This window comes from Chrysemys picta, chromosome 4 (genome assembly GCF_011386835.1).
Source record: "Chrysemys picta bellii isolate R12L10 chromosome 4, ASM1138683v2, whole genome shotgun sequence".
In the NCBI taxonomy this organism is placed as follows: domain Eukaryota; kingdom Metazoa; phylum Chordata; order Testudines; family Emydidae; genus Chrysemys; species Chrysemys picta.
Genome location: NC_088794.1, coordinates 19,729,487 through 19,950,812, shown reverse-complemented (window position 1 = coordinate 19,950,812; position 221,326 = coordinate 19,729,487). Strand labels below are relative to the sequence as shown.

At 45.9% G+C, this 221,326-nt stretch overlaps 5 protein-coding genes and 3 long non-coding RNA genes across 17 annotated transcripts; 2 read left to right on the top strand and 6 right to left on the bottom strand.

The window, feature by feature from the left end:
* Nucleotides 1-3,370: 3,370 nt before the first annotated feature.
* On the top strand, nt 3,371-12,852 carry LOC112060195 (uncharacterized). Its single transcript, XM_024109297.3, has 5 exons — nt 3,371-3,699; nt 8,338-8,558; nt 9,252-9,360; nt 9,840-9,926; nt 10,592-12,852. The coding sequence occupies exons 1-5, from the start codon at nt 3,466-3,468 to the stop codon at nt 11,828-11,830; spliced, it is 1,890 nt and encodes a 629-aa protein (XP_023965065.2). The 5' UTR covers nt 3,371-3,465; the 3' UTR covers nt 11,831-12,852.
* A 1,443-nt stretch (nt 12,853-14,295) lies between these two features.
* On the bottom strand, nt 14,296-15,383 carry TMEM81 (transmembrane protein 81). The gene has a single exon (XM_042849012.2). The coding sequence runs from the start codon at nt 15,233-15,235 to the stop codon at nt 14,438-14,440; it is 798 nt and encodes a 265-aa protein (XP_042704946.1). The 5' UTR covers nt 15,236-15,383; the 3' UTR covers nt 14,296-14,437.
* A 1,877-nt stretch (nt 15,384-17,260) lies between these two features.
* On the bottom strand, nt 17,261-38,382 carry RBBP5 (RB binding protein 5, histone lysine methyltransferase complex subunit). Of its 4 annotated transcripts, none has more exons than XM_005306416.5 (14): nt 38,050-38,382; nt 36,310-36,335; nt 35,251-35,423; nt 34,314-34,454; nt 33,523-33,685; nt 32,560-32,669; nt 31,357-31,476; nt 30,474-30,627; nt 30,291-30,362; nt 29,548-29,665; nt 27,868-27,937; nt 26,925-27,154; nt 24,547-24,741; nt 17,261-20,188 (listed from the first exon to the last, which is right to left on the bottom strand). In XM_005306416.5, the coding sequence occupies exons 1-14, from the start codon at nt 38,066-38,068 to the stop codon at nt 20,163-20,165; spliced, it is 1,617 nt and encodes a 538-aa protein (XP_005306473.1). In that variant the 5' UTR covers nt 38,069-38,382; the 3' UTR covers nt 17,261-20,162. The 4 variants fall into 4 exon arrangements, with proteins under 4 accessions (XP_005306473.1, XP_005306472.1, XP_005306474.1 ...); XM_005306415.5 differs by having other exon boundaries at nt 17,261-20,191; nt 38,050-38,368; XM_005306417.5 differs by having other exon boundaries at nt 17,261-20,191; nt 24,664-24,741; nt 38,050-38,328.
* Nucleotides 38,383-40,221: 1,839 nt separating this feature from the next.
* Nucleotides 40,222-99,803, bottom strand: DSTYK (dual serine/threonine and tyrosine protein kinase). 4 transcript variants are annotated; one of them, XR_010600389.1, is made up of 14 exons: nt 99,272-99,803; nt 79,323-79,711; nt 63,509-64,172; nt 57,871-58,103; nt 57,226-57,309; nt 53,696-53,872; nt 53,161-53,290; nt 51,914-52,070; nt 51,025-51,157; nt 49,193-49,306; nt 48,510-48,624; nt 48,220-48,291; nt 47,368-47,502; nt 42,576-44,775 (listed from the first exon to the last, which is right to left on the bottom strand). XR_010600389.1 is itself a non-coding variant. In XM_005306418.5 (13 exons), exons 1-13 carry the CDS (start codon nt 99,786-99,788, stop codon nt 44,588-44,590), a joined length of 3,036 nt encoding a protein of 1,011 aa, XP_005306475.2. In that variant the 5' UTR covers nt 99,789-99,803; the 3' UTR covers nt 40,222-44,587. The 4 variants fall into 4 exon arrangements, 2 of the variants coding, with proteins under 2 accessions (XP_005306475.2, XP_005306477.1); XM_005306418.5 differs by lacking the exon at nt 48,220-48,291 and having other exon boundaries at nt 40,222-44,775; XM_005306420.5 differs by lacking the exons at nt 48,220-48,291; nt 99,272-99,803 and adding an exon at nt 98,773-98,911 and having other exon boundaries at nt 40,222-44,775.
* A 4,206-nt stretch (nt 99,804-104,009) lies between these two features.
* On the bottom strand, nt 104,010-120,525 carry LOC135982906 (uncharacterized). The gene is made up of 3 exons (XR_010600391.1): nt 120,391-120,525; nt 104,539-104,638; nt 104,010-104,135 (listed from the first exon to the last, which is right to left on the bottom strand). It is a non-coding gene; the product is annotated as an uncharacterized LOC135982906 (long non-coding RNA).
* TMCC2 (transmembrane and coiled-coil domain family 2) lies at nt 107,495-181,989 on the top strand. 4 transcript variants are annotated; one of them, XM_005306421.4, is made up of 6 exons: nt 107,495-107,730; nt 108,073-108,306; nt 128,141-128,647; nt 174,789-175,726; nt 178,119-178,254; nt 180,672-181,989. In XM_005306421.4, exons 2-6 carry the CDS (start codon nt 108,115-108,117, stop codon nt 180,981-180,983), a joined length of 2,085 nt encoding a protein of 694 aa, XP_005306478.2. In that variant the 5' UTR covers nt 107,495-107,730; nt 108,073-108,114; the 3' UTR covers nt 180,984-181,989. The 4 variants fall into 4 exon arrangements, with proteins under 4 accessions (XP_005306478.2, XP_065447597.1, XP_042704941.1 ...); XM_065591525.1 differs by lacking the exon at nt 107,495-107,730 and having other exon boundaries at nt 107,977-108,306; XM_042849007.2 differs by lacking the exons at nt 107,495-107,730; nt 108,073-108,306; nt 128,141-128,647 and adding exons at nt 148,694-148,830; nt 153,375-153,517.
* On the bottom strand, nt 136,988-158,183 carry LOC135982907 (uncharacterized). The gene is made up of 2 exons (XR_010600392.1): nt 158,057-158,183; nt 136,988-139,322 (listed from the first exon to the last, which is right to left on the bottom strand). It is a non-coding gene; the product is annotated as an uncharacterized LOC135982907 (long non-coding RNA).
* Nucleotides 162,271-177,705, bottom strand: LOC135982908 (uncharacterized). Its single transcript, XR_010600393.1, has 2 exons — nt 177,587-177,705; nt 162,271-163,707 (listed from the first exon to the last, which is right to left on the bottom strand). It is a non-coding gene; the product is annotated as an uncharacterized LOC135982908 (long non-coding RNA).
* Nucleotides 181,990-221,326: the final 39,337 nt, after the last annotated feature.

The window sequence follows — 221,326 nt, the reverse complement described above, 5'->3', positions numbered from 1 at the left end:
GTGAGGAGTTCAGACACTGCACTACCGGGGCCATGTAAGTAACTAATAGACAATTAAACAAAACCAAGGAAATCAAAAACTCAAAATGGGCAAGAGAGGAAGCACACCAAGCAATGCTGGAGCGACACAAGGAAAGCAAGAGAGCGGAGGAGGGACATAGGTAACTGGGCGGGGGAGCAGGAAGGACATCACAGAGCCAATATTCCTGAGCCCCGCGAGACCAAGTCAACTGGCATAGTCCAGCCATGGGTGTCTAATTGCAGTGTAGACACACCCTGCGTTTATTCACACTGCATGAGGCCTGGACTCTGTAAATCACGAAGCAGCCTGGTCTAAGTGACCTCAGAACAGCCAGCCCTTCACTGGATGGAGAGTGGTTTGTGCTGAGGGCCTGGCCTGTTTCTTAGAGCTGCAAAGAAAAGAGGCCCCACTCATCAGGTGAGTTAGGCTGTGCCCATCGTATGACAGGTCAGTTTACTTTGACAAGAGTTAATAAGAGTCTTGGCTTGGGCGGGGGGGTGGGGGGGAGGGGAGAGATGCAGCCATGAGTGTGGTTCAGAGTTCATCTCTGCCCCAGCAAAACCAAGGGGCAAGCCGCACAGAGAACCTTCTTCTCCTAATGGATGCGCTATAAGAGCTAACTGCTATTATTATTATATTTATTAGATCTCACACGCACCCAGCATCCTTCCACTGGAGAAGGGATGCCAGAAGAAAGATTCAGAGGGCAGGGAGGGGGTAATGGAGAGGGCAGGAAAGGTTCTCTTTCCTCATCCTCACCTTGAGGAGTGATCTGGGTGTTTTCCTGTGGCCTGCAGAGCACCATGCACACTTACCATGCTATGTAAGTAACATGGATTACAAACCCGCTCAGACAAGGCTTCCCATCCCTCCTATGCTTTATGTTCCAAAGCATCAACATCATTATCATGACATTCAGATCCTAGAAGAAAAACACCTTACACAGTATAGCCTCAATTATCCAAACCCCCTCTATTTAAAACTCCCCGCCACCCAAAGAGGGTCTTGTTCCCTGTTGTCTATGAACTACATTGTAAATAATTCTCATTATTCTAACTTAATCAATGACTCCAGGACATTTGGATCAGGAAGGGTATACGGCACACACACCACACCTTTCATGTAGGGATCTCAAACCACTTTACAGAGGCGGATAAGTATTTTTATCCTCATATGACAGATGAGGAAACTAAGGCACAGAGAGGCTAAGGCGACATATAAAGTCAGCAACAAAGGCGGGAACAGAACCCCTTGCTGTAACTACTAGACCATGCTACCTTACACTAATGCTACTGGCCAGATTAAGCCTAGATTCATGTACACAGTTCGAGCCAGAGGCACCACCTCTCCAATGAACGTCAGTTCACTGTCCTCACTCCAGTTAGTACTTCCACAGGGGTGGTAAAAAAGGGTGTCTGTAAGTGGGTAGGGCAGCGATCCAGCTCAGCATCAAAGCCTGTGCGATCGGACACAAAGACAGCAGCTGTTCCTTCTTCCCGTCACAGCCGCTACTGTTAAAAACAGGCTAACCTGAAAAAGTATAGTTGGTCGCTGTACAAACTGCTTCCAAAATCCAGACCACCAGGTGCTGTCCAGGCAGCCCCAGATGCCACTGTCAAAGGAGACTCTGCAAGTCTAAAACGACCTCCCAAGAAGGCACACAAATGCAAGCTCAGGCTCATTTTGAAGGCACTACCTCCTTTCCTATTGTTTCTTGTGTTGTGTTTGCTGAGATCCATGGGCTGGGGCATTAATTGGTGGGGCCCATTACCCAGTTTGATGTAAAATCAGAGATTTACATTCCAAAGAGATTTCGTAAAGGTAAAGGAGGTATTATTAAGAAAATCAGCAGGCATCAGCCAGAACTCATAAATCCCCCATTCCCAGGCTGAGATGGCAGTTCTGCTTTCTTAGTAACTGTAACCGTTAATGCCTGGGGTCATGATGTTTTTGATTGAAAGCAGAATTCAGCACGAGCAAACAGATTTATCCTCTCAGAGCAACAGGTAAATCCTGTAGTCTTTGGCGGAACTTCTGAATGCATAGCATATTCTAAACATAGCCCTGGAGAATACGACGGGAACAACCTGCATTCGGCAAGGGAGAAAACCATTTTTAGCTCTAATTGCTAGGGGATTCTTCCTTCTTTAATACCATGGTCTTCTCTATCCATTAGTCATGCACAAAGCTCAAGAAGATCCCAAAGTTTGGTTCAAGGAACACTGTCTAGTATTTAAAATACATGACTGTGAGCCACGACTCTGCCTGCTTCTGCCATAGATACACTGTATGACCACTGACCTTGGGAAGCTACTTCCCTTATCCATAAAATGGCAATACAATACCCCAGTGTTGTTAGACATCACTAATGCATATTCATTTCAGATCAGCAGACCAAAGCACTAAAGACTTGCAAAATATTATAAACTCCAGAAGTTCAGATATTTCTAGGAACCACCACAAACACTCATCTGGGACAGCCTGGATATCTGGGTCAGGCCAGGAATACCATGAGTACAGCCTTTGTTGTGACATTTCAGCATGTCTAGTCCCAGCACAATTCAGATCCAGTAACTACAGTGACTAAGGAGAAAAAAGCCACAAAGAGTCCTGTGGCACCTTATAGACTAACAGATGTGTTGAGCATAAGCTTTCGTGGGTGAATACCCACGAAAGTTTATGCTCCAATACATCTGTTAATCTATAAGGCGCCACAGGACTCTGTTGCTTTTTACAGATCCAAACTAACACGGCTACCCCTCTGATACTAAGAAGAAAAAAGTTAGCCAAACTTTTGTCATCCTTACAAAAGTTTCAGTTCAAGGTTCGGGTTAGTAGTTGCTTGATCTGAACAGATTCATCATCCCAGCATGAAGGTAATTAGTGAAATGTAGCTGTGACAAGCTGTCACTCCAATGCTCAATAAAAGGATGATTTAAGCAAATGCCTTTGGTAACTAGCCATCAAAACAGTGCACTCCAAGAGTCGAGAGGAGGCTGTTTTGCAGTCATGAAATCAAGAGCCATGATTTGTATCCCATCTGGAAAAAAAAAATTCACCACTTCAAGTCTTCAAGGACATTTTAGAGGATTTCTTGTTTCCAACTTTTGCATTGTTTGATTGTTTTGATTCTATAATGTTTGCTGTGGACACAACACCGGACACTGCCCACTAGATCCCTAGAGATTGCTAATATCCAGGCTCAGCTTCTCAAAAGAGATTTGGTTAATCACTTCCTACACAACTGTTGCTTCACTTTGTGAATTCCAAATGGGCAAGAAAAGGGATCACACAACCCATCCCCCTGCCTCAGCAGGATGCAGAGAGAGAACAAAATAAATAAATAAACCCCATACTGAAAAAGCATTAAGGAGAAACAGTCCGTCTCCACAATAAGCCAACAGGCTTAGACAAACTAGCCCTGGGATTGGTCAAAGGGCAGTAATGAAAGGCCCCTCGCCCCATGGAAACATAAACAAGTGCAACCCTTTTAAATGTAAGACACAGAGAAAGAATGGGACCATTGCTCATTTGAGAGAACTCAAAAGTTTGGGGCAGAGACAGAGGGAGAGAACTGAACAAGGACTTGCAGAATCTTCAAAGCCAACAACAACAGCCCCAAGAAAAAGTGACGGCTCGAACATGATCTTTCTCTTCTCCTCTTGGGACCAAATTAAGGTACAGAGAAATTATCTTTTGCTTCCATGTAAGTAAATCCTTATGCCAAGAGGTGCAACAGATGGTCGAATCTGCTCTCTACACTGGTGATGCTTCACACCAACAACATAGAGGGACCCTTCCTCTTATTTCAGCCAAGTGCATTTCTATCACCGAGGCTGAAATAAGTGATCAGACATTGCAGTTTCCAAAAAACTCCTATTAAAACATTAGCACTTGATCTCATTATCTCTGTGGACACCCACATCACATGGGAGTGCTTATATTATTAACAGTGGTGAATGGCATTTTAAAAACATCACATGGGTCTTTAGATTTTTCCTCCAGGGCTTTTTTGTTTCTTGTTTTTTAACTTCTAATTTTTTCCTCCTTATTCGTATTTTTTCAAGAGAGCTCAGGGCCAGATTTTCAAGGGCCCAGCACCCACAACAGGGGCCAAATTTTCAAAAGAGCTCAGCACCCAATGTTTGAGAATCTGGCCATTTATTTTGGTGTCTACGTAGGAGCTGAGTGGCAGCTCTCTGTGGATGCAGTTGAGCTCTGCAGTAATGTCTGCCTGTGCTCATTGAAGCCACACGCAAAACTCCCACTGAAATCGATGGGAGTAAAATCAGACCCAGAGCAATCAAAGTAAAAGGTGGAAGTTGGGTTGTTTTTAGTGTCAGATGATTTGATTCCACAGACTGTGATCAAGTCAGAGGAGCAAAATTAAAAATTGACTGAAGTGGAAGACATGTATAGTCACTTTGTAATAATCGATTTATGTTATTTACATCTTTGGTATTTAATTTGCTGCATACTCACAGCATATCAACTGTACAATTGCCGCTATAATAACTAAGAGATGAATAATCGGTTGAATTCAGTATATTTAAACACAGTTCATATAAATATTACTGTTTAGAATAAATGCTGTAATACTAGATCCACTATGGATAATAGTATCTAAGACAAATGTGATAAGAGGAGCAGAATGATATTTCTTAGCACCTATCGTTCTTTACATACAAGCCTTCCGGACACATAAACGGTTATTACTAGAAGAGTATCAATAAATTCAGAAGTTAATTAATCCGCAGAAGTTGCCATACAAGTCAGGAAGTTATTTCAGATGGTTATTTCCTTTTCTAAGTATAAGGGGAAATTGCTGGCAAATGCTACAATTGTAATAGCTACCCCAGTGTACTCTTGCTATTTAAGAGGTTCTGATTTGCCTAACTCCAATTATCTGAGCATCCTCACCAGCCAACATTCTCTCCCCCTCTCTAAAACAAGTTCTAACGTACCAGACCAGGCCCTGCAAACCTCCCGACTGATTTCTCCACCTTTGCCATTTGGCACTGAGGGCAGCAGAGACTAAAATGATCCCCCCGCTCTTCCAAGAGTCCAGGCCCCTACTACTTGAGTGAAAAGAGAATCTTCAGTATCAGGAGAAGGCCTGACACACATAACTGGGCAGTTATGGTCCTTTCTCCTAATGGGCAGGGGTACACATATATGCACTTTAGCCAATTGATATTCTATGTATTCATGAGTACTTCAGGCACTCGAGAGCATATGTCACACTTTCCCCCATGGCTCCCTGGGAGCTAAGGGTTTGCACAATCAATCCTCAAGGCTGTCCATGATCTGTGGATTGAGTACCTAGTAGCATCCGCACAGTTGCTGCTCTCATAGTAGTCATGATTCTTTTGTAACGTGCTTTGAGATGTCTAAAGAGATGCAACACACAAGTGCAGTACTCTTCAGGCTGGATTGTTTCATTTATTCCAGCAGTGGAGGGGAGTGCGCAAGGTATTCAGTTGCTACAGAGAGGCAAAGTGCCATTATTCTCCCTTTCCCACCCTGACACCTCCTCAACCTGGGAACGAGATAATGGTCCACACAAGGCAGGAACAAGTGAAAGAACAAGAGCTCTTGTGGTAGGTACCAAGCACATAAAAACACCCAATCAATTGCTCTGTTAAGCAGATGAATTACTCTATTTTTGTGGTTCAGGAGAACCAAAATCAAGAGATAGTGTAAAACACCCTCTTTACCACCTAGAATACAAAAATCGGTATCTATAGAATATTGCATCATATACTGCTGCCCTCTACTGGATGAAATCATAACTGCTCATCTGTGTCATAAATCCTGTAAATGGTGAACAGAGATTCTCCTGAGGCTCAAGTGGTAGAAGCTTATGGTTTTTTGGAGAAGGAAGAGCCAATTCTATCCCCACTGCCTCCTGGAAGTTCTGAGCAGCTATGACGTGAGGGACAGAGGGATCCATAAAACCCTAGATGGCCACAGATTTGTCACGGTATTTTCTTCCCTTTGATGACCTTAGTTCAAATGAGTGAAGTACTGGAGTGACAAACAGAGAAGGATCAGCAGTGACCTCAGAAAACTCAGCACTCAGGGAACAGGGACCTTAACCAGCCACATCTCTGCTCTATAAGGAGCATATGGGGTTTATTTTCCTCTTTACCACCATCAAAATTCCAGAAGCTAAAGCAATCTGGTTATTCAATGTAGATAAACTTCAATAGCAAACAGTGATTTAAACAGCTGCCTCTGCCCCATTATTCTGTTATGCACATGGTAATGCCATTAGCAAATCTGACTTCCTTCCTGCATGCAATCGGGCTGATTTTAGAATGGGCAAAGATAATTGTTTCCTAATAATCAGGACCATTGGCAGGGACCGGACATTTGTGCTACAAAGGGCCTCCTGCCAAGAATCCACATAAGAGTTGAGTTTAGACAGCAGCAGCTCACCCAGCTCTGCCTGTGCATGTGTGTGAGAGACAGATGGCATCAGCAGGGGAAAGGGATTTAGATAACAATGGGAAAGAGGATTTTTTTTTAGTGCACTATAAGTTAGGTGCAGAAAACTTTTTTTCTCCTGCAGTGCAACCATGTAGAGCTGGGATGGCCTGCTTGTATGAATGGGCATGATAGGAAGAGAGGATTAACAAACGCAGGGATGAATAAAGATTAGACAGTGCCAGCATCCTCCAGAACTTCCTCCACTTTGGATCTGTTCAGGGAGGTCAGACTGCACCTCTACCTCAGTACAGACTTTGGGATCTTTCTCCCAGCAAGTCTGCTAGACTATGTTAGCCTACATATTTTAACTAGCATGTTTTAGATCTCTAGTGAGACAGGGCAAGTTGCAATTAACATACTGGCTGCTCAAGGTGAACAGTAGACTCATCCCATCTGAAAAATCAGAACCAGCATGCCCAAATCTGGGTACCCACAATTAGTGGACACTTTTGGAAAATATTGGCTTTCACATACCAAGGCCTCAGTTATTCCATCTCTAAAATGGGGAGAACACCTTTGTAAAGCAATTGAGGCATTCAGTTGCTACAGAGAGGCAAAGTGCCATTATTCTCCCTTTCCCACGCTGACACCTCCTCAACCTGGGAACGAGATAATGGTTTGGTCTGTCCCCTCAATGTAATCTCTATCAGCATTTCTAAAATCACCATCACCATAGCAGGTAAGCTCTGTATTTAGGTTACAAAGGGCAGGGAGACCTGTCCAGATGAGATAGCTTCCAACTTGAGCATGAGTTTGCCCCTGCTCTTTGGAGAATTCTTTGGCACAGACGGACAGCATGCCCCAAATACAACCAGCACTGGACTCACCCTGTTCCTTCTGTTGATGCACAGTGCATTGTGAAAAGCCAAGCTTATGCAATGGGATTGCTGGCAGCAACCATCTCCCCTCATGGCAGGAGCCTTTATAGAGGGAATCTGAGTTACAAAGCCCCTCTTGTTCCTTTCCATTAAAGATCTGCCTTCTTGTGTATTGCATATGAGAAAAAGGGTGGGTGAGAGACCTTTGTACGTCCTGGAATGTGCGTTACAGGAATCAGTGGCAAAGGCAACCATCACAGCAGTGCTTTGGATTGCACTTGTGAGTACAAGTGCAAGCAGACAAACAAGCAGCTCCTACGGAGTTTTTTAACGCTAAGGACACTGTTGAAAATGCTGCGCGTCAAAAACAGTGGCAAGAGCAGAACGGTGTGTTGGATGATAAGAATTCTGGGGGAAATGAGAAACAGGAATCTAAGGACTTGTGCATATGCAGAGTTGTGCTGGTTTAATTGGAGATGTCACGTTAAATCATTGCAAAAGGCTGTTGCTCTGTGGACATGTTTAACTCAGTTTGAAACAGGCCTACTGCAGTTTTGTTTAAGTCAATTAGGAACAGACTGAAGCGAAACCAAAAGCCTGTTTTGAAAAGAACCGTGTCCAAAGAGGGTTTTCACCAGTTTAACTAAATCAGTGCAAGACTGTGTGCAGACAGACCCTTATTCTTATTATGATATTTTCACAGTGATCCCAAAAGCATTTTACAGATACATAGGGATCACTTCATTTGCTACTTCTGCGGTAGAATAGAGCAGCTGTTAAAAGCCTTACATTCGATGATCTTCTTAAAATGGGATCGATTTCTGTGCCCCCTAGAAACCGATGCATTCTGAATAGTGACGCCATAGCAGAAATAGTAGCCTGAGACGGGGAACGGCCAGCGGCAGGGAGGACGGGTTGTTACTGACAAATTTGAAACCTGTTTCACTTACAGAATATTACTTGCCAAGGTAGAAGTTTAATATTTCATTTCATAAACCTCCACCAGGTCAACGGGAAGGACATCTCCAATGCCACCATGCAGGAGGCTCTAGAAATACTCCAGAGCACGGACGACCAAATCACGCTGGAGGTGCAGAGAGAGAAGTCCTCCCGCAAAGCGCCCCAAACAACCGATGCTGCAACCCAGACTGACTCCAGCTGGTGGGATAAGCAGTGCCCACACAGGGAGGATTTCACCCCATCGGGTTTTAATCTCTTCCTTGACAGGTAAGTGCATGGTTTTGCTTGGGGGTCTTCCATGAAGCAAAGATCGGATAATTATCCGTCTGTCACCTCTGGACCGGCACTGAACAGCTTTGCAATAGACACATGAATCTTACTGCTAGACTCCCTGTGCCTCAACAAGTTTATGAATTCTTTGGAAAGGCTGCTCATGCTTTGCTTGGCCATCCCACTGTACTAGCCTTGCCACAAGGTTTGCTGGGTTCACAACTGCACTATTCTGTGACTAAAGATCCAGCAGTGAGCACTAGAAAAGGGACAGCCCAGTACTGGTTATTTTACCGATAGCTGAAAGACCACGATTTCCCCATCTGAATCCTTTTAAGCTTAGTAAATGCTGTGTTGATTTACACAAAGCCCATTTTTACTAAAGTGCTACTGCCGGAGAGATGTGCGCGTCACCTGGGTATCAACAATGCAAGCTTCCCACGCAGACTGCTGACTCATTTTTGATTCCTGTCAACCTGAGCGGGTTTCTAATGGGCGACGTCCTGTCACTTGAGTACAGCTCAATCCCGCTTTTGCCCTGCCCGTTCAGTTTTGGCCAATCACACCATAAGAGCAAGCCACTACTGCTGCCTCAGCGTAGGACATTGAAAAGGGAAGCTTTCCGATTCCTGGGCCACACCCATCCTCCCAGGGGATCACTGTCCGTCTTTTATTCACCACTCCCCGCAGGTCCTGCTACAATTACTTGCTGCCCCAAGATCGGAATGGTGACAATGAACCCGGTTACCTGCCGACTGCCCCTCATGACGTGGAAAACGAAGAATGGTTGGACTATCAGGTAGCATTTCTCCCTCTTCATATTTGCCTTCGTACATAGAGAGACTTGAGGGCACAACAGGGTCCTGGAGCGCGACTAGACTAGGGCTCCTGGGCTCCTAGCTAATATAAATACTAAATAACTAAATCAAATCAAGTATCAGGGGGTAGCCGTGTTAGTCTGTATCTACAAAAACAACAAGGAGTCTGGTGGCACCTTAAAGACTAACAGATTTATTTGGGCATAAGCTTTCGTGAGTAAAAACCTCACTCACGAAAGCTTATGCCCAAATAAATCTGTTAGTCTTTAAGGTGCCACCAGACTCCTTGTTGTTTTTTTAAATCAAATCAGACTCCTCTCCTAGGCTGAGGAGGAAGGGAGCTGGAGAAGTCAGGCTCTGACAATCTTATTCAGCCACCTCAGCCTTATTCTGAGTCAGGGCTGCTAAACTAGACTTAACGTTCTCTGTACATGTAACATTTTGTCTCTCTCTCTTTCAGGAACTGGCCCTCGTTCATCAAAAGGAGCTGAGCTTCAGCAGCTGTTCTACTATCCCTAAAGATAACTACAGCATCTGCTTGAGCTTGGTAAGCACGCGCCCAAACCTATTTATAGAGCAAATTTGGGGACGGAAGAGGGTGACGGGTGACTCTCGAACTTCTGGAGGACTGTACTAAGCCCTGGATTCAGGCAGGGATGAAATTTGATCACATATTTGTCCAGTGTGCTGTAGTTTATGGTTTGGTCAACCTCTGCTCCATAGAGATCTGTGCCTGAAATAGAAAGGTGTTGTGGGTTAGGACTGAGAGGCACAGGCAGAGCTGTGTAGAGGGCTAGGATTTGAATGTGTGTGTGCACACTGCAATGTATTTCCTCAAGGGAAAAGAAATGTATCCAAAGCAAGTCTCAGTAAAAATGCCTCAGAGCAGCTCTCTCGAGTTTAACAATATTCTGCTCAGTGAGACGCAAGGAAGATAACATGGAAGCGAGTGAGGAGACAAATTCAAATATAATTGGCTACAAGACTCCATTAATCCTGTATTTCCCTAGTCACACAGTTATTATAATCTGCCTTTGATGCAATGCATTAGATGGGAAACGTTCCATCTCCCATGAAGTCGGCAATTCATCTGCAGTAGCTTACTGAGGGCTGTGTTTCCATTTCTTGATAGCTGGCTTAGGGACTTATGCATAGCTGTGTAGGAAAACTGCATTAGGAAAAACTAAAAACGATGTGTGTGTTCATTTTTAGACCGAAGAGGAAGAGGAGGAGGATGAAAAGGGAGGAGAGCAGACATTTCCGCTCCCCCGCGACTGGGACAGTGGAGTTGGCTGTACTGATGGAAGCGCCCAGCTGGATGAGAATTCAGGACCCGATCTGGATGCTGAACACCCCTATGTCCAGAAGAGGGAGGAGGCAGATCACCGTGCTGGCAGGACACTTGCAAGTAGTGAGCTAGCTACTGAGGAGTTCTTAACCTACGATGAGTTAAGTGATTCCAGTTTCTATGGGGTAAGCCCAGGAGAGTACAGGAGATTTCAAGAAATCTTGGAAAGAAAATGCCACCAATATCAGCTGGTTAAGAGTCTTACTACAGACCAAGGAACGTCACATGCTTCAGGAGCCCAGGAGGAAGGGTCTGAGCAATCCACACTGCAAGACCAATGGCTTGCTAAGTATCCTTTGGGCCAGTCTCGCGCAGAGTGCCCTCCGCTGGTTGGAGACAGCGCCACGAGCAAAGAAAAAGGGACAAACCACAAAGCTGGACTTCATCCTCAGAATGCAGTGAATGGAGTCCGAGAACAAGCAAATGTGGATAAATCAACAGAAGGGCAGAAGGAACCAGAACCAGTTTCTCTTACACCTGCGAACATTGCTACTGGGCCAAAAGCACTTGTGATTCCGTATCATGCACGCCGTTACGTGAGCTATATGAACCTAGTGCAGGAAGACGCCTCTGCAGAGTGCTTAAGCAACCAGCCTAGTCCATCAATGCTCTCACATCAATGCAGCAAAGGCATCCAGGGCAAACTAGATGAGGGGAACAGGTGGAGCCTAACCTGCAAAAGGAGCAGACAACTGTTGAATAAACAGCACAAGAGTCAACTGTTAAAGGACAGGGCATTAAGGATTATGGAGGAACGCAGTGGAATGACAACAGATGATGATGCCTTGAGCGAGCTGAAGGCTGGGAAGTACTGGAACAAGGCTGAGAGGAGGCAACACTTGCTCTTGTCTAAGCAGCAGAAACAAAGGAAGGAGTTCATGGTGCAAAGCCGGATGGAGCAGCTGAAGGAAGATGACAGAACAGGGACTGAGGGCAGAAGAGATCTTAGTATTATTGAGCTGAGTCAGAAGAAGCTGATGAAGAAGAGAAGCAGGAGAGTCTTGGACAACTGGATCACCATCCAGGAACTTCTATCTCATGGGACCAAATCTCTAGATGGCAGGACAACGTATAGCCCTTTGTTGTCAGTCACGACAGTGTAGAGCTCCAATGTCTTTTTCCAGAGTGGATATCCGACAGTGCTCAGCAAAATGTGGATCACAGGTTTGTGACCAGCTCCACATGCCTCTGACGCCCTGCAGTAAGCCAACAAAGTACACTGTATTCTCAGTAACACTGGCATGCATGCACAGCCCTGGACTATTAGAAAACAGATACAGAAGAGGCGTCTAGTCTCCCTCTCCCTTCTGCCAGTGCAGGACTTTTCTCCCTACAATGTGTTATCTACTGATTTTTCAGTTAAGTGACGGGGATTTGGAGACTTCCCCCAGGAGATTAAACCACAATATGGACATCACAGACAAGAAAGTTTTCCTGGTACTCAGCCTAAGTCTTCCTTGCCTTCATTTGCATCTCATATCTACCCCCAGTGGTGACCCTGAATTCCTCCTCCTCTCTATTTACATTCATTTATATAGCCAAATGGTAGCAACTCACAGGTCTTACTTTCATCACTACCCTGGAGGACTATGGATAAATCCTTGACCTACCATAGTCCCACAAGGCCAGTTTTCAGGGCTAGCACAAGAGAGGAAATGCTGCAAGTACATTAAAGAAACCTCACACCTATTATTCCCCAAGCATGGTAATACAGTTTTTAATTTTCCAGAGCTTGGGTTCTAGCCCTATTTTTCTGAGAAGGCCTTTAAACTGAAGCAGCATTGTTGCAAATACATCTGTGGAGTAAGTAGGAATTTGCTCCAGCAATTGAAACAAAGTAGTAACGGCCAGTCATTTATTATAACCGTATAATCAAAGAATTGACTTTTCAAAAGAGGTTGCAGCATGCACACTCTCAATGACTACCAATTAAGATACACAAGTCAATGGAGCTGTGCCAATTCCAACTAGCTGAAGACCTGGCCCTGTGTAATTAAACAATATATTTCATACTGGCTTTTGTAGAAGATGCTCTGCAGAGAACTTGTTTACTTTTGTATTCATCCCCCTCTGCCATAAAATATCACATTTTTATAAAGAAGTAACTGTGGGGATTTGCATAATACATTTCAAAATGTTAAAGCTTGTCATAATTTTTCCCTGAATTAGATGTACTGTAGGTTTTTCTGCTTTCCTAATTTGTTTCGCAGAGAGAGTGAAAGACCCAGTAAACCCTATTGTTATAGTAAACCAGAGACAGAGACTAGAGTGAGAAAAGACCTCTGTGGATCTTACTACCAGTGGAGCACTGTTCCCTAGTGTTGATTGCTACGTGATTTATTCTCTCAACACAAGGGAAAGTGACTTCAGCAGACTCATAAGAGCACTGAATCCTTTCAAAAAAAAATCCTTAAGAATAAACTAGTTTCTGAATGGCGGAAGAAGGGCTCATCCATACTCTAAAGTGGTTGGATCCCAGTACCTGTGCCAACTTAGATGAAAATTGTGGTTGTGCCAGCTAACGCTTTCAGCCTTCCCATTCTAGCCTGCAAAGGAAGCTTGAGTGGCTCCAAACTGTTGCCTGACTGGGGTTTAGAGCTGCCCAAGGTCCAGTGGGGAAGAGAGTGCATACACACCCATAGAGAAGGCAGTGGAGACCCAGCACTGAAGTTCATCATTGAAGCAGTGCGATAAGGTAGACAATGCATAAAAATGATTGAACTGAAGGTCTAGAAGACATGACCTAAGAGGGAAGATTGAAAAAATAGGATTTGTTTAGTCTGGAGAGAGAAAACTGATGGGGGACATAACAGTTTTCAACTACATGAAAGGTTGTTACAAAGAGGAGGGAGAAAAATTGTTCTCATTAACCTCTGAGGCTAGGACAAGAAGCAGTGGACCTAACCTGCAGCAAGGGCGGTTTAGGTTGGACATTAGGAAAATCAGAATAGTTAAGCACTGGAATAAATTGCCTAGGGAGGTTGTGGAATCTCCATCATTGGAGATTTTTAAGAGCAGGTTAGACAAACAGCTGTCAGGGGTGGTCTAGATAATACTTAGTCCTGCCTTGAGTGTAGGGGACTGTACTATGTACTATAAGACCTCTCGAGGTCCCTTCCAGTCCTACAATTGTATGATTGTCTCACTACGTGTTTGCACAGCATCTAGCACAACGGAGCTCCAATCTCAGGGAGGACGTATATGCACTACTGCAGTACAATTAAGATAGGGAGAGGGAACCCAGCAAACTAGTTGCAAAAGCCAGTAGTGGAATGAATACTAGTTAGGGAAACACTGTTCTGAACTAGTCAGAAGGCAGCCGGACGGCAACTGGTGAGCAACGAGCAGTCTACTCTATCTGCAATCATCTGTACCCTCCTCAAGTTCAAGTCTTAGGGGGCTCGGTTGGACACCCAAAATTAATGGACCCTTTTGAAAATGTAGATTCTACGTAACTTGCCCAAGTTTGCACAAAGGCTTACATTAAGATTCAGGAGTTCCTGGCTCCTAAGTCCTGTGGTGACTTACCACAGACTTATGAAACTAAAAGCAAGCACATCATGAGAGATTATTTTATTGCTTTAATAGTTAAATCTCAGTTTATCAGAATCACACACCTACATCAGTTTGAAATACTGCCACTAAGACAGCATAAGTATTGCAGTAAGCGGATTATCCCTCTGTCGGAAGAGACCACATTAAAAAGCAGTTCACTCCTCTGTGGCTCTATTTTTCCTGCGAGCCTCCAGCAAAAAGTAGAGAACTGTGCCCACCAACACACCTCCTGCTACCCCACTTCCAATTCCTATCAGGAACACCAACAAGGCCCTTCTTTGCCAAGATTGCTGATGCCATTGTACTACAACGCTGGTACCATTCTGTTGGTTTCCTTCCTTTTCATTTGCTGCTAGTTTCTGTTCCAGAGTCAAGGATTTTTGAAAGTTCAGATCCACTAAGTCATTAGGGATCACTCGAAGCCCAAAGTAGATTCTCTTGACAAGCTTGAATGTCTTCATCAGCTGCACATCACACCTGTAAGTCCCTGCATCAGATTCTTTGGCAGGGGAAAGTTTGATGACATAGCTTGGGGTCTTGAAAGGTTTGAAAAGCAGATCATCTGTGGTGATTATGCCTCTGGCAAGCCTCCAGGTGTAGATAAAGGCCTGGCTGCCAACACCAATCATCTCAGAGGTCAGGCAGCTGAGCTTAAATGGTTTGCCAATGGGGACAGTGAAATGGAGTAACCCACAGATCCAGTTGGTCAGGCAGTCTGACCTGCGGAAGTTACAATGACTCCTTTTCCCATGCGGATCAATCTGACATATCTCCTCCACCTTGAAGCCCAGGCCACAGGTGACACTGCAGGATGTGGTGCTGACCAAGACCTTAGCAACTGCTGACTTCAGCTGCTCTGGGATGGTAACTGTCTCAAGGGAAGCTGCCAACAAAGGCAGATAGAAACCAAAAGCTAATGTCCCACAGATAAAGCAGTTTTCCAAGGTCTTCATCTCTGCATAGTCAATTTTATAAGCCACTTCTAAGCCACTGGCAGTTAGTAGTCCAACAAGTGCAAGTCATTCTTCATAAGTGTTCATCCTACGTATTACTGAAATTCCAGCAGCAGCACCTTCATGAACTAATTCCCCACATACATGAAATCCTCCAAGAACAAGGACTTGAAGTGAAACGCTGCTAAAGAAAATGCAACTTATTAATAGGTTAGTCCTTGTTCATCACGTGGGTTCCTATTTCTATAACAGACGTTTCACATCTCATTTTAAACTACTCAACTCCAACAACAGGAAACCCCCTTTGATACAAAATATTTTAATTTAAACTCTCAGGGAACAGGAAGGAGAACTCAAAAAATGATTTTAAAACAACTTCTGGAGCAAAGAGAAGTTATTCCAGTTGAATTTCTCCAACCCCAAACTACAAAACACAATCCATAATAAAATCTTGAAACCCCAATACAATGCCAACAAAACAATAGGAAAATAGTACTTACCATGTACGTGAGGAGTACTGTCTTACATATTTGTACCCTGAAATTTAAAGCATTCCCCAAATCTCCAAGATCACGAAGATAAGCTTTTGATTTCATTGCCATCAGCACATCACGAGTTAAAAGGCAAACTGGTAAATATTTTAATATAACCACTTATATGCTTGGCTATTTTCCTTTCAAATAGGACAGCAGACATTTTGTATATGCAGGGAGGTGACCTGGTTCTTCACTTCCCTCCATGGCTCAATTAAGTCTCTAAAGTTTCCATAACACATGCTACTCTGAAACAATTATGATGTCATAAGCTAGCCTTCCATGAGGCAGGATGATGGCACAAAGAACGTCGCACACATCCAGGCAAGCATCGTAAATGGATTATTTGATGAAGAAAGCTCCAAAAAGGCCACAGCACCTTAAAATACTGAAGTTAGTAAAGCCAGGCTGCCCCATGTGAGCTGACAGTATCAGTGTTAGTGCATAAGGCTGGGAGTCAGGAGCCCAAGGTTAAATTTACCACTAACAGAGGTGGCTGCAACTGCACTGATTTCAGATACCACTTATATTAGCTGTGAATTTGACACCCAGGATCTATTCTGGACTCAGTTACTGACTCACTGAGTGACCATTGGAGAGTCACAACCTTCACATTCCAATTGATACATTAGCAAAATGGGCACTGCCACTTACGATACACGGGTGTTGGTGCAGGCAGAGAAGAGAATGGTTCCAAAGCAATGGTTCACAGAGTTGTGAAAGTCTTCGAAGACAGGTGCAATAAAGTGCCAAGTATCGTGTGTCATGAGAAGTAAACACGGTATTTATTTTTGATGGAGCAATACAGTATTCTGACAATAGTCCAGTAAACAAAAGTAATCCGTGAGCAGCAAACTGAGTATTGGATATTACTAAAGATCAGATTGCAGGAACACGGACTTTTTCCTTAAAAATGAACAGCACTAAAATAACTGCACCTCTCTTCCCACCATCACCTTAGATTATTAAAGCTGAAAAATTTTTTAAAATCTAGTTTACTGTTCTCTATTTATGCTGTTCACTTTCTCCATCTCTACATTCTCCCAATATTTATACTAAGCTCAGCACAGCATCAGAGTACTGGAACATAAATTCAATTAAGTCAATTTCTCTTTTCCTTACGGTCAGTTTCACTTTCAGGTTCTCTGTCCAGGAACTTTTGTGTTGCACACAAATGCAAACTTGTAATTAAGACCATCTGCTTGCACTGTTTTTTGTTTGTTTGTTTATTAAAATATGGAAATATTTTTATTAGACTAGGAATTTGTTTTTGTTAAAGTTTATTCAAGCAAATTCTTGCTACAAAATAAATAAACAATCCCAAGACTGTAAACTCTTTGAAGCAGAGACGGTTGTTTTCTAAGTTTCTACGGCACCTAGCACAATGAGGTCATGATCCATGGCTAGGATCTCCAGGGACTATCACAATTACCACAATACACAAATAATAATAATAGAATGAAAGGAACACAGAGAGAGACTTACCCACAAGTTTAAGAAATAAAACATACCTCTTTATTTACAAACACAGAAGCTAACATCACTGCTCTGTTGTATAACTGGCCATTATCTGACACATTTTGTACAAAAACTACAGAGATATCAAAATAATGAATTAAAAAGAGAGGAAAATAAACCAAGGACATACACTGTACAATTGGAGAAGCATTCAACACTGAAGGCTGGAGTCCATGACAATTCATATGCCTTAAGACAATCTTCAGAGCCATCACCTGGGCAGCGTTAGGGCTTGTGATGGATTCAGACACACCCTAAGAGTTTAAGGTATGAAATGAGCTGTTCAGAGAGTTCAAAGGGCAAAGAAAGCTTATGAGAGTATATGTGAGGGCGGAATCAAAAATAGTTTCATTAAATGAAGCAAGCCACTGAACTGCAAGTTAAGAAAGCTGGTGGTTTTGTTCCTATGAAACTATTTAGAGTGTTCCTTCACCTTCCATGGTTTATTTCCAATGTTGCTGCTGGCTGCTTTGCTTAAATTAGACCTAACATAGGTACCTGCCTGACTCATCTCTTGGGCTTCTGGTACAAGTGGATATTTTTGCATGAAGGATGTTTGGAAGTTAAAAGAAGCAGTGAAAACAGGTTGAATTGACTAAGCCAAGGAAATAAATGAAAGTAGCTGAAGAGCAAGTGTAACACACCCCGGGCAATGAGGGGCACTAAGACTGAAAGCTCTATTTTAATTTGTTGCATAAAAAGTCCAACAACACGCTAGTGTCACCTGGAAAGTAGGCAGGGATGGAGAAAGAGAATCTCTACATGTCCCATCTGCTAAGTCTCAAGTAGAACAGACTTTCTTCAGCTCAGGGACTGAATAAGGATCACCTTAAATTCAGATGTGTGTAGCCCACATAATCCTGAGAATATAAGGAGGTTATTGGGGGAGATGGTACTGTTAAACGTCAGTTTTTCCAGGACTTCTGTGTGTATCTGTCACCTGTGGTTTGTCATCTACAACTGAAATGGAAAGAATGAGCAGCCACACAACTTATAGGTTGCGATTCAGAAGGTAGCATCATTCGAATACACCTGCCAATTTTTGTCATTCTAGGTGATATCACCATGAAAGAGGACATCCCATAATGCTGTCTCAGGTTTAAAAAGTATTAAACAAGTAAGCACTTGTGAAAAATATTACACAAACCCTGTACAAATTAAAGTAACAACTGATCTCCCAGACTGCACACAGAAACTAGCCCCAAAGCCCTTTTTTGCAAGACTGTGTGTGGAAGCAAATCCAACGGTCCATTTTTGCTACTCAAGCTAAGATAGTGATGTTATTTATGTAGGGTCCTTTCTTACACAGTCTGGAGCACTTCCTGAAAAGTATTAGGAGCCTTCAACTCCACTGAGTTCAATGAGAGTTGAGGGTACTCAGGATACTGAAGAACCAGGAGTATAATTTGGAAGACATCCGCTGCCTAATTTCCTATCTCTACTAGTTTGCAAGAAGTTCTCTCCTGACCATCACTGTGGCACACTCCAAATGGTGGCTTGAGCCTGACATCAACAATGCCCAGTGTACATGTTCTATAACTGAGCTATTCTGTGTACATATTAATCAATGTCACTTAATCATCAGCAGGGACAGTTGTTAAGGAACAATGCTGACTGACTTTAGAGACGTTCCCATCTAGTTCTCCTTGCACAGAAGAACAGGGGCAGCATTATACAGGTCACTGGGGGACAAGGGAATTAAAGCATACATGGGAAGAAGAAAAAAGGTTGAGATTTTGAAAGCACACACAAACCTCCATCTTTCCCCTCTCCTTTTTTCACCAGGGGAAAAAAAATTTTGACCACTTTAAAACAATATATAAGGATCCTTGGCTCTTAAACCTGTGTTACTGTTTCATGATTGGCTTTTCTTGGCTCTTATTCAAGGTCTTTGATATTTAACTGAAAAAAAGCTTGAGTATTTATACTACAGATTCTTTTGAGATAAAGATTGGGTTCTCTTTCTTCTCCACTTGCAAGAACAGGTCAGCAAAAGAGGGAGCCAGCTGCCTACACTATGGCACCCGATATGACAATATAAAAAGAACCAACACTGCAGGCAAAGAGATAAAGTAGCAAAATGCAACCTTTTATACCTCAGCCTAAAGGCAACAAAGTCAAATTCGTGGGTCTTTTATCTAGACTTATTCTATCTTCTCCCTCCCCAATTCCACCAACAAACAGTGTCATGAAGCTGGCATCTTTCACCTCCACAAACCACTGCATAAAGTGCCCATTCTTTGCAGACTTCAGAGACTATCTCAGCTTCTAATCCGAAATCCTTGCCTGATGGCGTGGCATCAGACCTTGCACACAACCAGCAGTGGTGATACAAAAGGGGTGTGTGTATGAAGATATTAACAGATTTTCTTTTAACTCACTGTAAAGTACTGTAGAGATGGCAGAGAAGAAAGAAACAACAATTCACTGAAATGAGAGTTAATGAAATGGAAGTTCTTAGGAATATACAGTCAGAGGATACATGGTCCTGGGAATAAAAATCTTGGCATGCTTCAGTTTCAGAACTAAAATCTTTGAAAGAAACAAACGGAAAATGATTTCTTAGCTTGAAGAAAGCAGGGTGCTTCACTTTAGCAAATGCTATAAGGAGACAGTCCACTCAGTTTCTTTGCAAATCTCCTGTCCTGAGAGTCAATATCTTACACTGTTCGTGGGAGAGAGGGTTGAGGAGAAGGAATGAAGGCCATTTTCTCTTCCATAATTCACTTCTTATAAAAGTCACTCCCTGCATCCATGAGCAATCAGGTTGCTGTATTAAGTTAAAGTCAGTCCATTATCTGACTGAGCACCTTGTCCATATTCCACATTATGGTGCCAACATAGGAAAGAACAGAGGAAGAGAAAGCAGAATGTCTTCATAACAGTTCTGAGATTGCACCACCTGCTAAAGAGATCAAAGACAGGTGAAAAATATTTCATCATCAGGGAATCCAAACAACTGGAGGTCATCAAATATGCTAACATTGCCAGAAGAGCAGGCTAAAACAGATATTTTCAATATAGCGCGACACTTTTCAGAAGCATAATCACGGGTTTGGTGATTATACCACCACTTAAGTTGTCTGTGCACAGAATCCTAAACACATGCAGAAATACCAGATACGGACTATAGGAACTCTGATCTCATTTTGCAGGAACTTAAGCAAACTTACCTGGTTTAAGTTTCGGACTTTAATCCCCAAACTCTGATCAAAACACAACCGAACTCAAACGCAAGCTCCACTTGGTTTTGGATTTGAACAGTTTTCTTTGCACAGTTTCAATCTTAAATTATAAAATGGCCCAGGCAATTGAGCTTGTTTATACTGGGACTCATTTTCAATTGAAGAAAATGCATTTACCGTCAGACTGGGCAGCACAATGGCAGCGCTTCATCTGTACTGGGCTCAGCAACCCAGGCCCCTGACTTGCAGAGACTGCTGCACTGCCATGATGCATTCAAACAGCATCCGGAGGAATTATGCATATTGCACTGCTGTTTTAGCAATTGACTGACTAATTCACAAAGCAGCCCTGCAAGAAATTAGTGACTTTAAGCAGGAGGTATGATAAAAAAAATCAGTCTTCGCTAGCGAAGTGTCTGCTTCTGCATGGTGGGTCAGACCATAAGCAGGCAAGACTCCTAAAGCAGAGAGGAAACCGGCTGAGTTTGAAGGTGACTATCCACAAGTGGCATACACTAATGCCCTCAAGAAAAGATTGGTTGCCTAACGGAGCATGCATGAATACAGGGTGGACAAGGGAAAGGAGAGAAGGTAGGCCTGAACATTTCTCTTTGAGATAACAGGGCTCTAGGAGTTGAAAGAGTGTATGCTCCTCCGGGCAGGGCATCTCTGGCTACTCCATCAACTTGATTCACCAGTAGGTTCTCCTCATATTGACCTCAATCCTACACTGAGATACACTAATATGGATCTAGGAGGAGTCCCATTAAGTCCATATGACTCCACGGGCGTGTGCACTAATGCAGTTTTCAGAGTAGCAGCCGTGTTAGTCTGTATCCGCAAAAAGACAGGAGTACTTGTGGCACCTTAGAGACTAACAAATTTATTAGAGCATAAGCTTTCGTGGACTACAGCCCACTTCTTCGTATGCATCCGAAGAAGTGGGCTGTAGTCCACGAAAGCTTATGCTCTAATAAATTTGTTAGTCTCTAAGGTGCCACAAGTACTCCTGTTCTTTTCACTAATGCAGTGTCTCTCAACCTTTTTGATAGCAGGGACCACCAGCTTGCTGCCTTCCTAAACTGTGTCAGGGAGATCTCAGGGACCGGCGCCCGTCAACAGAACAATTGTTGAGAAACACTGCACTAATGGATCTTAATAGAAAATAAGTACTGTGTAAAAATAATACTAATTAACTGCTTAATGCCCAAGCAAGCTCAAGAACATCTGAATTAGCACTAAATGAAAAAAATAAAATCCTTACTCATAGCACAAAGTAAAAAAACAAACAAACAAAACATATATATATATAATAAATAAGGCTCCACTGCCCATTAACATCCACTAAGATTGCTAAAGCTAGTGGGGGAATGGCTAAAAAATTTTTTTTAAAATCCACTACTCTTTAGGAAAGAGAAGCCCCCATTTTTCAGGCTCTCTAAAAAGCGTGTGGCCTCCACTGGTCCTGTAGCCACCGTTCCACACAAGCCATACAGGTGCGCACATCTCAACATCAACAATAATAATGGGTAAAATTCTATAGCCGGGGTGCTACAGTCTGTCAGACTATACCATAACGGTTCCATCTAGCTTTGATAGCCAGGAGTTTATAATGATGTGTAAGAACAAGGAAGAAGGAGCCTATTTTAACTTTTACTGCATTCAAAACACATACGGGGAAATTTCTTTTAAAGGGAATTATAGAGGAGATGGAAGTAATACTGATGGCAAGCTGCAAAGGAAATGTAGGTGTGATCTGCCTACAAAAAAGCACTGAACAACTTCTGTGGTTTTTTCCCTTTTTTTTTTTCTTTTGTTTGCAAATAGTGGTGAACGGTGAACCGTGTATGATGCTTTTCCATTTCCATAACACAGTTATGTTAATTAGCAGTGTGGTAAAAGAAAATAATGTACAGTATTCTGCACACACTCATTCTTATATTTGTTTGGTTTTAAAACTGGTTCCGTTCCTCCAGCATGACATGATGGTGCAGTCAGGATGTGCAATGGACGCCTGCCTGGATAATTTAGAATCTTCAGAAACCAGATACTCTTTAACACTATATTTTTGCTTTAAAAGAAAGTATATGGTGCTTAATTACTTGGACAATCAAGGATAATTTTAGAGACGTTGAAGTGCCAAAATTAGGACGCCATTTGAAGCCATCCAACACCATCATCATCAGGAGTAATTTTTGCATAGTGTCACGTTTGTTTTTGGCTAACAACTTCAGTTTAATTTCAAGCATTTTGGAGGGTGCAGAACAACAAGAGATTAAATACCAGTCAAGCTGCACACCCAATGGACAGATTTTGCCCTGGAAGGTAGACAAATTTCTGATATCATATCCCCTCATATGCCAAGAACAAGCACTTATTGATACCAATACAAGCAACATAACAGGAGCAGAGCAGGAAGGACAATGAGCAAGGTGGGTAACATAGGACCAGCAGTGTGGGGAGGAAGGGGGGCGGAAAAAAAAAATCAAATCTGGACAGCCTAAAATCCATAGCAGCAGCTGTTGAGCTCAAGGATATGCAAAATTTTGTGTATGAATCAATCATGCCTTTGGGTCTCCGTGCACCACTCTTAACTCACTTCAGCACACCTAGAAAATGGGGCACAACACAGCAAACCACAATTCCTATTTTGGTTTTCTGTACCTAGCTGAGCCTTTCCAAATATGCAGGTAGAAGAGCAGCTTCCCAATCTGCTACCGCAGCATGTGTGAAACGCGGACCTTTGTTTTCAGTCAATTTCAGCTGAAAAAGGGCATTGTCAAGTAGCTAAACCCCCATCTTTAGGTAAGCCAAATACAACCTAATGTTAGTGCACAAGAACCAGAAAGTGACCAAAAAATGTAGAGTCAGCAAATCCTGCTCTCACTTACAGCAATACAACTCCCACTGAATTCAATGACATTCCAACACGGGCATGAGAGCAAAATTAATTTTCTCTTGACAGTGTCCTTTTTAAAATATCCTTTAAAAAATAAAGGATGAAGTAGAGCTCTTCTTCCCCTGCCAGAGCAGAGTGCTGTACATCTGCTAAAAGGAGGATCATAACATTTCTTTATAGGAAATTAAGCTTTTACCTAATGGAAAGTGGCAGGAATATATTTTGGCAGAAACCATTTAAACACAGACACAGTACTCTGATACAGTAAGGAAAACAAGAGTTTTGGTTGCTACTCATTCAGAAGAGGCCCAGAGGTGGAGCAAATAAAAGATTTCATAAGCAAAATTACTTTTTTGTGGAAATCCACTGAATATTTATAAATTCCTTCATGGTAAATGGTTAGTTCCTTGCAGAATCTGTGTGTGTTCACTGAATGGGGAGGCTTGTATGGTGAACAGTATTACATGAAAGCTAACTACTTAATTAAGAACCAGAGATAATCCCTAAAATGTACAATATACCAAAACAAGGAACAGGAAAATCAAGTCAGCCAGAAGCTTCTAAAATGCAGCAATAGTCTTTGCACTGTTAAGTGTCTGCAACCAAGGGAAAACAGCCACTGTTTGGAGCAATGCTATTATGGAACAGGTTTTCCCCTCTCTCTCAATTTTGCTTATGCAAATTTTAGGTTCTTTGGCACATCAATCACTGCTGATGATGGCATGGAGCAATCAGTACCTTACACCTCAAAATCCTCCACCACTTACATTCTTTCCTAACACATATTTCAAGAAACAACTTCCCTGACTGGCAAACTGAAGCTTATTATGAATGTAAGAACTGTCACGCACTACGTTAAAGAATCAAACCACCACCACCTTTTTTGCTGTTGACATAACATTGAATTAATATTATATTGGAAAATCCTGTATGTTCTTTAGTTGCAGAATATGCAACAGGGTGTGTGTTTTCATTTTGTACATTGTTTTGGTTTTATGATCAATATAAAGTTATTTACACTTTAAAAAAGGAAAATTTTGTCTATCCTTGACAGCAGCTAAACACTTAGTGAGCAAATGCCATTTGGGAAGATAAAGTGATAAGACTATATCAAGTCAGGGTCTGTACAAAGCAAGGCCACCAAGCAAGCCAACGACGCTCACGCTGGGTCCTTACCTGTCAAAGGCTGTCCCAGCTCCGCCTGCACTTTACCCTTCGCTGCTCCTTCCAGAGGTAAAGCACCTCTGTCCCCTTTGTAGAGTTTCGGTTTAAATGGAGAATCTTTCTCTTTACCTTTTGATCCTTTAGGCCTGCCTGCTTGCTTCTTCTTGGATTTACCATCTCCCTTCACACCCAGCAGTGGATGGACTTCTGCAAAGAGACAGATACATCTGAAATACTCGCACATGCATTATAACCATTGGAGTGGCAAATTGAAGTCACCTGACCCACCACTCCCCTTACATCTCTGATGTCAGAGGATGGGATTTATAAGAAGGAAAACACTTTCTTTAAAATCTGTAAAAGATGGATCAGTGTAGTCATTTCAAGAAATAAGACCAACACCCAATCACTTTGGCTGCATGAAATCAGAGGAGTGAGGGCAAACAGGGACTAGGATTATGGTAATGATTACTGCAGCCACCATTGGCCTAAGTGTCACCATCTCCAACAGCTAAATCAATGCTGCTGAAGAGAACGCTTTCCCACAGGATGAAGGCCAGCTTTCTGTGAAGGAGACAAATTCAGTTTTAGCAGAAGTTGGCTCTCTGAGGCAAAATACAGTGGCAGAAACACAGAAGAAATGTATTTTGCTATTCCTGGTCCTACTTATGAACTCTAATATAATTGGGCTTCGCCACCTTTACCTACCACCATATAATGCTGCATTTCTGTTGGCGTTGGCCTAGACTCTAATTCTATTTCAATGTGGGAGCTAGCGGAGATAGAAGTGACTTATTTAATGGCAAAGCTCTTCCACTTTACCTTACTATGGCTAAATGAGCAGATGAATGAATGAAGTGGAGTGCCTCAAGGTTCGGTTTTGGGACCCATTTTATTTAATCTATTTATAACTGACCTCGGAACCGATTGCAGGAGCGGGCTGATAAAGTTTGCGGATGATACAAAGGTGGGAGGCGTTGTAAATTCGGAAGAGGATAGGGATATCCTGCAGGGAGACTTGAATGAGCTTGTGAATTGGAGTATCAGAAATAGGATGAAATTTAACAGTGAAAAGTGTAAGGTGATGCATTTGGGGATGACTAATAACAATTTTAGTTACAAGATGGGGACGCATTGGTTACAAGTAACGGAAGAGGAGAAGGACCTAGGGGTCCTTGTAGACCGCAGGATGACTATGAGTCGACAATGTGACGTGGCGGTGAAAAAAGCCAATGCTGTCTTGGGATGCATTAGGCGAGGGATATCTAGTAGGGATAAGGAGGTCCTGCTTCCGTTGTACAAGGCGCTGGTGAGACCTCATTTGGAGTACTGTGTGCAGTTCTGGTCTCCCATGTTTAAAAAAGATGAACTCAAACTGGAACGGGTGCAGAGAAGGGCCACTAGGATGATCAGAGGAATGGAAAACCTGTCGTATGAAAGGAGACTAGAGGAGCTTGGGTTGTTTAGTCTGACAAAGCGAAGGCTGAGAGGGGATATGATTGCTATCTTTAAATATATTAGAGGGATTAATACAAGGGAGGGAGAAGAATTATTCCAGCTTAGAACTAACGTGGATACGAGAACGAATGGATATAAACTGGCCGTGGGGAAGTTCAGGCTTGAAATTAGACGAAGGTTTCTGACCGTCAGAGGGGTGAAATATTGGAACGGCCTTCCGAGGGAAACGGTGGGGGCGACGGACCTGTCTGGTTTTAAGATTAAGTTAGATAAGTTTATGGAGGGAATGGTTTAATGGTAAAACATAGTAGTCAAGGAAAACCAAGCAATGGTAGGTAAATAGCATAATGGCTAAAAGGGGTCAGGATGGAGACTCTTGCCTATATGCTCGGGGTCTTACTGATCGCCATATTTGGGGTCGGGAAGGAATTTTCCTCCAGGGCAGATTGGCTGAGCCTCTGGAGGTTTTTCGCCTTCCTCCGCAGCATGGGGCAGGGATCTCTAGCAGGAGGGTCTCTGCCGATTGAAGTCACTAATAACAGGATTGGGGACTTCAGCAGCAGAGTCCAGGGAAGGGGTAGGGACGGTTTTATGGCCTGCAGCATGCAGGGGGTCAGACCAGATGATCATAATGGTCCCTTCTGACCTTAAAGTCTATGAGTCTATGAAGTACAAAGAGCACTAAAAATCATTGTTTTAGAATGACTTCACTCATTCCTAAAAGAATACGAGTTATAGCAGAACTTGGTTCAGGGTGATGGCCAAAGACAACTACTATCAAAAGCAACATAAAGGTTTTTGACTATTAGCACGATTAGAGATTGATTTTGTAACACCTGGTCTTGAAACTGGTGGGAGCTGGGAATGCTGCAAAGATGAAACACCCATCTTCAAAGCAGAATGGGCACTAAATGATGGCAACTTTCACTCACCATCATTAGGCACTCCTTGCAGTTCAATGTTGGTCATTTTGGGTTTCTTCTTTGGTGGCTGAGGTCCATCAGATGACGACTGCCTCTTCTTCTCGGAACCTATTCCCTCATCAGTTAGGGAGGTCTGGACAGCATCAGGTGGGGGTCCATAAGGGTTTTCTTCTGGGTCTTCCACTTCAGGAGCAATAGGTAAATACAGCAACGCCTTGGAATCCTCCAGTTCTTCATCGCTGTAAAAGAGAAAATATTTTAGTTTTAAACCATGCACATTTAATATACTTTTCTCTAGGTCCCTAAAGTAAGATGGTCTCTGCAGGAAGCAGCCACACACGGACACTACACAGTTACCAGACTATTCCAGAGAACAAAAATCTGTATTGCCAACAACAAAGAAGATTGAGAAGGGAAGGCGAAGCATTGTGGAGGCAAGGCATTTAACCCCTAGGAGGCACAGTGCTCCTCACGATACACAAAGCCGTGCTAATGGATTTCCATAGGTCTTCCTGGACCGGAATTACATTGGTTATGATATGAGATTTGAAGATTAGGCAAATTAAAAAGGTAGAAATAGAAGCATCTTTAGAAGTTTGTCAGGGATATAGGGGGAAACAACAGGGGACAGCAAAGGGATAGGACTATAATCTTATTGTTTCTTAAGGCCAACTAAAGATTGAGCTTTAGCATGAAGTGCTAGGGTTTTATACCTTGCTAGTGCAGTATGTAAGACTGCAGAATACAATCATTTTGTACACTCAATATAGTCTGGTCTCAGTAAATTATTCTCTAGACATGTAACTCCTCTCGCACTACTGGGAACACATGCAAAATCCCAACACATGGAAATAAGAACACAGACGTGTTATATATAGAATGAGTGCAATTTATATATTACACAGAGAATCATGGGCACATATCTGGGATTTCCAGTTTTTAAAAAAATTACCTGCTACAGAAAGCAGCAATAGGATCTACACTGGTTACATCCACTTCCTCGTCCTCTGCAGCATCAGCACCTGAAAAAACAAAGAAATGGAGCAATATAGCCTGAAAGGGAAAAAAGAGATCTCCCCTTAGGAAGCTTTAGCTGATGCCCGAATCTCTAGCATGCAAGATCTGGAATCACAAAGTTAGGCAGAAAGGCTTAGAGCATTTCTCTTGAATACATCTGAATCAGACTTTTCACCTCTTCCCTAAGTGTCTGGGTAATCCAGCAGCAACAATGTTTTAAAATCCAACCTCTACCTTGTTAATCTGATTGAAGTTGGAATCTGTAAAAACCATGTAAGCAGACACGTTCAGGTGTCTAGCATGCCTTCTGTAATGGTTGCAAAGGGTTAGGCCTTATCTACACCACCAGCCAAACCATTTTTTTCTGAGGGAGAAAATGGGGGAAGCTCATTGCAAGTGGGAGAGCATTTCCTACGCTAGGTGGATCTTAAATTACAGGGTAGTATGTCAAAAATACATTTGTTTCTATTTAGTCATAAACCACATCTTACGAGTGCTAAAAATGCAGCTTTATATGAGTAAATAATTCAAGTTTTTACTATTTCCTATATCATGTTTTAAAATGGACTTAAAATTATTTTACAGATTGCAGGTGATTAACTCAGTGGTTTTTTTTTAATACATATCTATAAGAATAACTTAACTACCATTAAATGCCTTTTGCTGCCATTTATATAACTTTTTAAAATCATAACAAATTTGATTCTATTCTCAATTCCAACAAACCCCCATTATCCAGTTCTGGGCGCCACATTTTAGGAAAGATGTGGACAAATTGGAGAATATCCAGAGAAGAGCAACAAACATGATTAAAGGGCTAGAATACATGATCTATGAGAGAAGATTAAAAACTGGGTTTCTTTAGTTTGGAGACCAGAAGACTGAGGGGGGACAGAACAGTTTTCAAGTACATAAAAGGTTGCAAGAAGGAGAGAGAAAAATTGTTGTTCTTAACCTCTGAGGATAGGACAAGAAGCAATGGGCTTAAATTGCAGCAAGGGCGGTTTAGGTTGGACATTAGGAAAAAATTCCTGTCAGGGTAGTTAAGCACTGGAATAAATTGCTTATGGAGGTTGTGGAATCTCCAGCATGGAAGCTTTTTAAGGGTAGGTTTGATAAACATCCTACCTCCTTTTGTTGGTTTCAATCTTTCACTCAGGTGTTTTTTTTTTTGGGGGGGGGGGGGGGGGGGGTTTGGCACCACCAAGTGGCGAAGTTACATTGCTACTGCTTGAAATTCAACATTTCCTCTCCCACTAATAATAGTGATCCCCTGCAAGAGGCTTACTGCATGTTTGCTTACTACTTATATCTTATCTGTGCATAGGTATTTCACTTTGTATGGCTTATGAATCATAGGCGCTGAAGTCATTTTTTACATGAAGCGTTGGATGTCAAATATAAACCTTGGAAACAAAAGCATAAGTGAAGCGTGTTGCTTTGCCTATGACCAATAATCCTAGATTGTTTTATCATCTATCATCTCGCTACCACTGCTTTTAATCACATATCTTTAATTTCTATTTTACTATTTATCCAGACATAAGAATTATTTAATAAACATTGGCACTTACGGCCATGTCTCTGTTACAAGCATACTCGCATTACATGTTACCTGTCTGCTCTGGCTCACTCTTATCTTCATCCTCAATGTCAAACTCTGACTCCCTCTCTTCATACTCTACGTTTTCATCCAACTCTTTAAAGTCAGGCGCAAAGGCACTCCAGTTTTCCTAAACCGCAATTCAAAGAGAACTTTACCTTGTGCAAACAAGCAGCAACTGCAATGACAGCAGCTGTGTAATTGTACTCTAGCTCCGCCCCCAAATCCTCCAAACCATGTGCACTGCCACAAGACCAATCCCTCTTTGAGCTTCATAGTCACATGGCAGACTAAACACTGTAAAAGTGAGTTTCTGTGGTCATTTTTATTTCCTTCATCCCTTGAAATCTCATAGTATCTTTGCACATTGATAAGGACTCCCATAACCAGAAGGATGCATGCTATATTTCATCATTTTTGTTTGTGATTATGTTCTCAGAGCTGTTATCTGCAAATAATAAATTGAGAAGGACACTGCTCCCGTTATGTGAGAATTCAGGCTCTGCAATAAGGCCCAGATTCAGCAAGGTGCTTAAGCACAGGCTTAAGAAAATGAGTAATCCCTTAATGTTCACTGCTGTGCTTAAAGTTAAGCAAATGCTTAAGGATTTTGCTCACTCAAGACCTAATTCAGTAACATATTGGAAAGAAAAATTCTGCGGAGCATCACCTGCCGGAATACTCAAAATACAACCTGCCCAGAGAGAATTAACTGGCTACTATTCCCTATGGAAATTAATCTGTAAAACACCTACCACTTGATTCTGAGCCCATATTGACACAACACCACTGGAAATGGAAGCGATGATTGGTCGGACAGGATGCCACTGGAATTATTCAAATGGTAAAAGGGGAGAAAGAAAAAGTTTATTTTTAAATGGATTAAGAAAGTTTGTTAGAATTATAACTGACAGAAAAATTATGGGAGACACACTCACTGCTACATCTAGCAACAGCTCCCCTCTGGTTCCATGGAGGATTTTCACTAGGTTTCCAATGCTCTTCTCCCAGATGTACAGGGCATGCTGCCGTGCTGATCCTGCCACTATGTACTCCCCATCCCCAGAGAAACAGCACTTCTTCCACGGTGTCCTGCATGCAAGGGAATTAAAAACATAAGACCGGCCATACTGGGTCAGATGAAAGGTCCATCCAGTCAAGTATCCCATCTTCTGACAGTGGCCAATGCCAGCTGCTTCAGAGGGAATGAACAGAACAGGTAATCATCAAGTGATCCATTCATAAAACAACGCAACTTGTTACATTACTGTACAATGTGGAGAAGACAGGATTCTAGCAAAGGTTTCACGGGAAAGAGTTATTAGGTTTTCTTGGGTGAGAGGTTCATTGAATTCTTTTATTCATTTGAAACCCGTGCCTTATAGTGTGTTTAAAAGCCTTGTTACACCAAAGGCCACCCTGAATGAGATCCATTCATTGTCTAAACACACCGAGCAGTGAATGCTACACTAAGGCCTAGTCTTCACTTACCGGCTGGTCTGGCGGCACGCCATCGATGTTCTGTGATCGATTTATCGCGTCTGGTTAAGACGCGATAAATCGATCCCGGATCGATCCCGGAAGTGCTCACAGTCGGCGCCGGTACTCCAGCTCGCCGAGAGGAGTACGCGGCGTCGACGGGGGGAGACTTCCGGCCGCGTCTGGACCGCGGTAAGTCCGGACTAAGGTACTTCGAATTCAGCTACGTTATTAACGTAGCTGAATTTGCGTACCTTAGTCCGAAGTCCGGACTAAGTGGGGACCAGCCCTAAAGCACATAGCTTTATCTCTCAAGCCACCAATCTCTCTGCTGCTTCCTACCTGTTTACTAAATCCTGAAGCTTCTGCATTGGCTCAGGCTCTCCATCTCGCCCACAGGTTAGTATTTCCCGACCATCATATACCCTGATTATTCGGTCAGCTGTATTTATTAAAAAGCAGCTGTGGGAAGGAGAACACAGTTAGAAGAGAGTTCATTACATCAAAACAAAGACTTTTTTAAAGTTTTTTTTTTAAATCCTAAACTAAACATGTAAAATACCATAATTTTTATTATACATTCAACATTAAAGGTCTGTATCTAGAAGAAGCGGAGCACTCACAACTCCCCCTTGAAGTCAATGAGAGTTGAAGGCACACATCACTTTTCAGGTTTGGACCCCAGATAAACAAAACATTTCCTATAACATGTACTTACACTAACCAGAAAAAAAAAATGTATGCCAGAGATATATTAATCTCATCTCCTTCTATTTCTCCCACTTTTAATTCAAAAGTAAATTTATCCTTTAAAAGCTAACCAGAACTGTGAAACCAACACACTGTTCTGTCACATTTCCAGCTCTTCATATTGTCTATTTATATAACAGACAGTGTATAGCTGCTAAGATTGGCCCTGAATTTTGTAGTTGACACATCCCCCACAGCAACTAATTTTGGAGCCATAGCAACAAGTATTCATGCTCTTTTACTCAGAATATTTTATCCAAAAGATCACAAATCCTAAAGCAGCCTATCAGGGGGTAGCCATGTTAGTCTGTGTCCACAAAAACAACAAGGAGTCTGGTGGCACCTTAAAGACTAACAGATTTATGTGGGCATAAGCTTTTGTGGGTAAAAAAGCCTCACTTCTTCAGATGCATGGAGTGAAAACAACAGATGCAGACATTCCATAATGACAATTATAGAATGCCTGCATCTGTAATTTTCACTCCATGCATCTGAAGAAGTGAGGCTTTTTTACCCACAAAAGCTTATGCCCACATAAATCTGTTAGTCTTTAAGGTGCCACCAGACTCCTTGCTGTTTTCCTAAAGCAGAATGGAACCCTTCTAGTGTTATTCACTGCTGCACTTCAAGGGTTGATTGTTGCAGCAGAGGTAAACAAATCTCTAGAGGTGACAAGTAAGGAAACATTTACTTTCAATGTCTGTCTCTGGATTAACATATGTTCTGTTCGTGTTTTTATAATCCATTCATCCATCTTAAAACTTTTCTAGTCACCTCCAATTTTCTCCTACTCACCTTCCTTTCCGGGCAAATTCTATTGATTTAATAGCTGTGGTGTTGCTGGTTCCAGTTGTTACTCTGAAGGAAGCAACCAGATCCTGAGTATCTGTTTTTAAGACCAAGATCTGAAGATTAAAGAAACAGAAAATAATCAGTATCTTCATTAACACTCACAATGTGAGGCTGTGTGATCTAGGTATAGTGCCGGGGACTAAGGGTACATCTACACTACAGGGGGGGAGTCGATTTAAGATACGCAAATTCAGCTACGTGAATAGCGTAGCTGAATTCGACGTATCGCAGCCGACTTACCCCGCTGTGAGGACGGCGGCAAAATCGACTTCTGCGGCTTTCTGTCGGCGGCGCTTACTCCCACCTCCGCTGGTGGAGTAAGAGCGCCGATTCGGGGATCGATTGTCGCGTCCCTCCCGAGAGATCGATTTCTACCCGCCGATTCAGGCGGGTAGTGTAGACCTAGCCTTAGTCAGGATTCTTGGGTTCTAGTTCCTGTTTCTGCAACTAATTCTTGTGTCCTTGAGCAACAAGGAACTTGTCCATTCTATGACTCATGCTGCCTCTCAGGAATATAGGGAGAATATCTACCTCATGGTGAGAGGCTTAAATCAGCAGGTATACGTTACTGAGTACCTCTGATAAGAATTATACATCTATAGCACTTTTTATCATGCAGTTTATGTGCACTAGAGGAAGAGACACCCCCTAAAAATCTTTTCAAAAACAGTAGCAATACAAGTAATACTTAGTACTTAAATACCATTTTTTAATCTATAGATCTCAAAGATAGAGTCAAAGTGCTTTACCAAGGAAGGTCAGCATCATTATAGTAGCAATGATTCAAGAAGCTCTCAGGGAACATGTCTCACAGACCAAACAAAGGACTTCATCCCTAGAAGAGTCAGACACCTGGACCAGTAATTGCATTCTTTCACTCACTGAGCATCAGCAGTGTGGTCTCACCTTCCCCTTGGCATTGCCTGTATAGATATATTCCCCTCGCCTGTCGAAAGAGGCCACCACGTTCAGATCGGAGTCATCATCCACAGGTAGAACAACATGTTTTGAATCAGACAGCGTTAGCATCACTGGTGCAGATTTCATGGGACACACCAAAACCCTGTTTCTGCAGAGGAAAAAAGGAAGAGGTAGCAGTTTGTCTTTTTTTCTTAGAGTCTCCAATTTTCACATTTACAAGTATGAAAAGAGTTGAAGGAATTTGAGAAAAGCAGGGATGTATTGTAGCTGAATATGATACACGTTATTTTGTTTCCTTGGCTTCTCTCTTGCATCCATGAGCAATAGATATTAAATGAAAGCCCTAATATCTTTGTTTTCTTGTCCTGACTTATTCTTGCAAACAATCGTAAAACAATATGATCTGGTGTTTATTTTTTCCTTTTTGTTTACATCTCTTTATGGATGTTTTCCCAAGTTTATACATCAAGTGTGTCAACTCAACAAGAAATTTGTAAATAAATTGTTAACACACATCCTTTTGTTTACCCTCTTCCACTTCCCAAAACTATTTTTCAGCAGGCTAGAGTCACTGCAAAAACATTTTTATTTTGTTCGCATTGCTAACACATTAAAGGGAGAACATCTGGTGGACTAGACACAACAGTCAGGTTTTTAGAAAAATCCTTTTGTAAGATCTAATAAACATGTTTTCATGATTATACAACTATAGGGAAGAGAGCATTCATTCAGCTCATAAAAGCCTCCTAAAAAGGGATCTTTTCCATACAACTTACTGGTCTCGGGGGTGATACTGAACTTTCAAGATGGGTGAAGGGAACCGAAATCTCTGGTCACAGTCTCCGGACAGAACATCCCACTGTGATACAATGTTATCAGTTGAAGCACTCACTAATTTGTGACCATCTCGACTCCAGCTGCAAGAGAAGAGACACATATTAACCTTTCAGGGAAAAAAAAATATATATACACAAAACCTATGCTCACAAAAAAAAAATAGTAGTTTAAATAGTCTATTAGAACTATGAGCCACTATTATAAAACTGTCTGCTGGACAGCTCCATGTAGCTTTTATCTTTGTGTTTCCACAGACTGATTATGCATATCATTAAAACTCACTTAGAGAATCAGATCCTATGAAGCACTGGCTTAGATCATCATTTATTTGCTTTTGTAAGTTGACTTCAATGGGTCTTGAGAATGGCCAGCACTTCACAGTATCTGGCCCACAGCAAGCACAGATTTGACCAAATTCCATTCACAGCAAAGTAGAAATATTATGCTAATACATAGATTATAAACCTGAATAGAGTGAAACCTTGGAATGAAGTTGCTTTAAAGTATCCTCTAAAATTCTTTGGTTTTAAGTGCCAATTACATCTCTTGACAGAAAGAGAGCTCTTTTAGATTAGAGGAGTGCGTTCTTGATGCAGTAGTCTTGACACATCAAATTTGAAAGGCATGCCATTCACAGCTATTGAGAAAAGAGGCAAAATAAGGCAAAGGAACCCGGAGAGGAAAGAGTGGCATCCAACATCAAAGGGGTGGAGAATCTTGAAAGAGAATCTTAGGAAATTCAGAAGGGAGGTAAGGAATGAGGCTTTAATTAACTGAGTACTATAATCCCTTAGGAGCCTGCCATAAACTCTGGTTTAGTACAGAAATTTCATAATACTTCAACTCACATTCAACCTCTATAAGATAACTTCTTACCATAAAGAACAGACAGGGTGGATATGGGCACTTATGATTTTGGCAATGCCTCTTGTCAAGAAGTCCCAGATGACAATGCGGCCATCGTTACAGCCCACTGCAAGCAGAGTGCCCCACCTGTTAAAGGTACACGTCAAAGCCATACTGATACAATCCAGCGTCCCATCGGCCTCCTGGAAATAAACAATGGCAGAAGAGACTGTGAGAAGCCAAACTTCTGTTTTCAAGCTTTGTGCCCACTTTACTTTACCTACTTTTAAACCTTAAGTGCAAAATGTATGAGCTACCACCCGAGATTTCAGTTGAACACCAAGAGCCAGATGCTTGGATGATCAGTAGCCATATCTTGAAGGAACATTCAACCAGGTTTAAGCCCAGTCATTAGGAGTGAAATTGCTTTTAAAAGGGCATTTTCTAAAGCTCACTAAGTACAGAAATATGTTCACAATTTATTTTGAAGGGGAAAAGGTAGCATATTTAAAATTCCACTTCTCCAAGCCAAATGGCAAACAAAAGAAAACAAACAGCCAGCAGAGGTGTAAGACAGTCAGAGACTACTTTTTATTTTTAATCCAAGTTCTATGCTAAGAGTGTACTTTTCGTGAGTTCTGGGAGCCACAAATTTTAACCTGATAGATTTCTAAGTTAAATAGCCTGATGCCAGATTTGAAGAGAATATAGAAGTAACAGGTTCAATTCATGAACAAACAGTTTTTTGATTCTCAAAGAAGACTGAAATACTCAATGTAGAGATTTATACCCACACAGCCATCTCTTCCCTACTCCACTTGACTGTTTACAAACAAGACCTGCATGTACAATGGTTCCATTAGCACAACTAACTTTGGGATGGATATATTTGCAAGGCATGATGACTTTCCTATTTTAAAGTCTCAATTAAGCATAGCCCCGTAACAGCCGACTTATTTGTTTGGCTTTTGGTTTTTTAAAAACAACAATTAAATGATGCGAGACAGATTAAAAGCGAATATAAATAAAATCAAGTCAGTAATCCAACAAAAACTAAAGAAAGAGTGACCTCCCAAAAAAGAGACTTACCTCAGGATAGTTCTGTCCAAAGGACTCTGCAACAAAACAGAAACATCATGCTTGAATGAAATTCTATGAAAATCACATATTTCATATTGAACAACCCCACATTGTTTCCATTTAGACACAAGGCTGCTGTCATTATTCTAATAGATTAGGTTTATAATTACACTGATGGTCTGATCCTACAAGCACGCTCAACTCTCAGTACAATCAATAAGAAATAAGGGCACTCTGCATACAGCAGGATCATGCCTTAAGCTAACAGATAAATCATGCATATGTCATATGGGTCTTCAAGTTTTACCCCAGATGTAATGAGACTTACCCGACTACCGAGGCCTGTCCCAAATTTGCTGTCACTTTTCATACAAGATTCTTCCCCCTCCTCCTTCCCTCTGCCCCCAAGATTTCATAAACCTGCACAGACTCTGGCTACATGAATGAACTGCTGTGTTGGTGTAACTGGCCAAGAGCATGTTTGCACGAGAACCACCATCAGGCTGACACCTCATCCACCCCCATAAGTAGTCTGAGCCATTCTACACTGCAAAATTAGGATTCTCTGTTTTTTTAAAAAGCAACAGAGGGTCCTGTGGCACCTTTAAGACTAACAGAAGTATTGGGAGCATAAGCTTTCGTGGGTAAGAACCTCACTTCTTCAGATGCAAGATGTTTTTTTAATGTCAACCCAGCCTCTTGACCAGGTTTAGAGGAGAATCAAAAGCACTCTTGCCCCCAAACACTTGTCAAAACCCTCCAACATGCAGCTTCCTGCCGCCCCATCTCTTTGTAACAGGTGCCCCATGATTTTGCTTCAAAAAATCTCGTTTTTCTATTTGTAGACTCCAAATATGGGAATATTTCTCAGAATAATAAAACTGAAGTACTGAATTTGGGTTGGGGGGGGTAAGAAATTATTTCTGTCCAAAGAATGACAGCCCCACACTCTGGGGAGCAGTACAGCTACAAAGTTCAACCTGCTTAACACCCCTGCCAGTGGGGAGGATGGGAACAGCCTGCAGGTTTGTGTACACAGGAGTGCTACCTACTCCTCCGGGTGAGACCCAAACCAGATGCTGTTTCTGCATGTTCCCTGGGCAAGGATGTAAAAGCGAGTGACAAACTGCAGCAGCACAACACAGGCCACGCATGATGCTAACAAACCAGCCAGTGTCACCAAAGGGGACCAGACCTGAGCCCCCACTGTAAAGACCAGGCCCTCTGCTGAGACTGCTCCGCCCCAGGAATCTTGTGGGCCCTGGACTCCCCAGTACAAGGGGCTTTGCCCCTCTCCCCCAGCAGGCCCCTTCCCCAGCAGGGGCCCGTTCCTCCCTGCCAAGCCCACGCCAGCCCTTCCCTTCTCTATCCCCAGCCCAGCTCTCCAGTCTCTTCCCATCCCAGCGCACCCCCTCGCTGGCCCTTCCCTGCAGGACCCGCCCCGCTCTGTCCCCAGCCCAGCACACCCCCTCGCTAGCCCTTCCCTGCAGGACCCCCCCCCGCTCTGTCCCCAGCCCAGTGCACCCCCTCGCTGGCCCTTCCCTGCAGGAACCCCCGCTCTGTCCCCAGCTCTCCCAGGCCCTCGGGACTCCGCACACCCACTGGAGGACCCTCCCCCCTTCCAGAAGCGGGACCCGGCCCCGGGGACCCCACCGAGGATGCCCCGCACTGCCGTCTCCGAAGCCGCCCCCTAGGGGGGAGGGGAGCAGATGGGACTCCAGAGGGGGCAAAGCGCGAGCGCCCACTCACCGAGCAGCTCCAGGTTCATCTTGGCCGCTGTCTCGCTCCGTCCCCGCCGCTCACCGTCAAAGACCCCGGGGGCCTCCTCTCTGAATGGGGCTGCCCTACGCGCTGCCTGATAAACTGCCCCCGGCGCGCGAATCTCTTCGCGGCTTCCCACCCAGACCTCTGCTTCTCCCCACGGCCGGCTCTGGAGCGCGGGGTGGAAGGGAAGCACAGCCCCGCAAGCCGGGCCGCGGACTAGGAAGTCAGGCACCCCCGCGGCCACCCCGCAATGGTGCCCGGGGAAAAGGTTCCTATCTGGAGCAGACAGCCGAGAGTGAGGTTCCGGGTACACGAGGGAGAGATGGCAGGGGCGGGGCTCTGGCACAGCTCCGAGGAGGCGGGAGAAGCTCTATGCTAATTGGCTTCCTCTCTTCCCTGCTGGGAGCGAGAGGTGGCGGGGGCAAGCTCTTCTCCAGCCTCATAAGATACTGTACAGCACCACCTCTGCAGCTCTCTCTAACGCTCAGATTTTTGATTTGGGCATTGCTCGGGTTTGTACAATAGCCCCAGGGGGTGGCTGTAGGAGCGTAAGCAGCATTCAAGAGCAGAATTTGTCCTTGATTCTGTTCTCCTCCTGCACATAGATTTAAAAAAATTTATTAAGATAATGTTAAAAAAAGTGAACGGCGCAGAGTTTAAGCATAGAAGGTTCTGGTTATCAGGGAATAACATACAGACTATTGAGGGTGCAAAGTTTAGTTTAAGATCGAGTGGCGTAAGGAACACATAATCTGCAATATCCCTGATTGGGGATAAAAGGTTGATGGGTCAAAGTACAGACATTTGGTGAGATTTAATGTTCAGAGAGTTAATGATTCCAGTTCATATGATCCAACGGAGAAAACCCCTTGGTCCCTTTCTTGTAGTCGATTAACAATATCACTCTACACTACACCTTTTAAAAAATTTTATTAAAGTGATAAAAAAAACAAACCCTAAATAGCTAACCCCACTCATTGGTAAAAGCAACTTAGCACTGCACTACCCTGCCCTCTGGCCCTGGTTAACAAGGTGTGTAATGGAGCTTGTTAAAGAATCAGAGGGGAGGTCCTGTTAGTCTGTATCCACAGACTGTTAGTCTTTAAGGTGCCACTGGACTCATTTTTCTTGTTAGATAAAGTGACACTAACTTAAGTCCAGTTTTGAAAGAGAAGCTGGACCTGTATGAAGCACACATCTAGAGACATTGATAAGCAGCTTCCATTCATACAGAAAAGTGGCTCTCACATCACTCCTCCGATAGGTTGCTATAGGATTCTGCACTAGAGGATTCTGCTCTCCAGCAGACCAGTTGCTTAAAAAGAGGGAGAGGGCCATTTCTGAAGGACAAGTTAAGAAACTTGACAAACTAGTAAAAGTAAGGGGCAAGATCTCCCACTCACTAGGTGACACGATACCTTACCCCACCCCCAAACACACATACAAAAAGAGAAACTAAGAGGAGACAATGGTGCTAGTATCAGACACAGGCAGGAGGTACGTTTTACTAACTTACCGGCAATAAATGTCTTTGATCTTACAGGTTACCAAGTCAGTCATTTCATTCTGCTTGGGCTCTCACTTTATGTAAAGCTGATGATTAGATAGGGAGATAGAGAGCTTAGAAGGTTGAGTTGCGGAGAAGCACTATGGGGTTATTACAGGAGTTTTAGCTAGATAACAGAGTTCAACCCTCATAGCTACCAGATGGGAACAAACTTCTTCTGGCTACTCTGCTCAGTAAAAGCTACAGCCATAATAGCAATACTTAATTTGGAACGCTTATTGAGAGTGAAGATAAGACAGCATTTGACCGAAAGGGAGCATGACCAAAATAAGGGTCTTGTGCAGAAAGCGTCAGCTCAGAGCACTACTTATCCATTACAAAGTATTCTCCCTAGCAGAGTTCAAGAGGAAAGTTATTTCATATCAGGTTTATGCAGGTCCAACTCTAATGACATCAGTGTAGTCATTCATTTACACTGGTACAAGAGGCAGACCAGTGTCAAACCCAAGGGCTAGCTTTAGCTTTGCGGCATTTCACTGGAGTTCAGCAAATGCTCCTGGGCACTTTTGGGATATGGACTTTATCTGAAGAGACATATGGTGGGAGGGTATCGTCAAGGGGGAAAGCAAGCCAGACAATGCAAAAACATAAAACGTTAATGTGACCTTTATTATACAGCACAGTGTGCTCTGTGCATTCTAACAATTATATAGAATATCTATAAAACAGACAGTTGATAATGGCACTAAATGAAGCCTTCTTAACCCACAGTTGCGTCTCTTAAAAATACACATATGGACCTGGTAAGGAAAGGGAATTAGTAATGCAGAAAGTTATAATACAAGGGAAAAAAATTTTAGTTTGTTCTTGATGTCAATTTCTTGGTTATTGCACTTTTTCCTACACACTTGGTAAGTTCATTACCTTTTCCTTTAACAATGTAATATACATCAGTCCTTTAAAGTTTAAAATAAAAAAAGCAATACAAAATCTAAAGACATTACAATGGAGCTGTACAGTTCTTAATTTCTCCCCCAACCCCGAAAATGTAACAGTTTTCACCACTGAACTTCAGGTCAGCCAAAGCTCAACAGGCTCCCAAAATAAAGGGCATAAAGTAAAAATAAAAACCTTTAACATTAGTGCTACTTAAGCCCCTGAGGGAGTTTTTAAATGCAGATGTGCTCCTGTTTTCTCCTAGAGAGGAAAACCTTGTAATATTAAAGTATTTAAAAAAAAAAAAAAAAAAAAAAGTCAAGTCACTTTTAGATCTTCAAGTAGGACCAGCAAGTCCAGAGAATGCAATATGAACACAAAGGAAAGGAGAACAGTAGGGAACAGCTATTCCTTCAGCAAGGGATGCAAAGGGATTACTCAATCCCATTCTGAAATTCTACAGAACTTGTCACCATGTGTAAACCAATATAAATGTAAATATCCTCTCCCCCTCCAAAGAGAAGCTGTGGAGGGGAAAAGAGGCTAGTATCACCATTCAAAACAATGTGCAAAGCGTAAACTGGAGCAGCTTGCTTTTTAGTTAAAAAGGAACAAGCAAGCTGTAGAGTTTGCTTAATGTAATTAGCAACCCTCTCAAATAGGTTTAGACACATGTTTGAGTTCTCCCACCCACCGACCAGCAGTTGCCCAGCCAAAGAAATGTCCTACGGATCCAGATATACAGTACATGCGACAACTATAGAGTGAGTAACAGCAGTGGCAAAGCATTAGAACACTGAGGCTGGAGTCCTCCAGCATTGCTATGATCCAGTCTTCCACTGCATTTAGGAAGCATTTTCTTCCATCTCATCCCACAATATGTAGTGTATGAAACAATCGAGCCACTTCCATCCTGGACAGAGCAATAGCTGAAAAGTTGCTACCTTGGTAAATCAGTCAGGAATGAGTGGCTCTTATCTTTGCACAGTAAGCTACTAGCAGCTTTCAAGTTTAAGTCTTAACCTTCCAACTACGTTTGCTCGGCAAACTAGTTTTATCCTATTTTTACATGCTTCCAACTCACTGACTGAAGAATAAGCATTATACTAGAGCACCTGGTACGGCCACCAAATTAGTGGCAGAACGTAAACCTCACAATGCAGCTTAGTAAACAAAGCTTCTATTCAAATCTTTTTAGGTCTAAACCCCACCTGTGCATCTTTAGAGAGGCTTGAAGTGAAAGCTGGGTAGGGATAGTGGATTTTGGGGGCAAAGAGTGCCATTAGTTTGTATATTTTTGCAATGCACATTAAGTCAGCCTGAGCCTTTTGAAGTATTTCTGTCTTTTGTAGAGTCTTGTTTAAAATAAGACGATGACACTATTTTACTGGCACTCACCACTGATTTGGGTCCACATACAATAGAAGCCACCAGAATTCCTGTTAAATAACATGGAGCTCTTTCTATATGCCTAACAGTGAGGGTACGTTTTACAGTCTAGTGTTTAAGTATTTTATAGTACATCTATCTATTCATCCACAGGCCATGAAGGCTGCTTCATATGATAGGCTCTGTGTATTTCTATACAAGGCTAGCTGTCAATTACACAACATTAACGAATATCCAAGTTTGTTACTGCCTTTCAATCTGCTAGAATTAAACTCACATACAACTGTCTTTGGTTACATCATTACCTAGTAGAGCCTTTTAATGGGATCGTTTACGCATCTTGTTTTTCTTTCGCTTTAATGAAGAGTTCTTACTTTTGAAGCAAAAAAGATGTGAAATCTGCTTTGCAACAGGTCAAGTGCCCAACAGAGGAAAAAGGAAAAAAAAAAAAAAAAAACCCACTGTGTAGGAAAGTGTCTGTGTATTAAATGTGGGAAAACTTGTGCAGGCCTATGTGTGCTGGATACATAAAACAATCCCAGGGGAATTATTTAAAAGACTTCCAAGTACTTACAATCAGCATTAAAAAGGCACAGGATAAAAGTCAGGAAGGTGCCACAAAGGAGAAAGCTATACAAGACATTTCTGGAATTGCATATATAGATTTAAATTTTATTCATTTATTTTTTTGTTTTGTTACACAAACTATGTCTATAGCTGCAAAAATACTGACCTAGACTCTTCTAGTTCTCAACGTAGTTACTAGCCACCATAGGACAAAGTAAACGGATATAAAACGGATTAATACTGTTAAAGTCATTGGTGGCATAGATATACACCAAGGCAGTGAAGTTCCTAGTAATAATCCTGCTTTGAAAAGAGACTGGTTTTTCTGTGCATGTGATTTATAGCTACTGCCCATTTCCATTCAAGTTACTGGAGAGGCTGCAGTCTATGGAACTATGACAACAGTTTTTATGCCATTGTCTGTAGTTAAGTAAAAAGCAATCTTTTTTAAAAAGCATTATTTTAGTTTTATTGCATGCAGAAGATGGGTTAAACTAGACTGTTGAGTAACACTGCAGGGTTATTTATCCCTCTCCTTTGTTCAAGCTGTTTAACAGGCAAAAGGCGACTGGTCGTAATCTTGCTTTGTACCACCCAGTAAATTCCAGCAGCAAGGTGTAATAATTTCACATGCCTGCATGGTTTTGCACATGGCATGCTAGATTTCCTGTTAAAATGAAGCCACTGCCTGCCCCATCTCCTGCAGTGGTGGGGAGGAGTGTGCTGTTATACCTAGGGACAAACTGCCAAGTAATCAGTTTCCTCACACATACAAAATGTGTTCTCCATTCAGATTCCCTCCTTCTACCCCCCATCTATCCCGAAGCACTTCAAAGTATCAACCTCGCCCAACCAAATGCAGAGGAAACACTGTGGAAAGGGTGTGTTTTCAGAAGGAGCCCTTCATGTAAGGCGTATCAAGACTGTCCTACCCCACACACACCCTGCAATTGATCTCCAATTTTTAATACAACCAAACTGCAAAGCCCAAGGAAGTGAAGAAATCAGATGTGGACACAGCAAACCCTGCACCTCTCCACTCCCCACTGAAGAATGGCAGACCTGTTTTCCCTTGGGTACTTTTTCACCCAGCAAATGACTTTAAAAAGTTGAAGAAATCTTATTTAAAATGTCGATAGCAGAATTTAAAACGGTCATTGCCTTTACACTTAGTTCAAAACAAGGAAAGCATTTTAGTTAAAAACACAAACTGGTAATTTTCCAGTGGGTTTGGACATCAGTCGATAGTTGCTAATGACGTTTTGTGTTTCTATAATATTATGTGCAATTTCTCTGAACCATTTGTTTGAAGTCCCCATCTTACCAAAAGACTAAAAGAAAGGCCAGGTTAGACACCCCAACAACCACTATTAAGCAGAGTTATTTGAAGCAATAACTTGTTTATAAAAAGTGGTCTTTCAGGTTACGAGTAAGTAAGAGGGAAAAAAAAAAAAAAAAGTCAGATAGCTTATGATTTTGGGGTATTCCAGTTGCAGTGGAATGCGGAAATTCCCCCTTAGGTAAAGTGTGGATGCTTTGATCCTGTCAATGTAAACATACCGAGTGTTGTAAGCAGCTAATGCATAACGACACTCATGTCCCCCCACCCCTTGTAGCCTAAGGGCCCCACCCCAGGTAGTTACTGTTATTTGTCCCCCAAACCATCCAAGCTCAATTTTGAAGATAAGGAAAGCTGGTGGATATACTAAAGGTCAACCACAGATAGCAGCAGATGGAAGATGTTTTGTTTCAACTGTTACCACTGTGTGAGAACTGCAGTAATAAATCCCTAGTAACTCAGTTGCTACCAGATGCTTTTCTTTTGGTCAGTCTGGAGGGGATTAGCAGAGATCCCTTGCAGTCCAAATGGCCTGGATTTTCCATCTTTTATTTATTCACTCATCTTTGTAATAAAAATGAGTGCCGGGGTAACTTGTGTACTGGAGTGGAATTTTTCTGGCTGCTACCCAAGTTGCAATGTCCATAATGCTCTCAGAGGCGAGACATCTTTTGTTTGCTCCAGTGCAACTCCTGTTACCCAGCAAGAGCTACTTCTTCAAAGAAGACATCTGCAAGAAGGGGGTCAGAGTTCTCCCGTAATAAAACGGTTCTTTCATGTTTCCTTCAAGTAGAATCATCTAACCCTTTGTTTGACTGTTCAGAGCTTGACTTGCAGAGTCTGTCCATGATCCGCTGCAGCATGGGCTGGACAATGCCCAGGAGGGGACGCTGGGAAGGGTCTCCATCCCAGCAAGCTTCCATCAGCTGCCAGCATTCCTCATCAAATGCAGGGAGGCGCTCTGGGCGTACTCCTGGAAAATGGAAAGAAAGAACAGGCTGGTAACGGCTAGAAAATCCTGACTAAATAGGCATAGGAGATCCTTTGCTGTTAGTCACTTTGGCTCAGATTATAGTGGCCAGGGAAGAGTAAATGTTAGGCGTTTTCAAGACACTCCTAGTAAAGAAGGTGCTGTTGTGATAATTGGGCCTAGAAGTTTATCCTAATATTAGGGGCTTCCCTGGGAAAAGTGAGCCTAAGATCGTAAGTATCCAACATTAAACAGTGTTAAACAAGGTCTGGGGTTTGGTATACAGGGACGTCCGGTCACTTAGTGATATGGTGCAAACACCATTAAAATCCTTTTAACCTTTAATAGAGGATACAGAAAAGAAGGACAAACCGTTAAAACATTTGAAATGTAAAGTATTAAATAGGGCTTTCAATTAATATCCCTTATTCCCTTTCACTGAAGTGTTTTAGAAGGGCCATCCCTCTGTTTGACAGTTTTACATGGTAAATAACTGTCCTTTTGGGAGAAAGGAGAAGTTAATTGAGATGGGCGGGTGGTGGTTAAAGTCAATCCTGTTTCATCCCAGGTGGTATTTGGGATTTAGCTGGAGCCCGTAGAGTTGGTGATTTCATCTGGGTCCCCCCCTCAGTCCTGGTCTGGTCAGGACATCTTTCAGGATCAGGATGATGAAAGCCAGGAACCCAAGAGATCATGGAGGGTGGCAGCCAGGGTGGTGAAGCTCGCTCTCATAGCCAGTTTTTTTCTTCCCCAAAGCCTCTTTTCATTATGGACCCCAGACGGGAGTGGTGTGAGTTATAGCTCATCACCTCATGATTTGGTCCACCAATTAGACCTAGTTTCTGACACACCAGTTTTGATTTACTGATATTTAGTTCTACACTTTTGTCTACCAGGCACAATCTTAACACAGTCCTTGGGTTATAGCTATAGGGATTTTTGTTTGGACTAATTCAGTCTGCTGACCTCCCTTTCTTACCTTTTCCCCATCAACATTTGTTGTGATAGATTACTGTGATATCTTATGATTATAATAATGCCTGCATCTGTAATTTTCACTCCATGCATCTGAAGAAGTGGGGTTTTCACCCAAAAAAGCTTATGCCCAAATCAATCTGTTAGTCTTTAAGGTGCCACCGGACTCCTCGTTGTTTTTGTGGATACAGACAGGGCCGGCTCCAGCATTTCTGCCACCCCAAGCAAAAAAAAAAAAAAAAAAAAAGCCGCGATCACGATCGTGACCAGCGGCAGCAATTGGAAAAAAAAAAAAAAAAAGCCGCGATCGGCGGCAACAGTTCAGCGGCAGGTCCTTCGCTCCTAGAGGTAGTGAGGGACCTGCCACCCCCGAATTGCCGCAGGTGCCGCCCCTCTCCCTTGGCCGCCCCAAGCACCTGCTTGTTAAGCTGGTGCCTGGAGCCGGCCCTGGATACAGACTAACACGGCTACCCCTCTGATACGGAGTTACATTAATACTTTTGGCCCATTTAGTCCATCTAAATTAATACAGTGCCCAACACAGTTTCCCCAGTCACTTCAGATGGGGTTTTAGGAGCCGTAGAAGTGTGTACTGTTAAATCTCACAGCTAGTAATGGCAGGAGGCACCAAGCCAAGTATGGATGTGCATGATTCAGTTCCACTGAAGCAGTTGGCCACAGGAAAAAGCTTAACAGTACAGGGGAAAGAGCTTTTTCAGTAGCTAGCCCACAATTGCTGAACTCAGTCCTGGAACACGAGACCGAATGCACATCTTGCATCCTTCCGAGCAAATGCATGGCTCACCCATTTGATTTAGTCTCTCTCGTACATGGAAAAGTTGTGGACAGGAATTAAAAAGGGTAATGCACTGACTCTTTCTTATACTAGATTCATCACAGAAAGTATGTGCTACCACAGGATAGCAACTGCCCTGTTAAACTATTTTCTAACTTGGGAAGCAGAAGTTCATTGCTCAGAATGGGAAACTATAATAGACAGTCTTCCATTGTAAAAAAACGTTTTCAACCTTCCACTCATTAACCATCCCCAGCATTATAGTTTTAGCACCTAGTCAAACACTTGAGGGTGAAGGATTCTGATGGCGTCTGGAAATTGCAAGGAATTAAGCATTCCTTAAAAGGATTATGCCATGTCTGGCTGTTTCTGGGATGTGGTTTACTCTACCTTCTAACCTTAATACATCATCCTTTTGAGGCAAGAATGGCATTTAAAACGTTGTGCTAGCACAGTGACAGTAATCAGCAGGGACAGGTTGTGTTTTATCGGAAGCTATTTTAGAACCCTGCCAGTAGCTAGAGAGATTTCAGTTAGACTTTTGGTGACATGCCTTCAGCAGATCCACTGAAGTCTGCCCAGATTCCAGCTAATCTTTAGAGAGGAAAAAAGTGTCAGGTGCCATTTACCCATCTATACTCTTAGAGGGTGACAGTCTGCAGTGCACTTTTTACTCAAAGGCCACTAAATCCATAGGGAGGCTGGGACTGGAAATGCAGTTCCTAGTTAAGGAAAAATGAAGGGGGTAAAAGGGATTTACTTTTCCAGGAGGTTTCACACAGTACTAGATCACCTAACAGTAACACAGCATAAGTCATACATACCTCTTCTAACATTGTTCCAAAGGTGGTCTTTGCTTGCACACCTCTCAAAGGCCTCTGGTAACTTCACATGTCCCGAACAGATGTACCAAAACAGGATACCAAATGCATAAACATCCACCGAGTTATCATATTTCCCTGTGGCAAATGAACAACAAACAGGTTTGATTAACAGGACAAATGAACGTCTCCAGAGTTTGAAACCAACATAAAATGAAAGGTACAAAACTAATCTGAGTGTTTGCATCACAGCTTGGTGTGTGTTATTGTACAGCATGAAAACAACTTAAGGCCTCCACTCCTTCAAAGACTTACACACAGAGCAGTGCTATTAAAGCCCATGGGACTACTTACAGTATACAGAAGGTAAGCAGATGCTTAAGTCTTTTCAGGATCAGAACCTAGCATGTTAACTATGAACACTGTTATTAAATCAGGAGCATCTGCATGTTACCCTTTGAAGTACACACACAAACAGGTTTGCTGTGATCAGTCTAATCTTAAAAGATGCTGTTCCTGGTGACATGTTTGTGCTGCACCTAACACAATGGGGTTCTGATCCTGATTGAGCCCTCTAGGAACTACTGTAAAAAAAAGGCTTACATTAAAAAAAAGGGGGGGGGATTTAAAAAGGAAAAATAGTTTATGTTAGAACCATAATGCTGAGAGTCAAATTTTGAATCAAGACTTATTTCATCTTGAGGATGGGAAATAAGCCTAGATGTCATCCCCAACTCTGAATTTCCCCAACTTTTTGTATTAAACTTGCTCTACAATTTGTATGAAACCCTTTATCAGACCCTAAAAATACAGCGGACTTTTTTTAAAATGGTTTATACCAGAGAGACTAAATACCTCCAATAGCCCTTCCAATGTATTAATTTGTTATTGACTTCTGTAGGCCATATGATTCCCACAGTAACCGCTCTTCTCATAAAGGAAAAAAAGAATGGAGATGATCATCACTTAGACTGAAAATACAGGAAGGTGAAGTTAAATACACACCACATGCAACTGAAGTCTACCACAGTTTTGACTAGGTTTTCCCCCTCAAGAGTTAAAAGGTACAGATAAAAGTACAGCATTTTGGGCCTTCGGGACTGGAACTGCAGACAGTCAATAGGAGATTCCATTCAGCACCTTACCTGTAAAGAGCTCAGGAGCCATATGGATGGGTGTCCCAACAATACTGCCAGACATCATGGCCTCAGGCTTGCAGAATCCCAGGTCCGTGATTTTGGCACGATTCTTTTTGTCAAGCTGTAGAGCCATCCATACATCAGGTGATGGTTAATCATGCTTTCAATCCTATTATTGGCTTTTTAATATTAAAAGCAACTTTACAAAATGTATTCATGTTTGAATTGTTGGGAGTTTGCTCTATGTACGTTATTCTGAATTACTGACTGCTATAGACTCTGTCCTAACTAACATGACAAGTTTTTACATCTTTATTAACCAGGAGGTATGGTCTAGCAGTGCGAGACCAGGACTGGGAACCAGAAAGTCCTAAATCTAATCCCAGCTGTGACAAACTATCCTCACACAAGTCACTATCCCACTTGCAAAATATTAATAATGCTTCTACAGCTCACAGGGACCTTGTAACACTGATATTTGTAGTGTTTTGCGAGTTCATGAAGAGTGCTATCAAAGTGAAAGGCATTTGTTCGTAAGTCTTCTTACAGAAACATCTAAATGAATAAGGCCATTATTTCATTTACTGTCAATGACATGAACGATTTACTAGTTCCCCTTTGGCAGTGGAGAGAAAAAGGCTTTTAGGGACTAACCAAAAGAAAGTGAAGTGTAAAAAGATTTCCCTTACCAATACATTTTTAAGTTTGATGTCCCGATGAACAAGCCCCTGACTATGCAGAAACCGGATCCCTTCAACTACATCCAGAGCAATCTGCAATCGTGTCTCCAGTATCAGCCCAGCCTGAGGAAGAGGCACACAGGATGATTTAATAATCCTACAAATGTAAGTTACTTTATATTTGTGGATTTCCTTGTCCTTCCCAGTAAATGCCATCTAGCTACTAACTGACCCTTTAACAGATGCAAGGAGCTCCTGCCAGAGCCATGGGTGAATGCCAGGCAATGGAATGGACTTGGCATGAGCGGCTTTTGTTGCCAAGATCCTGGTACATTAGTTTCACTAGGTTCTGAACATGGTATCTGTTTATCCTAGTCTGTTAAGTTCTTTTGCTCAGTCATGATCCACTATTTACTTCCAAAGTGGCTACTAAACTGCTTGATGGAATCAGCCAGGACTGCAGGCAGCAAGGTGAAAGGGATGGATGGGCCAACAGCAAAAAGGCCACATGACTTCTGAAAGTAAGGTATCCAAGACATTCCAAGTTGTCAGCTGCTAAAGATCAAGCGATGCAGCATCTTTTATGCCACCTTTACCAATACAGGCCAGATCAAAACAGTACAGTAGTCTAAGCCACACTGAAGCATTATGTAACTGTTACAGTAATGCAACTAGAAGATCTTCAGGAAGATGTTGGTTTTAGATCACTACCGCAAGAAGTCATGTTTCCTTTCACTTCTACAGCACACAATCTAGTTTTTTTTTTATTCCTATATTTTATGCCTTTATGTGTTTAACTCAAACTAAGTTTGGTCTGCTCTACTGCTATACTGACACAGGGCACCGCATCCCGGCTTTGTGCTGTTTACAACAGTTTGAAGCACCAATTGTTCAATTGGGTTTGTCAAGCAAAAAAAGAGAGTGTTCTTCACTTTCTGGTCTAAATAGTCTAGGATCACTGTTCTGTTAGACAGCTGCTGTGTTTCACCCCACAGTAGGCTGTGCTTCAGTTTGGCAGCATGGGTGAAGTGATTCCCCAAAAATGTTCTCTGGCCTGAGAGGGATTTTGGAAGTGTAAGGTGCTACAGAACATAGCCGCAAACAGCAATCTGAAAAGTCACCTGAACAGGACCTCTCACATAAAAGCCGAGAGTTATACCCTGGGAAATTCAAGTACTGATTCCATCTAGCATTTGAGCCTTCAGCTAGTGACTTCCCTTTTAGGGGACTTTCACAGTCAGACTGATACTGGCAGTATGGTAGCCTGTGTAAAATAGGCCAACACAGCTTCTTCTACTTAAAATGGCCATTTGCGGGCCTGAATTCTCAGCTACACTAACGTCGCTTTACACCTCTCCAGCTGTATAAGAGGGTCTTTATATAAAGGAGAATTGGATCTATAATGTTTAGGAGCTTCCATAATTAAAACTGGGTCTAGTTATGTCAAAAAGTTCTCCAAGGATGTGCTCAGATGTATTTTTATGGTTGTTCTGTAGCCCAAATTTTACAAATCAAGGATACTGTCCACTTTAGCATTTAGGTTCCTGACTGTTTGAATCACAGACCAGAACTAGCTAAAGCTACATTTTACATGCAAACACAAAATTTGCAACAGTCACAGTTAAGTAATTTGCCATTCTAAGCACTCTGAGTGCCGCTGAGATTGTACATGGATGCAGGACATGCCTTCCATGTATTGCTAAACACATACTTGCTCTGACTAAAGTCAGTTATAAACATATTGAGGAAAATGACACCTGCAAGTGGTAAATAGACCAATAACTTTCTTCTACACCAGTTTATGAGTTCAGCTGGTGCTTCCAGCCATTTTTCCTTCTCACCCGTAGTCCTGTATAGAGATCTCTGTGCAACCGTTCCATTATCAGTAGGACAGCAATGCTGGAACCTCCCCCATAGCCGTAATCTATCACGGAGCCATGGAGATCTACTAGTCGCTCATGCTTTGGTAAAGACCTGGAGAAACAAAATCAGCACAACAGATAGACAATGTGACTATATTCCCCTAGATTACAATTCTGCCTACTTCCCCTCCTGCCCTCTTAAATCAAGCCTAGTCTCTTTACAAGGCACCCAACATCTGGGCTCTTAACAAGCGTAGCAGGAGAAGACTGACAATACTACCACCACTCTGGCTACAGCAAAGGACAGATCACTGAGTCAGTGTGTTGTAACAGGAGGTCTGCACTGCAGCAGAGGCAGCTCTATACAGTCAAGGCTGGTTACGTTTCCTACATTGTCATCCCACTGTCATTTTAGTCAGTGAATGCAGACTAGCACACTTAGGGCCTAAAGAGTGCTCAGTACTAGATGAAGGGAGAGACAGTACATCAGATACCAAGGCCAGGACAGTGAGAACTGTGCAACACCATGCAATACTAACTGACTTTTATTGCAGGAAGCAGCAGGGAATGGGAGTATTGCAGACACAAGAGAATCAGCCCTGGGGAGAGATGAGGCGGGGCAGCAGGTGAGCTTTGCACTGTCTTATCTATTCTACAAGTAGCATCGACAGTTATTTAGTCCTCACTCAAAGTTGTGCAGCATTTAGTGGCAATCCTCAGCACTGACCAAGTCACTGGGAGTGGTAAGGAACTACGTTGGACCAAAGTCTCTCTGCCTCAAGCCATGTAAGCCAGCCTACGTAGCTACTGGAATCTAACCAGGTTCAGTTGGCATTTGCAGATTAGAGGAGAGTTTACCAATACACACCTCATATAGTGAAACTCAAGTGCAAGGTCATTCCAGTGCTTCTCGTCTGGAGGGACGACTGATTTGAGTGCACATGGGAAATGGCCCCCCCAACTATCACACAAGTACACCACTCCATATTGCCCTCGGCCCAGCTCACGGCCTAGCTTCGGTTTACCTGCAAACACACAGCAATGTGTCAGTTTGATCAGAGGTAAAGTTTCCATGTTCTCCCCCTCTAGCATAAGTATCTGGCTATGATGATGCCATGAACTGGACTAGTATTTCACATTCAGGGGGAGGTAGGTGGGTCCTTCTTGAAATCAGGTAGTTTAAATTGTTAGGTCAGTGCTAGACTGGAACTGGTATAGGCCACAATATTTATATGCAGAACAAGTAACAGCCCAGTACAAGCTCTCTCTGGACTCTTCTGCAAGTGAGACTCACCCCCATATGCTGAGGTACCAAAGAGGAAAAAGGGGAGTTCTATCTTCATTGCTCATTCAATCCTTTGTCTAATCTGAGACTGCCAACACAGGAGACATCTAGCAACAGTCTGTAAGTGAACAGGACTCTCATTCCAGCTAGCAGCATACAAGCCACATAACCCTCAGACGAGCTTTTTGGTCAGTACCCACAGAGTCTGGGTTTGATCCCATAACCACGAGGCTGAAGGTTCTATAGCCCATTATCAATCCTATGAATCGTCCCAGGGAGTCTTTCAGAGGATTTAAGACAGTCTTCAAAACAAATCTCTGCGTCTTTATCAAGCCTTCCTAAAAGTTCTTGTTATGCCCACAAATTTGTTGTAAAGTTTTTCTTTTTAAAAATGAGCACAGCATTGAAGTATATTTGATTTAAACAATTAGCCTTGCAAAGAGTTCTCTAATTAACACCCCTCCCCTCCACAGAACTCTCCCTGTTTTGAATCTACAAACTAATTGTTTTTAGCTATCCATCCTACTGCCCCCGATCAGCCTTCCCACAAAGTCCTATACTAGAAGATGAGTGAGGTTTTTCCCTTTCACAAGCCTGCAGGATTAGAAGCAACCATACCCAATACTTCGACTTAGTTGGCAGGTGTCAAGTAGAAGCCAAGCCAGAAGAAAACTAGTGTTCAAGCCAACACTATTCTAATATAATAATCTACAGCTAGATGAGAAGTCCCCCTTGCCCTTGCTCCCCCAATCCCTGCAGAAGCAGGACAGATCTAATCCAAGACACCCTCCCAAGAGACTCTGGAAAGAAGATCGGGTATAGGTGCTCACCATGTAACAACACATCCTGCAGAGACCTGCTCTCCAGTGAGAGGCGGGCTAGCCGAGGGGCATGGTCTTTCCGCACCTTCAGCCAAAGGTCTTCCGTTTTCTCCAACCTGCCTGAATGGCCAGCCTCTAGCTACCAAGACAGAAGGCCAGAGATGGTACGTGTAGAGTCATTCTATATGGTCACATGCCTCACATAGAAGCAAAAGGTGAAAGCAAGGTAAGACACTGGATCATATGGAGTCCCATTTTCAAGATGGGTCATTTAATTAGGGCACCCACTTCACTGCAGGGAGGGCTCCAAGTTAGCTTGCCATGCTGATGAAGCCAAAGCATCACAAGCCAGAGTGTCTCCCACTAGGTAGGCAATACTTCCACATTGAAGAGAACAGCAATGGGTTGACTATTCTGCCCACCCTTTGGTCATCTCACTTGTGACAGTTCTGGTTTCCCGGAGTGGCACTACACAGAAACCCCAATTTGTTTCTTCTCATGGTGCTCTGCCTTTGCATTGCCCACTTCACAGCCCCACACCTACCTGTCGCAGAGAGGCTGCAAAAGCCTCATGAGAGCTGTTTAGCCTGGTCCGGAATTGGCTGCAGATGCTCTTCGCCAGCTTGGAGGCACTGAGGCTCTCAATAGCATCCTGAGCTACTTTCCGCTTCCACTCCATGGTGATAGCAGGTGGGCTGACCCAGGTAATCCGCTGAATTATCTAACAGAACAGGATTAAACCAATTAAACTGAAGGGCCAAATCTTGCCCTCAAGCCTCATATACTACTTACTTCTTTTGAAATCTTAAGAGTTGGTCTGAGGGCAGAATCGGCTTCAGAAAGAAGAGCAAGTATGGTTCTTTGAGATGTGTTACCCACACAGCTTTTACTCTTGACATGCAGGTGCCCAATGTGCACAAGTCCAGTTTCTTTTTCAATAGCAATGTTTCTTTGGGGCCAAATCTGCAGTCCAAGCACCCCCTTGATCCCTGTAGCTAAGCGGGCAGGGCCAGCTGCATCCGTACTCCATTCCTTCCAATAGGGATTCCCTAGGAGCAGGACTCCAATCATCAGGGAAGGAGAGTGGGTCATGGCATCTTTGTGGACAACACATCTTAAAGAATCACAGTTACTAGACGTAACCATTCAAGTTATTGTTCACAAAGATTCCACACTTTGGTGACTAAAAAGCAGTTTAGTTTCTTTTGAAGCAAGTCAGTCACTTGCTGGGGGAGCTCCTCTGTGCCAACCAGCCCATCATCCATTACAGATGCACCTTGATACCTTGCCTTCAGGTGGGCAGCTGCCACAGCTAGGCCTTAGGTGAACACCTATTGGCATGCTGAGAGACCAAAGGGTAGAACTCTGCTGATAGTATGGATGTTCCTGCCAGGAATCCATGAGCTGGAAGGATTAAGATGGGAAAAATACATATCTTGAAGGTCAAGAGCAGTGAGCCGGTCCATGGGATCCGGAGAGGAGATTATAAAGTCCAGGGTAACCATGCAGAATTTGAAGCAATGGCTAAAAAAAGTGTTGAGTCTCCCAACTTTGCAATTAGGATGCAGTGGGAATGAAGTCCCCTGCCCCTGAACTCTGTGGGGGTGCGGATTTCCTCTACCTCTCCCATTTATGTGAGGCAAGAGGTGGACGCCCTCAGCCTCTGACGAGACAGGCCTCTGAAGAGGAACTTGGGGGGAAAAAAAAAAACAGCTTGAACCTGGATGGGATACCCCTTGCTGACTATCGTCAAGACTCACCAGTCCTTGATCCCATCCCAGGCTTCCTGGAAGCAGGACAGGCTGTTGTCAAAGAGAGGCCTGGAGGAAGGAGGAGCTGAGGGAGGTTTGCCCAAACACAAAAAAACAAAACAAAACACCATTTTTGCTTGAAGCCCGATATTGTGGAGCAGACTCAGTAAAATCACTACCCCTTCCACAGCTGCTCTAAAGTCAGTAGCTGTGGCTAGTATTGAGACTAGTTTCAGTCTGTATCATGGTAGCTTCCTCTCTGGGGCTGGGACATACAGATCCAAGAATCTCAAGGTGGCTTTGGAGTCTTTTAGGGAATTAAGTTCCTCATCCATATCACTATTAAAGAGCTTGTTGCCCTCAAATGGGAGGGCTGATGGTGACTTGGACTTCCAGAGGATTTCCTGATGCCTGCAGCCATGAACCTGTCTGCTGCAGCCGATGCATCAAATGCTGCTTGAAGTGCCAGTCAGGCAGTGTGCTGGCCTTTATAAGGGATTTCAATTCCTTGTGCTGGCCCTTCAGGAGTCGGTCCATAAAAATGGAAAGTGTCCCATAACAGAAAGTCCTTCTCTGGCGGCAGCACCTGATCATTTGCCACTCATATCTGAAGGCTTGCTGAGGGGCATACCTTCTTCCTGAAATAGATCTCAGTTATTGGGGTCTTTATCCACAGGGGTAGACTTGGACTGGCTTTGGTGCCTCAACTTTCCATGAGCTACCTGCCCTATAAAGAGAGTCCCAGGGGTAGGGTGTTGGTAAAATATTCAAACCCTTTCGCAGGCACCTGGTATCCAACAGCCCCTTTTGATGTTGCTGTGACTGAGGCCAATGTATGCCAAGTCAAGTGGTCAGTCACCAGTGGACATGGCCAGTCACACCGCAGAGGAAGGCTGCAGGACATTCAGAAGACATGCTCCTGGATGACTTCCAGTGGAATATCCAGGGTCTCCACCACTTTTAGCAAGGTCTTGGAAGGGCTTTAAGCTCATCCACAGAAGTAGTGAATGGGGGCTTAACTACTTCAATCTGCAGATGGAGATGGCCAGAGGCCGATAAATCTCTGGAGAGTAGTAATCTCCACCGTATTCCCTCTCACCTTCCAGAAACTGACACAGACAGGAGAGAAGCCCGAGACTGCTTCTTTGGTGAGGGGGATCTGGCTCTGGAGAAAGTGGACAAAGCTGACTTCCTAGAACAGAGGTTTACTTGTAGGGAGACCAGTACTGCCATGGCTGGTACGGACAGGGAGGATGACAAATGAGCAGGTATCAGGAGGACCGCTCTGCATCCCTGATGATCTTCCAGTGCCTCCCAGAGATTTTTTCCTGAACTCTGCCAGATCTCCACTGCTCCGAAGCACAACAGGCACTGGGAGTGCCAGTCATTCACAGGAATAACAGGTGCAGGATGGGCAGACCTTCAACCCCAATGACTTGGGGTCTGCCCTTGTACAGTCGATCTATACAAGGAAGAGATTCCTTGCGTAGAAGAAACAATCTTAAACAGAGTAGTGAGAAGAAGTAACTAAAGCCAATTGGAAGAGAAAAACCTATCAATCAACACTAGACAAAGACCAACACTTTTCCCCCTACAGTAAAGGAAAAAAAGAATGTACTAGCTGCACAAAGAGCTAGGAACACCCATACAGGAACCACAATGGGCAGTAAGAAGGAACTGATTGCAGGTGGCTGCTGCCCCCCACTCCTTATGCCTTCCATTATGAGGAACAAGAATGTACTCCGGGCACAGGCACAGTCCCAAAAAATCCAATCTCATGCACAAAGAGCAAAATCTGTATGGACACTCACTCAATGAATAATAGTGGTTTGCCTTAACATTTGTAACTAGCAACTGTCAAGTCAATTCTTTGCTTTGTGAAGCATCCAACACCCTTTTAGGGGCACATTATTAATTTGCACATTTATGGTTTGTAAAAAAGCTCAGTGGTTTGATCATTGGCCTGCTAAACCCAGGGTTGTGAGTTCAATCCTTGAGGGGGCCACTTAGGGATCTGGGGCAAAATCAGTACTTGGTCCTGCTAGTGAAGGCAGGGGGCTGGACTAGATGACCTTTCAAGGTCCCTTCCAGTTCTAGGAGATGGGATATCTCCATTTAAAAAAAAAAAAAAGTAGTAAGATTATGCAGAACATTCTGCAGACAAGCAGAAGTTATTAATATTTAGTATCAAAGTTTCATAAGCAATCCCTGCAGCATTTATAATCCAAACATTCCATCGTTGTTCTAGTACGCGAAAGTCAGGATGTGATAGTAACTAGTTTATTTTACAGTCCAAGTAGAAAGGAATGTAGAAAATTCATACCTGTTTGATCTGTTCCCACAGCATTCTGGTTACTGATGAGCCTGAGTGAAAAGTGACTTCAACGTGATAGGCTGCATTTAGTATCTGGAGTGAGGAAGGGGGGTGGGGGGGAAATTAGCAAAGTAGGAACCACGACTTGCTTAATTCTGATTCTGTATGGAAAACTGACCTAGAACAAATAAGAGCACTGGTCCTGTAAATCTTGTATCTTGCCTCCAGTATACCGGATGCTGCAGATGGCCCCCAGCCTACCTGACCAGACTATTCCGTGTATTTAATCCTTACCACACCCTTACATAGACAGGTAATTATCGCCATTTTACAGACTGGGAAACCGAGTGGGAGGTTAAGTGACTTGGCAGAGATCATACAGCAAGCCTGAGAAGAGCTGAGAATAGAACCTAGGATTCCCCAATTCTACCCCTCTTCTCCAGCCACTACAGCCGTTCCTCAAAGGTTTCTGCTTCTTTCTATTGCTTTTAATAGGGCTTGTACATTATAGCCTTGCCCAACTCTTCCTTGTTTTTTAGTGCTGCTCTCTTATTCCATCAGGATAAAGTCAAGTCTTGCTGTGACAGTCCAACAAAATTCTTTGTAAAAAAGTAATGCTACGAAAATTCTCAGCAACTGGTTGAGCTACCATACCTGTTTGAGATAATTGCTTGTGATATGTACTGAAACATCCTGAGACTTCTCCAGACTCCTCAGGCATCTCTCCAGTGTCCCCACAAAGCTTTCACGCAGGTAGTCTACGGAGCTTATCAATTTGTTGGCAACCGCTTGGTTTAACCGAGAAATGATCAGTTCCTGGATTTGCTTAATACAACATTTAATGTCCTTGGTACTCACAGGTTCCCCATTCTCAGGAATTATGATGTCTGCAGGAAGGAAGGAAAGTTTTATACAGATAGGACACAAAGGCATTACAATTGTACTATTAGCTGTCAAACATGACACGCTGCTGCACACTGTGTTTTGCAAAGCAACTACAGCACAAGCTTATTCCAGCACTTGTCTGGACAGTTTCTGCTCACCCTCCACCCCTTCTAACACTATTTAATTATCTTGAGTTTTGACCTCTAGGTCCTGTTCATGCTATTGGACAAACTGCTGCTAACAGTGGTTTGTGAAAGAAAGTTAGTTGAAACAATGTGAACAGGGGCCCTTCCACTGCTCCCAAGGGAGCGTGATAGTAAGATTAAAAGACCGTGACGGACTGTGGGTAGGGCTTTGGTTTTGTTTTATTGGGGGGGAGGGAGGAAAGAAGAGATGTTCTGAAGTATTCTGATTAGCACCGTTCTTTCAAAATCACTGGTCATGAAAGGGCCCTGTTAGCAGCCACCATGTTAAACAGTTACCATGGATTCAGCCATAACTTGGTTGGGATAGTCATGATTTCTGCAGCCTTTATAAAAAGAAAATTAATACCTCTAAAGACCAGATTGTTTAATGGTCTGTAGGGAGCAGGAGTTTCACCCTATGTGCAAGCTTGTTCTACATTCCACTGCACCCCTAGGGCCATAGACTCAATCTAGGACCCAAGACAGAGGTGAAAGGCTAACTCATTCACCATTTGACTCCTCTGTGTTTTCACTTTTAAACAAAGTGGTGTACTTGTCTTTGTTCACCTCTCAGGAAGAGGAATATTAGGAAGGTTTTATACATTCCTGCTCTTGATGTGACTAAATATTTTGCTCACCATTCAACTAGCAAATGTTTCCAGGCTACAATAAAAAAATAAAAAAAGTGAGCAAAGCATTTCTACACATAGAACAACTTTCTTTGCAGAGAGAAGGTAGTTTCTGAAGCATATTCAAATGGTGGTTTGGGAGGGTGGGGGAATTCAGGCTGCCTGTTTTTAACTAACTCAGTGATTCCCAAACATTCCAAAGCCACAATCTCACCCCCTCCAGTTCATTTTCGGACACAGAATTTCTTAGTGCTGAGAACTAAGTTCAATGAAAAGTTATTTGCTCCACTAAATGCAAAAAAGTGCAAGACAAGTCTCTAAACATACTTTTTGATCCCTTGTGTCTCCTACTGCAATTTCAAGCCAACTTAATAGCCTGTGAGAACAACATACACACCACTGCAATGCTCGTGCCTGCTTGTTTACATTTATAGGATTATTATTAGCAGTAGTATTGTGGTAGCCCCGTCATAAAACAGAGCCCCACTGTGCTAGAAACTGTACAGACACAGAATAAAAGGGGCCCTCCTGCCCCAAGGAGCTTATAATTAGCTCCCAACTGGACACTAAAGCTTGTTTTCAGAGGGCTGCCATACGAGTCACACTCTTGTGATGCACTTGACAACCTTCCATCTAACCCTCAAGATGGAAGGTGAGAAGATTACCCTGCCCTCTGATTTCAAATGCACATTACAGCGATCTCCCAGTCAGAAATGAAATCTGGTCTCAGCTTTGCGGTTAAAAGCAAGGTCTTGTGCAAGCCACTTATTGCTGTACCTCAGTTCCTCCATATTATTCCTCACATCACAGAAAGATTATCTGATGCTTATTCAATGCTTGATATACAAAATGCCAAGTATTATTCAATAGGTATCTAGCTGGTCAAGTTGCTACTGTGCATGCACCATAGCCGGTTTCCCCAGTTCTACAGCAACGCTCAGAGGTCAGGCTGGAGACCTGTATTTGAACACAAAATCCAGAAGGAGATTCTAGCTTCTTTAAACATAAATCAAGTTACTGACTTATGACGTCAGAGGCTGCAACAGGAGAATCTACCTTCCTTCCCGCAGCAAAAACTTTCTCAAATGCTGATAGCCCTCAAGTCACTATAGTCTGGTTTTACATCCTCCTGAATGCCAAGCTCTAACAAACAGCATGCACACTGAAGGCTACGTCTACACTGCAATTGAAGGAGTGATTAGAGCACAAGTAGGCATACTCGCACTAGCTTTAAACTAGCTAACGCAGCTAAAAAAAACAAACACAACAACAAAAGCAGTGAAGACGCATCAGCACAGGCTTTGGCATGGGCTGGACAAGCTTACCAGGTACTTGGGGTACATACTTGTGTTTCTAGCCTGTGCAATCATGTCTTCACTGCTATTTTTAGCTGCACGAGCTAGATTAAAGCTAGCTGTCGGTACACCTCCCCAAGCTGCAGTCACATCTGATTGGTTGGGTTGCAGCACAGATCAAGCCTGAGGACTTGTCTAGCTCCAAGTGCAACATGTTGCCCATAACCCAACTCCCATTCACACAAAGTCTCTAGCTCCAGTTAAATGATGCTTTAAATTCTAGCTAGCTGGCCCATCAGGGGATGTGGGCTGAAGCTTGAGTGCTGTTGATGCTCAAACTAATAATGCCGTGGGGATTCAATTACTCCAGGCCACTAATACAAACACCGTTACTCAAGTGTTATTTCAGTGTGGCCACTCTCACTCAAGCAGAGTTAACGCAAACCAACACTGCAGTGTAGACCAACTCTTAGTGATTATGGCTGTACTTACGTGAATGATACAAAGCAAACAAACATTTTAAGTCACAGAACAATCCTTCTCCCTCCCTCCTAATGGTGACTGCACTCCAGAGACAAATCTGGATACATGGTATTCCATTTGCTCATTCGCTACTTTGTAGCGGGTGCTCTATTCTACACCCTCCATCTCTCCTAGAGGGCTGCACGCATTTGTTTTCCAGTTTTAAAATTGAAGTGCAAGTCTAGAGATTTAGAAGCCTCCTTAGAGTACTCTGCGCCTTTTGAATGTAAAGAAAAGCAAACTACTTCCTCCAACCTTACAGCCGAAAGCTATTTTCAATTTCGTTTCAAGCAGAAAGCCTTCATGTCACTTCAAAGTGCATTTCCATCTCAACGTTCCTTCCTGAAGGACCAAAAGTTATCGCAAACCATTGCGTGACAAGCAAGAGAAAGTTTTATAAAACCGGCCACATCAAAGCACCCATTTGTTGCTAATCATGGGACTGTCTAGTGCCCCAGACCAAAAGACTCAGAGAGACTAAGTTATTTAAAGTTTAACCATTCACAACAGTTAATAAACCCCTCTCTCCTGGAGCTCAAAAGCTACCAACAGACGTTACACCTCATTGGGAAGTGCATTGGGAAGCCACGCATCTTCAAAAACAAGAGACAACCCATGGCATTCAGCTGGCAAGAACAGAGCAGGTTTTGCTGGCTCTTCCCAAAAGAGGGCCCCAAGCCTAGCCAGGATTGAGCTTGGTCGTTTCCACAATGGGAGAGGGCAAAAAGGACAGTGAGATTTCCTGCCCACATACAACTTCCTGGGGTGGAGGTTGTGCAGGATTTGGAGACCTGTGCTCAGGGCCACTTCCTGTTTACGAATTCCCAACAATCAGCCCACCCCAACCCTTCCTTATTAGGGCACTGTGGGCTATGCTATTGCCACTTTGGGGATGGGAAAGAATTTCTCCCCATTCCACCCGATTGACCAAGATTGTTTGGGATTTTCACCTTCCTCACAGAGAGACCTAGAGGTTGGCGTTTTGGGCAACAGGAGGGCTGGGATTCTCCTGCTCCTGGAGGTCACCGTTAGAACCTATGTGAGAATTGTTTAGCTGTTGCAACTTTTGGAAGGTGCGCCGTGCAGGAATTCTCTGATTTAGGCTCCAGACCCAAAGCAGTAACATATTAGTGGGCATCCGAAAGGTATCGCCTTGTGAGATGGGGCAACGTGTCTATTTCCTCATCCCCACCCCGGGTCAAATGCAAACCAAGGGCTGGGATATTACCAAGGGGCAACTGCCCCACCACTGCACTTCATGGCAGTGCTGTTTGGCTGTCGAGGTCACCTGTCACCTCAACTGCCAAAAAAGGATGATAGTGGGCAGCTGGAGGTGCCCTGAGAACCTTCTAGTGTGATGACTGGCTCCCTTACAGTAGGAGCGCCCCACAAATTGACAAAGGATCAATGTGGTGCAGGTGACTGCACTGGACTGTCCCTGATGGGAACTTTGGATGTAATTTGACTAATAAAACTGTAGCCTGGTTAAAACCCACACCACGTGTCCTTGCCTTCTTCCATGTGTTGAGCATGCCAAATAGACTTTTGGGCAATAACCCATGCTTTCTGATGCACTACCGGGTGAATGCCCAGAGGTCAGCAGGAAAAAAGATAGCAGAAGGGTAACCAGGCATCTATATAGAAGTGTTTTATTTTAGAAGGTTCAATACTGTAAAGCTGTTTAAGTCATCAACTGTGAAAGAAAAAGAAAGGGACTTTAAATTCTAGGAGTGCGGGGTAGAGTCTTGAACTCCACAGTTTTCTTTTAGAGATTTACAGTCCTCACAACTACAGCTAGGCAAATTAGCAATATTTCAGTCCACTGACAATTAAAAAGATTGGTTGAGCTGAACCAAAATGAAGGGTTTTGTTTTTTTAAATTTTTTGGCAAAAATATTTTGGGGGGGGGAGGGGGAGGCAAACAAAATATTTCTATTTTAGAATATTTTTTAGTTCCTTTAATAGTATAAAAATAAGTTTCTAGAAAAGCAGATTCAAAGGTGTCAAAGCGAGAAGTGCTCTAAAAAAATTCTGAAAAAAATGAGGCTCTATGACCAACAATTTGACAAAATCAACATGAATTTCCAAAATGTTTTGATATCACAAGCCTGCATTTTTTTTGCTGAAAAAAGTTGATTATCCAGTTCTGACTACTCACAATCAATCATTTTCCCACCACTAATGTAGGCAATTACTGTTTCCCACAAGGGCTTGTGCACACTTGAAACATGACAGCGATACAACTCCAGCGCTGCTGTAATGCTTCAGTGTAGCCACTGCCTACACAGATGGGAGGGGCTCTCTTGTCAGCATAGATAATCCACCTCCCTGAGAAGCAGAAGATTGGAAAAATTCTTCCATCAACCTAGCACTGTCTAGATCTGCTTAGCTACGTTGCTCACAGGCATGGATTTTTCACACCCCCTCAACGATGTAGCTGGGTCAACCTAACTTTTTAGTGTAGGCTAGGCCTAAGTAGCCTGTTCTGGTCTACGCAGCATGAATCACTGTCAGACTTAATTAGAAGTCAGGCATTCCTGGTCTAGTCGTGTGCTCAGACCTACTTCAGTGATCTGCTTAGAGAAAATAGTCCAGTGTAGCAGACTCTACCAGTTGATTGTTTTACAGATTAGATGACGCAGAAGAGGTCATGCAGGAAGGTAGACCTAGTCTGATCCTGATTTACATTGGCCCAGGAAGCAAAGTTTATGGAGGGGCTTATAAATTCAGTCATCCTCAGATATCTGCCCATCTCTCTCCTCTTACCAGAGATTACCTTTGAATTCCATGTTAGCAGCATCTTCCAGCAGCTCCTCTTTCATGTTGTTGAGAGTCTCTATGATCATGTCCTTCATCTCCTCCTGCTTGCGATTGGCAATACCCATCAGAGACTCATAGAGCTCATTCTCCTTCTTGCGCGTGTACTCCAGCCGTTTTGGGGTGATCTGCAAATCTCGTTGCATGTCAAAAGCCTGGTTGATGAAGATGTCCAGGCAGCGGCAGTGCACCATGTTCAGGATGGTAGCTACATCCACCAGGTGCTTCTGCAGCACCTGCCTGGAGAAAGTGCTCAGGAGACGGAATTTCTCAAATTGCTCCACCAGCATGCTCTGGGCTTTGGCATCAGAACTAGGGGCCCCACAGCTGCAGTGGTTGGTACTCAGGTAGTCTAGGTCCATCAGCTGACAGTAGAGGGATGACTTCTCATTCTCAGTCTTTTTGGGAGAGATCAGTTCAGCCTCTGACTCCGGCACTTTGCAAAAGAAAACAGGCAAAGAGAATTTCTCTTGGATTTCCCGCAGTTCGTTTTCATCAGATGCTGACAGTTTAGCCTCACTGATGGCAAAGGTGACAACAGGCAAGACATGGTTCACGTACTCTCCCAAGGTGACCTCAGCAGACTGGAATCCCCGACATGGGGCTACCACAATGTCCACCTCCTGAAAGAGTAAAAAAGGGAGATCACCACATTGAAGTTTTAGCAATTAACCCTGCTAGTAACTCTCCCAACTTCCCTCTCCCCACTAAAAGTTCATCCCTGTGGTGGGACCCATTTCATGGTCTAAACATGCAATTCCCATGAGTCCACGGGGCTGATTGGAGCTTCTCCCAGATCCTTGTATTAACCTATAAAAGTCTCAGACTCATAGACTTTAAGGTCAGAAGGGACCATTATGATCATCTGGTCTGACCCCCTGCATGCTGCAGGCCATAAAACCATCCCTACCCCTTCCCTGGACTCTGCTGTTGAAGTCCCCAATCCTGTTTTTAGTGACTTCAATTGGCAGAGACCCTCCTGCTAGAGATCCCTGCCCCATGCTGCGGAGGGAGGCGAAAAACCTCCAGAGGCTCAGCCAATCTGCCCTGGAGGAAAATTCCTTCCCGACCCCAAATATGGCGATCAGTAAGACCCCGAGCATATAGGCAAGAGTCTCCAGCCCGACCCCTGTTAGCCATTATACTATTTACCTACCATTGCTTGGCTTTCCTTGACTACTATATTTTACCATTAAACCATTCCCTCCATAAACTTATCTAACTTAATCTTAAATAAACTTTTATTCAAGGCTCATTTCTCATCCTTTTGGGTGTCTACAGCAATACTAGACAATGAAGCCTTGGAATCAGCAAACAAGGTTCAAATCCCGCCCAAGTTTCACATGGCAGTATAGGATCCATGGTCTTATTTTAGACCTCAAGCCTCTCTCTGTCTTGCAAGAGCTGACTTTTATTTCACTTTCATTGTGAAAAATGGAGAACTGAGAATATATCCTAGCTCACTTCAATACTTCAGACTTTTCACTTGAGTCACTTCATTTAGAATTTTTCCTCATTGTGTCTCGCTGAGATATGGCTAGAATGCTTCAGATCAGCTAAAGCTACTGAAGTCACAAGAGCCATGTTTTTGAGATTCAGCATTGAAGGTTTTCTAAAATACTATGATGATTTTTAGGACAGGAATTAGTGAGAGCACACTGCCAGCCTAGAGAATGAAATCAGTTGATCCGCAACACAAGAATAGCTATGGGAAGCTTGTGCTATATTTTCTCTGCTATCCACTGGCATGACTCAACCCTGTCTTGAAAAACCCCCATTTAGGGCCAGAAGAGAGTTCAGCCTCCCTGGCCTAGTCAGTTTTCGGTCCATTTCTAGATTGCCAACAAAGGGCAGTTAGTGTGCAGATATTTCTGGACACTAGAAATTCAATTGCATCAACCAACTTGTTATACATACACTAATGCAAAGTTATCATACTGAGGTGGCTTTCATTCACTACTACACAGAACTGGATCTGAACTAGTTACTAGAGTGGGGGGGGGGGGTTCTCAAACTTCATTGCACCGTGACCCCCTTCTGACAACAAAAATTACTACATGACCCCCAGGAGCGGGGAACAAAGCTTGAGCCTGCTAGAGTCCCACCACCCCAGGCGGGACTAGGTGAGGTGGGATCAAAGCTGAAGCTCAAGGGCTTTAGATCCAGGTGGGGTGGGCTTGTAACCTGAGACTTGCCACCCAGGGCTGAAGCCCTCAGGCTTCGGCTTTGGCCCCAGGTGGTGGGGCTCGGGCTTTGGCCCCAGCAAGTCTAACGCCAGCCCTGGCGATCCCATTAAAACAGGGTCATGACCCACTCTGGGTTCCCAACCCACAGACCTAGAGAAAAGGCTATTCTATAAGCATTTCCACCATCACCACCATTCAGGCCTCCATGCTACCTCTCAAGAAGCTTGTCCAAGATGCCAACATCCTCAGGCTAATTTTAAAAATAAGACACTAAAAGTTTGCTTTTCATTTAAGGCTATGTTGCAGCCACATTTGTTTACCTTATTTGGCCAACAGGTGGCTATAAAACAGTTTAAGCGCTCAAAGAGCCTGATCAATGACTGAGTTAGTGTTAAGAGCAGATGCCTTCTGTATTTATACCTTTGGCAAAAGGAATGGAAAATCTTTAACTAGCTTCACTCATTTCTTTGTTTGTTGACCTTGAACCAAATCTTTAAGGACCGTAACAGAAAAATCAGGGATGGTCCATTAGTTTTACCACCGGGGTGGTGAGGGGGAAGGGAGGAGGGGACAACAAAAGTTGCTAGCCCCTCTCCCAGGTGCAAAAAGAAATACAACCGCACATCACAACACATGCAAGCAGCCAGTCAGGTAAATTTTAGGTTGTGTGGGGACATGCAGGAGAGCTTTTACATTTTCTGGCTAGAAGCTTCAAGAAGTTCTTTGATCCATTTTGCAGTTATTTGTACTGGTCCTCTTTAGACCAGCTGTGTCTGAGCCATACAGGATCAACAAGTCATGAAAAATCCTGCATCAAGCCTCTTTTCAACTTTCAGCGTGTATTCCAAGCACACCGTTACTGCCCTGAATAGACTCCTATCCACTGCTATTACAACCTGTAGTTATTGCATAAATGAAAATGGCTAAGTGACCATTATTACAGTGGGGTTAAATATGATAATATAAACTGCCCAAGTTTGTTGATATGCAAGCCAAGAAGAAGTACAAGTTAACTTCCTGGCACTTCCAGTAGTGAACTTGTCCCTCATCCTTCCCACAATATACTCATTTGTAGGCTCTTCACCTGCCTATGGTGAAAGAGGCACTGGCCACTGCTAGAAGAAATACCCAAGTTCAGACTGGCCCACCTAAGTTGCCAGTCATATCCTATGTTTCTAATGAGTGATTCAAGCATTGAACATTTCAGCTGGAAAGGTAAGAGTTCAGTTTTTGGCGTGGCTCTGGGACTCTACCACCTGAATAGGAGTTAAATACGGTTAGGAGGCTGCATTATTAGCTACAGATAAAATTCATATATGGTATAACTTTACACAGCTAGACCACATATTTTTAAAGCTACAAATGGTGTTCTCACACTGCTCATAGACGGAAAGGCTCCAGGAGAATGCCTGCCCTGTGGAGTAATTGCCCAAATGACTGCACCAATAGCTGTCTAGAGGTTGGTCAGAACTGTAATACTTTGATTACTGACATAATGCCCAGTGAATGTTGCATATGGACATCAATAAGCATTGCAACACAGTAAGAATTAAACAAGTCACACTTGGGCCAGTCACTTATCCTCTCCTCTGTCACTGAGATACTTGCCTTCTTTTCTCAAGTGCTATAGAGCTAAGTTTTCATATGGGTGAAATGGCTTGATGAATTGGAAGGGGAGGTATATGTACTTAACATTTACAAGATTAGTTTTTTCCTGATTCAAAGTACTCTACAAATGAGAATCAACAATTTGAGGCAGTCAAGTATTCACACCATTTCAATGATTGGGAAACTGAGGTACTGAATTAAGTGAACTGCCCAAGGTCAGAGTGAGTCAGTGTCCAAGACATGACTGGAACTCACTTCCTAGGCCTGGTCTACACTGACTTTAATTTGGATTTAGCAGCGTTAAATCGAATTAACCCTGCACCCGTCCACACAACAAAGCCATTTATTTCGAAATAAAGGGCTCTTAAAATCGATTTCTGGTTGTTAGTGAATTACCTACCATTTGGTCATTTGGAAGGGGCTGATGACAACTGATGAGCTGTTAAGTATGTACTGATGGTGATGACAGCAACAGTGTCATTCGGGTGGGATGAGTCTGCAATCTTCATACCATTTAGACATTGGGTACAAGTACAGTATCAACATTCTAAATACAGTTTTTGGCATTTTGGTTTACAGTGCAACCAGTAAGATTTCACAGCCAAGAAAGAACATTAGGAAGGCATCTTAAACAAATCAGTGCTGTTCCTCAAGATTCTGCTATTGGCTACCATTCTTGCAGTATCAAAGTCCCTTAGGTGTCTGGACCAGATGTAGAGCTATCACAGGGATCCTCTCATGCAAGTACATTTTTTTTTCCCTGGAGATTCAACTAAGAAGAAATGTTAACAGATCCTTAGGTTTCCATTCCAACATCAGAGTTTGGCACAGTATGCAGACTGCTGGAGAAGCCAGTGGGAGAACTGCATGTAAAAATCCAGATGCACTCATGAAATTCTTTGGAGAAAGCTTCACAGTAAAAACTTCAGTTTCTTTGATTGCAACTCCAAGGTTCTCCAATCTCAGAAATACAGATCCCCAGTTTTCATGTTTACAGACATAGTTCATTACATGAACTGCCCTACAGCCCTGGGCTTGTGCTACAAATAATTGACTAATGTACAGTATCACCCTTTTAGAAAGGAAAAAAAGATTTAATTTTAAATTAACTGGAAATGCATTTACATAGCCAGGCAAAACTATTTCAATTTGATTTAATGGTGTTGTCTTTAAAAGCTATGAGCAAAGTATCCTAGTTAGTTTCTCTGCTGTGGAACCAAGTGGAGGACATGTCACTCATTTCCACAGAATCTGAGACTCTAGGAGTCTCCTTTAAAATGTTCCTAGAGATTTTTGCTAGGGGTGAAGTGCTCCCTGAGATGAGAAATAAAAACACTCCAGCAGTAGAGGCCCAAGAAAAAGCATCTCTCTTTTTAACTACAAAACAACAAGAAACAAAATTTAACATCCATATAAATGTGAAAAGTTTTTGAATTTCAGTATTGCCCTGCAGTGTTGGAAACCCAATCAGCATTGCATTAGACCATGAAAAATCACAATGAAACACAAGAACTAGGCAAAGGTGAGAAACATTCCTTTTTTTAAAATTGAAGTAGCTTCTTAGGCTCCATCTTCAGGGTTGAGCTGTGGGAGGAGGGCTGGTGGCCCTAGAGCTGAGCAGTTTTAAGGATGCAGTTTAAGATTCACTTTCACTTGTTCAGTCTAGACCTTTATTTGGACAATTAGATTATTTACACAGGAGGTGAAGTGCTGGAGGAGGAGATGAGATTGTCGGTACAGCTCATTTTCTACCTCTGTATTGAAGCCAAATCTCACTCTAATGGATGCAATTTACTCACATATAGAGGGTTAATCAGACAGTTCTGATATCTGTGAGATGCTTTCAGATCCTTTGATAAAGAGGTGCAAGGCAGCAAAAATACTGTCACCCTTTGGGGTATTCAAGAAGCCCTAGGTAGGATACCTTGCCTTTGTCCACAGGGGGTTGATTCAGCCTTAGATTTAATTTAAGCATAATTTTACCATATGCATAGCCCTTTGAGCTTTCGAGTAAACATTCACCTAGTCAGCATTATTTCAGTATTATTTGTTTCCAATAGTAGTAGTTTCCTATTTAAAGAGGGGGGGGAAAAAGAGGAGGCACAAAACAATTCTGCTAACAAAAGCGAAAGAGAACAAGTTACAGCTCGATTTTAACTAGCTAATCATGACGCATGCATTTTTACAGTTTCCATTTAGCGAGTGCCTAGTTGCCCAGTGCTTTAAATGGATTGCTCCTAGGTGTCCTGCATCCTGATGTGCCACTGGTTGGCACTGCAACTTGGAAGTCCCAATACTAAAAACTTACAATGAAGGGCCAGCTCTGAAACAAAACTTCCTTTACATTTGATGAAGAGTTAAATATGCCCCTTTGGGTGTGGCTGAAAGGATTACAATTCTGGATGCTACTTTATTAAGAGTTCAAAATTTCTCCCAAATAATCCAGAAATGAAGGCATAAGTGAGATCTTTACTGTGCACCAGAAGGAGCCACTCTGAGCTCAGAGTGGGTGGGGGAGAAATACATGACTAAATTTTTAGTCAAGTGAAAGACTTGAGTAGAGTAGTCTCCCTTTTTTCCCCCCCACCCTTTAAAAAAAAAAAAAAAGTCTTGCCAGCAGTTTGCCTGCTAAACTAAGCCTGTCATGGGACTCCCAAGCCCATAGCTAAACAAGAGTACAAACTAAAGAAAAATTGGATGGGCAATTCTGCAATATTCACATTGAAAGATGACTCACATGGATGACTATAAACAAAGGAGGAAGCTAGTACTGTCTCTAGGAGACGGGGGGGGGGGGGTAGAGGCGGGGCGGGTGTGTGGAGAAGAAATGCAGTGCGAGCAACTGGTCCTTGTTTTAGCAGAGACCTTGTAGGATTTTCCAGCAACATTAGTAGAAGCAAACAAATGAGGTTATGAGGTAATTTACCCCAATTTATGGCACTTCTCTGAATATTTCCATATGCTATTCGGTTGTATGTTCTTAAACTTGGATTACAAACTCTTCAAGGCAGCAATCTAGTCTTCTTGTGTGTGCCCTGCAGCATGTACACCTATGGAAATATCTTGGAACCTTAAGCAGTTCTCACTAAATTAGAGCTCTCAGTAAGTATGCGCTGCTGTATCTGGCAAAAGCTTCAAATACATTACTGTCAAATAATTACATCCATGTTTTCCCAAAGTTAAAACCCTGTCTAAAATCAAGACTTATTGAACACTTGGAGACCTAAACACCAACTCCACAACTATTTGGGTTACAATTCTGCTTCTTGAGCGAATATTGCCCAACATATGTGGACAGCACCTATTCAATAAGAACTGTAATACAAAACAGACAATTAGGAAAAAGGCATTCCATTCTCCTCTCACTCTGACAGCCTATGCATATTTCTATGGACTAAATTCTGTACGTCTCTATTCAAGGGCAGAAGTTAGCCCCAGTACTAAATAAATAAATACAGGTAAAAGGAAAAACACTATAGACAATACATAATGAAGAAGAGAAACAATTAAATAGCTTATTGCACTGGGATAAAGATCTTCAGGGACACCGCCAGTTACCTTGTACTTTAGGATAAAAATTGGCAGAGGATTGCCATATTCTCATATACCTGCCTCCTATTCATCTAAGAATGAGACTCATTTGCTGCTTCCAAAATGACCCTACCCCAGATTATTAGACCTGGGACAGTTTCATTTTCCATTTATTGGGGGAAAGACTTTTGTAGTTAGAGGTGCTCAGAGGCTATCCTTTGTTAACCAAGCTTGCTGTTGAGTCTCACTAAGCATAATCCACTCGAAGTCTCAATTCAGTATTTCAAGTCCAGTACTCTTCTGATTCCAAGAATAGATCCACCACGGAGCACAAACAATCAATGCAATCACTAGGTGAATAAATCAGATGCTGCTAGGGACAAATTACACAACTGTGCTATAAATCTGAGGTATTTATACGCCCAGAGCACCTCACCATCTTTGATACATTTACCCTCAACACCCCTATGAGGTAGGAAAGTACTATTATCCTCATTGAACACAGACTTCAGACATCAAGAAATTAAATGATTTGCTCAAGGTAACACTAAGCATATGGCAGATTAGGGAATTGAACCCAGAACTTTGAGTCCCAGGCCAGCACCCTAAACTAAAACTGACAGTAACACTCTGTGTCAGCACCCTTTGCAAATACAAGCTGTCCGTGCTACTTTGTTTCTTTGGATAAAGACCGTCTGTGTCATTAATAGGAATCCTGCTCCACTATGGAAAGTTTGTGTTCTTCCATCAGTAAAAGGGCCAATTAAACAAAGTCTACAGATAACACTCAAGAGATACGAAACAGTTTGAACGGTGTTTAACACTAGACTCTTCTTACCCTACTGCAAAAGCCACAGAACCTGCCCCATCGAGAGAGAGAGAGAGCACTCTAAGCCAGCAAAAAAACTGAAAGTAGTGACATTCAAAGCATAGCACAAGACCCAGATTCTAGTTCTAATTGGATACGGGTGGAAGGAAATATGAATTTCACAGTGATTGTACTTCTGAGAATACCCTACCTCTAGCACTGAACCCAGGTCAGACCTAAACAGAACAGCTCTCAGACATTTAATTCTGGTGCTCAGCAAAAGCACCTCAGTCAAGCTTAATTGCAGCAGTGCTAGATTGTGGTTGGGAGGAAAGGCTCAGCCAGAATCCAGCCATATAGAGTACATCTACACTGCAAAAGGTAACGTGGCAGCAAGCCTCAGAGCCCAAGTCAACTGATTTGGGCTTGGGTACAAGGCTAGAAATAGCAGCGTAGATATTCGGGCTGGACCCTGGACTCCAAGACCCCTTCCCACTGCTGGGTTTGAGACCCCAAGCTCCAGCCCAACCCAAAATGTCTACACTGCTATTTTTAGCCCTGTAGCATGAGCCTGAGTCAGTTGACACAGGCTCTGAGACTTGCCACCAAGGGTCTTTCTTTGCCGTGTAGACATACCCTTAGGGTTTTACACAGAAAGTCAAAACCAAACATCTTAACTGGTCTCAGAATCAAGACAGGAAACCAACGTACACTTCAGAGCCTTTGCGTAAAATGTTCTTTACAACCAACACCAAATGGATATGCAGTCATTCTTTGCCACCTGTAACGGACAAATGGTGAGGAGAATTCAAACGTAACAGCATTGCATTGGTGCACAAGCAGCAGTAGCAAAGCCAATTCAATGAAGTTACTGACCCACCTACTTTTGTTACCCGAGATAAAGTGATAAAGAGATAAAACTGAAAAGTATTGACCGCATGTGGCAAGTACGGTTTCCTTACATTTTTACTGGGAATTTCCTGTAAGCACCTACAAGCCTCAGACTCCACTTGCATTCAAAAGGTAAGAAAATCACCCCACTAAGAGTAAAGCACAAAGCAAGACTGATCTGTGATCCAGGGTATAAAGGAAGTTTCAGTCTGTGCTTTTTAGTTGTCTAATGGTTTTCCTTGGGATGCACAATATTTCAGAGATCTCAGTTGGACCCTCTGAGCACTATTGATTCAGCAAAATTAACAAGTGTTTACTTTCACCATAAATCTGTCTGGTTACATTGATTATTCCTCCGTGATTCAGATGCATTCCTTTGTACAAGTGATCCCCAAGGAGTAGAATAGCTTTGCCAAATGTGGGTTTTTTGGGGGGCCAGTTACATTATAAATATGCCTAAGAGCAAATATACCTGCCAGCACAGAATTGTGCTCCCAAACCACCATACCCACGTAGAGTCAGAATCCTGGCTCTTCTTTCTGTGAAGCAAGATGTTTATTTCAGCTCGGATATCCTTTAGTAACCCAGAAAAAGGTAGCAAATCCTATCCTAAACACCAAAGATTGTCAAGCTATAGGTTAACACATTAAGACTGCTTAACATGTGCTGACTGCATAATGCTCCAGATCTGCTGTGTTCCTACAGAGCCTTACAGAACCTTCTATGATGTACTGTCGCTTAAGATTCACTTTGTTCTTTATAGAAAAGTGAAACAGACATGGTCTATGTGCCCAATCCAAACCTGCCTATGTAATTAAGCATCTTGCCCAGATTTTTTTAAACCCACACAACATCCATTACAAGCAATAGATGTGTCAGCATTTCCAGGATCAAGACTGAATTCTATTGGTAAACGTTTTAAGAGACAGAATTAGAGGTTAGGACCATTATGAGAAATATCCAAGTCAGATACAGAACAAGTTCTACTGAATTCAAATATAGGTCTAGTAAGCAAGCATTCAGAGTCCATAAGGCAACACCACGGTCAAGCCCATTCTAATTTTTTACAGAGTAGTAGCACAATGTTTCTTCAGTGACTCTAGTAAGGGGGAGATGATGTCACTAACAAAATATTTGGCACAAAGATCTGTAAGCACCAATCTAGATAAACACACTGTTAGTGGAGGAAGGAGTTTAATTATAAAAAAAATAAAATAAAATAAAAATGAGACTATCAGGAATAGCATCGGCAGCAGCTACAGCGAGGGTATATTTGCAACTTGATTTTTCGTGTTGGGCTCCTTCAGCTCAGTGGGTGTCAACAGGAACTGGGACGCTCAGTGCCTCTGGTAAAAAGTAACCATAGTGTGGACACTTACGCTTTAAAGACATGATCTCCCCCAGCGTGCAACTGTTACTAGCAGCTCAATAGATTTGTTTCTCTAGTCCAAGTAAGCAGGAATTTCTTGGCAAGAGCCATGCTACAGAGGTGCAGATTAGGGCTTATGTCTATTTTAAGTGTTCTTGTAAATCCTCTTATTGCTCTAATAATGTGCCAGCACTACTGTCTATCACCAGCAGGCATTTTACCACTGTTACACTTACCTCTGCTCAGTGTGGCTCTAGTCTGCTCAACATGCCCACCAAAGCTAGAGCAATGGTTGAAGAATTTCAGAAAGCCCTCTATGCACTCCAGGCAAGACCAGTGACGTGGGCTACCACCTAGGGCACTGTGGTCAGGGGGCACTAGGCACAGTGCAGAGATGCACACTGCCGGTGGGCAGGGGAGCACCCAGAGGAGTGAGTGACAGTGGGGAGCGCCACACATAGGTGGAGTTTGGAAGGGTAGGGGGGCATTACCCCCCAAACTCAGAGGAGACATGTGGGGGACACCCAGATTTCTCTCTGCTTCCTCCCTAAGGAGGAATGTTTTGGGGAGGAGGGGTGAGCAGTGATGCACAGAGCACCTGGTGTTCCTGTTCACCCCCCCTCCCCCAAAAATGTTCCTCTGCAACCCCCGCCCCCAGGGGGCTGCGGGGGGGGGGGGTGAGCAGCAACGTCAGGTGCTGTGTGTCCAGGTCCATATCCTCATGTGGTTGAGGTTCTCTTTAAAAGAACTAACAATTATCCAAAGCACAGGACTTGGTGGTGACGGGGGACTTCAACTACTCAGACATCTATTGGGAAAACACAGCAGGACACAGATTATCCAATACATTCCAAGAACTTGATGGAGACCATTTATTTCAGAAAGTGGAGAAAGCTACTAGGGGAGAAGCTGTTCTAGATTGGATTTTGACAAATAGACAGGAACTGGTTGAGAATTTTGAAAGTGGAAGGCAGCTTGGGTGAAAGTGATCATGAAATGATCAAGTTAATGATTCTAAGGAATGCTAGGAGGGAGAACAGCAAAATAAAGATAATGGATTTCAAGAAGGCAGACTTTAGCAAACTCAGGGAGTTGGTAGGTAAGATCCCATGGGAAGCAAGTCTAAGGGGAAAAAACTGAAGACAATTGGCAGTTTTTCAAAAAGAGACAGACATTAAGGGCATGAGAGCAAACTATCCCACTATGTAGGAAAGATAGGAAGTATGGCAAGAAACCACCCTGGCTTACCCAGATCTTCAATGATCTAAAAATTAAAGAAGAGTCCTGCGAAAAGTGGAAACTAGGTCAAATTACAAAGGATGAATATAAACAAATAACACAAGTATGTAGGGACAAAATTAGAAAGGCCAAGGCACAAACCAAGATCAAACTAGCTAGTCCATTACTCAATGAGTGTGTGTGTGTGTGTGTGTGTGTGTGTGTGTGTGTGGGGGGGGGGGGGGGGGGGGGGGGGGGGGGGGAATAACAGAAAATGTGGAGTTTCAGAGTAGCAGCCGTGTTAGTCTGTATCCCGCAAAAAGAAGAACAGGAGTACTTGTGGCACCTTAGAGACTAACAAATTTATTAGAGCATAAGCTTTCGTGGACTACAGCCCACTTCTTCGGATGCATATAGAATGGAACATATATTGAGGAGATATATATACACACATACAGAGAGCATAAACAGGTGGGAGTTGTCTTACCAACTCTGAGAGGCCAATTAATTAAGAGAAAAAATCACTTCAAAAGTTTTTTTTCCTCTTAATTAATTGGCCTCTCAGAGTTGGTAAGACAACTCCCACCTGTTTATGCTCTCTGTATGTGTGTATATATATCTCCTCAATATATGTTCCATTCTATATGCATCCGAAGAAGTGGGCTGTAGTCCACGAAAGCTTATGCTCTAATAAATTTGTTAGTCTCTAAGGTGCCACAAGTACTCCTGTTCTTCTTTTTGCAGAAAATGTGGAAATGGCAAAGGTGCTTAATGACTACTTTGTTTCGGTTTTCACCAAGAAGGTTGGTGGTGATTGGATGTCTAACTTAGTAAATGCCAGTGAAAATGAGGTAGGATCAGAGGCTAAAATAGGGAAAGAACAAGTTAAAAATTACTTAGACAAATCAGATGTCAAGTCACTAGGGCCTGATGAAATGCATCCTAGAATACTCCAGGAGCTGACTGAGGAGAGGATTCTGATTCTATGTGGGCACAGAAGAGGTTAGGGGAGAAGGGGGTGCAGTAGAGGAGTGCAGGGCTTATGGGAGAAAGGGTTATTCGTTATTATTGTTAATCTATTTTACAAATTTCAGATATACCTCTCAGATTAGATGCCTGAAAAATCACACTCAAATTTTTACCAGAGACTACCATTTCTCAGCTTCTCTGCACTAGCACAAGATGGCTCCCTCTCCCCATCTGTCTGCCTGGGTTCTCTCCTTCCCTCACTTTTTTCTTGGGAGCATGCAAAAACGGATCAGTGGGAGCAAAAGATTTGATCCTGAAACCTTTAATCTTCAAGGACCCCTTACTCATACACTTAATCCCACTGAACTCATGAAGCTTGCAAGATCTGTCCCCAGCTCCCGCTGTAGCTCAGTAGTTCAGAGTTTTGGAGCAGCACTATATTTGTGTTGCTTTGCCTGCAAACATGTTTAAGTTTTGCTGCTGTCAAGAGGAATAAAGAACGATTGTATGTTCTACCATACAGTCTTTGTATCCTGACGTATAATCACATATGGCAGACTCCTGTATACACCATGTGTTGTGAGAGAAAGCATGTTTTTCTTGCTGATTCTCAGACACACTGCAGATGTAAAATGTTATTAAAGCTAGAACACATGGGTTTGCACAGGAAAAATTTCCCTAAAAATTAATTCCTAATAAAGGTAATTTCTTCTGAATAAGCACTGGGATCCACTTTTGCAATATTTATTAGCCTAATCAAATTATTATTTTTGTAAAGACTGTTTAATAGCAGACAATGTAAAGTCAAAGTCCAAAATGTATACCCTTTATGCCATGGTTTTTGCACTTTATACATTTTAGCTAACATAGAAAGCTGCTAAGTGGTAGCTAAATTATACAATTGTAAGAACAGAACCCTGGTGAAGCAAGCACTGCATGTTCTGTATTCTGTTTGACTGGTTATTGTGAATATGTTTTTTAAGCCTTAATATCTTGAGACTCCAATTCCAGAGCTACGGATAGTGGAAATTCCTATAGTTGATGATGCAGTGTCCGTCCTATTTTACTGGAATGTGCAGAACAGTGTACTTCTCTTTTAGATCACTTAAAATTACAAATACAAAAAATAAAACAGTTAAAATAAGTCGATTTGTTTTAAATTATTAAATCTGTAACAGACCAGCAAGAGGGAAAGCTGATCTAGAAATGATCCTCTCTCATGGCATTGTATTCAACTAGCCAGACAGAGCAGACATAAGAGACAAACTCTACAAAGTGGCATCTTTTACAATGTACAGAAAGATCTGTATAGTGTTTTGAACTATTTTTTTTCCCAAATCACAGAATGTGACAGTACGACAAGTTTCTGGTCACTTGGCAGTTCTCTGGTATGCCATCTTGAGAGCTGGGAGGCTGGAGAGTTCCCAGCCAGTGCTTAATTTGTGCTGTGGCTCAGCCCCAGTATCTCTTTCAATGCAAATTAAGCACTGGCTGGAGGCAGCGGGGCCCAGGGTGCCATTTTCCCTAAGGCCGGCCCAGACCAGGCCCCGATAATTTGACATGGACAGAAAGCTATCCCTAGTCAACTGATCCTTATCTACATTAACAAAGTCTCCCACTGCTGCAGTGTATTAAATAAATACTCTTAGACGTTTGATCTTCCCTGCTTTTAGTCTCATGAAATTTCATCTTTTAAAAAAAAGCCTTCAACCCAAGTTGAGGCTAGCAGTAACCCCCACCCCGCAACTCCCTCTTCCGCTAGAAGAGGTCTCCTTACTTCGCCATCCCTTTTCAAGTTAATCTGAGTGGCTGTTTTCATCTAACTTGTCCTAAATATAATCAAAGCTAAACAAAGAGATCTTTGTGACTTGCATGAGAAATTGGCAAGAGGGTTGTGAGCGGCACCGTGCTCAGATGACCTATATAAAAATTTAACCAAATAAGTAAGTAAAATATTTTAATTTAAAACTAGACAATACTTTCAAGCTTAACTCCACTGGATATCACATGATCACATGCCCAAGACAACATTTTCCAACATGAACACTCATGGCTATTGGAAAAAATCATAAAAGAAAACCAAACAATGTTCATGGGCTGATTTTGTCTTTAGCTGTAGGCTGGTTTATACAATATATGTTGTGACTTGGAAGTGAGGAAAGGCAGTTTCCCACCAGACTTGTTTGTAAGTTATCAATAGCTCATTGACAGAAATTACTGTCTTAGCCGACTTATTTTATTGTTCTGTAGATGTACATTGATAAACTTAATATCTGATCTGTTTCTCAGATCAGATATTGAGTAGATATAAACTACTGTATCTCCTAATGCAGTTATTTACCAGTCACCACGTTGTGTTCTAGGAATAAGAATATACTGCGATATGGTAAATGCTTTTGAACGTAAGCCACAGTGAGTCTTTTGTCTTTAAAAGCATTTATTAAATATTTGTGGAGTCTCAACACTCCCGAGGTAAGACTGCATTATCTTTATCTTATGGATGAGGATATTTCGAGAGGTTACGTGACTCACCCAAGGTCACAGTACGGCTATGACAAATCTAGGAATAGACTCTCACAGTTCCCTGCTCTAACCGAACAGGAAAACACACACCTATGGTTGTTACCACCTAAAAAAAGCCTCAACTGGTTTGGCACTCTGTTATAAAACCTGAGCCTAGGAAACGCCAATAGTTCTCAACTCACACTGCTGTCTGGGAGCGGAAGGTACTCAGCCCTTACAGAACACCAAGTCATTCTGTCCCATCACAGAACTGGGATGTGGAATGCTTAGGCTGTGCCCACAGGGTTGACACATGAGTGGTGTGCAGCAAGTCATTCTTTGAAGACAGTCATTCTGGACAGGAGGCAGATACTGAAGGTATTTGGGACTGCAGTCCTTCAGGTTTAAGAGATGCTTAAGGTGCATCTGTTTAAATTTGTCTTTTGAGATAGGTAGTAGTAATAAAAAAAGTGATCTATTTGTGACTAGGGCAATAAACATATGTATGCACACACACCCTGTTACATCACCACCACACTTCCAGGCTTCTCTGGGGGAAGATATTGCCTCTTCCAGCTTCCTTCACATTGTTTTATATCTTAACATTTTCATGTGCAATAAACTATCTGCTGATAAGCCTAAATATAACAACTATAAGAGACAACACCACACGTGCGTCTCTAATCAGTACCTTTAGTAGCAAGTAAGGCAGCGTCACCTCCAGCTCTGCCATCTGGTGTGCTGGATCCTCATTGTCCCCATGGATTTCCAAGTCCTCCTCTGGTATTGTGTCCCATTGCCCTTGATGGGCTGCCAACATATGCACCAGTTCATACTGCCCGGGCAGCGCCAGACTAATCCGTGTTTGTGTCCCATGTGTGAAGCGGATCCGCCGCCTCTTACAGTTCTCCTCGCTGCTTATTTTGGTGGTGGGTAGCAGCTTCTCACCCAAAAGCATGTTTAGTAATTGGCATTTGGCATTGCAGTTCTGACCAAGGATTAGAAGGCATGGGTGCCAGTTCACTGTCAGCTGGAGGTACTCCTCTTCATAGTGGGGGAAGGATAAGGAAATCAATTGTCCTAGAATTCAAACAAAGATTGCATTAGGAATGCTGATTAACATATGCAATAGGCAACCCTATGAATGCGTGCCCTACAGTTCTGTATCTATTGTCAGCACAGCATTATTTTCGGAAAGGTGCATGTCCTGTAAGGAACAAAGCAGAAACCCAGCCAGACACTCATGTTTAATAACACTAAGTATTTACATGTGTTTTGCACCTTCAAACTAATTTCACCCATTCAGGGCTTGTACTGAATTAAAACAACAGCAGAAGTTCATTGCACTTCATTTTCGTGAAATTTAGGGTCTCGTTAGGAAGGATCTCATCACTTTCTGTATTTACTAATCAATTGAATAGAAAGTTAAATTGGAATTAAGAGAACACTTTGACAAGATCCAGGCAAGCCTGGGGAGTGGGTGGGGAGGTGGTTGAATGAACAGTTACAACTATTAGAAACATCAAATGATCTTTGTAATTGTAATTTTGTACTTCTACAGAGTCTCAGGAGAGAAACTAACAAATCTCAACATCCCTGGGCTAGCCACCCCAATTTTGTAGGCTGGATAATGATCCTAAGAGGGAAGTCACTCAGCCAGAACAACATCCCAGGAGCACTGGCACCTGGTCCCCTATTTTAACTGCTAGACCACCACCTCCAGACTTAAAATTCTTTCTACCTTCACCTGCATACGATATATTCCCTCACCTTGGCCCAGCTTGTGAGATTCACGGATCAGCTTATTCTAGAGTATCCCTCAAGATTTGTTATAAACCCGCAAAGAAGAGTTCAGAGCAAAGCAACTGACAGTGTATTACAGCAAGTACTTGAAGACAGACAACACCCAGACATCCTTCATATGAAAATAAGTTTTTAATGGTCTTTCCTCAACAAGTTAAAAGCCACCCCCTGGTTTTCCTATTAAGAAGAGAGAGGAGGAAACTAGGAAGGTTGAAATGACTAAGAGGCACCTACATTTACTGGTGGTAGTGTACGATACTGAAGTGTGCTAGAATAGTGCTTCATCTTGGGGCTTCAAAACAAGATGGAGTGACAGAGTTAAGAATGCCATTAAGCATTTTGCAAACGCTTCCCAAGCTGTGATGCCCTGTTTGAACAGAATGCTCTGAGTCATGCACTAGGAAAAAAAAAAAAATCCAACAAGCAATGAATTGGTTGAAGTTCCCCCCAGCCCCACAAACTAGAATAACCTGACAGTGTGTAACACACATCCAAGAGGGTTACAAGAAAGACAGGCTTGTTCACCTTCAAAGCTTAGGCTCATTGACGTGGGAAGTGACAATTTCTAAAGATTCTGGCTGTAACATCAAAGAATTTACAGCAATGCCACTGTAAAGCCTCCCTCACTGCTAGATATTGGTACATTACAAAAATGTAAGAAGGAAATTAAATGCTTTCACATCTCTGAATAAGACAGGATGCAGTGTAAGCAAGACCCTGTTCATGGCGGTCAGTGGTAAATATTGCATTGTCGTTGGAGAGTGAGCTACAGTGAGATTGTCTGAAATAATTAGGGTCTACTTTTACTTTAATTTCACTGACTGACTTTTTCCTAATATATAAAGGGTGGGGTAGATGGGAAGGTCAGAGGTCAGGCTGAACAAATAAAAGTCACAAAATAGTTGAGTTGGGGAGTGGGAAGAAGGTCCTCACGGTAGTTGAGAGTAGCCAGATATTGTTCCTTTTTCTTCACTCCTCTGACATATGCCTTTTGTTTCAATACTGGAGGTTGACTGAAGTGAAGAGAATAGTGCCACATCATGCAAAATTAGTTTACTTACCAAATAATACTGACTTAAACACTACATATGATTTAACTTGAACTTTAGTCTAAACTGCTTTATAATCAAAATTACTACAGATTGTCTATTAAATATCTGCATCTCCCACACAGTAGCTGTGGCATTTCTTGCGGCCACACCCTCTCGCCTTCTCATTTGAGAAGTCTGAATTATTACTTGAGTACCTGAACCATTAACGGGTTTCAGAGTGGTAGCCGTGTTAGTCCGGATCAGCAAAAAGAACGAGGAGTACTTGTGGCACCTTAGAGACTAACACATTTATTTATTATGCTCAAATAAATTTGTTAGTCTCTAAGGTGCCACAAGTACTCCTCGTTCTTTTTGCAGATCCATTAACCTATAACTTTGCTCCCCCACTTATACAATAAGGCCAACACAAGATGCTCAGCATAACTGAAGAGTTACTCCTCAGCACTGGTTTTGGCCCTTTTGAATTCCTGGTTAGTACGAGATTGTATAGGACAAAACTGTCTGCCCTATAAACCGCATCTTAAGGACCTTTGAGTTACGCTAAATCCAACTAACTACAGAGAAATTCTAGATGGTATAAGAAATTGAGAAAACTGATATGGGGCCAGATTCTCATCTGGCTAAGGCAGCATAGTTCCATTGTGTTCAAAAGAGCTATAGTGATTTAAACTAGCCCAGAATCTGGCCCACGTTTTGGATGAGATTTGAAAAGATTGATATATAGAAAGTTTATTCTAGGTAGTGGGATCTGCATAGGTTAAGATTCTTGCACCAACAGTACACACAGAAACAGGGAAGAGATGAGTGCTAGACTGGTGGTCAGTAGCGAAGAGCCAAGATCCATGAGATGGGGGAGGAGGGGGGAAAATCAATGCACAAAGTTTTCAAAACAGAGGCAAATTTAAATTAGATTCTGCAATTAAGGGGCAAGACACTTCACAGGGATGTGCTTTTTCATACTGCAAAAGAAAGCACGAGTTAGGGATAGCAGAAGTAAAAGGCATGAGACGCTGGTCAATAAAATTCTCACTGCCCCTTTACTACGGTCATTTCTGCACAGCATATTGTCTGGACAGTAACTACAGAGTTTACACGTCAGACGCCAGCATGGAACCAAGACAATTATGACAGCAGAACAGAGCTTCTTCTACTCCACCCCCATTCCCATGAATGTATCAAAACAGGACAAACTACTGATGTCGGGGGGGGGGGGGGGGAGAGAGATAGAGATCCAATTCAATCTAGAGTTAATCTTAAACTGGAAATTAATGAATGCACAAGACTTGTTAGGGGTGGAGGAGGAGGAGGAACTTTACCCTGATAAGTAGTGTCGTATGACAAAATGCACCAAGCTCAGGCATCAAACATGCTAAATCTATTTAGAACATAAGTGAATTTGGGAAAGGAATGGCAAAGAAGAAACCTTTCAAAGCTGAAGCAACTTCTTACAATTAAAGCATCTCCATGTTAGTCTGGGTTTGTTCATGTATCAATATATTCACTTTATGGGTGCACAAAGGTACTAGAGATCCTTCTTTTTATGAAGAATGGAAGGATAGTCATCATATTACAAGGTAACTTGATCACCTGTTTCTAGAAACCTGAGCAGATTCAGACAGTGAATACTCATGCTGTTTGAGTGCAGTTATCTTGCCAGCCATCCTGACTTGAGCTTCAGTCAATTCCCAAATGGCCTTATAATTTTTATCTTTCCACTGAAAATGGAAGTTTCTTGGCTCACACTAGCAGCTTACTAATGAAGCGCAATGGGAGCATAAAAAGTCAAATGTACATTATAAAAACTGTTTCAAGTATTAAGGTCTAACAAAGTGCCCCGCAGTTGTATTAGTGGCCCATGTAGGCTCACGCTGCATATTCTCCAAAGTTATTAAACAGATTTAATCATCTAGGGAGAAACTCAGCTCAGACTGGCTTTCACTGACGTAATACCAGAATCTAATGCATCGATAAGAGCTTTGCTTTCATGGCTTTAATCGCAATTTAAGATAGTCTAGTCACCTGAAAAGACACTGCCTTCTGGGACAGCCAAAGCCACAAGATGTAATGCAGGAGTTTCTAGACAGGTTATACAGTATGTTTTACTGCCCAATAACAAAAAACCATATGAGCTACAATAGTTTTACAATGTCATGTAGTCATTTCAAAAGCGTGACACTGAACTAGCTTACAGTGAAGGCTAGAGAGCGGTTGATTTCTCAATAGCAAAGCAAGCAACATCCAAAATCAGAGAGAAATTTCATCCATTCATCTTAGTATTTATTTATCCCTTGAATGTTTTTCAGTCTTTGAACACCAGTAAAGCTAGTGCCGTCACCCTCTACTTGTAATGTGGCTTTGCCCTTGGTGCACAGCCACATTACAACCACTCTTCCTTATTTTGATCCACGTGGTCTTTGGGAAGCTAGAAGTGGTTCAACATGCAGAAAGCCTACCAAGAGCAGTCAGACAGGGCATTCCCAGTGAAGAATCTTGAGCAGTAGAATACCATGGCATGGAGTCAGGCAGAGTCCAATTCCTGTAACTTCAGGTCACATTGCAAGATTCCTTTAAGAAGTGAGCGGGAGGAACAGCCATAGATCACTGTAGCGACATCTTTAATCGGAGAATTGACGAGAGCTTGATTCCTGTCCTAAAGTTTCTTTAGTGTAGTCTAAATATTATAACGATAGGCACCTTAAGCAATTATATAGATTTTCTCCATCTTTCCAATACTATGCAATCCATCCTTGTCTGATGGATGGGATAACCATCCCCATTAGGAAACTGAGGTATAGAAAGTTTAAGTGACTTCCCTAAAGTCACAGAGCATGTCAATTGCTAAGCCGGGATTCAGATTCCTGCCTTGTGGCCCCGTGGTCAACATCACGGCACCAGTCAAACAAAACACAGACTTGGTGTTCATACTTCGTTTGACCTTTTCCCCCATTCAATCTCCTCTAAGTTAGAGGAAAGTCCTTAAACTAGATAAATCCAGTGTTACAGATGGATCTGTTTCAAACTGTCCACCCAGCAAGAGCTAACAAGGCCAGACCCCGAGAGGGGGAAAAACTCAATAGAAAAAAAAAACAAAACCTTTATCCATCATACTGTTAAGCTCAAAAACAGTTACTTGAAGTATATTCCTGCTAGAATCTTGCCGAACTAGTGCTTGGGAATATATGCTCTAAGCTACTGCACTTCTGTTTCCAAGTGCAGGGCCTGTTTTTATTTATTTTTTTAATTTTAATTTCATTTCAGCCTTTTTGTCCAAGAGGAGCGCCCAATTGAATCTGTTTCCATTCGAAGATCTTGTATATTATATACACAACATGTTGTTCAAAATGTTGAACTATACTGGATTTCAGATTTGGCTTGCGGGTTACTACAAATATCCAGGTCAAGTAAACATGTTTATTGTAGAAATGTTATGGACCAAGTCTCTCATATGCTACTTTGTAAAAGGTTTTTCAGTCCTTTTGTTAATAAACGGAACCTCTTAAGGCATACGGCAGTTATTCAACATTTCACAAGAATGCTGAAACTTCGGGAAGAAAAAACTCTGCTGATGCTTCCAGAAGGAGTCCTGATTATTTGCTTGACTATACATTTAAAGTAGTAAGTATGTTTTTGTCTTAATTCAACCCTTGCCAGCTATTAGTGAAGATAACCTGGACTCCAAGATACAGTACGAAATGGGGTTCCACCACCATGCTACGGACCTGCCCTCTCGCCCTGGAGTAGCAGTGGTAGAGCCCCTGCCACGTTCACCTTCACCCAAGAGGCTGGGGCAACAGCATGGCAGCCCTTTCCTCCCTCACTCCTACTGTCAACAAGAGTCCTCTGTCCCTAAAAGGCAGGGATGGGACAACACTTAAGCCAGCAGCCAGGATGGACTGGCCAGACTCACTACACTCTTCTCCTCCCACAGTAAAAACTTGTGGCAGTGAGTCTTGGAGCCCAGGTCAACTGACTCAGATTCACATTACAGAGCTAAAAATAGCAGTGTAGACATGTTTGGGCTCAGGCTGGAACTTGGGTTCTGAAACCCAGGTGGGTCTCTTAGTCCACGCTCTAGTCTAAACCTGAACATCTACACTGCTTTTTTTAAGCTCCGTAGCATGTGCAGAGTTCAGCTGATCCAGTCTCAGACTCAGTGCCACAGTCCTTTTTTATTTTGTAGTGAGATGTATCTACCGCCTCACCTGATGGGGTAGTGGTAGTGCACTCCCCACCCCCCGGAGCACTGCATATAGGTAACCCTACAATGAGATGAACAGGACAGTTTACCACACTCAGAGCTATTGTCTCAGGTTGTTTGGAGACCCAGGCAGACATCCCTGCATCAGTTACACTTAAGTCACATTTTCAAGCTTTTTTCGTAGCCACGAGGGCTAGAAACTTGCTTTGTTTTACATGGAAGCCAAGATTCTAATGTAACCACAAGACTTCAGCAGCAGCTGCCGCCAACACCTAGACATGGGCCTGTAGTGCCTATTCCTCAATTTAAAAAAATAAAAAAAAAAAAAAAAAAAATGTAAAGCCAGTGCAGAGCGTAGAACAAAGAGCCCCACCAAAAGTTCTCAGAGTGGGACAGTCCTAAACCATATTTCTCCAAACCTAGCAGATATTTTCTTCCCTTCTACATCTCCATTTCTCTCCTGTTCAACTCTAAAGTATTCTGGGATACGCTTTCTATAACACTCCATACAGGATGATGCTCTATATTGAATAAAAGCCCTAAGAACAGGGAAGTTTGGAGGAAAGTCACTACCTATTTTGGTCAAGTTTCTCTCAGACTTCTGTTGCCAAAGTCAGTTGAAAAAACAAAAACAAACCAATCTGCACTAGTCACACAGGCTGATGGCTATAAACCATCCACATTTTGCAAGTGTTGGGGAATGCTGACGGAGTTTGCATTTATCACTGACAAGAGGAGTGCAACATCTCCAGTATATTGCTGGATTAAAGATAGGTGGAGTTCTCCCTTCCCCCATCACTGTATCTCTCTGCACTTAACCAAAATTGACCCTCCAGCTTCAAGGACGTCTTTGGAGAAGAGAGAAGTAGAAGGCATAAAGCCACCTTTTCAAGCTGCTCTTTACGTAGTGTTTTTGATTTGCACCTCAGACTTTAAACTCATATGCTTAGAGTCAGATCCTTAAAAAACAAAAAGAGTCTCAATCGCCATGCAAGCCATTAAGCCACACAACCCCCTTGTCACTTACAACAAGTATCACTGTCGTACAGGCGGCTAGACTGTAACACCGTGGGCTAACCCTCAACGCCAGAAATAAAACTCAAGAGGGCAGATGCCAAACCTGCTGCTCTTTAACACCAAAGAAACTTGTCCTCTTAATTCCATCAAATATTTTTAATTAGAAATAGTTTTTGCAAGACTGAATTGGAAAATAAAGTAGTTTCCTGTGCTAGAACTAGCTTGACTGGCCAGGGACAGTTTAATACAAAGACAGCATGCTCAGTTCTCTCTCATCATTGTCTAGCAACTGTGCCCAACAAAAAGACGTGGTGGAAGGCACCCTACGCCAGAAAGGAGAATTGCTACAATGCATTGTTTGTAATGGGTTGTAGGGACAGGAAAGATTAAGTTCTCTAGCTCTAAAAGAAGCACGGACAACTTCACTGTCAACGAATAAAATGGACATCAAAAGTTCAGGACAAAAGCCTTACACCTACAGTAAGTGTGTGAAGGACATGCACAAAAAGGTAGTTTAATTCATGCCTTGCTAGTAATTTCCTACTACAACATAGAACTTAATGTGTAAGTGCAGAATATGGGAGCCTTAATCCACTGTTGATATGTTAAATTAAGTGAAACATCACAATCAGGAGAGGTGAGTTTCAGGAAAGGGTACAGTAAAACTATTTATTTTTCCTTGTTGGTCAACTCACATAATTTACATTCCAACAGATACAGAGCAGCTAAAATTCAAGGCTAGCCTTCAATTCAAGTCTTGAGTTTAAACAGCTTTATTTTGGTAAGATTTCATTTCTACAACACAGGCCCAATATCAAAACAGAAAAGGCTTCCACAAACCATTTTTTCAGTTAATCAATTCCCTAAATCTAGATTCAGGTAATTAGCAGATGGCATCAGTAAAATACTGATAAGCAAAATAAACTTTTTTACGTGATGGTAGCAAAATGCATGATGTTGACAAGCTGCAAGAGGACATGTTCCTGAACAAGTGAAATGCCAATGCCACACACGAACTGATCTGGTTATCTTCAGAGGCATTTGTTATTCTAGATAAGCTTTGTGTAATTTTAAACTCAACAGTGGACAGATTTTTAAAGTGTTTACATTAGTATTGCAAAAGCCTTGTTAGAGTCTAAGTAGTTTTCCACATGAGCAGGCAGATGCTCTCCGGCCCCTTATTGAATTGTAATTTATCCAGCTCTGAGAAGTAGGCAGAGCCTTGCCATTAAAATTTTGCTCTGGCACCCAGCAAAGAATCTTATTTGCATACCATCTATTATACATTTAGAGAGTGACCTATAATGGTGAGAGGGAAGCAGCCACAGAAGTGACCCAATATTGCCAGGGGGGGGGGGGGGGGGAAAGAGGGGGGGAGGGAAAGCTTGTTAAGTTAACATCTGCTACTTTTCAGTCTGCAAGTTTGAGGCCTTTGTGTGGCATAACCCACCACCACTTTACAAACGTCATACACTGTTATTTTATATATTATAGTAAAAGCAGTGGTTCTCAAACTCTGGGTCTGGACCCCAAAGTCTGTCACAACCCCAATTTAATGGGGTCCCCAGGGCTGGCTTAGAATTGTTGGGACCCAGGGCCGAAGCCCAAGCCCCACCACCCAAGGCCAAAGCCTGAGCGTTTCAGGCCTGCATGCTGGGACTCAGGTCACAGGCCCCCCTCTTGAGCTTTGTCCCACTCCCCCTGTCCCCCCAGTCAGTGGGGCTTGGATGGGCTCAGGCTTTGGTCCCCCATCCTGGGATCGTGTAGCAATTTTTATTCTCAAAAGGGGGTCGCGGTGCAATGAAGTTTGAAAACCCCTCGTAAAAGTAACTGCCCTACAATGACCTGCTTAAAAAAAAGTTTGTTCTGACAGACCGCTTGCAGCACAAGATTGGTACAGAAGAGATGTTGTTTGCATCCTGCATTCTGCCCTAAAATTACCTTTGCTTCCATTCTGTCACTTGTGGTGTGCGTTGTGATACAAGACAACCTAGAAGCAGGAAGCGTAATAGCTGCCTGGTATCTGTGGTTAAAACCTCTGCCACAATAATAAGTCTGAAGAGTACATTTAAGAGAAATGCAGAGCTCGGATATCCAGTTCATCTACACAAAAAGATCAGAGCAAGGGCTATTTATCTTAATTATAGATTCATGTCCAAAAATAAAAAGCCTTCTCAGGACTTCTCTTGCATCAATACCACATTTTACTGTAGGAATGTTGTATAATTGCTGCTCATAGGGCAAACAAGGAGAACAAGCCAGGGTACGTTCCAAAATGCAATTCTTTAGGGAAAATAGGGTGCCATATTTATGGATAACAAGTGATGATTAATTGCCTGATTTGTAGTTTGACAGCTAAGATTACATCCAGCACAACCTAAATTAACTTTGTTTTTCCAATAGTTCACAGAAGCAGACCATAAATCACACCTACATCTTATCCGGTAAGCTCTTATAAGCCTAGTAGCAATAGCCTGTCAGTACCGGATTGGTAAACATCAAAAGGAAGAGACAAAATGCTGCAGAAACTATGCCATCTATTTTGTCACGAACACCCTGTCGATAATGAACCAGTACCCTATGCCAAGTGGTTGCTTTGCAGCTAGACAGAGCACTGTGGACTTAACTTGTAGGTCCTGACCACTGGAAAACTACAGAACCCACTTTTTGCAAGAGAAGGGAGCATTGCCCAGGTATCCTGGTCCAACTCTAGCTTGAGTAGTTTGCTCACCTAATATTTCCCTTTGAGTTTCCATTGGATATGGATTTCTTCTACTTCCTGCCCTAAGTTACTATAGAGTGGTAGTGTTTAAACAGCTGTTGTATCCAAAGGTCTGCACTTCAGTGGCAGGTCAAGTAATTCCTGTAGGTATCACTTACAAAAGTTATGCAGCATTAAGGACAATAGGTAACAGGTGTATTGATAAGGCTCAGGGATTGGGTTTAGTTTCAGAGACACTTCTCACAAGACTCAATGTGTTTCATAACATTTTCCCCTACAAGAGATTAAGTACACTTGCATGTATGTGCCAGTAAGCACACTCCAATATTTTGACAGAGCATTGAGAAATGATGTGGTGCTAATGTTCAAGAGTTTTTATTGTTCATCCTTCAATTGACAATCAGATCAGCAACACCAGAGGACTTCAGCAATGCAAGACCACCATGAATACCACATGTCAATACATGAGCAGCAAGTTCCAGCGGACATATGAAGTAAGACTAGTTAAAAAGAGTTGGCTTTGAACACATTAAAAGTTTTGATAAGGCGACCTGAGGAAGTTTTTCATACATCAAATTGAATCAGACATGAGTATAATAGTCTTAGGCCTTGTCTACGCTACGGGGGTAAGTCGACCTAAGTTATGCTACTCCAGCTACGTGAATAAAGTAGCTGGAGTTGACACAGCTTAGATTGACTTACTGCGTTGTCTACACCACGCTGCGTCAACAGGAGAAACTCTCCTGTAGACTTCAGTACTCCACCGGAACAAAAGGAGTAAGGTTTCAGAGTAGCAGCCATCTTAGTCTGTATCCGCAAAAAGAACAGGAGTACTTGTGGCACCTTAGAGACTAACAAATTAAAGCTTATGCTCTAATAAATTTGTTAGTCTCTAAGGTGCCAAAAGGAGTAAGGTGAGTCAACATGACTGCAGAGCGCTCCCTATTTAGCGAGTCTTCACTAGAGCGCTTTCTATATACACAGTCTGGATCATCATCGCCCTAGATATATGTACAAGATTCCCCTTGACTTCAACAGTACTTACCAACAGTAGCTACACATATGCATTCCAGGGCAAAATTTAGTCCTTTAAGAGTTAAGCAGCTCCAAGACTGCACTACTATTCCTGGACAACAATTACAAATACACTTGCCCCCAGTTCCTTTATGCTTGTGTGCATACACAGCATTTAATTCAATCTTTTCCACAGAAAAACTGTGTTATCAACACAGTATAAAAGGTCTTCAGTAGACTCTCTAAAAAGCCACCATAGACCAGATGGCCACTTAGTAACACAAGTGAGGTGTGTGCTTTTGTAACAGGTTTGCTATGAAGAGAACCTGCTTAAACCTACAGCTATTGTGTTCAGCACCTCAAATCCTGAGGAAACAATGAGTCCTCTGATATTGACAAATATTTCCCAATATTACTAACTTAAGTCTGTTAACATTTAACAAAGAGGGCTATTATTTTAGCCTACATTACAATACCTTTCCATTAATCTAATTTACCCAACATCATTCAGATTAGGGGCAGCACAATTTGTTAATTAGGTATTAAGTGTCTAAGGCCTAGTCTTCACTTACCGGCTGGTCCGGCGGCACGCCATCGATGTTCTGGGATCGGTTTATCGCGTCTGGTTAAGACGCGATAAATCGATCCCGGATCGATCCCGGAAGTGCTCACAATCGGCGCCGGTACTCCAGCTCGCCGAGAGGAGTACGCGGCGTCGACGGGGGGGAGACTTCCGGCCGCGTCTGGACCGCGGTAAGTCCGGACTAAGGTACTTCGAATTCAGCTACGTTATTAACGTAGCTGAATTTGCGTACCTTAGTCCGAAGTCCGGACTAAGTGGGGACCAGCCCTAAGCAAAACAAAGATGTCAGGTTTACCTGTCCATAATTCAGATTATTAAGTGTACAATAGCAATGTTCAAGAAGTCTTACTTTTAAGAACACAAAAACAAAACAAAAACCACACCTTTCCACCATAAAAGTGAGGCTCACAATATGGACACCCCCCGCCCCCCCCCCCAAAATCTACAACACTTCCGACTCTCCCAAAGATTTGACCCTGAAAATGGAAGAATGCTCAAAACTCCATGAACTCCATTAGGGACTTAGCTATTGGTACTGATTCTACACAGATGGCCCTCAATGATGGGTAGCGGTATAAAACCCTCAGATAGAAAAAATGAATCAGTTCTCAATATTGAAAAACTTGAAGCTGTATCTTGAATACCAAAAAAAGGCTAATTGTGTGTTTTACATCGTTCCAAAATTCATACCCACGACAGACTAGCTTCAGCACTAACTGCATTGAAAATTTCAGCCAACTCTGGTTAGCAGCTTGCAAGACATTGGGTCTGAAAGTTCTGAGACAAAGCAAGAAGTGAATCATGTCTTAGAATAGTTACAGACCTACTGCACCTTAGATTGGAATGCATCCTTGTTCTACCAAGGCCTAGCATAAACATGTCAAACTCAAACACTGCATACAAAGGCACCACTGCAGCTGCAACACTCTATACAGCAGGACCTTGTGAAGACATGTTCAAACAAACAGTTTGTAAGGATTCTTCCAAACTTTCTTTGACTAGTGCAGAAAGCTATCACAAGTATATGTATGCGCTTGCACACTAACCCCTCCACACCAAGACATCAATAAGGTTACAATACAGCAGCCTAACGAAGATGAGTTACCGAGTGGATGAGAACATGCCCAGTTCTACAAGCTTATATATTCTCATCCTTCTTCCTGCACATAACATCCATCAGTGACCAGCATCCATTCAACAAGTTAATTTGTTACAGTCAGTGTAAGTGATAGAGCCAGTGGATTAAGTCAACTACCATACAGTGTCAACTCTTGACTAGAGTATGCATGTTCAGTGCAAACTTGGAACCTACACCATAAACAAGAGACACCCATAGCACATCTGATACCAGTCTACCACCAGGGGCTTAATTAGGAGGGTGCTTTCTGTGCTGTGTCTACACTGGACTGAGATGGCAAAACTCAATTCAAACAAGCCTCTAAACAGTAAACTCACTAAGGACAGTCCTTCTATAAATATAAATAGGCTTGGAAAGATTAGATTTTTATCAGTAATTGTTAGTAAATGTTGATTTCACTATACACACACAAAAATATTTTTATCAATAACTGAAATCTACAAACAGGCAAAGTAAAAAAAATCCTGCTTGAGAACTTAAAAGTTAAGTAAATTTACTTTATATATTTTGACATGTGACGTTGACTTTTCAAATCTCAATGTCTACATTGTTGTCACACACACAATTTCCCACAAATGTGAAAATTTACATCAATAAAAATAGGGGAAAAACACACAAAAGTATGGGTTTTAAACAACTGAATGTTTAAATTCATAAAAATAAAAATGCTTAAAAATCAGTCAAAATTATAAAAAAAAAAAAATTGCATTCTACCAAGCTGAAATATAAACTGCACCAGACAGTACTAGAGACAGTGTTCCCTATACTGCCAGTTTTAGTTTTGTAAATCAAGCAATACAGAATTTTTTAAAAGCACCTTTTCTATATTCTAGGCACCCAAGACAGAGGTTAAAAGTATAAGGGAAGTCATGAAGAAAGTATCAGTTCCGCAGCAAACCATATGAGGTCAAAACACCTCAGCAATAACGGTAAAAACAGCGCTTACTGACTAGCTATTCTTTAGATTTCAGTATCAGTCTGGTGGCCTAGAGCTTGGAAAAATTCAAACACCTGAAGCCATGATCCTTAGACGTACTTTGGGTTGCTTCAGGAACTTTAAGGTACCCACCTCCAGCATCAGAGAAACTGGCTGAAGAAGAAATCATTAAGATTTAAGTGAACAAGGTCCACAAGAAGAGACTTCACTTTCTCCACCAACAGAATCTCTCCTACTGCTCCAGAATCCAAGGAGAAGAGATCCTGGGTCTGTAAGTACCATTGCAACTGAGAGATTCTCACTCATGGGCCACCTAAGCATATGGTGCCATGAGAGCCTTTGAATCTGCAAATCTAGAGTAAAATTAGATGACAAGATTTACTGGGGAAAGGATATTCCTTATGGTCAGTATTGCTCATTTGCCATGCCCAAAACAGCAGTTGTGCCCCATTTAAAACTATTTTACTGCTACTAAGTTTACAGCAGCACTCAGAAACCCCGACCAAAGCCAGTGGCTCATTTGCTAGGCAGAGGTAGGGATGATCCCGGTCCTGAAGGATTCACAATCTATTAACCAAAGAACTGGCTGCACAGCAAAGAATGAAATCTAAGGTCACTCACAAATTTGGTTTGGGGGCACTGGAGCGGAAAGCACTGTAGTCAGTTACCCAAGTTACATTTTAATGGAGGCAGTAAGCTATGGGAAACAGATAACTACACTACTGACCTTGAAAGAGTTATAGAAGCTAGAGTTACAATGTGTATGGGTGTAAGTTTCCTCCGATCAGAAGTGGTGGGTCACCAGTGCCCAAACCATGCCCCCCCCCACTCGTCCTCTTCACCCCCTCTCCATCTATCATTCACCCTTACGGCCGGTAAAAGTGGTGGGGCCACGGCCCCCTGACCCCCCATGTTCTGGTGCCTCTGTCTCCTATGCTATACAAAGAGTAGCACATTTTGAACACACCAGCACTATGGAGTTGAAGAGTTCCAGCAAGGGGCATTTCTGCCCTGTATGGAGCAAGTGCACCCCTTTGATCAATTAAATAATTTATAATACAACTACATAGATTGAAAACGTCTGTGAAGTGCCCTTACCTCTGCAAAATCATTTTGCGGACATCTTAAAATAAAATAAAAAAAAAAAAAAGGACCCAGCAACATATACATACACACACGTATTTTGCTAATCAACATGCCAAAGCAGACTCTTATAAGAGCACCCATGACCATACTGATAACGTGGCCACTGTATTCATGGTATGTGGAGTTGGGCTCTGTCTACACCTTATCTTGAACCATGGTAGCCACAACAGCATTTCTCTCATCTATTTGAACAGGGTCTGTCAAAGCAGCATTGAGCCAGAATAGTGCCAAGTACCACCCAGCAGGTAGTACAATGGTCCTTTAAAACTAGTCTCGGTGTTAGGGACCTTGTTTTCATATCTTTGCCATCTCTTACCACAATGGGGTCCTCAATCCTTTGGGGATTGCTGCAATACACATAAAGTAAGTGGCTATTTTAAGCACGATGTGTAACCTTGTTAGATGAACAAGAAGCAAAAACATTTAATAAAAAAAGCCATATGGCAAGCATTCTGTGGTAGCCGTTTAAGAACTCCTTCAAAAGAGTAACTTCAATAGTTGTATATACAGCATTGTACAAAGTCAACAGAACATCAACTGTAGCAGTTTTACACTTGTCAGTCCTGAAGCACTGATACAACAAATCTCCGGATTCATCTAGATGCCGATATACAAAAAAAGGGAAAATAGCTGAACTTCACAAGAGGATCCAAATTAAAACAGAAAACCATTAAGGAAGCCGGGTGAACAGTTTTAGGTTTCAGAATGATAGACCTTTAAAATAAACTGCTGGCAGAGATTGAAGAGAACAAAACTGTTCATTGGACAACCAGATGTAAAAGAACAGGACAGTGAGCTAATCACCTAAGAATAGGGACATTGGGCAGCATGGCAGTTTCAAAGTCTGTTCTCCAGAACAGTGTCCTAGGATTTCCCTTCCTTTCCACACCAGTCCTATCTCAAACTTTTCCCCAGCTCTCATAGTATGGTAAGGTCTTCTTTCAGAAGAATTCATAAGGATGCTAGGTCTAGAGTAAGGGAAACAGTTCCTCAAACAGTAAAAGGGGTTTTTAGTACCTATTTACAAGTGCATCCCTGGTTACTTTATTTAATTAAGCGAAGTATGCAGCCAAGTACCTCGCCCATGAACACATCTTTTTGCAAGGTATGCTGTTTTCTTCGCTGTTTATTTTGTTCAGTTACCGCTCAGATTCCAAATAAAATCAGGGTAACTATTGCTGCTATCCTACCACATATGCCAACCATGCTATGTTCAAGAGCACAGCATTCCTTACTTAAAAGCCGCATATGCTCACTTCCGTTTACTCACCTTGACAGCAACAGCCATTCAGATTAGTCCTCCATCCCACAATTCAATTAGATCACATTCCATTCCATGCAGCAACTGCAGGTTTCGCCTTTTCAGATACTGTAAGCCAGGGGTCGGCAAACTTTCAGAAGTGGTGGGCCGAGTCTTCATTGATTCACTCTGATTTAAGGTTTCGCGTGCCAGTAATACATTTTACGTTTTTAGAAGGTCTCCTTCTATAAGTCTATAACACATCACTAAACTATTGTTGTATGTAAAGTAAATAAGGTTTTTAAAATGTTTAAGAAGCTTCATTTAAAATTAAATTAAAGTGCAGAGGCCCCCGGACCGTGGCCAGGACCCGGGCAGTGCGAGTGCCATTGAAAATCAGCTCGTGTGCCGCCTTTGGCACGCATGCCATAGGTTGCCTACCCCTGCTCTAAGCACTACTAGTGCCATAGCACTCAAGTCCTGATTACTGCAGGGTTTCACTTCGGTACCAATTTTTAACACAGAGTTACGCAAGCCATCTTCTCTTCTTTTTAGTTTCCATGTGTATTTTGCAATTTGTTAATCATTATCCGGTGCAGTAGACACAGGGTTCCGTTTCATAAGGTGTACGTTACATAAGAGATATCTTAATTGATCTCTTTTTATCAGATGGAGCAAACAGCTTGCCCCATCACCACTGCCAAAAGGGGACCAGTTTTCAGTTCGAGTTATGGCAACCCTAAACAACCCTTACTCGGTTGTCTAGGGGGGTTTATTTTGCCATTTCTTTACATACAAGAGTAAAACCTGGTAGCATCTATAAACCCCTGATCAGAACCCCTGGGAGATTCCATTATGTAAAGACTCTATATGAAAACATGACGGCTAGTGAAGTCAGAAAGAGGAACAGCCAGAGTTTCGTACAAGCAGCATCTTTAACATTGAAGAAGACTAATGAGAAGCCTCTCTTTAGAAAGATTTTTTCCTGGTCATAAAACCACAGTAGAAATATCTTGATACACGTATATCTGTGACAATGTTTTGTTATTAAACCCAAGACACACAAACAGTGATGCTACAAACAAAGGTGTTCTCCTTTTAACAGTAATTAACATAATCCAAGCTTCCATCCTCAAGTTAATTTTGCTTGTATTGCTAGCAAAGAAATTAGTGGTCTTAGTGCTTGATGTACATTGGGTAGAGGAGACCTCCTTTCAATCTGTGATCAATCATTTGTCCATTACCAACAGCTTTAAGTGGTCACCCTCCTAATCGCCAGATGTTTTAAGGTTTGTTTTAGAAGTCTTTCAAATACACCTCTACCTTGATAGAACGCTGTCCTCGGGATTCAAAAAAAAAAAAAAAAAAAAAAAAAAAAAAAAAATCTTACCGCGTTATAGGTGAAACCGTGTTCTATCGAACTTGCTTTGATCCACCGGAGTGCACAGCCCCGCCCCCCGGAGCACTGCTTTACCGCGTTATATCCGAATTCGTGTTATATCGGGTTGCATTATATCGGGGTAGAAATGTACAACATGAAAGACAGGGCTCAGGTCCTACAACCAGCCAACCATTATTTTAACCTCCCTTTCCAATAAAACCAGAATGGCTGCAATTCAGCTTAACAGATACATTTGATATTGGTACAGAACAAGGTGAAGGCAACCTAACTTTTAGATAGCTTGCTTCCCAGTGGCTTATTTGGGGCCAGGTATTTCTATAAAGTTATTTTATAACATTGGCTGCCATGATAGTGTTCTTGAAAACAAGCTAGGGATAGGTTTGTTTGTTTTTTATTATTTTAAAGACCTCTTTGGATATTATGACCTTATAAACTTAGAAAGTAAATTAGAAGTGTAGCATTTCAGGAAGTCTCTCTCAACCCTGGACAATAAAGACACTAGTACGTTTTACTTCCTGATTTAACATGCAAACTCTGCAAGGCAAGTGCTTTCTTGAAAAATCAATAGGAGCTGTGCTCCTTGATTCCTAAGGCACTCAAAGTCTCTCCCCTCGGTTACAATTTGGTTCTACAAAACATGAGTTTGGGCACTAAAATATATATATATATTTTAAATATTTTAACCAGAAGAAAGCAGCCCCAAAATTTCAAATCTCACACAGATATCAGCTTTAGACACCTATGCTGGAAATTCTTAAGCACACGAAATAACATTATGCAAGCAAGTAGTTCCATTCAACTAAGTTGATTACTCACATGCTAAGGTAACATGCAGGACCATGACCTTAGCATGCATGCAACAGATGCTCATGTCTTGTCATAACTTAAGACCTTCTTACATCTACATCTGCAGGATGCTACACAGCCAGTGAACAAACTGCAGTTCTGGACCAGTCATTTATGCTAGATACATGACCACAGTAACCGCCCAGTGACTGCTTAACAGTCTGCTCAGGCATTCTTTGCAGCCTTGATATCTAAAGGACAAGTGAACTGACATTCAAAACTAGGTAGTCATGCAAGGGCTTAAGTTGGAATAATACTGGTGATTTGAAATTTTACATTGTTTTTCAAGCAATTTAAAAGGGGTGAAGTCCTAAAGTTTATGCCCGAAACTGAGAGGTTTTTAAACAAGTTTAACATCCAAAAGGAAAAAGTTTATATTACACAAGTCAAAAATACCACTGAATACAATTTTATTTGTATTTAAACATTTCTCCCGGAATGCTTGCAAACCAATGCTTTCAGTATTGTGACACTGCACAAATCACATCAAAGTTGGCTAAAACCAGAAGTGAAACTGATTGGTTTGTTTCCTATTGCCTGGGAAACTAAAAACAAAAACCACAAAAAACAGAATGTAAACAAAACCCATCAGTGGTAAGAATTAGGTTAAATTTTCAGAGTAGCCCTTTCAGTCTCAAGTGTTCTATATAGAACACATTTTATTTTGAGTGTGACCAATTTTAAGACTCACAATAATGATTTTTAGATCAGGATGTTTAATATTTGGTGCACAAGGCCTATTGAGCAAAAAAGTCTAAGAAAAACTTCATGTACACTTCAGGAATGACTTCTGAGTGCATGGAAAGGTTTATAAAGCGATTAATTGCAGTAGGTCCTTCCCATAAAGATATTCCCTGGAAACTGAACTTCTACATATCATAAAGAGGTTTGTACCATGGCTGTTCACAATTGCTCATAGGTAAAACAAAACAAAAGAAACATGGTTACTTCTGAGAGCTCTTACTGACACAAACGGCGTTGCACATAACCCATTCAATTTTACAGTAATTGCAAAACTGCCACCAATCAGCAGCCATACTCACCTAGCAAGAACCTCACCTCCTTTAAATCTGCCAGCACATCTCACCTTTTGTATCGATGCCCCCTTGTAACACAGTTTCCCTCTCCTCCCCAGTTCTCCACTGGACCTCAGCACGCTCAACCCTTTCCTCTTCACTACCGTATACATCTCTCCATATGTCTCCCCCACCCACAGCCACACTTTCTACCCCATTTTTGTTGCTCCAGCAGCACTTACACCAACCCCATAAACCACTTACCCTGCCCAGAGATCAGCCCTATGCTACCCCAGAATACACTGCCCCCCCGACCATGCCCCCCAATACACCACCCCCAACCCTCCCACAGTCACACACTCTGCCCCACAAATCCCCCACTGCTCCCTCCCTACACCCCACCCCTAAACCCAGCTGTGCTCTACACAGACCCCAAGCTCCCCACGGAGGCTCCACCCCACCCCTTGAGCTGCCCCTCCCCCGCCTCTGAACCCCACCCCATAGGTGCCCCCCTCTCCCCGCTTACCGGGCTGCAACAAGCTGCCGCTGGGGGCGCTGTCCCTAGAGCCGGGCGTGGGGAGGACAGCCGGCGGCGGCTCCCCGGGCCCGGGGGCGGCGACCACGATGGGTAAGGGCTGCCCCTGGGAGTACTTGATGTCGCGGAAGAACTTCTTGGTCTCCCGCAGGTTGTGCTGCAACCGCGCCAGGTGCCGGTTGTAGTGGCCGAAGCCGCGGCACAGCTCGCGGATCACTCCGCCCCCGCTGCCGTGGCCCCTAGTCGAGGGGGCTCCTCCGCCGTCCATGTCCTCCAGGTCCGTTCCGCTATCCCAGCCCCACCCCGGCGGAGACTCCGCCGCTGCCAGGCTGCAGCCTCGGCCTCCTTCTCCGCGAGGGAACAGCGCCCCGCGGCCGGGCCCCACCGCCTTCTTCACTGGCAGCGCCGAGCCGAGCCGCACTGCGCACGGAGCGGAACCTTTATCCGGGCGCCGCGGAGGGAAGGGGGAGGCGGCGGGGGGGAGGACCCCCGAGCCGCTGTGCACCATGGGGATGGTAGTCCTCTGCCTAGGGTGTGTGCATGTCTGACGCAGGGCACTGTGGGAATTGTAGTCCTCTAGTGGGGACGCGTTTGCTGTGGCTATTGCCCAAGGTGCACCATGGGATGTGTAGTCCTTTGCAATAGGATTCCTGACCAGCTCCGGTTAAAGCGCTGCATAGCTGTCGCCACGCCCCTTTGGGAAGGGTGTTCCTCCTAGTTAGGGTGACCAGACAGCAAGTGTGAAAAATTAGGATGGGGGTGTGGGGGGGGGTAATAGGAGCCCATATAAGAAAAAGACCCAAAAATCAGGATTGTCCCTATAAAATTGGGACATCTGGTCACCCTCCTCCTAGTGCAGGGCCAGCCTCTTCGTGTGGGGGAGAGACCCCTGGGGGAGGGGGGTACATCATCCCCTTTCTAAGGGGAGAGAGGGCAGATCCCCTTGCTGTGGCGAGAGACCCCTATGGGGGGCACATCCCTTTTCTATGGGGAGAGAGGGCAAATTCCCTTTCTATGGGGACCTTTATAACCTCTAGTTATTGGGACAGGGGGGTAGAAGGACACTTTCCCTACGGGCATGTTACCAAATATTTTCAGTACCAATAAACTTTTTTCAGCACTAGTTTTGGACCAGTGATAAAGAAATATTAATTGGGTCTCATGTAATGATGATAAAACTCACTCATTTTTGTTTTTAATTCTCACTCACTTAGATTGCCTAAGTTTGACAACCCGAGGTCTTACAGTTCATCTCAGAGTTGATATTAGCACAGATCTGAAAGGGGAAGGTTTCACAGTAGTTTCTATCGTTCTGCCTGGCTTCTAGCCAGATCTGTCAGTCATTTACTCATTTTCAAGGCACCTTCACCCAGAATTGAAAGATACAAATAATTAAAAAAGAATGACATCAAGAATGACAAAGATGGTCTAATGGTGATGACCACCCTTTTAAAAAATATTTTTTTAAATTAAAGTTATTATTTATTGCCAAACCCATCTACAGTTATTTATGTCCGAGACCTGGACAGGTGTAAAGCAATTTCCACAGGTTCCCTACCTTGTAAAGAACAATTTGTTTCTTTTACAGTATTCCATTGCTGTCTTGACATATTGGTAATACCATGTAATTCATTTTCCATTTACTCTTTCTGCTTTAGCATTTAGCTTTTTAATATTTCTCCCACTCCCTGTCAACATTATAGTTCAAGAATCTGATCCTACATTCCTTGTAAACCCAGCTCCATGGGGCACCTGCTCTCTTTGCTCCTTCTTCTGCCATGTGGTTAGAGCCATCTTAGTAACTTGTCAGTATATTAATGAACAAACTGGTTTTACTCTTATATTTGTGGATTCATAAGTATTCGGCCTAATGAAAATGTTTGCAAGCTCCAGAAGTTTCACAGATGTTAGCACACATGACTACTGGTAAGTGTATTCATTTTTCATCATTCTCCAATTTAAAAAGTTAATTAAATCAAACAGGAGAACAGTACCATGTGACTTAGACAATCAATTACACATATAACCAAGAATGAATAGCTGCAGTGAATCATTGCCAGACAATTCAAAGGCTAAAAATTGTCCATCCAAACTCTTTAGTGCTTACTTACCATTAACTAACTTGTTCACTGTAGCGGAAATCAGTTCATGAATGGTTCACAAGCAAAACAAAGAGCTAGATTTGCAGCTAATATTAATGGCAATGAAGAATTCAAATCGCTGTATTGATGATGCTGAGTTTGGAAAGAGGTGGCTCAAAACCCATTTGGAGTGTGATGCACTGTTGCAAACTCCAAATGCTCAAAAATCATGACTCAGGCTCCCCAGATTAATTAGATTGTCTTAGAAATCATGAGACATACAAAAAAAATAATTGTGAGGTTCTTTTTGTCTTCTTGTTTCGCAACCTTTAGGGTGCACGTGGGTCCCCCTCTCAAGCTTTTCTCTGCAACCCAAGGGCCAGAAATGTACTTTTTAAACGAAAGTTGAGATTCTCACATAATTGTGTGTGTTCAGCTCAAACAACATCCTGCGAGACTCACAATAAAATCGTGAGTGTTGGCAGCACTGATGATAGCGGTTACTGAGGGGAGTCGCTGATAAGAGTTGGCAGCACTTCGAGTTTTCTCCTTCTCATTTCCAAATGATAGGCCTTGCAAGGGATGGGGAATAGGGTCTGAAGTGGAAATTAATTCTACTTCCTCCAAAACAAAAAGCAAAACAAAACAAAAACCCCTTTCTGACCTCCCTTGTTTTCAGTGACATGCAAAAAACAAACTGCATGCTACTTTTGGGACCAGAATTCTGTTTTCAGCGGATTCCTTAAAGTATCTTTTCCCATCATAAAAACAAAATGTAGTAGGGCTATTCCATGCACCCAGGCACGTGTCCTGTGAAAAAGTACATCATTGTCCTAAGGACACTGTATAACAGCATCTTCAAAAGACACCACTGTATTTGCTATGGTGTCGTTGTCCACCAAGGCTGTTCTCAGTATTTAGGGCCAGATTCTGATCTCAGTTACCTGGTGTATATCCAGAATAACTCCACAGATTTCAAAGATGTTACCCCAGATTTACACTTATGTAACAGAGCAGGATGGCCCATTTCCCATCTGAAAAAAAGAAAACAAAACCCCTTTATGCCTTCTCCACATTTTCTTGATCTCCTTCCATGCCCTTCGGCCCTTATGGTCTCTGTTGAGCTGAAATAAGTGATTTGTGAACAAATTATCCATAGCATTACATTCGATTTTTATGTGCAAGAATGTGGTTCCCTTTTGATATATCATTTCCTGCTGATAAAATGCTATTTAAACGTGCCCTCCTCCCTACTCTTAACCTTTCAGTCACAAGATCAGCTTAAGCTGCACTTTTCAACTGCCACGGTCACTTTCCTCTCCCCAATTCCTTTTCTTTCCCAAGATATTGAGCCAAATAGTTGGCATTGTCCATGAGCAGAATTTTGGAAGGCTGTATCCCAGAAAGGGGCATGGCCCTCTTTGCTGTGCATGCTAAAAGGGCTTATGGTTGAAGGGGCAGATGAATTTGATGCTGCTATAGTATGGTCATACTTCAGAGAGAGAGAGAGAGAGAGAGAGAGAGAGAGAGAGACTGACTGAATAAACTAACTTGCAGTTTTTTTCCTGAGAAAAGAATGGTGGAAAATATCTTCAATGTAATTATTGACTGTTCTTTTAAAATCAAATACATTTTGTTGCCTTGTGGTTGATAAAAATAAAGGCAGCAGATTGTATCTGCACATCACCATAATATATAGATGCTAGCATTTCAATCACATCTATATATTCCATGCTCTTTCCTGGCATCTGAGCTGCTGAGGCCACAATACCCCTCAGAAAACTCCTAGCCGTTGTTTGAGTGTGGTGATCCTTTTCCAAGACTGCAGAAACTGACCATGGCTCCACAAAGCAAGAATCCCACTACAGCTCCACAAACCAATGAGATGTACTATACATCAGGCTCTTTAGGATCAGATACAAGTCAGTCTACGTTTGACTTGATCTGTGGTATCTCACACAACAAAGGGCGCTTGGCATCTTTCAGCGGATGAGAGTAGAGAAGAAATATTGAGCCCCCATTGCAAATGGATGTCCTGATCCCGCTTGATCTCTGGAGTGCCAGACAGAGCTAATTGGCACAGATCCCACAGACGCTGTTTCCAGTCACATGGAAAATGTGTCTAATAAATAGCAACTTCTCCTTCGCACAAACAATCCTTTATTTTCCCATGTGTTTATTTTAAAAAGATATGCCCAGTTGCTAGGATTTTATGAAAACAGTACAACGTTCTTTGGCGACGTCAATTGTTTATGGAGGCTGGAATAGTTCACAAAGGGTGAAATTCTCCCAGGTGCAAAGAGATGGCATGAGGCCTGTCCACCACTGAATCCCATTTAAGTCATATTTTGAGGGTTCAGGTGTCACGTAAGTGGTACGTATGCTTTTTGCTGGCCTTCTGCACAGGGAACTTCACCAATATACTGTATCTTCAGTGTTTAGTCCAGATCATGCAGCCATTGGGCCTGATGGTTAGAGGTGGAATGATGGACAATTGAGGCAGCAGGTGCGCAGTACTTCTCATGATCGGGGCTATAGTGTGATAATGCTGTGCTGTTTAGTGGTTAGAGCAGGTGCCAGGGAATAAAGGTTTGTGGATTCTGGTCCTGGTGGTACCATGGCATCACTGAGTGACTGTACACAAAATTACTTCCCCATCCTGTGCCTTAGTTAAGTTGCCTGTAAAATGAATATAACAATATGTAGCCCACAGGTGTTGGGAAGCACATCTGGTTAATGTTTGTAGACTCCTTTCAGATCTTCAAATGAAGGGTCTGTAGGAAAACAATGTATTATAGTTTGCTTAAGTTTTATACCTTAAAATGAAAGAAAACTCCCGTGTTTGTGAATTTATCAGTCAAAGCTTAATCCCACTCACGAGAGATTAGCCTCGACACCCAAAAAAACCTACTCCGTACCCACGGCAATAAAAGGGCACCTTTGTTCGTTAAGGTTTTGTGTTTGACAAAGAATAACGCAGGCATGCTGAACCTCAGGCAGATGAACTAATGTGCTTATGGAGCTATATCAGGACAGAGTAAAAATAACTCTTTGCAGAAATAGTCCAAGCAATAAGACCACCTACTGGATCACATCTGCTCTGTGCTGAAACAACATGCATCAGTCAGAAACAGAAGATAAGAAAAATGCTGCAGACAAGATGAGAAGCTTTCATACCTGTCACGATCCATTTTCATCTGAGCTTTTCCTTCTTGATAAAACAGGACATCTGTGAGCTACCCAAACCATTTTGTTTCATTAGGGTACATCAAATTACCTGTAAGCATTCAAATAAGATATCGTTAGAAGGCCATGTTCTGAGGCTCTTCATTATTTTTTAGCTATTGAAGTCATTTTTAGCCATTGTACAGGAATAAAGGCTGAGCTAAATATGGCTAAGAACTTCAGGGTTTGGTTATAACATCTTCATTTATCCACTGATACATAGAATCAGTACTACTACTGAATGTTACCATTACTAACACTGAATAGCTTCTTTCATCCAAAGATCTCCAAGTGTTTCAAACGCTAGGCCTCTTCCCTTATTATGCAAAACACCCAGCACTCACTCCTTACCCAAGGAGGCAAACCTACCCCAACCACAAGGCAATTCTATAACTCCCTGCCCCCTTCAACAGCCACTTACAGTATCTAGAGAAATAACACAGATAAGATTGAACAACATAATTTTCTTATTTAAACTGCAGAAATAGGAACACTGCAGCATCTTTAGCTGGACACAGACACTTTTAACATTAGATATCCCAGTGTATTTAATGCAAATCTTTAGACCCTTGCAAATTAAATAATTTTTCTGGCCACTGACAAATCCATAAAAAAAACATCCAGGCTGGTCAAATACCGGCCAGGTGTTCACCTATCCTGCATACTTTGTGCATCCAAACTCCTGTTGACTTCCCCCCAATGAGTGACATCCCCCTTTTACAGAGAGGCTAAGTGACTTGTCCAAGGTCACATAGCAAGTCATTGGCAGAGAAAGTACAGCCCTTTTGAATCCACAACCTGGGCTCTAGACCGGGGTGGGCAAATTTTTTGGCCAGAGGGCCACATCAGGGAATAAAAATTGTATGGCGGGCCATGAATGCTCACAAAATTGGGGTTGGGGTGCGGGGGGGAGGGCTCTGGTTGGGGGTACAGGCTCTGGGGCTGGGATCAAGGGGTTTGGAGAGCAGGAGGGGGATCAGGGCTAGGGCAGGGGTATGGGGAGAGGCTCAGGGGTGCAGGCTCCAAGCAGCGCTTACCTCAAGCATCTCACAGAAGCAGCAGCATGTCCCTTCTCCAGCTCCTATGCGGAGGTGCAGCCAGACGGCTGTGCACACTGCCCCATCTGCAGGCACCGCCCCGCAGCTCCCATTGGAGTGCCCAAGGGGGCCATTGGAGTGCGTAGGAGCCGGAGCATGGCCATGCCATGGCTTCCAGGAGCCCCATAGTGCAGCCCCCAACCCAGCACCCCAGCTAGAGGGGGGCCAAGCCGGGTGGTCCAGCCCCCAACGCAGCACCCCGGCCAGAGTGGGGCTGAGCTGTGTGGTCCAGGCCCCGACGCAGCGCCCCGGCCGGAGCACCGGAGCAGGGCCGAGCTGCGTGGTCCAGCCCCTGACCCTGCTCCCCAGAGGGAGCTGCAGGCCAGCTTAAAACGGCTCGCGGGTCATAGTTTGCCCACCCCTGCTCTAGACACTACACCATGCTCCTGAATCATTAGATCAATAAGAGGTTGTCGTAGGAACATAGGAATTGTCAGACTGGCTCAGACCGATGATCCATCCAGTGCATTACCCGGTCTCTCACAGTGATCACTGCCAGATGTTTCAGAGGAAAATGTAAGAACCCTGCAATTAGCAGATGTTGGACACACTTTTCTCATATAGGTCTCATGCTGTTCAATAGCTAGAGATTGGCTTAAACCCAGAATAATTTATGATTAAATATGGTTATAGTTACACTAGCTGTTAACTCATCAGAATGTATGCATGTTTGGTGCTACTCTGTCCTCTTCTATCACTCTCCCCTTCTGTTCGCCCCTTCCTCACTCATCCAGCCTTTCTCCCTAGTTCAATGAATTCACGTTCAGACAACTGGTGGTGATAAAACGTAGTAAAACATTTGTAACAAAATACAAAACTGAACAGTTCAAGAGTTCCCCCCCCCCCCAATTTCCTTTCAAGGGTAAAAATTGGCCCATCTTGGCAAGAAAATTTTGCTTTATTCACAGTTTTGTTTTAAAAAATGGCCTCGTTTTCCACAGAAAATAAGCCAGTCTTTGAAGAAAAGCAAGCCAATCTCTTTGGGGGTGGTGTGTGTGTGTGTATGTGTGAAGATGGCTGTCTCATGAAACACAATATGAAAAAGTGAAACTTTGTGTGGTTTGGGTACAAAAAAAGGCATTTCATTCAAAGTGAGACTGATGCTCAATTTTGTATTTTTCAGTGTCTATGTGTGCAGTAAGATGGGAGCAAACGGGCACAAGAAATTCCACGCAAGAAAAATTAAGAATTTCAGGCATCTCTTGAAAACAACCATTGTGCCAACTGTCTTCTTGGTTTTTCCTTTGTCGATGCAAGACATGTAGGAGCGTGGCAAGCTCTGACTGCGCAATTGTTAAGTCTCTGTGTGTGCACGCATGCAGGTACATGCATCTTCAAAGGCACCCCCCAAAAATCTCTTATGGGAAATGAAGTTTACTAAGTTGCAACACTCAGAGGTGAAATAAATAAATAAAAGGGGAAGCTCTGGCCAGCAATCAGAGAATAGCATGCTAGTGGGAGGAGTTTCCATGGCAATGAAGAGGTGACTGTTCCACTGCCGGTGCATCTGTCTAGCATCCACCACCCGCAGAAGTAGGGCGAGGTGGGCTCCTTTCTAGGGTCCACATTCCGGGAGCTTCCACTGGCTTCCCTCCCGCCTCTGCAGCACCCTGCCCGCTGCCGCCTGCACTGCAAAGCCGCAGCCCGGTGCAGCACCATTCCCACTGACAGCTCCTGGGGACGCGGGTGGGGAGAGGGAGAGGTGGAGAGCTGCCGGCCAACCGAGCTTGAAACGGGCTCTGCGATACGCCCCCTCCAGGCGCCCCACTCAATCCGCCAGCTCTGATTGGGCCGAGGCGGCTGTCCGTCAAGCTCTCAAGCCGGCTAGGTGGATGGGGTAGGCTGAGCCTTTTTGCTCCTCCCGAACAGGAGCCGCGGCAGCGCTTTGCGGTGGGAAGCGGCTCCTGGGCAGGGGGTAGGGGGAGAGAAGCAGCAGATGTCAAGGCGGGGCGGGGGCGCCGGGGGAGAAGAGATGCACCCAAGGCACGAGGATCTGCAGCCATGCAAGGCTCCAGTGTTTCGCCTCACTCGTTTTCTCTCCTGAACAGTGAGTAACAGAATCGGGGGAGGAGGGAGGAGGAAGGAAATGATTAATTGCATGAAACGTGCACCCTCCCAAAGCAAAAATACAGTCTCTGCGCACTGCACCCCATGCAGCTGAATTAGAGGAGAAAGTTTGGGGGTGGGTGGGTGGGTCAGAGACTCTCTCCTTCCCCTCCAACCCATGCAGTGAGTTTGGATAAAGGATTCTCCTCCCCAGCCCCTGTCTGTGGCCTGCCTTCCTCTCGCAGGTAAAGTGAACTTGTCTGGGCACTGACCAAGGCTCCTCTGGTTCCTCCCCACCCCCCTTTCCTGCTTTTCGTTGACATTTCTCTGCCATTCCTTCAAGAAGTGGAAGTGCAAAATCGCCCTCCCACCCCACCTCGTCAGCATGAAGAGGTGCACATCGGATGAGCTGCAGCAGCCGGAGGAGGACTGTGTTGGGGCTGAAGATGCCCCCAACCTGGCTGCCATGGATGCGAAACCTGGGGATTGCGCTTCTGCTCTGTCAGATTCGGGCACGGCTGTTAATCCAAACCCTGCTCCCCATCCTGTTCCCCGGAGCAAGCCTCCTGATTTAAAGGTAAGCCTCCCAGCTGGTATTACAAAGGGAGTTGGGTTTTTCCTGTATGCAACTGGAACCAGAATTCCATTCAGTGATTCTTATGTGGCTTATTATTGACATGGGAACTTGACTTTCTACTTTAATAGTTATGATTGACATGACAGCAGTATTTTCTTCAAGGTCTCCCAGATTGTACCCACAGAGATGTGTGTATTGGTATTTTAGGTGTTTATAAGCCTGTTCACCAAAACTTTGATTATTAAAAAAATAAAAGGGGAGCTTGATATTGGGTTCAGCTTTGTGGAGATTATGTGATCTGCTGAGCAATGGTACTGGATAAAAATCCTCTGGAAGGGTTTGCCACAGACTGGCTAGTGCTTGCAAGAGACAGGATGGTGCAGTGGGTAGAGCACTGGGCTAGGACTCCCGAGACCTGGAGTCTCTTCCTAGCTCTGCCACTGGTGTGGTGAGTGACCCTGGCCACACCACTTTACTTTTCTGTGCCTCTGTTTTCCCTTCTGTAAAATGGGGAGATTGGGAGTTGCCTCTGCTGTAAAGCACTTTGCAACCTACAACTGATAAGTGCTGTATAATAAGAGCTAGGTATTATCGTTACTAGAGCATAAGTTCTTTAAGCTCGAATTTGCAGTTGTCTTAGCATAAGGGGGCCTTGGTTTTGATTGTAGGTGCTACAGGTGATCGTAAGGCTGTGGTTTATGGGACATGAAGAGCAAAGGGATAAGTGTTGTGAGTTTATAAATTGATGTTAGTCTTCTTTTAAGAGTCAGGTCTGAACAGTCCTACACCAGCTTCTGATTTAAAGGGGGTTATACTGATGTCATGGAGATCAGAATCTGGCTTTGTGCCAAACATAGTCAGAAGCTGTGGCTTATGTAGGCCTTTCTTGAAGGATGAGGGAACGTGGTAGGGCCTTTGTTCTGCAGAAGAACTCAGCAGATCACATTAAATAAAACCCACAGCAGCAGGTACTGCAGAGCTAAACTAGAGAAACACACATCTTGTCTGCTTTGATTAAAGGGCAGCTGCAGTTAGAACAGTGACTAGGTAAAAAGTGCCCCCTTCTCACTCCCCAGAGGTGTTCAGGTCACACTTACATACTGACACCAATAGGTTTTTACTAGCACCGCAAAGCTGGTACAGCTCTGGGAGAGAGAGAGAGATGGGATCTGTTTTGCCTTGTACATCACCATTGGAGCTGCTGGCTAATCACTTCCGATTTGTCACTGGCAGTGATGCAAGAAGCAGAAAGGGCACTGCTGGAGGTCCCAGGTGGAGTTTACAGCCTGACATTTAGCCAAGTCCCCCTTTGATTTGAAACATGAGCAGTACTGATCAGTAGTCATTGAAAAAGGGGGATAAATAGGAAATCTGATTTAGTCAGAATATTAGCCTCTGCAAAAATAAAGTAACTGCACTTCAAAAATCTCCATGCACTACTGTATATTTCACTGCCTCTAAACCATGTTCTCGTCTCTAGGTTGATAAAGTAAGGCATTCATCATAATACTTAACTTATAGTGCTTTTCATTGATCAGTTTCAATGTGCTTTACAAAGGTGTGCCAGTAGCTGCAAATGGAGAAACTGAGACCCAGAATGCCAGGGGCTCAGTTTGTGTAAATCATTGTTTCATTGGCTTATTATGAGAGCTACACTGAATTATACCTGCTGATGATCTGGCCCAGAGAGTTTAAACAACTTGACCAAGTTCACACAGTGAACCATGAATGGTACCTAGGTGTCATGGCTTCCAGTCCACTGCTTCAGCCATATGCGCCAATGTCTGCCAGTCACCCAAAGGCAGATGTGAAATGAAAATGTCCATTAGGTTGTTTAATGTTCATTGTTACACATGCTCATTCTTGGAGTTGTGGAGCTCTCTGCTGTTGGCTCTTTTCAGCTGCTGTTGTGCTTTAGGAGTTACTGAAATGACCTGCACCTGTCACTGCTGCCCTATAAACAGCAATGAATGAAGCTGTTAAGAGCTATGTGTAAGACAGATGACCAGAGCCCCCAGTGGTATGCTTTTAGAAGCATGTTCACCTGGCATGCAGCCTCACTCACCCTGAGCACTTCCAAAGTAGCACTTGCTGGCTGACTCCTTTGATGGACACTTGGTCTTCTGCTCGTGTGGCAATTTGAGCAGCTCCATGCACGCTTGAGCCAACTGCTCAGCTGTTCTGATTGCGCCTGCAGTGAATGGTGTTCATGCTGTAGGGCCAAAGGTGGGGGTCAGAAAAATGTGAGGAGAGAAGGCAACATAGGAGGAGGGACCAGGGAAACAGAGCAGAGGCTGAAGTGGGTGGGAGGACCCCCCCTAAAGAGAGGAAGGGGGAAAAGCAGGCAAGAGAGGAGGGGATGGAGAATAGTTATGGGAGGTAAGAGGATGAGAGAATAGATCCAACAGGGAGAGACAGCGGGGCAAGCTGCCCCACACCATCCCCTGCTAATTCATCTCATCCTGAACCGGAGCAGCCACTTATAAGGGCTGAGAGGGGAGATCAATCTCAATGGCTTATTTAGCCCTTGGCTCCTGTATTGAGACTGCCGGCTATGCTAATTATGGTGGCTTTGTGCTGTGGACTGAGACCCATCCCTCCAAATAATCTGAGGATACTGATCAGATGTTAACTTTTGGTCACCAGTGGCTTATGCTGCATTTGTGCTGGCAACCTGGAAACAAAAGGCTCCCTTCTGTTCTCACTAGTCCCCTTACTTCCCTGGTCCCCCTCACTGAAAATGCATGGCAGATTTTCTTTTACAAGTATTAATCCAGTTCTTTTGGTATGAGCAAGCTTCTCATGACCAAAAAAAAAAAAAAGTCCTGGCAAGAAGCAGAGCAGATGTGGGACACAATTCTGCTTAAAATTATGTTGGGTGGTAGATATTTCTGAGCTCTGCAGCAAAAAGGCTGAATCCATACAAAATACTGCAAAAGAAAGCATTCAGGTCTTTTACTATAAGAGACAGTAGGCTGGGTGTTCTGGGGGGGGGGGGGATGTATCATAAAGGCATTTTACTCCTTAGATCTCATTCCTGCCTTTCCCTAGGCAGCTATGATCCAAGTATATTCTCTCTCTTTTCCCCCCCATAATTGGATGAATTTGATGGCCACAGAAACCAGGGGCTGAATGTTTAAACCAGCCAGGGTTTTGATCTAAAATCATCACCCCCTCAATCTTCATGGTCCCTTTCTCTCCCCTTGGGTTTGACCTTGGAAGTTAAGAGCAGCTGGGAAGCTGAAGGCTTCATCCTGAGTTGCACTCCTCTCCTCGGGCCTGATCGCAAGCCCGTGGAAGTCAGTGGAAGCTCATTGACTTCAGCGAGCTCTAGAACAGGCCTCTTTTGCGCTGCTCCCATGTGCGAAGGGAGCAGGAAGCAGCCAGATCCCCGCTGCTCATTCCCACGCTGCTGCAGGGGAGTTCTGCAGAGCCAGTGTAGACAGCTCTGGCACCACACCCCCTCCTGGGGCAAGGGGAACGGCCAGAGTACACTGTGCTATGGCAGTCTCCAGCTGGTGGGGAGTCCTTTGGAAGCCTTTGCCAGCTGGCATAGATTAGAGCAGTCCCTGAGCTGGACATCGCTGAGATCTGGGCTTGAAGCTGACAGTGCCTGGGTGCAACTCCCAAGGGAATCAGAGGCAGCTCCCTGGCTGTAATGGAGGAGACAGTTTGGGCCTAGAGTGAGATCAGGATCAGACCCCTTGCAAACAGAGTCTGATCCAAAGCACATTGGAGTCAATGGAAAGACTTACAATGGCTTCTGTGGGCATGGGCTCAGGTCTGTGGAGCCCAACTCAGTTGGAACCTAGACTTTTACTCAGGAAAAAATGCTCATTGGGGCCAAACCCTGAACTCTTTACTCAGCTTTTACTCTTGCTCTTTTATTCCTTATTCATGTGGGTCTGTGTTTTTGGCACCTGCCAGGAGTCCCCCTCTTCCACATCCCCCTCCTAGAGAACCTTTCAAGGCCCCCCATTGCAGTTCCAGCCAGAGATGATGGATGCTCCTGACCCATGGGTTGCCCAGAGAGGGAGATAAGACTTTTCCTTCCATCCCCCACAAAAGCCATCACCCCCATGTATGTTGGAATTCACTCCCTTGCATCAGCCATTTACATGCATTTTTTGGTTTCAAAGCACACTATGAAGGTAAGTTAAGTCCCCACCAGTTACCTGAATGTCCCTGCGGTCAAATAGCCTGAACAGAAGCACTTTAGTCACTGGAATGGTCTGATTTAATCAAATGCTGCTTGGCTCAAGGCACAGATTTTATATGGAGATATGCCTCTCTCATAGAACTGGAAGGAATCCCAAAAGATCATGGAGTCCAGCCTCCTGCCTTCACTAGCAGGACCAAGTACTGATTTTGCCCCAGAGCCTGAAGCAGCCCCCTCAAGGATTGAACTCAACCCCAGGTTTAGCAGGCCAATGCTGAAACCACTGAGCTATCCCTCCCTCCAATCTTTCCAGTTCCCTCTGCCTCTCACACATACAGAGGGGATTGTGCCGCATGACTCCGGCTAATGTCAACCACCGTTTCAAAAGCGTGGGGGTGTGAGTAGGTTCTCTATAACAATTCACACTGCTCAGAGGCAAGAACTCCAGGCAGTTAATTAATAATGATGACGTTTTCCTTCCATATCATGTTTCAACCAAGGATCTCAAATCACTTTACAAGTGTTAATAATTCATGCTCACATAGCTTGGGGAGGTATGTCTGAATGATGATGATCATCATTTCCCATTTTACAGATTGGGACACTGAGACAGGAAGTGTCCTGCCTAAAGTCACACAGCAAGTCAGGAATAGAACACAGGGGTCCTGTCTCTAAGTTCCCTGCTATAAGCAACTGACCACACTCTAAATCAGTTGAAGTCTTGCTCATTGGGGGTGGGGAGGCATGGAATAGATTAACAGGGTGGCACACAAGTTCATTTCACAAGTCTGGTACATCTGGAGGTTCTGGGTTCAAATGTGAATTACATCACAAATGATGTGTGAGTGGTCTCAGCCTAATGCAAAAGTACCTTGCACTTGTGGGGCTGCAGTCTCTGTATGGGGAAGCCCTGTTTTCCTTTCCTTGCTCAGGATGGTGTTGCATTGACAGACTAGCAATTGGAGGAAGCTTGTACAGTGCTTCTCCATATCACCCTCTCGCTTTCATGAGCATTAACATTTCCATGCTTTCATTGTTAAAGGCCTCTCTGAGGCTTGCTGGCAAAATGTATCTACATGCCTTATCTAGGAGGAAGCCCCAAGTTAACTGAACCTTCCACAGGATTCCAGATCTCTTGGGCTCATCAGCATGCCCTTGTTCCTTCCTGTTCTCCTTTCATGCATCCTACCTCACACAAGATGAAATTCACCCCTGTGCAGTGAGCTGTCACAAAAACCTGTGCCACTAGAATCCCCCTTGAGCCTTCCAGAGAGAGCCAGGGGGATGGTGCACAGGTCTTGGGCTGCACAGGGGAAAATTTCACCCACATGGTCAGGTTTAGAACCATGAATCCCATTTACACATTATTCCCCCTGCTACTGCTCACTTTGAATGTCCCTTGCAGTGCAGGAACTCACCCTTGTCCATTAATAACATTCCATTGAAGCCAACAGTGTTCTGGATAGGTCTAGTACATTCAACAAGAGAGGCTGCATTCAGCCACACAACCAGGGCAATTGACCTGCTTAACCTAGGACAACGAAAATACAGGTGTGTTGCTGTCCTCGGGCCTCTGTGCTGGCAACAGTGCTTCGCGCCAGGTGCATTCAGCCTAAACATAACTGCTTGGATGCTGATGAATGTCGTAGGTAAGCCGGCCTTGCTTTCACCTCTCAGCGAGGAAAAAAATTCTCTTAATTTCTTTGGAGTCTGTTCAGAAAACAAATAAGTGACAGGAAAGGGTAAAATGCTTGTGGGTTGAGAGGAATTGCATTTCTTACCATACAGACCTAGCTGTTTTAATGCACAGGGCAGGAGATGGGGGCATGGCCAAAGTCTTAATTTCTTTGCAGCCCTTCTTCAGATTTCACTCCAAGTTTGGAGTTTCAGCAGGGTCACAGCATTATTGAAAAATAATTACAGGTGCCAAAGATTCTATTTTATATAGATTCTTATAGTGCGCTCATCACAGGAGTATCAGCACCTTCCAGTAATGCACTGAACAATGTGATTTACATCTGTCACGTTTGTTCTCTCATCCTCTTCCTGGGGGAGAAGTGTGCATACAGGAATGTCTTGTTTTGGATAATATATGTGTATACACCTATTGCTATATATTATTGTTTAAGTCACTGCCATCTTATTTTTCATATGAATGTGGTGCAGGTGAAAGGGAGCAGACGGCCGAGCACTGGCACCTGTCTTTCCAAAGGATAGGCAGGGCATAGGCAGCAGCAATATCCAGGGCCGACAAGAGGGGGGGGAAGCCTGTACAAATTATCAGGGCCTGGTGGTCCAGAAGGGGGCCCGGCTTCCCCCCCTCGTCGGCCCTGTTTAGCTAGTCTGCCCTTGCTGGGGGGCCCCCAAAAAATTTTTCACCGGGGCTTGAACCTGCTCTCGGCGGCCCTGGCAATATCTAATCAAGTTTCCATGTGGAAACATTGCCACTGTGTCCAATTGGTCATTGACATTTTGGAAGAGATCAGTGGTTCTGTTGGGGTTACCCATCCTCCAACTGAAACCTGCAGGAGGGAAGCAATTGAGCAACCAGCAGACGCTCAGAGACCATTCGAAGGATTTAATGGGGCCTGTTTGATTTTCCACTAGAGTTGCTAGCTATTCCTATATTAGCCTGGTCCCTGACCTCTCAGGGTTAGAGGTGAGTTGATTGTCCATGGACACGCAATCTGAAACAGTCTTAAAGAATTAAGTCTTCTATTTGGCATGATATTTGCCCCTGTGCGAGCACCAGCGTCTATATACCATTGAAGTCCCAACTGGGACAGGAGAGCAGCATGGCTCAATGGATAGATCACAGGTCTAGGAGTCAGAAAACCTGCATTCTGTTCCCAGCTCTGCCACAGATGTGATGTGGGAACCTGGACAAGTCCCGTCCCCTCTTTGTACCTCAGTTTCCCTCACAACTTTTGTCTTTCTGTTTAGCTCTTTGGAAAAGGAAGCGTCTCTCACGATGTGTCTTTACAGTGCCTAGCACTTTGGGGCCCCAATTTTAATTTTATTAAAGTAATAAAGTGGGACTTACGTGGTGTATGAAGACTGTGCTTTCGGCCACTGCAGCAGATCTTGAGTGAGAGATTTAAATATACAAAGGAATACACAACCAGGTTTGGATGACTGATAAGATATCTGAACTCCCAGCAGTCCCTTAGTAGTTACAAAATTCCTGTTTCTTCATTTGTGTTTGATAACATTTTAACAATTGGTTTTATCAATGTGTAAGTAGCTAACAGGAGAATAGGCTGAAGCACTATTTTTAATCCAGTACTGTTTTCAAATAAGGCAAAAACCTTTGATTTAACCCTGCCAAAGCTAGTAACAATTCAGGCCCGATTCTCCTGTTGTATGCACACTAGTGTAAACCAGGAGTAACTCCTGTGAAGTCAATAGAATCAAAACTAGTGTAAGTGAGAGGAGAATCAAGGCCTTTGTATTGAAAAAAGCCCAAAGCATGATTGCTAGATCTTTGAAACCCAAGAGATTTGTACATTAGTTACTTTTTGAAACAGTGGATTTTTGTTTTTTTAAACCAAACAGATTGCCATGGATTTTTTGGCCTTGATTCATAGATATTTTGGATGATATTCCTCTTAGCAAACTATGTTAAACTTTAGCATGAAGCCCTCAGAATCTTAATCCCTTTATGAAACAAAATGACTAAAGTCACCATAGTCTATAAACATTTATGATGGAGATTTTCAAAGGAGATTTGGCCACCCACGGACTCAGCCTATGTTGCTAACTTTTTAAGGGCTTTTGTTTTTGTTTGTTAAATTGGCTTATTCCGCTTTCTGGGCTAGCCATCTGTAAAGTTAAGTTTTGAAAAACAAAGCTGTTTTCTCTGACATTTGAGCACCAACCATTTCCCAACCTACTGCTAAACAAGAATCTAGTAAACAATTTTGGTGTTATTTTCTATTCCTTTCATATTAAAGTATATAGGGCCAAACCTTCAAGTCCTTACTGAGGCAGAACTCACTGGAAACAAGTGGAAGTTTTAACCGAGTAAAAACCAAACAAGGACTCAAATCTTTGACTCACGTGTATTTAAAAGCCATTTTTTTTTTAACGCTTATTTTGGTCAATTTCCTTGTAGATTCCTTTACTTTTACAAGATTTCAATGTAGCACTGAATCTGCCCCATCCAACACAACAATACCATGATCCTGACTTTCTCTGCATGCAGATCTCCTTTAAATTCCCTTGAGCATCCTGTGTGTAAAGCCCCTTGAAAATTTGGGATGATGTAATCACCAGGATGAATTTTTTTTAGGACAAGTTTTAGGCCAAAATGATTTGTTATGCTTAGAACCTACAGGGGACATGGGGGGGAGGGGGGGAGAAACACACCACCCAGACCAGGATTGAAATCCTGCCTCATTGAAATAAATGGCAAAACTCCCATTGACCTCAATGATAGAGGATCTCACTCCAGATACATACCTGATGTAAACTAGTTTAACTCTGTTGAATCTTTATAGCTATGCCAGTGTATATCAGTGGAAGATATGGGCCTTGTGTATCCAGTGGAAACATTGATATATAACCTGAACTCATAGATGCTGTCAAAGTAATCCTTCTTTTATTATCTCCCTCCTTCCTCACCTCCTTTTATTTTCTTTGTTACTTTTAAAGCATGCAAATTGGTCATTTCTTTTCCCAGAGAGCTTCTAAAGGGCAAACAAAGAATCTAAATCTACATTCTATCCTGATGGTAAAAATCTGTGGGTTTATGGTTATTATCTAATGCTGTCTCCGTTTCCATAGAGACTCTAAATAGAATAAACTTTAGATCACGATTTCCTGAAGTAGAGAAACAGCATAGTGGATTCGTTACATTTTTCTCAGATAGAACCTATGGGATATAATCTGCATTATGACTGGATAATGAGGGGATTAGAGTTTTTGTCCTATGGTGTAATTGTAGTGGCTAGTGATGTTGTATCAAAGTGCTCTAGTTATCACCCTGGTTCCTTGTAAATATCAGAAGCAGAACCATAATGGACTTAGACACTGGTTTATAAACAGGTTTTTTTTTTTTTTTTGAGGGGGTGGAGTTCTTTTTTTGGCCAGCCATGAAATATTGCAGTCATCTGCAAGTTCCTGTAGGATTTGTATTGCAAACACAGCTGCCTTTCCAGAATTCAGTGGCTTTTCTGGTTGACCACTTTGGCTAAAAGCAGCTCTTAGTTCTGAGCCCCCATCACATCTTCTCTTCAGGCAGGAGAAAATGTGAGTGTAGGCAAAAGTGATACATCAGCAGTCTTGGAGCAAAATCCTGGCCTCTCTGAAGTAACTAGTAAGATTCCCATTGCCTCCATAGGGTAAGGATTTCAGTCCTGCAGCCTGAAGTGCTCAAACTAATCACAAAGCAGGGATAGCACAGGTAGTGATGCAGAAGGCTTCCCTCACATTGTCCTGCCAACAAGCCTCAGGTCTGAATTGATATGGAGATGCTGCCCTGAGGGGAAAGAGGATAATCTAGCTACCATAGCTCATTCAGCCCCCTGCCAATGAGAATGGTGGGTTGTGAGATGGGGTCATCTGTCCTACCAGGAGCTGGACTGAAACCCACCAAGCCCATTTCACAGAGGCCTCTGAGCAGCCATCCCAGGGTGACCAGACAGCAAGTGTGAAAAATCGGGACGGGGGTGGGGGGGTAATAGGAACCTATATAAGAAAAAGACCCAAAAATCGGGATATCTGGTCACCCTAAGCCATCCAATGGCAGCAACCTTCAATCACCAGCTGGATATGAATTGGTGATGTGGAGGTTGAAGGCAATCAGCCAAATCCTGATCTCACTTAAACAGGTACAAATCTGGGCATTACATTGACTATTGGAGTCACTCTGGCTTTATACTGGTGTAACCAGGGAGTTTTCTACACCTGAAAATTAGTCCAGAATAAGGTAGGATGTGAATTTGCAAGCAGATTCTAAATCCGCTTTGTGGAACAAGAGTGCCTTATTCCAAATTAATAAGAGCATCCACACATGCAGTTAATTGGGAATAGCTATTCTGGAATAGCTCCCCTTGTAGAGCAACTTCAAGATCAGAATCTGGCCTGCTATATCCCATTACCAGTTCTTTTCTGTAGCCATTGCTAATGTTCAAGCAATGCATGACCAAACTGATACATCATGCAGAAAGCTTGGTTTTTTGTTTGGTTTTATAATCCACACATAGTGGCCACCCAGCTAATGTCAGAAACTGAGCACCTGTTTAAATCCCTGTAGTCTCTGGGCATGAATAAATGGGTGCACCATACGAGAAGAATGTCTTGGAGCAATTTTGTGCATAGTGTGATGAGCCTTTTGCAGTGTCCAGGTCACCTCATCCACCTGGACCACAAGCTACAGTTTAATCCTTCTAGGCATAGGCAATTGCAGTCTGCCTTTCCAGAAGAAAGTGGAAGATCACATTGGCAGAACTCCAGCCGTTTAATTTCTGGAGCATGTTGATCAGGACAGGTGGTGCGTTGTCATGCATTGGCAGTGAAGTTAAAAAAAAAAAAAAAAAAAGACACCCTACTAGTAACCATAGTTTTTCTAGCTAAAGAAACGGTTGGGCTTTTTTATTTTTATATTCTTTTCCTTTATGTTGCAATCATACAGTGAAGATTGTGGGGATTGCATGAATTTTTCAGAGAAAATGGTTAGCTGAGCTTACTTATTTTTGGGCCAGTTCCTGAGGTCCTTCCTTTGTTTTCACTCAGTCCCTTACCTGGGGAAAACTCGCATTGGCTTCTACTGGAGTTTGTTGAGTAAGCAAGAAGTAAAAAATAAAGGCCAGATACTCTTCTTCTTAGTGGGTAATGCTTTACTCCACAAGTATTCCCATTGACTTCAGTGGAGCCACTCACAGCTTAAGGTCCTGTTCAAGGGGGGCAAAATCCTCCACTGGTGTAAGTTGTCCTAGCCCCACTGAAGTCAATGGAGCTATGACAATTTACACCAGTGGAGGATCTGCCCTGAAATGAATAAAGGTATCACAAATAAGCACCTCCGGGGGTGGCTGATTGCCTTCAACAACAGTTTTGCCTGGGGAAGGCCTGCAGGAGTTGGTCTGTAATTTATAACATATTCTGCCTTGCAATGGGCATGGAGGAGTGGTAGCTGAGTTTTCTTCTGCAAGCTTAGCCATGGTGTGACAAGATTCTGCCTGAAAAGTGGGTTTCCCAGCTGGGCTCCGGGGGGGGGGGGGGGGAAATTAAACCCTAATCCTGCAGTCCTGACATTGCCTCCTTGTGCCTGCACAGATGATCTTTGATTTCACTAGCACTCTGTAGGGACACAGGGGTTCTCCTGTGCAGAGCGGAGAGCAGGATCAGGGCCTTAGCTGGTAACCCCTCCAAAGGTTCTGTAGAGAAACCTCACATATGTGTTTGATCATCAGAAATCATTAGGATGAACAGCCTGATTCATGTTCTTGGGGCTTGTGTTAAGAATAAGAATCTTTACAGGGCTGTGAGAAATTTTCACATTGACTAAGATTTAGCTTTTTTAAAAAAGCTATTCCTGTATATCCTAAACTGTTCTTTCCTTACAATGGAGCAGATTCTCTTCTCCACTTCTTGGCGTGGCTAAAATACAGCCAAGTGGTCAAACTTTCCTCACTGCAATACCTATGAAACACCCATGAAATCAGTGAATTTGCATAGGTGAAACTGGAGAATTAGTGCCTAAGTCTTTGGAAGGGGGCATTTAACAAGGCTGCTTACTGAGTAGTCCCTCAGTCAGAATTCCCTTTTCATCAGCCTCCCTCTCCAGGGCCCCTTACAGACCCCCCCTACAACCTCTTATAAGTCCTACAACCCTCTACTTGGGGCTGGTTTAGTGACCACAAACAGTTGAAAACATTTCCACCAATAAAGTCCAACACTGAAAACTAATGGATCACATTTACCTCCAGCTCTACACTGAGCTCTTCTTCCACAGCCTGTTCTTCATAGGATCACAGCTCATCACTGTCTCACCCTGAAACTTGACCTTATGGCTCTAACTATCTCCTCTTGCCAGAGAAGGCAGACTATATACTGCCATCCTCCAGTACACTCCTCCTAATTGGCTGGAAGGGAGGGGAGCCCTACCCCAGCCTTCATTACAAGGCTGCTGATCCCAAGCCCTTAAAGGAACAGTGTGCCGTTTTCCCCCCAGAACCACTTCCTCTCTTCCACTACCAGACCATTTCCCAGGCCTTTGTTCATTTCAGCTCACTGGAATGGGGCCTTCTGGGCACCTCTACTCTGAAAGGGCCAGTGTACCTCGCTACAGGCAGTATGCACAAACCTAGGGTGGGAACCTTGGTGGGGCTTTACAGAGCAGCCACTGTCTTATACATTGAGCGGAAATAAGCCACGGCCTTATACCTGAGTGTAGGGCTGGGATCTCGGGACTGTGGAGTTCTAATCCCAGCTCTGATTCTTATACCTCTGTTGCCTTGGGAGAGCCAGGTAGCCTTTCTCCATCTTGCTTGTCCTTCCTGTGAAATGGGATTAATGATTTAGAGATGCGCACTGAGGCTTACTTAGAAGTTCATAAGGCACCGGGTAAGTGCCAGCTGTTAGTATTACTGAGCACTGAACCACCTTGACTAGTCTTTTGTGCATTCCAGCTCTAGTGAAAGTGCAGGAACAGATATTTTGTAGAGCCACAGGGCTGTGATGCTAACAAGAAGCGAACGTCATATGGGAGCCATTCACAGCTGAGCGGAGTGGAGCAGCGACTCACCGTGTGTCCTTGTCATCTTTATAGAGATGCCAGATTGTTTCTGGCCTCTCTTCTTCCATAACCTTGCCTCATCTTGAATCGTAACTGGCTCCTTTCTATGAGAGCAAAGCCCACTGAATGGTCAGTGGCTGGTGCACTTGCTGTGCCACAACGCTGCCCTCCCTGACTGTTGGTGCTGTTACATAAGCGGATAGGGCTATCAGTCTAGCAGGGCCAATATCCTGCCTCCCATGGTGGCCAATGCATAGTGCTTCAAAGGAAGGAGAATCCCTCTGCCCAGATTGCCTGTTGTGCAGTGCTGTGTCTGGTAGCTAGAGGAGTAAACTCCTCCCTGACCCCTGCAAGGTGTATCAAAGCTAGGTTTGACTTAAATGTCTGCAACCTGAACTGGTCTGGAGGTTTGGCAATAGCAGCACTTTGTGCTGCTGTTCACAGGACTCTGGCATGTTCTTCTCACAGGCCTGCAGAACTTAGCACCTATTATCTGGGAAGAGCAAGCAGAGATAAGCAACAGGACTGCCACAGGATAGTGCAAATGAGGGAGGCAGTGGTAACGTTCTGCTAAAAGGAGGGGTTCAGGGGTGCAGTGGGGAACTGGATGAAAGGAAAGGCACTAACATTAGGATCTGGTTGGTTTTGCCTCCCAGGATGGGGAGAAGAGGGATCCTTATTGAAATGCAAGGAGGGCAGAGAAGACTTGCAAAAATACAGGGTGTCAAGGCTCCTTCCCCACTCTGAACTTTAGGGTACAGATGTGGGGGCCTGCATGAAAACTTCTAAGCTTAACTACCAGCTTAGATCTGGTCCGCTGCCACCACTCCCAATGGGCTAATTCCCTTCCCTGGGTAGCCTTGAGAGACTCTTCCACCAACTCCCTGGTGAACACAGATCCAACCCCTTGGATCTTAAAACAAGGAGAAATTAACCATCCCCCCTCTTTTCTCCCACCAACTCCTGGTGGATCCAGACCCAATCCCCTTGGATCTAAAAACAAGGAAAAATCAATCAGGTTATTAAAAAAGGCTTTTAATTCAAGAAAAAGGTCAACATCATCTCTGTAAAATCAGGATGGAAAATAACTTTACAGGGTAATCAATCTTAAAGAGCCCAGAGGACCCCCCTCTAGCCTTAGGTTCAAAGTTACAGCAAACAGAGGTAAACACCCTAGCAAAAGGTACATTTACAAGTTGAGAAAACAAAGATAAAACTATCACGCCTTGCCTGGCTGTACTTACAAGTTTGAAATATGAGAGACTTGTTCAGAAAGATTTGGAGAGCATGGATTGATGTCTGGTCCCTCTTAGTCCCAAGAGCGAACTCCCACCAAAACAAAGAGCACAAACAAAAGCCTTCCCCCCACCAAGATTTGAAAGTATCTTGTCCCCTTATTGGTCCTTTGGGTCAGGTGTCAGCCAGGTTACCTGAGCTTCTTAACCCTTTACAGGTAAAAGGATTTTGGAGTCTCTGGCCAGGAGGGATTTTATAGTATTGTACAGAGGAGGGCTGTTACCCTTCCCTTTATAGTTATGACACGCCCCCCAAATCACAGATAGTGTTGGACAGCCAGTTCCACACTGGCTGTGATTTCTTCCTGGAGCTCTAGGAGAAAACAGAGTTAATAAGACACATGCACCTTTAGACATACTACTGATTATATAAAAACTAACAATATGTCCCACATTCCAAGAACAATTTTTAACCAGTTGATTCTGGGAAACTTTCCCGGGAGAGTGCATCAGCCACTTTGTTAGAAGCTCCTGAAATGTGTTGTATTTCAAAATCAAAATCTGGGAGAGCTAAACTCCACCGAAGAAGTTTTTTGTTATTCCCCTTGGCGGTATAAAGCCACGTTAGCGCAGCATGGTCGGTTTGTAGTTGGAAACGCCGTCCCCAAACGTATGGGCGTAGCTTTTCCAGCACGTACACAATGGCGTAGCATTCCTTTTTGCTGATTGACCAGTGACTTTCCCTCTCAGACAGTTTCTTGCTGAGAAACACAACAGGATGGAATTCTTGATCCAGTCCTTCCTGCTTTAAAACTGCTCCCACACCCCGCTCAGACACATCTGTGGTTACTAGGAACGGTTTGTCAAAGTCTGGGGCCCTTCGCACAGGGTCAGACATGAGTGTCGCCTTAAGCTGGTTAAAAGCCTTTTGACACTCATCAGTCCACTGAACTGCATTTGGCTGTTTCTTTCTGGTTAGGTCTGTCAGTGGGGCGGCGATTTGGCTGTAGTGTGGTACAAATCGCCTATAATATCCAGCCAAGCCTAAGAAGGATTGGACCTGTTTCTTTGACTTTGGAACCGGCCACTTTTGGATAGCATCCACTTTGGCCTGTAGGGGATTTATAGTTCCTTGACCCACCTGGTGCCCCAGGTAAGTCACTCTGTTTTGGCCTATTTGACACTTTTTAGCCTTAACAGTTAGTCCTGCCTGTCGGATGCGCTCGAAGACTTTTTCCAGGTGCTCCAGGTGCTCTGCCCATGAATCAGAAAAAATGGCCACATCATCCAGGTAGGCAACTGCAGATTCTCCCAATCCCGCTAGGAAACCATCTACAAGTCTTTGGAAGGTGGCGGGTGCATTTCGCAGCCCGAAAGGGAGCACATTAAATTCATACACCCCTGCCTGGGTGATGAAGGCTGACCTTTCCTTGGCGGGTTCATCTAGTGGTACTTGCCAGTATCCCTTGGTTAAGTCTAAGGTAGAGATGAATTGGGCATGTCCCAATTTCTCCAATAGCTCATCTGTGTGTGGCATTGGATAGTTGTCAGGACGAGTTACAGCATTTAGCTTACGGTAGTCCACGCAAAAGCGTATTTCCCCGTCTGGTTTGGGAACTAGAACCACTGGAGATGCCCATGCACTGTTAGAGGGGCAGATTATACCTATCTGTAGCATGTCCTGGATCTCCCTTTTTATAGCAGTTTGGGCATGAGGTGGCTCCCGGTAGGGTGGGGTTCTAATTGGGTGAGCATTACCTGTGTGAATGGAGTGGTATGCCCGTTCAGTCCGTCCTGGGGTGGCTGAGAACATTGGCGCAAAGCTAGTGCACAGCTCCTTGATCTGCTGCCGCTGCAGACATCCAAGGGTCACGGAGAGGTTCACCTCTTCCACGCCACCATTACTTTTTCCTTGGTAGTAGACACCTTCAGGCCACTCCGCGTCATCTGTTTCCTGGGCTGTAAACTGGGAAACCTTTAATTCTCTGGAATAAAAGGGCTTAAGAGAATTAACATGGTATACTTTAGGCTTTATGTTGGAGGTGGGGGATGCTATGAGATAGTTAACAGCTCCTAGGCGCTCCTGGACCATGAATGGTCCTTCCCACGACGCTTCCATTTTATGGGCCTGGAGCGCCTTTAAGACCATGACTTGGTCTCCTACTTTGAAGGACCGTTCTCTGGAATGTTTATCATACCAGGCCTTTTGCTCTTTCTGAGCATCCTTTAGGTTTTCTATAGCAAGGGCTAAAGAGTGTCTGAGGGTGCTTTGTAGGTTGCTTACAAAGTCTAGAATGTTAGTTCCTGGAGAAGGCGTAAACCCTTCCCATTGCTGCTTCATCAACTGTAATGGCCCCTTAACCTCGCGGCCATACACAAGTTCAAATGGTGAAAACCCTAAACTGGGATGTGGTACAGCCCTGTAGGCAAAAAGCAACTGCTGCAACACTAGGTCCCAATCATTGGAGTGTTCATTTACGAATTTACGTATCATGGCCCCCAAAGTTCCATTAAACCTCTCCACCGGGCCATTGGTTTGATGGTGGTAAGGGGTGGCAACCAAATGATTCACCCCATGAGCTTCCCACAGGTTTTTCATGGTCCCTGCCAGGAAGTTAGTTCCCGAATCTGTAAGGATGTCGGAGGGCCAACCTACCCTGGCAAAAATGTCTTCTAATGCCTGGCACACAGTTTTAGCCCTGGTGTTGCTTAAGGGTACTGCTTCCGGCCATCGGGTAGCAAAATCCATGAAAGTCAGTATGTACTGCTTTCCTCTGGGTGTCTTCTTTGGGAAAGGACCCAGAATATCCGCAGCTACTCGCTGAAATGGGACCTCAATTATGGGTAGTGGCTGGAGAGGGGCTTTGACCTGGTCTTGGGGCTTTCCACTCATTGGCACACAAGACCGGACATAATTAGCAACATCCTTGCCCATTCCCTCCCAGTAGAAGGACTTCCCCAACCGGTCTTTGGTTCTGTTCACCCCAGAATGGCCACTGGGATGATCATGGGCTAAGCTCAAGAGCTTTACACGTCTGGTTTCCACCTTAGGGCTCTGAACCGCCGACGGGCATGCTCAGGTGTCAGCCCCATTCTGATTCTGGCCTTGTGTCACGGAGTATTGGGGAACTCAGGGCCCTGCACCCCTGGCTTCCTGCGATTCACCATGACTCTCAGCCAGCCAGTAAAGCAGAAGGTTTATTTGGATGACAGGAATACAGTCCAAGACAGGTCTTGCAGGCACAGACAACAGGGCCCCCCTCAGTTAGGTCCATCTGGGGGTCCCAGGGCATCCCAGCCCCCCTTTGGGAGGTCAGAGCAATCTCTGCCTCCCAGCCATCTCACCACCCAGCTTCCAAGACTCTGCCTTCAGCGACCCCTCCCACAGCCTTTGTTCAGTTTCCCGGGCTAAGGTGTCACCTGGCCTCCAACCCCTTCCTGGGTTCTCATGTTACACGCTCAGGTATTCTTCTCCGGGCAGTCTACCATCCCCCAATGCAGACTATCCTAGCCACACTCCCCTGTCAGCATTCACACACCACAGTAAAAACAGTCCCAGTTCGTCACACCTTGTTTTTAAAAAGTTCATAACTGTTCATGTGTTCCTTAGGCATTTCAGCCGCCACCTCTGCTAAGGGTCCACTGAGCTGCGGCCTCAGCTCTACCGTGTACTGGTCTGTAGTGATGCTGTACCCAAGGCAGGCCCTTTCAAAATTTTCTAAGAAGGCCTCAGTATCATCTCCTGCCTTGTAGGTGGGGAATTTTCTGGGATGGGAAGCGGTACCTGGAGAGGGGTTGTTAGGGTTGGCTGGTATATCCGGCCTAGCCTTTGCTAATTCCAATTCATGCTTCCTCTCTTTTTCCCTCTCCTCCATCTCTTTTTCTTTTTGCTCCATTTCTTTTTGTTTTTCCTCCATAGCTCTTTTGTGGGCATCCTCTTTGGCTTTCTCTTCTCTTTCAGTAGCTGCTTTCTCGAGTTCTTTTATTTTGAGCAGTCTCATATGATTTTTTTCACTTTCTTCTGCTGCCAGTCTGGCCAGCTCTAGTTTAGTAGGGGTGTCACTGGTACTCATTTTCCTGCTTTGCTGGTCTGGGTCACACCCCCTCTGCAGTTCACTGAAACTGGGATGCACTCAGCTCAGGGCTGCTTAGTTAACAGAGACTTTCTAACTAGCTATCCCCGAGAGGTAGAAAGAAAAAAAACAATTCAGCTTGTAAATTCCTTTTGCCAGCTGTTTGTTCACTGCTTGAACCCTTCTCTTAACAAAGACCCTTGTTAAAAAAACTTAACACCTCTGCATTCAGGCAAGGAGAGATCAGATATACATCTACCTTCAGCTCTGCTTTCTAAGCAGCTAGAAAGGAGAAAAAAAATCTTACTGGCTTTGGGTTTAAAATGATCCCACTGCTCTGCCACCATGTCAAGGCTCCTTGCCCACTCTGAACTTTAGGGTACAGATGTGGGGGCCTGCATGAAAACTTCTAAGCTTAACTACCAGCTTAGATCCGGTCCGCTGCCACCACTCCCAATGGGCTAACTCCCTTCCCTGGGTAGCCTTGAGAGACTCTTCCACCAACTCCCTGGTGAACACAGATCCAACCCCTGGGATCTTAAAACAAGGAGAAATTAACCATCCCCTCTCCTTTCTCCCACCAACTCCTGGTGGATCCAGACCCAATCCCCTTGGATCTAAAAACAAGGAAAAATCAATCAGGTTATTAAAAAAGACTTTTAATTAAAGAAAAAGGTCAACATCATCTCTGTAAAATCAGGATGGAAAATAACTTTACAGGGTAATCAATCTTAAAGAGCCCAGAGGACCCCCCTCTAGCCTTAGGTTCAAAGTTACAGCAAACAGAGGTAAACACCCTAGCAAAAGGTACATTTACAAGTTGAGAAAACAAAGATAAAACTATCATGCCTTGCTTGGCTGTACTTACAAGTTTGAAATATGAGAGACTTGTTCAGAAAGATTTGGAGAGCATGGATTGATGTCTGGTCCCTCTTAGTCCCAAGAGCGAACTCCCACCAAAACAAAGAGCACAAACAAAAGCCTCCCCCCACCAAGATTTGAAAGTATCTTGTCCCCTTATTGGTCCTTTGGGTCAGGTGTCAGCCAGGTTACCTGAGCTTCTTAACCCTTTACAGGTAAAAGGGTTTTGGAGTCTCTGGCCAGGAGGGATTTTATAGTATTGTACAGAGGAGGGCTGTTACCCTTCCCTTTATAGTCATGACACGGGGCTTGGGGAAACTGACATGCAAAAGAAAAACCTGTGTGGGCAGAACACAGACCTGAGAATGCCGAGTTACAGGTGCCACACCAGCCTTCATTCACGTTGTTGTGCCTGCGTGCTACAAGGAGCTGCTGTCAGCAGCGTGAAATCTTTCTAAAGCACATGCTGAAGTGCCCGGGTACAACACAGTCCCAGCCTTCTGAAAGCCCTCCAGCCATGCAGGGAGGCAGTGTCTTCTTTTACATGATCCCAGTGTTATTTAGTGGATTTCACTGAAGCTGCGCCATTTTACACCAGTAGACAATTTGGCCCCAGGGCTGTAATGTCATGAAAGAGTATTTTTCATCTGTCATTCCATCACCGTACTATTTAGCTGCCGTATATGGACTGATTAAGAGCAGGGACATACAATCCAGGGTTCAATAATAATGGTTTGTGTGCTTTGTTTTCTTTCCTCTGTCACAGAAAATACAGCAGCTGTCAGAAGGCTCCATGTTTGGCCATGGCCTGAAGCACCTTTTCCACAGTCGCCGCAGGTCGCGGGAACGGGAGCACCAGAACTCCCAGGACTCTCTGTCGCAGCACTACGGGATGTCTGACCATGACTCCCCTGATGAGAAGGAACGCTCGCCAGAGATGCACCGTGTCTCCTATGCCATGTCCCTCCACGACCTTCCTGTACGCCCCACTGCCTTCAACAGGGTGCTGCAGCAGATCCGCTCCCGCCCATCCATCAAGAGAGGGAGCAGCTTGCACAGCGGCAGCCGCCGGAGCAAAAGCAGCTCCCTTGATCCCCAGAAAGGCAGCCCCCATCTGATCCGGAAGGCTCCCCAGGATAGCAGCCTCACAGCCATACTGCATCAGCACCAGGGCCGGCCAAGGTCTTCATCTGCCACAGACACCGCCATCTTGCTGGCTGAAAGTGGGGCTGTGTACCTCCTTCCGGAGGAGTCGGAGTGCCTCGCCGACAAGGTAGGCTAACCGTGGAAAGACTTAAGCCTGGCAGTGCCTGGCCCACTCCCCGTGAGAAATCAAATGAGGCCCGCAGAGTTCTGCCATGCTGTGGCCCCATCTTTAATACAGAGGCCAGTCCCAGTGTGCAATGGTGTTTATTGATCCAAGTAGCCAGACTGTTGCTGCTGCTACCTGCCATATCTATGGGCAGTACCTCCACGTTAAAGATGCAGGAGCTGCCGTCTGCTCCATTTTAAGCAAATTAGGTGCGTTCCTCAAGCTCCAGGCAGATTGCCAATGTGACTCTCATTGTTTTGGGCATTAATGCTAGGAAATAAGAGATTGTCTGATGGCTGCAACTGTCAGCGTCTCCATAGGATTAAACCCTGTAGCACCCTTAATAGGCCCTATTTTTGATGTGGTGGTTGCGCATTGTTCAGAAGGTGAACTAGGGGATTGTTAGAGTCTGCTCTAGAGAGGACATGGGGCCCAAGAGCCTATAGCATGAAGAGTATAGAATGATGGGATCCTATCTGGGGTATCCGGCATCCTGTAGAGAGGTACTCAGCCTGCGCTGCTCCCTGCATGTACCCTGTCTGACCCTGTCGCGCCATTGCTTGCTTTGTGGGGAGTGTTGAGATCATCTTTCAGAAGCTCCCCCCTTGCCCCCCCAACACACGGAAGCTGTGTCCGGATGTGGGTAGTTTCTGGTCTCCCCGGCTGCTGCCCTTGGAGTTGCTATTTTTGGAAAGCCCCTTCATGAAGCATAGCTGCCAGTCGTCCCTTCAGACGGTGATTTCAGGCACGGGAATTCCCAGGGAACTTTGTAGCCAGGAGGCGCTTGATCCAATTCCTCCTGCTGTTAACCAGCCCTGAGTCAATGCAGCAGGACCTGGGGGTGGTGTCTGTGGGTGGGAGGGAGCCAGGAGGGAAAATGCATGAGTCCTGCAGTCGCACGGAGGACGTCAGAATAAAAGTAAACAGATTGGGTGGGGAGGAATGTGCTTGTCTTCTCCGCCCCCCTCCCCCAATGGTTGCAGCTTATCTGCAGAAGCATGCCCAGGTCGATGTATTATCCAGAAAGCCTGATGCACCATAACCAGCCGCTTCTCATAGCTCACATAGTGGCCACTCAGCTAATGTCAGACTGTGGGCTCCTGCTTAATCCCTGTAGTCTCTGGGCGGGAATCTTTTAGCTCATAAAGAGAACATCATCTGCTCAATAACTTCTCCTCCTCCTCCTCGGGTTCGCCTCAATGCCTATTTTTAACTCATAACTCATCTCCTCTTTGCAATCATTTTGATTTAATGAACTCATCAGCCGGCTTGTTGGGCAGTCATGGTCTTATTTGGCTGGCTGTTTCGTTACACGACACCGTTCTGCTCTGAGTTACTGCTGTGCGAACCTCTTTGGGGAGTGCATGGGTGTAACTGAGACAGGCTTTGGCTCCAGATCGACAGCCTTATGCCTGCAGGCTGATTCAGAGAGTCAAAATTCATAGATTCCAAGGCCAGAAGGGACCACTGTGATCATCTCATCTGCCCCCCTGTGTAACCCAGGCCGGAGAACTGCCCCAAAGTAATCCCTAGAGCAGAGTGTTCAGAAGAACCTCCAATTTGATGTAAAAATTGTCAGTGATGGAGACTCCACCATGACCTTTGGTCAATTTTTCCAGGGGCTATTTACTGTCACCATTAAAAATGTACGCCTTATATCCAGTCTGATAGCTTCAACCCAAGCCCCTGATTCTCAGATTGCCCGGCCACTCATGGCCCCTGGGTGCCAGGAATGGGATTCTGCTTCACAGGGTTTTTCAAGTACGCTTCAGAGAGATCTGGCAGCGTATAGGGCTTGATCCTGCACCTTCAAAACCCAGAATTGAAGGCTCAAGCACCTTGCAGGATTGGACCCTTGGGGGATTGGGTCTTAAGCAGCCTCCATATCAGGTGGACGCTAATAGGCAGAGATTTTATTTCTTTCTGTCTGAGATATTCCTAGGGGGGGGTCTATCATCCTGAGATCTAACCTGGCACCAAAATACCAGTCATGGGTGTACTATAACTGTTTAGCTAGATAGAGTGAACCTTATCAGCTGCACACCCAGATGTGCTGAAGGGATGTCCTTGTGATTAGCTGTTGGAAATCGGGTTTGCTGATGTAAATGCCCCTCAGGTGGAAAGTGTCGTCAGGCCATTAGTTCCTCTGGAGCAGGGAGAGAAGAGTCTGAGGTAGATTTGTACACTCCCCTGAGATAGATTCTAATCCTGCTCCCAATAGCTCCGGTGGGAAGAGGTTCAAGTCTTATGTACAACCCTCCTTCCGTCCCCCAGAGCAATGAGGTGAATAGTTCAGACGGTGCCTAGTTGACATACCAGATCCTGCTCTCATAGCCCACTGCCTCCCCCTTTCCTCCCGTCAACAGCTTCAAAGTGCACACGTTTGACAGAGCCCTGCTGAAAAGTAGAGCACCCCAAGCACCTTTGGAAAGAGGATGCCTTTCCGCCTAGGAAGAAGCTGCTGTAATTATCCCAGTCCGTGAGATGAATTTTAATGCTAGCTAGCAGCTCACCCTAACCAAACAAGCCTGCTGGTTTTGGTGGCTGCCGGCTGTTTCGGCATGTCTCTGGGTGAAATGAAGGTGAGGAATGTGCCATTGCATATTCCCAGGAAGGGGATTTGTGGGAGAGAGAAGGGGATCTTGCGGAGAGCTGTATAAATCCTGCATAAGGACTTTAGCAGCTTTTAAGAACCAAACTGCTACGAGAACAATGGACTGCGTGGTCGTTTCACCCAAGGAGTGCCACGTCACTTGACTGCTAAGCCATCTGTCCCCATGGCTTTTTCTAACACGCTGCCCGTTGTTCCGTGATTAAATTTTCCCATAAAGTAGCTGCAGCAGGGAGGGGAGCAGAGTCAAAGATACAGTTATTTACCATAGGATTGTAAATGGAGAATGCCTGGTAAAGCATCCAGCCCATTCCCCTCCAGTAGGAGGAAATACCCTCATGATAGAGGAGAAGAATTAAACAGCTGCGATGACGGGTTATAGCCCAATGATTAAAAACGGTATGGACTATGGAGTAGAGCATTGGACTGGGAGTCAGAAGACTGGGGCACTATTTCCCGCTCCGCCTGTGACCTGGGCAGTCACATTGCCACTCTGTGCCTCAGTTTCCCCTCCTATCTATTGTCTCTTTAGGTTGTAAACTCGTTGCAGTGGGACTCTATCTTGCTCTTTGTGTTTGCAGTGCCCTGTACCATAATAAAACCTAGCTCTTACATAGCGCTTGTCATCCGTAGGTCATAAATTGGGCTATCCTTATAGTTAGAAAGTGTTTCCCAATAACTAACCTAAATCTCCCCCGCTGCAGATTAAGCCCATTACTTCTTGTCCTACGTTCAGTGGCCGTGGAGAACAGTTGTTCACCATCCTCTTTGTAACAGCCCTTAACATATTTGAAGAGTGTTATCAGGTTCCCCCCTCAGTCTTCTTTGCTCAAGACTAAACATATCCAGTTTTTTTTAACCTTTCCTCATAGGTCAGATTTTCTAAACCTATCATCATTTTTGTCTCTCCTCTGGACTTTCTCCAGTTTGTCCACATATTCCGTAAAGCGTGGTGCCCAGAACTGAACACAATATTCCAGCTGAGGCCTCACCAGTGGTGAATAGAGCAGGACAGATACCTCCTGTGTCTTTCGTATGACACCCCTGCTAATACACCAAGAAGAAGAAGAACCATTTTACCAAGTACATTACATGGTTGACTCGTGTTCAAGTTGTGATCCACGATAAGTCCCAGATCCTTTTCAGCAATCCTACTGCCTAACCAGCTAGTCCCGTTTTGATATTGTGCTTTTGATTTTTCCTTCCTCTGGGCAGTACTTTGCACTTCATTTTATTGAATTTCTTCTTGTTGATTTCAGACCAATTCTTCAATTTGTCGAGGTTGTTTTAAATTCTAATCCTGTCCTCCAAAATGCCTGCAACTTCTCCCAGCCTGGTGTCATCCACAGATTTTATAAGCATACTCTTCCCTCCATTATCCAACTAATTAATGAACATTTTGAATAGTACTGGACTCAGGACATACCCCTGCTGGACCCCATTAGATACATCCTCCCGGTTTGAGATAACTACTCTTTCAGTACGATCTTTCAACCAGTTTTGCACCCACCTTATGGTAATTTCATCCACACCACATTGCTCTAGTTTGCTTATGAGGATGTCATGCTGCGACTGCGTTAAAATCAGAATCTACCGCTTCTCCCCTTGCTACTAGGCCAGTAACCCTGTCAAAGAAGGAAATTTGGTTGGTTTGGCCCTGTTTGTTCTTGACAAATCCATGGATCCTCACTCCCATTCTTGAGCTCTAACTACCAGAAATACATTCCTCCCAGAGCTGACAACAGAACCCAGGAACCCTGGCTCCTAATCTTCTGTGTTAAGCACTAAACCACACTGTCTCCCACACTAAGGTATAAGATCCAGGAATCCTGACTCCTGTTCCCTGCTCTAACTACCAGACTTCACATCCTCTCCAGAATTGGGAACAAAACCTGGAAGTCCTGACACCTGCATCTAATCTTCACTTTCCCTCTCTCTCACTGTAAACAAACAGCTGTGTCTGCCTGGAGCAGAAGACCTGGAGAGCCGCTGGCTCTTGCTACAGTGAGTCCGAGCTTGGAAAGACATCAAGGATGCCAGCTTGTTTATTTGCCTGGAAGGGATTGGGATAAGCAAGGGCTGCATTTATAGCCAATTGTTTTAAAGATGAAATTCTGGGTCCCAGAAAGAGAGAGAGAGCTCTGGGTTTTTTTTATTATTATAGCAGGACCCAGAGACCTCAATCAGGATTGGGGCCGCACTATGCTGGGCACTGTACCAAAAATCTCTGTCCCAAGGAACTTACTTATCATGAGAATACTTCCTACTGGAAAAATTAGCGTTTGGCAGGAGAGATGTGAGCAGATGCATTGGAACCCCTGCCACTCCACTCTGTGCCCCCACAAGCATCCAGGAGGTATGGAGGGAAAGGGGAAATGGACCACGTTCCATCCCAGCAGCCAGCCATGCAGGGGAGGAGTGGAAAGTGCTATAGGGCCAGCTGATGATCATTTCCATTTCTCTGTTGTGTCACTTCCTTCAGATCCATTTCATCATTAGCCCTTATTGTGTCATTCGTTTTTTTATTATTATCTTTCTTTCTTTCATTATTAGTTGTTTGTTATTACGATGCAGCCAGCTTGGCATGAGCTACCGAATGGGGTGCACGGTTAATAAAATCAATCCAGCGACCCCCCCAAGACCTTACATCCTTGGATTTGCAAAAAGGCATTGATCCTGGAAGTCCTAGCACCAGGCTCAGCAGGGCGTGCAGGGTGCTGGTTGTGCTCCCAGGCATGTGTGAGCAGAGGCTGTGTAAGGTTGTGTGCTGTGTGTAGCACAGTGCATTGAGCATGCCCACCCTTGCATGCCCACTTTCTTACTTGGCAGAGTGCAGGTTTAAAAAGGGAGCGTGGACCTGGGTGTGTCTCAGGAGGCTTGGGCTCAAGTGGGACCCATATCCTGCTTAATGGGTGCCAAGCTCCATGCTCCTATCTCAGGCTTCCTCCTGCTCCTGTGGTAGCATCTCATTAATGCAAGATCCAGGTCCCCCACACTCCCCTGGCCTGTTCAGCACAGTGCATGGAGTATTCCCTGCCTACATGGTACAGGATCAAGCACACAGGGTAAGGGGTTGAGTCTCCTACCTCCAGACCTCAGGCACCTGTTAGCTGAGATTTCCTGAAGGCTTTCATCCTGGATCAGCAAAAAACACAGCCAACAGGAATATGCAGACAGGGTAAGTGGCTGCAAATTGGGACTGTCCAAAGTGATTTTTAAATTGCTTTGCACGTAGCTAATAGAGAGGATGATATTTCCAGCTAGCATTTAGCCGTTTTAATTATGAAACAGTGCAGATTAACACAGCTGCACAGCACTCTGAGGACAAAGTGCAGCCAGTGAGGGAAGTGACACATGCTTGTTAGTTGGGAGCAGCTTTCAGCTCTGTTGCCTCTGAGTGACTGGGAGGAGAAGATGAGTTTATTGTTCACTTCATTCTCAGGCGCAGTTGCCCAGTGCACCAGATTGTCACTCTGGGAGCCGTGGTTCAAAGCGGATTCAGGATCTCTTGTGTAATGATTTTGGTGGTCTCAGCTGCACACTCGGCAGACATGACTGAAATGCCACTCGCTCACACAGCAGCATCACCAACCCCGAAACTCACTAGTCTGGCCCTCAAAAATCAGGAACATGGCTTAAAAATAATATAGTTTGGGTTCTTTTGATTTGCCTTCTGCGTTTTGAGCCTTTAGGGTTCCTATGTTCAAGCTTTTCTCCACAATCATGAGGGCTGGAAACTTATTTTTGCTTTAGATGAAAGCTGAGATTCTCACGGGATAACATGACTCCAGGAGCTGGGACTTTAAGAAGACCAAATATTGCAAGACTCGTAATAAATCACAAGAGTTAGCAACACTGTTTGGTCTCAGGAACAGTCGGGAACTAGAATAGCAGCCCTGGGTTGAGATACTTGGGTAGAACTGTATATGTGAATAGGCTGGGGGCAGAACTAGAGGAAGAAAAGATGGTCAGGATTGGAGTGAATTGGCAGAGCTGTGGGGGGTGGTCCAGGATTCAAAAAGCCGGCTGCTGCTAGGCAGAGGTGAGTTGAGGGTCCCAGAAGAGTAGGAATGGCTGCAGATCTGGACTGAAGTGTGTGGACACTAGAGATGAGGTGGTGGAGAGGCCTGGAATAGCAAGGGGGTGATGGGGATGGTGATACAGGTCTGGATTCAGGTGCATCGGGTAGGTGGCAAGTCTGGGCTGAGGTGCTTTAGGGTTCCGGGCTAGTCCTAGCAAGGATTGCTGTATGCGAGGATGGAGTTCTGGGGATGAGCTAGTAGGGGTGCTGCAGGTCAGGCTCCAGGTGCACTGGCTGAGCGGTGGGGTGGGGTGGGACAGGGCTGGAGTGGCAGGGTGAATGTGCATTAGGCTCAGTGTGAGTCATTTGCACTCTGCCTAGCTCTATGCAGAATGGTCCTTGTCTTACAGCAAGCAACAAAATTTACACAATCCACAATTTCACAACAAGGACTAAAAAAGGTCATTACAACAGATCCTTGGACTCCCATCAGTAACGGCCTGGCAGGGCCCCAAAGAGGAAAAACTAGTTCCCTGGCCCCAATCCTCAGTGTTTTGTTCATTTTCATGGCCCGGATCTCTTTGCTGATGGATGCAGATACAACTTTACCTGCTCAAATGGGAGCTTGCGGTTTCAGGTGACAGCTTCCTGTTCCAAGCTGATAACCAGTCAGCAGCGCAGCAGCCTCCTGGCAACCTGATTTGTACAGTCAGAAGAAAGGGATCCAGGGTAGCAGGACAGATGGATTTCGGCAGGCCTGGCCCATGATTGTTCCTTTGGTGCCTGAAATGAATTTCTCTATATATTATACTGACTCTCTGAGGAATGAAATATGACCTGGACTCTTTCGTTGCCTGATGAGGCAATGGAAACAATACCAACAGGAAACTTTTGTTTGTTTGTTTTGCAGTCGGCATTTGGCTTTTCCTATGTATATATTTGAGCTGCAGCAACAATGAAAGCTCTAGGAACGTGTGCTCAGACACATACACACACATATATACACCGAGTCATACATGACTAGACCTGGACACAGTTACGCACAGACACAAACACACACCCATGCACACAGAGTTGCGCACACAAATTAAAAAACACACAAAGGGACACACACACTCACTCACACTGAGAGACGTAGACACAACCTCACAGACACACACAGGTCATACACACTCCTCCACCGTCTTACAAATACACACAGAGACACTCGCATGATACTCACTAGCCCACGTTCACAAACTCACTCACCCGTCTACACACACTCGCTCAGGCACAGACATGCTCTTAGACGCACACAGACCTGTATACATACACACTCACCTTCAAACAAGTGTAGTGTGTAAATTCGCTCCCTCCTGAAGGCTCCTTTGCAGAGCCCGAGCAGTGGAAGAAGGAACTTACTGGACATGGGAATCTGTTCTGGCCCCCTGTGTTATGTGTTTTGCTTTGCTTTGCTTCTGGTCTTTTTTATGGTCCAGGATTGGCCTTTGCTGCAGCACCCAGCCTCGTTGGCCCCTGTTTGCTTGCCACAAGAGTTTCGTACCAGGGTAATTCAGACTGACATATCAGAACTTGAAAACAAAGCGGGGCTCATGTCAGCTGATAAGGCTGCATAAACGAACACAAAAAAGGCAGATGAATAATTAAAGGCACACGAGACAAAGAAAAATAAGATTAAAGGTGATATTGTGGCAGAGAGGCCTTCTTAGGGCAATGGGAACAATAAGTGTGTTCTAGGAAGACAAGAGCTCTGTAATATTAACTCTCTCACGTTGTATTATTTGTCCATAGCCTTGGGAAAAAATAAAGCCTCCTGTTTGAAATTAATCCAGGGTCTTTTCTTTAGTGGCCCCTTTTGTGCTAGGTGGCAGTTTGTGTACAGGCAGGAAATTGGCTGCTCCTCCCTGGTGTGATGCATGGTGCAATCCGATGTGCTGTTCAGATGGATGGAGTCTGAATGAAAACTGCAGTCGAGACACATGAGTAGTCCAGCGACAGTGAAACGGTTAATAAAACACATATGCATGAACATGTATCTTTACATATACATCCTCACGCCCCCCCATATACATTTAAGCACATTTACATATTCATTGATGCACCCACCCACACAAATACTCACATGCACTTACACATTCGTGCACTTAAAATACTTACGCACACATGCATATACGCACGTGCACTCCCACAGTACAAACCCACAAATTGCAGAGCGGTCAGAATGATCTCAGTACCAACTCCCTGTCACCACTTTGCCAGCCTGGGCTCCTGAATTTGGAGCTCTTCTTTCTTCCTTTGCCCTGTCCTCATTACTGACACATGCTTCTCCAAACAGGCATCTGCCTGCTGGGGTGTAAAGCAAACTCTCCAGAACTTTTGGTCTTCTGGGGGTGCCATTAATAGGGGCAGGTTAGGCTGAGGGGGAATAAACCAGAGCTCTTTGGGGCAAGGACTGTCTTTTTGCTCTGTGTACAGCACAATGGGGTCCTGCTCCATGACTGGAGCACCTTAAGTGTTACTGCAAAACAAATAATAATAAAGGGTGAATATCCGTATTGAAACGGGGGCACATGGAGATGGAGGGTCACGGTCTGACTACAGAGCTTGATTCTTTCCTACCTCTCTTTTGGAGTCAGCATTTATGTCTCTGCAGAGTGGGCATAAAATAGACCCCAGATCCACATGGGAGCATTTGACACCCACTCTGCACAAGGATAAATGCCTGCACAAGGTGCCTGCAGGGGAGAGCTGGGCTCAGTGGTGCTATGCAGGAATGCTGCCCTTTGCTCCTTTGACACCATGGTTCACCCTTAGAGGGAGGGAGGAGAAAGAAGGACAGAACGAGAAAATCTTTAGTATCCACGGAAAAGTACTGGGTGACCTGGGAAAAGGGGATTTCTCCATCACATCAGAGTCCATGACAGACACGGCCATAAATTATCTTCCCCTGTATCTAGCCTCTCTCCCCTCCCTGTTTTCAGTGTTACTCAGAAAGGTGCTTCTTTGCTCTAAAGCCAGGGGGCATCTAGCCGTGCATTTCAGCCGTGTAGATTTCTAACTGTAATTAAGCTGATGGCTGTGGCCTGAGAGAATGCACCGGCTGGTGTCTGGGAGCCAGGAAGATTACTGTAGAGGATGCCTGCCTTGTTGGGTTTCTGCCAAAGAGCGGTCCCTTTGTTAGGGCTATAAATCAGTACAAAGCCAGTAGCCACTCACACTGCAGGAGTCACATGCAGGGGAGAGCCTCTTGATATGATTAAAATGTTTTGCCCTCCCAAAATCAATAGTAAAACCATACATTGCAGGCTAAAAAATCCCCACTTCCTATGGCTAAGAAGCCCCCCCACAATCCTGCTTCTTAAAATAACACAAACAATTCTGCTTTCTGGAGTGAAAACCCCTGATCAAATGTGCTAGGGAGAGTTAAGACAATGAAACCACTTTCCCAGCTTGTATGTAGCACCTTACAGACATTTGGATGAAATTCATTCCTGTGCAGAGAGCCACTTAATAACCACTTGAACTCTGATATGAGGTCTTAAGTGGTACGTCGGCTTTGTGCTTTGCCCTCTGCACATGGGCACATTTCACGCATTCATTCATTAATCATTACAATAGGGCAATATTATTATCCCTGTTTTTACGGACAGGGCAAAGAGACACACAGGACCAACTTGTGCAGTATACTGATACAATTTCGAGCAAGATTGAATTCATAGAGGTTATTGTCTCTGTAGCATTCCCACACTCTGTGTCTTGTAATGCTACTAGTATTGGCTGATGGAAATAGTTCAAGCAGTCGCTCAGTTATTTCTGAGTCACAGGGAGTTTCCACCTCTGCCAGTTTGTTCTGAATTTTTTGTTTTGATTTTCAGTGGCACGTTCTGCGGTTAGGGAAAGTTTGGTGCATTCAAATGCGGTTAAAATCATGTGACTCTGTAAAAATTGTCTTGTCTTACTCAACATATCTGCTTCTTAGTCTCTCTGACTCAGATCCGCTTTCTCTGCTGAAACAAACAAGCTGTGTATTAATATTAGTCTTGTAGTTGCCTGTGCAGTTGCAGGTGAACAAGATACATTCTGTTCTGGCTCATATATCCTCGATAAAATTGGCAGCGAGGTGCCAATTGTCAAATCTTCACTACGAAGAGAGGCAGCGGATAAGGGGTGGAACCAGGACTCAAAATAGTTGGATTCTATTCCCAGCTGTGCCAGTGACATGCTGTGTGCCCACGGGTCAGTCATGTCCACTCTCGGTGCCTCTGTTTCTCCTCCCACTCTTAATCTGCCTTGTCTATTTAGATTGTAAATTCTTTAGGTCGGAGACTGTCTCTCTGCCCTATATGCATTGGTACAGCACATAGCACAATGTGGTGCTGATCTCAGTTGGGGCTTTCAGGCAGTACTGGAGTACAAATAAGAATAATACCAGGGATAATAGAAGAGGCAGAAAGACCCTGGCTGGAATTTCAGATCCTGGCTGCAGTCTGTCTACTGGATGCTCTAAATTACAGTGGGGATTGTGAGTCCACAGCTGGCCCAGGATTGCGGTAGGCAAAGATGACTTTATATGGTAAACTCTTTGGGGGTAGAGACCATCTTTTTGTTCTGTGTTTGTACAGTGCCTAGCACCAGGAGGTCCTAGTGCATGACTGAGGACCCTACACACTACAGTAATACAAATAAAAATAATATTTAATAGTGACTTGAAGCCACCTTTGCCCCACACTCTCCACAGCTGCACTGAGCATGCCTGCTGCAGCTGAGGATCTAACTCTAGTTAATTTCAGACCAAAGAGCGGGCTTTTTCTTTTAGTACAGAAAGGGCATGAAAATGAGGTGAAGGATGGAATGAGTGTGGGGTGTACTCAGAGACATTAGACTAGAGAGAATGCGGGCTGCAGGTGTAACTGGGGGCTGTGACCATACTGCTGGTCCTCTTACTGACGCATTCCAGTGTTCCATGCTGACCTCGTACCATGTACGTTTATGGGATTCGTTAAAATAGTGGCTAGTATTTATTATTATTTCTTGTTGGTGCCGAACAAGTTTCTTGATGGAAACTAAAAGCAGTGGTTAATGCCTTTGTCTCCCGGCTGCTTGACAAACACTAGTTTATGGCATTACTGTAGCAGGTGACCCACCTGTAATTGCTGAGACTGAGGTGACTACCAATTTATGCACATGCCTTTGGCTCTAGTCTTACCTTGCCTTTTCCCCATGCTCTGTGTGTTGGTTTAGTCATATAGGTTCTGATCCAGAAAAGCACCTAAGCACATGTTTAACTTTGAGCACACGTTGTTCCATTGAAGTAAGTCCCTTCACCTGTCAGTTCTTCTGATTCTCCCTGTGCAAAATGGGGGTGATAATACTTATCTGCCTGCCAGGGGCAATTGTACTGCTCATGTGCTTAACTTGAAGCATGTGCTTAAGGGCCAGATTTTTAAAGTTATTCAAGTGCCTAAAGATGCAGATAGGCACCGAATGGGATTTTCCAAAGCTCCAAGCACCCAACTCCCATTGGTTCCCATTGATTCCAGTGGGAGTTAGGCACCTATGTATCCACAAGCTCTTATCTGCATCTCTCTACAATCTGGCCCTAAGTGCTTTGTTTGATCGGGCCTTGTTGTGTATTGTGTAAATCTGCGAACAATCTGGGGCAAAGAGGCCTTTGTGTTACTTGTTGGTATGGTGCCCAATACAATGGGGATTTGGTCCCTGACTGGGGTCCATAGGTGTTACTGCAATAATAATAATAATAATTAGTTTTCCCTGTACCTCCATGGTAGGCAGGTCAGTATTGTTGTCCCTATTTTGCACATGGGGAAACCGAGGCACCAAGGAACGAAGTGACCTGCCACTTCCAAATTCATTCTGCTCCTGAGAAGCTTGTGCAACTCCCAGTGGCACCAACAAGATGAATCCTGCAAGCTATCTGTGTGCTGGGCTCCGATTTGCTTTCTGAATCAGGCCTGGCATGCGTCCACATGGGTAGAGATGGCTGACCCCGACCCTTTCTACCCCAGCTGTGTTGTTAAAAGCAGATTGCAATGCTGACATGCAGCATTAATAAGAATAAACTTTTCACCCAGGCATTTCATATTGAATTTTGAGTTCATTGCATAACAGCTTAAGTATAAGAGCTGTATTAATCTTTTACATAATTGCTCAGCCTTAGCAAGTGTTCTCTGAGCAGCCATTGACATTTTTTTTAATTAGGTCCCTGCAGCCTACTGCCCGCCTTACCAAACTTAATTTAAGGCACTTCTGTTTTAAAGATCTCTCTGCCTATTTCCCTGCAGCCTGCCTCTTTTGACCCAGAACCCCCTCTACTGGTGATAAAATTGTTTGCACTAAGTTATTTTCAGAAATTCCGCAAATTCTACCAAGTCCTGGTCTGGCTGGAAAGAAACAGCTGTCTGGGCTGAGCTGATATTCAGCGGTGTTCTCAAAGGAGCTAGATCTCTGTTACACAAGTGGTAAATAAGCCTCATCCTAGTCCCTGAAGCCAGCAGGAGTGGGATGTGTGCTACCCAGGTGAAGTGGTAGGATGGAATTCTCGTGATTAGGACAAAGAACTGGGATTCAGGCCTCTTGGGTTCTATTTCTGACTCTCATATGCTGTGTGATGTTAGTCAAGTCACTTACCCTCTCTGTGCCTCATTATGCCCCTCTGTAAAACTGGATAATATTTATCTGCATCGGAGGCCAGGTTTATGACACTGATCTTTGTCTCCTAAGAACTGGATTGAGACCATAAAACAGCCTTCAGGTGGCAACAAGTTTTAATCGGCGTTGACATGATCTGCATTCAAAACCAGCAACCCGGAGCTGACAGGCTCATAATGTAATTCATTATCTGACATTTGAGCCTCCAGTCCCTGGTAAATGAATATCTTAAAATTAGAGCAAACCTTTGTTTTCTATTATGAATTCCTGAAATCAGAGATGAAAAGGACCTGAGAGCAGCTTCTCTAGTCCTCCTCCGAGGATGCTCCACCTACTCTACATTTTCTATTATTTTGTGTAGTCTAGAAAAGCAGGCAAGTATTCAGAGTGGGATAATTATGGAATGAGATAGGGAACACTTGCTCTCTGGCTAGATGATTGCAAACAACTCCTGATGTACAGCTCTTTCCCACTGCACTGAGAATTCCAGGGATTCTACATGCTATTGCAAGACAACCCGTGGCATATGCGTTTTTATCTGCCAGTCAGGTCGCGAGAATCTTTATCTGCCACTTTACAATTCAATTCACTGGGTAACGGAGTCCCCCTCCCCTTCCGTGAAGCTCTTTTCTCCTGGAATGCGGACGCATTTGGTATAGTTATGAGCATCTTGTGACTAATTCAGATTTCAAGTGATTGCATTAGACTTCCTTGCGTTTGATGTAGATTTGTTTGACTGGCTGTGGGCGGCTTAAAACTTTAGTTGCTCTGACCAACAGTGGCTGCACATTCTACTTCCTTTTTCTGCTTTGGACCATTGAGGTGGCTTTATGATTTGGACAGATGTCTCATTGGGCCCTAGGTTGAAACTGGACAACTTCTTTTCACTAGTGAGCCAAGCCAGGATCTTAAGTTTGCAGCAGTGGAGGGCTAGAGTGTTTTATCCTCTGTTCCACCCAGCACTTGGCCAACTCTCCTTTGGGCTGCTCAGCCAGCAGGGTGCCTCATTTGCACCCTCTTCCTTTTTAAGGTCCCCATCATTAGAGCGTTTAGCCTCCTAAACAGAGTTAGCTCAGACCGAGCCCCAGATGCTGACACACATAGGATTAGCTGCAGAGGTTCAGTTCATTGGTCTTTGAAATCAGATATCCTGCCTCAGACAGCAGCCCATACCTATGGTTTGAGAGGAAGGTGTAAATCCCCTGTTAATGCGCCTAACCCATTGTGCAGCTCTGCTCGTGGTGAGAGCTTCCTCTATGTCTTTGCAGCACATGTGCAGAGGGGGAGGAGAGAGGCTGGTTAGCAGCAGCACCACCTGCTCCTGTGCTGATGGGGGTGTTTTCTGTGCTGCAAGGTGGGCCATGTTCCCCAGAGCGTGGCATGTCCGGATGAGGCCAGCAGGTGTTGCTGCAGCCCATGGGAAGAACATTGGAGCGCTGCTTCCAAAGGCCGTGGGAGACGCGGATTTACCATCTGCACAGCCGAGCACTTTTCAAAGTGCTGGGTGATGGGAGCAGTGGTGCAGGCACTGTGGCTGGGGGAGGGTGGAGGCAGGCAGGCCATGGCGGCGGGCGCGCTCTGAGGAGCTTTTTCATTATCTCACTAATCTCCCCTTGGTGACCTGCCAGGCCTTCCTGGGAGAGGCCGACAGAAGGGGATTATTATCCTGCTGAGTCGGCTGCTGAGGCCCGCACAGCGCAACCCCATCGGGCTGCGCATCTGGGAGGGAGGGATGGGAAGCATTGGCATTGTGCTCGCGGGTCCTAACCCTCCCTGGTCCTTGCTCAGACCAGATAGTTTGCAGCCATTGTCAGATTAACAGCGGCGCCGATGCAGATTGATGGCATCCTGTGTGGCCGCCGCCTCTGAGTGCAGTTGAAGGAATATTCTTTCTCCGTCCCTACGCCCTCCTCAAGAGGGGCTGCAGGAACAGGGGACCCAAGCCAGATTTGTATGTAGTGTTGCCAGAGAGCCAAGCACAAAGTCACCTGGGATTGCACTACCTGCCTGATGCGACGAGATGGTTCATGACCAGGTGAGTGCCTTCATTTCTGACTATTCCACACACACATACCCCATCCCGAAAAGCAGGATTCCTTCAACACAACTGGATGCTCTCTGTGCCTATCTGTTTGGAAGTACGTTGTCTAGCTAAGGTGCAAGAGGGTGCACGGAATGACCTGCAATGGAGCAGGGAACCAGAGAGCGGGACTCTCAGAGAAAGAAGCTGTTTGTACAGGGGGTGCTGCGGGGGCTTTGTAAGGAGTTAAAAAGCCTTTTGCGGCCAGGTTGCTGATTCAAATCCAGCCCGCGGTGGTTGTTTCTATCCAGTGGCTGTGTGGCAGCACTCAGCCCTGTTCCTAGCAGAGGTATTCCCGCATTTATGGGGTTCGTTAAAATAGTGGCTAGTATTTATTATTATTTCTTGATGGTGCCGAACCAGTTTCTTGATGGAAACTAAAGGCAGTGGTTAATGCCTTTGTCTCCAGGCATGGCAGGAGTCTCATCACATGCTCAGTGCAGGAGACGAATGGCTTGTTGAGGTCAGGAAAGACCTTCCGTAGGGGTGCGGGAGGGGTATGTCTGGCTGCTGTTCCTGATGGAAAGCTGCACAGATCAGAAGCTAACGGTGGGTGAGACTACAGGCTGGAGGGGGCCGAGATGGAGTGGGCTGGTTGCATCTTCTGTTTCAGAGGCACCAGGAAGGAAACAAGACTTGCTGAGTTCTTTACATAGTTATTTGGTGAGAGCAGAAGAGTGGGGACTTCTCATCCTCAATAAAAGACCTATTACTCCTCATTCACTCTTTGCTCCCTGCCCCAACCTGCGGAGTCTACCACGTCCCCACCAGAACTCTCTGGATTCTTCTGCTTTACCATCCTCAAGCCTCCACATCGCAGCCAGTCCCACCATGACTAGATGGGCCATCTTTCCAGCCTGGCGGGGGCTGCTGCTGAGCATTGTGGGAGCTTCTGCCAGCAGGTTCGTGTTCCCGTGTGGCTGTGCCTAAACTTCACTAGTTGTTCCTGTGAAATTTTGTCCTGCAGGGTGAGGAAACTGTCCTCGATCAGCTGCTCACACGACGTTTCTCCCATCATGGGCTGCATCTCGGTCAAATCAGTCTATTCATTTAAAGGGCTCTCAGCATCGTAATAACGGCGGCCTGGATCGTTAAAGGTATTTAGGTGCCTCACTCCTGTTTCGGGGCCTGAGCGCCTGCAGAATCTATGGGATGGAAAATCAGCCTCTTCCAGTTTTGCATCCAGCCTGGAAACAAAGGCATAGTGGGAAGATCAGAGCTGGGCAGATTTGAGCCATGCACCTCTAATATTGACAGGCGTGTTTTCAGTAGAGGGCTCAGAGAATGAGGCGTGTGAGATCCATTTAACAGTCGCATGGGCCCAGGTGCTGGGCTGAAATATTACTCTACAAAAGAAGTTTCAGCAGCAATGGTTGGCCACTCCTTTGGTCATTAGGTGGCATTGTTACTGCATCCCTCCCTGCATCAGGGCTGCTAAGGGGATATACATCAGGCTTCCTAATTCAGTTGTTTTAGCAGAATTTAAAACTAGAGATTCAGATACTGTGGGAAAGTGCGTGTGTGTAGCTGGGCTGTAAACGGTGCAATTCTGGTTTACACCTAGAAGATTCCAGTCTGGATTGAAGGCAGCAACGAATGTGTGAGGACTCATTGTGGTTCCTCGCCTGCCTTACAAAAGCAGAGCAGTTTGATCCAATTGGCATTCCCTGTGAAGGGCTGGAATAGTGGCGGTGGGCGGTGGGGAAGAGGGTGGAGGTCAGAACTGAAATGCAGTGGCAGACATGTGAGGAGGGGGTGGGACTGGAGTAGCGGAATTGCAGATCAGGACTGAGGGGCAGTGACAGAGCACAGAGGGGACCCAGGGCTGGAATAGCATGGGGTGCTGTGGGTAAGGATCAAAGTGCACTGGCAGAGCTGTGTGGATGGGGAACCTAGGACTGGAATATCAGGGAGCATTGCAGGTCAGGATTGAGGCGCATCGGCAGAGCTGTCCCAGGGGTCCATTACTGGAATAGCAGGGGTTGTTTCAGGTCAGGGCTGAGGTGCATCAGCAGAGCTGGGTGGAGGAAGGACTTGCACAGGTGGGTTTCCTTGTTGCCCAGAAAGAAGTGAGGACATTGACACTGGCTTTGTAGAAGTCTGCTCCCCACAAGCCATCTTGGGAGGAGACAGAGTGACAAGAGAAAGAGACAACAAGGAGTCTGGTGGCACCTTAAAGACTAACAGATTTATTTGGGCATAAGCTTTCGTGGGTAAAAACCTCACTTCACTCATTGAAATGCTTTACCCACGAAAGCTTATGCCCAAATAAATCTGTTAGTCTTTAAGGTGCCACCAGACTCCTTGTTGTTTTTGTAGATACAGACTAACACGGCTACCCCCTGATAAGAGAAAGAGAGAGAGGCAGAAAGGAAATGAGAGAGAGGAAATGCAGAGAGGAAAACCCAGAGATAACCAGGGCGATGTCGCTGTCTCTGCTTTTCTCTGAATGCCCGCTCATGCTCTGTGAACACCCCGGGAGCCCCCTGGCTGGGTGCTGGCTGAAAACAGAGCAACCTCAGGAGGGCAACTGAATTTGTCCCTCTCTCTCTAGGGTAAATCTCCCTGCCAACAAATATTGTGGGGGCTAGAGAGAAGAGCCAGGATAAGAGACTCGTTGTGTACTTGGCCTTTAAGCCCATTGGGGAAGGGGCCCTTTTTTGTTAGCTGTGTGTGTAGCACCCAGCACCAGGGGGCCTCGATCCGTAGGTACGGCGTCTAGGTGAGATAATCACGAGGATACATAAATTGTTGTCCTGAGGCAGACTGGTCCGATACAGAACTGCGGTAGCTGGAGTTAGCTGTGCCGAAATATGAAATAAATAATGTGGGGGCCTGTAGAGCCATGGGGCAGAAGCTAGTCTCAGTAGCAGCAGCACTGAATTTTTTGTCAGCGCATTGAAATGCTTCAGTCAGGCTCTTGGCACGACTGCCCTTGGCTCTCTTGACAGGATAAAATTACAGCAACAAATGACAGCACCAGCTGTGGTCTCTTTTCTCCTCCTTCCTCCTCCCTCCCCCACCCAGCAGTGATACCTTCATGCTTTTCAGATACTTCAGTCATGAGACAGGTGGGGGCTAATACTTCAGATCAGCTTCTGAGTAGACAGAGAGATCCATTTCTGAATGTAATGGGTCAGCCTTATCCCGGGTGTAACTACATGGATGCCAATAGGGTGTTGGGGAATTTGACCTGATGAGTTTATACCAAGCTGTTTCAATACAGAAGAGCCCAGAATACGTCACAAACAGATACAGTGACTGTACACAAGGGTGTCGTGAAATGCAATCACCTCTGGGGTGAAATAGGGTGCTGTATTTTGGTTGCAGTAAACAGCAGTCAGGGGGATGAAATTGCGTTCTCTGTTTATACTAACTCACAAAAATAGGAGAGCTCTGTGGCATTCTTAATATTCTCCTCCTGACCCCAGCGTTCCCCGTTATTACTTACATTTGAGGCTACATGAACAGGGCAAGAGTGTAACAAAAGGCAACCATTAGCTTCACAATCATCTTTTCTTCTTCCTCATCAGTCTCCACACCCTCCCACCCAGCTGCTTTCATTGTGCCGATCCCTGCGTAAATGGTATTACCTGCCTGAGGATTCTCAGAGTTTGGGCAGTTTTAGGGGGCCTAAGGATCATGGGTTCCCGTGTGGTTTCCCATGTGGCGGGTCTTGCATATGAAACCTTAAAAATCGAGGTCCTGTGCGTTGTCCACATTAAAGGCTCAGTGACAATAAGTGCCACAAAACACGAAGAATTGAGAATAGAGCCCAGGTGTCCCGATTCCCATTCCCTCTCTAATTTAAATGGAATATCCAGATGCCCTGTTCTTCACACGTTTTCTGTAGCCTTCCGTTTCATCCTCTTCTGCTTCTTTGGGAGTCCATAGCAGTGTTTGTTCAGGTGCACGGCTCCTTCTCAAAATTGCTGCCTTTGGTCGCTTCAGCATGCTGTCTGCTGAATTCTACCCAATCCTTTGTCATTATGGGACTATGTTTGCTCCTACTCCATTGAGCCCAGAAATTCTGGAAAAACCAGAGTTATGTCTCTGCTTTTAGGGCCTCATTAAAAGCCCACTGAACTCGATGGGAGAGTTTAATCGGATCAGGCCCTTTAACACAGGGATTGTGTTCTGGAGAGACCTCCTTGGAAGAATTTTTCCCTAGATATTAGGTCACAACCTTTGCTCCAGTTCGTAGTTGGTCTTATATGGAAAACTCCAGACTGGTCCCGGTAGCATTGAGGACTGGCCATTTCTCAGCCTTGAAAGTCCTGAGAAGTCTTCAGTGCAGATAGCTCAGCCGTCTGCAGTGCAGCCTAGGGCGGGGAGTTCAGGAAAGTCAGTCAAAGTTCATCATTTCTGACAAGGCGCGCTCTTGTTGGCTGTGACGGACCGGGCACAGCAGTGGCTCCTTCCTCAGCGCCAGCTGGCATCTGATGGAATTAGGTTTCAAGGCGGGGGAGCCTTCCCCCTTTTAAGGATCAGGTTACGTAGAACTTGTCAGAATTAACAACTGTCCAGTGAAAGATTATGCTCCAGAGCTGGAGAGAGCCAGAGGGGTTTGCACGTCAGGCAGTGACTCTTCTGAGTCAGACCAAACGCTGAGCAAATTCAGGAGGGGAAGAATTTAAAGCCGAGAAGATGGTGAAAGGAGACTTCATTTCCAGGAGGCAATTTTGTGTCTGAAGAATGAGCAGAACTACCCCAGTGCTTTGAGCTGTCGGACAGGGGATGCCAGGAATCCCAGCACCCTTGGAGTATCCTTTGCCTATTGCTTGTAGCTTGGAATGAGATGGGAGCAGAGAGGAAGCCAGCTGGCTTAGACTGAAACATGTTCAATGTTGGATGGACCCGCTAGCACAGAGGAGCCTCGTTAATTCACCCTAACTGTTGGCAAACCGAAAGTGGATTGTGTGTTTTATGAAGTAAGGTGTCAGCTAGCAAGTGTGATTTTAAATATATGTATATTTTCAGGATGCTGAATCCTATGATGTTGCATTGCTGATTGAGTCTGACAAATGTGGTTTAATTTTAAGGGCCAGATCCTCACTAGAGCTATTACACCACCTAAGGATCTGGCCCTCAATTATTGATAGTGTAATAATAAATGTTCTTTTGTTAAGGAATGGGGTCCAGTTGTTTCCCGGTGTAATTCCTTAGAAGCCAGTGGAGTTACTCCATGGTTGAATTTGGGCCGTGAAGTCATAGAACCATGAGAACTCACTGCTGCGCTCCTAGCTGTTAAATCTGTACTCAGCAGTGGGATGAGACCACCGCTTTTGTAAGGAGAACGATCAGGCTGGTGGGTTAGCAAAGAACTAAGTAGCAAGGGTTCATTGTAGTGATTTGCCTGTGTTTTAGGAATAAACCATAGCAGCAACTGGATAGGTTGACACAGCCTGGGACACTAATAGCTGAACAGATTGTCAAAGCACATTTTAAAATTGTAAAGAAAATAGAAAGTCAGTCTCCCTCTTGGTCGCATCAGAGTTTGCTTGGTGATGATAGTGAAATCAGCACTGAGCGCCTACCTTCAGTATTTTTGCTAGGAGAAAGGATGGTTGTAGGTATAGGATCCAGGCCAATGTAGGAAGGAGCCTAACGTTAAGCTCTTATGCCTATATTTTGCACTAAATAAGCACCCTGTGTTTCAGCAGGGCAAAGCATGCACAAATTGCACTGAAGTCAATAGGCTGAGGTGCTCAGCACCTTGTAACGATCAATAATAATAGCACTGTGGATCGCAAAGCACTTTACAAAGGTTCAGTAGCATTGTCCCCACTGATGGCGAAACTGAGGCACGGAGAAGGGAAATGACTTGTCCAAGGTCACCTAGCAGGCCAGAGGTTGAACTGGGAATAGAGCTCAGGTCTCCTGAGGCCCAGTCTTGTGCTCTATCCCCTAGGCAACACTGCCTCCCAAATCTGACCTACTTCACATAGGTACCTATGGACTTGGCTTCTAACTGTGGCTCAGGCTTCATGTGGGATTTTGGGTCAGTGTGCCTCAATTTTCCCACCTGTAAAATGGGGATAACTGTGAGGCTTAATTCCTTACCCAAGTAGGTGGTGCTCAAGGGAGGCAAAGGGTAAGTCACCCCAGGACCTTCGGAAAATGTTAGTGGTTTAAAAGTCACAGAGAAAGGGGCTAAGAGTCAAACCATTCTTGAGAAAAGAAAACAGTGTAAAATGATGTAATCTGGCCCCTGCCTCATGTCCCCTCCCAGCCCCGGACTCGTGTCCCCACCCCCTTAGCTGGAGAATGTAAATTGATTGCAGCAGCAGTGTTAGCCAGACCTGGGGAATTCCTGCTACATGCCTTTCTCGTGATTTCATAACAGCTGCAGATCTCAGGGATATTTTATGCTGAGGTTCGTAGAACAAATCCACCCCAGCAATACCTCGCAGATATTTAATAATAATGAACAGGGCCGGCTCCAGGCACCAGCTTGGCAAGCAGGTGCTTGGGGCGGCTACTCCGGAGAGGGGCGGCACGTCCAGCTGTTCGGCGGCAATTCGGCGGACGGTCCCTCACTCCTGCTCAGAGCGAAGGACCTTCCGCCGAATTGCTGCCGCAGATCGCGATTGCGATCGCGGCTTTTTTTTTTTTTGGCTGCTTGGGGCGGCCAAAACCCTGGAGCCGGCCCTGATAATGAATAATACCAATGTTGCAGGGAAATCAAAGCAAGCAGGGCAAGTGAATGCATTATAGATACAACATCCTCAGCATGGATTGTTCTTTGGATGTGCTCTTTGAGTGCTTCCTCGACCCTGGGAAAGGAGAGATCAGTTCATCGTGTCTGCTTGTTTCATGATTCTTTTCTGAAGTTACCGGTGCCTGTTCTCCCCTCAGTTCAAGAGTGCAGCGTCCATTAATTTGAAAGGAGTGTACAGAGACTGATCTAGCCATTTATGAGCGGGAGCGCAGTCTAGTGAGTAGAGCAGGAGATGGGCAGGCCACACCACTGGGTTTTATTCCCTTTAGAAGGGAAATGTGGTAGAGCAGGGGCTGGAAGACAGAATGCCGCCATTTTTATTCCAGGGTCTGTCACTGGCTCCCTTGTAACTCTGGATAAGTCAGATAGGGACGCATATTGTCAAGAATGGTTTATAATTTCTGGGTGCCCAACTTGAAACAACTTGGGCTTGGTTTTCAGAGGCGTTGAGGGCCTGCCAGTCCAGTGGAAGTCAATGGGAGCTGTAGGCCATTTCTTAAAACGAGGCCCAAAGTTGTTTTAAGTAGGGCACCAAGAAAATTGAGGCATCAGAAGCCACTTGTAACCTAGACTTTCTACACCTCCATTTCCCCATCTGTAAACTGATAAGCTCCTTCTGGGGTATTGTGGAACTTCATTCATTCATGCTGGTAAGGTGCTTTGAGATCTTTGGATGAAAGGTGCTAGAAGAGGTCAAAATTAATTCACAAGAAGAGGCTAGATACTGCTCCTAGATATTCTCATTTAATTAATTCTGAAGGGGATGTAGCTACAGAACCAATGCACCATGTAGTGAAGAGACTTGGTGTTGCAAAGCTTCGTTTGACCTATGGCTGTTGTTTGCTGTTCCAGTTAATGCTACAAGAGACTATGCAGATTCCTTTGAAGAGTGCAATCGATATAGATTTGCATCGTATGCCCACTGTACAGATAGCAGTATACACCAACTCATGTAGAAGGTGACCCTCCCAAAGCTGACTTGGCAAGATTTTTGGTGGTGGACAACAGTACATTCAGAAACTCCCAGGGCCACGTTGTTCTCTCCTCTACATCTGTTGCAATCCAGTTCAGCCAGTGAGGTTTTGTGGCTGAGAGCAGAATTTGGCTCTCAGCACCCAAGGCAGAATGAACAAACAAGGGTATTCCTGTACAGCGACTAGGTCGCCATTAGACTCCTCACCCCCGTTACATTCACAGCCTGTGTCTGTCCAGTTTCGTCCTACTTCGTGGCCCTGTCTACACTAGGAAAATGTTTTACAAATCCTCCTCTGTTGCTAACGCCAACTCGTCTCCGGTGCTATTAGCAGCACTGGGAGTCCTGGAGTAGCTGGGCTTTGGGCTGCCATGTCATTTAACACTACTCAGAGCAGGCCTAATTGCCCTGATGCTTTAAACACCACCAGCCCTAAGGCTGCCAATGTTTTCTCTGGTGGAGCTGACCAAATAGTAACAACTGGGGGACATTTTCCAGGCATTCCCCTAGTGTCAGCAGGGCCTTAAATAACATCACCCTGAGGCCCACCCAGGAAGTAGCAAATCCCACACTTAAGGGATCATCTTTGACTCGTCTCTGCAAAAATGTAGTCCCAGTTTACCACAGCTGACCCATCTGGCTGAGTCAAGTATAAGCCGACCCCTCATACCCACCCTCTCCATTTGAACACTTATTTCTCAGTCAGTCAAATCCTGAGGCCTTTATTGGGGCAAACCTTCCCTCAGAGTCAATGGGAGTTTGCCCAAATACAAAGGATGAAGTCAATCCTGCCGAGATTTGAAGCTGTGAATTTTTTCCCATTTTTTTAAAAGGGGAATGATAACACTTCATTATTACTAGTGTCCCTGGACACCAATCAAGATTGGGAGTCCATTGTGCCAGGGGCTGCACCTACATGTAGTAGGAGACAGTCCATGCTCTGGAGAGCTTGTAATTTAAATGGACATCATGTGGGAGAAGTGAAGCATTTATCTCCATTTTACATATGGGGAACTGAGGCACAGGGTAGATTAAGTGACTTGCCCAAAGTCACACAGGGAGGCTGTGGCAGAGGAGGGAATTGACCGCCCATAGCTTGCTTTTTAGCCCATTTCCTTAGCCACAAGACCATCCTTCCTCTAAGGCTGCGTGGCTCGATTAATCGCTCTTTGTAAAAGACCATACAAGAGAGAACTCTTACTTTGCTGCCTGTAGATATCTATTACTGCTAGCTCCGTGTGGTGGAAGGGTTATCCCATATCATCTCTGGTAGCTGTACTGTTAAATATCACTAGATTTTTTTGTTTATTTCTTAAGCTGCGTCTCGCGGGAAAAGGGCAACCTGATCAAACAAGCTTGACAGTGATATTTTGTTCTCAGAACGCAGTTGGAAAAGCTAATGTGAGACGGATGGAGCGTTCCCTCCAGCACCCAGCCTCCGGGTTCCCTCTGTTCTCACTGGCACCTGCCTGTGCTAGTTGTTCTTGGCTGCTGATACAGAAGCTTCAGTTCCCCACAGAGCGGCCTCTGCACACATGGCTCTCTTTTATTGTAGATATACCTAGTCCCCCACCACCGCTCACCCTTCTAATCCTTAACTTCAGCCATGACAGAGGGAGAAGAATTTGCCAGCACAAGGATCACCGGCCAGACGCTTTGCAGAAGCCACTGGAGCGTCCTCATGCCGGAAATGCACCCTTCCGACTCCTGTCCTGGGAAAAGGATATTGCTATTAAACTCCCTAGTGGGAGTCTTTGTAAGTACATTCCTCTCCTTCCTACTTCTGTGCTTGGACAAGGAAAAGATTTCCAGGGTTGAGGACCAGCCTGGAACCTGTGCGTGTTAAGTAGGCTCTCAGGTCTGTAAGGAGCCCAGCTGCAGCATTTTAAGGCCCAGGCTGGGAGATGATTTGTAATGCTTTGAGCACTAGGGCTGACAGGTCTATAGAGGGCTGGGGTCAGTGAGGAATAGGAGTGGGTCAACTTGCAGATCTCTGCATATATCAGTATTGTGGCCTTAGTGAACCCATACGTTTAAGGACACAGCTTTCTCACCTTTATGGGGGGAGTATTTGGCTTTTACCCTGCTGCAGAGCTTTGCCATGGTTTGACTTTTGAAATGGCGTGCATTGATTTGGAAGCTGCTCTGATCTCATCGAGTACCTCAGGTGTTTCCGCTAGGCCCTGCCACCGCATTTGGGCAGCTTGGAGGACAGGCTTCTGGCAGTGTGGCTGAGTGCTCTTGGAAGTGCTGGGTGCGTATGGCTTGTATTGCTAGGTGACCCTTTCCTTATTGTGGATGCTTGGGGCCAGGGTTCAAAAGAGCTCAGGTCAGATTGTCCAGAGCTCAGCGCCCAGTGTGCACCACGCTTCTGAAAATCCAGCCACTTCTTTAGGTGCCTAAATGAGATCTGAACTCTTTGGAAAAATCTGCCTCATATTAGCAGGGCCTGAAATACATATGTAGCTCTTGCAGTGGTTTATGTCTGCTAGCAAGAGGCCAGGGCTAAAGATGAGGGGGGAGCGTACCAGCAAGGCCAACAGCCAACACCCTAGTGAAAAAAATCCACTTTCCCCATCCTACCTCCTGGGATCCCCACCAAGGCGCTGTCCCTGTGGGGCCAAGTAAGAACCAACTCGATAAGGCCTTTTGAGATGGCAGTGTGACACTGGTTAGAGCAGAGGCTGGCTACTCAGTTCTATTCCTAGCCCTGATGTTGGTGCGCTAGGTAAGCTCTGTGCCACCTGAGGGTAGTAATTGTTACCCACATCATAGGGTGACCATGAGGCTAAGTGAATGGATGTGTGAAAAGTGCAGTCAGTCCCCTTGATGGCAGACACCGCAAAACATTGGCACTAGTGCGTCCTCTAAGTCCTGCTAACCCTGGAGGAGTTAAAACGTTAAGAGGAAACATTTGTGCACGTTCCATCCTATCAGGCCAGGAGGCCCACTAACCTCCTTTGTGCTGGGGATGTCAAAACAGGTGATCTCCTGTGACTAGACCTGCCCCTGAACTTGAACATATAAAGCTGCTTTCCAGGTTCCCTCAGACGCAGGCTAAGTGTAGGATGTGATCCTGAGCTCTGGGGCTTTTATCAGTGTTGCTCGAACATCCTGAGGGAAGGTCTGTGCAGCTCAGTCTTTCCTAAACTGACCCAGAAGAGCCTGGCAGGTGACATGGGATTTGCATGTGTTCTGTGGGACTGGCTCGCAGGCTAAGGAGGCTCTCAATAGCATCAGAATTAACAGCAGGGCCATGAACGGAGAATCTCAGCTCTGAATTGCGGTTGTAATCACCATCCCATAAAAGCAGGGATGAGTGCATCCCCTACTGGCTGTCGTGCATTTGCTCCAGTGAGTGAGAGCAGACTTGAATCCAGGGTTTCCCCAGAAAGCTTAAAAAAGAAGGGGAAGTTCAGCATGGGGCAAGAAGGGGATATTCAATGCATGTTTCCAGTGCTGGGGGATTTTTCCTGGCCTGCTGGGAATTGGATATGGTGGGGGGATTTGGGTAATCTCTTCTTTTCTATCAGGAGCAGCAAACCCAACAGTGGAATTAAAAATCAAAAAGTTTAAAAAGAAGAACAGGAGTACTTGTGGCACCTTAGAGACTAACAAATTTATTAGAGCATAAGCTTTCGTGGACTACAGCCCACTTCTTCGGATGCATATAAGAAGAAGTGGGCTGTAGTCCACGAAAGCTTATGCTCTAATAAATTTGTTAGTCTCTAAGGTGCCACAAGTACTCCTGTTCTTCTTTTTGCGGATACAGACTAACACGGCTGTTACTCTGAAAAAGTTTAAAGACTCTGTTAACCTGGGCTTTTGAATTACTGAGGTGCTGGAATTCCAGCAGAGGGTTTCCAGACCGTGTCAAGCAGGTTAACAACTGTGCTCTCTATCACTCAAAAAGCTGCGTACCCAGGGACATATGTACACTGCTACCTTGATATAATGCGACCCGATATAACACGAATTTGGATATAATGCGGTAAAGCAGTGCTCCGGGTGGGCAGGGCTGCGCACTCCAGTAGACCAAAGCAAGTTCAATATAACATGGTTTCACCTATAACGTGGTAAGATTTTTTTGGCTTCCGAGGACAGCGTTATATCGAGGTAGAGGTGTATTTGGATACCTGTGGGTTTTGCTTTTCATGTGTGATATAGCCAAACCTCACCTACTTTTGTCGTTTGAAAACCAGATCTGAATTTTGCATCTCTACCCCTTCTCTTATTTTTATGAGCTCTACTGATTCACGTGGTTTATTTTGTCAGCCTTTTCCCTGCTTTTAAGCCACACACCAGAAAAGGAGAGGATTGAACTGTCTTTTAAAAATGTGTCATGATGGAGCTGGAAAGCCCAGTGTAACTAGGCTGCAGAATTCCCCCCATGCTGGGGAAATCCCTGTGTGGCACAGAGCTGGCATAGCTAGCCCCTGCATCAGCCACCTCCTGGCCCCCGCTTCCCAGGCTGGGACATGGTTAGAGGAAAGAGGGCAGGGCCAGAGTGACAGCTTCAGTCTAGAGGTCCCCAGCTGGAATGTTTTGTGTCACTGTCACTGGGTCTGAGATTCTTTACTCACATCAGTTCCTGGTGCCAGCATGGGTCATTTTCCTCAGAGCAAGGTTTGGCCATGGAACCTGGCAGGGAATGTCGCCTAGTTGTTAGAGCAGTTTATGGTGTTTCAAGGCTACAGGATTTTGTTTCCATCTCTGCCAGAGGCCCAGTGTGGGCAAGTCATTTCACCTCTCTGTGCGTCAGTTTCATCAGAGGGGTGTGAGTCTTAATGATCACGTGCTTTGAGATCCTGAGATGAAAGGCGCTGTGAGTATACCGTATTACATGAACTGCCGTTAACCATCTTAGTGGTTAACGGGACTCTACTTTTGACAAGCAGACGCAAACCAGATGTGCATAGGGATGAGTTCTTCCCTGGTTTACACCCTTGCCCAACTTTGTGAGGTAGCAGGAGTGGTACTGAGGGATAAATATGGACCCAAGTGTTCTGATCTGCCAGTAAAGTGGTGACCTCGGACTACTGGGGGTATTGCTGAGGTCAGATTCTCTTTTATACAGAGAGCAGGTTGGAGATGTTATTTTTTTGTGACTTTGTTTCCCTCTTTCTGTGAGCAGTTTGGATCCCACCTTCTTTGCAGGGCCACCTTTTGCAAGGATTAACTATCTAAGGATGCTTCACTCCCTTTCAAGATATGCAGAGTAGGCTGTTGAGGACCTGATGCCCCCAGAAGGTCAGAGCTGCACGCAGGCACTTATAAGAAACAGTTCTGCCAGTTGGAGACTGGCCGGTTGCAGCCAGTTGATGGTCTCTATGCAGCCTGACAACAGGCCTGCTGCTTTTGTGGCTAGTTCCTCCTTTCACACTGGTTAGCTTATCTGCAAATTGCAGGCGTTCCTTCTATTAAATAATGCAGGCGGCCAGTGCATGGACCTGTCCTCAGACCTGCCAGTGGGTGTATGCTTCTTAAAAGGGAAATGTTCCCTCTTAGTTTGTAAGAGGGCAGCCTCCATCTGGGGTGCCCGTCAGTAGCAGTTGTGACAGAAAGACAACTTGACAAAGGGTCCCCTGTTCTTTGCAGGCAACTGTCACTTCAGACCTGAGAAACTCATTACACCAAACACATGTCTTGCAGGATATTTATCCCAAAAGAGTAACATGTAAGGTATCTACCGAAAGCTCATAACTTGTCAACATGGCCACGGCACCACATGAATGCCTGCTTCAGTTTCCCCTTTCTATAGCCCAGGCCAAGGAAAATTGCCTTTCTTAGCAAATTCAACTGCTTTCGTACATGTAAATTGCCACAGTCTGCAGATCCCTCATAGTAAAAACAGGTCCTCCCCAAGCCCTAAAGTGAAACAAGGTGACAATACAGCAGCTTTTCAATCCCATTCAAGGGTCACCATGCCAGGGTCACTCACCCGAGAGTCATTAGCCACTCTGACCCTTGTTCCAGGGCCCCACTCTCCCTACCATCTACCTGAGAGCTCCAAGACCCGCTTCTCGCCCACAAGTCTTCTCCTGTAGCCCCAAGTCAGGTCTCCCTCAAGAGGGCTCCCTGCAGTGTTTCACTCCCAAGGCTTCCTAGCCTGTGAGTTTTACCCCTGTTTCTGGGGACCTCCCTCCAGAGTCAACCCCTTGCTGCTGCCTGGCTCTCACCGACCACCCTGGTTCTTCACATCTTCCTAAGGGCCCCTACATACGCCTTCCTGCAACTGGGCAGAGTTCCCCAGAGCTTCCACACATTTCCTCAGCACCCATCACCAGTAGCTCACAGTTATGGCTCTCCTGGTTTCCTGCAGCTCTTTTCCTTGAGTAACTCTGCTGCTCCTTCCGTCTCTCCTCCGTTTTCAGACAGGTCACACCGTGCCTTTCCTGTCTCCTTCCCCTTCTCTGACCCACATACCTGGGAAGCAGCTAGTGAGTCACAGGAGTTCTGAACACCACTCCCTCTTAAAGGGGCCAGCCACTTTTTAACATGTGTGTTTTTTTTTTAATAGAATATAAGAGTTTCTGCTGTGCAGGGTTGGTGGTGGCAGAATTTGGGGAGCCCACAGTCCCAGCACATGGAGGCATGGGGATTTGGGGTCAGGGCATTTGTGGGGTGATAGATATGAGTCTTGAGTGCTGTCAGTACAGAGGATGGTTTTATGCTGCCCGCACTAGCAGGTAAAGCAGGTCAAGGTCCATTTCGTAGTGTAGACGGGGCCAAAGGGAGCAGCGACAATGCTGGTTAGAACTTGGCCTAATGTCTTCCATTCTCTGGGTGATCAGAGATGGAATAACAACACACAGCACTGCTCAAAAGTGGGTCACAGTATCATTATCACCATTTCACAGATGGGGAAACTGAGACACAGGAAGGAGAGTGATGTATCCAAGGGCATTCAACCAGCTGACCCTAAAGCTGGGAACAGAACATAGATCTCCTAAGTGAGTCTGCTACTGTACCCACTGGACCACCTTGCCTTCTAGAGCACTGGGTTTTTTAACCCATTCTGGTGTAAACGGGGGAAGGTGTGTTTAATCTAGAATAGGCAAGCCCCAGTGACAGCTAAATATTTTATCCTGCACTTTTCTTTCCATTTAGCCGATCCCCTCCTAAGTAACTCCCTTCCCACCAAAAGTGTCACTAAAAGGCCATGTCTCGCCATAACATTGTTCAGCGTGCTTGTGTTTTATACCCTTTCCTGCGCCTCAGGGCTCTCTTGTCTGTTTAGATTGTAAGCAATTTGGGGCAGGAACTCCGTGTTTGTACAGCGCCTAGCAGAATGGGACCCCATTCTTGGTTGGCCCTTGGGCACTCGCAGAATAAACATGATTCATAATAAGTATTCAATAGAGTTGCCACCTTGGCTGCCGTTTTCTGCCCCTGGGGCAGCAAGACAAAGATTCATGCTGAGCGGTTGCAGCATCATGATGTTCTAGTGCAAATAAGCTGTGTAGGAATCTACTTGGCTTCCCCATTCAGCACATATCTGGGACAAGATCGGCTCATCGTTTTGGACCGTGCAATTAAATGCATTGAAAAGAACATCTTGGAAGCTGTTGTCTCTAGTAGCTTTGGGGGGGGGGGATTAATGGAGAACTGGAAATGAACCTTTGCCTTTGTAGCTTGCATGAGAAGAGTGTGTAAATTCTTCTGATATACTGTACTCCGTTGATCTGGATTGTTGGACAACCCAAAGCTTGGGCGCGTTTGGCTGTAGTGGTTTGGTTTGCCTCACTATGAAGAGCTGGGTTTAGGTTCCAAACTCCCTTAAAGTTTGGGGACGTTCAAACCTAAACCTAGATTTTCAAAAGTGGCTAGTGATTGTCAGTGCACCAACCTGGGACACCTTAAAAGGGCCCAATTTTCAGACCGTTCTGAGCACCCGTCCTCTGAAGTTCCGGTGTCTCAAATTGGTCACCCAAAAATGGAGGCAGCCACAATCATTAGACACGTTTCCATGATGACATGGTGCATGGTGTTTACTTTGGGCCCCATCTCTAACTACAGTGAAGCTGGTCTCCTTCGGGACACATCTACATTTGGAGTGGGGCATGTGAATCCCAGCTCGAGGAGACACTTGTGCTACCTCTCGTGCATAGATAGACAGGGTGATTCACTAAGCAGGGAACACCCAAGCATCACAGCATCTCACACTTTCCCTTATCTAAAAAAACAAAATCCAGCCTGAGAAAAACAAACCCAACAACAACAAAATGACTTATCAGAAAAATACCCCTACCCAGCCACTTGTGTCAGGATTAGTTAATAGCTTTGCTGCTCCGTGCATTGGGAAAGAACTGGGGCTCGCTTGCTGAAGAAATGCCAAAATGTTCACTCAGCAAAGCACAAACACAGCGATTGCAGAGACTGGCTCAGGTGCCCACAAGCTACGCCTGTCACAGGAGAATATGGCAATTTATAGAAACAAACACATTCCTCTTCCTAGATTGGTAGAGGCGTTTTCTCCCTCGTTTCATCCCTTATTTGGCTGCATCTTGTCCTCATTTACAATTTAAAAAAGAAATGAAATGAGACATCAGAAGAGTGAGATGGCGCTGGATCAGCTTTGGATCTCAGGTCTGCTGGAGCAAATCTGGAGGAAGTCCCATGAAATTCAGTGGAGTCACACCAGTGTCAGAGTGAGGGTATGTTTACACTGCCAGCTGCCAGCTCAAGGAAACGTGGTTGCGCTAGCTCAGTACAAGCTCGAGCGCCAAAAATAGAAGATAGCCATGGTGGCGCGAGCGGTGGGGTGGGCCAACCACCTTGAGGAAGTACCCGTTTGAGACCATAGGCACGTAATAGTAATACCTGCTGTGTTAAGTGCTCAGGTAGTACGGTAATAGGTGCAGTACAAGCACCTAGATACACAGGTAGTTAGTTAGATTCTATGTCTCTCTAAGTGTCTAGCTAATATAATGTTTGGGATTTTAAACAGCATTGATAGAGTAGATGTACTGATTCAGCAGTCCTTAGTCGGGCAAAACAGCCTGGCTCCAATCCTGCAGTCCCTACTCATTCAAAACTCCCAGGGAATTCAGTGGGAGCTTTGAGTGCATTGGAATGGTGGAACAGAGCCCTAGTTGTTCAGTTCTAATTGGAGTCAATCTAATTAGACTGACTAGCTAAATCGCTCAGGGCTGTGAAAAATTTTGCATCCTGGGCGATATAGTTAGGTTGACCTATCCCCCTCCATAGGCACGGCGAGGTTGACAGAAGAATTCTGTTGACCTAGCTACCGCCTCTCGAAGAGATGGATTAGCTACAGCCACGGAAAAACCCCTCCCGTCGACACGGGAAGCACCTATACTATAGCACGGCAGTGTAGGAGCTGTGCTGCTGTAGCGGCTGTAGTTTAGACATACCCCTAGTTCCCTCCCTCTCTTCTAAACTTCGCAGGTAATTGGATGGGCATGTTCCCCCAGCCGACATTGCTCAGCATGGCAGGGAGAGCTGTCGGCACCATGTATCAGGTTTGCACTGGCACATCACATTCCAGTTCAGCTTGTCTAAGGCAAAGCAGCAGAAAAGCCCATGTGGACTAACCTTTGGGTTCCTGTATCCTTCGTGAGATGGAGGTAGGTCTTGGCAATTGTTGATCTTACGGTAATGTCGAGGGAAAGATCATTCTAAAACAGACATGGATTTGCAGGGGCAGTCAGTAGTTATATTTCTAATGCTCGTTGAAGAACTGAGAAAGGCTTCCATGAATAAATAAAATCGACTGGCATGTTTGATTTCAGGGCATCTATGACTGTGTGGGAAGCTCTGATTTCAGCTCCCCAGATTAAATAAAAGAAATATTCTCAAGCTAGTGAACTGGAGGAGGAATCTGTTACTATCTAATTTGTTAACTTTTCTTCACAGTCCGCTCTTGTATGCTAGGCAGTGCTGCGGCATTAGCAATGATAGTCAGAGCGCTCAGAGAATAGAGGTGGGGGTCTGGGCATTTTGGGCTTTGTTCCTGGCCATGGAAGGAGAGTGTTTTACAGCAGTGAAGAACTGGGAGTCAGGAGTGGGTTCTGTTCTCTGCTCTGCGAGGTGAATGTGGCATAAATGGTTAGAGCAGTAGGGACTGCGGGTCAGGACTCCTGGGTTCTATTTTCTGTTCCACTCCTTTGCCTCAGTGCACCCATCTATGATACAGGGCTAATTATAATGACCTAACTCACAAGACTGTTGCAAGTATCATTAATGTTTGTGAAGGGCTTTGAGATCCTCAGATGCGCAGTGCTATGGAAGAGTAATGTAGCATTGATTACAGGAAGAGCAGGCACCAGCAACAATAATTCTTGCGTTCTTTGGGGTTGTTCCGTCAAGGGCAAAGAGCCTCAAAGGTTCCTCACTATACGCACAAGGACCCCATGGTGCCTTCACATTATATCATCGAAACCACTTGGTCCCTCAAGTGACACAATGCCCTGCTGTGTGACTGGATCAGAATGGTGACACTTTACAAGCCATTTTGCACAGGTGTCCATCACTAGAGAACCTGTGGAGCTTTCAGTTGATTGACCGTTTATTAAAACATCGGTTAATCATTTTATAGACTACTCATAAATGCACGCTCAGTGCACAGTAGGACCCAAACCGTTGTACCAGAGAGGCCGCAGGGCAGGGCAGCACAGAATCCTGGGATTCGGGAAGTTCTCAGCTCTCAGGAGAACTCGCTAAGGACCCAAAAGCAGCTGTCTACCCAAGCTCTGTCCTCCTAGCTTTCCTGCATCCAAACCGCAGTGACATCGTAACAGCGATAGTAAATCAACGTTTCATAACTGTGCCCCCGCTGTGGCCTTTAAGGTAATGTTTGCTCAGCTTATTAGATTGAGCTTTGTGCAGAACTTCGTTCTCCTGGTTCAAACTGTGTTTATAAGAATCGTTTTTCCTCCTGCATCCCACAGACTCACCAGATGCACACTAACCCCCCACTTACCCCTTAGCCTCCCTTGGAAAAGAAATGATGGGAAACAAATGGAAGTTTAATTTTGCTTTGACTTTTGAAAGGCTTTCCTCGTGTATGGAAAGTGCGGCTTTCAGTAATCCCTCTGTTAAATCCACTGGGCAGTCATTTAGGTTTGCTGGGATTTAAATGGCAGTGCCTGTTAATAGTGCTGAAAGCTGTACTGGCCTTTTGCTTAGAAAATAATAACCAGGTTGGTTTTCCCTCTGGGTTGCTATGCGTCTGAGACAGAGCAGAGCTTTGTGAGTTGCATTCACCTGAGAGGGGCAGGGTAGACAGCCCCGGACACCAAATTCTGCTAGCCTCAGGACAAGTTGCAACATGGGGGGAAGCAGGGCAGGTTACTCCCATGCTCCCCCTGCTGGTGTGTTTTAGCCCTGCCCTGGAGAAGCCCTCTTGGGAGAGGAGACTTTGGTTTCCAGCCCCATCTACACCATTTTATCTGCTGAGTCTGCCACCAATGGGGTCTGCTAGCACTGATGGTAGGCGCTGGGCTGTAGGGTGTCACGTGTCCTCCACTCTCATTGACTCCAGCTGGAGTTGAGGGCACTCAGGGGTATGTCTCCAGTGCAATTAGAAACACACGGCTGGCCCGTGCCAGCTGACTTGGGCTTGCGGGACTTGGGCTAAGGGACTGTTTTATTGCAGTGTAGACATTCAGGCCTGGGGATCCTCCCACCTCGCAGGGTCCTAGAGACTGGGCTCCAGCCCAAGCCCAAATGTCTACACCTCAGTGAAACAGCCCTGTGCCATGAGCCCAAGTCAGCTGGCATGGACCAGCCACAGGTATCTAATTGCAGCGTAGACCTACCCTCAGTGCTGCACAGGATCAGAGCCAGCGATGGGAGCTGTGGTGATATCGACCTCTTTTCAAAAGGATTGGACTGAATCCATTTCACATAAGCCACCGAAGAGCCAGCCGACCTGGGAGACTGGGAGGTAAGCTGTCCAGTATCCTGCTGCCAGTTGCTGACCTGGGGACAATACAAACAATACATGACAGATATTAGTCCCATGGCTCCCTGCACTACTGGAAGGTGATGAATGTGGTATAAGAAACTATAGAGAATGGAACAGAACCAAACAAAGAGAGCACAAGGCAAAGAAAGGGAGATGCTCAGCTGTCGAGGGCCAGCCAAAAAGCCCAAACCTGGCTGCCTAAAGTTGGGCACCCAAATAGAAATGGCCTGGTTTTTCAGGGGCGCTGAGCCCCCACAGCTCCCATTGGCTTTGATGGGCTTTGGATCAAGCCCTTATTGAAGATTAGACCTAAAATGATAATATTTGTCATAGGCTGAAAATGAAAAACAAAACAAACTCCCCAGATGTGGCTGATCGTTATGATTTTAAAACAGCTTTGCCCTGAAAATCTTGTCTTACTGCTGGAGTTTTTTTTATTATTATTATTCCATTTAGTCCGATTATATCACATGCAGCAGTTGTCTTTTCCTCTCACACACCCACACACCCCTGGTATCTGCAAAGCCGCTTTCCAGATGAGAACAGTAATTGTCTCCCAGAATACGTGACCTGCCACTGGGTCTCAGGTTCCTGCAGAGAACTTGGAAGCCGGAAATGAAGTGTTAATGTTCTATAGATTACAGTCCTGCCAAGCGCGATGTGGGGCTAGATTCTCATGGGTGCTTGTGTGTATGCTCGTTCCTGCCTGCGCACGTGTGTGAAGTGTGGATTGTTAGAAGCTGGCGGGAAAATTAAGGTTTAAGGTCAGCCTGGATCTCAGATTTGTTTATCTGACAGTTGACCCAACGCCTTCTGTCTTAGGTACTTAGCTGGCCCCAGTGGTGGTGGAACAATTTGTACAGTGGCGGGGGCTGAGAGTCATTGAACCAAACTGTAAACCCTGGATATCATGGAAACCACTTCAAGCCAGGGGGTGCAGCAGCGCCCCCAGGCCCCCTAGTTCCAGCACCTATGGCTCACCCCCAGCGCTGTCGTATCTGAGCACCTCAAGATCTTTAATGTATGTATCCTCCAAACACGCCTGAGAGGTAGACCAGTGCTGCTATCTCCATTGCACACATGGGGAACTAAGGGGTTGTGTGACTGGCCCAACGTGACTCAGGGCATCTGTGGCCGCATAGGGAGTGGAACCCGCATCTTTTGAGCCCCAGACTGGTGTCCTACCTCTGGCCAAGCTTCCTTCACTAAACAGTCAATTAAAGTGGTGTCCGGCCTCAGTGTCCTTGTAAACCTCCCTGAATGGTGGCTGCGTCCCCTTTCCAGCTTACGGAGATGAGCTGCTTTGCCGCTTCCCTCCATGCTGTTTACACAGTCATCTAGGAGTCGGGTTTTCTCAGACATTTCCCCTCGATTCTGCCATTAGCAGCCAGCCTGCTTGTCCTGTCTCATTACGTTAGCAGCCTTTCAGGGCCGTCCTCACGCCCAGGGGCTTGCAGGCTCAGCGCCCGGGCAGTCTGCGCTGTTCCGGTGTCAGTCTCAGGTCAGGCTGAGGAAGCCACTTTCTGTGCTAAGCAAGGAAGTGCAAAGCCTTCCTGCACTGGGGTGTGGGCTAACGGGTCCAGGGAATCCCCCCACTCCACGCTCCTGAGCTGTAGCCCCATGGAGGGGAGAAACTACTTGGAGATTAAAGACTAAGGCTTCATGTTACCCTCCACCATGCACAGCATGTGGAAGGGGGAGAGCACCAGCAGCAGTGCCTCTCCAGCTGGTAGGAGCATCATAGCTTAGGGGATGTGGTCTGAAGTAAGAGCTAGGGAGCAGCTCCTCCCTCCACCATGCTCATGTATGTAGCTGCCAACCCCCCTCTGAAGTGGGTGATTGCAGCTGCTATCATGGCAGCATGGGTCCCAGGGCTCAGGATGGGGACTCCCAGCTCCTGCAGAGGCTCCTGACTTCTCCGGCCACTCAGAGATCTGCATGAATCTCGGGACGTTGCAGCTTTCGGGCACGGAACTGTCTGCCAAGTGCAGACATCCCCTTCTCCCCACAGAGCAATTCAGGGCAAATGCCCTGGGCTGAATTCTGCCACGAATGATGCCAGAATAACTCCACTGACTTCAGAGGCATCGAGAGCAGAATCTGGCCCCTCCCTGGAAACCCAAGCTGTTTCCTAGTTTCTAGGCGGGTTTTCCTTGCGGAGAGTGGCAGGCGGACACAAAAGCATAGAGGTTGCTTTTGTTCTCTGGAAAATGAAGTGTTCTCATTCATGAACACCCTTGTCTGATTTATCATCTTAGGGCCTTTTTCTTGTTCTTGTGGCAGAAGAATTAACTGATAGCATCCTTAGACAATTGCTAGCTGTCTCAGTCGCTGCTGATTCCTGCCACTGATCTTTTAAAAGTGTTCTTCAGTGCTGTTGGAAGTCTGCACCTGAAATAGCTCCACCTTCTATTCAGTCAGAAGATAAACAAACCAGGCACCCAGTCTGGAAACGGAGCCTGCTTAATGGTGTGTAAAGGGGACTGCTTAGTTGGAGACGCCACCAGACATCAGTGGAGATCCTTGCTTCTTGCACGTCCTCCAACACCCTGCCTGGATCTCACCAGAGTCATGGATTAAGGCGGTGGTTCCCAAACTGGGTTTCATGAACCCCTGGGGGTTTGCAAAATGTTACACGGGGTTCTTGGGAAAAAATTCCCTAATGGCGGACAGAGCTGTCCCTAGGGACCCTGGGCAGCACAGCCCGGAGCCCCTGGACTTCCATGAGCTAAGCAGATCAAAGCAAGCAAATCTATCACACTGAGGAGATTGAAACTTCAAGACTCCTTATAAGAAATGGAAAGGGAGGTGGATATTTTTTGCTGTTTTTAAAATTAAATAGGCAGCTAGTATTGTTTTTAAAATTATTATGAAGAACAAGTTTAAGCTTTGTTGTAACGTGCGTTGTTTGCCTGGACTGCTCAAGACCTGAATGCTTGTGTAGGAGGAACTCTTTGAGTTGGCTTCTTAAATACCTTCATGCTGTTTCACATCTGAAACTCCTTGATAAAACATAGAACCCTTGTCTTATAACAGGCTTATTCAAAGTGATACAAGCTACGAAAGTGATATCTTGGAAGAGTGTTGCCGTTTTCATAATGTAATAAAAATACTGTAATGATCAATAATAATTAATAATAAATACTGTGCAATAAGCATGTCATAACAACAAATTTTATATTTCCAAGATCACTGCTTTTATAATTTATACTCAGGTAAAGGAGAAAATCCCTGGAAATATTCATTTTTAGGCGGGGGTTCGCGAGACCTGACATTTTAGTGAAAGGGGTTCCCAGGTTGTTGAAGTTTGGGAACCACTGGATTAAGGCGATGGTCAAACCCCACTTCCCCACAATGGCGGGATGAGTAGGTATTCAGCTGGTATAAACCGGCATAGCTCCATCGAAACCAACGAATCCTTACAAGCCCTACAAACCAACAGTGACTTACAAGGCCAGATGTTCAGTGTGTTAAAACTAGTGCAGCGCCCTCGCCTCTACATGGGCTATTGGTTATTATTTCGAGGCTCGGGGCTTCATTGCGAAGAGAAGTAAGGAAGAAGAGAGTCCCTGCCCCAGTGAGCTCACAATTTGGGTGTTTATATCTATGTAGGAGAGAACAAAGTCGGGACGAGGGGCTTCATTGTAATAGAGTTCACACACGAGAGAGAGTACCCATTGGCACTAATGGGAGCGGTGCAGAGAGATAAGAGGCAGATACCCCTTTGTCAGGTAGAGCAGCCATGGCTGTGAAGGATAAATTTGGTCCGAAGGTGGCCAACTGCCTGCATTCAGTATTTCAACAATGCCAGCCTCCCGGTTTTAAGTCTGTAATCCGTTGGGCTGTTTACACCATCAGGGGCAGAGTCAGACAGAGAGAGGCTGTCTGGTGCAGAGAGGCAGTGTTTTCTTTGCTTTCTTTCCCCCTTCCCCAGGCAGGATTATTCCCTTGGTGCTGCTTTAAAGTGACTTTGCACTGTCTGGCTCTGCCTCGTTTCCACGTCAACCTTTTAACCTCACTTAATGACATCGGTGCCCCAGCTAATTTAACGAAGCAGCGTGAAATGGGATTTCTTATTAAACGATTAACATAGAAAGCCAACGACTTTGGAGCCGTGACCCCTGATGGAACTTCTCCAGTCGGACGTGCCCTGCTCTTTCTGAAAGAGACAGGAAGCTTGAATAATACATGCCAGGCAGGGTGTGGTACTCCTTTAATCTCCCTTTCGTCAATGCTGCTGCCTCTTTGATGTGCCGCTTGAGTCCAGGGACGTCTGTCTAAAAAGCGAGCATTAATTATGCTGCTTTGCCTTAAGTGCACTGTAGCTTCCCTGGCTCCGTGAGCAATTTGATTTCCCCATCAGAAGGTGTTTGGTGGAGCATCGTCTGGCAGTTCTCAGCATGTCTTCAGGAGCATCTGAGTGCAGTGCTAGGTCTCCGCTAGCATGGATTGCTCAAGCATGCTGTCTCGCACATATATATGGGGGGGTGAACATATGTGTAGGTAGAGATTAGAGAATTCTCAATAACCCGTGGCTTTTATTCTGGGTAATGCCACGGGGATTGGCTGGCCTTGTCTGTACTTGTGAATAACCCTGATGCAGTATAACTGCACCCTTAAGTGAAGATCAGGACATTAATTAAGAGTAAATCCTGATTAGCTCAATAGGTGCAAACCCCTGTAGAGACCTGCAGGCTAGCACCAGTTGTTAGCCACTGTTGTCCAAGTCAGTGCATTTAAAGAAGTGACCCAAACAGCTTCCGCAGAGGCGAGTGCGTTGGGTACTGAGATATGGATATAGAGGCCTAATTTTGGCCACTCACATTTGAACATATTGGCCTCGGTTTCCTGGGTATTGGCCACTAGGTCGCACTGTTTAGGGACCTAGGCCCGGATGTTTAAAGTTATTTAGGGGGTGGCGTGCTCCACGTTGCATAGGGTTACCATATTTCAGCGAGCAAAAAAGAGGACGGGAGGAGCCCCGCCCTAGCCCCGCCCCTGCCCCTCCCACTTCCCGCCCCCCCCTGACCTCCCAACCCTCCCCCCGTTCCTTGTCCCCTGACTACCCCCTCCTGGGACCCCTGCCCCTAACTGCCCCCCAGGACTATCTAAGCCTCCCTGCCTCTTGTCCCCTGACTGCCCCAACCTTTATCCACACCCCCACCCCCAGACAGACCCCTGGGACTCCCACGCCCCATCCAACCACTCCCCACCCACTGACAGCCCCCCCCCCAGAACTCCCAACCCATCTAAACCCCTCTGCTCCCTGTCCCCTGACTGCTCCAACCCTTATCCACACCCCCACCCCCAGACAGACCCCTGGGACTCCCACGCCCCATCCAACCACTCCCCACCCCCTGACAGCCCCCCCAGAACTCCCAACCCATCTAAACCCCTCTGCTCCCTGTCCCCTGACTGCTCCGATCCCTCTCCGCACTCCTGCCCCCTGACAGCTCCCCCCCAGAACTCCCAGCCCCCTACCCCCCCCCCGCTCCTTGTCCCCTAACTGCCCCCTCCTAAGACCCCCCCCCAACTGCCCCCCAGGACCCTACCCCCTACCTGTACCCTGACTGCCCAAAACTTTCTCCACTCCCCCCAAAAAGCCCCCCCCGTTTCTTGACCTCCACCTCCAGAACCTTCCTGCCCCCTGGCCCCCTTACCCTGCTGCTCAGAACAGAGTGTTGGGCTCTGTGCAGCCGAGCCGGACAGGTGGCTGAGCTCCCCTGCACAACAAAACCCGGTCTGGCCCTGCACAACAAAACCCGGTCTGGCCCTGCACAGTGCTGCTGGACTGGGCTGCAAGGGAGCTGCTGGCTCAGAATGCAGGGCGGATCCGGCTCCTCTACAGCTGCTCCTGAGTCCAGCCCGGGACTTCCCTGCAGCCCTCCCAGCCACTCTCTGCTAATCCCGGACATTGTGAGTGCTTTACAAATTCCCCCCGGACGCTATTTTTAGCACACAAAAGGAGGACATGTCCGGGGAAATCCGGACGTATGGTAACCCTAACGTTGCAATGCCTAACTGATTTCAGAGCATAAATCTCATTCCCAAAAGGGATTTCTGAGCCAAAATACCATTGACCGTCTAGGGATTTTATCTCCCAAGTGCCTGAATCACTTTTGAAAATGAGATTTAGGCTCCTAAATCAATTAGGCGTTTCAATGCTTAGTGAAGCAATGCTTAATACCTTTAAAAATCTGGGCCCTAGGGTATTTTCCATGCATTTGCTGTTATTCCAGCCTCTTACTTTCTCCCAGCCTCATGGTCAACTAAGGGCCAGAACATCAGCTGGTATAAATTAGCGTCCCTCCATTGAATTAATCTGGCCCAGAAGTCTGGGAATCAGCCAGCCTTCCTGTTAAATGACCCCACCCTACAGAATATCCATCTCTAGAACCACTGCAAGCCAATAGATTTTCAAGGCCATCGCCTACTGATAGAAGTTTGTCATGCTGCTGACCTGGAGTATTTTCCAGTGACCACTTCTCCCTCCCCTCCCCGCCGTCTCAGTGTGGGCTGTGTACTTGACAAAAAAGGGAATTAAATGACCATAATTATGCATTTTACGGAAACAAAGTTGAGCAACTTCTCCAGTTAATTGCTCGAGCCCAGTTTCCTCTTTCAGCTTTCGTCGGAGCTGCTATCTTGGGTTGTTTTATTTCTTTTTTAAAATTGCTTTTATCCTTTACCGTGTATAGCAATATACAGCTGGAAAAAAAATCCATTTCCTGCAGCTTCCAATTCCTGCCAGCCGATAAGAGACAAGGGTGAAGCCTTCCCGGGGCTCTGGGCCTGGAAAAGGACAGGAGCAACCAAACGGCTAAGAATAGCCTGGCAGCCGCAGTTTGCAAAGTCTACAAGGTTTTTTTTAAAAATGTGCTGATCTAATAAGGATGAAGCGAGTTTGCAGCTCTCTCCAGGGTTGCCTACTGGATGAGTTTTGTTCCCGTGGCTTTCTGCCCCCTGCCCCAGTGTACAGTAAGGCATCTGAAACAGAGCGATACATGCTCAGGATGGGTCCCCTGGCATCATTTACCAACCCCAGACTGTATTCCCTACTCTTGCTTAGCTGGGTTCTCCACGCTGCTCAGCGATGAGGATTGAACTACCATGAGACGGAAGAAGTTGGTGGATCCAGATGAAAAATGGAAGGTACCCTGTAAATGCTGATCTGGGTGGATTGAATGAGAAACCGTTGGTACTGCCAGCTGTAAAAGGCTGAGGGGGCTGGGTGTGATCCTGAGATGTGCCAAGTACCTGGCATTCTGAGCTCCTCTAAGGGCCATGCCCCAAAGGAGGTTTCTTATTCTGTTTGTAGGGAGAGAGGTGAATGACAGAGGAGGAATGGGTATATGGTGAAGGCACCAGACTGGAGACCTGGTTTAAATACCTGGCACCGCCACAGACTCTCTATGGGACCTTGTACTAGTCACTTATTTTTGGTCTGTGAAACGGGGTAACAATCCTTCCTTTGTTAGCTTTTTGGGGCAGGGCTGCTTCTCGCTTCATGTCTATACAGCACCTAGCACAATGTGGCCCCAACCTTGGTTGAGGGTCTCCCAGTGTGAGCATAATACAAATAGTAAAGGGGATACACAGCTGGTCAGCTTACGGGGCATCGGGAAGTCTCGTTGTGAAAAAGGAAGGCAAAGGGTGAAATCCTACTATAAGATGAGTGCGTAACTGGTTGGAAAATCGTTCCCAGAGAGTAGTTATCAGTGGTTCACAGTCATGCTGGAAGGGCATAACGAGTGGGGTCCCACAGGGATTGGTTCTGGGTCCAGTTCTCTTCAATATTATCATCAGTGATTTAGATAATGGCATAGAGAGGACACTTATAAAGTTTGCAGACAATACCAAGCTGGGAGGGGTTGCAAGTGCTTTGGAGGATAGGATTAAAATTCAAAATGATCTAGACAAACTGGAGAAATGGTCTGAAGTAAATAGGATGAAATTAAATAAGGACAAATGCAAAGTACTCCACTTAGGAAGGAACAATCAGTTGCACATATACAAAATGGGAAATGACTGCCTAGGGAAGACTACTGCAGAAAGAGATCTGGGGGTCATAGTGGATCACAAGATAAATATGAGTCAACAGTGTAATGCTGTTGCAAAAAAAAAAAAGCAAACATAATTCTGGGATGTATTAGCAGGAGTATTGTAAGCAAGAAATGAGAAGTAATTCTTACGCTCTACTCTGTGCTAATTAGGCCTCAACTGGAGTATTGTGTCCAGTTCTGGGCGCCACATTTCAGGAAAGATAGGGAGAAAGTCCAGAGAAGAGCAACAAAAATAATGAAAGGTCTAGAAAACATGAGCTAGGAGGGAAGATTGAAAAAATTGGGTTTGTTTAGTCTGGAGAAGAGAAGACTGAGAGGGGACATGATAGCAGTTTTCAAGTACACAAAAGGTTGTTACAAGGAGGAGGGAGAAAAATTGTTCTTCTTAACCTCTGAGGATAGGACAAGAAGCAATGGGCTTAAATTGCAGCAAGGGAGGTTTAGGTTGGACATTAGGAAAAACTTCCCAACTGTCAGAGTGGTTAAGCACTGGAATAAATTGCCTAGGGAGGTGGTGGAATTTCCATCATTGGGGATTTTTAAGAGCAGGTTGGACAAACACCTGTCAGGGATGGTCTAGATAATACTTAGTCCTGTCTTGAGTGCAGAGGACCGGACTAGATGACCTCTCAAGATCCCTTCCAGTCCTATGATTCTATCCTGGCCCCATGGAAGTAGGTGGCAAAACTCCCACTGGCTTCACTGGGGCTAGGATTGCACCTAGAAATTTAAAAAAATAGTAAAACTCCCTCCAGAGTATATTGCAGCAGGTGGCTTTCAATCCTGTGGCAGTTTGTAATTCAATGACATTCTTGCTCCTAGTCTATTACTGTGTATAACAATTATGGCGTGATGTTATTGGCCAAGCACCAGGGCTTTGCAAAACGTACAAGCAGGGGACACAGGCTTTCTCTGCATCTTCAAAGGTTTTTGCAGCTCTTAACAATATCTTTAGAAATCGGGGTCCTTATAACACCCCAAAAAGGGGAATCTGCCATTCCCCCCTCCCTCCACACATTTGTAATCTCTCTCTTGGCCATGGATGTGGGCAAGGACTGAAGAAGGAACATGTCTGATTTTAGAGAAAACGCTTTATTTCTTTGTATAGTCAAAGATCATCTCAATCCTCAGCATAGGGCCTGTCGGTACTGGTGCAAAGCCCCAGTGTAGATGTGCTGCACCAGGGTTAAACAGGGCAATTTGCACTAGTGCAAGCCCCGAATTTGACACAATGCATTTGTGCTGGGGGTTTGCACCAGTGTAGCTACTACACTGCTACAACTATCCCCAGCATGGACGGACTCTTAATGTTCTCCGTCCAAAAGCTCCATTCGAGTTCCCTAGAAGTATCCACATGCTGCACATCCCACCGCAAGCCCCAGCTATCTTTACCTAGTAGCGCTGGCTGCCAGAAGCCATGCATGGACCTGACAGAAGGACTGGCTGGTCACTGCGTGGATGGACCACTGCAGCCTGGGGAGTAAAGCATCCAATGGAACAGTGCAGATCGCCTCCTAGGCCCGATCTTCTGGGCCCTCTGCATGCTGAACTTCCATTGAAGTTGATGGGTGTTCCATGCAAGATCAGACTCCCTATTATTTTTATAGCACCGTAGGTGCTCATGAGACATCACAGATATATAGGAAGATAAGGTCACTGTGTCCCGGAGCTTATTGTCTAAAGGCCGGTTTCTGCTTCCACTGAAGTCATTAATAGTGGGGTCCCTATGGTTAATATAACAGCAACCCATGGAGGAGAGGAGAATCAACAGTAAACAGAGGCAAATCCCTTCCTAGTAATGAAATCTGTGCTTGTCTCATCCACACCTAGGACACGTCACTGTTATTAAACCTTTACGTGCAGTCTCTGGAGAATGCGCCACTCCTCCTGTGCAAGATGCTGGTGATAATGTATTCCAAAGTAACGAGCGATCAAAATTATACTGTACTAAAGGGTCATTCGGTGAAAAGTTGATGGAAATTAGAAATCAGGCCGTGTCTGCCAACAATATTTAACTGTTCGCCAACTCTTCATTAGAAGCTGCAAGCCATTTATGCGTCACCTAGATTTGCATAACAATTTGCATAGAAAACTCAGCCACTGGAAGATGTGTGGTTTTCAAATGGGAAGGCAGCGTGCTTTCGGCGTTTCAAACTAGGGACGGGGGACAGGCCTGGTTTCTATTCCTGGCTCTACCCCACGACTTTTTTATGTGGCCTGTGGCTAGTCACTTCCCCTCGCTGTGCCTCAGGCTGGCTGTCTGTAAAATGTAAGTTAAAGCACTCTTTTCCCTCCCGGCGGGACGTGAGGGGTTGAGAATGTTTGTAAAGGGATCTGGAATCTGATTACAGAAGGGGAAGGTGTCACTGTCCGACAGTGGCCAATGCCAGGTGCTAGAGGGGGAAAACTGACTCACTGAATAGCTTCAGGCCTAATCACTGCCCCTCTCGGAGCATCCGTTTCCTCCTCTGGAAAGTGGAGAAAATGTTACTTCCCCACCTTTGCAGCTTGGGAAGAAATTATGCTGAACCGTGTTAGAATTCTCAAAGCAGTAACTCTTCTGTGATGAGAGGAGACAGATCCTGAGTACAAGATGTTAGAACCTGAAATGCTTCCAAACTTATAACTTTTTTCCATGATATTTTCCCCAGATTGTTTGGATTTGCAACTCTAGTAAAACACCGGTGCATCTAGCATGCTATCCTTGCATTGAATGAGGGTAAAATGTCGGAGGCAAGCTGCCTTGTGCAGGTGACTTCAGAGCAAAAGCTTACTCAAAGAATAGCCTATCTGCTGTAAGGGTACCCAGTGTAACAGTTTTGTTGCTGCATCTTCTCACTGGCTTCTACAAATGGTGTCAGTAATGGTTTTACTGGTGGGAAACATCTACCAGGAACCAAGCTGCTTCTCGCGGTCTGTCTCTTGTCTTTCTCTGTCTCTGTTTGTTCGTTGCTATGGAACCGGAGGCTCCCCGGGTGTATTGTTTTTAGACCCCTCTATTCAGATTTCTTCTCCTTTCTCTTTGCTCCCAGCTGGACAAAGGGGACGTGAGCACGCTTAGCCTGCCTTCCAACGCCAGCCATGGCGACGCCGACGTCAGCAACATCTGCTTGGATGTCCCAGATGGCACCCCAGACCCGCACAGGACGAAAGCTGCCATCGACCACCTGCACCAGAAAATCCTCAAGATCACCGAGCAGATCAAGATTGAGCAGGAGGCCCGGGACGACAACGTCGCAGAGTACCTGAAGCTGGCCAACAACGCTGACAAGCAGCAGGCCTCCCGCATCAAGCAAGTCTTTGAGAAGAAGAACCAGAAGTCGGCCCAGACCATCGCCCAGCTCCATAAGAAGCTCGAGCACTACCACAAGAAGCTAAAGGAGATTGAACAGAACGGGCTCTCCCGACAGCCCAAGGATGTCTTCCGGGACATGCACCAGGGCCTCAAGGATGTGGGGGCCAACGTCCGGTCCAGCATCAGCGGCTTCGGAGGCGGGGTAGTGGAAGGCGTCAAGGGAAGCCTGTCGGGTTTGTCCCAGGCCACCCACACGGCTGTGGTCTCCAAGCCCCGGGAGTTCGCCAGCCTGATCCGGAACAAGTTTGGCAGCGCCGACAACATCGCCCACCTGAAGGACACTCTGGATGACGGGCACCCCGAGGAGGCCTCGAGGACTCTGAGCGGCAGCGCCACCCTGGTGTCCAGCCCCAAGTACGGCAGTGACGACGAGTGCTCCAGCGCCACCTCAGGATCTGCGGCAGGCAGCAACTCAGGGGCAGGGCCCGGCGGCTTGGGGAGCCCCAAGTCCAATACCCTGGACAGTCACCACAATAACTTTGACACCATCCTGGAGGAGCTCCGGGAGATTAAGGACAGTCAGTCGCACCTGGAGGACTCGATGGAGGATCTCAAGGCGCAGCTGCAGAGGGACTATACCTACATGACGCAGTGCTTGCAAGAGGAGCGGTACAGGTAGGGCCAGCCCCAGTGCAGCTGTGTGTGAGCGCGTGCATGAGTGCCACCTCCCTGTCTCTGCAAGGCTGTTCCTACGTGGCTCACACCAGTGGGCCTGCATCTCCATCGGCCCTTCATAGCATTGCTATTTTATATGTAGTTCTTCGCAATTCGTTGTGCAGAGCTGTTCAGTTAAAGCAAATGCCTTCAACGCCCACTGCCACAGTGCTCATGTGCAACCCTGCAATAACAAACCAATGTGCGCAGCTCCCGTGCACCCCCTGAGCAACTCGACAGTGACAAAGCCGTGTATGCAGCCTGGCCCTCAGAAGCAACCCTACAATAACAAACCGCTGTGCACACTTGAACAACAATAACAAATCAGTGTGTGTGCACAGAGGACGAGGATATTGGTAAGGAAGTAGATGCACGTTTCAAGCTTCCCAGTGTGGAAAGTAACTGATTTACCACAATGATGCCACACATCTTGACAGTGTCTTTGAAGAAACAAAAATTGGGTGTTACTGAGAGCACTTGGCTTTTTAGGGGGATGTAAATTTCAATCTATTTTACTAGTGGGGGGGCACTATAGTTTAAACCCACAAACCCAGCTACAAAGGATTATGGAATAAGGTGGATCCTGGGATGGTCTATTGGCCATTTTGTGGGTCACAGATCAAAAAAAGGCTGAGAACCACGGGCTTAGGGAATGAAACAAAGCAGAGCCATTCAAAAGGGCAAATCTAGTGGTGAAAGGCTCTGTACATACTGTAGTACCTGAGTGTTCTATTTTCCATGGGAAGTGGAATCCTGGAACTCTGTTCCCATTAGGGAAAGGAACCAGGCTTTGTTACATTGATCCCGGCAAGCTCCCATGTAGCCTCCACGTTGAAGAGCCAGGATCTGTCTGTTTATTTAGCTGTAGGACCTCCCAGCAGCCAATAGCCCTAAAGGACTCCCGTGATGCTTCCCCTCTGCCAATCACCCTGAGAAAAAAGGCTATTTGCTATTTATAAGAGGCAAGAGGAAATGCATCACCTTGCTCGACAGGCAGTGCCAGCCCTCTCAACTCTTGGGAATAGGAAATAAGGACCAGCTTCTAAAGGGGGCATTGGCTTGGGCTTTCTTTGTTTAGATCATTTTGGCTGAGGACAAAAGCTGAAACACTGTTTAAAAATACTTCTCCAACTGAGAGCCTGTGTGAGAGTTCACACGTTACAGACGTACGGGCTTGTGATGTCATTGGGGTTCCTTTCTTTCCCCTGCTATTTGAAGTTTCTTCCAAGCCCTTCTCAGTAGCTGGAAAATGTCCTGAAATATCCTTGCCAGTGTCAGAGGAGATGGAAATAAATCACCATGTTCCCAAATCCAGATAGTCCTAAGTGACCAGAGAAACTCCCCTCCCTTCCTTCCTCCCCCCTCCCACCTCCAACAAAGGGGACTAGGAGTAAGGGTCACAGAGCCTCTCTCATCTACTAGAGTTTGCTGGTCTGAATGCAGCTTAGGGGCCCAGGTTCAGTAGGAAAGCCATTGCCATCTGATGGCCCACATGAAGCGAGGTGGGGGTGCAGCTCAAGTGGCAGCCACCCCTGTTGTGGTCACTTGGATGGCAGTCTTGACACAAAGTCCAAGGACTGAATGGGTGATGAAGGCAGCTGATCTGCCCTCTCACCCTTAGAGATCAGGGCTAAGGCGCTGGGCTGTATTCATACTGCTGTTGCCTGTGCTATGCCTCTTCTGTGGATAAGATGGGGTGGAAGGTTCGCTTCCCCCACCCCATTAGACACAAGGTCCCCTTCCAACACATTTCATTCAGAGAGGGAGGCACGGGAGATGCTTAGGAGCTGGGTAACCAGGAGATTCTGAAGCTCCACTGACCTCTGGTTTCAGGGCCATTTGAGTCCCTTCCACAGCTAAGGGAATGCTGGAGAATCCAAGATGGCTGCTTCTGAGAGCGAGGCCAGCCCCTCGGGGACTGCAGCACAAACCAGGCATCCTAGAGACAAAACAGGAGAGATGAAATAAACTCCACGTTATCGATCGCTGCATGCACACAGCCTCCTCTGTCTGCGTCTAATCTGCATCCCTCAAAGTGTCCTTCTGTGGACTCCAGGCAGCACTTGAACCTGTCCTATTTATTTTAGATTCCATAGTGCCATTGCTGTGTGGAGTGCTTCAATTGCTTGACACCCAAAGTCATTTCCATGTCATCCAAGTCACCTCTGTATGCCGAATATCTGGGGCGCCAGTGAGGTTTGGGCTGGTGTGGGGGGTGGAGCTGGAGTTAATGGAATCTGAATTTGATGGAAACAGACCGTTCTCCTTGCATGATAGGAGAAAGATGAGTCATGTAATAACCCGGCTGCCAGCATTCACACCTTCCCCATGCACCTTCTTCTCCCTCCCCCAGATACGAACGCCTGGAAGAGCAGCTGAATGACCTGACGGAGCTCCACCAGAATGAAATGACCAACCTAAAGCAAGAGCTAGCCAGCATGGAGGAGAAGGTGGCCTATCAGTCCTATGAAAGGGCCAGGGACATCCAGGTATGGGAACTCAGAGAGCCCACGCCACCATCCTTACTCAGCTGAACTGGCGTCCTTTTGCAGATGAGATAGGAAAGAGGCAGGGCGGTGTGTGGAGGGGGCAGATTTCTGTAATGGGAGAAGGGACACTACATGCCTCGGTGGAAGTGTGGGGCTAGTACCTGAACGATCAAGGGGATCCCACTTTCAAGGAATGAGCTATCACCCTCCAAAGCAGTCACTTGTTGTGATACGCTCTTCAGAGACAGAGAGCCCAGAGGAGACAGCAATGGGACAATTTAGCCATGACCCTCAGAGACTCATAGTCTGGTGCGGAGCTACATGGCTCAGGGGACTGGTAATGGACTACTGATGGCTGTTCAGTGGCCCGCATGGAATGTGTGCCTGCAGCGTGTCCAGGTCCTAGTGAACTAAATTCACTTTGAACATGAGGAAAACACAGGGTGTTTCTGGAAACAGTGCAAAAGTCCGAGTCACTCACTTAGCAGCTGGGCAGAGCAGCAGCCTGAGGTGAGCAGAGGGGCTCATTGCAGGGAACATGAAGTCACAGAAATGTAGGGCTGCAAGGGACCTCCAGAGTCCATCTAGTCCAGCCCCCTGTGCAGAGGCAGGACCTAGTAAATCTAGACCATCCCTGACAGGTGTTCGTCCAACCTGTTCTTAAAAACCACCAATGTTGGGGATTCCACAACCTCCCTTGGAAACCTGTTCCAGAGCTTAACTACCCTGAGAGTTAGGGAGCTTTTCCTAATATCTAACCTAAATCTCCCTTGGTACAGAATAAGCCCATTACCTCTTGTCCCACCTTCAGTGGCCATGGAGAACAATTGATCACCATCCCCTTTGTAACAGCCCTTAGCATATTTGAAGACTGTTCTCAGGTCCTGGCTCAGTTTTCTTTTCTGAAGACTAAGTGTGCTCAAGTTTTTTAACCTTTCCTCGTAGGTCAAGTTTTCTAAACCTTTGATCATTTGTACTGCTCTCCTCTGGACTCTCTCCAGTTTGTCCACATCAAGTGTAGCACCCAGAACTGGACACAGCACTCCAGCTGAGGCCTCACCATTGACAAGTAGAATGGGACAATTACCTCTCCTGTCTTATACACAACATTCCCGTTAAAACCTACGGGAGCAAATGCCAGCTCCCAGCTTTGGTCAAGTTTCCAGAGGTGCTCAGCTGCCACTTTTCTCTGGAGCACCTCTGAAAACGGGGCTGCTGGAGTCTTATGGACAGGCCATTGAAATCTATGCATCTGTCAGTCCGTCTGTCTACCTGTCGGGGTTTTTGTATTGCACCCGTTATTGGAGGGACTGATCAAAAGTGCTCCGTTAGGACTGTCACATCACGCTGCCCTTTGCGTTGTCACCTTTCAGGTGTCAATAATATACGGGCCATTTATCAGAGGCCCCCAGTGAGTGGATTTGACTGTAGCTGTTCAACACAATCTGCAGGGGACTGTTCTGCCCCCACGTGGCAATTTGGGGAACTTCCCAGTGGAATTGACTATATCTGATGCTCAGATTTTATTCAGCCTTTGGAAAAAAATAGCACATATATTGTGGAAGGGAAGCAAATACATTTCACATGAATCAAGCGCAAACCAAGCAAAATGCAAATCTGCAAAGCAATGGAAGAGCTCTGTGCTTTCCTTACTTACATGCATTGCACCCTCTTCACCAGGCACCTGTGGGTAGACACAGCTGTAGCTCCGCTCTCCCTACTGCATTGTGCATACTATATACTCCCGCTTGCTCTAATACCTCTGTCTAATGCTCAGAATTAGCGGGTTTGTGTGGAAGAAGGTGGAGAAGGTTTTGAGGGAGGAGTATTTTGCCCTGTGCACAAGAGTCCCGTCAACCAGGGATCCCAAAATGGAGTCTTGCAACTGGCTTATTCCTTACTTGGGGTTTTCTGACTATCGTACACCTTCATTGTAAGGCTCTTCGGGGTGATGCTTTAAGTGGTACAAGATTGTCACATCAGAACCCTAATAATAACTCTACTTTGCATAGCGATAGCTCCCATCATCAACAGATCTCAAAGCACTTTGCAAATGTTAATTGAGCCTGACTTCCCTGAGGTAGGTGAATAACACTCACCTATTCCAGGTGGGTGTACTGAGGCACACAGCATTGTTTAAGCATCTTGTCCCAAGATGTCACAGCCAGGAACAGAAACAAGGAGTGCTGTATTCTCACCTACACTTCCTCACTGAGTTGAGTACAGAACCCAGGCATCCTGGCTTCCCAGTCCCTGGCTCTAACCCACTAGCTTCCCCTCTCTCATGGAGACAGGCACAGAACCCAGGAGTCCTGGTTCTAACCACCAGACAGCACACTCTGCCACACAATGTAGCTGCTACACTGTGGTGTCCTACCCTGCGGCCAAACTAACCCTGGTTCACTCTACCTCTGCAGGAAGCAGTAGAGTCGTGCCTCACCCGCGTCACCAAGCTGGAGCTCCAGCAGCAGCAGCAGCAGGTGGTGCAGCTGGAAGGGGTGGAGAACGCCAATGCCCGGGCTCTGCTGGGCAAATTCATCAACGTCATCCTGGCCCTCATGGCGGTGCTGCTCGTCTTCGTCTCCACCATCGCCAACTTCATCACGCCCCTCATGAAGACCCGCATGCGGATCCTCAGCACCGCCCTGCTGTTCCTCTTCCTCCTCTTCCTCTGGAAGCACTGGGACTCCATCACTTATTTCCTGGAGCATGTGTTGCTCCCCAGCTGATTCCCTGGGGCAGCATTCCATTTTCCTACTGAGAAAACAGGAAAGGGATGGGGGAGAAACTGGAGCCTTCCATAAAATGTCTTCATTCATTCAGTTCAGTCTGGTTTCCCACCCCCTGCACCCATCCGTAGTCACATCCAGCATCCTCATTGTGGCCAGCAGCGTGGGCTGTTGAGCCACGATTGTTCACTCCTCCGTGAAGCCCTGGAAGGTGAGGATGGGGAGAGCGATGGAGAGTTTGGAAGAAACCTGTAACTGACATGTTTGTTTGTTTTTTTTTAAATGACATGATCGTGATAGTCTCTGGGCACGAGGCTTTCTTTACATGCCAGCCGCCACCGGGACTGTAATTTAAAAGCTTTGTATCCAGAGCAGAGTTTGCCTTCGAACCCAGCCACTGGGAAACTTTCAGAGAGAGGAGAGGTTTTTTCTTAAAGACAAGGCTGGCGAAAAGCTCCTACCTGGGATGCAATAAAGAAATCAATAGCAAGAGGAAGAAGTGGAGCTCAAGTGAATATTCTAATGTTTCTGCTCCCAGGAGAGCTTGCATATTTGATGAAGCAGAATGTACACATCACACCAGCTTCTCCAGACCAGATGCACGTGCATTCCCATTGTTACCAAACAGCTGACAAGCCGGATGCAGAATTGGGGTTGCTATTTATTTATTAGGATGGCGTCCTTTGCACAGCTGATCATTGGCGTGTGGCCAGCGGATACCAGTTCAGGTTCCGATCAGAAAACTCGTACACTTCTGGCACAGGTGAAACACATTGTGTTGGCTTTTGTTTTTTTCTCCTTTGGCTTTCGTTTGATCTCTTCAGGGACACGTGGACCTTCCAACATCGCACCTATGAAATTTACGATCTACGCAAAGTGTTGTGCGCATGTTTTAATTTATTTCGAGGTTCTGTTTCCATTTGTGAATGGAGCGTGGGGGTAAAACGCAGCTGCTATCACAGCCTCCATGTCTCTAAAGAAGACAGTGCATGTTGTCTCAAAAGTTTCTTGAATGGTTTCATATTTCTGTGCGTGTGTGTATGTATACACACATACAATCACATCCTCTCCTGTTGCAATTGGGTGTAGCTCCAGTGACTTCAGTGGAGTTGCGCCAGTTTACAGTCACAGAGCATTTGGCCATTCGTCTCTTTGAAGCTCATTCCTGCTTTCCTGACACAGCCAGAACTTCCACGGATGCTTGTGGTGTACTAAAGAAGTCAGTGGATGTGGTGGGTGTGGCACGGAATGCAGGATTGAGTGCTTGGAAGGAGGGGTTGTCATAAGTAGGTGAACAGCCAGTCACCTCTGTCCGTTAAAGGAAAACTCTCTGTATTGTCTCTCCCTTGGTTTCTTGGGCTTTGACACCTAGAAGGTGGCATGGGCTTGTCCATGCTATCTTTTGGTTTCTCAGCTGAACCGGGGACATGCTGTGACTTTGGAGTGTAATGATCTAGCGAGGAAATTCATTCCTGGTCTAACTTAATTGACCAATGAATCCTAGGTAGGATTGCTCCTACAGGCAGAAGTGCAAGGATCCCATTTATATGATGCAAAGGTCAGTTATTCAAGGGTTGTTGCAAATGACATGCAAGAAGCACAGCTCATAAAGGACATGCTGGCATTTCCTGTTCCAGATCTTTGTCTGTGTATGATCCTTGCACCTTTGCCAGAATGGATGCATGATAAAGAATAAATGACTAGAGGGTGGACGGACTGGGAGGAGGAAGCATTGGGCCTGATTCTCTCCACGTTGTGCAGACACATCTGTGCAAAGTAGGTGTGAAACGTTCCTGTTCTGATGTAGCATGGTCCTGGTGCAAAGGGTGGCACAGGGTGCAACGTGATGGAGAATCAGACCCCAGGAGTTCTTTAACTGATAGCTTGTTTCCCTCCTCATGGCAATCCTTCCTGCAAGACATTTACAAATGCCCGTTCAAAAACTCCAACATCCTTTTGCCTTTTTCCGTGCCAGTTATGAAGGATGAACACATGTGGGGTGTCCATTTATCAAATATGGGCACCTAAGCTTGGCTCCTGCATTTCTGCCACTCGTACCAGCACCTAGAACTGGGTCCAGGAGCCTCGAGTGTCTATTTGAGTTGGGCACTCGTGGTTAAGATATGGACCGAGAACATTTGGGCAGTGGGAGGGGGCACGCCTGCAATAACACCCCACCGTGTTTGGCTTTGGTGTTGGGTGGTGGGGACTGCTCTTCAGAATGATCAGCCGTATACTGCAGAGACCTCCGTTGGAAAAGCTCACATGAAATGTACGAGCAACGCTCTGAGCCTTCTTGGAGACTAGGGGGGATGTGAGCCCCAACCTCTCTTTTATACATCTATTTATTTTGTATTTTTGTAAGGATTTAGCTGGAGTTAACATTCCTGATTTTATCAGTTATCCAAGGAAACTGTTGAAAATGGCGAGCTAATTTATCTATCGACATCAGGTTTGATATTCTCAGACCCGAGGGGCAAAAATCTTAATACATTGATAAAAATGGCTACAACTTATGGCCCAGGTTCAGAAAAGTGTCCTGCTTCAGGACAGCATGTAGGCAGATGCTTAACTTTAAACACTTGCTAAAGTCTCTTTGAAGTCTGTAGGATTTAAACACACTCAAGTGCTGTCCCGCAGAAGGGCAGTCATAAGCACATGCTTTAAATGCTTTCATGCACTGGGGCCCAAAAAAATCAAGGTTCTGGTTCCCCTTTCACTGGGGTAGCTCCACGGACTTCAGCGGAGCATCCCGCCTGGATTAGGCAGCAAGCTAAAGTTTTTCATGTCAAAGCGGCAGTTGAAAAAGACAATCTAGTGAACGGGCTGCTTGCCTTTCCACAGCACTGACAGCTCGTGACCTTCTGTACTGGGGTTGGGGGGGGGGGTTCTGATTTATCGAGCAAAGGGTTAAGCTCCTTTTTGGGGGCCTGATTGTTTCTTCACACTAGTGTAAATAAGAAGTTACAATGGTATTTTTGTTTGTTTGTATTTCAGTAACACTTAGAGGCCCCAAATCAAGGTCTGGGCGCCCATTGTGCTGAACAGACGTGTAGTAAGAGGGTTCCTGCCCCAAAGAGCTTACAGTTTAAATAGGAGACACACACAAGTGGGAGGAGAGGCGAAGGGAAGTGGCTTGCTTAAAGTCATCCAGTAAGTTAGTTGCAGAATTGGTCATAGAAACCAGGTTTCCTGCATCCTAGGTCAATGTCCTACCCCCTGGACCATGCCGCCCCTCAAGCAGCTCTTTACATGTGCAAAACCAGTTCGAGATCATGGTCTGCAACAGTGATAAGGAGGGACCATCCCTTCTGTAGAGATGACCACTAACTCCTGGGTCGGCTCTCAGTTAGGTCACGTGTGCTCCACCAGGAGCAAGGAGAGGAAGAGGGGCCCTTTAACCCCTCCCTTAAGTTTCCTCCCCTTCTCAATAAGCCATTCCCTCTATTTCCCTGGTGCCTCAGGACTCACATGTTGACCTGATTCCCTCCTCCTGCAGCTAGAACGCTGACAGAGCATGAGGCATTTCCATGTAATCAGCCACTCCCCTGCTGCCCAATGGATGAGAATCTGTGGGATCTTTCTGCCTGTCCATTGTTCTAAAAGCATCATCCATCCCTAATCCGATCACTGTCAGCATCACTGTACAGGCCGCAGGGACAGCATTACCATCTGGACCAGTGGTTCACCGATCACAGTGGTCTCTGACTGCTTCCGCATAGTTACCCCTTGTCCCCCGCATTATGAGCTGCACCAGAGCTAAAGCAAGGAACAGGCAAAACAGAACTCCAAGGCAGACTCCCATGATACCCTCCAAACCCACTTCTCCTCAGGAGCAAGGCTAGGGTTACCATATTTTGTGCCTCCTAATGGAGGACACTCCCGGGGGCCCCGCCCCCGCCCCAACTCCGCCCCCTCCCAAAGTCTCCGCCCCCTCCCCTGCTTCCCGCGAACATTTAATTCGCGGGAAGCCTGAAGCAGGTAAGGGGGAGGGGAGTGGGGGGGAGGAGGCGCGGCCCCGGCCGACCACTCCCGGCTCCCAGCCCCGCGGGCCCGGCTCCCAGCCCCGCGGGCCCGGCCCGGCTCCCCGAGCCCGGCTCCCCGACCCCGGCCCGGCTCCCAGCCCCGCGGGCCCGGCTCCCCGACTCCGGCCCGGCTCCCAGCCCCGCGGGCCCGGCCCGGCTCCCCGAGCCCGGCTCCCCGACTCCGGCCCGGCTCCCAGCCCCGCGGGCCCGGCCTGGCTCCCCGACCCCGGCCCGGCTCCCTGGGCCCGGCTCCCAGCCCCGCGGGCCCGGCTCCCCGGCCCCGGACCGGCCCCGCGGGACCGGCCCGGCACTGCGACCCTGGCCCGGCCTGGCCCCCAGCCCGGCACCGCGCGCCCGGCCCGGCTCCCAGCCCGGCACCATGCCCCCGGCCCCGCGACCCCGGCCCCGCACAAAGAGGCCCCGGCCGAGCCTCCCGATTTTCCCGGACATGTCCGGCTTTTGGGGATTTCCCCCCGGACGGGGATTTGAGCCCCCAAAAGCCGGACATGTCCTGGAAAATCCGGACGTATGGTAACCCTAAGCAAGGCCCACCCGAGTCAAAGTATAGCTCTGCTGTTCCTGCACACACTGCCTCCGGTCAGTCGTAGCAGAAACAGGAGAAGAGGACCTTGCTTCACATGTATTTTAATGGCCGGTTGTTTCACTGGCGGAATTTGGTTTCAAAGACTTGGTGACAACCGTTCAGATGGCTGGCATCAAACATGCCATCGGCAGCATTTAGAGGCTGAACTAAATCTGGAATGGAACATGTTGATACACGAAGGGAGGAAGTTTTGAAGACGAAATGTAGTGGAGATTAGACTTGGGAGGTGTAGGGCCTGATTTGCCCTTGCCCTGCCCTGCGTCTCATCATTTACTTCCACGCCAAGTGAGGGGGAAGTGCCACTCTACCAGAACAAGAGTGTGTTCTAGCCACTCTGCACTAGTGCAAATTATGACAAGATGCAAGGCAGCCTCAGGCCCACGCATTGGGTGGCTAGGGCTAAATCGCCTCTTACCCCACACTTGTCCACTGACTGCTCCTGATTTACAACAGTAGAAAATCAGAATCAGGCCCCATGCTCTCCCTTATGGAGCTATGGGCAATTGCTGACCACTGGCTCTTCCCATCTAAGCGTCAGAGACGCGTCATAGAAGGCAAAGAGGCACAGGAGACGGAGTGGAAGGGTTGCTAAACTGGTGGTAGTGATCAGGCTGCACCGTAGAGCTTCCCAAGTTTCATTTGGCTGACAGGTTTCCCTCTCTTTATCTCTAAGCACTGTTTTAAAAGGACACACCACAACTGGTTTGAGCAAACGTATCTTCTCGGGTCTGCACGGGATTCAAGAATGGGGGGAGGCCAAAACCAAACTAACAAAAAAAAGCCTTTTAAGAAAGCCTCCAAATCACCCCCAGTCACCAGAGCTCCTAGTCGACACTTAAAAGTTAGGTCAACCTAGCTACACGACTCAGAGCTGTGGAAAATTTCACAGCCCTGAGCACCTGTTAGGTCATCCTAGCCCCCAGCGTAGACACAGCAGGGTCTACACTACAGCAGAGCCCCATAGCTGTATTACTGCAGCAGCTGAAGCACAGACATACCCTTAATGTTGTCGGAGGCAGGCAGGCTTTCTCCCTTTTCCCGAGGCACCAGGTCGGGGAGGAACCACTTAACCAAGATCAGAAGCTCCTTACTTCAGAGCAACCAGACTTACATTCAGAAACAGCAAAGTTTCTAGGGCCCAAGACAGGCTAGTGACCTGGGGAACCTGCAGCAGACAACATAGCTGCTGATCCTCTCACTCTTAGCAGCCCGGCTGCCTCCTTTTCCTGTTTATGTAGCCAAGCCACAAGGGTGGGGCAGGTTGCTCCTTGACTGTGCCCAGCCTGTCTTGGCTGTAAACTCCAGACTGTCCCTTAAAGGGGTAGTAATACTCCCTATCACTGTCTGTTTTATAATCTATCATTATTTGTATTATGGTAGCAACCAACTGAGATCAGGACCCCCATGGTGCTAGGTGCTGTACATATCCATAATGAGGGACAGTGCTGGCCTCAGAGAGCTTATGATCTAAATAGACAAAGGGTGGGAGGGGAAACAGAGGCACAGAGCATGGTAACTGACATGCCCATGGTCACACATCAGGGCAGTGTCAGAGGCTCAGTCCATTGGATTTTCAAGGCATATTTGCCTTGATTTTGTTCTGCAAGAGCTGCAGTTATTTCCCAGGGTGGGGAGATGGGTTATTTTAAGAAAAATTGCAGAGAACTTTTGAAATGCTAAAAAGGATTTTAATAGATATTATGGGGCAGTTTTATGTCCTTGTTCTTCAGTGACTGTGGCCTCGATCCTGCAAACATGCACACAGGTAACTACTCGTGTGAGTCATTCCTATTGACCGCCATGGGACAACTTACATGAATGAAATTAGGCACACGCCTAAGTATTTGCAGGATCAGGGCCTGAGACTCCACAAATATTCTGTCTCGGGGACACTGGCAGGGAGGTTCAGCTCCCAAATTTAGATTTTGTTTCAAGTTTTACAGAAATATTTCCTGGATTTTCTTTTGATTTCTACCAGAACAGATTTTTTTGTGCAGGACTTAAAAGTTTCCTGCAGTTTTTGCAACCCAACCTCGGAGCCAGGAATTGAAACTGTCTTAATTCCACCACTCCCCCCCTCCCCCCAACAGTTTAAACTGACCAATCTGGTTCCATTGTGCAAGAGGAGTCAAATGCAAAAAGTGAACGACTGTGTAAATGGCAGAAAGCCATTTAGCGTGTAAAAAAAATGGTTTCAGAAGGGATTCTCTTGCGGGGGGATCGTGAATGACGTGGATGTGGGATTTGCTCTTTTCTTGTTTTTTTTATCGTCTGACAGTGTTCTTTGGAGGACAAAGGGTGAAATTCCCCCCAGCACAAGGCTGAGGCATTATTCAGAGCCTCAAGATAGGGTTTAAATCATGGCATTAAGTGGTTTGTAGGCTTTATGATCTGGGGTGAATTTCACTCTCAGAGTCTGATCCTGCCAAACAACTGCTAGGTAGCATCGTGCCTAGTGTTATTACCATGACGGTCTCATCAAGCCATTGCAGGCTCATGGTAATAATCACAATGGCCCTGCTCCAAAGCCCATTGAGGTCACTGGAAGGCGTCCTGTGCCACCTAGTTATTATCATTTGCAGCATCAGCTCTGAAAACATTCAACCGAAAAATATCACAAATCATATCATTAGCACCAGGGACTTCAACAGTGCAATGAACGAACCACAGAGTTTACCAATAGCAAGGTGCACAAAACCATCCCTGCTCTGCTTGATCGTCCGCGTGACTGCAGCACAAATACCACAGAGCAACAAGGACGGAAGGGTCCCGAGCCAACAACCACGCAGGCACACGAGTAGCTTTACTTCCGTGAGGAGTCCCACTGAAGGCTGTGATTTTCAGAGAAGTTAACCCCCCCTCCATTGAATTTCCATCCGCAGTAGTCACCTTTCATTATTATTATTTATTATTTATTTGCATTGCAGTTCACCTAGGGGCCCTGCTCAGAGGCAGGGCCTCAGTGTGCTAGTGCTGTCCAAATACATAAGAAAAGATGGGCCCTACCCCAAGAGCTTGGGGCCAGATTTTCAGGTGCGGTTTTCTAGTGCGGTTTGCAAAAGTGTCTGTTTGAGATAACTGCCTAATGCCCATTAATTTCTAAGCTACTGAGACTTTTTTTGTAAGTTCCAATAGGCATCTGCCTGCACGTTTGAAAATCTGGCCCGTCATCTAGGACAAGAACTTCACTCTTTTAGGTCCTTTTGAAAATCCCAGCTGAAGTCAATGGGAACTACTCAGTGGTTTAAACAAGGGCAAACATTATCAGGACCCGAGCCTTGCTGCTTATCCCTGAAAGAGGCGTGACAACCCTCAGCACCATGACCCTTTCTGATGCCGTGTGTGGCTATATTTATTGTCTTTGGTTGACTCTTGTACCTATACTGTCTCTTTCCCATCAGCAGTTCCATGCATGGGAAGCTCCGATTTCATCTTGCCACTATTTATTTTTGTTTTTGTTTGTTAACTTTTTCCAATAAACCTGTAACAACCAACCAACCAACCAACCAACCAACCAACGAAACAAAAAAGCTTTTGTGAAACTGGAAAGTACTGTAAAAAAAAAAAATCCTGCGATGAGAGCGTTTTCCAAAAGATAAAGCAAAAAAAACAAAAAAGGAAGGAAGGAAGGAAGGAAGGAAAAGTGTGAGAAAATGTTTCAAAAGATGGATGGAGGTGTGTGGGAAGAGACACAGGCTGAAGGTGTCATTTGCCATTCTGTGTGGACCCTGGTGCATCTGGTTTAGCATCCTGGGGGACTGCTGTTTTATACCTTTTGAGGATGAACTTGACTGAAGGTTTTGCAATGGTTCTTCAGCGGTTTTTCCCTTCCTTGTTACCGGATTTTAAGTTGAAAACTTGCTGAAAGGCCTACCAGTTGCCATCCTGGTTAACTGCATTTAAGAGCTTTTTACGTTGCACTGAGGATAAACCACACAGGTTATTAGCTGGCTCATGGGGGCGCATGTTCATCAGCCCCAGGGCCTCTGCCCACGTTCCCCTCTGCACCGTGCAGAAGCAAGGCTCCAGCAGGCTGGCTCTGTTTTGGTGCTCAGCTGCTGTAGGACCGTGTGCTGTTTCTGAAACACTGGAAAGCGATAAGGTAGCCAAAGCCCAGGTTGGATGTCAGCTGCCGGCACTGACCTAGAAAGGAACCGAATCAATCTGAAATAGCAGCTGAGCAAACAAGAGCAGGGATTTGGAGTCTGATGTTTCAAACCAAGCTGATAGCGTTGCTGGCGTTGAGGGTGGACTGGCCCCTGTTCCTTGCTGCCCTCTCCTCTTCCAGTCTATGGCCAGAGTGGGAGAGGAGACAGTGAGTTGCCTCCACATCCGTTACCAGAAGAAGGAGTGACTGATTGGCAGACTCCCCCCAGCCTGATCCTGTGGCCGAAGAGGGAAATCAGGTGGTGAGGTGCTCCCCACTCCCTTCCCACTGCTGGAGAAGCAGATCAGGCTGGCTGTCAAGTTACAAATCTCGGGGGCGGAGGGGCAGTCACTTGCTGTGCTTGGGGCAGGTGCTGAGCATCCCCTGGGAGTGCTGGTGGGGGTTGTGCATGGGCAGGACCTCTCCCTACCAGGCTGCTTGTATGTCAGATCAACCTGAGGAGGGCACTGGAGAGTTGGCAAGTGGGCTCCAGATGTGATTCCTTCCCTCCCCACTGGAGGCCCAGCCAGCCAAAGGGATGGTGAGGGGACAGGGCAGAGGACATGGCTCCAGCTCAGCGGGGAGGCCAATCCAGCCTGGGTTTCATTTGCTGTCTGAGCGTGGTGGGGTCCCTTTGTGCAACAGTGGTCCTCTTGCCCTTGTGGCTGGTATAAATCAGCAGCGCTGCATTGGTTTTAATGGAGCTTTCCTGACTCCAACAGCGTTAGTGGCACTACACAGCTTTACCCCAACTGAGGAGCTGGCTGTCTGGGCGGGGTCACTCTCGTGAAAGCCCCAGGGAAGGGGTGCCACTTTTCTGTGTTTGACTGAGCCCCTGCGTTGAGAGAGGCAGAGCAGACGAATGGTTAGACACCACCTGGAAAGGGTCTGCCCCCAGGCTTGGGCTGCCCTTCCACGGTAGGGCCCGAGTGAGCAGCCACCACCTCTGCGTGTGTGACCCAGCACCCCCCCTCCTGGCGTGTGTCTATGGAGCAATGTACCCTGGAGTCCTTTCATCCTCTCAAGGGTGCAGGATGACTTCCTACCCTGGGCCGGTCTCCCAGAGCTCATGTTTGCTACTTGATTCACAGCAAGGGACTATAGCCTGGCTAATGAATACGTGTACAGAGCCTGGAGGCTCGGGGGCATGGCAAATGATGTATACCAAGGGCATGGCGCCTGCCCCCAAGAGCTCATGCTGCAACGCAGCCCAAACCTAGGGCAATGGAGAGAGGGTGGAGGTGAGGAGAGCAGTGTGGAGGGGGGCAAAGAAGGAGAGAGGGAGCCCTTGAAGGAGGAGAAGTGGGCAGCAGCTGCCTACAGGGTAAGGAAGAATAGAGTGTGAAGCCGAGAGGGGCAAATGCCTCCACACAGCACAGCCCCAACAGGGAGGCCCAATGAACACGGTAACCCTTGTCCTCCAGCACTGGGCAGAGCTTCCAGAGTGTCAACCTCAGGCCAGCTCCACAGCTGGTGCAAATCAGCTCCACTGAAGTTACACTGTGCCGCTTTACACCAGCTGAGGATCTGGTCCTTTTTACGACATCCGTGGGAGGCAGAGGTGGGAGGTGGAGTTGGGTGCATCTTACAGCATTTGTGTTTCCGCTGTGTGTGATTTCTGTGCGTCTGACACACGATCTGAAGCTTTTTAGTCTTATCTTCGGGCTGTTGCTGGAGCGCGGCATGGAAGTCCTCCCCCACTTCATTCCCTCCCCTGTTTGGTTTCCCCGGTCCCATCTGGGTGCCATCGCCGCTGATCTGTGGAACCGTGCACCTGCTGTTGGTCTGCTCAGCATGCCTTGCCCAGTCGGCCTAAAAGAATCGTTGACAAGGAGCGAGCGGGGAGGGGCTCTGTGTCTGTACCATTGTCAGATTTTATGCCATTAAATAGCTGTAAAAAAATTAAATAAACTTTCAAAGTTTGAAATCTCTAAAAAGAGCTCCCTTTGGTTTTCATTTTCTGTTGAAAAACTGGACCCAAGCACTTTTGGTGAGGTTGAAATGCACCCCGGGCGGAGAGGCTAGGCACCAACTGAGCCTCATGTAAAACCTATTTGGAGCATTTACATTCATTATTTGTATTGAGATAGCACCTAAGTGTGGACCAAGCCCCCCATTGTGCTAAGTGCTGTATACATTTAGAACAAAAAACTGGGTCCTTGTCCCAAAGACTTTCCAATCTAAGATGCAGGCCTGAGACAACAGCTGGGTACAGACGGGCAAGGGCGTGACAATAACGAACAGTGTAAGTGGGAACTGGTCACGTTTTGGGCTGGCTTCTGCGCTGGGTTGATTTTCACCTAGAAGGAAGGCTAAGAACACGGAGGCAGATGTAAGGCCGGCTGGGCTGCCAAGCTAAATGCTGACTGCTATGGGAGTCTAGCCTAGCTACGCATGCGTACGCTGCTGAGCCCTGCAATAACAAAGTGCCTTAGGCCTTGTCAAACCCGAATTACCTCTTCCGATTTCCTTTCCAAGTTTTGCACCACAGCCTCTAGACTTGCAGCAAGCATGGTAACAAAACACCAGCGCCTTGTCTACACTAGAACGTCCCGTGGTGTGGAAAGAACAAACCACTGTCCGGCTCTAGCAAATCCAGGGTCCCTCATCAGGGGTGGCTTAGCAAATCCGGCGTCCCTCGTCGGGGGCAGCTTAGTTTAGCCCCTCCAAGGAGCGGCAGTAAAGGGCAGCTGGCCACATTCATCCCTTGGTGGCAGTACTGAATGAAAGACCCAGGGTGTCGTTAGGGTCCGCGTTGCTGCTGGGAGGGGCTGGCTGCAGGTGAAATGCAAAGCCAAGGGCCAGAGCACCAATGGGAATGAAGATCCTGGGACATGAATGATGGAGGACATGGTGTTAACCTCCGGCACCTGCCCAGATTCCAAGCTGGTTAATTCCAGTTTAACCTCCCTAGCCCAAATCTTGGCCTTCGTCTTCACTCTCCTTGGAGCGGCCAGTGAACAGCTGGGCTGTGGCGACTCAGCCTTCCTCTCACCCCCGGAAGGGTTCCCCCTGGGTCATGCTGGGGTGGCAGAGTGTGGGAAGTATGCCCTGCCTCTGGTCAGGCTGTACCTGCTAGGTGGATACGCACACGGCTCAAGGGCTATCAGGCTGGCCTCTTTCACCAGCAGTGCTGATTTTAAGGTGACAGTGTGAAGGGTGAGGGTGCAAAAGGAAGGAGAAGCAGGGGTGGGCTTTCCAAGGCCAGCTCTCTGGAAAGCCGGCCTGGGTGAGCCAGTGCCCGCGGACCCCACACTGTAAGGGCTGGAATTAGTTTCCCAAGGCAGGTTTTAAAAAAGGAACTTTTTAAGAAGCTCCTCAGCTCTAACCACCAGAGGGCACCAATCTTCCACCTTTGAGTCTCTGCAGAACAGCAGTGTCCAGAGACACGCCTGGCCATTGAGTCCCAGAGAAGGGGCCCTTTGAAGATCCCTCTGGGGATGGAGGGGGTGGGCTGGCCCTATGCTGGCTATGACGCAGGTTGCGTGGTTGGCTTGGTGGCTAAGGGACAACGTTCCCCTCGTGTGCTAGCTGCGAATGCCCCTCACTCCCTATCTGCCTCCTCCGTGGGTTGCCCAGTGCCTGTGTTAGCCCCAGTGCATTGTCTGTGGGTGCAATTAGTGTATCAAGATCTGCAGCACACTGGCGTGAAGGTTAACCCTTTGGAGACTGTGCACCTGCTTCCACTGCCTACGGTGGCCCACAGTGTATTTCAAATATGGGACAGACCTCAGCTGTCCCCAGTCTTGATTTGAGCCTTGGGGGGTGAGTCCCTTCCCTTCTCTGCCCCGTCCTTCCTAGGGAATCTCTCTCTCCAGTCCGGGGCACTGCAGAGAACCCAGGGCCACAGGCGGTGGGCCGGGAAGCCACTGCAGCTCCTGTTCAGGTTCCACACGGGCGTCGGGAGCTACGTCAGAGCCTCTGCCATGGCAGGGGGGAGGGGTGGCGACCAGGCCAAATTTGAGTGGCACAGTGATCCCACGCACTGGGGCGTTACATGAGATATAAGGGGTCCCATGCTGATTGAGTAGGAGACAGGCAATGTTTTATTTAAAGAAGGGATTTCTAATATAATAGGGCAGTGTTGGCAGCCTTGCTGTTTCCTGATGTGCCCTCAGGTGGCTGGCACTGTGGGACATACCCCATGGGAGGAACTAGTATTGCAATGGAGTGAGCCCCAGCAACAATAGAGGCTGTGGAGTGAGGAATCTCTCTCTGTTGGAGTCGAGGGAGGAGAAGAGAACATGGGGTAGGAGAAATATTTGCTCTCCAGAAGCATGGTTAGGAGCCAGGGATAAGCGCCACGCCTGGCAGGGATGCTGGATCAGAGAGATGGGCAGAACTGGAGCTAGGGGTTTGCCTTTGCTCATGGGATCCCCTTCTTACGACACCCCCTTTGGTGACCAGAGCCCTGGGACAGTGACAGTGCCGATGGAAGGGATGAAAGTGGTGGGAGAGGGTGAGTGGGTGGATTGACCGGTGCCCCAGGCCTCGGCTAGCCTATGCCTACCATGAGGAGAGGCAGGGGCAAACCAACACAATGGACACAACCTAAACATTGTAAACTTTATACAAGAAAAATCCAGCAATGTGTCAGGAACAATAACAGACTAGAAAGAATAGATGGATAATACACAATAAATAATATACAGTAATATCAAATACTTGCTTAGGGAGGCAGTAAACTGTAAATTACCATCACCAGAAACAAAGTTTTTCAGCACCCGGCTGCGTCACCCCAAGAGGGAATCCACTCCTCCTCCGCCTGGCTGCACTCAGCTTCACCCCAGCTGTCCCGCCTTCCCTCTCTCCGGCTTGCGATGCTCCTTTGCTTCAACACTGTGATGCCCGCGCCTCTTTCCAGCAGGTCCACCTGCAAACGACAGCTCCTCCCCCTGAGAACCACCTCCACGCCCCAGGCGCCCAAACCATCTCCCGCTGTCAGTGCCCCAACTGGCAACCTCACTGGGCAGAGCTCTGTGCCCCTCGTGGTGAGCTCCTTGCACCCGGCGGTTCATGGTCCAGTTTCCTCAGCAAATCCCTTTTTCAACCAGCAATGCCTCCGTCCGCCTCCTCCTTCTCTAACTGCCTTCCCGCTGCCCCCTTTGGGCCATTTCCAAGTCCCCTCCCCAGCTTGAGCTGCCCTCTCTTGGCTGTCTCCCCCCCCCCCCCCCCCAGGACAGTGTTCTCTGCTGCTGCCCCCCAGCAGGGCCAGGGTTGTTACACTGGCACCTCCTGGGGCATTCTCATGAAATGCCAGGAGAAGAATTCTACCACAGACAGAACTCCTCTGTGCCCACTTCAGTAGGAGCACGTCCCTTCGGGCCCAGGTGTAGAGCCAGGGCTGGATGGCCTCATCAGGCCACAGCAGGGATGAGGAGCGAACATGTGCCCCATTTCACCTACCCACATGTCATACACAGGGATCCACAATTGCCCCAGTGCATTATGGGCAGGGCCGCCAGCTTCTGAACCATCAGGTAGTGGCCACTGCATGGCATGGTATAGCCTATGTGCCTATAGCTAGCAAAGGGCATAGGTGATTCTGCATGCATTATACCCTGCTGCTTCCCCTGCATGGGCGGCTTAACCTGGGGACCCCCATAGGATGCCCTGTTATTCCTGTGATGCTGGGGGTGGGGAAGCAGACAGTACTGCTGTTGAAATTTTCACCACAGATATTTCATTGCTCCTCCTAAGCCTGAGCTTGTTGCTGTTTTTCTTCCAAAACACATCTAAGGAGTGGGTGGCTGCTGCCTCCTCCCCCAGGGTGCTGCAGAGGGAATGCGAAGGAGTCGGCGGAAATGGGATAGTGGCAGAGTTGCTTGCCATTCCATGTTGACGATAAACCAAATTGGAAGCGATCTCTCCTGTTTAGTGCACAGGGCTGGGCACCAGGACTCCCGGATCCTATGCTCAGCTCTTGGAGGGAGTGTGGTCTAATGGTTAGAGCAGGTGACTCCTGCTTCCTCTTTAGAACTCTTCCACTGACTTGGTGTGTGACCATGAGCAAAGATGCCTCCCTGTTCCTTAGTTTTCCCAGCTCTAAAATTGGGGGGTTATGATATTGACCTCCTTTGTAAAGTGCTCTCTGATCCTTGGATGGAAGATGCTCTGTAAATGCAAAAAAACAACAAGGAGTCCGGTGGCACCTTAAAGACTAACAGATTTATTTAGGCATAAGCTTTCGTGGGTAAAAAACCACTTCTTCAGATGCATTTTTGTGGATACAGACTAACACGGCTACCCCCTGATACTTGACACCATGCAAGGCATTACATTTAGCCGTATGGAGTGGAAATTCATCAACCTCAACAAAAAACTCGCACAGCTGCAGACAGACATCATCTTGCATCTGAAGAAGTGGTGTTTTTTACCCATGAACGCTTATGCCCAAATAAATCTGTTAGTCTTTAAGGTGCCACCGGACTCCTTGTTGTTTTTGTGGATACAGACTAACACGGCTACTCCCTGATACTTGTAAATGCAAAGTGTTGCTATTGTCAACCCTGCCAGCAATTCTTGCAGAGCGTCTGGGTTCAAAGAAGCTCATGAAGTTAGCAGCCCTTGGTTAAAATCTCATACCCAGATGCCCACAAGCTAGAATCTGACTGGATCAGGCACCCAGTTATGAATCGGTTCAAAGAAGAGCCATGAGAATGATTAAAGGTGCTCTGCTCCTCTGGGGAGAAATTACAGACAAGTGAGAGTAGCACTAACAATAGTTTGGATTTACAGGAACGCTTATAAGCTTTCATCCTGAATGGATCTCAACATACTTAACAGGCTTATGCAGGTTAAACACAGCCATCACTCCGGCCACCTCTGGGGTGGAGCATGGAAGCTATTGAACAACTCACAGCAACACGCCATGACAGGTTAGGTCAAGAAATACAGGCTATGCAGGGAAAAGAAGAGAGGAAATTAAGGGACGGTCACGATGGTGGGATCTCTCAGAAAGGTTGGGAGCCCCATTGCTTGACACATTAAAAACAGATCTGGATCAAGTGCGGGGGAATGGATAGGCCAGTGGGGACCAATCCTGCACTGTGGAGCGAATAGATGGACCCTAATATCTGTAACATCTATATTTCTGTGAAATCACGCAAAGCTGTTAAACCCTGGTGACTCATGCTCACATGACAAAAGCAGCACTGATCACTAGACTTCCTGTTGCGGGGAGGCTGGATTGTTTGTCTTCCCCTGCTGCCGTGATTCAGGTTCAGGAGGGGAGCCTGTATCCTCTATACCATCAGTGTCCTTCCATTGGGTGTCAGAGGCATCGTTAGTGGATCTTGCTGCTCTTCTCTTGTGTCTGGAATGCTGGGCATAAGGAGAAGATGCAGAGAAGATGCTTAGAGTTAAAGGATGTAGCAGCATGAAGATCAAGAATCGTAAGATGCAGGCGCTGCGTATGAGAAATCCCACACACGGAGTAGCTTGCATAGGTGAAGCGGCTGGGAAATGGCTGTTGAGCAATCCCAGTGTCGTGTGAGGGCTACGTGGCAATCAAACAACAGCTGGTCGGATGATTATCTTCAATAAATCAGGGTTCCTCCAGTTTTTTTGTTCTGCGCCTTGTTCCATTAGGTGAGGCTCCTCTCACACACCAGCTGCCCTTGCCACCCCACTAAGCCCCCCACTGCCTGCTTCTCAAAATATACCATCGCATGGACCGGTGGGGAGGACTCAACCCTCAGGTGAACCACTGCAGTAAATGGTCTCTGGCCAATGCTTTCAAGAGCAGTCACTGAGTTTGGGTGCTTCGGTATTTGGGCCCCCCCCCAGGCTCTGATTTTCAGAGGATCAGAGCCCCTATAATTGTTCTCCTGGCTCCTCTCTGAATGGTCTCCAATTTATCAACAGCCTTCTTGAATTGAGGGCGCCAGAATCGGACACAGGATTCCAGGAGCAGCTGCACCACACTAATTTATAAACTAGCTTCCTGGCTTGAGACTCGGCCAGTCCACCCCCAGCTCTTCCTCCACAGTGCAGATTTGTAAAACCACATGCTCTGGTTACGGTTTGGTCTTCTCTGCCAGCCCAGAGAACTTCTTGCAACTTCTTGCATCTGAAGAAGTGAGGTTCTTACCCACAAAAGCTTATGCTCCCAATACTTCTGTTAGTCTCAAAGGTGCCACAGGACCCTCTGTTGCTTTTCACAGATTCAGACTAACACGGCTACCCCTCTGATACTCTGCCAGCCCAGTGCACAGAGAACTGGCTGCATATGAAGGAGGCTGTATCTTGCTCTCCGATGGGACAATTTGGCAATGGCAGAACGGGTGGCAAGCGGAGGAAGACACTCAAGGACAGAACCTCTGGTTACTAGGACATGTTTTCATCTGGCAGCTGGTCAGCACTAAGGAGCTCAGAGCAGGAGACGCTGGGGGTAGGGATAAATGTCTCTTACGGGGTAATGGTTCAGGCAGGCAGAGTTGTAGGAGAGAGATCTTTATTGAGCGTGCTGAGACACCAGTGGTTTTTGGTCTGTGTTTGTACAGCACCTAGCACAATGGGGTCCTGGTCCATGATTAGGCCTCCTAGGTGCTACTGTAATACAAACCATCATCATAATGCCGAGAGGCCAGTGGTTGTCCGGCAGCACCTGGCCCAGCTTGCATTCCTGGTCCCCTAGTACCACCTGTTTCCAAATCTTGTCTCACTCGGGTGTCTTCCCGGCCTTTGGCCTCAGGATTGCCTCAGTCTCTGTGCTCTCCAGGATTCTTGGCATCTCAACAGATTCACACAGGCTGGTTCCTCAATGGTCCCTGCAACTCCCAGGGTCTCAGAGCTCCCTGGGGTTTCCAGCTTTGGGGCTAGGCCAGAGTGATCAGTGCTGGGGTTGGATGTTTCAGGGCAAAGCAGAAGGCTTCCAGAATACACTCGGTAGTGCAAGGCTACACCCCCGGCAGGAATTGGTTCCTGACCTCAGCTGGGGGAGCTTTTTATGACCTGAAGCCTACAGAACAGGAGCCTCTGTCATTGCACCAGCCAGGGCAAGGAAATCTGCAGCTGCTGCTCTGGATTAAAAAAAAAAAAAAAAAAGTAATTGTGCTAATTTAGCCCCAGCCCAGCAAAGCACTGAAGCACATGCTTACATTTAAGCTTTGAAGTTTGGATGTGTGATAGAGCACAGAGGACCTGGGTTATAATCCGTGCTCTGCCACTGGCCTGCTAGGTGACCTTGGGAGAGTCACTTCCCCTCCCCATACCTTAGTTTCCCCATCTGTAAAATGGGAATAAGGATACCGATCTCCTCTGTAAATGGCTAGGTAGGATTCATGTCAGGCCTTTGAAAAGTCCCACTGACTTAAGGGAACCAAGCACTTAAGTAATTGCAGGATCAGGGCCTTTGTGCTCATGTGAAAGGAACAGGCGGACACCGCAGAGGGCTGACGGCCTCTGCTCACCCAGCAAGGGTCAGCTACGCCCACCAACCTGCCTCCAACCTGCCCCAGAGGGATAAGAAGGAAAGCTCAGTCTTCAGGTCCCATTCAGGACCTGGCCTCTTTGCTGACACGGCCAGCCAGGGGCACTGTCTGCAAGGTGAACGCCTGTCCACTGGGAGCCAGACTGAAATCCCCCGAACTGCTTTCACACAGGAGTCCCGAGCAGCCGACAGATGGTGACAAATGACATTCTGAACATGCACCGTCGGGGCAGAGGGGCGCCGGGCCCTGTCTGAAAAGCCCTGATGTGCCCATTGTTTTATTTAGCTTGTCCCCAGGACAATTCCTCTGCTTCAGCCTGTGCATCTCCAGGCTTCCTAATGACTTGCATTCTCAGCGGGTCCAGGCTGGCTCATAACAGCCCCCTTTGTCTCTGCGGCAGGGGGAGCGGGGAGGCTTTGACGTCACCCTGGGTAGAATTCCTGAATGCCATTCAAACCTCCCTGGCCTGCGTGGCTAATTGCACCTTATGTAATAGCTGCCGCTGGGTGCCCATTCCTCTATTGAAAGCGGGATAAGTCGGAGTGACAGGGCTCTCAGGTCCCGGGATAGGAATGGAGCCCTGGAGGAGGCAAACAAGGGCTGCCGCAGAGCCACATTGCGGGGGGGCACAGGAGCCCCACATGGGTGGAGCTTTGGGGCTCCTCGACAGCATCAGGCTCGTGGGGCCGGTCCAAGGTAGCTGGAAAAGGCCCAAAAGGATGGCTCTAGGCAGAGCCCTTGTGGCAGCCGGAGCCGGTGCTGGCAGTCAGTTAAGCATGCAAATCTCCCGCGGAGGAACACACGGGCCCCAAAGAGGAGGGACCAGGCTGAAGCTGCTGCTCCCTCTGTCCCCCGTGCTCCCTGCCCGTGTGAGGAGATTATTGTGCACGGTTGTTAACAGAGGATGCTTCCACGAAGGGCTGTCACTGCCAGGCAGTTCCCAGGGGCCTGTCCCAGGCCTTTCCCCCCACTGTTTAGTGGAAACAGGAGCATTCAAGACACACTCAATAGGCTAAGCCAGACAGACGCCTTCCCCAGCCTCAGCACAAAGGAGCGAGTTCTGGGCTGAGATGGGAATTGATGCTAGGTCAAGGGAAGGAGAGAGCAGGGGGGGCAAAGGCAGAGAAGGAGGGAAGAGACTGTAACAGAGAAACGGGAGGGAAGGAAGGGGGGTGAGACAGAGATTGGGAAAAGGAGGGACCAAAATAAAGAGAGTTGGACTGATGGGCTCCACACCAAGTGCAATTGCCATCTGGTTGTGAAACTCCTCCCGCACTGCCGACCCTCCTGATTTCAATTCTTTGACCCCTTTCGTAAATTTCCTGCCACTATTAGCATTGTCATGCAAACCCTCACCCAGCGGTGTGCTGCCGCCACGCATCCCACCAACTCTGAGAGCGTGCAGGATTATCCACTCTGACTCGGAGCATGCTGCACACCGCACACTGCACAACGTTCACTCACAATCCCCTCGGTGCCACCTGAACTCCTGCCATCCCCAGGGCACCTTTGGGTGCCATTTAATAAGCCCATTATCACCTGCTCTTTGCGCAATCGGTGCCGGTTGTGCAGGTGAAAAGCCTGATCTTTAATGGGGCTACGTGTCACTTTCATTAAGAAACAATTGACTATCAACAACATACTCATGGGGGGGGGGGCTTAATTATTATTGGTGGCGTTCATTTGTCTTAGGGTAGCACCTGGAGGCCCCAGAGTCCTGTTGTGCAAGGAGCTGTACACACCTATAACAAAAAGACAGTCCCAGCCCCAGAGCGTCTGTCCACCCAGCAATAAAAGACCCGTGGTCAGACAGTGACAGGGCACAGCTCCGCCAGTCGAGTCAGATGCCTCCTATTCTTCAGATGAACAGAAGCCAGTACCAGTGGTTCCCTGATGATCTGGTGAAAAGCTATCAGCCCTGGCATGGCTTCCAGATCCACCCAGATGTCTTGGTGCCCTCATGAACTGCACTGATGACCAAAGGACCAATGGTATCCCCCTGCCTTGGGCCCACTTCTTATCGTCCTGTCCACCGACCTTACTGGGGCCCTGGGATCCGTATTGTCAGGCACCTGATTATGAGGACACTGGCCATTGCTCTCAACAAGGAGCCGCAGTCCGCCCAGGAGCACTTGGTCAAGGATGAGCAGCCGGTACAGCCAGTACCACCGGATCCACTGGCAGCGCCTTCTTCTGCCGGCCCGGATGAGGCAGACAGTGGCCTTTCCCTCGCCACCGGACGATCACAGGCAGTACTTAGACCTTCTGAAAAGGATCGCTGAATTTTTTCAGCTTCTCCTAGAGGAGGTTCAGGAACCTACCCACTATCTCCTGGATCTTCTCCAGGCTAGGTTCCTTCCAAAGCGGGGCTCCCTAGTAACGAGGATATATTGGATCCTGCTAAAGCGATTTGGTGCACACCTGCTACTTGTGCCCCGATCCCGAAGAGGGCTGAGACACCGGGCTGTGTTCCCTCCAACGGGGCAAAATACTTGTTTTCCCTCCCTAATCCCAACTCCTTAGTGGTCCAGGTGGCCATGGAGTGAAACAGGCTGCACCAGCTTCGGGCCACCCCTTTGGACAAAGACACCAAGAGACTAGATCTCTTTGGCGGAAAGATATTTTTTGTCAGCTAGGGGCTTCTATCCCACACAGCAAATGACCAGGCATGAATTCCCAAGTATGACTTTATAAATGACAACAAAATATCGGCATTTGTTAATGAGCTACCACCGGGCCGTAGGTCGCAAAGGCAGCACTGGATTATCTCGGTCTAAGCACATCTGACACACTGCCCCAGGATTAGCTCATTTATCTGTGTCTAAGGCTATGTCTACGCTATGCAGCTTTTAGCGACATGTCTGTGTCGCTACAGTGTAGCCGCTGATTGTCGGCAGAATAGAGCTCTCCTGTCAACAAAAAATTCCATCCCCAATGAGTGGTGTTAGCATTGTCGGCAGGAGCGCTGTTCACGTGTCGACAAAACTTGTGTCTTTCGGGGTGTGTTTTTTTTTAACACTTCTGAACGACAAACGTTTTGTCTTCCACTTGCCAGTGTAGACATAGCTTTAGCCAACCAACTCACAGATGGGCCTGGCCAGGCACCGGGGAAGACAGGGCAATAGAGATGGTGTGAGGGGTGAATTAGCTGCTATTCTGGGTTCCTCAATTGCCTTTCCGCTAAAGCCCCAGCTACACTATCCAAACTACCATGCTGGGGGGCCTCGTTTCAGCACAGCCTGACATGGCTGTTTCTTGACAGTACAGACAGACCTGAGCTCTGTGGGGAAGTATGCTCCTGATCAATCATGCAACAGCCTTGCAAAGTCCAAGTGATCTACTAGTGGGAGGTTACAATAGTCCTGTTTTGCCTTGATGGGAGGGGGTTTCCCTGAGAGTAGCAAGCACTACATATAATGGTTACAAGATCAAACTTGCCTTTAACGATAGGCTAGACAGTGGCTTAAATTAGTTGCACCTTACGTGGATTTCCGTCTTAGCTCCTGAGACCTGAATGTGGCTTGAAGACAATGCTTGTCTTTCTCCGAAAATTCACAGCCAAGACGGCCTGCTTAGTCACCAGTGAATCAAGATAATGAGCCAAATTCTGCCGTTACACCTGTCAAAATCTGGCGCAACCTTACTGGACTATAATGGAGTTAAACTGGATTTACACTGATGTAAAAGAGGGCAGAATTTGGCCCACTGTGATCTAAGTTTGTCACCTGCTCCACTTTTATTCTGTCTGCTACATACACCTCCTGGGAGTGTGATCTCATCAGAGCTGATACAGAGTCTTTATCTCGATCTGTAAATGACCCTCAAAGAAAAAAACCCAGGGTTCTGCAGCAATTGATGGTGAGGTGACACCTTTTGAGTCCGTATTTAGCCAATAACCCAGCATGATGCTAGGGGGCGCTGCCTTTCAAAGTCCCTATTTCATTAGCAATAGTCGATACAGGAGGCAGGCCAAGCTGTAGGAAAGAATATGCAAAGTGGCCAGTGTTGTAGTGGCATCTTTCAGGAGGGATACAAACCCAAGATGCTAATTTCATGTGGCCAGCAAAGATCCCATTGCACTTTTTGCAGAAGTAGGGTCATTAACTTTGGTGATCTGAACCAGTTCAAGGTGGGTAACTACCTTCTGCCAACCTATATTCCCTCTGTAGTTCCATCTAGATAAGGCATTCTTCTTTATGACTTGTTCTAAACTTTTCTGTAGTGTTGCGCGGTGCTGTTAAACAGCTGCCTTGTTCCACCCCAGCGCTGGCTGCAGTGATCCTTGTCAGGTCTGAAAAAGTGAAATGGGATGGAAAGTGCAATATACATGCAAGGTATTGTTTCCAGAGCATGTGCCCCCATAGAATTCAAGTAGGGAGTGCATAGGCAGAACTGATTTCCTCCCCTAAAGGCTTGGTCAGTCATTGGTGCCTGCCTGCCCCTTGCCTATGTTACAAGGAGAACATGTTTTGTTTGTGTAATTACCCTTCAGTGCAATGAGCTTGTAAAAAAAAAATGAATTGGACTTGTATCTAACAGGTAATTACATTTAATGGAGATGAATGATCCAGTGATTCATCTTGATAAAACTATACTGTCAGTTTTCCAGCTGCATTTAGGTCAGACAGTAAAATAATGTGCCAGCTCCCCCATTCCCACCCAATGCTGCGCCTTAAAAATCTCTGCAACCCAGCTCATCTATCTATCCATCCATCCAGTCAGTGCCATACTACCTGGAGGTGTTGCAGTGAAGACCTGCCCTTAGCAGACCTACCGGAGCAGCCTCTGCTCTGTGCTGTGCAGGCAGCAACCCCAAGCATTCCCCTCACACCACATATCACCTTCCAGCATGGGGGGGCGGCAAAGCCTCCAGAAGCACTTTCCTCTCCTCTCTGTGGCGCTTGAGAGCAGTACTTTGCTCCCAAGGGGCGGACTGGGCCTGATTCTCCCCTGCCTTGTTCCTTGTGTGGTTGTTTACCTGTTTAAAAATGCCGCCACCCCCGAGAGTGGGGCATGATGGTCTGGTAATACTAGCAAATCCCAGCAAGGTGCGAGGCAGTGGAGGAGCCTGACCCCTTGTTTGGGGTTACGGGGTGAGGCAGGCACTCGTACCAGCAGGGAGGGAGGGAGGGCTGAGACCTTGACCTGTTTATCACAGAGACGCTTCAGTAATAAGAACCCTGCAAAATTCCAAACTGGGACGGGGCGTTTTCTTTCTTTCACGGCTCAGCAGCCTGCTTCCCAAGAAGTGGGGCCGGGGAGGGAGAAGGGGGGGACCAGCATGTGTGTGGTGGGTCACAAGCACAGGACAGACAGCATCAGTGAGAGAGACTTTGAGATCCCAGACGTCGAGGAATCCCTTCCCCGCCCCACCCACTTGGGCAAGCTTAGTTAGAAGAAAGAGCTGGTACCAAGGATAACATGCTTTGCATTCCATTGCTGTCTCCAGGGGAATTTCGACTGATTTACAAGAAAAATGCTCCGCCACCCTGGAGGTCAAAGCATCTGAAGGAAAAATTTCCTAGCGGACAGGCTTAATGGAGTCAGAGCTGAGGCACAGTCGGCATCCAGGTCTGGGGCAGTCTCATCTCACCTGGTATGGCCCTGGCCGAACAAATCCCCAGGGGAGGGAATGACATTAGCTAGGTCTGTCCTGGGATGCTGCAAAAGCAACTTGGCTGGTGTGTGTGGGGAGGGGGACTGGGAGATGGCGGGTTATTTCTGGGGGGAAGGAGAGGAGGAAACAGACAGGTGTGCAATGGAAAACAGAGCAGCAAATGGGAGAGAGCCGGTGAGAGGCAAAGCCAAGAAGTCCAGCTCTGCCTGTCAGCAAAGGCTACGGGCAGGGGCGCTTGCGCCCTTTGGCAAGTGCAATCAGCACAACAGGTGCTGAGCAGCAATAGACGCTGCCTCTGAGACGCTGAGCCAGCAGGTTTGCTGGGAAGAAGCCTTGTGATTAAGATCCTAGTGGTGTCAGGTGATCTGGGTTGAGTCCCTGGCTATTGACCTGTTCTCTGACCTTGGGCCAGTCACTTAAGGTACAAGCCTGTGGACCCGGCAGCAAGTCTCAGAGCCCAGGTCTACAGGCTTGTGGGGCTCACACCATGGCAGATGTTCCAGCTCTGGAGCTGCACCTGTGGGGGTTCTCAGAACCTGAGCTGGAACATCTACCTGGCTAGTTTTAGCGCAAGCCCCACGAGCCCTGGACTCTGTAGCCCCGGACTCTGAGACTCATTGCTGAAGGTTTGTTTTTTGGCCGTATAGCTGTACCCTCAGTCTCTCTAGGCCTCAGATACCCTTCTGCAAAATGGGGATAATCTTTCCTTTGTCTGGTTAGACTGCAAACACTTCAGGGCAGGGGCTGTCTCCTCAGACAAATCTGTGCAGCGCCTAACACACCGAGGTCCCCAGGTGGTGGCGGAATGTAAATGAAGCTAATCAATAATTGCTAGCTGCGCACCCCTGCAGAGCAGTCTCCGGTGTAAGGAGTGGTACAGCCAGCCAGAGGGAGAGCCCCCTGCTATGTGATTCAGCACATGGCTACCAGCACGGCACATAGAGCCTCTGAATGGACCCAGCCCAGTTCCCAGCACACAGGCAGCCTCTTCACAACAATCACCACGGCTGGCTCTGCTTGGCGGCGGGTTCAGCAGAGGGGCCAAAGGACTGAATGGGCCTTGGAGCCTGGGCTGACCTCTCAGCCCTGGAGGTAGTCCCTCCAGGTCAGGGGTGAGATGCTTGCACAGGTGCATATGGGGAAGCTGCTGTGCCCAGGTTGGATAAAGAAAAGCTTTTAGGGGTCTGATCCAACACCCCTGGAGCAGGTCTTTGGTCCCCTGAGCTGTCATTGCAACACCTTTCTCCAACCTCCAATTCAGGCAGGACACACATGGAAATAGAAACAACAAGGAGTCTGGTAGCACCTTAAAGACTAACAGATTTATTTGGGCATAAGCTTTCGTGGGTAAGAACCTCACTTCTTCAGATGCATAGAGTGAAAGTTACAGATGCAGGCATTATATACTGACACATGGAGAGCAGGGAGTTACTTCGCAAGTGGAGAACCAGTGTTGACAGGGCCAATTCAATCAGGGTGAATGTAGTCCACTCCCAATAATAGATGAGGAGGTGTCAATTCCAGGAGAGGAAAAGCTGCTTCTGTAATGAGCCAGCCACTCCCAGTCCCTATTCAAGACCAGATTAATGGTGTTAAATTTGCAAATGAATTTTAGTTCTGCTGTTTCTCTTTGAAGTCTGTTTCTGAAGTTTTTTTGTTCAATGATAGTGACTTTTAAATCTGTAACAGAATGACCAGGGAGATTGAAGTGTTCACTTACTGGCTTTTGTATGTTACCATTCCTGATGTCCGATTTGTGTCCATTTATTCTTTTGAGGAGGGATTGTCCGGTTTGGCCAATGTACATGGCAGAGGGGCATTGCTGGCACATGATGGCATATATAACATTAGTAGATGTGCAGGTGAATGAGCCCTTGATGGTGTGGCTGATGTGGTTGGGTCCTCTGATGGTGTCGCCAAAGTAGATATGGGGACAGAGTAGGCAACGAGGTTTGCTACAGGGATTGGTTCCTGGGTTGGTGTTTCTGTGGTGTGGTGTGTAGTTGCTGGTGAGTATTTGCTTCAGGTTGGAGGTTGTCTGTAAGCGAGGACTGGCCTGCCCCTCAAGGTCTGTGAGAGTGAGGGATCATTTTCCAGGATAGGTTGTAGATCGTGGATAATTCTCTGGAGAGGTTTTAGCTGGGGGCTGTATGTGATGGCCAGTGGTGTTCTGTTATTGTCCTTGTTGGGCCTGTCCTGTAGTAGGTGATTTCTGGGTACCCGTCTTGCTCTGTCAATCTGTTTCCTCACTTCCCCAGGTGGGTATTGTAGTTTTAAGAATGCTTGATAAAGATCTTGTAGGTGTTTGTCTCTGTCTGAGGGGTTGGAGCAAATTCGGTTGTATCTTAGGGCTTGGCTGTAGACAATGGATCGTGTGATGTGTCTTGGATGGAAGCTGGAGGCATGTAGGTACGTATAGCAGTCAGTAGGTTTCCGGTATAGGGTGGTGTTTATGTGACCATCACTTATTTGCACTGTAGTGTCCAGGAAGTGGATCTCTTGTGTGGACTGGTCCAGGCTGAGGTTGATAGTGGGGTGGAAATTGTTGAAGTCCAGGTGGAATTCTTCAAGGGCCTCCTTTCCGTGGGTCCATATGATGAAGATGTCATCAATGTAGCGCAAGTAGAGGAGGGGCACTAGGGGACGAGAGCTGAGGAAGCGTTGTTCTAAGTCAGCCATAAAAATGTTGGCATACTGTGGGGCCAGGCGGGTACCCATAGCAGTGCCACTGACTTGAAGGTATAAGTTGTCCCCAAATCTGAAGTGGTTGTGGGTGAGGACAAAGTCACAAAGCTCAGCCCACCAGGCTTGCTGTGGCCTCATCAGGGATACTGTTCCTGACAGCTTGTAGTCCATCCTCATGTGGAATATTGGTGTAAAGTGCTTCTACATCCATGGTGGCCAGGATGGTGTTTTCAGGAAGAACACCAATGCATTGTAGTTTCCTCAGGAAGTCGGTGGCGTCTCGAAGATAGCTGGGAGTGCTGGTAGCGTAGGGTCTGAGGAGAGAGTCCAAATAGCCAGATAATCCTGCTGTAAGAGTGCCAATGCCTGAGATGATGGGGCATCCAGGGTTTCCAGGTTTATGGATCTTGGGTAGCAGATACAGCCTAACACGGCTATCCCCTGATACATGGAAATAGAAGCTTTGCTGCAGCTGCCTTTAAACCCTTCTTCCTGCTGATTTTGATTGGGGAGGAGATAGGGGGATCTCTGTGTTTTCCCTTGAGTGATTTCCCCTTGATTTTCTGCAGCGAGGGAAAGGGACAATAGCCATAAAAAAAGCCCTCTGCGTTGAATTCCCTGCTCTGTGAAATCCCGGGGTTTTATTCTTTCCTCTCCTCCGCCCCCACTGATCGATGGTTCACACCTGCACAGTCGGCAAGGGGAATACAAAACAAACCCTACACAAAGGAAAAGCCCGCAGCGTTCCTGCACTCACCTCTAACACGGAGTCCACATTCCTTTCCAAGGTCAGAGTCGGACATCTGTTTTCTTTTTAGTAGCTTTGGTAAAAATGGAAAGGCCTTTCCATCACCAGCCCCAAGCGTGAGGAGGAAGAGGAGGATCAGGAGGGGAGAAGGGGGACCCTCTGGGGTGCCTGAGCACAGCGAACCCGTTTGACGGTCTGAAGGTTGTTCTAACAGATCTGTGCAAAGCCTACCATAGCAGTACAATGGACAGAGCGGAGCCAGACCACTGGTCCACGGCCCCAGTGCAGTCAAACAAGAGCTGGGCTCCGCAATTGCACTGGGTGTCGATTGCAGCTGGCATGAGCTGATAAAACCCTGTTGAAGCCAAAGGAGCTCTGCCCTTGGAGGATCTTGTTCTGCCTGGATGGGATTCTGCTCTCAGGCGCAACTCAATGGAGTTCCACGGGGGTCGAGCTGGGGTGAGTCAGAGGAGAATCAGCACCCAGGGCGGTTACTTCTGATTTATCCTGGGTTACCTGAGATCAGAAAATGCCCCATAAACTCCACTTCATCTGACTCTCAGTGGTTAAAGCACTAACCGCCAGGTCTGTCCTTTAACCACTAGGCCATGTGGCCATTCATAGGAGCGTGGTCACAAGCAGTGATTCTCACACTGGCCACAGAATGAAAGAGTTCGGGAACCAAGCAGTTGGGGACACAGGAGGGCTGTCGGGCTTGGATTAGTCCTGCCCGTGCTGTGCCTGCTTTGTAGTTCCATCAGCACGATCCGTTTTCCAGACCATTGCTGTCCATCCACTGCAATGCATTCATATGAAATCAGAATAAATCGTTTTCTCAGTATTGAGTCCACTTCTGGCTACCTGATCAGACTCGAGCGCACCTGGGATGTGAAACATCTAAACCACTCCAGCGATCGCTCCCTTGGAGTCAGTGACCCCCAATCTGCTTCAGTAAACCCCCTGGTCTGGATCTTTACAAACTCCCTCTTGCTTGAAGGCAGTTTGGGGCTGGTGCCTTTGAATTTATGATGTACGGGCGCATACACACAGTGTGTGCACACTGCCTTGTTACTCACTGGGTAGCACACTTGTGAAGAAGGTTGAGAGGATCAAAGCGGGACTTGGCTGTCTAACATAGTTTGGGAAAAATAAAGAACTCGCAGCTGATACAATTGCCGCAGCTCTTCCCAGTTTGATGTGGTTTAGCTGTGTATGCGGTTCCACCTGACTCATTGGGGATTGGGCTCTCACACACTTCCATACCCAGCCTCTGTTGTGATCGTGGAGGGGACTAACGCTTTCATCTCTCTCGCCAAGGCAGATGCTCACGATTACAAAAGGGCTTTCTGCGGCATTAACTGGGACTATCGCTAATTCTCGGAGTGGCTCCGCCAGCACAAAAGGCATGTCAGAGCGCATCAACCATGTGTGTCTTAGCACAGCGAAACAGGAGCTCCTGTGGCTCTGTGTTTTGAAAAGGCAGATGCCTGCGCGTGCCGGCTGTTAGAAAAGCACTGTCCTTCTGCCATCGGGAAAAGCTTAACCCCCTCACATCCAGCCCCCGGGCCTATGGTGTGTGGGAGATTTGGACTAGCCCTCAGAAAGCAAGGCTCTATGTGGCTACCACACAATGTTTCATAAGAGTCTCAGTTCACCCAGGTGCGTTGCTAGGGGGAAGGGAAATGAAGCTAGGTTTGCCCAGAAGGGAAATGTCCAGGCACAATGCCGAGATCCTGTGTGAATCAGGTCTGCAGGCAGAGGAAAGAAAGGAGACAGGAGCATGTTCTGCTTGCTGGGGAAGTGATGAGAAGTGGATATGTCATCGTCATGTTGCTCTCATGCTCTGCTCCAGCCCTTACTAAATGTGTCAGTGCTTTGTTTCTAATCCGGTGTGCTCAGAGATGCAAAGGTGGGTGGCAACACAGGAATTTGGGGCAAGGAAGATAGCAGACCTGCCCTGGGTCTTCCCCTGTGAGCTCAACAGCCTGTGTGGGCTGCTTCTGCATTGCAACACCCATTCATTCAGAGTCACACAGCTAAACCCCTGTGCAATGCTTAGGAGATAAGGAAAGCAGAAGCAGCCCCATTGCTGGGATAAGAGAAGTAGATAGGGGAAGCACTGGAGAAAGGAAACTGGCTCATGGGGGTCCTCTGCTCTAATCAGCTAGCGGCTCTACTTACCAAGTAGAGTTGTTCTTCACCATCATGTAGGAGCACCAGTGTCCCTGAAGGGTGATAGCTAGCTCATGTCCCTTGGTGCTGGCCACGCCACCAAAGCCTAGAGAGAGAGATTTTAAATCCAGAAGGAATCAATATGGTCATTCTAGGCTGACCTCCTGCATAACACAGACTAGATAATCCCACCCACTAATTTCTGCCTCAAGCCCGTGACTTCTATTTGAGCGACAGCATATCTTTTAGAATGAAATCCAGTCTTGATTTAAAAACTTCAAATGATGGAGCATCCATCACATCGTTAAGTCAAGTCCCAGGGGTTCCAGTGGTTAATTACCCTCACTGTTGAGATAGATTGCTGTGCGAGAGCAGCGCTTTGACACAGAACTGTCTGGCCTGCTCACAACCGGCTCAGCCTTGGATGATGGGACATCTTGATTAAATCAAACGCAGAAAGAGGACTCTGAAGGAGAGGGTCTCCACTTTAAAATCTAGTAGTGGAAAATGCATTAGCAGAAGTGGCTTGTCTAGGAGAACGACACGGGAATCATGTCACCCACCCTCACAAAGTCACATTGAATGACATCAGTCCTTGGCTATTTGCAACATGCGGCATCTTAGTTTCATACGGAAAGTGCTTGTGTTTTTCTGTGGTCTAACGCAAACTGAGAGGAGGACGAGCAGCCCCAACTTGCCCCCTTTTAAGAGAGTGATCAGTGCAGGGAGTGTTTTTCATGCCACAGCAGGTTGTGGAGCTCTGCCAGGGAGCTTGTCAGAACTGTCTGTGCCCAGTGAAGAATGGCGTTTGTTTATTTATTCAAATGTCTAAAGTAATATTGGAATCTCAAGTCTCTGATCTCACATGCAGCATCTAAAAACAACTCTTTGGAAAATTACAATGGCCCCATGCCAGCAAAGACCTTCCCCAGACATCTGTCTCTGAACCTGCTGCACACCCTGCCCCACCCTGAGAAGCAGACATGAGCCAAGTTTCAGAGTAGCAGCCGTGTTAGTCTGTATCCGCAAAAAGAACAGGAGTACTTGTGGCACCTTAGAGATTAACAAATTGCAGATTGACAGATCTGTCAGAGCCAGCTCGGGTGCCCAGAGGGACGATGGTCCAGAGCTGAGGCCTTTACTGATAACCATTTATCCTCTATGGAGAATGCTTTGCAAATCCAGTTCTTGTATTTAGTGCTTAGCTACTCCAGTGATGGGAGCTCTGGGATGGATTAGATAGATACATAGGTAAGATTATCAGCAGTCCCTTCCCACTTAAAAAAAGAGGCTACTGGCTCAAATGCCTTCGGAAGGATCCATTTGGAAATGGTTTCTGCCAGTAGAACACCTTGCTTGGCTTTGTAGGGGCTGATGGTACAGTGGGGTGAGAACAGTGAAGCAACGTTCATAGCCAGTTGCATGAGTCAGAGTAAAGCTCAAAAACGAAACCTCGGGGTGATCTGGTTCCTGTTATTTCTCCTGACCAATGTAATAATTTAGTTGCACATTTAAAAATAAACTTGAGTCTGGAGGGGGAGTGGGGCAAAAAACCACTTGTAGGAGCAAAGGAAAAGGAATTTAATTAAGGGCAATGCGGGGAATGTCTCTGCCACAATCGAGATAAGGAGGATCAATTGCTTCTTCCTGGGATCAAAGGAAAGTACTGGCAGGGCGAGAATTGTTATTGTCAGGAGGGTACAAAGTACGAGGGAGAGAGGGAGGGAAAGTCAAAGAGAGGAATAGAGAGAGGGATGGAGTTCACAAGTGAAAGCCGAGGAAAGACAGCTAGATAAGATTAGAAAAATAATTGCTCATGCAGCTTCGTTAGCTCCACCAGGACTTGTTTATAATGTGCCAAGCTGACTGGCACGGTGCGCTGGAGTGTATGGAAGCAAGGCTGTCTCACCTGCTGCCCATCACCACCCAGTTTCTGGCTGTCCCTGTCTTTTACAGTGAAGGCAACAGACTGATGTGTGGAAGCATGAGAGGGAAAGGCCCCTCAGGCATCAGGCCTTGCCTATATTCAGAATTGCACCAGCTGGATCTGTTTAATAACCAATTTACATCAACTGATGCAAAACACAGTGGGAACACCCATAATACAATTGAAACCTGGCTTAGATTAATGGATTTTAAGGCCTGAAGGAGCCCGGATAATTACTTAGTCTGACCTTATCTACACACAAAGTTGCACCGATTTAACTCAAAGTGGGATTTTAAACTGCTTAGTTAAATGCATGCAAGTGTGTGTGTGTGTGTGTGTGTGTATGTCTTAAATTGCTTTAGGTTATGTCGTTTAGACTTAAGCTAAACCAATTTAAGACACTCTTGAAGTGTTTCTAACTAATTCAGTTTCCAATAGGGTTGCCAATTTTGGTTGGACGTATTCCTGGAGGTTTCACCACATGACATAATCTTTAATTAAAGATTAATTTTTAATTCCTGGAGACTCCAGGATGATCCTGGAGGGCTGGCAACCCTAGTTTCCAAGCCAATTGAGTTAAACCAGTGCAAAAACGTATGTGTAGACATGACTAAGTTGCTTATTTAGCAAATTACATGAAATCAACATATACCTGGGTTAAATCGAATTAAGAATCTCCACATTTTGTTATGCTTGATTTTAACTAAATCCGTTTAAAACCTTTCAAAACTGGTTCATCTTTGAATGTTGACAAGGCCTGGTTTTGACATCAGACAATGTAACCTGACACGGATGCCAACAGAGCTGTGCTGATTTGCTCCCAGGTGCAATCTGACTCAATAATGCATTCTGGGAATGACGTTTGTGGGTTCCAACGCTGGAGATGTACATGGCTTCCATGAAAGGGTTAATTTGGAAATGATAATGTTAGCAAGCTGCTAGAATCTGAATTTGGAGCTGCTAGACTACTCCCTGCATTCGGTGGTGGTGATCTGCCCCTTCTTTTCAGGACCTGACTGCAAGAAGCACTGGCGTGAAGCTAGAAGAGGTGCATACTATATTGTAGACTGTGAAGCCTAGTGGTCTGTGAAACAGTCTTCAAAGGGAAGAGGTAGAAGCCCCATTGCTTGGGACGTTTAGAACTAGATGGATTTGCCCCAGGCCCAATTTGCCCCAGGCCCCGGGCCCCACAGGGGCCCCCATGAGAGTTTTTCGGGGCCCCTAGAGCGGGGTCCTTCACTCACTGAGGGGGCCCCGGAAAACTTTTGCGGGGCCCGGGTCCCAGGAGCTTCTTCCGCTCCTGGTCTTCGGCTGCAATTTGGCGGACCCGCCACCGAAGTGCCCTGAAGACCCACGGCGGGGGGATCCTCCCGCCCCGGGACCCGCCGCCGAAGTGCCGGGTCTTTGGCGGCAATTCGGCGGCGGGGGCCCCCCACCACCGAAGACCCCAGGGCCACTGAATCCTCTGGGCGGCCCTGTGAAGAGAAGTCTAGGGGACAACCCTGCACTACTGTCCCTTTGAATGTCTATCAGAACTTCAGGCTGGTGAGGGTCTGGGGAAGGTTCTAAGCAGAAGCTCTACAGGGAAGCAGAGACAGAGGAGTGTTAGGGATAATCCTGTGCTGTTTATTCAAACAAAGATCATTGTTCACTGTTAGATGGAGGTGACTCGAGTGGGGATGGATCACTTGATGGTTACCTGTTGTTCATTCCCTCTGGGGCACCTGGCAATGGCCACTGTCAGAAGACAGGATACTGGGCTAGATGGACCTTAGGTCTGACCCAGTATGACCATTTTTATGTTCTCTCTGTGGTTCTTTACCATTGTCACATGGCAGTTACCCAACAGGGCTTTTACATGTTTAATCTCATGGTTGTGCAGAGCAGGTGGGCCCCCCTTTCCGCCTGCTGGGGAGATTGGAAAGTCCTTGGGGAAGGAGCTAATCAGACAGCTCCATAGTTCCAAAGGGTACTTGGGTTTCAAGGCACCCAACCTGTCAGGGCAGGAACTGGTACTCTCTCTGAGTGGGTTGGAGATGTCATCTCTCAGACCTGTTCAGACACGGCAGTACTCAAGAGGCGGTGCTCCCTGCTAAATGGAAATACCGTTCTGGGAAAGTGGACCAAGTCCAAATCCAAACGTGATCACAAATGGTGCAATTCTATTTCATTACAATGTGCAACCACAGGTTAATTACACAGGGCATTGTAACAGCTAGACAATCAGGGGCCAAACAAAGGAGGGAAAGTCTGTGCCTTGCGCGAAGGATGGGTGCGAGAGGACTGGTGAGGCATGGCATGGAAATCTGGGCAAGCTGACTCTGTGGAGATGCAGAGACAAGGCTGTGGGTTCTCACAGTTGGGCCTGGCTGGCTCTGTAGGCACCTCTGGCTCACCCGCCGCAGTGCAGTGAAGCAGCCAGAGAAGGCTCTGTAGGACTTTGCAGCATGTGCAAACCTTGGATTCTACCATGCTCCAAGTCTTGGAGGAGCTGATTCTGGAGAGGCTGCCCTGGACTCAGTCTAGTGACTATTGATGGATAAAAGCAAACTCAGCAGGGGTGAGCAGAGCCCTGGCATCAAACCAGCTCTTCACTCCCAGGAACATTTTTAAATCTCCTCCTTGATTCTTTTTTAGGCAGCCATGTAATGAGCCAGTAATGAGTTTCCTTCTACAGATTTCCACCACAGTGGTTCCCAGCTACTGGTACGTCAAGCGTTTGCAACTGACAGTCGAGGCGTCTGCTCCCAATCCAAAGGATGAGTCTCTGGGATGGGATCAGGCACCAATATTTCTAACTCTATCTAAGATTTTTCTGTCTGGCAATAACAGCGTCTGATCTTTCTCTTTCTTTCTTTTTTCCCCAGTATTGCATACGTGGCCAAAACAAAGAGATGTGGTATTAAAGCACTGCTGAATCTGGAATGCAGAATCAAACCCCTAGCGAGGTAGTAGCTGACTTTCCCTTGGCAAACCCTCTTTAGCTGTGTTGTACAGAAACGAAACTGCTTTGACTCTGGCATTGATCAGGGGAAGGTTATTGCAGCATGCAAATGAACAGATTAACTCCTGGACTGACTGCTGCAACAGGGCATGAATGAGACTGGGATTAGTGCTCAGAACTCCCAAGAGGGGTTGCAGACTCTCTGAACTGCAGTGGGATTTATATTGCAAACAAATTACTTGTGCCATTTTTACGGAGCCAAAATTTGTGCTTCAGCCCCGGCTCAGGTCCCATATTTTGCCTGATCTGAACCATGGGGGGTTTCTGGTAAGGACTGGAAAGGTGTGGAGAAGCTGCTCTCAGGAGCCAAGTTCATGATCAAAGGCATACGATCGGGAAACGTTTTATCATTGTGATGATCTTTAATGCAAGACTGGATGTCTTTCTAGTAGAGATGCTCTGGCTCAACCAGAAGTTACGGGCTTCATGCCAGCATCGCTGGCTGAGGTACTCATGCCTGTATTCTGCAGGAGATCAGACGAGATGATAATAATGCTCCCTTCTGGTCTTAAAATCTATGAATCTCACTTCTCAGGATTAACATGGTACATGGGATTGCCTCTGTGGGTGAACATGGGAGAAAGATCACAGGCCCCATTTCATGCTCCATGGCAGTGATTACAGCAGACTGAAACCAGAGCGGGAGCTCTCCTTTGACCAACCAAGGAGGAGGGGGAGTTATAGGAAGGGGCTGCTTACCCAAGTCCATAAGAGGAAGGGGCGCTCCCCTCTGCTGCATTTTCTCCTGCTCTCCTGTTATTGCAACCCTTGGTGACAGAATTCCTTCTCTCTGCCTTCCGAATCCATGCACAAGAGACATGGATTCTCTAGGCAGAGTTTCCCAGAGACACTGGATCTCTAGATGGAGCTGACCAGAGAAACCAGAGCTACTTACTCATTGGACATTGCTCCTGAATTTGCTCCTCCTTTCTGGATTTCCATAATAGGCTCTTCCTCTTCCCCTACTGCAAATGAAGATCATTGACAAGGGACCATTTTTATCCCTAGGGTAACTCATTGGACTTCCATGGAGTTACTCCAGAGATAAACTTCCCCCTCAGTGTCTGTAGTCAAAGTAGGGCTTGGTGTACTGCTTCCCTCCCATTGTCCCCTGATTTTTGGATGCCTATTTTTATCACCCGAACTTCCCTGACCTCCAAAGGGGCTGACACTATCCAAGGCAGGGTAGCAAAGAGGAACAGACCTGGTCAACCTCTAGACCTCTCTGGGGTGAGCCTCAGGCAGGCCAGTCACTGGTCATGGATGTTATCAGTGCCTGTAAACAAATTACTGGAGTGTTAAAGTTTGGTTACAAACTACTAAAATTCCACCCTTAGGCAATGACGGATGCAGCTCTGCTGAGAGACCAGGTGGCTGGTCTGGAGGTCAAGTCATGACACATCCATGACTCAGCCAGCCTAGGGGGTATTTTGTGAACATTTGCTTTCAACAACACCTTCTCCAGCCTCTTGTGTATCCAGGCTACATCCATCATCTTTCTCCAGGCATGCTGGGTGTGAATTTCCTTACGCTGTAGGTCAGGAGTAATGCCACTGAACTGAATGGAGATGTAAAACCTGGGTGCAGGAGAGCAGAATCAGGTCCTCTGTACCTGAGGCTACAAGAGATCAGCTGCTGGGTGAGAATTCAACACCCTTGCAGATGTTAGCGTGGGGAGTAAATCACACTATGCAGCAGCCTGACTCACCAAAGGTGGGGCCCTGGGTCAAAGGGTTGCTGCAGCTTTCATGCCTGTGTGTGTGTGACACCAGTGCAAAGCTTCCATAAGGATGCAAAGAGAACAAGCAAGGGCACAATGTAACCTATGTTTATGACGTTGCAACATGCCTTGTATGATTTATGGTCCAGTGGCTAGTGCAGGGGACTGGTTGACAGATGGGACTCCTGGCTTCTATCCCTGACTCTGGGATGGAGCGTAGCCTAGGTTTATCACAGGGAACTGGAATCCAGGACCCCTGGGTTCTAGTCTTGACTCTGGGAAGGAGTATGGTCTAGAGATCACAGCAAGGGACTGGAATCTCAGATCTGCCATTGCCGCATTGTGATTTTGGGCAAGGCCTTTAGGGCCAGATTTTCAGAGGTATTTAGGCTCCTAAGAATGCAGGTAGGGGCCTGTTGCGGGGCAGGTACACCCTCTCACAGTGCCTAATGGCATTTTTGAAAGTGCCTAAGCAGGTTAGGTGCCTAACTCCCATTGATGTTAACTTTTGAAAAGCATACTAGGCACGTATACCTTTGAAAATCCAGCCTTTAGCCTCTCTGATCTTTAATTTCCCCTTCTATAAAATGAAGGGCAAGGAGACCTGCCTCACAGATTAATTAATGTTTGTAATGTTTGCACACACTCGAATGACCTTTGCTTGTTAGACACACTTGAGAGCAAGTTTGCAAACATGGGCGTCTAACTTGCTGCAGCAACATTGCCTTGTGCACGCAGACAAAGCCTGCATCCGTGCACGCAGCAGGCAGCTGCCTGCATAACTGGTGCATGGAATTATCTGCTTGGGGAACCACAGGGATGGCGAGCACTGGATGCCACTGTGTGAAATCATGACCCTTCCTTTGTGTCTCACTCTTTCTCCTCAGGAGACCAGCCTGTGACCTGACAGAGAAGCTTAGGGCTTGTCTACACTGGCAATTTACAGCGCTGCAACTTTCTCGCTCAGGGGTGTGAAAAAACACCCCCCTGAGCGCAGCAAGTTTCAGCGCTGTAAAGCGCCAGTGTAGACAGTGCACCAGTGCTGGTAGTTACGCCTCTCGTGAAGGTGGTTTTTTTAGAGTGCTGGGAGAGCTCTCTCCCAGTGCTCTGCTGTGACTACACAAGCCACATTAAAGTGCTGCTGTGGCAGACTAGTGTAGACCAGCCCTTTGTCTGGTGTGAATGGGTGGACCCAGTTCAGTGCTCTGGCAGTGAGACAGCATTTGGGTGTGACACACATCCTGTGTTAAGTCAGTTCACATCTCTGCTTTTGCCTGGTGATAACAGCTGGTAGCCTGGAGCTGTAGGGAAAGAGGTTACTGAGCATCCTACTATTCAGTCTAGCAAAGGTGGCTGGCTCATGTTTTGCAGTTTGTTTTAACGTGAAGCTCTGTCAAATTTGTGTTTGCCTTGTGTGCCCAGCAGATGTGAGACATGTTGGAGAAACACAAGGGATTTTTGTTTCTGTATGGCAGTTATCCATGTAATCATGCCTGGTCTCGACCTAGGATCGGAAATGGATGGGCTGCCATGAAGAGGATGTGCCTTGGCGCATATAAAATATAATGATTCTTTAATAACAGCAAGTCACATAAAATCAAACTGGTCAAGGTTGCTACAAGACTTTCCTACACGTTCTCCCAGCTTCTGTGGGCACTCAGATAACATGGTGAGAGGGAACCTAATAGCTCAATAGATAGATAGATTTGTTCAGATGCTCTAGATTGGTTTGGTTGTTCTCCAGTCTTCCCCATCAGGTCATATGATCCCATCACCTTGCACAAACACAAACACACACACAAACACACACACACACACACACAGAGCAGTTCTAGTAGAGTTGAATGCTCTCTCCCTAATCTTCTTCCTTTCCTGGTCCTGGCAGTTTCAGAGACCTTCTCAACATTTCCTCTTTTGCAGCCTGCCATCTACCATTGAATTTTCCGGCCACAACAACAGCCTTAGGCAGACCCAGATTGGGTGTGCATCAGCACACATATATATCTGTCTATTTCCCTTTTTCCCACACCCTGGGAGCTTTCGTAATTCCTTCCCCCACCAGCCCTTACTCCGCCCACTGGTTTTGCCTCAGATGGGGTGACTTTTAGTAACTAATGTAAAAAATAATAATTGATATCAACAAACCACACCCCTCCGCCCCCCGCCCATGTGTCTTAGCAGGATCCTTTATGAGGAACAAAAAGTGCTACATCTGGACCTTCTGACCACAGTCCAGACATGTTCTTAGGACTCTTAGATCCCATGGCAGTTCTTCCAGACAGACAGAGACAGTCATTCACCCTTGAGAAGGCCAGCCACATGAACACCATCTGTCTCTTCTGGCAGAGATCTGGCTGCCCCAGCGCAAAAGATATATAAGTGCAGGATGAATCTCCTCGATGAGAAAGAGTTGAGGGCCCATAGCCAGAAGAGGCTGCTGCCAGCACCTAACGGGATGAGGGAGAGTCCTTTCGGTTCTGAGAGGTCAGCGAGTCCTGCTCCTCTAGGATGTGATCCAAAGCCCCTTGCAGTCAGTGGAAAGACTCCTCTCACCCCTGACCGACTGCAATGAGCTTGAGACCAGGCCCTTCCTGCCCCTGTGAATGGCCTATATGCTGAGGGGAGGGACAGGCCACAGAACCCAGATGGGGACGGACAAAGAATGAAAAAAAGAGGGCCACAGAGCCAAGATCGCTCAACTAAACACGGGGGACAAGAGGGACAGCAAATGATAACACAGGAATGGGAGTGGGGGTTAAAGGTGTAAAACAACAGAACCAGATGGGGACTCTGAGCAGAGAGCCCTGGGCAGGGCCCATTGCTCCTCGAAGGAGTCCAATGAGTCAGGGGACGCCGCCTATAGGAACTCTGACGGAAAAGGCCCCAGACTGACAGGCCTGGAGCATGGTGTCCTCTATTAGTCTGCAGAGCAGGGACAGCAGAGATAGTAGCAGTGCAAAGCTTCCCCACCCTACCCCATTGCAAGGCACTAACCTGCTTAGGCACTTTCAAAAATGCCATTAGGCACTGTGAGAGGGTGTACCTGCCCCGCAGCTCAAGGCTCAAGGCAGCAGGAGCATCACCAAGGGCAGTGCAACGTGCATGGCCCAGTCAGTCCTCAGTCTCTCTGCTGAGGCTACCAATAGTGAGGGTGGTTCCTGAGATGTGGTCAGCAGGCCCCAGGGACCTGGGGTGGATCATTTCACACAGAGTCACCAAATAGGAGCTGGGTGATATTTTTGGTCACAAAGCCAAATTTGAACAAGGCGAAAGGCTCCGTAACCCCTCGACCAGTCTCTCCTCCTTCAGAGAAGATGATCAAAGTTCACTGCAGGTCTATTTTATTTCCCCTTCAGAGCTCTGGGTTGTAGCAACATGCCATTGGAAATGGAAGAACTTTCATGTGGGTATTTCTCATCGTCAGATCTCCAAAGAAAGATCATAATCAAACAGGGAATCCTGGAAGCCCCTTAAAAAAATATCACACTGAAAGCAACATACTCAAGTTAAAAGAAACCTCAAAACTTTGTTGTTCTGATTGTTCTGTACTAAAAATTACTACACGGTGTCTTAGAAATAGATTTGCCTCTGGGTCTACCATGTGCCAGCCAGACACAGAATGCATAAGCACTAAATCATAAACGCTGGGGGAAAAAGAAAGGATTTATAATAAAAAGAACAACCACTCATATTTGTCAGTCAGAACTGTTTAAGACAGTGGTGGGCAACGTGCGGCCCACACCGCTTCCCACAGCTCCCATTGGCCAGGAACGGCAAACCGTGACCACTGGGAGCTGCGGGTGGCCGTGCCTGCAGACGGTCAATGTAAACAAACTTTCTCGTGGCCCACCAGTGGATTACCCTGACGGGCTGAGTGCAGCCCGCGGGCCGCAGGTTGCCCACCACTGGTTTAAGAGATCATGGCAATGGCCTGGAAACTGGTGGCAGAACAATGGACTACCAGTGTGAGATAAATGATGGAGTATTTTATACTGCATCACTTCCAAGGTGTTTGTATTTAGAGAGGGAGACACTCAACTTCTTAATAAAAAGAAGAACAGGAGTACTTGTGGCACCTTAGAGACTAACAAATTTATTAGAGCATAAGCTTTCGTGGACTACAGCCCACTTCTTCGGATGCGCTTATGCTCTAATAAATTTGTTAGTCTCTAAGGTGCCACAAGTACTCCTGTTCTTCTTTTTGCGGATACAGACTAACACGGCTGTTACTCTGAAACCTGTCAACTTCTTAATGACATT

What these genes read in the sequence shown, in the direction of transcription:
- LOC112060195 (XM_024109297.3), top strand. Translation starts at nt 3,466, where the DNA reads ATGAAAGGCCCCTCGCCCCATGGAAACATAAACAAGTGCAACCCTTTT. An exon ending in CCTCTTGGGACCAAATTAAG is followed by an intron (nt 3,700 to 8,337) that starts GTACAGAGAAAT and finishes AACCTCCACCAG; the next exon opens with GTCAACGGGAAGGACATCTC. An exon ending in TTTAATCTCTTCCTTGACAG is followed by an intron (nt 8,559 to 9,251) that starts GTAAGTGCATGG and finishes CACTCCCCGCAG; the next exon opens with GTCCTGCTACAATTACTTGC.
- TMEM81 (XM_042849012.2), bottom strand. Translation starts at nt 15,235, where the DNA reads ATGAAGACCTTGGAAAACTGCTTTATCTGTGGGACATTAGCTTTTGGT.
- RBBP5 (XM_005306415.5), bottom strand. An exon ending in CAGTATCACCCCCGAGACCA is followed by an intron (nt 33,686 to 34,313) that starts GTAAGTTGTATG and finishes TTTCCTCTGCAG; the next exon opens with AAACAGGGTTTTGGTGTGTC. An exon ending in GAGTGAGCCAGAGCAGACAG is followed by an intron (nt 27,938 to 29,547) that starts GTAACATGTAAT and finishes TTGTTTTTTCAG; the next exon opens with GTGCTGATGCTGCAGAGGAC.
- DSTYK (XM_005306418.5), bottom strand. Translation starts at nt 99,788, where the DNA reads ATGGTGCACAGCGGCTCGGGGGTCCTCCCCCCCGCCGCCTCCCCCTTC. An exon ending in TGCTAACATGGAATTCAAAG is followed by an intron (nt 58,104 to 63,508) that starts GTAATCTCTGGT and finishes TCCTTCCTGCAG; the next exon opens with ACATCATAATTCCTGAGAAT. An exon ending in CTTGAGTTTCACTATATGAG is followed by an intron (nt 51,158 to 51,913) that starts GTGTGTATTGGT and finishes TTGTTTCTCCAG; the next exon opens with GTCTTTACCAAAGCATGAGC.
- TMCC2 (XM_005306421.4), top strand. Translation starts at nt 108,115, where the DNA reads ATGAAGAGGTGCACATCGGATGAGCTGCAGCAGCCGGAGGAGGACTGT. An exon ending in CGGAGTGCCTCGCCGACAAG is followed by an intron (nt 128,648 to 174,788) that starts GTAGGCTAACCG and finishes CTTTGCTCCCAG; the next exon opens with CTGGACAAAGGGGACGTGAG. An exon ending in AAAGGGCCAGGGACATCCAG is followed by an intron (nt 178,255 to 180,671) that starts GTATGGGAACTC and finishes CTACCTCTGCAG; the next exon opens with GAAGCAGTAGAGTCGTGCCT.